The 288,358-nt window shown below is 39.5% G+C and overlaps 1 protein-coding gene across 3 annotated transcripts; it reads left to right on the forward strand.

The window, feature by feature from the left end:
* The first annotated feature begins 93,565 nt into the window (after positions 1-93,565).
* Positions 93,566-228,030, forward strand: Cdh11 (cadherin 11). 3 transcript variants are annotated; one of them, XM_048355434.1, is made up of 14 exons: positions 93,566-93,755; positions 152,294-152,408; positions 154,960-155,190; positions 186,951-187,352; positions 191,806-192,100; positions 195,222-195,341; positions 197,507-197,674; positions 199,499-199,686; positions 205,595-205,848; positions 211,197-211,333; positions 212,581-212,714; positions 212,965-213,082; positions 224,460-224,711; positions 226,700-228,030. In XM_048355434.1, exons 4-14 carry the CDS (start codon positions 187,125-187,127, stop codon positions 227,194-227,196), a joined length of 2,391 nt encoding a protein of 796 aa, XP_048211391.1. In that variant the 5' UTR covers positions 93,566-93,755; positions 152,294-152,408; positions 154,960-155,190; positions 186,951-187,124; the 3' UTR covers positions 227,197-228,030. The 3 variants fall into 3 exon arrangements, with proteins under 3 accessions (XP_048211391.1, XP_048211390.1, XP_048211392.1); XM_048355433.1 differs by lacking the exon at positions 154,960-155,190; XM_048355435.1 differs by lacking the exons at positions 93,566-93,755; positions 152,294-152,408; positions 154,960-155,190 and adding an exon at positions 169,058-170,134.
* Positions 228,031-288,358: the final 60,328 nt, after the last annotated feature.

The raw sequence follows: 288,358 nt of genomic DNA on the forward strand, positions 1-288,358 counted from the left end.
TGGATTTGTGACCTTGACTTGACCTTTTAGTATCTTAATTAGAATTTACAATAAGTGTTCTTTGGGGATCACCATGCTGAGACAGAATTCGGCCCAGTTTGATAAAGTGCAGGGCATGCAGGGAGGTATGTTGACTTGGGTTCCAAGAGAAGCAGCATGGGCTTCAGTCACCTGGGCTGTGAGCACCTGTCCTGTTCAACAATGAGGCTGAGATATTTAGGTTCTGAGCAGTCCCTTTCCCCACCTACCTAGCTCCAGCCTGGGCATAGATCAAAGCTGCCGCTCATGAAGCATTCCAGAAGCCTTGATTCTCTGGTATGTATGAGAAACCAATGAGCCTTCCAGGAGTGTTTTTCTAGCAGATTTCTAGCCTGGCTATTGGCTTTCTGTCACTTCTTTCAGGCCTGATTAACACTGTATAAAATTGAGGGGTTTTCAGCTGCTCTTCAAAGAGGTGGAGTCAGTTTTCCTCACTCTTGTTTTGAAATAAGCAATTGCATTACCTCTGTGTGAATGGAGGTTGGGGATACAAGGAGAGAAATCAATAAGTAGTTAGAAGGGAGGCAGGACACAAAGTAGCAATGGGTGTAGCATACCACATCCTAGAATCATGGGGAGATCAGAGAGGTAATATTTTGTTTCTGCACCTGCTAGCATACTATGGAGTCTGGCTGTAGAGGTTGTAACAATGGCAATCGGTAACACTGGGCATTTACCATGTGCTGTGTTATGTGTTATGGACGGAATTACTCTTTAAATCTTTATGCAAAACCCTTATCAGTAGGTACAATCACTATCCCCTTTTATGGATGAGAGAAACTAAGGCACAGAGAGGTTACTGAGCTCCTTGCAGTAGTGCAGTGATGGAACCGTGTTCAGTCTCAGAGAAAGCCAAAGTTTCTCCCCTAATCATCACACTCTAATGCATCCAGAGTCAGAGCCAGAAGAGCTTCCTAATTGGGCCTATTAGCCCAGCCTATCTTTCTGGGAGATAGATGGAGGAACTCTCTGAGACTCAATATAAGTAGCTTCCTTTGGGGCCACGAAGTAGTCTCTCTCACTGATGAAAGTCTAAATTCAGAAGTTCCCTCAGGGGTTCACATGGAGTATCAGAAACAGCCTAGGAAGATGGAGAACCCAATTTGAATCCCAACTCCATTTGCTGCCTTGGGACTATGAGCCGATCACTTGATCTCTCAGAGCCCAAATTTCCTGACCTACGAAATAAGGAAGGTGATATCTATCATTTAGCAAAGTGCCTACCCCATTATTGGTGATTAATATCTGTTGGCTCTCTTCTTTCTTGCTGGGGGCTAAGGTCCCCCTGGGACTTTGAATAGCTTCAGGCGTCTAACCTCTACTTTGCGCTTTTGGTAAAGCTTGTTGTAAGTCATACACCCATGCAAATACCACTGGGGCACACATTCGAACTTGAGGTTCTTTGCTTTGGGTTAGAATGATATTAGTGGTTTTACCCCAGTGCAAAGGAGTCTTCACTTAACAGATGGAAAGGCTTATGATTTTAATATTTTTGTTGCACAATGAACTCACACTGGGAGAAGAGTTTTCCAGTGTCAGTGGTACAGGGCACATGGTCGAGAAAAAAATCTTTACAGAGAAAATATTTGTGAAGTATTGTGGTAGTGATTTTCTAACCTTCTAAACAATATTCATCATCAAGCAATAAATACACTCTGGTCTCTCAGTGTGTTTCTGGACTCCATCTTCCCCACTTTGAGCCCAGGTGAGACACTGACTAGCCATATTACTTCCTTTTGTAAATGTTTAGTTGGCAAATGGACCAATTTATCTAAAATAATCAAAATGGTGGCATGAGACCACAATAAACAATATTTCTCTATTGGTTGGCTGAGGCATCTTTTGTAAATACTGATAAGGCAGGGATGTCATTCAGACCTTACATAATTGACCTGCACCCCATACCCAACCTGCTCATCACCTATTAAAATGATACCCACACAGGGTGTTCTGGGCCCTGGGAGAACATTAAGATTACATGAGTAGCTTTGAAAAGTCCCAATCTTTTCCCCAAATCTACGAATTAAACAAACTATAATTATGCCTTGAGCATCCATTTATTACTATTTTTTAACTCTCTAGGTGACAGCAAGTACAACCAAGATTGAGAAATTCCTTTTTATGCAGAAGGAACTAGAATAATTCCCGATGGCTCTACAATGAAATCCCATGCCAACACCAGATTCTCCTGAGTAGATGATGGAATTTTCAGGTCATTTCCTCACTGATGTCCTGGGCATTTCAAGCAGTAAACTGACTATCCAATGAGGGGCATGATTTCTGACAACTCAACAGCTTCTCAAGGCATGTTTGTTCTCAAAAAAAAAAAAAAAGAAAGAAAGAAAAGAAAAAAGCTGAAAGATAAAGCCTTCACATTAAACTAAAGGGTCTTGCTCTCTCTTCTCCAACCTCCCTAGGCTGATAAATAATGGATAATGAAGAGCGGTGCTATTACATGCATAAAGCACTTGGCATCCATCTCCAAGACAGTACTTTCCATCTAATCTAAGGTTCAGTTCAGGAGAAAATCTGTTTGGTGGTCAAGCCAAGTCCTTTTGGAGGGCTCACGCATGCTGCCAAGTTATTCAATGGAAAAAAAAAAAAGAAGAAAAGAAAGAAAGAATTCAACTCTAGAATCAATCCCAGTGTTTGTTTCTCAAAAGCCAAAGGGCTGGGTTAGCATGGATGGAATTTATCTTCTTTTGCAGGATAACACCTCTACATCTAAGTATCTGTAACCAGCAGAGGAATGGAGCTCCTCAGAGAGCACCATCTAAAGAAGGACTCTGTACAAATTTCCTCTTATGTTTTATCTCTTTGTATTTATCAGAGGCATTGAAGGCTATTTTGTATTTATTTCACATATTTAATTTTTCCTTTGTCCCTTCTTTTAGAGTTTAAATAGCACCCAGGAGCATGTCTGTTTGGCAGCCCTTGTGACTCACAAAGCAGCTGGTGTCTGGCAGGCATCCAATAAATATTGTTTGAGGGTACAACTTGCATCCCATGCTTTACCCAGAGTTTCAGGGGTTGCACTGACTTTATTACACACATAGTCTTCATAGGGAGGAGTGGGAAATCTGGTCCTGGTCAAACTCTAAATGTGACCTGGTGGTGGTAGGAAGGCTCGCGTGTGGTTCTGAAGACAGGGAGATGTTTTACCTTCAACTTAAGCCATGTCCCTGGCCTTATTTTGCCTTAGTTTCTTTTCAGACAGGAGCTCACCTTTTCTACCCCAAGGCCATCTCAAATGGTGACCCCCCCTCTACCTGCAGTCATCTGTATTGTATCAGAGGTAGTATATACTACCATGCATGTTTTATTGGTTATTACATGTCTTGATTTCTGCCCAAGCTAGTCATGAACTATGATCTTCCTAATCTTTGCCTCTCGAGTACCTGAGGTTACAGGCCAGAACCTCTAGGCCTGACCTGACCGGTGTTTGAACTCAGGGATTTGTTCTTTTTGTTGTTGATGTTGCCAGTCTGGGGGCTTGAACTCAGGGCCTGGGCACTGTCGCTGAGCTACTTTTGTTCAAGGCTAGCAAGCCACAGCACCATTTCTGGCCTTTTCTGTTTATGTGGTACTGAGGAATCAAACCCAAGGCTTCGTGCATGCTCAGCAAGCACTCTACCACTAAGCCACATTCCCAGGCCAGAGCTTTGTTTTTAATAGGTAGACACTGTACCACTTAGCCATGCTTTCAGTCTATAAAGTTTTGCTTATTGGTAAAGTCAAAATTCAACAACAAGCATACACTGAGACATTTATTACAACAAAAACACACTGGACCATGCATTACAACAGAATAATCATATGTCTGTGTTCTTATGAAACTTGCATGTTGCAGATAGCACAATCCATACACACATAATCTCACATGTTGCAAAATAAATAAAGCAATACATAGTATGCAGAATGATAATAAGTACTCTGAAGAATACAATGAGGAAATGAGTCAAGAAGATGGAAGCAAAGGAAAGAAGATGTTGCTTTCTCATCATTTTTATGGAATCCTAGGGAATGCTCTTATTGGCCTGTTAATTCATATCCTGAGTTGTTGGATTGATTGCCATTGATGAAATTGCATGGACTTTGTGACTGGCCAGGCTTAGGCATGTGCTTTCTCTTGGGACCAGAGGACAAGATTGACTTTCAGAAGAAGACAAATATATGGAACAAAAACAAAAACAAAAAAACACCTCAATTTCTACCATTAGGCACTAACTGCCCAGGTAAATAGATGACTCTGAGAAATCCAACAGTGCATGACTTTCCCTAATATTTCCACAATTCTATTTGATCTTATATTTTTGTATTTTTTTTGGGGGGGTTGATACTTTTTTGTCAGTTGTGGGGCTTGAACTCAGGGACTGGATGCTGTCCCTGAGTTTGTTGTTTCAGGCTTTACCACTTTAAGCCACTGTGCCACTTCTGGTTTTCTGGTGGTTAATCAGAGATAAGCGTCTCCTAGACTTTCCTGCATGGGCTGATCTCAAACCTTGATGATCAGATCTGTCTCCTGAGTAGCTAGGATTACAGGCATGAGCCATTGGCACCTGACTTGGGGCTATCTTTTTAACACTGAACACATCACTTTGATAAACCCCTTGCTAGGCACTCATGTAATTTTGTCAGTACGCCACCTATAAATTAGGTAGCCACTAATCTGGAGTTTGAGATATTTCTTCAAAAATTACATTCCTAGATTTAAGGAAATTAATCATTTTCTCCTCCTCCCTCCCAAAGAAAACTGCATTTGTACAAGTAAATACATTTTCTCTAGTGGTCCAAGAGATGAACATATGAACTATCCAAGCCAAACAAAGCTTTCTCTGAGATTCTAGGAAAGGTTGAAAAGAATCAGCTGCCAAAGAGGGGGTTTTGGGCGTTCACAAAGGATCTGCAGAGGATAAATGCGTGAATCAGAAGAAGCTGGAGGACTGGTTGCCGTGTAAGATGCTTCCTTCCCAGACCCAGTTGTCCCAATAAAATTAGTCCATTCTAATGAGAAGCTTTCCGGATGTTTTAGAGAAATGTTTTCAAAACCATAACCCTGTAAAATGCCATGTCATATTCTTGTGACTTTGGAAAATGTCATGAAATAAGCTATACCAGTAGGGATCTTACTGCTCCCAATAAAAGTCTCTCATGGAGAGGAAAGCAGATATTTACAATTGCTGCAGAACTGCAGGTCACAAAACATAAAACAGCTGGCTGACCAACAGAAGCAGAAGATCCCAAACCACCCCAGCAGCTGTGTGTGCTCATGGGCAGAGTCCAGAACTGATCTCATGCCTAAGGTCAGTGACTTGGACAAGTAAAGGACTCCAGACTATTCTATGTCTTCAGACTAAATTTGTTTCTAGAGGATCCAGTTTTCACTGCTCTCAAAATTGAAGGCATATCCATTTTAAGAATGTTTAAAAATCCTGAAGAGAAATAATTTTCCTTATCTTCCTGTTTGGAAATCACCAGTATTAAAATTTTTTGGTGACGTGTTTTCATTGATGTGATTCTTTTTTATTATTCTGTTTATATAAATATGCAAATAAGTACACATGGTGTATTGCATGTGAGCAAATACATAGTTCTGTAAAGTGATTTATATTATCATTATGCTGCAAACATTTCTCCATAGCACCAGAAAGTCTTCATATTTCAATTTTAATGACTACCTAATATTCTATCTATTAAATACATCATAATTTATTAGTCATTCGACAGTATTTGGAGATATATATTTTGCCTCTATTCCCAGGCACTATAAATAAAACTAGTGAAAAATCTGGACCTAGTGTCTTGAAACAGATAATTGGTAGCATTCACCCATCAATGATCTCAGAGATCCTCAAATAACAGATAATAATCTAACAAAAGAGGAAGTGAGTCATTAATCTCAACACAATGACTTTCTTCACATTTTTCAATTAAAGCAATTGTTTAGAATACATACTGAATAATAGTGGAAATTTTGTTACACATCAGAACATAGTTATTTCTATGTCAGAGTGTGTGTGCACACCCATATTCACTTCTAAGTCTATTTCTCTTCAGTAGACTTCTAATCAGACTTTAGTAAATATAGTACTACTATTCCTTTACCACATTATAAATTGGGTGAGCTAATGACACGTGCTTGTTTCCAAGACCAAACCAAGTAAGCATTTCTAAAAGAGTGCACCTACACTGGGGAGATGTTCTGGGGGGCGGGAGGGGCGGGAAGGTCTGACAAGTTATCAAGCTGGTTTTAAGCAGATAAAGCTTGTTCAAGTAGCTACCTGTTTCTCTAGAATGTCCTATTCTCACCACAGAATCAATTATCTTCTCAATCTCTGCATTTTTTTCCCACCAACACTGGACACAGCACCTTAGGTTACTTGGCATAACTCATCTGGCATTTTCAAAGACGGTCACGGTGGAAAATGTGGCTCAGAACCTAGACAAACCTTCAGAATCACTCACCCACCGTCCAGTTACTAGTGTAAACCAGAGCAGAATCAGTTCATCATCATTGTGGAACAATTCCCAGAATTTTCTATTTGCCTCAAGGTTTTCTCCTGTTCATTTTGACAGGTTCCTGAACGAACCAGTATGCACTAAGATCTAATTTTATTCCTTGCTGTGGTGGGGTAAGGTAAACTCCATTTCCCTGGAGTCAGGATGGAAGGCGTCAGAGTGGCTAGTTGGCCAGTTTCTCATTGATCCCATCCTTTTCTCTGGGACCGAATAGGGCGAGCAGATTGACCTAGGGAAACCTCTGGCTCAGTGCCCTCAAAAGTCAGGGTGTCAATTTTCAGACTCTGCCAGACACCACCGCCAAGGCCAAGGGTGCTCCGTCAAATCTATCCATTTCAATTAAAGGCTAGAGAGTTTGGAAGTAAAATAATCAATTTTGCAGGCTAAACTCAATCATCCTGTCGGCACTTTATCTTTGCTCCGGATATACTGGTGCAGGATATGTGTAATGCGACTCATGGCATTATTCACGGGTGACACCTCCAGCTTCAGAGGGATCAAAGCTTCTTTTTAAAAAGTTATCCAGCCAAAGAGAGTGGCAAAAGTTTTATATGTATGTGTGTGTGAGAGAGAAGTATATATACATACATATATTCTATAAGTACATATGTATGCTGTTTAATATGTTTGTGGTGCTCAAAAATTCTTAGGCTAAAACATTCTATGTCATTTAATGATCCCCATAATAAAAGGTCAATCTCTATTGATAAGCATCCTAATTACTTATTCCTAATGTATATCTAATTATGAGTTATATCTGTTCATCATCATCCTTCCCAAGTAACTTGCTTTTCATTACAACAAAGTGATTTTTTTTTTTTTTACTACAGCAATGCTCTAACCATCTCCCACACCTCAATGTAGTCTGTTGGTCATTTATTGAGAACTTATAGTGTGCCCGGTGCTATAGATACACTGATTTTATCCTCTCTGTCTTGTCTGTCCCTGTCTCATCTGTCTCAGTCCCTCTCTGTATGTCTCTGTCTCTCTGTGTCTCTGTCTCTCTTTCTCTGTACTTGGGATCAAACTCAGGGTCTTGTATATACTAGGCAGCCTTGTCACCATTAAGCTATATCACAGACTTGTTATGATTCCTAATTGCTTGAAGTAAATGCAATAATTTTGCTCAACATACCATCCATGATTATCTATCTGTTGGCATTATTTTCTGAGAGGTGATAGATTCAGTGATGATGCTGACTGAGACTCCATCACTAATTCCCTTTGGAGCATCTAGGAGTGTGTGTGTATGGGGGTCTGTGTCTGTGCCATCATTCAATATTAGCCAATCATTCAATTGGCATACATGATACTACTGATTTTTTTATTATTCCTCATGGGAATCACCTGAAATTTCATGAGTTTAAATAATTAGACCAAATTTGTAAGGATTAGGGCTGACATTTGAGTATCATTTTGTCTCAGTTCAATTCTTCTGCTTAATTAAGCTCATCCCTGACTAATATCCATGTGTGGTTTACCACACACATGATCTGTGATAAGTTTGAAGTGTTTCCTGCCCCTTGAAATGCATGGTCTAACCAGATACCATAAAAATATTACAAGAAGAGGTAGGAGAAACAGGAGGGCTCCTAGGCACAGGTGAAAACTTTCGAAGTAAAGATTTAGAATCACAACAAATTAAAGAAAGACTGGATAAATGGAATTGCATCAAACTGAAGAGTTTCTGCATGACAAAGGACCACCTAGCAAGTTAAATGGAAAGCCCACAGAATGGTAGAAGATTTTTACCAGTTATGCATCAGACAAGGACCTCATATCTAAAATATACTTAGAGCTCAAAAAAATTAAACTCCCTAAAATATGCCTTCAGGAAAACAACAACTCAATTAATAAATGGGATAAAGACTTACAGAGAGACTTCTCAGAAGAAGTAAGAATGGCAAATAGAAATGTTTAACATCTCTGACCATAAAAGAAATGCAAATCAAAACAACGTTGAGATTTCACCTCACCCCAGTTAGAATGGCCATTATCAAGAAAACTAATAATGATAGGTGCTGGCAGGGATGTGGTCAAAGGGAATGCTGCTACACTGTTGATAGAAATGTAAATGTTGGACCCCTCTGGAAAGCAATGTGGAAGTTTCTCAAAAGACTAAACCTAGAGCTCCTCTGTGACCTAGAAATATGACTCCTGGTCATTTATCCAGTTGACCACAAATCAGGCCTCTGTAAAGCCACCAGGGCAACCATGCTCATTGCAGCGTTGTTTACCATAGCCAAGATATGAAACCAACTCAAATGCTACCTCTCAGCAGATGAATGGATCAAGAAAATGTGGTATATATACAATGGCTTTTATGCTTCCATCAAAAAGAATGGTAAAGAAATGGAAAGACCTGGAAAAGTTATTATTATAATAAGCCAAGTAATCCAGACCCAAAGAAACATAGGTTTGCATGGTTTCCCTTGTTTGCTGTAACTAGAATGTACCAATAAATCTGCAAGTAAACACAACAGATGGTAAAAGACAAAAAAATACTCTTGGACATAATAAATTATACAAGTATCTAGGAATTTACATAGTGGGACAAAGGAGGATATTCTTAGGAGTGGATCACAAAGGCTCAATAACTAATGTGCATATGATCATAAAATAGAAGCAAGGTTTTTTTTTTTCCTTTCTTTTCTATTCTGTCACTGTTTTTGTTTTCTGTACTTTTGTCTTGTACGTAAGTTTATCTATTTGGGGGAGGGTAAGGGGGAACACAGAAATGGTGATATAACAGTGATACTCACCAGACATTATGCTAGAAATAAACTATACAACTTGTGGGGGTTAGGAAGGGAAAAGGTGGGAGAAAACGAGGGAAGAGGTCACACTGTTCAAAAAGAAATGTACTCATTACCTGACATGAAACTGTAACCCTTTTGTACATCACCCCTCTACAATAACAATAATAAAAAGAAAGAAATGTATATTTTAAGAAGGAATTCTCTCCAAAGTCCTTCAAGGGAAGAAAAATGGAAATAGAAGAATGTTGACTGTGAAGATAGCCGATGGTGCCTGCTACCAAAAATGAGAAGTAAAATTATTTATAGGAGCTGTAGAGTAAAGGGTATATATAGTTCAGTAGCCTGACCTTGCATTCATACTAACAATCATGAAACTTCAAGTCTAATCAAATCTACTCTCCTTGTTTCTCCATTCCTGACTATTCTCACCCTATCTTGTCTAGGAAATTTTCAGAACCTTCATTCTCTGTTTTCTATCTCTAGTTATCCCATATCAAGATAGTCTTCACTACATATGCCACTATTACATTTCTGTTAGTTGTCAGTCTGTTCAAAACTCCAAGTATCAGAACCATCCCGTATAAAGGGCCTTTTATCTGTTTCCTGTACAACAATTTAGAATTACCACCTCAAGTCCTTCTAGTCTTTCAATTTAGTGGTAAGAACTCCTCAACTATACAAGTTTTAGTAACACACCTCTGGTGACTTGTGCTTCCAATTCGTCTTTTGCAATTAAACAACAAGAGAGAACATATGAAACAATAGACTTCAGACACTAGCTAGATGTCAGCTCAGGGGACAGATACGTAAGAAAAAGTGAGAGAAGTCCTACAATTACCTGGATCTTACTGCTTGAAGGCTTCAAGGGCATGGGAAGAGCATGGCTGTCAATCAAAGCTACACATAGCTTTCAAACAGGAAGGCGAAGTCATGACATTTTAGACAGACAAATCTGAAACAACCAACCAACAAATATGCATCATATACCCTGTTGAAGGCATCCTTTCAAACAGAGACAGGGTGAGTTCAGAAAGTGGACCCTTAATTGTTGAAGCAAAAATGGGAAATCATTATATTAATTATAAAATTAGAATTAAATAGTAATATTTTAATGATATTAAAATAGCCCTAAGTCTGGAGAGGAACTATAGAAGAGTATTTTAGAAATGTAAATGATAACCAAACACAAAGGCAACCACTAAAAACAAGGTAAAATATTATTTCTGATAAGCAAACAAAAGAGATCACTTGCAGCTTAAAAATGTAAAAGTGCTCATTCCAGTGATGCACTGTATTAGCCTTGTTTTCTTTTCTTTTTCTTTCTCTGTGCCTATTAATATAGATGGTCCCAGGTTATTCTGCTTTAAAATGTCTGGGAAACTCCTACTCATTTTTCAAAGATGAGCTCAACTAATGCCTTCTCCAGGGAGCCTACTGTGATAATCACTGCCATATATACTTGTAGAAAAATAATTATTCTCTGATCTTGTTATTGTTTGTTTCTATGAATGAATCTGCTAGACTTTAAGAACAAAAGTGATGAATGGTCACCTCTGTATCTTCAACAAATAGTATAATCCTGCCCATATTGGGCCCCTTAGTAAATATTTATTTGATGAAAGTAAAGTCCAGATCCAATGCTTTTAATTAACTATAATTTACCTTCAGATTTTGTCATCCTAAGTATATTTACTTTATTAGCACTTGGTGACCTCCTTGATTCTCAAATAATCTGTTGGGAGTCTAGAAACTCAGGTTAAATACTACTTAGCATTGTACTCCTGAGATCATGCAGTACAAATATTTCAATAGTAAAATGGTAAGTAAAATAATACCACTAGTTCCACTGAGAGCTAGTGGTATTATCTTGTTTCAAGAAAAGAAATCCGGGATATCTTTGAGAATCTTTACTGTTAGTATGATCTATGAGACATTTCCCTGTCAAAATTCTGCAAATTTCTACCTATATTTTCTTTTTCATAAAGTTGCTTCACTCTTTCTGAGTAGAAGTCATCTTTTACCACTTTTGAACTCCCCCTGGTTTTTGGCATATACATTTAGTATGGTAATTTTGGATATAAACAATTGTTTTGTGCAATTTAGACTATAAAATGCTTTAATTTCACACATCTGTTCATTTTCTCTGGGACCTACTGTCAAATTTAGCAAAAGTCCAATTACTGTCTTACAGAAATGAAGAAAGAATTCAAAACACACTACACTACACATAGAGTTTGTTACAACTACTGAGTTATTGAAATAAGATTTACAACGAGAGAAATGGATGTTTGCACAGGTAATAGCAGTACAATATATTGGCAAAAGTATTTGATAGTAAAATATATGTATATTTAAAATCCTATATCTTTATTATGAAATTGTAAAGGATTGCTTTACTTCATATTTTTGAAAGGATGTCAAAGTTTTTATTTTATTATTTGTTTCATTTTATCTTTCTAGCATATTTTAATCTTCCTATTAGAAACCCATTAACTTGTGCAATCCATAGTCACTTAGTCACTCATTCATTCTTCCAATATGTCTGCATTTTAGACTACTCATGTGCAAGGTATGGTGCAATAGAGGGATGGAGATATCACAATTCCAAAAGAAGACATGGCCACAGTAGAGGTGCCCATCAAACAGAGCATACAGTATATGACAGATAAAGTACAATAATCAAACATCAAGATAGCTACCTATAAAGGCAAGAAAAGAACAAATAATGGAAAGTGTTCATAGTAACCTACTCAACTTCATCATGAAGATGGCTGTGTTAATGTGAGTCATCTTTCTTACACTATAATGAATATCTGAGAGGAATCATCTTATAAATGCAGAAGTTTTGTTTTGGCTCATAATTTCAAGGATTTCAATCCATGACTCGTTTCCATTGCTTTGAGTCTAAGGCAAAGCAGCACATCATGGCAGGGAGATCTAGGTAAAGCCTAGCTGCTCATCTTGTTTGGTGAGGATGACAGAGAGAGACAGAGACAGAGACAGACAGAAAGAGGCAGAGACAGAGAGACAGAAAGACAGAGACATGGGGGCTGGGGATATGGCCTAGTGGCAAGAGTGCTTGCCCCGTATACATGAGGCCCTGGGTTCGATTCCCCAGCACCACATATATAGAAAATGGCCAGAAGTGGCGCTGTGACTCAAGTGGCAGAGTGCTAGCCTTGAGCAAAAAGAAGCCAGGGACAGTGCTCAGGCCCTGAGTCCAAGTCCCAGGACTGGCCAAAAAAAAAAGAAGTATTGGAAAAAATGTGGAGCATCTGTTATGATGATTAGAGTATAAAATGATACAACTCTAGTTGTATCGTTAAAAAAAAAAAAAGAAAGAAAGACAGAGACATGGAAAAGAAAGGACTACCCACGACCCCCTTGAAGATCATGTCCACTCCCAATTAAATTTCTTCCCACTAAGCCCTACCTCTTAAAGATTCTAGAACCCTGTTTTGCAGAACAGTCCTTTAATTTATTGGTCACCCGAAGATGCTTACCAAAATCATGATAGTAGGAGAGAATCATTGAAATGTGCTAAGTGAATAAAGGATGCATTTGCACTGAAGATAATTAACAAGTTAGATGGAGAATGCCCTAGAGACAGCAAGAACCCACTGAGAAAGCCAATCAGCTTGTATGGGATCATTGCCCTTGTCTAGAGAATGCAATCAAAGGAATCAGTGATTCCCAATGCTAATCGCCCATGATTTTCTAACCATAATGTCCCCACTTTCATACAGGCTGAGAGCTCTCAGGTATGGCATTCTTCTCACACTAAATTTCATCATCTCTAAAATGAGGAATTTGGGCAAGGCAATCTCTGAGGTGCCCTTTACATGAACTATCCATGGTCCTAACACCATTTTATTTCTCCCAGGTAATAACGAAGGTGTTAGACTGTGTAAAATGATGTTCAATAATTTTACAATTAAAAAAAATACAGGAATATTGCACTCAGATGTCTACTCCTTTCTACTAATTAGAAAGTAATTATTCTGCACAATTTTTTTAAATCTTTCCAAACTTGATAGTTCAGCAAAAATTGTTAATTGAAACTAAAAATAAACATGTAACCTTCTATGCACTCCCTTTCCCTTTTACCCTGGTATGAGAGCCCCAGAGAGCCCCTGCCCATTTCAGCAGGAGGGAAAATATACAATAGCCCCTCCATTATTAATTCTTTATTAGAATCATGAGTCTTTTGTGAACAGCAGGCTCCGTGTGTGATTTAGGGCTCTCATTGCCCACTGGGTAATTAAGCTTGGGATTATGGAAGTTGGAATTGCTTACTCCCACCCTGGAACTCCTGGGGGACCACCACAGCTGACCCAGTGCTATGGTTACTATAGTTTCTTAAATGTAAATGGCACCTACATCAGCTGCCAATAGGATAGAATGTGTAAATAGGAATTTGGGGAAGTAGGAGACTCTGAAATAATTTAGATTGCCTGGGTTTGCTAGTGGTAGGATGTTGGTATAACTTGAAAACCTGTCCATCATTCTGAAAGATAGGTAATAATGGTCGTATGAACAGGAAATACGATACTTTCTTATTTAATTTTTATAGCCCATCCAGTTTCCAAATCTGTTCGCTTTCATCCTGTTCAACCTTTCCATTTTACTCTGGCACTCATTACCTTCTTACATACATATGGCATGCACTTAAGAGTTATAATATTTATGCTTTGTTTCCACTCCACCAGGATGATGAGACCTATAAAGAAATAGTATCTTTGTCTAACTATTTTTTCTAAGTGCCCAGAAACCTTTGTGATACATATTATTGAATCAACAAATGAATAGTCGATTTGAAATTCATTATTAGCAACCACTGAACATTATCATTCACTGACAACAGCACCATCATTGTAAAATTCCACATCATTCCTATTTTTTAGTTATCCATAGTTGCTCTATTGGCTTACTTTTTCCACAGCACAATGCTACCCACCACATGCACAGATAGGTTATATTTGTAAGAGAGGACAAAGCCAGACATTGGTTTGTATCTACTAGACACAGCCTGTGGTGGCAGCCATACTGCCACACACTGGGGGAACAAAGAAAAGGAAATCTAAGTCCCAGCCTTGGAAGCTCACACACATTGTAGTGATTATTATCTTCTAATTAATGAACTGGATCTGAAGCCTCTAATGAATTTATTCCTTATCTAATTGTATCACCTGTGACCCTCACTAATAACAGAGAAATGGCCATTTCTACTCTTTTGTCCCCCTACCTCTGACTCTCAAGAACTTGAAGAAGGCTTTGAACAATGCCTGTAATCTAGTCTGTACTTGGATAAGCATACACATACACAAAAGCCCTGAGGGAATTTCACCTAGGGGAACCTCTTAAATAGAGAAGTGGCTTAGCTGGGAATGTGGCTTAGTGATAGAGTGCTTGCCTACCATGCATGAAGCCCTGGGTTCACTTCCTCAGCACCACATAAACAGAAAAAGCTGAAAGTGGCGCTGTGGCTTAAGTGGTAGAGTGCTAGCCTTGAGCAAAAGAAGCTCAGGGACAGTGCCCAGGCCCTGAGTTTGAGCCCTCAAAATCCATTTGTTAAGGGGTGATCCCCCAGAGTAGCACTCTGGGAGCAGTGGAAAGAAAGCAGAAGTTCTTTGATGGGAGGCATGCCTTTGAAGGTGTGCCTTAGTTATTTTTACCACTACCAGCCATGAGGTGGGTGACTTTGTTCCACCACATACCTCCTGCCATGATGTGCTGCTCTACACCAGGTCTCAAAGCAGTGGGTTGAATCAAGTGTGGACTGGAACCTACTCAATCATGGATCAGACTAAATCTTTACCTTTTAAATTTTAGGGATTTTTTTTAAGAGAGATAGGCCTCTGGGGCTTAAACTGAGCACTTGCTCATTGTTCCTTAGGCTTTGTGTTCAGGGAAGGCACACTACCACCTGAGCCACAGCTCCACTGCCAGCTTTTTGGTGGTTACTTGGAAATAAGAGTCTTAAGGATTTTCCTACCCTGGCTGGCTCCAAACCAGATTCTTCAGCTTTCAGTCTCCTTCTGGCTTAGGGTGACAGGTGTGAGCCACAAGCACCCTGCAGAAATCTTCACCTTTAGAAAGTTGATTATGTCAAGTTATTGCTAAAATGATGATTAACACAGGTGGGTCTGAAATGGAGCCCAGAGATCTGCCTCTTGGAAAATGTCTGCAGTTACACTGTCCCTTGTTGATGCTCTTAATGACTCCCAGCCCTCTGTGTAGGATTCCTGATACAAAGTCAGCACGTGCTTTAAAACTTGGCTTAAAGACGAACTCATGCTGCTAAACCAGTGATTTTCTATGTGATGCCTATAACCTATACAAGATGCTCTATCTTAGGCAAGCTAGCAAATTATCATTAAAATATTTTTTAAATTCCAGTTTTAACGTGAATTTGCAATTTCTGCAAAATAAGGAACTTAAAGTCAATCTACCAGAGTTTAGCCAATATTTAAACAGAAAAGATTTATTTCATCCCAACTAGAAAAGGGTAACTGTTTCCATATTTATTCTTTTTTAAAGTTATTATCTTAAAATAATTGTACAACAGAATTGCCATTCGACAAAGCAGTTTAGAAATATGACACATTTGATCAAAGCCACTCTTCTCATTATTCTTAATTAAAAGGAATAATATCATTTTGCTAATGCACATACTTAAGCACCAACTGTGTCATAAAAACATGTAGGAATGATGTCAAAATATTTAACTGATCAATAAGATCATCAGGGAAATGCATTCATATCTATCAATTCATTTACTAACTATTTACTGAGTCTCCTAAGTCAAAAGAATAGTGCCAGAGGAATTTCAATAATAAACTTCCAATTGCATTACAAAGCTATAGTAATAAAAACAGCCTGGTATTGGCACAAGAACAGGCCTGAAGACCAATGAAATAGAACTGAAGACCCAGAAATGAACCTGCAGACCTATGGCTCCTTAATCTTTGATAAAGAAGCTAAAAGAATAGGATGGAAGAAAGACAGCCTCTTCTACAAATGGTGCTGGCAAAACTGGTTCAACACCTGCAACAAACTAAAACTAGATCCTTATATATCACCCTGCACCAAAATCAATCCTAAATGGGTTAAAGACCTTGAGGTAAAATCTGATACCTTGAAAACATTACAAGAAGCCATAGGAGAAGCACTTGGGCTCCTTGGCACAGGATGAAACTTTCTTAATAAAGGTCCAGAAACACAACAAATAAAAAAAAAGGTTGGAAAAATGGGATTGCATCAAAATACAGAGCTTCTGCATGGCAAAGGACATAGCCTGCAATATTAATAGAAGGCCCAGAGACTGGGAGAAGATCTTTACTGGCTATACAACAGATAAAGGCCTCATATCCAAAATATATGTACAATTCAAAAAATTAAATTCCTCCAAAACAAATCCTTAAAGAACCAATGGCCCCCTCAACAAATGGGCTAAAACCCTAAAAAGAGACTTCTTTGAAGAGGAAATGAGAATTGCCAAGAGACACATGAAAAAGTGCTCTATTTCACTGGCCAAAAGAGAAATGGAAATCAAAACTACACGGATTCCACATCACCCCAGTAAGCATGTCCATTATCAGGAAAACTAATAACTACAAATGCTGGAGGGGATGTGTCCCAAAGGGAATCTTACTACATTGTTGGTGGGAGTGTAAACTTGTTCAAGCACTATGGAAAGCAGTATGGTGGTTCCTCAGAAGGTTAAACATAGAGCTCACTTATGACCCAGCTGCTCAACTTTTGGGAATCTACCAAAAAGAGTACAAGCTAGACCACACTAAAGCCACTTGCACAACCATGTTTATTGCAGAACACTTTGTCCCTGCTAAAATATGGAACCAACCCAGATGCCCCTAAGTAGATGAGTGGATCAAGAAAACATAGTACATATACACAATGGAATTCTATGCCTCTATCAGAAAGAATGATACCACCCCATTTATAAGGAAATGGAAGGACTTGGAAAAAATCATACTAAGTAAAGTAAACCAGACCCAAAGAAACATGGACTGTATGGTTCCCCTCATAGGGAATAACTAGTACATGTCTAGGATAGTCCTAGCAGAAGATAACAATAGCTCAAGAGCTATGCCCGTATGAACATATAAGATGATCTTAAGTGAAATGAACTTCAAGTTATAAAAACAAGTGGTATATCACTGCTGTAGTTACTTTCAACATTCCATGTGAAACCGTGCCCTTTTTTTTGTTGTTGTTATTCTTCTTTTTCTGTATTCCCTTTATGTAGTTTTATCCCTGATAGCACTGTAACTGATTTTAATACCCTGGATATTGTATTATGTGTACTGGAATTAGGAAAGGGAAAGGGAATACCAAAATTGAGAAACAAAGGATAAAAAGACAAAACAATGCAACAGCAATACTTACAAAACTTTATGTAAACCATCTGTACAACTCATGGGGTGGGGGAGAGGGAAATAGGGAGGGGGAGGGGGGAAAATGAGGGAGGAGGTAAGAAGTTGGATAAGAAATGTACTCACTTTATTATAGATGAAACTGTAAACCCTCTGTACTTCACTTTGACAATAAAATAAAAAATTATATATATACATATATATATATATATATATATATATATTGAGTCTCACTGTATGCCGGCACCATGACATACACTAGGGACAGACTCTTGACCAAGATAGATGTACATGCAGTAGGTGGAAGATAGAGACATGTGCAAGTGGATAGCAAATGGCCAGGTAATAATGAGGGCTTGGAGGTGACGTGAACATGACACTCACGTAGGGTAGAAGGAACGAAGGCCAATTGGAGAACACTGGTGGCAGTCTTGAGAAGACTGCAGGGAAGTAAAAGTGTACCAGAGAGGATTGCAACAATAGATGATGCATGGTATTACATGCATCTTGTCAGGTAGTGGCAGCTTGGAATAAAGTGGCTGAAGGCCTAAACAAAAATTGAATACATTTAGGGAGGCAGAGCTCACAGAGGATGGCTGATAGCTGGAATGAGAGGATTCAAAAATGCCTACATTGTGAAATGTGTAAATAAACGTAATTAACATATCCATCAGTTCCCATACTTACCATGTGTGTGAGGAGGACTTTTTGGAAGGCAATTTGTAAGTATATCATATATTATATTAATTATGTGATTATGTTTTACAGTAAGTCTCAAGAATTTATTGTTTTGGCCAATTAAAGCTTTAGGCCTTTAACCAAATCTCCCTTTCCCCACTAGTAACTATCATTTTATTCTCTGTTCCTGTGTATTTTAATTCCACATAGACATAAGATCACGTAGAACTGGGATTTAGGAATTCCATTTTTGCTATAATAGCATGGATGTTTATACCCTGACAACTCTGATCAGACAAAATTACACATATATGCACACACAGAGAGAATTTCTACATGGGAAGTACGTACACAATTCCCCTCTGGTCTAATTACTGTGTGCACATTTGCCGTTGTGTGAGTCTGTATGCTCTTAACTACACATTGGATTCTAAAGAGCTTAGGGACTCTCAAATCCCCATATTCCTGTCTAACATTTTTAAAAGCAAAAGGCAGTGAGAAAATGTTTTGGGGATCTTTGAATGGGATAAGCATAGCATCTAATGGAAACAGTATCAACCTAATAGAGAAAGTAGCCAAGCTCACGGAGAAGGACAATGGCCCATCTGTAGGAAGAACCAAGTAGAAACCTGGACCACAAGCACTGGACTTGAAGTTTCAACTTCTTCTCTCCAAAACCAATTATGCTCTTAGCATGCTGTATGGATGTGGAGACAGCTAGCCATAATCCTTACAGAGTCACGAACTTCCCATGGTCACCAGGGGTGTCCTGGTATGGACTACAGAGTTGTATGAAGCATTTTGCACCAATAGCATTTAGCTAACTTACCGAGGAGACATTGTCTGAGATTTCTCCCTTGGGATACATCCAACAGAGACAATTCCAGGTGTTCACATAAAGTTTAAACATGCTGTTTCTGTAAAGCTCTGTTAATGTCCCCACAGTCTGTTCAAAGTAGAACTGGCTTCTAATTGCTGATAGACTCATTTTACTGTCTCTCACTTTCTGTCCCTTTACCACTCCCGGACTTCATCAAATATATTTTTTTTTTTACCACCACTTGTGTTATTTCCTACTTTAAAAGCTAGTTGGACTCCGTTGGATGATGTTGCTTTCCTTTAAGAGAAAAAGAGAAAGGAGTGGTGTTTCCCTTTGAGTCCTTACTGTCTTCACCTGGCTGCAAATGTGGGCATCATTCTGTGGCATATTCCTGGGAACTTCTTATTTATCCCTCACAATGACTCTGTGATTCTGTTATTTTTGTGGAGACAGCTTGTCAATGAGGACACTTGGTGAAATTAGCACCAATTACACAAGGCTGTCATGATTTTTTAAAAAGTGTGTTACTATGTAGCCCTCGAACTTGGGATTATCCTTTCTCAGCCTCCTGAGTGCTAGGACTACAGAATTCCTGTGTCCCTGGAATAGGCTCTTGCCTCTGAGAGACAATGTCATAGGCAAACTTATTCAGAGAAGCATTTCATCTCCTGTTGATACTCAGGTTGAGATATGGTTTAAGTGCACCATTTTTCTGTCCCTTTCCCTAGTTTGATGTGTAGAAATGATGCAAATGAAATTGGTGCTCATTCATGTGGGCTGGGGGGAAGACCCAGTGCAACAAAGATTGAAGCATTGCTCTTGGGGAAATCAGAAATGCTTATATCCATGTGAAAAGTTCCTCCGTGATCACAGGTCAGTGCTTGCAATATGTGTCACAGGACATTTAAAACTGATTACGCCACCAGAAGGAGATGCCATCACAATGGAGTAAGGACTCTAAATAATGAATCAAGTCTGAGTTGTTAACTCTCTTAGGAATGGCCCAATGACATCGCTGCTAGATGATGGAAGAGAGTGCAAATCAGAGAAATGCTATGCAGATGTGGCAGAAGATTTTGGACTTCAGAAAAGTTCATTCCTCTGAGCCAGAGTGACAGTGCTATATGCACTTCTATTTTTATAATCAGTGAGAATTTGTCTGAGATTCTATTAATCCAATGGAGTCTCATTCCAAGGTGTGCATATATATGTATATACATATACATATATGTATATACATATATATGTTTTGTTATTTTTCTTGAGGACTTAAAATCATTTGTACAGATACCATGAGTGAAATTAATTGTAATATATATATATATATATATATATGTCATACAGTATTCTTTTACTTAAAAGCAATCTAAATCTTAACATAAATGAGGGTCATGTTATCACCTACTGACATAAGAGCTTAGGCTACTATGAAGAAACAGAACTACCCTGAAACAGGTTGCTAGACTTGCCATCTGTTTCTGATCATCATTTCCAGAGTAGAACACTTGAATTTGATAATGCTATAATAAATGCTGAAAATAATATGATAGTTTGTTGGAGTAGGAATAGCCAAGAATTCTGGGTCACTTCTTTCACTGTTGGGCACAGGGAAATCCAACAGGATCCAATTAACTTAATTTTTAATCAAGATTAGAAAAACTCTAGGAAGGTAGGGCTTGAGTCCATTAAAAACCAAGTTTCTGTGGTAGTGGCTGGTTGAGGACTATAGGGAGGTTGCTGATAAGAAAATGCAGGGCTTTCATCTGTGAAAAATCTCCCCTCCTCCCTCAGGACTCATGCTGCATCTGATTTGCACTTTTAAGCCAAAAGAGAGATAGGAACTTCTTTGTAAAAGAGAGCTCTGTGCATATATGAGGCAACTCTGATGTGTTTATAGTGGTAGAAGTCATAGTAACAACAACGCATGCAGTATCAATAGCATGAACAATAGTAACAGCAATACCAGTAAGGGCAACAAAGGAGTAATAATAGTAACTAACAATAACCATGATCATAAGTGGTGGACCGTAGATAGAAAGGTGGTGAAGGCCTATCTATTAGTGATCTCTTTCTGCCTCTCAACTATGACAAGGAGACTAAGGTAAAGAGAGGAGGAAATGGTCCTATGATTGTAAACAGGGCTCCCAGAAACAGTAATTCTCTGTCTGATAAGATAGGATATCAAGGGATTGGCAGTTGGTAGAGCACTAGTCAATGAGAGAAAGCATCAGGTACCAAGTTTGAATCCTGGTCTTGGACCTAAAAAAGAAAGAAAGAAAAGAAATAGGACATCAGTCTATAAATCTCTGATTACTCAACTTGTTCAGTTCTGCAGTTGTCCAGCATTGGAATGTATTATTATAGCTATATTCTCATGTAAACTAAAAATAGTCCCAGAAGAAAACATAACGTTTTTGCCTGAAATGTGTCTTTAATATAAACACATATGCTTATTAAAAGAAAACAGGAGTTGTTCAAGAAAGCCTAGTCAACAGTTTCTGAATATGTGCATTAGTATTTGTTTCTTTAAATGTTCATTTTTGGGTTTTGTTTTTAGAACAAAATTGAAAGAATATCTTGAGAGAAAGAGGGTTATTTTATTGTCTAAGAAATGCCCATTCATGTGTGCAATGGGAGATTCCTTTTTCCAAACCACAGTTTTTACTCTGATACTGGGAAGGTTTAGAGGCCAGAGACTCTGGAGTTTTCACATTAAAAAAAAACAGATTCTTGCTGGGTATTGGTGGCTCACACCTGTAATCCTAGATACTCAGGAAGCTGAGTTCTGAAGATAGCAGTTCAAAGCCAGCCCAGGAAGAAAAGTCCATGAACAAATAAACTACTCAGGAAAGGCTGGAAATAGATCTGTGGCTTAAGTGGTAAAACACAAACCTGAGCAGAAACAGCTCAGGGATAGCATTCAGGCCATGAATGCAAGCCCGAGGACTGATAATCAAAAATAAAAAAAAAATAGAAAAGAAAGAAATTCCCAAGATTCAAAGAAAGGAGGCCAAATTTTTCCTATATTATTGAAGGGTGGCCATTATTTTGGATGGTGGCAAGATTCAGTGTTATTAAGAGGGATTGTGTAGATGGATGGATAGGTAGAAGATCATAATCATGTAGATGATGATGATAGACAGATAGATAGATAGTAGATAGATAGATAGCTAACAGATAGAGAGATAAAGATAGAGAAATAGAATTTTACTATGTAGGCTAGTGTGGCCTTACTCCCTGTGTAGCCCAGAGTGGCTTCTAACTCTAAGGAGTACTGGATTATAAGCAAAAAGAGATATTTTAAATGAGTCCCACAACAATGAAAGAAACCAAGATTACTTGAAGAAGTCAGCCATGACAGCAGCACCTAACATGGGGCTGGATTTACCTGGAATATATAGAAGAGAATCCTCAGAAGACAAACATTCTAAGAGACCAATCATCAGATTTCTGTTTTAATCAGTTCTGCAGTGAAGAAGGGCTCATGATTTGTATGAGAAACTCTCAACACATTATCTGTTGTGTTGTTATGTAACTACACTTCCATTTAGTGTATGAAATCATGCTGGGTGCTGCCATTCTCCAACAAGCCTCATGGATTCCTTCAGTGATCATGGTAGGCAAGGTGTTAGGAAAAATAGAGTTGATTGTCCCTGCATATCAAGGTTTCTTTGTACAGACTGCTTAGCCCACCACTAGCAGCACGCTCCATGGCTTCCTTTTCTGTGAGTAACATCATAGCCCAGTAGTTACCCCTACACAAACAACATAACTTATAAGTACTGAAAGGGGAAATGATCCATTATTTCTTCCTCTCACTTTTTCTAGGAAAAGAAAGTTACTACTACTCCATAATGGATCTCAGGTGACCTGAAATTAAATGACAAGGCCATTGAAAGATAATCTTCTACAGTATTAAAGTATCTTTCCCCTCCCCTTTGTTATTCAGCTACCTGCTTTCCCTTTGCATGTCTTCTCCACACATTCGGTACTCTTCTTGCTTTCAGTGTGGTTCGAACACCTAACCAATGAGCTTTCTTAAGGAACAAAATTGCACCTGGACTTAAGTGCCCTGATGTTTTTTAGAAAATAACCAAGGCATCTACTGCCTCGAAAGCTAAGTCCCATACTCAGACATTTGGGTGAAGTCATCCTTAGCAGCCATAGCAAGTGAGCAGAGTCCCTTTGCTCCTTGTTCTGACGAATAAACTGAACTGAGAAAGCAAAAAGGCTCTGCTATGGTAAGGTGTGCTAGGGTTAACTACAATAATTCCACTGGTGACCTTTCAGAGCTGACAAACATTGATGTCTAGAGCCAATCCTGGCCCTGTAATCTTGCCCCAGGCTCTGCAGGAGGCTGCAGTAGAAGCTTTTGCACTTAACGCCACTATTTGGCCTCAAGAAAAGTTTCCTTGGCCAAGTTTAAACCCCTAGAGACTAAGGGTGTATAATTTAAGCACTAATATAAGCTAAGAGGGAAAGCAACAATACTAGTGCTCCCATAATGGAAAGATCATTATTTTTAGTTTGTATAGAAAGCAGAGCTGGCAGCTGCGAGGGAAAATGTACCGTTTGAAAAGAACCTACCATTGTTATATGTAAGCAGTCAGGATACAGCCTTTGACTCCCAGGCAATTGTCATATGCTCAGAATTACCCCCATGAACAGTCACAGACTTAATGATTTTGAAAGTAGCAATATACAAACAAAGAATGGTGAAGAGCCAGGGCTGAGAAGTGTTTCATGACCTATTATTTCTTTTGCCTGCTAAAGAATTTGTTACCATATTCAGAGCTAATGGAAGAGTGAGAATGCCACTGTTTTTTAAAACTCTATTTTACCTTTATCTCTGCCTCCTTCCCTTTCTCTTTCCCTTCTTCCCTCCCTTCTTTCCTTCTTTTTTTCCTTCTCCCTCCTTCTCCTTCTCCCTCTCTCCCTTCTTTCTTCTTCATAAATATGTACCCACTTTTTCTTAAGCAGGCTAACAGAGAGGTTAAGTACTTGATCAAATAGACTTCATTTGAATTTTCAGTCTCCTACTTATGGTGACTGTGTAAGTGACTAACATCTCTCCATTTCCAGTGCTGTATTTAATAGATGTAAAATGGGGATAACTGCAACTTTTGCCTCTGGAGGAGGATGCTCAATCTTTCATTAATTCCATACCTATTTCTTTTCTTCTATTTATTGGCAGCTGCGCTGTGTCCTGAAGTGTCTTGAATGCTGGCATCCTGGAGCTACAACAAAGAATGGGACACACAAAACCACTGTCTTGTCAACATATCACATGAGATAATGCATGCGTGCCCCTGAGAACAGTGCCAGGCAAAAGGTAGGCCCTAAGTAAACACCAGGCTTTATTTCATAGCAGCAACTCACTAGACACACGATTGGGCTGGGCTTAAAAAGCCAACTGACCAGACTCCATTCTCTTTCCACCACTTAAGAATAACATGGCTGGGGTAAGCTTTGAATTTGTTTTCTTTCTAATAACTGCATGTCTTGATAACATCTATATTCTAGTGTTATAATAGGCTGAAATAAAATCAGGCCTAGGTATGGTATTCAGGAGACATTTGTGAATCAGAAACTCCCCAAATTGAACCACTGACAAATAGGTAATGAGAGGTAAGGACTAAAAAGAGGATAGTCTGAAAGCCAAGGAAAACAGCTTTTCATTCTGGCCTTGCTCCTATTCCATTACCTTTTTCCATATCTGGTATATACCAGGTGTCAGGCTGGGAGCTGGAGAGGAGGCAGAACTGGGAGGCACCATTCTGTAGTCTTAGCGGCACACAGTGCTGTGAGGAAGACACAGAGCAGCCAACTCTAAGGGTAACTTTGGGACAGATACCATGCAAAAATACAAAATTCACTAAGGTCCAGGCACTGGGCATGGTGTTTAAAGCAATATATATAAAATAATATAATGATATATAAATATGTATATCATCTCATCCTTATGATAACTCTCTGTTTTTAAGATGAGAAAACTAAGATGTAGAGGGTGTAATTCACTTGAGTATGGTTATGCAATCAGTAGAAGATAATGTAATCTTTGTATCCCTTGTCTTAAAGGGGCCAATGATACACCCTCAATATACCATAATATTTCTCACTGATCACATACAGACTTCAGTTTTCCTTAAAAGAAAATGAGTAAGCCAAAAGAAGTGTGAACAATTCAATACATTGACTCAAAGCGCCATCCAGGTGCAATGCACTATTATTGTCAAAGATCTAAAAGAAATACTGGATTTATCCAGATAGAGGAACTCATCAAGGAAAGTGAAGTCTCTTTCAGATCTAGTGGTCAGTTTACCTGTTGATAGTTGCCTGATCTCCTTAAGTACACAACCTATTGCTATCATATATAGTAGATTTCTAAAGATGTGCATACTTACCTTGACTTTGACTAGGTTCTCTGGACATGACCTTGAAACCACTTTGGTTAATGGGCACAAATAAAATGGTCATCCAAAGCTACCTATGAACTGTAACACAATTGAGTTAGTAGGTAGATATTTAAGGAAACACAGATTATTCCAATTCAAACTCAAGAATAGATATGCATAGTTATTCAGTCAAAGCTTGCCAGTAAAGAAAATTCTGCAGCATGACCAATAGTACTATTGTGGCTGATTGAAAAAAACAATATGTTCAAGAGAGAAATGGCATAGGACAGGTGATTCCACATGTAAGAAGAATAGGGGGAGAACAACATCTTGTTGGTGTTGATTTGGTGTTACAGAGTGTTACTAAGTATAAACAAAATGTATACCCATATTCTGGACATTGAGAAGAGTTCAAGAGGTGTCTCCACTCTCTAGGGAATATCATTCTCCTTTTTTTGTTTGTTTGTTTTGCCAGTCCTCGGGCTTGAACTCAGGGCCTGAGCACTGTTCCTGAGCTTCTTTGCTCAGAGCTAGCACTCTACCACTTGAGCCACAGCATCACTTCTGGCCTTTTCTGTTTATGTTGGTACAGAGGAATGGAACCCAAGGCTCCATGCATGCTAGACAGCACTCTATCATTAAGCCACAGGAATATCATTCTCAGTACTGTTTGTTGCTCTTGCCTCCAACTGATGTCCACAGTAGAATGGTTCTAAGTTTTGAAGTAAATAACTTGGAATTACAGGTGTACACACGCAGACACAAGACCATACACACACACACACACACACACACACACACACACACACCACACCCCCTAATTACTTTTTAAAACAAATATCAAATTGTAAATTGGTATATTGATCCCTGAATTATATTTGTAGCTTTTGTGATGGTGGCCATTATGCTAACCTTTGAGAGCTTCCGTGGTATCTAAATCTTTGAAGCTGAGATAGTCTCTAGGATGAAGATATAACTAAGATAATAGCACAGAGATAGCCTCTCTGGACATTTGGCCAGCATCTTTGCTCTTGATACTCTAGTTTCAACATATTATGCACATTGTAACAACCCTCTTTATATATGTGTGTTTATATATATATATGATTACATATGAATTATATGATATATATGATTGTGATTATAAATATATTATATATTCATATACATATATATATGAACTTTCTTTGTACTTTATTCCATAATCTTCCCAGAGTTTATTTGATCATTCTAACTCTGGCTACAGTGAAATCGATGTGCAAAAAAGTCTGTTTTCATCAATGTGACACGTGGTCACTCCTGCTGAGTTGGAAGATGGTGAAAGGTAATTGGGATCATGAATAGCTCTGTTGCAGACATAATTGTGGCCTCAGAGAAGACGCAGTGGCATCGGCGTGCACTGGAATGCAAACAGGTACAGGTGAGAATGAAAGACTTTTGTAGCCTACAATAGGTTAAGTGTGAAAAGCTTGGGAGGCTTAGAAAAAGCTCTGTAGGAGGACAGGGCTTTTGCAAACCTCCCTCATTATCAGGCAATTTTGAACAAGTCCAGGAAGGATAGTGGCATGCTGAGAGAGATACCTCAAGAATATCTTAAACTTTTGCTTCTAGCTCACCTTGAGCATCGTAACCAGAAAGACCTGAAGATGGAGAAAGAGTTGTAGACAGAAGCAGAGCCATGGCACAGAGACAATCTACAAAGACTAAAAATGTGTTTTTGCTTCCTTTCTCTCTAAATGTTTAAGGAAAGTCCACCAAAACACTAGCTGACCATCAGGCAAAGTAACACAGGCTGTCACAAGTACTGTAGACTTTACCAAAAAAAAAAAAAGTAAACAAAATTAGCAAGTATAAACAAGCAGCAACCCTCAACAAGTAGTGATGACAAACAATGGAGATAGAGAGTATCTAATTTTTAGAGTTGGGGTGTTATAGTATTCAAAATGTCCACATTCAACAAAAACTATAAAATATGAGATGGAATGTGAAACTCTGGATCATGAAATAACAATTCTGCCTACAAAGCTCAGGCATTGCTCTTAGTAAATGGAGACTTTATTTTGTGACGCTGGGATGGCACCCCACATATCCTAGGTAAGCACTCTGTGCCTGCACCCAGTGATAAACTTTTAACCCAACTATCTCAAAGATACTCAAAGCGCTATAGCGAGCCTTAGGCACAGGCCTAAAAGAAATAAGTAGAAAAATGTCTTCCTCAATAGAGAATATCAGCAAAAAGACGCAAACTATCCAAACGGAAGTAAAGGTAAAGTCTGCAGTTAAAAATAACTGAAATGAAGAAAAAAAAACACCCAAATAGCTAGAGAAGGTAAACACCAATTTTAAGCAGGAATGAGAAAGTTTTAGCATGCTAAATTGAGTATAGGTAAATTAAGATGAAGTAGTCGGAAGGAGTCAGAAGGCTTATGCATATAATCCTTGCTACTTGGGAAACTGAGATTTGTGGATTATGGTTCAAAGCCAGTCCTGACAAGAAAGTCTGTGAGACTCTTATCTCCAATTAACCAGCAAAAAAGTTGTAAGTGGAGTTGTGGCTCCAGTGGTAGAGCACAAGCCTTGAGCCAAATGCTCAGGGACATCACCCAGGTCCTTAATTCAAGCCCCAGGATTGACACACACAAAAATAAATAAAAGGAGACAAAAAAACCAAACATTAACAGTTAAGAAACCTGTTGGACACTCTCAAAAATGTATTGTATGCATAATTACTGTCCTACAGGGAAAGAGAAATAAAAAATATTTAAAGAAATTAATGGCCAAAATTTGTTGAGCCTGCATATCTAAGTGGCTCAATAAATCTCAACAAGGAAGAAAGAAAGGAAGAAATAAAAAGAGAGAGAAAGATGGAGAAAAAGGAAGAGAAAGAAAAAAAAGAAGGGAAAAATATGAGAAAACGAAAGAAGGCACAAATGATATATCTTATAATATAATTGCTTTACCCAAAACAAAAGCAAACAGAGCTTCTTGGAAGGAACAAGCTAGAAGTGACTATCATCTATCAGTGCACAATAGAGGATTATGAGCTAATTTCTCATCAGAATCTATGGAGACCAGAGGGATGAAATGACATTTTAAAATTAGTAAATGAAAAATTCTACCAACCAAAGAACTTCACATTCGGCAAAAACACCCTTCTGAAATGAAGGGGCAATTAAGATCTCCTAGATTAATTTTTTTTAATTTAAAAAAATTAACAACATCCTGCATGTGTATTAGGGGTTGTCATTCATAGATGTGCCTTACAACAAATGCTAAAGGGACGCATTCACTCAGGAAAGGACATAGGCAGTAAATAATGCCGTATGAAAAATTAGGGGAAAAGTGGCAGAGGTAGTCTACTAAATAAAAATCACACCCAGTATTATAGTGTTAGTTTATGTGTACTCTCATTTTCCAAATATAATTTAAAAGCTAAAGGCATGAAATAATCATTGTAAATCTACGTTGATAGTCCATGGAGCTGTAAAGCATCAGAGTTGTGTATACTATGGAAACAATTTGCCATTAATTCAAAGTTGATTGTTGGAAGTAAAAATGTCAGTTGTAATCTCCAGGGTAACTATTGAGAGAGATAGTAAAACATATACACATAGAAAAAGAAATGAAAAAAATCAAAATGTACCATTAGAAAAATCAATTATGTAAATGAAGGCAAAATTGGAGACACTGAGGAGTAAACATACAAAGTACATAAAGAAAATGAATGGCATAAACAGGCATACTTGATCAAAAATTACTTAAAATATGAGTGAATGGACCTCTCAAATTAAAAGGAAGAGATTAGCAGATTGGACAGCACCACAAAAATGGAAGAACAGAAAAAGAAAAGCATGATCCAACTGTATTTTTTCTACAAGACACAGTTTAGATTCAAAACCACAAATACCATAGATTAAAAATAAAATGATGGGGGCTGAGGATATGGCCTAGTGGCCAGAGTGCTTGCCTCATATACATGAGGCCCTGGGTTCAATTCCCCAGCACCACATATACAGAAAATGGCCAGAAGTGGCGCTGTGGCTCAAGTGGCAGAGTGCTAGCCTTGAGCAAAAAGAAGCCAGGGACAGTGCTCAGGCCCTGAAACCAAGCCCCAGGACTGGCCAAAAAATAAATAAATAAATAAAATTTAAAAAATGATGGAAATGATAGTCTTACAAAATAGTAACTGACATAGAAATGCAGTAGCAATATTAATATTAAGCAAAATAGACATTAAGTAAAAAATTCTTACAAAAGCAAATAGGAAATTATATACTGATAAAAAGTCAATCTATCAAAAGCTATAACTATTATACACTTACACACTTCAAAGAACAGGGTCTCTGAATTATGAAGGAAACCCTGACTGTATTGATAGCTATACAGAAATGGTTGGGATGCCAGTTCCTTATCTTCAGTAATATATAGACAATGGGTAGGCAAATAAGAAAGCAGTAGGCTCAACTTCATTGTCGATGTGAGATGTTTGTCTCAAGTGTGCATAAAATTTTCTCCACAATCCACTATATGTTATATTTCTTTTTCCCTTTATCATTGCTTTTGGTTTCTGTACTTTTTGTCTTAGATGTCAGTTTATCTGTTTGCGGGAGAGCCAGGGGGAGCATAGAAATGATAGGACAAATGATGAACAAATGCAACAGTGGTATTCACTAGACACTACGTTGAAAACAAACTATATCATTTGTGGAGGAGCAGTTGAGAGGGAAAACACTTGAAAATGACGGAAGAGGTGATACTTTTCAAAAAAGAAATGTACTCATTACTTGAATTATGTAACTGCAATCTATTGCACATCACCTTTACAATAAAAAGAATATATATATATAATTTTGCATGACCTCCATATAAGCATATATATGGAGGTCATGCAAAATTATCTTCTTTGACTAGAATGGAATGAAACTAGAAATCAATAACAAAAAGAAAAAAATGGAAATTAACAGACAGGTGGACAGTAATGTGCACATTCTGAAATAGGCAATGATTGAGTAGACATTACAAATACAACTAAAAACACTTATGTGATGGTGAAAACCAAATACCCCATGCCAAAGTTTATGGGGTAGAGTGACATCAGTATGTAGTGGAGTGAGTAATTGTAAACACCTACATTGAGAAAGAACAATAATCTCTAGTCGATAGCTTAACTTCATCATCAAAGCAAAGGTTAAAAGAAGAGAAAATTTTATTTATGCTAGAAAAGGCATGGAATATAGAGGATTTTACCAAGAGCTAATAAAATAGGTAATTCAAAAAATAGAGCAAATCAATGAAACTATAATTTGGGGAAAAATTGAAAATGTGAACTGGCCTATAAAAATCTCTCTATAAAAATGTAATTTATTCAGAAACCTTACACCTTTCACAAAATTAACTTAAAAAAAAAGATCATAGACCTAAGTGATAGAACAAAAACTATAAAACCTATAGAAGAAAATATAGGAGAGAAATTTAGGTAACCCTTTCATTTTACTATGAGTTATGAACCGATATAAAAAGCACAATCCAAGAAAAAATATATAAGTTGCTCTTCATTAAAATTATAACCTTTTCTTCAGTGAAATACATTGTTGAAGTCATTAAACAGCTGGCCACACACTGAGAGGAAAATTTGCTACAACATAAATACCGGATAAAAGTCTTGTAACCACATATATATGAAAATAAATCCTAAAGTATTACCCAATAAGAATTAACTCAAGTTATTTTACTTTTCCTATTTCAATTGCACAGATCTATAGGGTACCTTGCAATAAACTGATACACATACACAATGTGCAGTACTCAAATCAGGACAGTTAATGCCTTAGTTCAGATCTACTATGCCACCCTTCCCCCCAAAGTACATATATTAAAAGCTAAACAAAGTGATACTTCAGTACAAATTATTGTCAAGATTAATCCTAATTCATAATAATAAACACTGGATGCTAAGGTAGATTGGGAAAAGGGAAGAGGATATTAGCTGATTAAATAACAAGTAGAGCAACATAGTCTCAGTGGGAATGACTACACATAATTTACTGAGGGAAGAAGAGAGGAGCTAACAGCCTGAAACACAATGTAATATCAAGGAGATGGAAACATTGATTAATTACATTGATAGGATGAACACATATTGTGGACATGGCCTGAAATGTACATCTCACCAAAGATAAGCATAAGGTAAATAAGCATATACAAAGATGTCTCACATTCTTGGTCCCTAAGGCACTGCAAATCAAGGAATGCATGTCACTGGACATTTACTGAAAATGGCTAAAATTTTCAAAATTCTTCTGAGAATTCAGAGCCACAAGAATTTCGTTTCTAGTGAGATACACATGGTAGCCTGGTACCTGGTTAGGCAGGTTGGATACTGCTGAGCCTTGCCCTTGGTTTTGCTGGTTATTTTTGAGAAATGGTTTTGCTTCCTAACCAGGTACATATCTAACTTGCAATCCATCTACTGTAGGCATACCATAGTTTCCGGCATCACAGGCATCCTCTACCATGTCTGGCTTCCTTCTTTGAAGATGGATTTTCAAGAACATTTCTTCCTGGGCTGGCCTAGAGTGGAAGTCTTACAAAGCTCAGATATCCACAGAGTGTGAGGTGACCACTACACATGGCTGTGCATTGAGAGGGGGTCTCCATAACTTTTCTGCATTTGCTGGCCTTGTGTTATGATTCTCTCAGCCTCCTAAGTAGCTAGGGTAGCAGGCACATGCTGCTGGCACCAGGCTTTGGCAATTGTTCTTTTTTTATATTCAGCTACATTCATTTTTACCACACTGATTTGATGGCAGAAGCCATGTAAAAACCTGAGTATGATTGCAGAATTTTTAGTCATACTTTCCCAAACCTGGAAGCAACCAATTTGACCTTCAATAGATGAATACATGAATAAACTGTACTGCATGCACATAATGTTATTTTCCACATTAAAAGAAAATGTGCTTTCCAATCACAGTACACATACACACACACATGAACATGCACATGCATGCCCACGCACATACACACTATAAATGAATCTTCAAGATATATTAAGTAAAATAATCTAGTCTGAAAAGGCTAAATACTCTATGAATCCAATTAGGTAACATTCTGTACAGAGCAAAACTACCAAGCACCAAAAATATTGGTGATTTCCAAAGGAGAAGAGAATAAGGAATAGAATAAGGTTGAGCAAGCAAGGACAGGTGATTTTGTATAGTTTGACACTCCTGTGTACAATATTATAAAGATGAATATGTGGCAGTGTACATCAGAGCATACAACCATTTTACAAATAGCTGAAACTACCCTCACTAAGGCATAGAGAGGAAGGATGGGAACATATGTCATTTTGGAAATAGCAATGTTTGTGAATATCTAAGTTTAAAAAGAGCTATACCTAAGTACTGCTCCCCAAGTCAATAAAGTCAATAAAAGTTGCTTTCCAAAGGGGACAAATTAATCATTCTGGTGACAATCTTCTGAGGAACTGTACAGTGAAGTCAATGGTTGTATATATGGTGGCATAGCAGAGCACAGACAATGATCCATGTAATTGGGTTCTCATAAAAATGCATGAAGCATCTGTAGAAGTTAATGTATTTATATATACACATAAAGATGAATATATGACATATGTGTATTAATATACATACAAATAGATATATGAATAATATGTATACATACACATAAGTATCTGTGTAGACACACATCACATATGTACACAGGTTTGGTAGATACAAATCTATTTCCTTGCTCTGTCAGCAAAGAAGGCTTTCAAATAATAAATTCCCAATAGTGAGTACATTTAGTATCTAGAACTTGGTTTCTACTACCAAGGAAAGTGGATTCTAGAGGTATGACAGAAAATATGCAAGATGGGCATGGTACATTGTTGAGGGCAGAAAGTAAGCCATCAAATTAACAAGAGGAGCAAGGAGAGAAAGTCAGAGGGACACAGGAGCCAAATGAAAGGCACCCTCAGAGCAGAAGCAAAGCCAGACAATTTGAGCCACAAAATAAAGCATTTCTGTTTTAGTTTCTTTTAACTTTCTATGTCTTTTCTTTTTTATTTTTTTTTTCTTTTGTCAGTTGTAGGGCTTGAACTCTGGGCCTGGGCTCTGTTCCTGAGCTCGTCAACTCAAGGCTAGCGCTCTACCACTTGAGCCAGTGCCACTTCTGGTTTTCTGGTGGTTAATTAGAGATAATAGTCTCATAGACATTCCTGCCCCAGGCTGGCTTTGAACTGAGATCCTCTGATCTCAGACTCCTGAGTAGCTGGGATTAAAGATGTGAGCCACTAGTGCCCAACTTTCTGTGTCTTTTTTATTCTTTCTTAAATTGCATTTTTATAATCTTTGAGAGCCTGTATAATGTAGTTACCTGCCTTTCAACAAATCAGTTTATAAGTACAATGCATCTTGATCAGTGTCATCCTTTTTATCATTCTTCCTGCTCTCCAGCCCAACCCCTTCCCTTAATCTTCCTAGTTTCATTGGATATGCATTGAATATTACAGCTGCATTCTTCCCCGCCTTTCTATTGGATTCAAACTCTGAGTGTAAACATTTATGCATATTACTGACACAAAGCAGCCATTGAACAAATAAATCACTATGAGAGGACAAACAGGTCTGTATCGCAGAGGAATTTCAAGTAATTTGTACAGTGAGGCTCACCTAGAGTCCTTAGAGCCAGGCTTCCTGGTCCTCCAGCCTGGGCTATTCAAGGATTGCAGTGTGACAAAGAGTGAAGGATAACATTGCTGTGGGGAGAACTGGCATATACAACTTCAGCAAGGTGAGCAAAGTAAACACCATTAGAGAAGAATCAATGAGGTATATTGTGTTGGTAATAGGAGCTAATCAGGAGGCAGATATGGGGAGGGCCAAAGCTCAAGGCCAGACGATCTAAAGGTTAGTAAGACGCAGTCTCAATCAATAAGCTGAATATGGTGGCACATTTCTGTTATCTGGACTATGCAGGAAGCCAAGGCAGGAAGATTGAGATCTGAGGCTGACCCTGGACAAAACTGAGAAACTCTTTGAACAACTAAAGCAAACCATGGGCTTGGAAGTGTCGCTCAAGTAGTAGAGGACCTACCTACAAAGGATAATAAAATGTACAAAACTCCCAGTTCTAACCTGTGTGCCACAAAGAGAGCAAGAGCTAGAGGAACATGAAGAGGAACACTGAGAAGGAAAGAAGGAAGGAAGGAAGGAAGGAAGGAAGGAAGGAAGGAAGGAAGGAAGGAAGGAAGGAAGGAAGGAAGGAAGGAAAGAAAGAAGCAAGGAAGGAAGGAAGGAAGGAAGGAAGGAAGGAAGGAAGGAAGGAAGGAAGGAAGGGAAGGAAGGGTTGAGGAAGGGAAGGAGAGAGGGAGGCAGGGAGGGAGGGAGGAAAGGAAGAAAGAAGGAAGGAAAGAGGAAGAATAGGAGGAAGGAAGGAAGGTGGGAGGGAAAGAGGGAGGGAAGGAGGGAAGAAGGGAGAAAAGGAATTTTATTTAATTACAAGAAAACCACTGACCATACTCACTTGTTATGACATTTGAGAAAACACACACAACATTTCTTCTAAAAATGACTAACCTCGGGGCTGGGAATATGGCTTAGCAGTAGAGTGCTTGCCTTGTATGCACGAAGCCCAGGGTTCCATTCCTCAGCACCACATAAACAGAAAAGCGCTGAGGCTCAAGTGGTAGAGTGCTAGCCTTGAGCAAAAGGAAGCCAGGGACAGTGCTCAGGCCCTGAGTTCAAATCCCAGGACTGGCAAAAAAAAAAAGACTGAGTTCATCAAACACAAGGAAAGTGTGTGTGTCCTAGCCAAGAAGACCGATGACAAGATTTAATAGGATATATCCTATTATCCTATATATCCTATTAATAGGATATATCCTCCCAGGATGACATCCTGGGAGGCATGAAAGATTAGGCAAAAACTGGGGAAATATTTAGAATGAATGAATTTTAGTCAAAAATAATCTATCAATATTGCTTCATTAAGTGGAACAAATACATCATGCTAACATAGCATAATATGTTAGTAGGAGTGGCTATACAGTGGAGTCTGCAGACACATTTCATTTTCTTTACACAGGATGGGTGAGGTTAAAACTTGTCCAAATGGGGGCTGGGGATATAGCCTAGTGGCAAGAGTGCCTGCCTCGGATACACGAGGCCCTAGGTTCGATTCCCCAGCACCACATATACAGAAAACGGCCAGAAGCGGCGCTGTGGCTCAAGTGGCAGAGTGCTAGCCTTGAGCGGGAAGAAGCCAGGGACAGTGCTCAGGCCCTGAGTCCAAGGCCCAGGACTGGCCAAAAAAAAAAAAACCCAAAAAAACTTGTCCAAATGGAAACACTTAGTATATATTTTTTTAAAAAAGAGCAATGGCTAAAACAATTTCAGATTTCCTCCAGTGTGCTTTTATGTTTATTTTATATATATGTAAATTTCCTATTTTTGTATGCTTTTCAATTCTTTCCATATGAAGTTTTATTAATAAAGATGTCTCATTAAATCGTTGCAGTAGTAGTAAATATTCTCTTTCCTCCATCTTGCATTTAATGTATTTGAAAAAGCTTCCAGCTTTCTTGTAGCAGAGTATTTCTCATTTGCTTAAAAGGAAGAGAAAGGACAGGAAAAAAAGTAGGAAATAAGAACAGAAGCTAAATGTGATGCTTTTCACATTTTCACATCCCTAAAACTGGACTACAGTTCATGTTAAGGTGTACATTCTGGCTGAGTGGATCAAAGATGGAACTTGAGATCCTGCATTCCCAGCAAGTTCCTAGTTGCTGTACCGCTGCTTCTGGGTCAAGAACAATGTTTTGAATGCCTAGGGTGTTGAAACCTCTGGGACTGCATTGAGGTGAGCTGGATAAACTGTTTTGCCATTTCTGTCTCTCGTGTGCCCATCGATAATCATATGGTAGCTGAGTATGGTGGTGCATGCTTATAATCTCAGCCACATGCAAAGTATAGACTGCCACAGCCCAGGCTGATCCTGGACAAAGTGTAAGAAATGATCCAAAAAAGTATGCAAGTTAAAAATAGAGCTGGACACATGGCTCCAATGGTAGAGCATTATCTGAAAAACATAAAGCCGGGAATTCAAACTCCAGTATCACAGAGAACAGAAACAACAACAAAGATGGCACTAAAAAGCACATGGCTCATCTTTTTCTCTTATCTTTTGCTTATTACTAATTAAACCACGAATGCAAATGTTCTCTGTGAGCTATAGACAGCCTGAGAGCATCTGTGCCTCTCTCTCTCTCTCTCTCTCTCTCTCTCTCTCTCTCTCTCTCTCTCTCTCCCTCATTGGACAATTCAGGCAGAGTAAGTCCCTCACACTACACATTGCATCTTTTGCAAATGTCTCCAACACACACACACACACACACACACACACACACACACACACACACACGAGCAACATTAACCATGGAGACATGCGTGAAATGGCTCCAGGACCTTTCTGGTTCTTACAGTCCTCATTGCCAGGAGGTAGACTGTTTAATCCTCATTAGGGCTGATATCATTAACAGAAGGAGGTAGGAGACAGAAGTAGCCATAAAACCTGAGCCTTGTTTTCAAGGAAATTGACATTCTTAGCAGAGCTGGGCAGGGTATGGGTCATTAGGAATGGTAGAATCATCATTAAGCGAGAGAAAGTCAATCACAGTGACGAGGGTGTTGGGCAAACCTTGTTTTCTTAGAAAGCGATGGTCTCAGCAGCATGCTCCCATCGGGAGCCCGCAACAATATTCTTCCAAAATAAACTGGCATATTGGGGTTTACATTTCTGTCCCTCAAGTGCGACATGAGATCAAAATCACCGACAGCAAACAGACCCATCAAAGCTTGCTGCAAAGAAATAACTTTTATTTAGTCTACTTAATTGATTTGAACTTAAATAATCACATTATTATGAAGTTTTGGCTGGCAGTAACAAATAAATGGCTGGCTGGATGTATGGATGGATGGATAAGTTGATAACTGAATGAATTAAGGTGTGATTGAATAAAGATTTGATAAACCCAATCACTGGGGATTGGATGAATAATGTGAATACATTTTTCATCACCAGAAAATCCATTAAACCTGAGCTTCTAACTAGTATGTGAAGAATGTTAAAGCTAAACAAATCAAGCAGATCAAATTTGTCTATATGCAAATTTTGAAATAAGGGGAAAGAGGGAGAAAATTAGCAAAAGACTTGCTGGAAAATCTGAGGGCAGAAATCATGTCAACCTTACCTATGACTGTTGATATATATATATATATATATATATATATATATATATACACACACACACACATACAGTCTTCCTGGCATTTGATGGAAATATATATTGATGAGCGAATGAATGAGCATGTGATTGTCACAGTGATGCCAAGAGTTTAAAAATATTTGAGAAGCATTTATGGAGTACATTTGCAAAAATTCAGATCCTATGTAAGATATTGATTTCTTCAAGAGATAATTCTAGGTGATTTGGATACAGGTAAACCTTTCTGAGAAACCTCAGCTAACTTTACAACTTGGGGGGGGGGGGTAGGGTGGGAGAAATTGGAGAAAATGAAGAAGGGGGTAACACTGTTGAAAAAAGAAATGTACTCATTACCTTACTACTCTAACCCCTCTGTATATCACCTTTACAATAAAATTTTTAAAAGAAAACAATAAAGACAGAAAAAAAACACAGAAAAAGAAAAGAGTTACTTCCAGACAATCCCAAAAAAGTCATTTTTGAGACTTTCTGATGTGGCCAGCCTTAAAGCTCAATAGTGAAATCTGATTTTTTTTTCTTTTTTCCTTTTGGTATTTTTATTATCTCTACATAGTTGTATTAAAGCGCTGCCATCCAATAAAGCAGATTATAAATACAGTGAACCTTGATCAATGTCACCCCTTTCAACATTCTCACCCACCCCTCCCAATCCACCCCTTTGCTCGCTTTCTTAATTTTTAGGTTATGTATTGATTTTTTTGTCATTTGATAAAAGAGCTTGTGTTTACAATGCATCTTGATCTCTATTATCACTTCAACATCTTCATCCCCCCCCCTTGGGCCCACCCCTTCCCTTATATTTCTCATTTCCGTGGTATATATAATGAATTCTTGCTTGTGTTTTCCTATCTCCCCCCTTTTTTCTACCCTTTTCCCTTTGCCCCCACTCCCTGTCCCCACCATCCCTTCTTGCAAGTACCCATTTCCAGGTACTTATATTGTTGGGCTTTGACTTAGCCTTTTTCTTTCCTTTTTTTTTTTGTCAGTCATCGGGCTTGATTTCTGCCTGGGCACTGTCTCTGAGCTCTTCATCTCAAGGCTATCACTCTACCATTTGAGCCACAGCTCCACTTCCGCTTTTCTAGTAGTTAATTGGAGATAAGAATCTCATGGACTTTCCTGCCCCGGTTGACTTTGAACCAGCACCTGGTGTGACTTAACCTTTATAAAGAATCATACTAGTTGAGCTCTCCATAGAATCTATCATACTTCTGTTAATTCATTTGTAACCACTTGCTTAAAACCCAGTGTGTAAGAAATATAGGTGTCAGGGGTTCCCTCATTTATGGTAGCTGAGTGTGCCTATAAATCTGTAAGATCGTTGCTTTTGAGTTGAGAATTATATCTCAAGAATGCTGAATTTAACAGGCTACTGCTTCTACTGACAAGGAACAGTGATTAGAGATCCACAGTACACTCATATCCATATCGCTTCTGATATATCAGTTCAACATTGATGAAGAGGTTAAAAAGGAATATTGCCCGAGGCAGAAGAGAGCTAAGTTACAGATCAGGAATTAGAACTGGGTTATGAGTAGACAAAACAGATGTCATGAAGACCCTGCCTCTCCACACCTGTGCCGATTGCAATTTCATTGCACACATCTACTCTTATCTGCTTTCCAATCTCTGGTTGGTTTCTTGGCTAAGATTTGCTGGATTCAAAACAATTTATATCATGAATTCTGGTTGACACACAAAAAAATTCCCCTCCATTAAAATGAACTATAGCAGAAATTAACTAGGAAAGTATCCATTTTTGAAATTGTAGTTTCCCGGTATTTTATTTAGCAATTTAGTTTGGCTAGGCTGTGGTACATTCCATTGTCGAGCAGCTGGGATTTGGGAGGAGGGGGAACTGGTTTTACAAATCTTTTTTTTCTTTTTCTTTTCTGTCCAAACAATTACTTGTTTACTAAGTTGGCCTTGGTTGGGGCACTATGGCCTGAGGTAATGTTCTCAGATCAGACAGGATCCCAAACAAATGCCTTAGTGCTATATCAAGAATTAAAAATATGTGTATGCTTTTTATATCGCCTACCTTCTTCCAAAACAGATTTGAGGAATATTTAAATGTAACTCAAGATATAAAGCCAGCACACATTGGAAGTAGATGAAGAATTAAATAAGGCAAAGGGAAAGCAAGGACACAACCATACAATGAAGCTACACAGGAGTCCAAGTTGCTATAGTCTCTCCCTTAAACAGGATTCCCATAACTCCCAGTACCCCTTCCTTCCTGCTGTTTCTGTCAGCCTCCATGGCCTTGTGCTGATGTCTGTTAGATCACATGGACTTGAGCCATGTGATGAAATCAATACGCTGCACCCAGGGCTCTGCTTCCTGTCTGCCTCTGCTGTGTTCTCTCCATCTCAGAGTGCCCCAGCATGACCACACACGTGTGTTCTGCTTTCTATCAGCTGCTTTAGGTTTCTTTGGTAGTGCTCACTCTTTAGTCTCTGAGTTCCTAATATTGGGGCCTCCTTCTAGTTTCTCAAGTGAGCAATTTCTCTTTTCCATAAAACCCTTTGCAATATGTAGTCTCCTAACACCATCAAACTTATCACACAGAATCCTTAACCCACCACTATGTCCAACACTCTGTTCAGGTCATTTAACCAGTGTCATTTCCTCCAGGAGAGCTCTTAGTTTGAGTCAGTATTCTTTGTCTCATACCCTCACAGAGCCATGCTCCTTTCCTTCATCACACACAGCTCAGTTGGTAATGGGACACAGTTCGTGAATGTGACACGTGGGTTAATGCCTTCTCCTCTTCTAAACTCCATACGCCATTAGAAATAAGCCGAGCTTGCTTTTGTGTATTGATTTCCCTAGTCTATGCCCATTACTTGAGAAAGGGGATAGCCTTTTACTTTTAATGATATAAGGTTTATATTTGTTAGGGTTGGATTTCACATTTAAGTTTCCAACCACAACTCAGGTAGAGAGAGAAGAGAGAGAGAGAGAGAGAGAGAGAGAGAGAGAGAGAGAGAGAGAAGAGAGGGAGAGGAGAGAAAAGGAAGAGGTAGAAAGAAGAGAAGGGAGGAGAGGAGAAAAGTAGTGGAAGGAAGGAAGGAAAGAAAGAAGGAAGAAAGGAAGGAAGGGAAGAAGGGAAGGAGGGAGGGAGGAAGAGAGGAAGGGAAAGAAGAAAAGAAGGAAGAAAGGAATGGAGGAAGGAAATAAATGAATTGCAGAACTCATAGTATTTATGTAACCCTCAAGTTGAAAGGAAATGAATATTCATAATTTTTCCTCTTCTTTTCCCCTTTGTCTTTGCTTTTTGAGACAGGGTCTTATTACGTAGCCCATACCGGCTTGGAAATTGTAGTCCTCTACGTCTACCAACCAACTCTAAGGTTACAGGCATGCACCATCACACTTGGCCCCAATTGCTCAGAGTTATTACAATCTTACATTCTGCAGCAGGGATGAGAATGACATGCCACTCAAATGCCTCACCAGACATGCACCTGTGTCATCTGAACTTCACCCCTAGGAACCAGACTCTTGGTTTAGCTCCTTTGCTTCATTCACCTAGTTCCCAGTGTTGATGATGAGAAGTCTTCCAGAACACAGCATGATGGTGATAAGTGGTCAAAATGTGGAACTCTGGAAATGTAGCCTGGAGGGCTGAATGGTGATCTTGCTTAATCCAGAGTTGATTTAGAGTCCTCAGAGGAATGGAAAGATTCAATAGATTTCCAAGCCATATTCTATGAACTGTGTCTCTAATGACTAAACCTATGAAAGATATGGGACATTACCCCTAGGTTTAAGATTTTACTCCCTGAAACTATAGGGCAGTTTAAGTGAATTACATTGAAGAATGAAAAGAAATGCTTTCCAAGCCAGCTGAGTGTAAAAACCAAAGCTGAACAAGCTGCCATAGGTTAGCCAGAGTTTATTACATCTCTGATTATTTTTATTTACTTATTCTATTGGGGTGCTCTGGATTGAACACAAGACATTTTGCATATTGGGCAAGTACTGTACCCCTGACTTGTATCCCAGCCCTAGGTTTTTGTTTTTTGCCAGTCCTAGGGCTTGAACTCGGGGCCTGAGCACTGTCCCTGGCTTCATTCTGCTCAAGGCTAACACTCTACCACTTGAGGCACAGTGCCACTTCTAGCTTTTTCTATATATGTGGTGCTGAGAAATCGAACTCAGGGCTTCATGTATGTGTAGCAAGCACTCTACCACTAGGCCATATTCCCAGCCTCCCTAGGTTCTTTTTTAAATGCTCATTTACTGACCTCATTGATCTTTGGGCTCCAAATTTTTGAGAGAGAACGAGATGAACACAGTGGGAAGAATGTTCACTGGGCATAGAACACAGTAATTGGGGTTCACTTTCTCCCTCTTTATAATCTTGAGTAATTACATGATCCATCTAGCTGTATATCTTTCAATAACTGTGGAAATCCCTCAAATCATCCATTCTCTCAACTAGAAATGTTTCAGTTGAGAGAAAATGTAAAGCATGCAAAACATGTGTTAGAAATTGGACATCAAAAGGTAGCACATGTAAAGTGCTTGGCTTATGGAACATAAATACTATTTGTGTTGTCATTTATCCCACATTATTTTCATGACCTATTATTTAAAAAAAAAATCAAAAGAAAAATGTCGACATTCTACCGTGCATTGATGTCACAGGACTTTTCATTTGTGAAGCAAAGCAGATCTAAGGCCAGTCTAAGCCCAGCTACTTGGCTTTTGTTCCCGTTCTCTTATAGGCCTTGGGAAAGACCCAGTAGATGCTTTCATAAAAACTAAAATAGGAAAAAGAAAGCCATTCCCCAGGGTCTGGTGGATGATAGGCCTTATAGAATCAGGCTGCCTATTGCTAGAAGTGGCAGGGCAGGCACCTGGGGCCCACCTCAGAGGCTTTTGTTCATTGCTGAGTTCTGCAACTAAGGGTGCCCTGGAATGCTTTGTAATTCAGGTATTAACCTGGCATGCTGAGCTGCCAGAGTCTCTCCCCAGTGGTTTCTACAGAGAGTTTTAAGTTTGTCAGCTCATTTTTCACTTGCGGCATCCAACTCTGGAGATGGCAAATGGTCCTGGGATGCCCCCAACGCTGATGAGCACACTGAGTATTTCTTAACAGAATCTTCCCTTTCTAATCTTGCTTGGAGCACCCTAGTCAAAGAGCAGTTACTGAGCATCTAGGCCTAAGGTTGGACCTGCCTCTGCCTCTGAAAGACATTCAAGGACAGAGAATGGTATGTGCAGAGGAGTCTTAACTCACAGAACTGGGGAATATAGAAAACATTCAGAAATTCCTTGTAGCTGGGACCTTTGGGCTGTCAAAAATAAAGAGGCTGGAAATGATATTGACAGACTCTTGTTCTTCCAGGGTTCTTCGGATTCTTGTAAGGTATGATAAATCTGTACACGAAGCACAATCAGACTATGTTCATGAAGTGTCACACTCGCTCTGGAGGACTTTCTAATGGATGGAGAGAAGAGTATATGGAGAGAAAAACACCAAGTAGGAAGGTGACAACCCAGATTTTATCACCATGTATATTTAAAATTGTGCCACATCCTCACCTGTGTGTGTGTGTGTATGCATGCACATGTGCACGTGTAAACACATATGCAGAGCAGAGAGAGTGAGAGAAGCAAGAGACAGAGAAGGGGGAAGGAGTGAGGGAGAGGGAAAGGGTGTAAGTTGAGAAATTGGAGTGAAGAGGGGAAATTATCATTGAATTTGGTAATCAGTCCAATGGAAAAAATAAATGGGATCTCCTATCAGAAACAGAAGTTTAACAAACCTTGAGTTTGTTAATGCCCAAGTCCATGAGTCTTTCTCTCCATGGTCTTGTATTCATCATTTGTACAATTAGGAGACTGGAAGACAGAACTCTTTTGTGGGTTTGCTGCTGAGACCACAGTCTTGCTTATGACCTCTCTATTCATCTAGAAGCAACTGGATATTCGGGGAAGAAAGTGACTTGAATCTTCAGCATGAAGGGCTGCACACAGCGTTTGAAAGCCAGGGTTCATGCTTCACACCACATGAAGATGAGGCTTAGAGATTATGCCTGATGAAATACTTCTATGGCCTGTGCTAGGCAGATTTGCTTCTTCCATGTGCTTGGGCATTTAAATTTTAAAAAATTAGTCCAAAGATGCTGCTTTCCAGAATGTTAAGCTCTCTCTGGTAAGGAAGCATTCATCCATGAGCTACTCTGAGGTTTTTAGGCAATTTACCTAAGCTGTCTAGCCTTCATTTCTAATATCTATAAAGAGGTTATAAATTCAGATCTCTGAATGGGAAGGAGGGAGTTAAAATGATAGCCATAGAATTGGACATGGTGAAGTTTTCCATTGAAAATACTCCTTCAATTCCTCTCAGAGGTTACAGTCCCATCCAGTGCAACCCCTGAGGATTGGGGGTTTGTGAGGCCCAGGGACAGGGAGACTGTGGTGAGAACCTGTGGTCTTTGGGCTTCCATTTTCTCATCTGCACAATGGAAGGGAGAGAAACTACATGCTTGATGAACAATAGGTAATAATCTATTTTCATTTGTCCTTGTTCAACATGTGGCCACAATAAATTATGCCAGTTGGTACAGAGCAAGTTTCAGTGCAAAACAGGTCCTGATGAGAAAGGTTTACCTAGGTAAAAGAAAGAAAGAACCAAAAAAGAGTCACTTTTCTACTAAGCCAACTGAAAATGAACACAAAGAAAACCGGTCTCCTAAATTCTAAAGAATCAGGGAACGAGTCAAACCTACATATTTTCTTTTGTATGGATTATTATGTAAAGAAAGATTGTATATTATAAAGAAGTTATAAAGAGATTGCACCAATTAAACTGACAGGAAATATAGGAGAAGATTAAGTATTTTTTTACATATACAGTAGCGGGTAGCTTTTCACAGAAATAAAAGAAAGAAGAAAATATTTCTCCCCTAGTGTTTTTTTAAAGTAACAAACTCAAAATACAAATAACAGTAAGGAGTTGAGTTGGTCATTTGGGTAATGGTAAATATATAGGATGTCAATACATTGCAATTTATTTCATAGCTTGCTTGCTTTCCCCTGGGTAGCTTGTTCCCGCCTTTGCAAGGAGTTAATTCCATAGTTAGGAATGTGCCCAACAATTTGATTACTTAAACAACTACATGGTATTGTTTGAGAACATCTCAGAGACAGACACTAAAAAGTCCTTGAACATACATAAAACATGTGCCCCATTAAGAGTGACAGAAAGCATGTACTATTTCTAAGCACACTCTTAATATTTTTCATCTGGAGTTATTTCTATATTGTCAGCAGGAAAAATAATCTTTGCATGTGGTTGTGTATTTATGAGTGAGTTTTATCTTTAAACAGATTTGTAACTAAAAACAGAAATATCTTTTTATGGGAGACAGCTGGTTGGGAGATTAAAGATACACATGGAGAAAGGGGGACTCAAATTAACAAACATTCCTAGACATAGAATGTCTGTGAATATTAGGAATCTTTTAACTTGTGACCTAAAAACATGAAATGCTTACCAGTTTCTCAGCATAGATTTCAGCCTAGTGGGCATTAAGAAAAAAAAAAAAGAAAAAAATCCTGGAAATCCTAGTACAAAGAAATAAGTCTTCAATATCTCAAGGAATCATAGCTAGCTATAAATACCATGTGAACAAAAAACTCGAACTACTATGTATTTCCACTTAGGAATTATGGAAAGAAAAGATTAACCAGTTAAATCAGGCCAGTTCTGGTGTCACTTTCTGTCTGTCTGTGTGTTTGTCTGATGTATGCCTGATATTTGGGGGTTAATCTCTAAATTTCAGGCATCTGCCACATGTTTTGCTAAGACTGTGTTGTAGTTACAATCAAACTAATGTTGGGCTTGTTTTCAAAGGGATCAGTAAATATAAATTTGCAAACTTTTCATTAAGAATGAGTTGTTACTCTTTTGATTCTGGTAAACCAATCTCCAAGTTGCATTGAGAATATCAATGATCAAAACGTTTTTAGATAAAGCTAGGCAACAATGATTCATGCCTATAATTCTAAACGCAGGAAGCTGAGATCTGAGGATTAAAAACCAGCCTGGCAGAGCAGGAAAGTCCATGAAACTCTCATCTCCAATTAACCAGCAAAAAGCTGGAAGTGGAGCTGTGGTTCAAGTGGAAAAGTGCTAGACCTAAGTACAAAATGCTCAGGGACAGTGCCTATGTCTCAAGTTCAAGCTCCAGGACTGGCGTGTGCATGCATGTGCGTGCACACACATACCCCCACACACCACTTTTTGCTGTCTCCTTCTTAATCCAAGAATAACATATTTTAAATAAATGGTCTGATCTCAGGCTGGCTTCAACTATGGTTACAGTCACAGTCATGGGCCACACTGCTATATGGTGAACTCATTCCCCAAGTTAATTCAAGCTGAGTTAATTTCTGGAATCTTCTGACAAAGACCAAAGAATAAAGTTAGCTATAGTCAATGTTTTGGTTTTTTTTTGCAAAACAAAAGTTACAATCATTAAGGTTTGCCCAGTCCTAGCTTGTCATTTCTCAAAACTCTAGTGTTAAAGCACATTTTAAAATGTGCTTGTAAAGGAAATTTATGTCTATTTTGTAAATGGATAACTCTGTTGATTGCTACAAGTAGAAAACTGTGTAAACCTAAGTATAATTTTTTAAAATGCAAGAAATCATTGCTTCCTGGAGCTTCTCAGCCAAGCTCTACTCCTTGGGCAGAAATTGTTGTTAGAAAGTGGTTAGAAAGTTGTACATCGCTGGTAAAGATAAATTACCAATAAATTCATCATTTGTACTAATTATTGAAGATCTATTTTTTCTTTCTTTGTGTGTCAGTCCTGGGACTTGAACTCGGTGCCTGGGTGCTGTCCCTGAACTTCTGTGCTCTAGGCTAATATTCTACCATTAGCCACAGCTCTATTTTTAGCTTTTAGGTGGTTAATTGGAGATAAGAGTCTGATGGATTTTCTTGCCCTGGCTGGCTTTAAATGGTGATCCCCAGATCTCAACTTCTTGAGTAACTAGAATCACAGGCTCCAGCTACCAAAACCTGAGTCAATAATTTCTAATTTATACCAAGTAATCTTTCATGACATTTGCTCATATAATCATAATCATTCATGATTACATGATGAATAATGCCAGGGTCTGTATTCTACAAACCAAGCACATCTTTAGTAAATTGTTGCTATTACTGAAGTGAACCATTTCATTGGCTAAAGTTCAAACCTTGGAGACTTTATCAACCATTGAAAATGGATGTTTAGCTTCTTTCTTCTTGCCTCTTTCTTATCAGTTAGCCCTGCCTTTCTTTCTTTTTTTTTTCCTTTTCATTCTAGAGCTCAGATAGCAAGGTGAGACCTACATGCCTTTCTATTACCACACCTTTTCCTGCATTGCTTCTATCATCTAGAAAATTCTGTTCTTCAAGTTAGTTGTTCTTCCTACAAGAATGTCTTGGCACACTTACCAAATTATCCCAGGACATTCAATGTGGTGGGAGACATGAAATCTGCTATGCTTTAAAGAATTTAATCATAGAGTATATTTTCTCCAAGTATGGAGGTGAGTACACACTTGGTAATCTTAGCATTGCTAATAGAGAAAGTGCAAGTGGTCATTGTATGGGCAAATAGATTGTTACTAAATAATGGTGTTTCATTTATAAAATATGATATTGCCATCAAGGCATCTTCTGAGCTCCCATGAGAAAAACATCCCTGTTGTTTATATAATCAATTGAGTGATTTCTTTTCTTTTTTTCCTTTTTTTGCTGAATGATTTCTTGTTCTTTCCTTGGATTGATTAATCCACTCATTGACTCTCCTTGGGTCACAGAAGGGCAGCGGTTTTACCCCAGATGGCAGTTGCATTAACATGTAGCTGGTGGGGGTTATTTGACCAAAGTTAATATAGAATCAATACTTAACCTAGGCATTTGGATTCTTTAGGTAGTTTTTTCTTCGTTTTTACAGTGAATTGTAGACCTTGTAGGCCTGGTATTTTTAACCTCATTGATCTTGAAAGTAAATAGCAAGTTCGAGAAGGCTTAGCTCTGAATCCTTAACAGGTCATATGATGTTTGGGTCTCTGATAACTTATCCTCCGCCCGCCTGACCCTAGTAAACCACACACAAGGGAGACCCTGAAGGAGACCTGATGATGCTCTGTGAGGCCCGATGTCTGGGTGTGAAGACTTTTCTAGAGCACTCACCTGCACAGGATTGAATGTTGACAGCCACATTCCTACTGATATCATTTTGAGTCACTAGGTCCATTGTGACTCCTCTGTAATTCCAACTTTCTTGACCTTGTGTGTCTTGACAGTTCTTAGACTTAACTCCCTTCAAGTCCTGTGATTTTTTACCTGCTCTAGAATTTATGATTCCTGGATATCAGATCTTAGGTTATCTTTCACTTTGAGATAGGGAGATTGGGGTTTTTTGTTGTTGTTTGTTTTGTTTTTGTTTTTTAATTTCTAGAATAATGTTGCATTTGTGCTTTTGTCCCCCAGAGAAGATGAGTAGGACCAAAGATGATTTTATCTGTGGCTTTACTCTGGATCTAGTGCAAATTCAGAACTAGACAGTGAAGACCTGTCGTTGAAATCACGGAGGCTGGGGCTGCTTTCTTCCTAAATACATTATGATAATGATTGAAAATCTACCTCTATAATCTCTGAAAATTAAACCTTTGGTGGCATGACAAGTATCTTGAAGTACTGCCTTCTCACAGGCAACAACCAATGTGATGACTAGTATCATTGTTATTATTCTACTGAGGTTTATTTGCAAACTGGAAATGGGAAGTATTTTTAATCTGGTTTGCTGCCAGACACCAGGTGTCCCTCCCTCTGTCTCTGTTAACAATGCCTATAAACATCAGCTGGAAATATGTACGCCTGGCTGTGACCGTTTCTGTGATACAGAGTGGCAAAAGATGACTGAACAGCTGGGGACTGAACTATGTAAACATGACTGGCATCGCTGCCGGCTGCCGCGGCTGCGGCGGCTGCTTCTGCTCACGCGAATGGAGGAAGATCTGCTGGGGGTCAGACAATAGCAGACTCTTCACATTCAGAATCTGTCATCATCTCAAGATAATATCCAGGTAAACACTGGGACTCCATTTCAGAGAGTCGGATATTGAGAACCTACCAGTGGACCAAAAGGAGTAGAAAGTGAACAAACCATTTTCTAGACAGTCAGGCTTCCATAAATTAACCACAGACTCAGTTTGGGATGGCCTCTGACTCTTGAAAAGGAAGTTAGGGAGACTGAGTCTCTGCTTCCCCTAGATAATTGGGCCTTGATCTCCCCTGATTGTTACCCTAGATGGTTTGCTTTGCTTGTGTATAGCACTTTTTTTGCAAGTCCTGGGGCTTAAAGGCAGGACCTGAGCACTGTCCCTGAGCGAGCTGCTTTTGCTCAAGACTAGCCCTCTACCACTTGAGCCACAGCACCACTTCTGGCTTTTCTTGTTTATGTGGTACTGAGGAATCGAACCCAAGGCTTCATGCATGCTAGGCAAGCATTCTACCACTAAGCCACATTCCCAGTCCCATGTATAACACTTTTGCTGAGCTTAATTCCACACACCTTATGTGGTCTTGGCTTATATAAGCTTTGTGCTAGCTCCATTTGGGGCTGCTGGTCTTTGAGACATGAGTCCACCAGCTTTCTGCCTGCTCTCCAATAAAGACTCATAGTGAGTCTTTTACGTGGAGTTTTCTTCTGTTTCGTGTGACAAAATTTGCATACAACAAAAGGAGTTCTTTCTAATTTGAAATTGTGAAGGAAAGGCTTTTTTTTTCCCTAAAACTTATTTTTTTGCAACATCTGAATTGGGGTCATCATGGAAATGGGGGACATACCTATTGGATTTTCTTTTCTTGCTGCTAACTATGGCCATGCATGTTGGCAACTCCCAAATTTCCCCACTGGGCTGTATCAGCCTGCAGCTGTGGAGTGTCTTCCAGAGATGTTTATTTTCACTGACCCTTTCCCTCCCATGCTTTAGCCTTATTATTGTTATTTTTTTCTTTATGGGTCCAAGTGTGAACAGTCATCAACTATGTGAAATCTTCCAGCTGCTTCTGAAACTCTTCTGAGACCATGGTCTGAAAGCCATCAAGCTCCCTGCCCTACTGAAGGAAGAGATCCTGGAGACGGAAACGAGAATGGGTGGGTGGGTTGGAGGGGAGACAAAGGGTAGGGAAAACCCAAGCCAAAGAACTGGCTGAGGGTAGACACTCAGTAAGGAGGTCAAGCAAGCATAGAACTTTCTTCAAGTCCTATCTCTGTTTATTTGCCAGCCAGTCTTCTTTGTGGATTTTAGGACTTGCATCCAAGTGGTTTTTACTTGGTCCAGGCTTTCTGGCGAGAACTACAATCCCTCACCTGATGAGGAGGGAAGGAGATCTACTGAATGAATTCCAGATGTGTCATGCTTTGTTCAACACCTTTTGAGAACCTTCGCACAATGTGGAATTTGATCACTTAAAAAGATAATTCAAGTCTGGCACCAGTTGTTCATGCCTGTAATACAAGCTACTCGGAAGGCTGAGATCTGAGAATAGCAATTCAATGCCAGGCAGGGCAGGAGAGTCAGTAAGACTTTTACCTCTAATAAACTACTCAGCAAAAGCCAAAATGGTGCTGTGGTTCAAAGTGGTAGAGTACTAGCCGTGAGTACAAAGAGGCTCATGCACTCTGCCCAGGCCTTGAGTTTAAGTCTCAAAACTGGCAAAAAAAAATAATAATAATAAAGTAATAAAAAATAATACACACTTAGTATCATCCTGAAGATATTTATTCCCTATTTCTATGTATTTCATAGCAGTATAATACATTAACCATTACCACCAAAGGTAGGCTGTGTAGTGAAAGAATAAGGAATATAATAAATATTTAGTACTTTTTTTTTATGAAACGAGTCAAATGTGAGCTATGTAGGATGGATGGACCAAGTGAGAATGAGGGAGAACTAATGGAGGTTAGTGTGGCCTGAAATCAGATCCAGAAGCAAGAGTAGTGGTTGGGAACCCAGAGCCAGCTGCAGTCAGGAGAGCAGCATCTACTTAGGGACATAGACGCTGAGCCTTTTCAGGATCCACCAGGCAAACATGCTGGGTCACTGGACGAATGACCACAAAGGTGGCATCATGTCACATCCACAGCAATAAATCTCAAAATTTAAACAGAATTCCTTTTCTTGTTCTATTTTAAGGCTTTATCTTTATTCTTGACATTTCTCCATTTTCTCCAGTTTGTAGCAAATGCACTTATAGTTTGATTTAAATAATGAGGCATTTTGCATAGTGATCTTTTCACATTTTTGAATAATCACTCAGTTGTTTTCCCCAAACATATTTATATTAAGACGTTTAGGAGCAAATTTGATGTCAGTTTTCAAACATTTCGAAGAATCAGAAAGCAAACACATATTAAAGCTGAATTTTAGCATTTTATCATGAAATAAAGCAGGCTGAAGTCTGAGTTGTCAGTTTGTCATTTTTCGGTTCAAGAATGAAAAGCAGAGGGAGTACAGCTTTTCCTAAGCTCATGAGTAGCATATTAAACAGTTTACTTATTGCCAGTTCATTTAATATATGTGGTTGTGAATATTTAATTTAAAGTTATAATTCTTACCCACCTCTGGCTGTACACTTACTCTCAAGAGGCTTAAACCCTAAAAGGCAGTCAGTTGTATCCAAAACACAATACACACATCTTTTCTTCTTTTTTTTCTTTTGGCCAGTCCTGGGCCTTGGACTCAGGGTCTGAGCACTGTCCCTGGCTTCCTTTTGCTCAAGGCTAGCACTCTGCCACTTGAGCCACAGCGCCACTTCTGGCCGTTTTCTGTATATGTGGTGCTGGAGAATCAAACCCAGGGCCTCATGTATACGAGGCAAGCTCTCTTGCCACTAGGCCATATCCCCAGCCCAACATCTTTTCTTCTTTCTCCTTTGGTTCATGTGTTCTGATGGAGGTAAATGCTTTCTGTAACATGGTTTCACTGCCCATTGCTTCATTCCCAGAATTCTACCATGATAGTTAGCTCTTATCATCTCAGGCTAGCATACATCATATTAATATGTGTCATTAATGTTTGGCATAAAGGATATGCCTGATAAACATCAACTAAGTTTAAACAAATGCACAGATTATGAGAGAAAGTAAAAGACAATGAAAATAAATGCTTCTGTAAAAAAAATAAAACCTCAATGGATATATACATTGGATTTTTGCATTCCACTGTATCTAAGTTTTGATTGCAAAGAAAATACTATATAAATATGGATGGATGGGTAAATAGGTGGATAAATAAGTGGTTTCCAAAATGTGTATAGTAAAATAATATTACCAGTAGTAAGTAGATGGGAGGTGCAATGCTTATTGTACAATGCTTTCAATTTGGAAATATATTTAAGAAGTTATGTAGTGATATGGTAGGGAGACAAATTGAGGTAAAAAAAGTAGCCTTTCCTGATTTGGCTATTGGATAGTAACCCAATTATTTTCACCCAGTTGCTTTCACACATCCACTCTGGTTGAAATAACAACGTTGTCAACTGAAGTTTTTGAGTCCATTTTCATATAGGGAAAAACACTATTCAATCCCAATAATAAATCAAGCAAAGAGGTAGTAGAGCCTTCATATGAATCTAATTCTGTCTGATTCTGAGCTTTAGAGGCTTTGAACTGAGAAGAAAACTCTTTCTGGGATGGAAAGACAGAAGAGAAGAAGAAAGAATCTTTGAAGAGTATTTCCAGTGGCAAGAAAACCACTAAAGGTTCCTCACTAAGTTGATCTCTCTTTGTAGCCTTGCCCAAATATATACACATATATCTGAGATGATAACCCAGCTCCTCAGGTAGGTGATTAATGAAGACTGATGTAGACTTTTGAGTATAGGAAGGGCCATCATGTGGAGACAGCAACCTAGATTTGTATCATCATCATAAGAAGTTCTGGCCTGAAGCCACTGCATCATTCACATACAGTATTTTATTTAGTTAGATTTCCAAGAAATAAATGAAAGTATACATTGGAGAAGATGAGCATGAAGTTTTAGAAATCACATATATCCTCCTTCAAATATTAGAGTTTGTAGAAGACTCATAAATGCCCGCTGCAGCTGAGTTGTTTAGATCCAAAGGGGGTTGGTAAACACAATTCAGGGAAGGGGACCCAGGTTCAAAACCAGGAGGGAGGGCTGGGAATATGGCCTAGTGGCAAGAGTGCTTGCCTCCTACACATGAAGCTCTCTGTTTGATTCCCCAGCACCACATATATGGAAAACGGCCAGAAGTGGCGCTGTGGCTCAGGTGGCAGAGTGCTAGCCTTGAGTGGGAAGAAGCCAGGGATGGTGCTCAGGCCCTGAGTCCAAGGCCCAGGACTGGCAAAAAAACAAAACAAAACAAAAAAACAAAAAACAGGAGGGAGCAACTGGTCCCTTGGGTAAAGCACCTAGCCGTGGAGCTCATTTGCTTTATGTAATAAACATGCTTCCCATGCTTAATGTTTCTGCTGTGAAATGGGGCGGTAATCTTTGCAACCTGGAATTGCTGCTCTTCACAGGCAGGTAAGAATGGATCACTAAACACATGTTTGTCTCTGATCCTTGATCCATACATCAAGGAAGGACAAGAGCAAAGCAGGAAAGCAAGGGAAACATGGACCGGAATTATAGAAAGCAGATGTAGGGCTGGGATAAGGCCTAGTGGCAAGAGTGCTCACTTCGTATACATGAAGCCCTGGGTTTGATTCCTCAGCACCACATATGTAGAAAACAGCCAGAAGTGGCGCTGTGGCTCAAGTGGCAGAGTGCTAGCCTTGAGCAAAAAGAAGCCAGGGACAGTGCTCAGGCCCTGAGTTTAAGGCCCAGGAGTGGCAAAAAATGGAAGGAAGGAAGGAAGGAATGAAGGAAGGAAGGAAGGAAGGAAGGAAGGAAGGAAGGAAGGAAGGAAGGAAGGAAGGAAGGAAGGAAGGAGAGAGAAAAAGAAAGCAGATGTACCTTTGAAAAATCGATAATAGGAGAGAGACAGACAGACAGATAAACACAGAGAGGGGGGAGGGGGTGGGTAGAGAGAGAAAGAGAGGGAGAGAGAGCATTCACTGAGGGAACTGGGAAAGGAAGATAGTTTGTTCTGAGAACTTGAGAAGATTCAGACATGGAGCAAGCATTCAGGATGGAACTAAAGAAGGCTTCTCAAATGACTTTGAAAGCTGCTCATCTCCACAGCTCCTCAATTCTACTTCTGAGACTGGGAACCCACCACTCACTTGGTCAGTAGAAGATTGTATGTTTTATAGTTAGAGAAGAAAAAGAAATTCCAGCTTATATCCATGAGGTAAAGAGGAGGATAAAAATGAAGTACAACAGCAAAAGCAAATAAAGAAATTAAGTGAACATGTTCGTGCTGAAAGGTGACTTCTTACCTGAAATTTCATGTAGTTGTTTGGGCGCTGTCATTCTGATGAGTGGATGGGCCGGGGGGAGGGGGTAATCTTAAAATCCCAGGGATTATGAGGGACTTTTACTAGGAAAACTGATTAACTGAAGAGAAAGAAGGAAAACAATCAGGTGTGGTGGTACCTTCTTGCAATCTCAGCACTGGAGAGGGTAAATCAGGAGGATCATAGGTGCAAAGGCCAGCATGAACTGCATCCTTTTATCAAAAAGTGTGTGTGTGTGTGTGTGTGAGAGAGAGAGAGAGAGAGAGAGAGAGAGAGAGAAGAAGAAGAAGAAGAAGAAGAAGAAGAAGAAGAAGAAGAAGAAGAAGAAGAAAGAGAAGGAGGAGGAAGCAAACAGAAGAAGAGATGGAGAAAAAGAAAAAGGAGGAACAAAAAGGTAAATAACTGCATAAACATTTAGATGGATTTTCAGAATAGAATAGAACCATTTATTACTCCCTCAGCAAGACACCTGCATTCCTTCTTTACTGTCCTTATATTGAATCTCATACACTAAACTCTACCCTTAGTCTTAGACTGGAACTTTTAATCAGTCTTTTGGGTCTTATTTGTAAACAATAACAGTCAATGATAATGAGAATTTAGGAACCTCACTGGCTGGAATGATAGAGAGCAGATGGATAAACCTGGAGAGAAAGGTCCACACGTAGGAAAAAAGTAGTGAGTGAAGAATGGCTTTTGAGTTAAGTACTTAGGAGATTAGAGGAATAAGAACTAGAAGCTACTAAGAAGACTATCCAGAGATGAGAAAATTAGCTTGTATTTTTAAATGACCTTATCCATAGTAATATGAGAGTTACAGGAAGAGTTGAAATCTCAGCAAAAAAGGAAAGGAAAGATACAATTAGAGGATCTCATCTAATATTGTTTCATAGATGTTTCAAGAAAAAATGATGAAATAAAATGAAGTGTAAAATTATTAAGGAAATGGTTAAGAAAATGTCCCATTACTTTTTTGAGTGGTCAAATTCAGTGCCTGGCATAGTTAACGAAAAGAAAAATGCAAGAAATATTATCATGCCATGTCAGAAGTTAAAGATAAAGAAACAAACCTAAAACCTTGAAGAGTGGGGAATGTCTCACATATGGAATTTATAATAACTCAGCCCCAGTCACAGTCTGAGGACAAGGAGAAATACTTTCAACATTATAAGGTAAAATTATTTTTAACCTAATGTTCTACATCTTAGACAAATAGAAGCCAAGCATGACAGGGTTGGAAGAAAATGATCTCAGACATCTAATCTTAAAATATCCTCTGCTAGGCACTCTGTCTGAGAAAGTTTCTGGAAGATATATACCACCACTACCACAATAGAGTAAATTATGGAATAAGAGTCAAGGAACTCAGTCTCAGTTTCTTGTAGGGAATCAGCAGGTGTAATCTAAAAAAAAAAGAATTAAATAGATTGTAATCATAAACATACTATTTAGATATGAGAAGATAATACTTTAAGGACAAAGTGGGGTTAATCAAGGGATTTGAAAGAAGTTTTTTTTTTTTCACCAAAAAACACCCAGGATATGGTGGATTTTTAATCACTTTTCTTTAAAATTCATATTAAAAATCATGTGATGGGGGAAGGGCAGTAGCAGGTTTTGAACTCAGGGCCTCATACTTGTTCAGCTTGCCTATTGAACTTGCTCCACTTGAGCCATGGCTCCAGTCTGATATTTTGTTGGTTAACTAGAGGCTTTTCTGTTCCTGGCTTACTATGAACCATGATTCTGCAGATCTCAGTCTCCTAAGTAGCTAGGATGACAGGTATAAAGCAATAGAATTGGGCCAAAATTGGTTCTGTTTTTTTAAAAAAATATATTTATTTATCGTCAGTGATGTACAGAGGGGTTACAGTTTCATACGTAAGGCAGTGGGTACATTTCTTGTATAACTTATTACCTCCTCCCTCATTTCTTGAGAAGGATAGATATTTTACTTTGACAGAAAAAAATATTAGAATTTGTCAGTAACACAGGCTCCAGAGACATTAATTCCTTGTAGTTAAGATACAAGCTCTATGTGGAGTTGTCTGGATTTGCAGTCTTTCTCTTGTAAGCCATGAGACAGTGGGAAGTTATTTGCCTCTTTTGACTTAGTTTTTCTCATCTGTATGATGCAGGCAATGTCATTGTCTTGTTTTAAACACTAAAATATTAACAAGTCTCATTCTATAGAATAGTTTGCAGCAAATAAGTACTAAATGTGTATAGTATCATATAGTATATAGTATAGTATATAGTATATAGAGCCAATTAAAAGTGCATATGCATTAAAAGGTTTATTGAATTCATTCCATTTGGTTACATTTTATTATTCTATGATAACTATATATTTTAAAACAATAAATTATGCGTAGGGAAGGCATATTAATTTTCAATTCAAGTAAAAACAAATAAAGGAAGTTATTACCAAAACAAGCACTTAAAAACCAAGTGAAAGATGAGTGAAACAATGCTAAATTCTATATGAAAGAGCCTATTATATTATTAAAACTGATCAGGAAATGCTTGGACCTATAGTAACATCTATATAATGGTTTTCTTTTATTTGTGATGCTTTCTATCACTTTCAAATTGTTTCCACAGTGACTATAGTTTACTTTCATAATTGGGAATAAAACTTTGATTTTTAAAATGCAAATGAGCTTTGGAAGATAAATCTGGCTGTCATGGGGAGAAATGATGTGAAGATTAAATGAGAAATAGCAACATCTGGCATTCCCAGACAACATACTAAAACTTTGTCCAAAGGTAGCTTTTGAAAGCAAGGTGACTCAAATAGTTTTGTCCAGCCTGGGGTCCTGTTGTCATCTAGGGTCCTGATTACACATTTGTCCATCAACAATATTATCTGAAGAGATCGCTTTCTTCAAGTTTATGGGACAACATGTACTCAAAAAATAAACATAAGCCATTAGTCTTGAGGGCTGCTGTGTATGACTGTTGAACAGGTAATAAACACTTTAAAAATATTTGGCAATAGAATAGGCTAAGCCTATGGGGGGAAAAAGAAGTACCTACACCTTCCTGTATGAGCATCTCCCCAGCTTCCCTCAACAGCCACCTCCATGGGCCAAAGGGACCCAAGGAAATTCCCCCTGGATTGACCTGGTACTTTGTGACTCAGTTTGGCTAATTTGCATCTCTTCATTTCCATGTTGATCTGATTTCAGCTGGCCACTCTCTTGCCTGGAGCATTATTACCCTGTGCTGAAAAGCCCTCCTTTTTGCTGAATGTCTCATTACTATTACTTCACATAATTAATACTGCAATGGAAAAACCCTTCCAAAAAAAGACAGCAGATATTTTCATCCATTCATTTTGTCAATGAGTCCTGAACACATTCTGAGTTTCAGATGTTTCTTGAAGATGAAGACATATTTTCTGACCTCAAAAATCTTCCAGTCTAGAAAAGGCAACAAACATTTCACCTTCCAATTGAAAATGAGTTGATAGCTGCCCAGCAGACATAAATGCAAGGTGCAGATTTGGGACATGAACAGAAAAGTACCTTACCAAGACAGAATAGGTCTGTTGAGTATCTGCCCCATTTCAGCACGCATGCTCTTCATTGTACATTGTGTCTTGCTGTTCTTTCTGAGTGAGGCATTGTTTCCTGCTGAGAATCTGAGTTATAAAGAAATCTCACAGTGATGTGGCATGGCCACCATAGCACATTAGTATGACTTTATTGAATAAGTCTTACACTTAACAATAGCCCAAAGGGAAAGGGGAGGGGCGGTTCTGCTTCTTTTTTTTTTTTTCTCATCCAATTACTTAGAGCAACATTTTGAGCTCCTTAAAAACTGTCTTGTTTAATGACAGACTTTCCGACTCAAGTATTTAGCAGTATATCTCCCATAGTAGGTGTTCTGTTGAATGACTAAGTATAATAATTAGCTGTAGAGGTCTCCATGAATGTTCATTCATTATTCAAAAGAAAGGGTTGGAATGTGATGGCCACTAAGTCCTGCTTCAACTCAGGAATGCTTCAGATACATGTTTAAAATGATCAGTTAATCAGAAGGGTTAGCTTCTTTGGATTTTCTGTTAAGCAGTCTTCAACAGCAATTATGTCAAGTAAGGACCTTAAGTTCATGGGCATATTGAACAAAATATCACAGAATAGGCATCAGTTCTAGGTTTAAGCAGACCTGAATTCTACAATCCATTGCTGCCAGCTGCTAATTGGGAAGCCCAGGAATGAATCAGTAATTCTCTCAGTCTCAGGTTCTGTCATCTTCGAGAGAGCAATAGAAATGTGTGTTGAGACATATCGAAGATATTCAGTACATAGCTTTCCCATGAGTGAGCTCAACAAAAGACTAAATGGAATAAGTCATCTATTTCACCTGACACGAGGGTCCCGGTGTTCACTTCCTATCACCACACATTTTACCACTCAATACAGGGAACGATTCCTCTGACTTTTGCAAGAAACTATGCCACTTGTCAAATTTTTACAGGGATAAAACTGCCTGCCTTATTCTCCTTTTGCACAGAATTCAAATAGAAAAGAACAACTGAAATGAGACAAGCAATTCATTAATCCATTTCACAATGGGGCCCTATTACATTATCTTTAAGGTCCCTTAACAAACAAAAATTAATTTCTAAACCCACAAGTTGTTGGCACATTGATAGACTCCTTAATTACAGGGTCTTTGGCTTAGAAAATAATGATTGATTCTTTTAGGCTGCATTCCACTTAGTTATGGATGAGACCTGGAATAATTGCACAGAGAAATTGTTTCAACGTTATTATGATTAATAAGGGTTATAGACAAGATGTCTGAGTTATGGTAAAGAAAAAGACAATAAAAATAATGTTTTGGAGGATCTGAAAGGGTTCTTTTTTTTAAAGGTAGGCCACAGGAAATTGGGAAAGTAAGTTGTCCTTTCTTTCTTTATTCCACAAATATTTACATTTGATACTTTGTCAACACCAGATCTAGTGTTGGGCACTGGAAATACAAAGCTAAATGGGACATGATTCCAAGATGACTATATAAGGGAGGAAAGGAAATCTTATACAAATAAATTCAGTGTAGTGACGAAGTAGGCTTTGAAGGGTTCAGGGAAGGGTTATGAGATTGCAACGCTTCAGAAGTGACTTGGAAAATGATAGGTTAGTAATTGATCACCCCTCCATTTTGTTGTAGACTGTTCAACAATGACCTAAGAGAGTCAAACTAGGAACTTCTCTTACCAAGGGGGCCCATCATTCATTCAACCCATCCTTCTCGCCTGCAGAAAAGAGCAGAGATGTCTTGCTATCATTTAAGGAAGAGTAAACATATAAATACAGCCATTCAAGATGCATGCCTTAAACACACACACACACACACACACACACACACACACAAGAAATTATTTTATAATAAAGAGAAGTGAAATGATTATCAGGGCAAGAACCATGAAATAGCAGATTGCAAATAAAATATGCTTTCATTAAATTTCCATTTCTATGTGGCAGAAAGGGAAATAAATGATAATATGCTGAGCCAGGGACTGCAAAAATATTGTCAAGGGTGGAGTCTAATGACTTGACTATGAAACAGAAAGACCAAGTTTTAGAGAGTTAAATTTATTGGGGAAATCGAAATAAATTTTCATGTTCTCCACTGACCTGACATGAAATACTTCTTTATTTCTTGACTTTTAAGCTCAAGATGGCCCCTTTATATTTTGTCTTTTGTCCTAATCTCTCTTTATTTCATTTTAAGAACTACTTAGCCATTGTTAGGCTTAAATAAATCCTCTGATTCATTAGGATTCATTGAGATTCTATAATATGGTATTTAAAATAATACCACAATTAATATTCTTTGTGCTCTGTGTTTTTATACTCTGCTAATCTCTCTTTTGTCTTCCTTCCATGTGCTGCTTTGAAGCCACTTGAGTCAATTTCATAATACACACACACATATGTACACACACACACACACCTGGTAGGTCCTCTAGGTTCCATTCTGACTGCTTTTATTTTGAAGGTCACTGCAATGTCATATTCCTAGGGAAGCCTTTAGTAAATTCTGCTTTGTGCTAGAAAAGCAGAAACATGTTAATTTTCCTGCTCTCCTATCTTTATAAAAAAATTCATTTCTAGCATCTTGATGAATGTATAAATCAGGCTTTAAGGTTTTATTAAGTCTCAGGTAATAGCAAATTAAAATCTCATTCACAGATGCTCCATTAATTTCATTTGTTATCAATAAAGGCTGCTACACTTCTTGATACATTTGAATGTGTCCTATAAATACACATTAATAATGGATTCTCAGCAAGGAATGTAACACATTGTTGTGTAAAGCATGTTATAATGATGAGTATTTTTAAAGCATGTGTTTAATACATAATTCAAATTATCAAAATGTGGGTGTATAAATCATAGCATAGTTTAGAAATGAACTTTTTAAATGTGTGTATGCAAATTCCTCCCAAGAATCTATTTTTTTGTGAATGTGTGGGTTTGCATAATTACTTGATAAGCAGCCACATGTATTAAAGGTTTCTAAGCATGTCATAATTAATCTGTCCTCCTAAATGTAGTGCAAAGGTGTTGTGTTTTCCCCCCTTTAGATCTCTGTAACTACTGTGGTTAAAATTGTCACAGCTTATGTTTATCTGCTAGAATTTCTTAATTCAAAGAGTTTTTCTTTTTGTGGGCCATAGGGCTGGGCACTGTCCCTGAGCTTTATCTGCTCAAGGCTAGCACTCTACCTCTTTAAGCCACAGCCCCACTTCTGGTTTTCTGGTGGTCAAATGGAGATAAGCGTTTCATGGACTTTCCTGCCCAGGTTGGCTTGGAATTGCGATCCTCAGATCTCAGTCTCCTGATTAGCTAGGATTACAGGTGTGGGCCACCAGCGTCCAACTCAAAGCATACTTCTAACACTGGCTGGGGAGGGCTACTGATTTTGCTTTTGTATGATTCTAACTCAGGAGTAGAGAACCTGAAATTTCCATTGAAGAATTAAAAGAAGCAGAAATGCATAAACAGGCTTCAAATAGTTCACCCAAAGGATAGGGGAAGGGGATTGGCATGGGCTCTATGAAGATAATACTAGCTTAGCCTCCTCACTGAAAGTTAAATTCAAACGTGTGAGTGAGAACTTTTGTACCAACTTCAGATTATCTGACTATCCCAAGGATCCTCATAGGAAAAAGCTTTGGTGGGAATGAGCTCCTGCACACTAGCAGCATTTGTGAAAAAGCAAAGAAATTACTTGGAAGGAACAGCTGTTTGCTGAGTGTGACTGTCCCTTTTCAGTCTAGTCTTCCCCTATGATCCCAAGGGCACATGGTCCCTCTGACAGACGAAGGACAATGTTCCCAATAGAAAACCCCTCTATCTACTTCTGGTTCTAGCATGAAAGAACAAATGGGAAGGAAGGAAGGAAGGAAGGAAGGAAGGAAGGAAGGAAGGAAGGAAGGAAGGAAGGAAGGAAGGAAGGAAGGAAGGAAGGAAGGGGAAGAAAGGAAGAAAGACATGTGATGGTGGTTCACTCCTATAATGCCAGCTACTCAGGCGGATAAAATCTAAGGATCACGGTTCAAAGCCAGCCTGGTCGGGAAAGTCCCTGTGAGACTCTTATCTCCAATTAACCATCAAAAAACTGGAAGTGTAGCTGTGGTTCAAGGCACTAGATGCTAATCTTGAGCAGAAGAGCTCAGGGACAGTGCCTAGGCCCTGAGTTCAAGCCCCATGACCAACCCAAAATAGCAGAATCCTGATGACATCACACAGGTGATAGTCATGTAGATGAATCTTTGGCTGTCATAAACCATGGAGGTTTGATGACACTTTCGTAATATAATTTAACCTATCCTATGCTGACTGAAAGAGGCTGATCTCTCCATTTGGCCTGTAGAGAAGAAAAAAAAGTTTACTACTATTTAAAAATCAGTATGACCAGGTTCCATTGGCTCACACCTATAATTCTACCTTCTCACGAGGCTGAGATCGGAGGATCTAGGTTGCAAACCAGACCAGGAAGGGAAGTTTGTGAGACTTATCTCCAATGAATCACCAAAAAGCTGTCAGTGGATCTGTGGCTCAAGTGATATAGCATACACTTTGAGTGAAAATGCTAGAGGAGAGTGCCCTGACTCTGATGAGTTCAAGTCCCAGTACAGGCAAGCGTGCACACACGCACACAAATGCATACAATATATGTTCTAACATTAATACAAATAGAGTTCGTTCCCGTGTGTGTGTGACAAGAACAGAAATCTACTGAAGATCTATTACGTTTTTAAGCATATTATTCCTCATTATCTCTAGCTCATACATCAACCTCAAGATGTGATGTGTTGAATTACAAGAGCTATGAAAAATGTCTTCCTCATCTTGTATCATATCTTTGAAATACAATAAAAGAGTTGGGACACTTTTGTAATGCATCCTTCTTCCAGAATAAAAAAAAAATATTACACCTCAATGAATGGAAGACACTTACAAGTACTTACATTTGAGGAGAAAGCAGTAAGAGGCCCCACATTTTCTCTGCTTGTTAGCATAATTGACAATGTCCAAAGAAAAGGTTTTTGAAAGAAGTTTGAGGGCATTCTGTTATTTCACACTCATCTACAACAACATTTACCTGAGATTTCTACGACAATATTTACCTGAGGTTTCTGAGTTACACTGTAGGCATGCTCCCATTTTTTACACAAGTTTGTTAATTTCAAACCATTTTCATGATTGGTGTCATCAGGACTAAATTACAGACTCAAGTGGGCACAGCATCTTAAGGAGACCGTGGAATAGAAAGGTTAGGCAGGTTATGCAAGGTGAATTCTCTGCCGGAAATATTTTTGTCAGGCTTTTAAAAAAGCCTGTGTTGTTTTTTTTTAAGTTGATGTGTGTGCTATCAGAAACTGAAAAGCAAAAGAAGAAAGGAACCACAAGATGAATGTCTACCACTTTAGATATGTGGATAAATAATAGATTGGTGGAGCTTTAGGAATCAAAGTATACAAGATTAGAGAAGCAAAGTGAAAAGTAACATAAAGTGTAATCTGATAAGCAAGAAGTCCAGCAGAGTATATTTTTGTCTATGACTGTATGTATGGGGCTGTTACAAGTACTGACCTACTGTGCCATTGCAAGATGGAAGTTGTACCTTCTTCAGAGATGAAGAAATTGTTGTAGTCTGTGAATTTGTGATGCAGCAATTGTAAGGTTACAAGACAAACAGCCCCATGCCATGGAAATTCCTCACATGAAGCTTTAGAATTAACCTAGAAGTAAATGTAAGACATATCAATGGTCATCATCATGAATGTGTAAGCAAAGACAAGACAGGGAAAGAATAAATGGTATCTGTCTCCATGTCTCCCACAGGGAAACAATGATTATGAACAACACCAGGGAATTACACAGAGAATGCCTGAAAGTCATTCCCTGAACTGTACCACAGAAATCACTCTCAAGTTGTGGGGTTGGGGTTTTTTGTTGTTGTTTTGTTTCCTTTTTGCTCAATAAAAAACCATACAATATCTCAACAAGAATAAAAAGGAAACAGCAAAAATACTCTAATGGACAGGACAAAGGTAGGAGTTAGGAAAGCAAGATAAACATGTAGGCTTAGGAACAACATAGAGGGGTCTATGTGGGGGTGGGGGAAGAAAGAGAAAAAGAGAGACAGAAAGAGACAGGGAGAGAGACATGCTGTCATACAGTTGAATGAGAATGCTTGTCAAGGTGATTTTGCCAGATAAATACCCATATAGGTGCTTCCTTAATTATAACCATTTGTCTTTGCATCCCTTCTTGTTAAAATCACAGTTCTTTCTAGATGAGCCACTGGGGAAGATCGGTATGATATGATACATTGAAGAAAGAGGAAATTGCCCAAGAATTCTTTTTTGCCCCCTGTGGCTCTCCATTCTAATGAAGCTCACCCGCATTCCCTAAGTGGAGTCCTGAAACTGAGGGCTTTTGACTTTTCTCTTTGAACATTTTAAAGCTTTACTGAAGTGTTTGAAAATTCATTATACTTTATTTGACTTCCTTTTTTTTTTTCATTGTACAGAAATAAGGAGTCCTGATGGAATACTGGAAGCAATGTGTTTCAGGAATTGTACCCAGAAAAATGGATTTAAACAACAAGACAAAACATGATACTCCCTAAGAGGCAGTTAAGTCCTTACACAAACATGCATGTACAAGTGCATGTATCCACACAACATCATATGTATCATTTATGACATGCTTATTTACTGGCAGTTGAGTCGGTTCCGTAAAATAGGCTCTCCCTATTTTGAAAATAAAGTGTGCAGGTGGAAAACTACATGAGGAAAAGGAAATAAACCAAAATGTTATTTTAAAAAAACCCTCAAAAAAAGCAATTCAGAAGGGCAACAGGACAGAAAGTTGTAGCTAATTATGATTTATAAACTTATTAACTTGCCAAGCATTGTAACGAACTAAAGAACAAATTTAATTTTAAATAACATTAAAGTAGCAAAGTTTTGCCAAGACAAAAACATGAGCCAGGGAAATATCTTTAAAGACTGAGAAGTCACTTTTTTTTTTTGAAATAGACTAAATGTCACTTTTTAATTCAGCTTTCATTCATTTAACATGAATGCAGTAGAACTCACACAAAATAATAGTGATTCAACATTGACTAGGCAGTAGTTATGAAGTTAAACATTTGTGGGTATGTTTTTCTTTTTGACATATTTAGTGCAGTAGTTTCAAAAATATTGTGGCAGGATTTTTCCCCCAACCTCTAATGTCCTTTTTCTATATAGTCTGGGAAAATTTTTATCTATTGGACTATCACTATATTATATATTTACAACCCCACAAAAGAAAGCATTGCATTTTCCACTTTGAAATAAAGTTATGTAGAAATTTTGATGGTTTAGAAGTCACCCGCATAGTAGATGATAGCAAGGCTACGTTCTTTATATTGGATTATGTAATATATTTAAGTTAAATTACATCTCTGAACTTCCCTGGCTTTGTTCAGTAGCATGTGACACAAGAGAGAAATTATAGTAGGATATAAATCAAAATGTACTTTCTCAGCCACATCCGGTACTTCTTAGCATCGAGACATAGCTCTGCCTCTGTACCAGTCACTCCACTCTTATAATGGATCGAGGATCAGAGGCAATGAGAACAATGGTGTGTCATTCTACACATAAAAGTTTTAAGGCACTAAAAGTTTGCTTACCCTCCACTCTTTTTGTGCCGTGATGAGCCAAGTTCTTTAGAGTACCTAAGTTTTGGGTTAATTTCGTCTTTGCTTTTCTGTGTTTCATAGGCAAAACTCTTCTCTGCCCTCATTGCATCTTATACAAACACATACTCTCTTTCTCTCTCTCTCTCACACACACACATACACATTTACAGGTATAATAAAATTACACATATATGGAGAGCTATGAATACCTCACAGAGAAAAAGCCTCCAGGAAGGGGCCAGGAAAGTTACAAGCACTGAGGACTTGCTACCTACTTTCTCCACTTAGGCCTCACTTCTACCCACTCACCACCTCTCAATAAGACTGTCTTTTCATAAACCCATCCAGGAATTGATCCATGGATGAGATCAGAGCCCTTATGATGCTATTTTGTCTAGAAACACCCTCACGGACATACCCAGAGCTTTTAAAATAGTCATAGGTATTTTTTCATTTGTCAGCTCCACACTCACACTTCTTACACCATAACTATGCACCTCTGGCCTCCCAAAAGCCTCATGGCTAGCTCACAGGGCAAAATGCCTTCAGTAAGGGTCCAGAAGTTACAATAGTCTTAATAGTTCCTTTATTGTCCCAATGTACAAATTCAGGGCTGGAGATATAAATCAAGCACAAGTAATAGAACACATGCCTGACATGAATTCAATCCCCAATTCCTGAAAATAATAATTTTTGAAAAACATCCCAAATACAAAATCTCCTCTGACTCAAAGCATCCTCTTAGATGGAAGCCCCTGTGAAAATAAAAAAGGAAATTACATACTTCCAATATACAGTGGCCCAGTAAACATTGCAGTTGCAAAAGGAAGTGATGGGAAAATAGCAAGAAAAAAAGAAATGGACCGAAACCACCCAAACCCAACCAACATAAAACCATATTGCTCCACGTCCAGTTTCCAGAGCTATGTGTTGTGATGTAAGCTTGAATGGGCTTGGGCAGTCCTGCACAAATGGCCTTGCCATTTGCAGACAATCTGGTCTTTCTCTTGGATTGGCTTTGCTCAACACTGTGGGAGTTCCACTGATACATACTGTCCCCTTGGGGGCTCCTTTCAGGGAATGTGACCCTGCTGTATACATTGCCCTGCCTCCAAGGCCTTCCTTTGAAATCTTGGTGGTAGCCTCCATCATTCTGTAACTTCCACTGGGCATGACTAGGAAACTCATCATGTGGATGGTGGCAAAGCCTACTGCCAGCTCCAGCAGCAGCCAAGTCACCCAGTGTCACAGGTGCTAGAGCCTCAGACTGCCTGAATGGCTGGACTCAGAGAAATACCTCCCAGTCAACCCTGTATGAACACGTCATCCCTAGGATTCTCTCTCTCTCTCTCTCTCTCTCTCTCTCTCTCTCTCTTTACTTACATTTGTAAATTCATATCACACTTCAAAGCAACATTATAAATGTGAAACACTGCCTTCATAGAGATGGCAGAAAGTCATAGTGTCTGGGTGGAGATCAGGTCTGTCTGATCCTAATATCTGTGCAGCATTTACTTTACCTCACCTTTGCTTTTCTAGAAAACACCCAAATCCTAGAGAATAGGATCCTTTGTACTAAGGATAGATGCTCCGGTATGTGTCTTTGTGCTTAGGTAGGACTTGATACAGCAACTCCCACCCCCTTAACATTGTGTTTTGGGTGACTTTTACCTACAGGGACTTGATTAAATATGAGCATCAAACAGTTATACATCTCAGTGTTCAATTTTGGGATTATAAGAGGGAGAAAATCTCTCTCTCTCTCTCTCTCTCTCTCTCTCTCTCTCATTTCCTCATCTGCACCTCTTGTATTTGAGACCTTCATTTAGAATACAAGCAGAAATGCCACATTTACAGAGAATACCAGAATTCTAGAGGCAAGGAAATATGAAGCTTTTTATCATCTCCATGGCATATCTCTGCTGCTTTCCTTATAAAAGTCATTAGAGTGTTATTATGGCACATAATATTAAACTAAAAGTGGGATATTCCAGTAGATGCCCATTTTTGTCATTTTCTTTAAATTTAATTTTACTGTCAAGGTGATGTACAGAGGGCTTACAGTTATATACATAAGGTAGTGAGTACATTACTTATTGAACATTGTTACTCCCTCCCTCTTTGTCCCCTTTTTATCAGTGCACCTTACAAGTGAACTTACAAGGTTCCATCCCCCCACCAAAAGCTGGTGAGGAGTGTGATGTTAGCTAATTCCTGAACTATCCCCAGCATCTTTCCTATCACCCCAGGGCAAAGGGCTTGGCTTCTTTTTAGTGCATTAATCTCTTTTAACAACCACCCCTTCTTTGTTCATAACTTTCAACTGGTTTCTTTTCTGGCCAGACAGACATTTTTCAGTTCATTTTTTTTTTCTCTTTTGGATCCTGCTCTTCACTGTAAATCTGGCTTAAAAGCAACCAGCAATAATCAGGCGACAGCATGAATGCTATGCTGTTTTGAAATTTGCTCCTTTATCTCAATTAGTTCACATTACCTTTAAATTCAGCCTCCCACAAAATGTAGACAAATTCTTTGTCAGAATGACCATGAATGACCTTTAGTCCAATTCCTGGTGGAGTTCTTGGTTCCTCTGAAAATCTTATGAGCATAAACTTTACTGATAGTATTCTGGTCTTCTGAGCACCTACCAGAATGCTCTATTAAGCTCTGCTGATCTCATTAGGGATAACCTAGTCAACTTCTCCAAACTCTTTCCCATATCTCCATCAATCAGTTTTATAGGCATGAGAACCAGTCATAGCAATGACCTCACTTTCGGGTGCCAATTTTCTGTACTAATGTTACTTTCCATTGCTGTCATTAAGCCCTGAGAAGATCCATGTAAAGTAGGATTTACTCTTTTTTTTTTAAACTCATGGTTTTAGAAGTTCAGTCTTTCATCAGTTGATGGGGCATAAGGGGTCAGAACAGTTTGAATCATGTGGCAAGAAGCATAGAGAGGGTTGGTGTTTTGTTTAGTGTTGTTTTATGTGCTAGTCCTAGGGCTGGAACTCTGGGTCTGAGCTTTGTCCCTAAGCTTTTTGCTAAAGGTTCTACCACTTGAGTCATCGCTCCATTTCCAGCTTTTTGTGGTTAATTGGTGATAAGAGTCTTACAGACTTTTCAGCCTGGGCTGGCTTTGAATCATGATCCTCAAATCTCAGCCTTCTGAATAGCTAGGATTATAACTAAGCCACCAGTGCTGAGCTTCCTTTTGTCTTGCTGCACTTGATTTTGTCTTCATTAGCCTCTAATGATTATATCCCCAGGGAGATGACACCCACCTCTGCTTCACAATCTGAATCTCTCTCAGTTTAAATGCAAGTCTGATTTGTCTTGCCCATTGAATAGCTCAAGAGTATGTCTAAGCTGAGTCTGTAGTTAGATGCTTGGGGGGGGGGGGGAGGAGCCAGGAATTCTGCCAAGATTTCCCTTGATCTTAAAGAGACACAGCCCAGAAAGTTCCCTTGGTTCAGCCACTGGAGAGAGCTGTTGGAATGTGCCAGGCTGTCAAACAAGGATAGTAAGCTATACGTTAAAGGTGGCAAAAGATGAAGCTGATGAAATGTAGCACACTAACTATGGAAGTGAAATACAAGTCTTACAGTTTAAAGCACTGGGCTCAAGTTTCTATTAGTGGTAACTTAAAGCAAACTAGGAAGTTCAAGTTATAAACTAAGAGATCACATCTCACCCAACAGCCATGTAAACAGTGCTAGGAGTGGGATGTACAGTTGTAATCAAGTTTCTTAATCCAGTTGAGTTTGAATTAACTTCTTTGCCAAGTGGCCCTGCTAACTCTGATCTCATAATCTCGTTATTGAGAGATTAAATTGTTATTTGTGTTTTGGGAACTTTGGGAAACTGGCTAAATGATTACCATTATCTATGTAATTGGGTGAGTTGAATGGATGCCTTTGCCCCATCAAACTGATTACAATATGAGCTAAAATGTAGATGTGTTTTGTTTATTTTTCTTTTCTTTTTTTTTTTTTTTTTTGGCCAGTCCTGGGCCTTGGACTCAGGGCCTGAGCACTGTCCCTGGCTTCTTTTTGCTCAAGGGTAGCACTCTGCCACTTGAGCCACAGAGCCACTTCTGGCCGTTTTCTGTATATGTGGTGCTGGAGAATCAAACCCAGGGCTTCATATATAGAAGGCAAGCACTTTAGCCACTAGGCCATATCCCCAGCCCTTGTTTATTTTTCTTTTGGGGCAAGAATATTGTGGAACCAAAGAACAAGCACACTTTTCATTCAGAATCCTGAAGGCTCTATAATATATTCTTGCACAACTCAGGAAGGGAACATTTCTCTTAATTCACTGAGAAAATAGAATCTATATCAGAAGAGAAGTCCCACCTGCGTCCAACACCAAATATAGCAAAGCCCCTACATCTATACCCACCTGCTGTGTCTTCCCTCCTGTTCTGATGAATGAACTCACTTTGCTTCAAAGGACAACTTTTCTATGGTCACCTCTACCCTCTCTCTCCAGACCAAAGGCATTTCTGCATTTCTTCTGCTGTTTTCTCTCTCTCTCTCTCTCTCTCTCTCTCTCTCTCTCTCTCTCTCTGTGTATCTCTATCTCTCTCTCCCAGAAAATTTTCCCTATGTACTGTATCATTCTTATTATCATACAAAAACATTGTAGCATTTTTCTGTCTTAACTTTCTTTTTTTTTCATGCCTACCAGGGTCTCTGTTTCCCTTGAAAGTAATGCTTCCTAAATGTTCCTTTGCCACCCCGACTTTCTTCCTGTTTCTTCCTTGTACCAGTTCCAATTAGGCTTTCAAAAATCACTTCTTCACTGAAGCTACTCTGTCAATTACCACTGTCCCCAAAGACAGTAGTCATTTATTATCACACACTGCATCCGACATAACTGACATAAACTCCTTTCATCTTTAAATACTGAACTTGGCCTTGAGTAGAACATTCACTATTTTTCTTCCTCACTTATTGGCCATCCCTTTTCACTTTCCTTTCTGAGATTCCCGATGTGCTCAGAGAGGACACTTGAACTTCTTTATTACTTTTTGAATCTGGTTAGACTCAATGCATACATAATCTCATTCTTCTTTCTAGGTGGTAATTTTCATGTTTCTCTGCTTATTTGGCTAAACAGTTCAAAATGAATACATCCCAAACAAATTCTTGACATTTTCCCCCTTTCTGCCACCAAATCCGCTGCTTGTATAGACTGTCATCTCTCAATGAATGACAATGTATCTAGTTTCTCAGTGTCCAGATCTAAGAATTGACATAGTATCTGCTATGATTCTCAGAGGCCATTTCCAATTCATGAACAAACCCTGACAGAGCCATCTCTGAAATAAAGTCCAAACATGCCTCCTCACTTCCCTGCCCCCATCTCTTAGTCCTAGTTAATGGTAGGTCTCTGTTTCTGCTTTTGCTTATTCTGTTCCCACATGTCTTCTTCCCCTTCTGGCTCAAAACAGACCTTTGCAGATAGACTATCCAGCCTAAAGCTCACAATCCTCCCACAGCTTTCTATCTCTTCAGCAAAACAGCCCAATATCTAGAAGTTTGCCTATGAGCCTCCAAGACTTCTCCCCGGCCACCATCTTTTCTCTAGTCACTTTTGTGACCCCCCCCACACCCCCACTTCTTTTTTCTTTCAAGATTGGTTTGCTTTCTTTGTTCTTTAAAACTTTTAGGCATCCAGTAGCTTCTGTGTCTGGCATTCTCTGCTGGAAAGACTGGCCTCACTTACCCTCCTCAACAGTTCTATACCTCCTACTAGCCTTACATATCATCTTTTTAGATAGCCAGGCCTTCCTTGGCTAGCCTATACAAGATAACTCCTTCTCAATAGTATTTGTGTATCCTATTTAGTTTTCTCCAAAAGAGTTTTAACCACTGGATGTGCGTTTATTTGCTTTTCATGTGCCCTTCCTCTGTGAAAAATGAGCAATAGTTTTATGAATAGTGGTTCAGACAGTTTTATTCATTGCTGTAACCCAAAGCAGTGCTCATAATGTTGTGACCTCTTCATAAATTTCTCCTGGATTAAAAAAAAATCACAAAGAAAATGAAGCCAAATGCCAGTGGCTCATGTCTATATTCCTAGTTACTCAAGAGGCTGAGATCTGAGGATCCCAGTTCAAAGCCATACATAGTGTCTTGAGTATTGCTGTTGCAATGGTTCACCCTTTGTCCTTTCTCTCATCATTTTGTTATTCCTAAGACTCGAATCTCTACTCAATCACCAAAAAAAACAGAAGTGGAGCTGTAGCTCAAATGCTCAAACACCAGCCTTGAACACAAAAGATCAGGGACAGTATCCAGGGCCTGAGTTCAAGCCCCAGGATTAGGACAAAAAAAAATGAATTTCATATTCACCTATGGTCTTACAGATTCTGTACACAAACATGATCATCATATATGAGGGTACTTAGAATTTGTACATTTTTTCCTTTTCTTCTTCTACATGTATATTGCCTTCATTTGTTTATTGGTTCACTTTTCTTACAGATACTCATTTCAGTAAACATGAAAGTAAGACAACCTTTACAAATTAGTTTGAACTTTTCGCATGTCTTTTCGTAGTGGAGGGAAAGGGCTAGGGATGTTGGTTTAGAGGTAGAATGCTTGAGTAGCATGCATGAAGCCCTAGGTTCGGTCTCCAGTATTAAAAACAATGACAAAAAAAGCAATGGGGCTAGACTTTATTTTTAACCCATGATCCAGCCTTAACCTATGCCAATAGCTAGACATTTATATTTGTCTCACTTTTTCTTTTGATTCACTTATTCTCATGAATAGCGTGCTTGTGTACAGTATGATATATACTTATTTTTTCATCTTCTTAAACTGTTTCTAATCGTATCCTTAGCATAGGGTAAAACCTGAGTAGTGAGGCATGTGAGATGGCTGAGATTTTGAAGAAGTGTTTATGTAGCCATCCAGAAGGGTGGGTTTCCACATGAACACACTGCCTCGGTAAGTTTCTTCTTGTATTATTAATGACTTTACTCTGATCAATTCTACAACTCCACATATTTAGTGCTATATTTTTCTGGATCGCCCATATCTTGATATTCAGGAAGGCTCTTGGGCCCTTTCATGTGGAAAATGTGCTGTGGAGGAGAGTCATCTTGCTTTGCCTACCCATCCACATCTATCCATCTTCCCCTGCTATGCTGTGTATCTGCCTAATCAGTTTACATGGCTGTCCAGATTGGGCTGCATCATTTAAAGAGGATTTGCACCATAGGCATTCTAGGCCTCATTGTATGCATCTATAAGTGTAAAAGTCAGTATGTTGTCCTGGGAAAAACATGAACTTGGGTTAGGAGAATGTGGATGCAAAAACCAGAGCTCCTGACACATACAGACTCTGTGATCTCAAGCAAAGAGTCAGCCTACATTGATGGAGTTTCTTCATGTATAAGAAAAATAGGAATAACAACATGTGTGCCTCTTTGGCTTAGGGTCCAATCCAAATGACAAATGAATGGGAACGGTATAGCAGGTACTTAGAAAATGACAGTGTTTGTAGTTCTCCTTCACTTTCTTTGCCCATCTGCAGATGATTATACTCCAGGCTAATCATTTCAGCATGTTGTCATAACTAATGGAGAGATTGTCTTTGAAGAGCAATCATACAAACCTTCCTTGCTACCTTCGAGGGAGTCAGGTAGATGGCTTTGGCTTAGGAATGCTGAAAAAAGTAAAGATGAAGCTTGCTTCAGCATACTTTTCCATCCTTGTTTTGACTTGACAACAACAGACAGGCTGCTACACTAGCATGGGTCCAAAACTGAAGATGACAGATAGCCAAGATATACCTCACATGCAATGAACATGTAGCCTTAGAGACATGCCCCTCCATTTCTTAAGTCACTCAGTTTGGGGGGTAATGTTCATTTTTACTGCTTAACCTTGCCTTCTCTAACCCATATTCAGCCTTCACCTTTATCCCCTTACCAATAACACCACGTATGATATGGTGAAATAAAACATTAAAGATATGCTTACCTGATGAACTCCAAGATATGGAAACAAGGAGATTTTTAGGGGATTTTTTTCTGTTATTTAATGTACTGGGTGAAGTTTTGGGTTTTTTTTTTCCTTCTTGTTTCCCCTTTGGTTTATTCCCTGTTGTCACTGTTTATTTTATTTTGGTTCCCTGTGTCTTGTATAGATGTTTATCTGATTTGGGAAAGGGAAAGTGAATAACAAAATGGTGAGACAAAGGACAAAGAGTGAACCAATGCAACAGTGATACAAGGAACTATGTTGGAAATGAACATTACAACTTGGAGGGGGTGGAGGGAAAGTGGGAGAAAATGAAGGAGGGGGTAATACTATTTGACAAGAAATGTACTCATTAGCTTACCTTCATAACTATAACCCCTCTGTACATCACTCTTACAATGAAACAAAATTTAAAAGAAATGTGCTCACCTGGCATGGTATTGCATGCCTGAAGCCCCAGCTTTTGAAAGGTTGAGGCAGGAGAATGGCAAGGTCAAGGTCAGCATGAACTATATAGTGGGAATATATATATGTGTGTACACACACACACACACACACACACACACACACACACACAACTGTGCTTACTTAGAATCCTATTATTGCCAAGGCTCTTTATGAGTTATTAAAATTATTTATAGATGCTATCTGCCCTCAAAGATATCATAGTCCATTATCCCAGCATATGTTGTTATAAATTATCTCTGTCCCCAGCACACAAGGGAAGATGTTCTGTGACCTGAAACAGGAAGGAGATGTCACAAAATGTCCTTCTGCCAAAAAGGAAGATGTGGAGTAAAGGGAGAATTTTCTCATTGTATCACTATAATATTCTACATACATCCCAGAGTGACTAGCTCACAGCGGTGTCTGTTATTGTGGAAAGGAAAAAAAAAAAAAAGCAATTCCGCAAGCTATTTTAGTTTTCCTAATGGAAAAACTAGATGTGCAGATGAAAGAGTTATTAGAAAAATAAGTCTTAGTTTTTCTATAAAAGCATCCAAAATGTGCTACACGTCTTGGCCTGTCCATCAGCACTAGGAAGGTACGCATTAAAGGGCTCCATCTCTAATCGAAATCTATCTCATATTCAAAGACATTTTTCCTAGAAAGCAGTCAGAGAAGGAGAGCCAGAAAAGAGTCTTGAAGTTGAACGGATTTGCTCAGCCCTGTTTTCAGTGCAGTCTGTTCCAGTAGCAGGCAGAAGTCAGAAGGCTGGAATTCAGCCAGGAGACTTGCCCAATTTTTGTTTTCTTTCCTTCCTTTCTTTCCTGGCATTCTGGTTCTGTTCCATCTTCAGGTTCTAGTTTTATTTAGTTTTTTTTTTAATGTGTGTCCAAATTACTTGCTTTTTTATTTATTAATTTATTTATTTGCTGGTCCTGGGGCTTGAATGTAGGGTGTGAATTCTTCTGAATTCATTCCCTAAGCATTTTGTTGTTGTTGTTGTTTTCTTCCTAAGCATAGTACTCTACTACTTAAGCTACGTCTCCTCTCCCAGCTTTTTGTAGTTAACTGGAGATAGAGTTTCATGAACTTTCCTGCCTGTGCTGGCTTCTGGTCCTCAGATCTCTGCCTCCTGTGTAATTAGGATTACAAGTATGAGCCACAGGTGCCCTGCATATATTATTTTTTTAAATTTAATTTTATTGTCAAGGTGAAGTTCAGAGGGTACATACATAAGGTAGTGAGTACATTTGTCAAACGTGTTACCCCCATCTTCCAATTGTGTTATATGTGATATGTATATATGTATATATACATATAAATACACACATGCATATATGTACGTATAAATCATGGAGATGATCATCTTCACCAATCTATAGTGGTAAGTTTAATTATACTATGAAGAAAAAAAATCTGCTGAAATGTTTTCATCTTGCAAAAAGCAACCACTATGCCCTTTAAACAGTTAGTTCTCCATTTCTTTCCTACCAGTTCTGGAAAGAATGTTCTTATTGTTATGGCTTCCATGACTTCATCCATGTGTGACAGCTTAGAAGTGGAATAACTGCACACTGATCCTCCTGTGACTGGCTTATGTAATGTCCTCAAGGCTGAGGCTTGATGGAGTATGTTAGGGTTTTCCATTGGATGCATGTACCACACTTTGTGTTATCACGAAGGGTTGTCCGGGTTGCTTCTACCTTCTAGCTCTTTTGTGTAGAGTTGCTATGAACATGGGTATGCCATTTCATCTTCATCTTGACTTTTGCCAGAATCTCAGCCCAAGATAAAATAGACTTCCTGTTCCTCCCTGCTTGCCTGTGGGCAGGGATTCATAACCGGAGCCAGGGCTGGAGTGATGACGTACTTGCTCACTAATAAAATGTAAAGGGCTCTCCCCTCCAAACCCCTAAATCAAGACAAGTGCTTTTTTCATGCATTGTTTCCAAATATTATAAAACAATGCTAAACATGTCTGTTGAGCAAATTACTAAGATTTGAAATCAAGGAACAGACTTTACAAACTTATCATGGAGATGGACACACAAAATGAGCAAAGTTAATAATGCTGATCCTGCTTTTGTTTAAAAATTTACCATCTTCATCATGCAGTTTTATACTTCACTATATTTTTAAGTTAGGGCATGAAAATATTGTTTGTCTTGATTACTGACCATTTTGTAACCTCCTTAAATGACTAGCCTTTCTCCTCCTCCCTAGCACCACTGCTGTCAAAAAAATTCATGTTTTGTGCTCATGGTCTTCCCTGGTTTGATACAGTCAGAGCAGATCCAACAGGGGTTCCTTTTATTATCTTCCCTAGATTTACCTAGAAGGCAGGCAACCTTCATGGCTCAAGTTCTCATCTGTCTAGCCCATGATTCAGCCAAATATATCATCTTTTGCAATAATGGCCCCCTCACACACACTTTGTGAAAATAAATTCTTAGGGTCAAATTTGTTTTGCAAATGATCAACAGAACAGACCTAAAAACAGAGCATTTGGGAATACCTGAGAAAATCAGCTCCTAGGCTGGTGCATATCATGAATGTCTGAGGTAAGGTACAGGCTGCAGTACCTTGCTATTTAAATAAGAAGGCAGTAAGTATGCCAGCCTAGCATTTCACTACGCCATTCAGGGAAATGTCGTGAGACAGTGTTGGAGACAAGGACCTCAATACAGGCTCTTAGAGAAGCTGCACACACCTTGCACAGAGGTAAATTGATAATAGGCATGCTGACACAACCTAAAAAAATGGTGTCACAACAGACATTTGAAAATAGCTCACTTGCCATTCTGGGGGAAGAAAGTTTACTTTGCATGATTTCAGATCCTCATGTTGTTAGATAATACATGGCTTCATGTAGAAACGAGTAAAAGGGAGGCGAGTTATTGTTCACTATCTTATTATAGCTGCTTGACTTTTATTGATGGAAAAAAATACCATTTTGCTAATTTCGTGTTAACTTTCATGAAACCATCCTTTAGGGTCAAAGCTGGCTTAACAAGAAGGTGGAGAAATGAATTGAAATTGATTAAGTTGAAGGCATAGAAAAAAGGCTTCTCTCTTAGCATATAATGGCCAAATCTATTTCTCTGGAAGAGGCAATGCAGAGGAATTTCTTTTTATTAGATATTGGCAGATCAGCAGTCTTTAAGACATCCCATTATAAAAAAGTAGACAAAGTTTATTGGTTGTTCTCTGTATGCCAGACCCTGTGCTAAGCATTTATGTGGATTATCATTTTTAATACTTATGACAGGGCCAGCCATGAGATAGAAACGATAATTCCTCCACCCTCTCACCTCCCATTTTACACAAGAGAAAATTAGGTTCAGGGAGAGGAAGTTGAATTATCAAACGCACACCTAGTAAATGACGGAGTTTGGCTCTGAAGCCAGGCGATCTGACACCAGAGTCAGCTTATAACTACCGGAGGCCAGGACCTAACAATCTTTGCTTTCTAATCTCCCCGGCAGGCATTAATTTGGCATTGTGCTGGCAGCAAGGTCAGGTGGAAAGGCAAAGCCACCTGACAAGGATCAGCTTACAAGTCCACAGGTGTATCAACTTTCTACAAAGAGAGGACATTAAATCTATCTGTACCTCAGCAGATCCAAAAACACCAGAGAAGGAAAGAAATGTAAAGGTATATGATTTGCCAAACACCCATGATTCCTTTCTCAGGTCCTTCTAAGAGGTAGGGCTTTGTGGTGGGTTCTGACCAAACTATTTTGTAAAGACTAAAAGACGAGTGCACAATCCTTCATCTCCTCTCTATACCTGATGGAAGAATATGAATATCTCAGTGTTGAAATCTAAGACAGGACATCTTGGATTGGTATTGCAAAAGGATTACCTCTTGGGTTGGTACTGCAAAGGGATTAGCTCTTGAGGGTCACCCAAACAGGAGATTTTCGAGTAAGAGTTAATTTGGTTGTATCTAGTCTCTGATAGTTCATGGTTAGTTTGAGACCATGTATTCATTGGATAACCCAACCTGACCAATACAAGATCACTAGGGTGAGTACAAAAGTACTCAGATTACAGGACTACATTCTAGTTTGTAAACTTAAATTTCCAACTGGGGTGACCTTTGTACATTTGTACAATTTGACCTTTGTACATTTACAGAGCAAGGATTTTCTAATGTAAGTTGTTTTGAAAATTACTGTTAGGTATCAGCTATTTTTTTACCCAGTATTCCAATCTGCTTGATTTCAAATTCTATCATATATATTATAATATTATATATAATATACATGTACATGTACATATGTACACATATATCAATAAATATGAGACACACTCATAAATGATGGAGGTCCACAAGTGATAAGCCTAAGCCTTACGCATCCCAGCAGTTTGATAAAGAACATAGATTTGACTATTTATTATTTGTATGCCTTCTGGCAAAATATTTAGCTCTTCTAAGATCATTTATATGAGACCGGAAATTAGTGCTGGAAATAATATCTATTTCTGAGTGATGGAGATAGTTTTTTTGTTTTGTTGGTGCTATCAGATACAGAAATGTTTGCATTCACCAAAACGTATAAAATGAGACATCTAAGATACATATGTATATATGTATATATATGTATGTCTATCTCCTTGAATTTTTTTTTTGCAAGTGCTGTACCACTTAGCCACATACCTAGCACTTTTGTTTGCACATTTTGTTCATGAGATAAGGCCTAACTTAGCTAGGGCTGGTCTCAAACTTGGAAACTTTCTGCTTCTGCCTCCTGAGTTGCTGGGAATAAAGGAATGCAGCATTGTGGCCAGCTTGACTATTTTACCTTAACAATGATAATAATTAAACAAACTAATAAGTCATAGTAATGAAACAGGACCTACCTTACAAAAGTGTTGTAAGCATACACTCAGATAACCACAGAGAATATGTAGCATGATGTTGAACCAAATATAAATTTCTGAGAAAACAGTAACATAATCATATTGCATGCTGTTTGACTTATTATGCAAATTATCAGAATATCTACCAAGATTATAGACACATAAATTCACAGCTGATTGGGGAAGGTATAAGGCAGAGTCAAACTGTTTTAGAATGTAAGCTCCATTTTCAAAGTGTATTTCTTAAGTGAATAAATTCTCTTTTAACAAAAGTATTTTAACAAACAAATTTCATACTTACTCTAGGAGATTTGTACAGAATATTGTGCATTCAAACTTGAGCTTATCCATGACACATAATTTTATAAATAGTGCATGCTCTAACACACAATATATATTTTGTTATGCCTTTGCTGTAATTAATCAAGCAAAAAATGAGTATTATATTTCCTAATGATGACTTTGTGCCTGCAAAGAAAATTCTCGACAAAATGTGAACATAACTATATAGTTTCCTGCATTAAATTGTACAATCCTCAACTCTAATTTCAAGCTTTAATTGCTATACACCATAACAACCCAAATTAGTTTTTAAAAATATACACTTTCAGTAGGCTTTCTCTTCAAGAAATGCAGCCAAGAAAAATGATATATGACTCAGGGAACAACAAGATAAAAAATACTAAGAATTACAGATGTGTTAGGAGAAAGATAGATTAGATTGTTACAAATTTTAATTTACCATAACCTGAGAATATATGCATAGAACAACAACAGACTTTAAAAATCAGGCAACATCTTTTATTGTAAGAAATATGTGAAATTTAAGAGCTTATTGTGGTGTTGCATGCCTGTAATGCCAGCTACACAGGAGAAAGAGTCCAAAGGGTCCTGAGTTCAAGGCCAGCCCAGGACAGTGTAATAAAAAAAAGACCCCATCTAAAATTAAGACTTGAAACACTAAATGGCTGAAATTTAGCTTATGTGGTAGAGTGCTTGCTTTGCATGCTCAGGTCTTGTGTTCAATCCTTTCATAAAAAAAGACATATATTAAATATAGTATGGACTCTTCCACCCAAAGTTCCACAGAAAATGTGGTTTTATTGTGCCTCTATTTTATACTAGAATTTTTGTTTTGTTTTGTTTTAGAGAAGAAGACATTGAGCAAAGTGAGTCTTCTTTCAGAGGATACTTATATTTTCTGTTGGTTATACTGTATGTAGTTGGAGTTTTCACACATTTCTATTGTCTCCTGACCTCAAAGCTACAATAACAAGAAGCTCTGAGATTAAAATGCGTAAAACATGTAAGTGATAAATACAAAAAAGACATAGGACTCTTGGCAATAGAAAGATTGGACTACATCAAAATTGCTTGTTTTATGTTTTGTTTTGTTTTTAATATCAGTGTGCCTATCAAATCAGACGGCTAGAAATGAGAGACCTAGATTCCCAATATACCCTGTGTGGTCCTCTCTCCCCTTTGACAGGGCAAGTCTCATTGTAGGAATGCTACACACATAACCCAAGTATCTCCTCTTCCTTTAGTTTGTGATCTGCAGGGCTGGGATATTGTTTTGCCAATGAAGACTCAGATTCATAACTCACCTATTTTAAGTAGCTTGCCCCTATAGACTATCCAACACAATACAACTTTGCTAAGGTGGGTCACAGAAAAGCACAGAAGGAGTCTTCTATTGTAATTTTATGGAAACCCATCTGCATTAGATATTTCCTCTTCTAGTCAATTTCTGGATATTACCTTAGTCTTTCTCCACTGAGAAAAGCAATGGAACATTACAACCCTAACAAGTTAGGTCTACCTTGGCTCTGACTCCCAATTGTTTCTATCCTTCACTGATCAAGGTACTCGGACCCAGCAAGGGACCCAGATGGGTTTTTAATGTCACTATCTGGCAAAGCAGGAAGAGCAGGCCTGAGTTCCACAAAACTGCAAAATGAGATTGATAATATTAACCATGCAGGGTGGCTGTGCTGGTTAAACAACATGGTAGATACAGAATGTATAGCATGTACCTAGACACAGTAGCTACTCTGCAAATATTGCCTATTATGTGACTATTAATCACAACTATAGTCATAGCAATAGTGATAGGCATAGTAATTTTAACATTAGTAGGAAAAGAAAAAAAAACTTCAAGTCCTTGATACTCTCACTAGATTTGTTAGAGTGCTTACCTAGCATGCATGAACTCCTGGGTTCAAGTCCTCAGTACTACATAAACAGAAAAAAGCTAGAAGTGGTGGCTCAAGTGGTAAAGTGCTAGCCTTGAGCAAAAGAAGTTCAGGGACAGTGCCCAGGCACTGAGTTCAAGCCCCAGGACTGGGGGGAAAATGTATATACCTTTATAAGACCATGGTGGTCCTGTAATGTCATCTCTTACACAGAGCAGATATCGCTTGTGAAATAGGACAGTATCAATTCAATGGACATGAAGTCTGAGTTTGCGTATTCTCAGGAGCACAGAACTTAGCAGTGGGGACTTTTCTTACCAGACTTCCTCCCTTAGCCTGAGAGCTCTCTCGCAGAGCCTCCATCTATTAGTCCCAGTTTGGTACACCCCGCCCCCCAGGCCAAGCAAAATGAATCTAATCACTCTTCTCCATGACAGCTGGTTAGATATTTGAACATAGTGATCATATACCCCCACAGCATCTTGGCTCTCCAAATGGTACATCGCCACATGGCTTCTCAATGTGACCCACATTCTGGAATCTTCCAGATCTTGAACGTCAATATAATCCCAGGACTGAAAATTCGTCACAGAACATGGCAGAGCATAGAGGGCATAAAATCACCTTGAATGGACATTGTGTATTTATCAGCGTATCAGGCTAAGTGGGAAACTTATTAATTGTCGACTTCTATAAAATATCCAGAACTGTGTTATATGTATGTATGTATGCATGTATGTATTTGGACACATAACTTAGATATGCATATTTATTTCTCTGTCTCTGTCTCTGTCTCTGTCTCAGTCTCTGTCTCCCAGAAACACAAGATCTTGTCAGTAGTTCACCTTCCTGTGGAGGCTATGAAAATTGAGTGAATTTATATGCAAACTGCTTAGCATTATACCTGGCCACTATAAACACTAAATAAATACAATCATTGGATGCTCAGAAACACAGATACAGTCCATTTTCCTGATGCTCAGATAGGTTATGGGGATAGCAATATATAAAATTGAGGCCTCTTATCCTTAAAATATGACAACCTTAGGACAGGAAAAAATAAGGAAAAGAACAGGTCAAGTACAGGGTACACAAAACATAAAGGAAGGATTCTAAGTCCTCACTAGTGGAAAGGGAGGAAAAGGCAAGGAATAGCAGGAAAATAGTTATGGAGGATACAACACATGAGGATGGAGTCTTTGAAGAACAGTTTGGAACTGGCCAGAGGACAAGGAGGAAGGTAGCTTTCAGCAGGATGGGGGGCGGGGTCACAGTGTGTACAGGCCCAGGACAGGCAGGGTTTAATGAACTTCTGTGCATTTGGCTTCAGGAAAGAGATAATGTGAACTCTATTTTTTCAGGAAAGTTACCTCACTCGACTTACACACTTCTCAGTTTACATTTGAGACATATAAGGGAATAGTAGAATAAGAGAGGTATGGATCGATATGCGGGCTCTGCAAGGTGTGTGCTTGAACTTGCAGCTTTGCAGTTCGCACTCACTGCTTTTATGAGCATTGGGGGGGTGTGATGAAGCCCAGCACAGATGTGAGGGAAGGCTACCTCTATTATCAGAGAGCACTACTTCTTGGCTACTACGACTATTTATGGCATGATACTGAAGAGAGACATTGACCAAATAGAACCAAAGTGTTCTAGAATTCACGTTGTTAACCAAGGGGAAAGTCAAAGATGTCATGAAAAGGCAGTGACCGGCTGTTTGGCATGAGGGCTTGGGACCAGGATAAGCAGAAGATTGACTGCTGTTTCTGGCAATCTTCTACATCCTACTTCCTTTGAAGCAAGGATCTGGCTAATTGTTTTTCTATCAGAATCTATTGCAGATATGCAAACTTTGAGTGAGTTAAAAGTAGTCTTACTTCATTATCTACATCTGCTGCATCCCAAACAGTTTTATCTGATGATTGATTATTTTGTAGCACATCTTCCAATGTTTGCTTCTGTGATTCATCTGATTTGAAGAAATCAGCCTGGATGCAGTCCCCTCTTTCGTGGGTTGATATAAGCAAAGCTAAAGGAGCAGAGCAGTTCAGACTGTAAATACACATGGCAAACTTTGCTTCTCTTGGTAAACATTTTGTAGTCAATCAAGGATTGCTTGTTCTAAAGACTAAATGATGACGATGGCACATAGTGGAGTGGGAGTAATCCAATTTGGGTCAGTTAATGCATTCTTCTTTTATTCTACGTTCCCTTTCTATGCTATACCAGAATCCTTCTTGAGGAAGCTAGCATGACATATGTGATTTTCATCCTTCTTTATTCCTCTTCCAGGATTCCTTCTTCCAATATATTTTTGACAGTAAAGGTTACCAAACAATTATTGAATATCTACCATACGCCTGTGCATTTGAAATACAGCAGTAAAAAAGCAATAATTATTGGCCTCTAGACATCTTTCGCAGAGAGATGGATCCAAACCTATGCCGTAGGGAACAGTACTCTGTAGAAAGATCAAATTATAAACAAGACTCTCTTAGGCAAGGAAAAAGATCGTGTGTGTGTGTGTGTGTGTGTGTGTGTGTGTATGTGTGTGTGTGTGTGTGTGGTCCCTGAGCTCAATTCAGCAAGAAGGAAGCATAATAACGGGCTCAAACTTGGGCAGCTCTATTTGCAAGCGCTTGCCCTTTGACCTGGAATTTTGATACTTCTGCTGAGAAGAACACAGGAAGAAGCAAGCCATCAGTGATGGCGTAGAGATTTTAGGTAAGAAAGAGAGCAGATGGTCATCTTTGAGTGTTGTGAAAAGCAACAAGTCAGTGACAAATGGCCTGTATAGCCATTTTAAGAACTTCTGCTGACCTCCTCACTGAGCTCTGGGGTGAACTGAATACCTATGCGTGTTCTGCTCATTATTCCTGTTCCTCATTCTCCTTTAGCTGTGTGGGGATGAGGTCCCAGTGAACATATAATCAATAGAAGCCTATCCTTCAGTTATAGTTCTAAAACAAATCATCCCTGAGATACTTGCAATCAGTAATCACAGACTTTTAGAGGAAAACTGGTATATGCCAAGCCTTTTGGGTGAACTTCCTCATTATAGATGAGAAGGAATACTCTAAAAAAGAGAAATAGAAAGTCCCAACTCCAGAACCGCTATCTTTTGCATCAGACATGAGCTTTGTATGTTTAACTTATGAAATACCAGGAAACTGCCTTCTTGACACACAAGGAGAGGAGAGCATCTGAGTGCCCCCAAAGGTCATAATGCAGCAGGTCTGGGAACCATTCCCCCAAATGCACATCCCTGGCTATGCTCCAGACTTGATGATACATAGCCATATCTAACAATTGCTTGAATATGTCACCGTGGAAATAATCCTTGACACCCTTCTCTCCTTCCTGCTGCAACCAGTCCGAATTCCATTTCCAAAAGGCACTCAGGACTTGTTCTCCATTGTCATTGCTCTTTAGCCTAAGCAGAGGCCCTTTCTTAGTTAAGTGAACCAGCCTTCCTGCATCCATTCCAGCTCTCATCCACCCTTACCCTAGAGTCCTCTATCAACACATGCAACCGGATCATACCTGCTTTAAACACCAGATCAATTATCTCTGTAAGAAGTTCTTTTTTGGCTGGGAATATGGCCTGGAGGTAGAGTGCTTGCCTTGTATACATAAAGCAATAGGTTCTATTCCTCAGCACCACATACATAGAACAAGCCGGAAATGTTGCTGTAGCTCAAGTGGTAGAGTGCTAGCCTTGAGCAAAAAGAAACTCAGGGACAGTGCTGGGCCCTGACTTCAAGCCCCAGGACTGGCAAAACAAAAACAAAAACACCAGCAGCAACTAAAGAATGACAGCAAATCATTCAATAACTGCTCATCCCATTGGCTAACCCCTTGTGATTCTTTTCTTATCTTATAAGGCTCCCAATTGTCTGTCTCTGTAGATACACACATACATATACATAAACATACACATACACACACATATCCTCTCAGTCTATTAAGGATAGAATCTGTAGATTCTCAAAGTTGAAGTTAAAGGAGGCCTACAAACAACTCCCACTGTAAGACCTGTTTGTTTGTGTGACTTTAGGGAGTATGTTTAATTTTCTACGCTTTTCCATTCTCACTATTAAAATGGACTTGTTGTAGTAAAGAATGTACTGAGGTATTCATTGAAGCACTATTAAAAGTGTTACTCATGGTTTAGGGGATAGCTAGCTCAATGGAACAGTGCTTGCCTAGCTTTGCTGAGGCCCTGGATTCAATTCCCAGCACACACACACACACACACACACACACACACACACACACACTATAAAAATTGTTATTCTTCTTTTTTTTTAAAGTTTTTATTATAAAACTGATGTACAGAGAGGTTACAGTTTCATACGTTAGGCATTGGATACATTTCTTGTACTGTTTGTTACCTTGTCCCTCATAATGTTACTCATAGCTCAGAAATTTTCACCATATAGACAGTATCAGAACTAATATGCCCACCAAGCAGAGAAAAAGACTTATCTGAAATATTGTTTCCTAGGTGAGAGTTCTTGAGCCACCACATACATACAAACATTCACTGGATTTGACCCACTTTGTGTAATAAAGAGACTCCATTTTAGCCCTTAAACCACCAGAGAGACAGGAAAGTAAGGACAAATACATGCAACTAGATAAAGCATGGAAATGCAGCCTATCCTAAACAAGTTCAACTCTTAAGCTGGATGCTTAAGAGATGGACAATTTCTTAAAAAAGCTTTTTTTTTTTTTGCATTGGATAAAGATGATTTCTGCTTTCGCCTTGCCAGTAGTGACTGTTAAAGGTCACAGAAATTGGAACACGCAGCTCTCTGAAATCCTGTTGTCTAAACTGCGGATGATTTGCAAAGCAAGCGGCTCCCAATCTTGAATACATTTCGAATGGGTCTCCTGGAGAGCAAACACATTTAAATGCTTCTTCTATTCACTTTTTAAAAAGGATGTAAATGTATGCACATAGGAACATTGAAATAGCCTTCTGTGAGGTATTTCAATAAGCCAATCTCTCAGTCCATACAGCAAACAAACGGAAATCAAAAAGCAGCAGCAGAATTGTTATTATGCATACCTGTATACTTCATTTTAGGAAATTCATATGCTCTAGGAAAGTTGTCTGTATACCATCATTTTGTAAATTGGATTATATTTTTAAAAGCATGAAAGGAGGTAGCTATTTTAACCAGCTTCCTAAGGAAACCTTTGGTGAATCGAAGAATCATTTCTGTAATGTGAATAATTGGCATCATTAATTTCACTTTGTAAACAAGGGACACTCGCAGCACGTTTAGATTCAAGCAGATGATCCATCTGCTTTTAGATTTGGGGACCCATTCATTCAACTAGCATTATTCATGTATTTACTATTCATGTATTCACTCTACAAATATTTACTGAATGCCTACCATATGCCTAGCACTGTTAGATGGGCAAGTTACAGAAGTGAACAAGAGAGAATGTATTTTGCCCTTCTGAAGCTTGTAAGATGACCAATAAGTAAGTATGAAAATATGAAATACAATTTTCCAGATACAAAGTAATCTGAAGAAGAATGAATGTCCCTAATTAGAGGGACAGAAAATGATGGTCAAAGGGGGATTGGAGTGTTGACTGGTTGCTTCTGCTGCTGAGAAATCCAGGGAAATTCTCATTCCATACGTGAAGTGAAGCCCTGAGAAGAATTTAGAGAGTGTTTTAGACAGAGGGAACAGTTAATGCGAGGGTCTTGAATGTGGAGTGAATTTGTGTTTGTACAATAGCAAATAGTAAATGGGTCTTAAAAGATCAAGAAGACAGAGAAGGAGGCAAGGACGAGCTCACGTTGCACTCTCTGGACTCTTTAAAGAGGTGAATGTGAAGTTGTTCTGGGTACCTCTAAGGTCAAGGAGTCCATGAGTCTGGAAATAGATGGATTTCTGTCAACATGCCTGTGTCTTCTTCCTTATCTCCTCTGTCTCCCTCTCTTACCCTCTTTCATCTTCTGCCCTTTCTTCCTTCTCTTCCTCCCTTCTTGACATCCTTTGCTCTTCTACTCAATGAAATTTATCACGAACCTACTATGCACTCAGGCATTGGGTCTAAGGATCTGGTAGATGCTTTGTGCCTGGGGTGTATAAGAAAGAAGGATCTTTTTGCTTTCCTCTCTCCACACAACCAGAATCAATTGCATGAACCTCTTCCCTACAAGGCAGGATAGGGCAACACCTTAGGAATGGAAAGATGCTGAGGTTAGAATCCCAGATCTGTGGCTTCCCAAATGTATTAAAATGAGCCAAGCCTGTAGTTTTCCTCTATTCAATTCTCTTGTTGTTGGTAAAATAAGAAGAACGGTGCATACTTTGAAGGAATGCTTTGAGGATTGTCAGTTTTATATATAAATGCCTCTGGAATATGAAACAGGCTGAATAAAAGCTACTGGAGATTATTACCACGTTATTATTTCTGTTTTCCTTCTCTCTTTCCATTCTGAACTTCAATGAAAAGGAAGAACAGAGTTACAGTGATGAGGTAGGAGATTGAATTGTCTTCTGCAACACCCCCCCCTCCACCCCACCTCTTATGTTCTAGAGAACTGTATTCATGATTATGGGATGTGAAAGCCCAGGGGGATGAAGAATGGAGGGATGATGAGAATTTCTTTTTGTGAAATGATACAATTTTTATTTTTGTAAACTTTGTTCTACTAAGCACTGGCAACCTTTTCTATTCAACTCTGAAGCTTCTCCCCTCCCCTATACTCTGAAATTAGATTGCAATGTCCCATCTTTAACTTTCCATCATGGTTTTGTGACATGCTTTGGACAAAAGAATAAGTCAAAAGACTGTGTTTGCAGTTCTGTGCCTCAGGATTCAAGGGACTGTGTCTGTTTCTGCCTGATTTCTTGGGCAGTCTTTATAACTGTGATCTTATGCCCATGGGTCGTTCCAGAAGAAAGCTGAGAAATAAAGGAAGACAATTTGAGTTGCCACGTAACCCCAATCAATTCACAGATATAGCAGACTAAATACAGGTTGTTTGCGGTGACTGGGGGCTGAAATCATTCAAAACATGACATGAGTGTGGTGGTATTTGACCAAACTACTGGTTTGGTTGACTCAAAAATATGTATTTGTTCATATAAAAAAACCCCTCCAAATTTCTTTGTTTGATGCCTCAAACACTGAGTTAGATGCTGGGGATGCAGACATCATAAAGGTAGCAGCCTTGACCTTGGTTGAGCTTACAGAATGGGTGAGGGAAAAGAAGAAATTAGTCCTGATCGATTTGGAAAGGGTCTAATCTCAAAGATGAGCTGCCTGGGGTCAGGGTTGAGTCTGATATGATTGGCTGATTGCTTCTAAGTGGAGGAAAAGGCTAATCACATCACAGAGGTGCTCTTTTAATAAAACATTATTTCTTAGCATTCATTAGTAGGAAAGAAAGGGAGTACAGCTTTTCATGCCCACATATGCATACAGTATATTTTGATAAGATTGAACCCTTCATCTCTCCATATCACCCACTTGCCCAGAACAAGCTCAGCAAGCTTCTATGTTGTTTTTTTTTTTTATACCCAAGTACATAAGGGATTTTGACCACATTCACCCTCCGTCACCCTCTACTTTGATTTAAAAAAGAGTAAGATTGCATTCCAAAGTTTCATTTCTAGAAGTATCTTCCTCAGAGCTCATCTTGAATAAGCTCTCATTGAAAGTAGCAGAAGCTGAGGCTTGGAGAAAATGAATGATTTACTCAATGCCATTGGATGAGTTTACATTTCACAGAGGCCATGATCCCAATCTCAGGTGGGCACATCTAATTCTAATATGACTTCAAATGAGCCTTAGAGTATGGCAATATTTTGAGTGGTCATAAATTTTTTGCCCAAAAGCTTTATTATTAACCACATGGAAGATAAGATCAATCTTATAATAATTCTTAAATTATAATATTACTATTACTTTTCACAAGTAGAACACAACTCCTCTTTTGCTTAAACAATTTAAGGTGTGATAATCATCAGATCTCATTCTTAATACATAGTAATAAATAGCTTGCATTTATTGAGCAATAAATTCAGGCATGTGAATATACGGAATTATTGTAACAATCTCAACTCAAGATTGGAAATTGCACATGGAGAAAAGGTATTGCCTAATTCCTGCAGCCAGTCAGTAGCCCAGCAGGGAATCAGACAAAGATCAAAGGCTTTGTGGTCTTCTCCTTGCCTTCTGTGGAAGTCGCCTCCAGAGTGTGGTTCAGGGCCTCAAGTCCCCTCTTGATTGATTCACACTGCTGCTCCTGTGCTTTGAGAACAGAAGGCTGGAGTCTGTTGCCACTGGAGAAAACGCATTCCCTGCTTGGATGTTGCCTTACTTTCTACACTATTTACCAAAAGAATCCCCCCTCCCCTCCTTCCCTCGCCTGAACAGGAAGTTTGGAGAAGGCCTGGGAGCCTGCAGCTTCTAAGTGAGGACCAGAAACCACCTCAGCAGGGCCTGGCTGTCTTCAGAGTCTGAGGCAAGATGCATCAAAGAGACAAGAGCCTGATGCCTTTGATGAGGGAACAGACAGACAGGAAATTATCAGGCTCGCGTGTGCCTGTGGACAGACAGGACAAAGACAAGAAAAAGGCTCACTTGGGTCTCATATCTGTCTGGATTAGAACTGGCAGGAAGTAGAGGGGGCTGTTTCATCCTGGCTGAGGAATAGCCATGAACCCTGGCTTTTCCCCTTGAAGAACAAGGCAAAGGAAAGATCAGGGGATCTATGATAAACACCTAAACTTCCAGCTGCCTGGCTGAACTGAATCTTTTCCTTTTAAGCTGTCAGTGGGTGCTCACCCTCCCTCTTTCCCTCCCTCTTTCCCTCCCTCCTACCCTTCCTCTCCTCTCTCCTCTCTTTGTCTCTCTCTCCTCTTCTTTCTGGTCTCTTTTCTCTTTTAAATCTAAACTGTAATCATACAATACTCCAACTAAGAGCTCGATATGGATTTCTAAGACAGATCCTAACATAGTCATAAAAAAAATCTCCTCTGAAATGTGCACTTTGTACTGTCTCTATGTGTAGGTGTGTTTAAAATGTCACGAACTGGAATGCCTAACTCTAGTTCCCAGGAATTAATCACTTAGAAGAGTGAAAGGGGGAAATTAACTTGCTTTAACACTTATAAAACTCTCCAATACAGTTGCCAAAATAGGACTTGCTGAATAGAAAAATGGTTATCTCTTCATAAGAACTACGCTTTTTCTTCCTTATGTATGTATATATGTGTTTACACACATATTTATATGTGTGTGTGTGTGTGTGTGTGTATTCTCTAAAACCACCTTGCACAAAATGGTTTCCCCTTGGGGGCTTAGCTACAGGTCATAGAAATTCTGAGGATAAAGTATAAATCACCCTTTAAAAAATTACAATTCATGGATTTTTAAAGCACATTTTTACACTTGTACACCCATCACTGCTCACCGGTCTTAGAAAATTTGCATTACCCAACAGAAAGTTCCATCTCACCCCATCTGTTAGTCTAATCCTATTTATACCTTGAGACCCAAGCCACCAGTGGTTTGCTTACTGTCTTTGTTTTTGGCTTCTTGTAGATATTTCTTGTTAACAGATTTCCTCAATAGGTAGTTTTGCATCTGGATTTCTGGCTCTGTTTTGTAAGGCCATTCATGGTATAATGGCATCAGTATTGCTTCCTTTTCTATTGCTAAATAATATTCCATCAGCCAACCCACCAACTTCTGTCTATGCAACCATCAATGATGGGTATTTGGATTGCTTTCCATTAGTGACTAAACAGGCTTTTACAAACATTCTCATGTCTGTCTTTGTGTAATACCTATGTTTTCTGTTCTCTTGAGAAGAATTCTAGCCATAGAATTCTAGCCATCACTACGACACAAGTAACTTTGTCTGACAATGCCCCAAGTCCGTTGAAACCTACTAAGCAATCTTGAACTTTCTTTTTAAAACTGGCTGACGCTACCATTCCTGAAATGGATGACCTGCAAAACAACGGTTGCCATTTAATGAATTCTGACCAGAAAGCAGAAGGTTAGTGTCAGATCACATGCCACCAGATGCATCCTTAGGCGGCCTCCACAATGGAGTCAAAGAGACTTTCCCTGTGGGTCAGGAGATTTCTTAGGTATCTCAGCACCTAAGCATCTTGGTAACTTGCGATGAGATTGAGAAGAGCTCCAAATTCCCTTTATGCCCATGTGTCAAGGATGGAATAACCCCAGCAATAATTTGTAGCTAATACAAGAACAAACAGAATTGGCATTATCTCTGGGAGACAGTGAAAATTCCTCTTTCCTCCTGTTAGGGTTGTAACTTCACTGAAGGGGGAACATGGAGACCTGAGCACCGCATTGAATTGCTGTGCTCCGTGGGCGCAGAGACTTTTTGTCGATGACTTTGGAGATCCAAAGTTTTACACTATAGGGTAGGTCTCAGTGACCCTCGAAAAGATAACTGCTAAAAGGACTGGCAGGGGAAAAAGCCATGTCCAGAACCAAAAGAAGCAGATAGAAAAGTGAATGGCAGTATAAACAGTCTCTAGAGAAGCATTCGGCCCCACCGACCGCCCCAACAGAGCCTGCGTCCAGGCGATGAGAGAGGGATTGGCAATATAGAGGCTTAGCAATCTTAGACAACAGTTGGTGTGGAGAGACACGGAGGAATAAAGGAAGTGGATAGCTGGGAACTTAGCGCCCTCCTCTCCCAGAAGAAGGATGGGCAATTTAAAGGCCAAAATCTACAGCCAGCGTGACAGGCGCGTCCATTCAGGGCAAGGCACCCAGGGGAAAAGGGGCTCAGAGACATACCCCCTCTCCCCCAGAGCTACAGGGATCCCGAGGAGCCCCCGGAAAAACACAAGTGAAAGGCAAATACTCTGATAGCCTCACCGGCACCCCTGTTGGTCTCTCTCCTTGATTCCCGAGAAGCTTGGTGCCCTCAGAGACCCCCCAAGGCTGGTGGCCAAGAACTGGAGGGTGGGGTTGGCTCTCCTCTAGGCTCCAGGAACTCGAATCCCTCCTCCAGGCGTGCTTACGCCAGGTTTCCTCTTCCTTTGGGGGCCTCTTTTCCTTGTAACTTTGCATGACCCCCACACCCACTACCCTTTCCCGGAGTGCCTGCACCTGGCTCCCCGCTTTCCCTTCGCTCTTAACCTCCCCTCTCTCCAAGGTCTGCCACCGCTTCTCTTCGGTTCCCTCCCGGTGGTGGCTTGGCACGCTTTACCAGCTAGCGCCTTCACCATCTCTCCACCTCGTCGCCACCCACCCGCCCCACCCTGGAAACTTGTCCCTGCCCGGGGTCTCCACGTGGGCATCGGTGCTCTCGCTCGATCGCACGCACCAGCACCCTACCCAGCCGTTCGTGCGACTCCCAAGAAGCGACCAGCCAGCCCCTTTCTCCCAGACACTTCGCAAGGCCGGGCCAGATCGGGCTCGGGGCTCGGGGCGGGTCCTCCGGGAGTGGGGTACACACGCGGGAGACTCTGTGGAGGTCGCCAGCACTTCACTCCTTAGGCCCTCCCGGGAGAATCGCAGTCTCCGCGGGTCTGGGCAGCTCTGTGGCTAGCGACGAGGGTGGCAACAAGTGACATTTCCCGGGGGAGGGGAGCCCCAGCAGCAGGCTGGAGCTAGAACTCGGGGTCTCCCTTTGGGGAGGGGCCGCCCCGGGCGAGGAGCCCCCAGCGTCTTCTCCGGGGCGTTTGTGTGTTTGGGGCGACGGGAACGCGGGCAGATCTCCCCAAGTCTGAAGCCCCCTTCCCCGCGGCTCCTCCATTAGCGCCGCTAGCGGAGTTGGCAAGGGCTGGGGGTTTGGAGGTGAAGGGAGGGGGCTGGGCCGGCGCCGGAGACGTGGACGGATTTTTCGGTGGGTGGGTAGTAGAGTGGGAAAGAATCAGATGAGCTCCCGAATTCCCGCTTGTCTCCCCCGCTTCAGAGATGCCCTTCTCCAACCCACCATCCAGCCGGCCAGGCGAAGACCCAGCCTGACCAGCTGGAGCGGATAGGGGGGGTGGGGGGGTGGGGAGGAGGAGTTGGGGGGTGGGGTTGGGGGGGGGGTCTGGATCTCCCTCCAGCTTCCCTCCGCGGCCCTCCCTGATTGGCTGTGCGTCCCAGGAGCCCAACTTCAGTCGCTGTAGTGTCAGTCGGAGCCCCTCGGGAGTCGGAGCGCCTGGACCTGGGGCGGGAGGGACGCGCCGCCGACCCAGAGGTTGGCACCGTTGGGACCCCGGAGGGGGCGGGGTGGAGCGCGGACCGGGCCGGCCCCCGCAGTCTCTGCCTGGCCCTGCTCCGGCAGCCTGGGCTCCGCTCCGCTTCCCCGCCCTTTCCTCCCCTCCCAGCGGCGTCCTCCCTCCCCTCCTCCTCCCCATCTTTCTCCTCCTCCTCCCCCCCCCCGCCGCCCTCCCGCCCGCCTGCCACCTCCTCCCCCCCCCCCCCCCCGATTTCTCATTCCTGCCACTAGCGCGCTCGGCGGCTCATTCCGCGGCCGCCGCCAGCCGAAGGGAGCGTCGCCGGCCGGGGAACGGATGCCGCGGGGGCCGCTCGTAGCCGCCGCCGACTTGTGAATGGGACCCGGACTGGGGCCGGGGCTGGCACCGCTGCGCTCGCCCTGCGCCAGGGACCGCGGGCCCGGAGGTCGCGTCCACCCGCAAGGGCCCCAGGTGAGGCGCTCCGCCAGTCCCTTCCTTTCTCTCTTCTTGGAGTGGTAGTGGTGTGTGGGGGGATTTCCTTTGCAAGAGACGGACTTGGGAGGTGGGGGTGGGGGGGTCAGGAATGCAAGCTGGAAAACGGGGTGATGGTAAAAGACTTGTTTGTAAAAAATCAGGAGAGAGAGAGAGAGAGAGAGAGAGAGAGAGAGAGAGAGAGAGAGCCAGCTGTGGGTGTGCGGGCAGCTCAGGGGGCATCGGCGCCAGATGTGCGCTCCTGTACTCTTCCCCACCTCTGGCCTTTTCCTGGGGTGCGCGCGGTGGAGACCCCGGCACCCGGGGAGTTGCACTGGGCTGGAGCAAGAGACTGCAGAGCTGTGCCCGGCTGTCGGGCACGCAGCCGGCTCCCGGTCCTGCCTCTGGGGAAAGTCGCCCCCCGCGCTGCGCCCGCCCGCCCGCCCGCGCTGCGCCTCCTTTTGAATGCCGCGACACTCTCGCTCGCTGCGGGGTTCCTCCCCGGTGCCCGCCACCAGCACTGCAGAATGCTCCCCAGGGGCTCAGTCACCGCGGTGGAGATTGCCCCGGGAAGCCCCGTGAAAAGGAAGGAGCAGGGCCGGGAGCGGCGATTTCCCCCGCACTCTGTCTGCTAAGCGTGGGATTGGGTCCGCTCACTGCGGCTCTTGACGGCTGCGGAGCGCTCCGGCACCCCCAAACCCAAGTCTCCCGGCAGCTCAGCGGGAGATCTGAGAGGTACTCAGACTCAGGGCTTGTCCCTGGCTTGGGGTTTGGTGAAGCCTGCCCAGGATCCACGTTAACTTTGCGAACCAATCCTTTCCCCGAAGCCCGCTGCCTCCTCTCGGAGCGCGCGCCCAGCCGCACCAGCTCCGGGGCCCTTCGTCCCCCGCAAGCGAGCCGCGAGGTAGGAAGAGCTGAGACACCCCGGCATCCTGGGGTCAGCGGGGCGGGGAGCGCCCGATTCCCTCGCGCCCAGCCAGGAGGAGCTTTGCGAGGGGCGGCCTGGCGTTGGGAAGCCTAGAGTCCCTTCAGAAAGTGGGGTCTGGGGGCTCGCGGGGTCCAGCTTTCGAATCTCTTTGCTTGCCAAGGCCCCGATTTCGCCAGGGCTTTGCGCGCCTGTCTCGCGCGGATGAAAGATTTTCTAGATGTTGGTGGAAACCCTGTTGCTTTTGCTCATCATGCCGCAGGAATTTCGCGGGCCATCGTACTGCTACGAAGACACTGCATCTTTTAATTATTTACTAGTGTCGTTTCTTGCACGACGGCGGGTCGTCCCTAAGGGGTAGGGGTGGAGGTGTGGGGGAGAGGGCGGGAGGGCTGTTCCTGAAACCCTGAGCCCGGAGGTCTAGCTTCGCCTAAAGTCATCCCTTCAGTTTTCCTCCTAAAGTGTTCCGATGGCTTACACGCCTTCTCCTGTTTCTTCTGATCTTTGCTATGGGTTCAATATCAGCCAGGGCGTAAGTTTTCGGTTTAATCACAGAGATGCAACGATAATTAATCTGGTGTGAGAGGATGGATCAATTCCTTTACCACTCTGTCTCGCAGCAGGCAGGCATCGATGGTTTTCCGGGAGTGTCTGGGTTTCCCATGTGTGTGTGTGTGTGTGTGTGTGTGTGTGTGTGTGTGTGTGTGTGTGTGTGTGTGTGTGTGTGTGTGTGTGTGTGTGTGTGTGTGTGTGTGCAGATGTATTCTCAGGAGCGAGGATTCTTTAGCTTCACGTCAGCATGTCGGCCAGGCTGGGCCATGAACGCTAGAGCCTTGTAAAAAATGAGAGAGGAAAAGAGAAGGGACTGACCTTCTTTTAATTAATCTTGGAATTATGATTCCTACAAAAACAAAGCCAACCAACCAATCAACCAAAGAACAACAACAAAAGAGGAGGACCAAGGAGGTACAGACAGAGGTACCAGAAAGTAGTTACTGAATCTCAGCTTTAGGGAGCCCGGCAGTGTTCTAGAAGAACAAAGGAATAAAAGTTACAAAGCAAAGGGTCACAGTGATGACTAAAAGCTGGGGACACCGGGGAGCTACAGTCGTGTTAAGTGCCTTAAACTGATGCACTGATTCCCAGTTTTAGACTTGGCCAGTAGGCCCTGGAATTCTATCCTCCTGCAAGACTGAAATCCTGCCTTAGTACAAAGGAATGTGAATAGTTTTCCAGAAGAGCGTGGAAGGCGTCTGGAGGCGAACAAACTTTTGCTTGAGTGAGACTAAAGCTTTACATCTTGCTTTTAGGGGAACCTTGCAAATGAACTCATCAAATACATTTTGCAGTCATCCTTTATTGGGATAGATAATAATTACTGCCATTATCTGAGTTGTTCGTTCCCAGTGTGCACATTTCCAGTTTATTTGGAAATGTTTAGAAAAGAAGAAGAAGAAAACAAGAAATCGCTGGCCCCACCCCTGGGGGAGGGGAGTGGAACAAATGCAGCAGAACAAATGCATTCAGGAATGCAGATTTATTCCAACTGGTTTTATTGCATCTGGGGGGGGGGGATTAGGCTTTTCAAGTAGGTTTAATGGAAGCAGTGGGCCATCTTGATAGCTCTTCAGAACTTTCATTATGCTCAACATTCTTATCAGAACAGTAGACAGTAAAATTGCTAGAAACCTAAATTCTATTTTCAATTAAGATGCAATCTTTTGTTAATTTGACTTTCTCTGCTCAAGTCAAAGCCCTATTCTTTTTCTTTCTCTTTCTGTTATAACCCAGAACTCTTATTTCTCTTCTGCGGTGATGGTTTCGCATGTGTATGTTTGATTGCTTGTTTGTGCTTTGAGGAGATAGGAAGAGTTGGACGGCCATGTCATGATTTGGGGTGGGGGGTGGGGGGGGAGGAGACTACATTTCAATTTCATGCTCTTTTAATGCCCATGTCTTCATAACTCATGGTTTTTCTTTCACTTTGAATAGAATTACATGGCTGCTTTTGTCAGGAGTCTAGTTTGGGGACCTTCATATGGGAAACACCATGACTTTGACCTCATGGCCTGATTTACAATGCCAGCTCTGCTCTCCCAGGAGCTTCATGTGCCTTGGAGCTTTGCCTACGAACACTAGCAGCTTAGGAAACTGGCAGTTCACATAAACTATGATCGGCTATATTCAAACTTACTTTTAAACCAGGACCATTGAAAGCAGACCTGCCACCTCTGATTTTAATTTTCAAATACAGGAAGAAGTTCTTGGAGCATAATAACTTTATGAGTTTATCTTCAATATAGAAAATTTGTCACTTGAATCATTGCCCTAACCGATTATAAAATAATTCTGATTAATACAACACTGTTATATGGAATTGAAAAGTAGGTAGGAATCATTTCTTTGCAACCATCAGATTTGGAGAATGACTACAAATCCCCACATTTTCCCCCTAGAAATTTTGAGCACTGTGTATGATTTAGTCTATAATTTGCAGGATTGAAATATATGTGGGATGAATTTCTCCCTCACAAAATGGGTTCGTTGTTGGAGAAGTGTTAGCCAAACAAGAACTTCCATTCTTTATTTCCAACTCAAAGTAATGCCTCTGGAATGCATAAAGATATTTGGCCTATATAAATTTGTGGTTTAACTCAATGGAGAGGAAAACCCTCAACAGGTTTGTTCAAAGGAAAAATTCAAAATAAAATGGAAATCCAGACAATAAAGCAGGATAAAGGATACATCCTAGTACCCCAGTGGGATATATGAGTTGTTCTGTCTGGAGTGACTGTGATAGTCATCAGTAGACTGCTCTGTGAACAAGAAAGGCCAGCACTTGAGGAGGATAGTTAAACATCGTGCTGCTATCATTTTTACCCTGACATTGAATGCCTTGTGATTCTCTGGAAATGGACTCCTTCTCGGAAGATTGCTCTTGTGGCCACTAGAGGGCAATGATGTCCTTCTCCAACTTTGCATGGGGCCCATCTGCTTTTGAGGGCACCATGAAAAGCCGTTTTGTTACCACCAGCCTAGTCTGGATCTCTGGGGAGGGGAGGGATTCATTCTAGTTGTGGCTCAGGCTCCGGCTCCAGGCTCCAGCAGTTTGTCTGGATTGAGCATCTTTCCAGTGGGTGGATTTTCCTTGACCGCAGCCTTTTCTTCTCCAACTTAGACTTTGCTAGAAAGTTGGGAAATCTTGTAACTTGAGATTGAAGCCAGTGCCATGGGAGGGGCTGGGATGCAGGGTGAATAGGGTTCGTTTGCTCTGAAGCTGTAAACTGGGAGGATTTTATGGATTTTTATTTTCTGTCAGGAAGCGCTTCACTGCTGACTCCAAGGGGGAACCAGGTGAATAAAGAAGTGAATTAATAGACGGCTTTTATGTCTTTGCCTGTTCTTTCGAGAGCATTGGAAGATACCTGCAAGACATTTCTAACTTGGAATTTAAAAAGCGTAGTGGAGGGACCTATATTCACGTCTTGATATAGAATCTCAATGTGTGTTTTATGACTGCCTTTACATCGTTCTTGATATGGTTATCTAAAATCCAACTTCAGTCGAGAGTAAAATTTCATTCGGCATTTGTCCTCATGCATTGGTGTTTAATCATTTGATTTCTCAGTGATATGGAAATTGCAGCTTATGATTAAACTGGGTATTTCAGGCCGCACAGATTTATATTTGTTACTATGTGATAGTGTCATTATGAAAGTCCAAAAGAATGAAAGGGAAAACTAATGCTATATTATAATTAAGAGGAAGCTCTATTAAAATAAGTACTGTCATAAGTGGATACTTTTTTTTTCTTTTAAACGGAGTGCAGTTGCCTCCCTAGTGGTTTAGCAGTGGAGTTCTTTGTAGCTCAGAGCTGTGCTGGAATGCATAGACAGTTGATGTGGAAAGGATCAATGTAAATGGATTATGGGAAGGAGTATTAAGCCACTCAGTGGAAAGTAAGACAAAGTGTTTTGTAAACCAATGCTCACTTACCACAGAGCAGTTTATTTAACTTAAAAAAAAGAAAGCAATTTTAAAATACAAATGCTACAGAAAAATTCACACTGTTGATATTTGCTTTAATCAGACAGCTGACAGTTTTCTGGACTATATCATTGAGATAAAGTATAGCATTCTCATAGTTCATACATAGGTCTAGCCTGTGCTTAAGCACAACATTAAATGAGATAGAGGTGTGACATAGAGGAGAGGGGAAAAGGGGGAAGAAAAGCCAGAGTATGAGAGAAACTTCATGATATTTCTCAAGGTTCACCAATTCCAGGTCTCTGTCTCTTTTTATCTCTGTCTCTCAATATCCTCATGTAGGGGATTTGGAATGCCAAGTCCGGAAAACTGCTACGAACAGCTTTCTCCAAGCATCATCATCCTCTTCCTCCTCCTCCTCATCATTGGGACAGCACAGTTTTATCCAAAAGTGTCCTGATTATTCCAGGCCTTTCTTTGTCTACTAATTTCCAACCTTCCATTTGTCAGAAAGTCTCCTGATGTAGTCCTGTGTGTTCGAATGATTTTCACAAGCTCACTACCAATGCTACCTTCTTTTGAAGAATGAGCTTGAAGCAGGGGTTGGCACAAGGTATCATACTATAGGCTACTCAGTGCCCCTGTAGATAATTGGGAATATTTTATTCATAAATGCATCTTGGAAAATTCAGCCTGGTTTCCATCATCCCCGATGCTTGGGCTATTGTTTAAACATGGTGGCTAACTGCAAAGAAGAGGCCCAGAAATGGGGCCTAGGGATGGAGTCTGCAGAATTATTTTTTTCCCCCCGATCTTGTTAAAAATGTAACATTACCTATTATTTATTTTGAGGACTGAGAGTTCATGCAGCTGTGTGTCCGGCTCTGTCCTGCTGTTCAAGGCTTCTGAATTCCAGCTCCTTTGCTTTCAAACATAGGACACGGCTTCTCAGAGACTCAAGAGACCTCCTCTGTGAAAGTCGACCTCAGAGGATATCTGTGTCCTCTGGTTATTATAAAAGTAAAATAAAAACTGAGTCCAATGATAGCTCATGCTCACAACAAATGCTCTGTCTCTGAACTAAACCTGGGATTCAGTTTCATTCACTAATGGTGGTGATCAGACCCCAAGTCCTACTATGAACATTTCCTTTAATGATGAACCATTCTGGTGCCTGCCTTTTATTTTATTTTATGAATGGTTTGCTGAGTTGAAGTGATGTCTCCGTCCCTCTGCAGTTTCCAGTAGTCAAGGGGTAGTTGGGGTTTTAGATTTTAAGATAATTATTGCTTTTGGAGAGTGTTTCCTTCCTGCTTCTGCATGTTTTCCCTCTGTTCACATCACATATGGGGTACTGTTGGAAGTTACCCTAACGTCATAGCTGACTGGGAAAGCTGGCTACGCATGTGCGTGGAATATCCACTACAGGTGTAAGAGGAGGGAGCCTCATGACGGTTCCAGAGTAACTAGCTTAAAAGATAACTGCCTCTTACTAAACTGTTTCAAATTTTCAAAGACCATTCCTGTTTATTTTTCCAGGTAAAGGTAGTTTGGGATTTCAAGAGGTGTGAGAAGTGGCAATATTAACTGAGGAAGGGACAGCAGTTGGAGATGATGCCTTTGGCTTCTCTCATGGTTCTGTTCTCCACACACCCAGGCAAATGCATTGTGCTCTGGCCTTCTGTTATCAAAACTCACAGGAGCCTCATGCTCTCAACACCCTGAATGGTTTTCTGACTGTTTTCACACCCACTGTCGCAGCCAGGCTGGGCCTTTCCAAGGCCTCCCTGTCTTCCAGGTTGCCCTGCTGCTTCCCATCTGTGGCCTGCTTGTGGTACCTGCTCCTGCCCCAGGCCCCTGTTCCTCCCTGTCTGTGCCCAGAAGTGAACAGGAATATCTGCCTGGGTTTGCTTGGAAAAAGGAGGAGGTCCTACTATGTGTGGGTGTGGTATTCAGGAGCTTATTCCCTCTGTTACAGTGCAAGAATGCAGTACTGTTCTCTCTGTTACAGAGGGGGTAAGTGACTGGCCAGGGATTGAGGATCCTTGTCTAATCCTAGAAGGGTGTGTCCTGAGGCTCAGAAAGTGCCCACCCTGTTGTGGATGGATGGATGTCACCTGCATGGGCCTCCCTAGTTCTTATGGGCGAAATGGCAGGACAGAAGAGCTGACTGCTCCACCCCAAACCCCTTACACCGAGTCTCATAAAAGGGAGCTTCTGAGACCTCTCCATTCCTCTTCTCAGCAAGTTTTCTTTTTGTCAGTAAACTTACAGCATCTTAAAAGCCTCGATGCCTTCCTGCTAGCTACCTCTCAGAGAAACTGGGAAGTGAATGGGTGATTCATTAGCTCTGCTCATCCAAATGTTCCATTGGGGGAAGGAGGAGCTAAAGTTCCCTGAACTGGTGACTTACTTCTGTGGTAACTTAGGGAAAAAATATAACTGAATCACATTTGGTCTCCCAATACCTTTTCTCCACCTCCTGAGTAGCCCTACAGTTATATAGGATGTATTAGTGATTGAAACTAAAGGTTGAACTAGGAAGATTATGATTGGTATCTTTGGTGGTGGTGGTGGGGGTGGTGGTGTGTGTATATCTATTCTTGCACTTTCACTTGGTGTTCTTGCTCGTGGCCAGAGCTCTCCCACAGAGCTTCACCTACATTCCTGACCAGCATCATATACGAGGTAAACATAGACTTTCTCACTTACCTACAGATGGTAACTGAACAAGATAGGATCCAAACCCTAACATCAAATCTTGCATACAGGGTTAGAATACTCCCATCGTTCACTGCTTCAGCCAGCCTGATGAGATACAATGCCCAGGCCTTGGGCTATCCTTGTCTCTCTCATTTGCTTCCACTCTATCCTGTCATTGTTCCCTATAACCAATGACATGTTAAATGAGCTTCCTTCTCATAGTCTATGCCATCCTTATGACTGATTGGACGTGCCACTTCCTGCAATTAGAGCTGAGGACATGGTTTTATCAAGTTGAACTCTCAGGACTCAGGTACATGAAATCATTTCTTGAGTCATCAGCCTTTCCGGTCAACTATCATGAGGAGATAAAGGCTCAGACGTCTGGGGAAGAGCTAGGACTTATCCAAGGCCACATTATCCTCCAGAGATAGATGACACATAAGTGATGCACTTTCTTGGCTTTTAACCCAATCACATTTCACAGTCTCTAAGCAAAAAGTGTATGTCTATGTGTTTGTGTGTGTGTGTGTGTGTGAGAGAGTGCATTTAATATGAAAGCAATTTTAGCATATGTATCCATGATATAATTATTTTAAATTCATTAGATCATGCATATATATGTAGATATATACATATACATGAACGTATGTAAACATGTATATATATAAACATGTACCGATATATCTATATATTATAGATATAGACATATCTGTCATCGTTCTATCTATCCATCTATCTGTCTATCTAGATGTCTAGAATTCCGTCTAGATATACTTATATATATATATTGTACATAACCTTGCTAACAAGTTAAGTTGTGAGATCTCTTTATGAGACCTTTCACAAATACCTTGCTTGGAAGTCCACTGTCAGTGGACTGTTATTTGCTATGCCATTTGATAGCTTGCTGCAAAATGTGCCATTTGATCCTAGAGTTCAGAGCTGACCTACTTTATAGTCATCTTTTCAGCATCTACCTTTCTAAGTTTCTACGCAGGACAGACTGAGAAGATGTGTATGACAGGCAGCTTTCCATAGGGACAAAAAAATACCTGAAATATTGAATTTGTCAAGTATAAAAAATTTCTCTGGGTTCCCAGATGAATGCTTTTAATTTGCTTTGAACCTATGATGAGGTGGCATGTGATGGGGGCAGTGTGTGATAGAGAGGAATTTCTCACTCTATCACCAGGAAGTAGAGAAAGGCAAGAGAAAGAGACCGGAAACCACAATCTCCACCCTTTAACACCCCACTGTAGACCTAGCTTTAGCGGAGATGACACGATCCAGACTATAGCAGTGCCCTTTCCCTGGCCCATTGGATGCCTTCAGAGTCTGCTGGAAGGATTTTGTTTGAAAGTCACCTTGAACCAATCCCCTTGTCCTTTAGGAAATGTCTTGGATGCAGAGAGGAAATGAAGATTCAGGAACTTTTCTTCAGTGAACTGATGACATCAACTGCGCAAATAACCGTAGGTCTTGTTGACAAGACTGGAACTTTGCAGGTTGCACACAGTGATGTTACAAATGAAGTGTAAATCCACTGGGCTACAGGGAAGACAGGCCACATCCAGTTCAGTGATCAAAGATGATCTGGGACAGAAATCATAGAATTCCACTCCTGTATGTTAGACTGAGGCACTATACAGGTGTATACCCCCCCCCCCCAGCACACACATTTCCTCCTGCCTACTTCATAGGAAAGGGCTGAAGACAGAAATCTAGGCTTCTAGCCTCTAGATTATCAACTACCTCCTATACACTTCTTTTATTGCAGCCCGGGGCTACATTACATTAACTTTTATTGCCAGCCACATCACCCAGAGGACTTATGCAGACTTATGCACCACCATTTATTTGTTTATTTGTTTTTCCTTATGTGCTGCTGTTAAGTCACATTCTCTCTCACCTGTCCCCATGCACATAAGACATGATGAGGTACCTTGCTGGTAGCATAGGCTCTCAAGTCAGGCTACCCTGCTGTACACTGTGGCCATAGCACTTACCAGCTGGATGAATCTCTATCTCTTTCTCAGTTGCTATGCTGTACTGGAGATAATATCCATATTTAATTATAGTATAACTGATAGTAAATGATATTAATTATATTAGTATGTAAGGATTCTTGAGATAGAGAATATACTAGAGCTGCTGTCACTGTTTTCTTTTCTGTTATATTCATATTGTTAGGTTCAGTCCACTGATCTGGTACACTACAACATTCTAAATTTTAAATCTTTATTCTGTTATCTAAAATATCTGTTATTCCTTCCAACCTCATTTTTAGCATTGGTTTACTCAGGCTTGGTAAACTCAGGTTTATCCATGCTTGGCAAAAGCATAACAAGGTGGCATCAATAAAATATCCAGGTACAAGTAGAGGCAGTGACTTGTTTCATCATATAGGGCTTTGATTTAGTGATTCAATACCTTGGAAGATACCATTCTGCATGATATCAATTCCACATAGTGCATTCTTTTTATTTTTCATGTATTTGATTGTATGACATGAGAATTACCATACGTGTTTATGAAATAATCCCCTGGAAAGAAAAAAAAAAGTTTTCTTTCTACTCAGAGATTTACAAAAGTAGCCACTCAAGAGATCACTGACAGGAGAATGGAAATCCAAACCTTACACTGGGCAAAAACTTGAGACCCTATCTGAAAAGTAACTAAAGCAAAATGAGCCTAGGGCATGGCTCATGAGTAGAGTACTAACAAACAGAAGGCTTGGAGTTCAACCCTCAGTTGATAAATAGATAGTAAATAAATAGGTAAACTTAAATAGGTAAGTAAACAAATACACTAGCAAACAAATGAAAATAGATGGTTGTTTCATTCATTTCTCTGCAAGACAGGATATCAGGCCCAACTTCTCAGGGTATTAAATTTGTATTCATGCACACACACAGTCATTCACAATTTTTTTCTGGAGAACTCATTCTGGGCATTACGGCAATGATGATAGAAGTCCCCGATTCCCAGGGTCGGCAGGTGTGGTAAGGTAGGCAGTAGTCACGTGTGTTTGGCAGGGACAGCCCTGATGTCATGGTGGGATTTGACCTGTGATTCTCAGGGCTCAGCCTCCTCAGGTTCCTGATGGTTTTCTAAGCCTGCTTCTCCAGGCTTTCTGTAACAATTGTGCTACTCAAGTTCTGCTTCTACTGCTTCACCTAAAGAAGCACAGATCTCCACACACAACTTGTGAGTAAGAATGGGATCCACCACACAGGCCTGAAGTACCTGTCTCTTGAGTCCTCCTCAAAGATGAATAGACGGGTGACCATCTATAGGATGCGAGGGTGAAGCAGGTGTCTTCACTAGATATCAGTCAATTCAGTGTAGCCACAATTGGGCAGGCCCATCAGGACCTGGCTAGAAGCCTCTTGATGTAGCTCAGTGGTCAAGGGGTTACTTTCAGGGCTGGATATAGAAGACAACATTACAGACAGGTAGAAAAATGGTTTCTTAGAAAGAACGGTGGTACCTGTTTGTGGAACCCCTCCATGGAGTCTTATCTAGTGCAAGAAGCATCTAAGATGGAATACACAGACCCTCCAGGCATTGAAATATGCAAGAGGCCTTTTCATAAGAATGGACAAGTGGCCCTAATTCATGGCTCAGCTTCAGTAGCCCTGAGCCATATTCTACTCCCTTAGCAGTGTGGTGGCCTCTATGTTGGTTCAGCATATTGGGCAGGCAGGTGAAAGGTCTCAGTGCATGCAGCTGGATGAGTGTGAGCAGCAGGAATACACAAGTAGAACAAGTTCTTTGGGAGTTAGTTCCACAGTACCCCGGGACACCCGTTTTTGCCCACTTTGGAAAGGAATCATCTCTCCCAGAAGTGTAGGCTAGGCTGCAGAGTAAGATTAGTGTTTCAGAACTCCTGAGTCTTCCTAAACTAATGGGTATGGTAATAGAATAATACGAGGGCTTTGATTGGTGGGATGGTGGTGAGTTCCTGATCTGGTTCCTTGCCCAGAGTTGACCCACTTGTCACTAAACTACACAAGGCCTCGGAGCCATAGATTTCAATACTGTGCATCACTGCATTCTGGTCTCCCTGCACATAAATCCAAGCAACTGCTGAAGTCTGACTCAATGTATCAAGGTCGAGATTGTGGTAAGGTCGCCAAAAGAATACCAGCAGTTAATTTCCCTGGGTACATTTATTACAGCATATATTTAAAGGTGTGAAACATATATTTCATTGACAATAGTAACAGGATTATATTGGAACTCTAAAGCTATGTTAAACACTGAGGTTCTGTAAGTTGAATACTAAGGTTCCGTTTTTACAAACTATTCTCATTCATTAATGCTTGGCTCCCAAAATATCCCAGTAGCAATGAGAGATTCTGTCTTGAGCTGCCTTACTGTATTCTGTTTGGCGTGAGCTCAATTGTGTTAGAAGATACAGTCCTCATTTTCACTATTAGCTTTGGGAGCCTAAAAAGGCACTATATGAATGACTTGTCACTATTATCTCAGAACGAAAAATATTGCGCCATAGCACTTAGAGCTAGACAAGTCATGCACTGGTGATTCTTGTGTTTAGTTCTCTTTGGCTCTTACTGCAAACATGGTAGAGAATCTTCAGCTTCAGCAAAATCTCAGCATTTGGGAGTATAGTAAGAGCCGAATATAGCCTGAGATGCTACTTCTAAGGGGTGAAGGATGGGCCAAATCACAAGGAATCATTTCAGTTTCCCTTTTCTCATCACCCCTACCTTCATTGTGCCCTGTGTCACAAGCCAGAAGGGTAACCGATTTTCACTTCCAGAGAAACATGCCTTTTGTCCCTTTCTTATTGGGTGCAGAGCTTCAAGCCCATTCCTCACGAATGGAGAAAGATCACCTGTCAGCAAGTTTGCAGCCAATTGCTGACAAATTTTCCCTAATAGTCTGCTCTGTGGGTTCCCTCCCTCCTCTGGGCAGACCAGTGGTGCATGGAAGGCTTCGGTGATAAATAGCCCTGTGGCCTTGGGCAAGCCAATTACCCTCAGTTTCCTCATCTGTAAAGTGGCCTTTTGGGTCCTGTCCAGCTCTAAAAGAGTGTGGCTCTCAAGCCTTTGTCTACAAATCACTTGGCAGGGTGCTTGGTGCTTTCTGACCCTTGTGATTCAGCATTGAGGAGAAGGAGTGAGGCGGGGTGCAAACGCACAGATTGTTCTGCCTAAGCAGCACAGATGCACACAGAATGATAGCAGGGTACAATCTTAGAAACCTTTGTGGAGCCATTTCCTTGAATATCCAATTCAGGGGAGCTCCTAGCAAGCCTTTTCGGGGCATGGGACAGGAGAGTTGCTGGACTCAATGTTTAAGTGCATTTTGGCCCAGCACTAAGAGAAACTCATAGAAAGAGGCAAAACAGCTAAGAAGACAAGCTGGGAAAAAGATCATGATAATGATGATAAAGCCAGGCTCAGGCTACTGGCCCTCTGAGATCTGAGGTATCCTGAGCAGACACTCTATGCATATTCTGCACTCAGCACTTTCCATGAATTATCTTAATCCATCTTCCAGGCAAGCTCAGTGAGGTAGAAGTTGAAATAATCTTCATTTATAAAAGGTAGACACCAAGCTTAAGGATAGACAACCTTTCCCAGTGTTAGGCAGTTCATCAGTGGGCAGGCAGAGATCTTGCATTTTTCATGTCTCTGTGTTGGGGAATCAGATTTAAGATACTTGTAGGTGTTCATGAGACTTAGTACATTGCCCCCGCATGCCTGTGAAGTAAGTACCTTACTGAGTACCCAAAATGGAGACTGGGGTTTCTATCGGTTATCTCAGTTCATCTTCTCAATCCCATAAATAAGAACCTGAGATTGCACAGTTGGCAGTGATGAAGGATTTGAATTTCAGGACCCACATTTGAGACCCAGCAAACTTTTCCTAGGACTTGGAAAGTGCTTTGAGATTGATAGATTCTTGGCTCTCTCCTCACTTACCCAGGATGATTTAAAGATGACACAGAGTGTTATGTTTTCTGTGATATATTCATGCAACTTAAATATTGAAGAAGACGTGTTAGGCCAAAAAGAAGTTGTATTTCCAAGAGTCATTTTTTTTTTTTTCCCTCCTCATGAAGTTTTGGCTCCTGGCCAGCCCTGACATAAATGAAGATCAAGAGTGTTGCATGGCAACATGCATCCTTCACCCAGGGTTTACAGCGTGCTTATACAAGTGGAGAGAAGATCCACGGCTTCAGGTTTTGTGCCTCAATAGGTGCTATCTACTTTTGGGGATGTGACATCTTGCATCTGTTGCTTGAATTGAAAAGGAGCAAGGGTCACATGTCAGGGGTTGTGATGAATAGCTTTAGGGTGTAAGGTTTATGGAATACTACTCTAGTGAAAAACTGTACTGAACCAAACCAAGCAAAACAAGGAGCTAAAAAATTAAAGCTGGATTTTATTTAGGAGAAATTGAAAAGGCATTTCAAGTTAGGACAAATGCAATTGTAAACATTAACAAAGAAATGTCTTTGAAGAGACAAAAGTTAGAAAAATGTCTCTTCTTTGCTTTTCTTTCTTTTTTTTTCCTGTCATAATAGTCTATTCTTGGGGAGCTTTTGTCTGTCTTCTCTTGGTCTCATCCGTTTATAGATCTTCATTTTTAACCATCTCACTGGATGATAAGGAATCCATTTTGTCCATACTTTCCTGTTTGGTAGAATAAAAGGATTAGAAGGTAAAATTGTGTCTGCCGAGGAGTGGGGAAGGAAAAGTCTAAGGAGAAGGCTTATTCAGCCCCTTTGCTCTGTAGACTGCATACATTCTTCTCCTTCTTGGTCAACTCTTGGGGCGATCAAAACCAAATGGGTGATAAGCTCTTAGAAACTCAGAGGTTCTCAGTTCTGGCAAAGAAACCTCCAAAAATTGTTCTGTAACTCACTTATGTGAGTGGTTGTTGAAACAAAGCGAGTAAGAATGTGAACTGATTAAATTCATGGAAATAGCTACACTCTTCAAGAATTGCCTGTCATTGCTTAATGTTGGAAATGTTGATAGTATCTCCAGTATTGTTTTCCCGCTTTTACATTTTTACATTTGCATTGGAAATGATTTGATTAACATGTTGGTTTTGGTTTTTGTTTTTCCTTTTTGCTGAGGATGATGTTCCTTCTGGGTAAATGACATTGATTATATCCCGTGGCACTGTTGAGCATGCTTTTTTTTTTTTTTGGCCAGTCCTGGGGCTTGGACTCAGGGCCTGAGCACTGTCCCTGGCTTCCTTTTGCTCAAGGCTAGCACTCTGCCACTTGAGCCACAGCGCCACTTCTGGCCATTTTCTGTATATGTGATGCTGGGGAATCAAACCCAGGGCCTCATGTATATGAGGCAGGCACTCTTGCCACTAGGCCATATCCCCAGCCTTGAGCATGCTTTTTTATGCAGGGCAGACTTGGGTGCCATGCTGAGCAATTTCTGGTACCCATGACTTCACCTGCATTATTACACCTCCTTTCAAGGACTACAAAGGTGCATTTGTGGATGCCATCCCCATGCTCTCGCCTGCGAGAAATTGTGTTAATTCAACTTTAATTTTCCTGTCAAATCGAACAAGAAATGAGTTTGTTGGTGGACATTATCATGTCTACTGAAGAGGTGGCCAGGTTGGGGGCTTAGGGAGTGGTGACTGTTGCCCTGTGGGGCATTTTTGTGTTGTTTGGTGTATACATGGATGTCTGCCAGGATGTGGGACCCCACTAGACCCCCTGGGAATCTCCTAGGGACCACTGTGGACTGTAGTCTCATCCCAACTGGAATGTCTCTCCCCCCAAATTAGCTTCTTTGCCTCTGCATATTTTCCAGTGCCCTGCTAGCCCGTTCCCCCTCTTCCCCCACCAACCTCTATAACACATTTCAACTTCATGAAATCTGTGCTGGAACCTCAAGGAAGATATGATGAATTGATGCTGCAACTCTCCAGATAGACCTAGAAATTCAAAATATTTTTTTTTTGGGGGGGCAATAAAAGAAGGGGCCTCTCAGACACACTTCTCAAGGAATGCCTTTCAAGCTATTAGTTATCTCTGGTGCCAGAATTCTCCAGGTTGCACATTTCTGTGAGTTCATTTTTTATTGTATTTCCACCAGAAACTTATTCATAAACCTTACAAGACCTAGAGCACTTCCTAATACATTGTTGTTTACAAAGTATGTATTACTTAATAGCTCGGTGAGTCTTTTTTTTTTTTTTTTCATTCTTTTGAACTAATGGGATCCAAAGTGTAAAACCTGTTTCCTATCAGTACAGCAGCAATAATAAAAGCAACAACAGCAACAAAAACACCCTGAATGGACAATCCTGACTTTAAGTTTATGGCTTCTCCACGCATAGTGTGGTCCCGATTTGAGGAGAGAGCAAAGGGATGGGTTTCTTTTGGCTCATAGTTTCAGAACTTTCTGTCCAATGGTCCCTTTGGCTCCATGGTTTCTGGGCTATTAGGTTGCAGCAGAAAATCATGACAAGGGAGCAGAATTGGTCACTTGTGGCCACCGGGAAGCACACAGCGAGTGAGAATGAGAGGGCTGTGGACCAGATAAGAACCTCCAAGGAATCACTCCTTCCAACTCACTCACATTTCTTAAATAATCATCACTTTCCAGGATCACTGGCCTTGGGAAGGTCCACCCATTCCCTCCCCAAGCCTCACCACTGAACATTGCTCTATTAGATATCAAGCTATCAACACATCAACTTTTGGGGCCATTTCAGATTCAAATCATGATAACAGTATTTAATTATTGGTAAGCAGAAGCTTTTTTAAGAAAGTATTTCTGTTCTGTTGAGAGGAAAGTGAGATATAATTAGTTTATCTCTCTAGGAGTCTCTGTCTCTCTCTGGATAATTAACTACAGGGTGACTCTTTGGGATTTTGCACCCAAGTTCAATGACATCAATATATTTTTTTCTTTCCATGCTATTTTCCAAATTTTGCTGAGAAATTTTATTCTTCTGCACCACACTGTTACCTGGATTTTAGGAGGAGAGATTCTTTTTCCCCCATTGTTTTCAAACATTCTAGTCTTTACTTTAGAATGAAATTGATGTAAATAACGTCTTCTTTCTCAGCATGAATTATGTGTTCATAACTCAGGGTATTAAGAACTCAGTTTGCTTTACCCTATCCTTTGTTCCTGAGCTTTTTATATGTTTCTAATTGGAATTTCAGGATAAATCTGTGAAGTCGGTACTGTCCAGTAGAATTCTGATGTAAAGAATAAATCAAACTCACCTTTGTAATTCTAACTTTCCTGGTAAATGTAAAGTATAAAAAAGTGACATTAATCGTAGTCATATATTTCGTTTAAGCTTGTATATCACATAGATAGCATCATACAATATATTATGATAACAAAAAGTAGGAATTTATGACCTATATAAAATTAACATGATATTGCATGTTTCTTCCATTTTGCATTTTTAAAGTATGGAGTGTGTTTTACCCTTATGTCATTTGGGGTCACATGTATTTTGAGTGTTCAAGAACTATGTGTTGCTGGGCTCTTGATGGCTCACGCTTGTAACCCCAGCTACTTAGGAGGCTGAGATTTGAGGATCAGAGTTTGAGGCTAGCCCATGCAGAAAAGCCTCTGAGACTTTTATCTCTAATTATGCATAAAAAGGCTGACATGGAGCTGTGGCTCAAGTGGTAGAACGCTGCTCTTTATCACAAAACCTTAAGAACAGAGCCCAGGCATGGAGTTCAAATTAAAAAAAAAAAAAACAACTCTATGTAGATTGTGAGTGGACACTGTATAGAGATGATGCTAGGTGGAGCTTTTTAAGGGAAAATTTCTTTTTTGGGGATTTTATTGATTTTTTATTAATTCAATTTTATTGACAAGGTGTTGTGCAAAGGGGGGTACAGTTACATAATAAGGTAGTGAGTATATTTCTTGTGATATCTGTTATACCCTCATTTTTCTTTCCCTTCCCTAGTTCAGGTAAGCATATATACAATATCCAGTGTACCAAAATCATACACAGTAACCACACAGGGTACGCCAAAGGGATTTCACCTAGAACATTAAACGTGATGACAACAATAGAATCCTCCTGTATCCTTCTCTTGGAGTTGTTTTTGCTTATCCTTATCTTATATAATTATGTGTACCTAGCTGTTGAGCTATTGTGATCCACTGATAGGTCTATCCTAGACCTTTTTATGTTTGTTTAGTAGTTGTTTGGTTTTAGATACATAATGTAAAGTGTTGACTTAAGGGAAAATTTCTTAAAAGCTACTATTGGTACAGGATATACTCAGCTCAGAACATTGTCATGATATCTAATCTCATTGTCAGAATGATTTTGTGTTTCCACCCCTGACTTTCACACAAGGAGACATCAAACTCAGAAACCTCTCAGGTGATGTAGCATGCTTAGTGTTGTACAATTTACTAAGATGCAGAACTGGAATTGAGATTTAACGTATTTTATCTTCCTGTTCAGGCATACTTGTAAACTACTGTAATCTCCTAACAGTGGAGAGGATGTTGGTGACAAGGACAATGATAAAACAGCAGTAATAGCATTAGCATAGTGATCCTGTTAACACCTGACATGAATTGGTTTAGGACATTCTCTCCTGTGTTGTTTGATACACTGTTGTTCTGTCACATTTCATAGGAAGTCCTCTGAAATGAGGAAGAGGTAGTAACTCAATCAGGCTATGCTGCTTCTTGTGTCTAGTTCATCCAGGAAATAAGGCCCCTGGGAAGGTCAGAGAGTTCTAATGGGACATATGAATTATAAATACTGAGGAATAATGCAGTGGTGTTTTGGCATGTGAGTAATTACTGTTTGTTTGTTGAGGGTCACACAATGCAGGCACAGTTCAATGGAGATTCCTCACTTCTGCTAAGTGTTGAGCTGACGGCAGGTTAAGTGGGTTGTTCATTGGGTTTGAATGCAGGGTTTGGGTGCTGGCAACTCTACCACTTTGAGCCACAGCTCTTCTTCTAGTTTTCTGGTGGTTAATTGGACGTAAGAGCATCACAGACTTTCCTGTCCTGGCTGGCTTTGAACAGTGATCCTCAGATCTCAGCCTCTTGAGTGGCTAGGATTACAGGTGTGAGCCACCAGTGCCTGGCTTAAAAAGCATATATTTGAAAAGAATAACACTAAATGAGCAAGCACTTTGTTGCATTATGCTTGTCTCTGGGCAAAGTGAGTCATGTGACCAAGACCAGAATCAGTGTGTAAAGATCTCTAGGGCATGATTTATTGGGGATCCTTGTACATAATAAGCTCCTTCATAGCCTTCGTAGGAAGGAGGTACAGGAACAAGTGGGAGAGTGGGAGTGTCAAGAAGTCAAAGAGTTTAAGAGTATAAAGAAGTGCCAGGAAATCTACTCCTATCCCCAATCCTCAGCTGACACTATGGGATGAGTTGAAGATGAGTTTTTTTGAGCAGATATCTGAATGGATTTTCAAGATGGATTAAAAGTTTGATTTTTTTCCCTTTATTGTCAAAGTGAAGTACAGAGGGTTACAGTTTCATATGTAAGGCAGTGAGTACATTTCTTGTTCCACTTGTTACCTCCTCTCTCATTTTTCCCCTGCCCCCCCTCCCCCGTCCCCTCTCTCCCCATGAATTGTACAGTTGGTTTACACCAAATGCTTTTGTTAGTATTGCTTTTGGAATCATTTCTCATTTTATCCTTTGTCTCTCGATTTTGATATTCCCTTTCCCTTCCCTAGTTCTAATACACATATATACAGTATCCAGGGTACTCAGATGAGATACAGTGATAGCAGGGATACAACCACAGGAAGGGAATACGAGAGAACCAAACAAAAAGAAAAGATACGGTTTCACATGGCATGTTGAAAAAGTTAGATTTTTTTAAAGAGTTTCCTTCATGTATGAGGGACAAGGTAACAAACAGTACAAGAAATGTATCCAATGCCTAACGTATGAAACTGTCACCTCTCTGTACATCAGTTTGATAATAAAAATTTGAGAAAAAAAAAGAATTACTGTTCTTAGATTTCAGGATCAGAAGTTTTCCTGTGGGTCATGAAAACTGTAGTATTAATGCATGTTTTGAAAATGACAGCCAGTAATGACTGATTATAACAAAGGGAGGGTCCTCAATTCCAAGTTTATCCTTCAGTCAGAGGATGATTTTGCTGTTAGGAATACGTGACTACATTGCACAGCTGTGAGTAGAATGTGTCCTTGAAAGAGAACAAAGCTATTAAAGTAAAAATGTGTCATCAGTTCATTCCATCCATCCATCCATCCATCCATCCATTCATCTACCCATCCTCCCACTCACTCATTCATCCATCTATCCATCCACCTACCTGCCCATTCACCCATTCAGTCATCCATCCTTTCACTTAACAATGCTCATGAACACTGATAATAATCTAGGCCATGGACGTAAGTAGGAATAATACAGATATATTGCTATTTCCATAGGTCTTTTGTTTAGACAGTACAACTTATGTTTAGTTGCAGATAATACAAAAGCAAAGAAGGGAAGAAGACAATTTTTTGTCAGCGATAAGGATGGCTAGTAAAACAAGACTAAAGATTGTTTCAGGAGATGATCTTGACACTTGAGGGTGATAACTTGTCAGCTCTGTTCAGAAGAACACTACTCATAGCAATGAGGAAGACTGCAGCAATGGCACTAAACCACTATTAATCCTCAACTGCAAAGTGATGAGGGAATGGAGAAGAAAGAAGAAAAAAGGAAGACAATGGAGAAGGATGGGAAAAATAGAGGGAGGGAAGGACAATTAAATGAGTATTGTGGCTAACATTATTTTATGAATGATGATTTTTTTTGGGGGGGGGGAGGTTGTTCCAGAAAGTGTGTTGAGACTTGGGTGAAAACTCCAAAACCCCAGAGGAGAAAAGAAGGCTGACCAATGTCCCAGGCCATGTTAGTGATATGCCTAGATCACTGACCAGTGATCTGGACCTCTTGGACCAGTCACTTGCTTGGGCATGTTTATCTCTTCTAATAGTTACTGGATATCTTTATGTCAGGGAAGGTCCACCTAAGGAATGATAAATTAGAGAACTGCCATATCTTCTGAGGTCCTGAGAGGCCTGTAGATGTGGAAAGCAAGTTTGTGTAAATAAATACTTGGAATGGAAAAAAATTATGTGAACATAGCTCCTCTGAGTAATGAATAACAGCTTTGCCATGATGCCGGGAAGAATATAAGGTTATATTTGAGGGATTGCTTCGAGGAAGAAAGTTATCAGATTTTCACCTCTGACAATATAAAAAAAAAGCAACTAGATGTGAGTCTCAGGATGAGAAATTTAGATTACATCTGAACTGCTCCCTTGATAAGAGGTGTTAGCTATAAGAGGAAGGGATGAAATTGTTTTCTCAGAGGGCATTAAACATAGGAATCATTCATCCATCATGGAGATCACCGATAAATGCTGCTCTGGTGGAAGATGCCCCTTGCTTCCCTTGCACTCCACCTTCCTGACCTTCATCATCTCTTAGTTTTTCTTCTCTCTCTCTCTTTTTTTCAGGAAGAGAAACTTTTTTCACCTTCTAGCTTATCAGTCAGCCTTGCATTACTATAATGAAAGCTACCTATGAATAAAGAGAGGTTGGTTTTGGGTGTTCAAGATCAAGGTGGCCTAGTGCTTTGGGCCTCTGACAAGGAGAGTGCATCATGTTGGGAGCACTATTGTGAGGGCTTCTGTCTGCAATAAGGTAGCAGAGGGAGGGGGCTTGGCCCCAGGCCTCACAATCCACCGTGAAGACATGCCCCCAATACCTATGGACCTCCCACCAGGTCTAAGTTTTCAAGTATGTATCACCTTCCAATACTGCTACTCTGGGTAGGAATGGAGCTTTTTCACAAAATGGATGTTTGGGCAACAGACATCCAAACCAGAGCATTTATGTTTTCCTCATCTGTACCTGTCCTTGTAATTACTGGTGATTCTTAGCACTTTCATCCTTAGTATTTTCCTCCATATTACCTATGTTGCCGGGGGTGGGGTGTGATTCATAAAATTCATGGCATCATAAGCCATGAAAATAGGATCATTTACTGCAATCTGTATTTCAGTGATAATAATATCATATCCCCAGGTATTCACACAGAGGCAAATGAACACGGAGACCCCTCTTTCAGAACTCAATTTCTGTTCATGATCAGTTACCTTTATCTCTGGCATTTTCTTCACAGGACCTTTATAATCCTAGTTATTTTTGTCCAAGTCCCATGTGTTTCATTTCATAGGTTCATCCTTAATCTCTTAACTCCTCTCCTTGCCTATGACCTTCAGCCGTGACATTTACAGTCTTGCACTTGAGTGGTTAAGGACTTGGTGGGGCGAATCATTCCTGTTACTTCCATGTTTGGGTTGTACTGGTTACAAGAACATAATTGCAGACAAAGGATTTTAAGGCAAAGAAGAACTTTTTGGCCTTCTATCCAACAGCTCTAAAGTGTTTCAGCTTCTGGAAAGACAATCTATAGGACTGAAACTCAAGAGTGCCTGTGAACTCTGACTTGCTTTGTCTATATCACACACCGATATTTCTACTTCTATTTCTTGTCAAGTGTTACTGCTGAAAGATCTCTTCCACTTCCCCAATCAATGATGCAATGACCACTGGAAGTTTCTGAACCTATCTTTTGTGCTTTAAAATTACCAAAGCAAGACAAGCCTCTTTCTGCTATTTTTGTTCTTCCTTTCCTTTTTTTTTTTGTTAGCAGAAAAAGAATCCCTTTGCGTAAAGTATTTACTATGTCCTATGATTTACTCTGTGAAGTCTCAATTTTAGCCATGTGTTTTATCCTCATGGTTGATTCTAGAGTTAGGATAAAACAAATAAAATTTAGCACATTAATCCTCAGATGCTTTGGGTAGGTGGCAAACTGGACAACTTAATTAACATTCTACTTCCCTAGGTTTCTCCTGTCTTAGAGTCTATCCTCATTTCTAATTGCTTACTCTTCATGACAAAAGTAATTTGGCATCTTACAACATAGAATTTATCTGCATGGTGTTCTCCAGAGCCTGAGGGTTCATGACACCTTAAGTGGCATTCTAGGTGACAGTTCATGGAGCCTCCTTGTAAGAGATGGATGAAGGTATGAATCAGCGAGTGCATGGATAAATGAATGGAGTGAATGAGAAGACTTATTCTTCTTTTGTCTGTCATGGAGCTTGAACTCTGGGCCTGGGCACTCCCCTTGAGCTCTTCAAGGCTAATGTTCTACCACTTGAGCCATAGTGCTGCTTCTGGTTTTCTGGTGATTAATTGGAGATAAGAGTTTCATAGACTTTACTGCCTGGGCTGACTCTGAACCATGATCCTCAGATCTCAGGATCCTGAGTTTTAGTTAGTATTACAGACATGAGCAACTGGCACCTGGCTGAGAAGACATTTTTGTATTTTACGTTCTCTGGAACATGAATATCTACCTCCACCCAGCTCATGAATTGGAGAATATTAGAGGTTTTTTTTTTTTCCATAAGGGGGCATTTTTCTGTGAGATTTATAAACATGTGTGTTTTCACAACTAGGGAGGGAAGGCTACTGGCATCTGATGGATGGAGACCAGGGATGCAGGTAAATATAGAATACATCTGAGCTGATGTCAGGGATACTGATCTTGATAGGCCTTGCCCCAAGGGAGGACAATCTGTCAGAAAAAGTCATTGTTGGCTGGAGGAGGTGGGGGAGGGCAGAGGGGCCATGGCAAATATTATCCAGACATTTTCACTGTAAACCCTATCATGACTATATGTTTGAGGAAACTGGGATTAAGATATTCCACCTTGGCCAACATCACATAGGTAAAAGCATTGGTTTCAGAAAGCCCAAACTCTGACTCTTTACAATAAATCTATTATCATGCCTCTCCTCATTCCTTCAGCATAAAATAACATTTTGCACGTGTACACATGCATTTTTCTAATAGCTGAAAGTTCTTTGTGTGTATGTGTGTGTGTGTCTGTGTGTGCACATGTAACAACCAGATAAACAGAAGGCTTTACAAAGTTATCATCCACCTGATCTTCTGCAATAATGCCTTTATTGAAACATAATAATAGTCCATTGTGAATTACATTTGCCAAGAACTTGTCAAAAAATTGCAATGTGGAAGCATGGCATTCTAGTTATTGAGCCAGTTGAAACTTGACCTTTGGATACAGGTAAGGAAACAGCTGTCATTCATTGGAGTTAAAATGTTTTCCTGGCTTTTCTCGGGAGAAATGGAGAGGCTCTTCTATTTTCTCCAGTCAGAAATTTTCTCAAACTTGCATTTACAAATACGAATATCCAACTACCATGCCAGTCAGAGTTCTACCTGGGAAATGAGTACCTACCATTAGACTATTTGCATATTAAAAAACTCATTTCAAAAAATTAGCTTAAGCAATTACGTATGCCTTAGTACATTTGGGCTGCTATTACAAAATACCTTAGGCTGGATAGTTTATGAATAAGAGAAAAGTAGTGCTCACAGTTTTTTTGTTGTTGTTGGTGGTGTTCATGAGGCTTGCATTAGGAGCCTGGGTGCTGTCCTTGAGTACTTTTGCCCTAGGCTAGCGCTCTACCACTTTGAGCCACACCACCACTTCTAGTTTTCTGGTGGTCAATTGAAGATAAGAGTCTCATAGACTTTCCTGTCTAGGCTGGCTTTGAACCATGATCCTCAGATCTCATCCTCCAGAGTAGCTAGGAGTATAGGTGTGAGCCACCAGCATGCTCACATTGGAAAGTCAAAGGTTTAAAGTGCCATATGACTTGGTGTTCAGTGAGAGGCTATTCTTCCAAGACTGTGTCTTCTCCTTATATCTGTATGTGGTGGAAGGGGAGAACAAGTTTCCTCAGGTCTCTTTATGAGGGCACTAAATTCGTTCCGGAGATCAGAGCTCCTATAACTTCTCCACAGTCCACATCCAGAATACATGTCTATACTTAAATTAGAGATGTCTAATGTCCATGTGGCCTGGTAGGCAGGAAAGGCAGAGGAGACTTCAGAGGTGTGAGCTGAAGACACATTCCACAGGTGGGATTTCATCAGACCTCCCCAGAATACCTGGAATAGTTTCCCTTATTTAGACTGATGGTAGATGTTACTTCATTTACAAAAATATCTGGATTCATGCTTTTTTGTGTGTCTCTATATCTATCTGGGGATGGTCATATACAAAGTTATCACATGAAACTGGCCATCCCACTCTTTAGATGCTTTCAATTCTCCAGAAGTTGTTAGAGATGTTGGAGGAGCTTAGCAACCCCAGAGAGTATCAAGTCATAGAAAGCATGCTGTTTCTCTCCAACTGTGGGAATCTAGCCAGCCATCCTCAGCTATGGCATTCTGACTATTGGAGGATATCTTTGTTATTTATGAATCTGCCTGCAAGCATGTTGTAATGCCAACATGGCCAGCCATGTGGCAAATGAACAAGCACTAGGTCAAGCTGTGACTCTGCTTCGCGCAATCCATCTGAGGATACTGAGCACTTCCTTGAGCTAGGGATTTTAGCACCCTGCTTCTTGATTTCCAATAAGGCTTTCCTGAGATGCTAGGGCAATACAGCACTACTGATACATATGTGTTGAATACGTGTATAGGGTGTGAAAACACATACACATACGGCAATTACTAGCATGAGTCTGTTCATGCAACCTATCTATGGTGTGTAACCACCATGCTGAGTACAAAGAAGGCAGAAAGAAAATGATCATATTTCTGCCTTCCAAGTGGTGGTAGTCTGAAAGATGGAGCAGTTCTAGTGGTGATTGCAGTATGATCTGATGGGAGCTGTAATGCCCAATTTGGAATCATTAAAAGGCCTTGTTGAATAGCTGAAAGCACAACTGATTGGCTCAAAGTCTACCTTTATTTTAAATGTATATTCCTTGGATGGGCGTTAGGTCCAGTCTGTCTTAATAGAGTTGCTGTTTGTTAGGGTTTAACTCAATCTCTGCAGGCCTCCTGGAGAAAGGTTATTGGATTCCCAGCGGTTGGGCTGGGTGAAGAGCTCAAGCATCAAAGTCTACGTTCTTGTCTATTTATGGCCTCTCCTGCTCTTAAGAGAGTTGAAGCAGCTTTTATAAATACCAGCAATGATTATTTGAGAGCTCAACAAATGGAAGTTTCAAAGAAGTTAGGATGAGGGCAAAGAAGGTAAAAAGTGAGGTTGATAAGCTGGAATAAAAGAAGCACTAGAAACAATGTTTGTGGCAAAGAGCTTTCTTTCCTAGTAACCAATGTGATGGTAGAAATGCAAGTAGGTGTGAAATGACCACAAAACAAAAGTATATTTGTATCCCAGTGGATACTGAATTTCTTTGCATTTGTGTATCATTTCTCTGAGTGAGCCCCACGAAGAGGTGACTCCTTTCATGGTAACACAGGAATCGATGAAAATTATAACAACCACACAACAACATGCATTCATAGTTAGATATAAAACACAGCTGTATAGACAAATGCGTCTCGAAGGTAGATTAATTTATATGGAAGTCTCAACATAGCAACTCCAAATCGCTAATCATAGTCTTTTTTTTTATTTTCTCACAGTCTTAAGGAGTCTTTCTTGAGATTTAAGGGATCTTTTGCTGTTCCAGCTCCTTCCATCTTTCCTTCCATGTTCCCATGGCCTCCTCCCAGGAGACAAGAGAATGTTAAATACAGCAGCAGAGGAATACAAGATTGGGAAGATCATGAGCTGAGGCTAGCCTGACCAGAAATGCTCATAGTGCCCCTTCTCAACTGAAAGTTGGGTGTAGTGATGGATATCTGTTATCCCAGCCATGGCGGGAAGCCTAAAAGAACTGGGTCACTACACAGGTACTTGCACCTGCAGGAAACAAACCCTGTTCTCAAATAACCACTGTATAAAGGATTGGAGATACAGCTCAGTGGTAGAGCACCTGCCTAAAAAGCACAAGGTTCTGAGTTCAAACTCCAGCACTGCCATATAAAAGAAAAACTGATATATTCTTATGATGGACAGCAATCTAGTTATTATAATAAGAGACACAGAGGGACAGATTCTTAGAATAAGACTATAAGAGGTACAAACTGAATTATTTAATTGGATTTCAACGTTCCACATTTTGATACATGCAACAGAGAATAGCAAAAAAAAAAAAAAAAAAATCATGGCAGAATACCAAAACCCACTGGATAAAGAGGATAGGATTAATTTTTACATTTAGTTATAAAACTTTATTTTTTAAATTAAGTTATTCATTACTGCACACTAGTACTGTAGTAGAAAACTTACTTAAAATGACTCCAAATGTGTAGCATTTGGAATAGAATGGAAAAAATGAATCCTTGTAGTTTCCTGTATATTTCTGATGAATTAGTCATCAGACCAGTAGAATAGAAGCTGAACCCTGGATTAATAAAACACAAAAAAACTTTACATTTTGTTTTTAATAGAAAAAGGCATTCTGGAAGCTTTTGCTAGTCATTTTTACTATCCACATTCTTTACTCCAAATTTAAAAATAAAGCCAGATTAGAAAGCATATGCAAATTAAAAACAAACAAACTGCTTTTATTGTGTGAGTCTACTGGTACCCAGAAATGACTGGGGAAAAAATGGTGATCTAATAGCAACGAAAAACACCTGAACTTAGCTGAGGCTTACAGGTGAGAAGTGATTGGCCGGTGTTCACCTGGCTAACTTCAGGGGGTGCTAGGCATTATAAAGACACACCTGGAAAATAAGGCTTAAAAAATGTTGGTCTAAGAGTTACTGTTTTGTGGTTTGTGGGTGGTGATGGTCATATTGGTAATGGCCATTCAAGATAGGATAAGAACTCTGATTCATTCTCAGCTGGAAGCTACAGTATGGTCATTGTAGAGGTGTAATGCTTTCGGGATACATTCTTTCAAAAGCTCAAACATGTGCTTGTCATAAAGGGAGTTAGAAACCCAATATCTATCAGGTAGAACTTAAGTTTTTCAGTTTTGCTATTCAGTGAGAACTTAAAACATGTCAGTTTTTCAGAATAGCCATGTTTATCTCCATATCTGAATTTTAACATTCATTGTGCATATGTTCTGTGATTTAAAAGTAACAGTCTTTCCCATTTTTTCTCATTCTGTTGCAAATTGCAATCGCACCATGTCATCAAAAAGTTATTTAGTGACAACTTATAGACAGCCAAAAAGTTTCTTGTAATTTGCATATATTTTCCACATCTCGAATGTTAGTGATTAAGAGGATTTTTTTTGTATGTTCCATTTAAAATAATATATTATTATTGAAAATAAATATAATAATAAATGCAAAACGTTGGCTGTAACAGCATATGCTAAACATTTTCACAGTGAGCCACAGCATATGCTTAGCTCTTCATTAAGAGATTTTAAAATAACTCGTATTTAGCAAGAATACATAATCTTTTATTCAGAATTAATTATATGCTGTTTTGTGTACCATAATTTAAAGTGCTACCCACTTCTAATATGCGATACCCAGAAGAAACTATGGTTACAATTCATTAGAATTGGCTTCTTTCCTTTGCAATTTAGCAGCATAATGAACACATAGAGCTGAAATGCTATTTGTTACTTGAATCAAAAGTTACATGAAGTGCAGATAACTAACAGTTACAAAGCCTTTATTATTTTTTTAAGCACAGCATGTTTTAGGAGAATAGGGTAAGTCATGAGAGTAATTCCTGCATAATTAGTTACTTTACCATTCTTTGATGGTTTTGTTTATTTTCTTTTCTGTTTTTTTTTTTTTTTGAGAACAACGTTTTACAAGGGCTACTGGAATCAGAGGGAGCAGAATACTAAAAACTCATTTTGTATTATTCAGACACAGGATGGTAGGTAATGATAGGCTGAGACATACTTTTGGGAAAGCAAATTATGATTTTTATAAGACTTTGAATCTAGGTGTTTATTAAATAAACCTTCTTTGACGTGGAACCACCTGTCTAAATAAAGTCCTAGAGATAATTTATATGTCAGGTAAAGGGCCTAGATTTTTCGTGTTCCTCCTGATTTGGAATATTATTTTTTAACCACTAGTCAAGCAATAGCTAGAGAACATATGGGCTTGCCTTGAGAAATGCATGTCATGAGTAAGAACCTAAAGTTGGATTCTAGCTTTGGGGGGTGAGGAAGACCATTTTATTACTTCTCAATTTTAATTATTATTAGCTGTTTCAATAAGGGCAGTCAAAAGTGAAAATGAAATTTCTCAGTGCAGTTTCCATGTTTTGAACTACATGTTGACAAAAAAGTAACAGGATTAATCATTGTACTCATTCAGCCTGGCTTTTCTAGAAGTGAGAAAACTCATTTCTAGTTCCCTGATGACAAGAGTACAAATCTATACCAATGGAAAAGTTTGTCTTGAAATCTAAATATAGGTAAACCATTTATCTTATTTAGTTTATTTCTTGTATCTGGCTTTAGGAAATAATATGGAGCACGCAGCATTGGAGACTCATAAATGATGTCCATCCAAACTCATGAATGACATTTCTGTTTTATAAATTGTACTTCAATAAAGCTAGTAAAATTGCTCATCACCTTTTTATTTACTGAAAGTCAAAGGAAAAACATGTTAGGTGGCTCTCTCATAGAGGAAATCTTTAAATAGTAACAGTTCATTCTTACGGGCTCAGTTTTAGAAGCTCTGGGTTATGTTTGTGAAGCTATTTGTGAAGGTTTGTAGTATTGTATTTATCACAAAGTACACAATACAACTTGACTGTCACCTACCATCTTGATAAAAAGAAAAAACATGCTTGCTTACAATGATTGGAAGGATTGAGTGTGGTGATACATACCTATAGTCCCAGCAACTGAGAGGTTGAGGCAGGGCAATTGACAGTTTAAGAGTAGCCTAGATTACAATGGGAGACCTTATCTTCCAAAGCAAATAAACAACAAAAGTGGTTAGATGCAAAAAACAAACAACAGCAGCAACAACAAACAGCTCCTTTCATGTATCCAATTGTGTGCTTCTTTCAAGACTTCCACTCAAACAATTCTCAGACTGGGTAATTTATAAAATATAAAAACTTGGTTCCTCTCTCTGTAATTCAATTTGATAATGAAAAATATATGTAAAAAAAGAAAAACTTGGTTCCTGTGGCTTATGTGGTAGGCTAGGGAGCCCAAGGTCAAAGAACTCCTTGCACAGCACACATCAATTCCCAGAGTTCTTACCTCTTCATACTGTTATATTGGGAGTTAGATTCTAAAATATGACTTTTGAGGTGGCACTCATATTCCAAACATATACCCAGTCTTTGTCTATTCAGTCAATATTATTCCATTCATTTAAAATATTTGATGATGATGGAAGATTATTAAAAGATAAGGAGCAAAGACAAATAAGAAAAGGTCAAAGTAAGGTGTTTTCATACACAGGCATATCGTTTCTGTTTCAAATGACTGTACATAGTCCTCAGGTTTTAGCAGACTCAACAACAGTTGATGGATAAGCCTTTTTCTGTTGGGGAAGATCCAAATATCCACAAAATGTATGGACTTTTCACTGTCCCAATGTAACTGCAAATCAGCCCTGATAATGCAATGCAGACAGAGTTGCATTACAAATGATTCACCTACCACAACTCACTTATTTACATACATTTCCCTCTTTACATTTAGCCAACAGTCACATTTAGCCCTTACTGCTTCTAACTTTCTCCTGGGTACCACCTGGGTTCTAGTAGAGAGGGTGAATAAGGATATTTCTTAAAACTTGAGAACCCAATTTCATGTTCCTCTGAATAACTTCCTTCTGTCCTTCCTTCCTTCCTTCCTTCCTTCCTTCCTTCCTTCCTTCCTTCCTTCCTTCCTTCCTTCCTTCCTTCCTTCCTTCCTTCCTTTCCTTTCCTTTCCTTTCCTTTTCTTTTCTTTTTCTTTTTTCTTTTTGGTCAGTTGTAGGGCTCAAACTCAGGGCCTGAGTGCTGTCCCTGAGTTCTTTTTGCTCAAGGCTAGTGCTCTACTACTTTGAGCCATAGCTCCACTTCTGGTTTTCTAGTGGTTAATTGGAGATAAGAGTCTCATGGACTTTCATGCCCTAGCTGGCTTTGAATCATGATCTTCAGATTTTAACCTTCTGAGCAGCTAGGATTACAGGCATGAGCCACCTGCTCCTGGCTTCAGCAAACATTACTTACACAAAGCTGCTTGTATATCCTCTCTGGTAGCTTCCATAATTCCTCAGGGAAGGCACGAAGAATTAGACTAAATTTCTTGCACTTGGAAAGAAAAGGAAAATGATGAAGATGTTGAAATTACACAGGTTCTGTGGCTGTTTTTTGCTGTAGGAAGAAAATCTTCTGTCAGAAGCAAAATGTAATAACTCCGATGACTCTGTACCTACCTACTGGGACATTTCTCATTCACACCTAACTATAAATTGAAAGATTCCAGGGTGTGCTGGTTTAAGTGCTCTTTCATGTCAAATGTTAGCATTTTTTTCTCATTTACGATTCACTCCAAAGTTCAACAGTTGACTTAGATATTTTCATGAAAAGAAATTAATGCATTTTGGCTCCCTTATTCTTTGTGTGAAATATCTAACCTATTTGATAGATTCCCACTTCTAGACCAGACTGTATCCTGCCAAGAAAAGGAAGTGGGAACAATTGTCTTGTGTGTTCTGGGAAATGGTTTTATAAGTGACATTGGTCCGTGGATTATAAGCGTCAGCATTGCTTGGTGATCTAGTTTTAAGAGAAGCTCCTGGAGCCCTAGCCTAGGCCTTCTGTATTGGGGAAGAGAATCAGCACTGGAACAAGTGCTGATCGGGGAGGAGGTGCAGTCAAAAGAACAAGGGGCATGCAAATGGAGAGAGGGAAAGGTGGGTGGATGCACTTAGAGTATTCACTGTACCTAGGTGAAAATAGAACCAGGTAAATTGAGAGGATGGGACAGGTTGGGAGAGATGGAGAAGAATGATGAAGGGGATGATGTTGATTAAGATGCATTGTCCTTAAAGACTGACAGATTGAATTGAGACCCCTTGTACAATCTACTTAAAGACAATAACATAATTAAATGATAAGTAAATAAATAAGTACAAACCCAAACCAAAATTATTTCTGGGTAATCAGTATCCATACCAACTAGGGATAGATCAACAGTGTATTCCCTGTGTTCCTTTTTTCAGCCTTTCTGAATGAGGAACACTTAGAGTGGTTTGAAAAGCCATCCAAGGGGTTGTGGGTATAGCTCAGTAGGAGAGCACTTGTCTAGACTATATAAGGCCCTGGGTTCAGTCTCCAGCATCACAGGAAACATATCCATGGAGCTGTGTGGTTATTTATCATGTTCAAGAACCAGGGTCTAATCTAAAGTATGCTTTTACAGCCCTGCTGCTAGCTGCATTCCTCTCTATATTTAAGTTGTCCACCTTACCAGTTTCTCCAAAGGATAAAACAGGTCTTTCCTTTAGACTATACTTCCTGCTAAAAATTCTCTCCAACCTAACAGCTCTAGAGGAGATTTTAGAATCAATGTCACAAGCAAATACTGCCTTTAAAACAAGTAATGGTCTTAGTAGGAAGGTAATGGTTTGGTCCCTTAAAAGCAGCATCAAAATAGCATGACAAGACCCACAGTGTTTTAAATTAGATGACAGGTTTCTAAGTTAAAGCTAATTGAGTTGAATCTCGATTTTGACATTTCTCAGTTGTATAGCTTTTAGGGAAGTTAAAAGAATATCCAGGAGCCTTCCTTTTTTTATATATACCTGGAAAAAGTATAATGATTGCCTTCCTTTCCTATGGTGATTTTGAACATTCAGTGAGACAATGAATGAAGTATGTTTTTCTGAGAACCTGGTAATCAGCAAATGCTTAAAGACTGTTATAAGACATGTAATCAAGGACGTGCATTGCAGTTTTCTCTGACCCTTACTTCATTTTAAACTAGAAGTAATTGTAATATCTAAAAGTGGTTTCTGTAGCAACACAGAACTGAGTTAATCTGAGTAATGTAGAAATCTGTGGGTTTCCATGAAACACAAAAGGATGGAGACTAGCTCTCTCATGTATCCCAGGCTTAGTTTGGTGCAGGTTTCCTGCTTGATAAATAAACATGTGAGCAATTAATCAATAGTTTTCTTCTACTGACAATGATTTTCTGAGACCACTTATCTGATTTTGCTGTCTCACTTCCCATGCTGGATATCAACATGTACCTGTATCTTTCTGTGCTGCTAGGTAATCAGTGAGTAAGTAAGGCTTTCCTCCCCCCCCACCCCACCCCCTCTTTCTTCTTCATATCCTCACTGCTTAAATTAGATCCAGGAAGGCTGGTAGCTTGGAAAGAGCACACAGGCTTGACAGTGAGACAAACCTTCTCTCACCCTTCGGATCCGAAGCGTAGTTGCCGAGTAATTCCTTTGAGATGTTCCAACTTGTGTGTCTTCCTTAAGGTTCAAGACAGTTGAAAATGTTGTTGATGGTGTATATTCTACATGTGTTCTCTCTTTGAATAAAAGAATACAGGACTCAATGAATGGTACTTTCTTATAGCTTTCCACCCAGAGGACCTCTTTTTCCTAGCAGTCAGTTGAATCTGGACTAGCCATTTCATCTTTGGGTTGGGGCAAGTGACAGCCAAACTGTGATTTTAGTGTGGACAGAAGATGATACAAGTCCATTCTGGCTTCTGCAGTTGGCTAGTGGTGATATCCAATCCTATGCCTCACCTGAGCTCATGCAAGGTGCCACACTGTTCCAGCCAGTTGTTTGCCATCTTGTAATGAAAGATTCATCAGGACTATTCAACCTTATAAGCAACATAGCACCCTGGAACATCGTGGATGCCAGCCTCTTTTTTTATACCCAGAAGTTACCAGTTACAGTGTGTGTGGGGGGAAGGAGGACTTTTCTCTTTGTCCTCTGGGAAAGAATAAGTTCAGCTGAGCCCTTAGATGTCAGAGTGACAGTAGGAGGAATTTAATCATTCATACTATGGAACATAAAGACCCTTGAAAAGGATATGAGCCAGCAAGTGGCTCTGGGGTTTATTCTTAGCTTGTGTGTGATATCTCATCATGGCAGAAGGTGAGGAGGGTGCTAGGTAAAGTCTGAACAGAGAGTAGCAGCCCTGGGTAAGTCCTTCAGAGCCCAGCCACAGTCATCTTGGGGCCTTCCTGGGTCCTGTCCCTCTTCTCCCCCCCCCCCACCTTGCCTGTGATATAAACTTTGCATAATATATTCTTGAGTATCTCTATTTTGTGTTCACATCACACATCACACCTGTGTTTACAACACAGACTTTTTTTTTTTTTTCCTGGAAGCATTGGCGTATGGCACTACATGGCTATTTGAAGTAGGTAAGATTTCTTTTTTAAATATGTTCAGAGTGGGTCTATATAAAAACACTCTTTTGGGTGTTGGAGTTTGTGATAAAGCTCATGTTATATTTTAGCAGACTGCCAAAGAATGTCACTCTTTTGGCAGTTTCTGTTGTATAGCTATGTTCTGTACCTCTTCTGTTGTCCTTGCCTTATCACTACACTGAATGGCTATGAACTGCAATGAACTAAATGTTACTACTAATAACTTCTTATATCAGTTCTCACAATGTATGGTTTGATGGAGCAGTTTAAATACTTAATAGAAAGTTTGAAATATCAAGTATATTTCACATACACCTACATACACATGCCCACATGAAGAATTTCTCTGTTACTCATCAAGGAAGACAAATTTGAACAATACATTGTTTTCCTTAAAACACGCATTATTTTTCCTGTGATGAGATAAGGATTATAGCGAGCATTTCATTATAATGCTGGTCGGTATGTAATTAAGACATGATTCCTGGGCAGTCATCTTCTATCTGTACATAGAAGTTTAAAAATCCCAGCTCTTTTGACCCAGCAATTTCACTTCTATGCATGTGTTCCAAAAAAGAAGAAGGAGTGTGGAGATGGAGATTAATGCACAATTAAGTTTGCTGCTTTGTTACTTATAACAGGAAATTTAAAAACTACCCAGGAGCCCAGTAGTAGGGATTTGAATGGTTATATCATTTGTTTTACATTCTGACAGGCAATTATGCAGCCGTTACAAGCAGGGTTCCCATAGACTGCTTAGAATTGGTGCATATATATTTTTTTCAGGTAAAAAAGAAGGGGAAAAAATCCTTCAATTGTGCTTAAAAACAAGAAAAGAAAAGCAGTGGAAGGAAATGCTTGTTTGCTTACTTATACATTTTATTTTTCAATTTTTGATGCTCAGTATGCATTACCAGGTAATTAGAATCTAAGTATGAATAAATAGAAGTAAAAATTTTTGTTGATACTAAAACTCTGGGTGGTGAGAAGTCTACAAAGGAAAGAGCAGTTTCCAAGAGTGCAATCAATTAATTCTACTGGTGAAAAAGGCAGAGGAAACTGGGTTTTAAGGAGAAGCACATACTTTTTCCTAGTGGACATGGAAAGAACATCATTTTTAGATGGTCAAGTGTATGTGCTGTGCAGATGACAGAAGCATAAACAGCCCTAGAATGTGCATGATGAAAGTCATTTTCTGTGTGGGCCATGGGCAGAATGGTCAGATGAATCAAAGAAGGTAGAAAGGCACCAGGCTGTGAAAGATATTTCATTTTCAGGATATGCTTAGGAGTTTAAGCAATAAAGCCTAAGCAAGGACTCAGGGAGACTCCCAGAAGATACACCAGTGTGTCATACATTCCTGTATGACACACAAACATATGTGCACAATAAATCTCACTGCAAGCATTTGAGTAAAAGTGTTCATGCAACTATATGTACAAATACTGTTTCATTCATTTACATTTTTAAATAAAACCCTTGTGAAGTAGCTGAAGATGTCAACAATTCAGAAAAACAAAGAAAAAAAATTTCCTTCCTGGTGAATCTTAAGCAAACCATGGTAGGAAAAATATGTATCTTTAATTGGGTAACTTTCTTCTGTTTTTGAGGTTTTTCTCTCCCAAGTACTTTTACAGGAGAGACTCTTTGTGGCCAATTATATTGTTGAAGGTCTTCTCTCCTATCTTTCACCATTTAGCAATCGCTGGTTGGATTACAAACTTCCTGCAGACAGAGGAATCAACTACATGTACCTGGTCTATAGTATGTGCTCATTAATAGTTTCTTCCCAAATAATTTATTTTATTTTATTATTATTATTTTTTTTTTTTGGCCAGTCCTTGGGCTTGGACTCAGGGCCTGAGCACTGTCCCCGGCTTCTTCTTCTTCTTTTTTTTTTTTTTTGCTCAAGGCTAGCACTCTGCTACTTGAGCCACAGCGCCACTTCTGGCTGTTTTCTGTATACGTGGTGCCGGGGAATTGAACCCAGGGCCTCATGTACACGAGGCAAGCACTCTTGCCACTAGGCCATATCCCCAGCCCTTCCCAAATAATTTCACTGTGTCTCTGTACTTGGAAAGGAACTGTCAAAATTCATGATGTTGACTGCTTTGCTAATTTTCTGTGACTCAGAGCTTGCCTAGTCTAGAGTCAGCACAGCCATGCAATGCTGGGTTAATGTCACTTTGCACATCCAAGTTGAAGTTCATTTTGACACTGTTGTTAAGCTTGGAGACAAAACTAGTTGGATTGTGTGCTACTTATGATCAAGCTGTCATCAATCCTGGGTTCTACAAATGGTATTAGTTAGTCTTCCTTTGTTCCTAAAGTGTTCTCCCCTGTGAGAAAAGATTCTGGCTTAATCTAAGTTGTTATTTCCAGAGCCCATTTTAAGGATTGATCCTGTGTGCTGCCTGTTCATGGAAAGTTCAGTTGCAAGCTTCACCCTGGTCATAGCTGATGATTTATTAATCCAAAGCGCCATTGGATGAGAGCTCTTTGCAGTTTGCGATGGAGCAGATGTCATCTTATAAAGTTTCTGGATAGTCTTCTTTGGTAGGAGTGGAAACTATTTGCTTCTCCCCATGTGGTTAAAAAGGGTTTGTCTATATTTTAATGAAGGAGATGATGGTTAGCTTCAGAATCTCCATATCTCCATTACAGGACTCATGTTTTATCACGTCTTGCTATAACTGATACTGCTCTAGGTGATTTCCTGTCGTTGCTGTTGTGCCAAATATGCCTGATGCCCCTAGACAGAATTGTGTGTCACAACTCAAAGTTTAGAAATATTCATGCACTGGTAGGGAATCTATGAGTTGTTTTTCTGCATATGGAAACAGAATAGCAAGGACAAGACACTGAAGAGTCTGGTGGCCAAACATCCTAGTATAAGGTCTCCCTCTCAGAGTCAGGGAGATGTCTTGCAATGTTCTATACTGTCAGAACAAAAACACACCCATCCCCAGCAGGATGAAGAGAGGATACCATTTTCCCCAGCCAGGCACAGCCGGCCTTAGAAGGTGGAACATGGAGGGTGCTAGAGAAGGTGAAGATTGGCCAAACATTGAAACACCAGCCTACTTGCTCACTTCCTCTTCTTATATCTAAGATATTGGTGTTTCCACATTTGTGTATGAAGTCAGTGTGGGGTCCAGCACACAGAATACAGATAGATGCATTCCTGGGTAACATACATTGAAGGGAAAATATTTGAGACAGGGCTGTTTTACATCTGAGATGAAGATGTAAAGTACCAAATCTTGAGGAGAATAGCAAATCCTAGGATGTTGAATTTGCATTATAGATACCATCAAATATTTGTGGAACTTGATACTGCTGCATTCTGTAGATGTGTAATGACTTAATATTTAATTTAAAAGAATTTTTTCCTCTAGGCATAGTGGGTTGACTATAAAACCCATGCAGTTCCTTTTAAGGTACCTCATAATTCAATTTTTCTTTGTCTCTATTACAAGGAGTATGTGAGACTATTGCGTGGGTGAGATGTAGTGTTTGCTAATTTTATTTTTCCTCTTCCTCATTTGCCATTGTGGTTTTGCATCAGAAGACTGCTTTTTATAATTAGAGTAGGCAATACATTCATTTCCATTGTTTTAGTAATACTCTTTTTATTATGTTTGTTTTTGTTTGTCTGCCACATACACTTTACAATAAAATATGCATGTGCCTTGAAATAAAATATAATTCCTTTCTGGAGCTCATGAAGGAAGGTACCCACACTCTGAGCTTTCATGTTGGGTGATGAATGCTCCTCTCCTCCATGATCTCATTTTATCCATGTGTAATCATCAATAAAGTTGCTTCTTCCAGTTTTTTTCTCAGATAAGAAAACTGACATTTAGAGAGATCAAGTGATTTCAGGTGTTCCTATGTTAGAACAGGAGTGCTAGAAGTTAGACATACCAGTATCTCTACTATTTTCTGACCTTTACAGGAAGCATTTTCTAGGGAATGAAAGCTAACAAGATTTATTTTTCCTCTCTCTTGGAATATCTCGATGCAATGGAATGTGTGTATTGGATGTGTACTCAGGCAAATCGGTTCTATATTTATGTCTGATACTTCCCAGATGACTTTAGGATTTTAGACTCTCTGGAATCTTCATTGTCTCTCAGAAAAAAATGGGGCATAGCGGAGCTCCCTCTTCTAGTGGACTCAGAGTGAGCTGTGTCAGGTACAGGCATTAGCCTTGTCTCTATCTTATTTTCCCAAGATTGGAACCATCCATAATGGTTGCCAATGGCTGCTGCAGGTGGGGGAGCTTCTCAGTGAGTAGGAGAGGGGGAAAAGTTTCTTTCTGATTTTGTCAATGTCGTTATGAAAGAGAAAAGAAAAAGTAAAGACAGCTGGGCTTTTCAAGCCAAGACTCAAGCATTAGAAGAGGGGATTGTTGGAGGCAAATGCAAGTAAACTGTTTACAATCGCCACAAAGCAGATCTTAGGTGAACAAGTGCTGGGATGTTGGGAAAGGCGGGACTTGCCACTCCTTGTGCTAAACTGCAATGGCGGTGCTCCTTGGCAGATGCTCAGAGGCATGGATGCATTCACTCTGTTCTACCTGGGACCAACTTCTTCCAGCTTCTCCTGAAAGCAAAGCACCGGACCATCACTTGATATTGCTTCTTTCTTGTTATACAAGCTTTACGAGAAAGTATATGCCCTGAATCACAACCCATACCCATAAAGCAGATGGAGGTGCAGCTAGTCAGGTACTTGACTCCATTCACCAATTCAACCTTCACAATAACCTCACAAAGAGAACTATTACTTATACCTTATAGATTATAGGGTTTATCCAGAAAGCTTGGTTGACAGCTGTTGGGTGGGGGGGCGGGGCGTGATGGGAAGGAGAGCTGGTGTTGCTCATCTATGAACATCTCTGGCTATGTCTTGGTACCAAGTCCAGGCTAGCAGGATCTCAGAAGTATCACTCGGCGCCAGCATCCTCAGCAGACATGAATCTTTGAGGCTGTACTGCTTGTCAGAGGTGGATTCCCCGGCAATACTCTCTCATCTCTCTTGTGAAAGCGAATGATTCAGAGATCCTTGCCTGGGGCCATTCTAAATCCTGTTCAGACAGTGAAATCCCCAAAGAAAGAAAGAGACTTCGCAGTGGTCCATGGCCCTGAGCCACAGTGTCGAGAAGGAAGAAAACAGTTTGTCAAGGAGACTTGAGTGATAGACCCTGGGCTTCATTACCTGTGCAGGGACCACAGAGGGCTCTCTAAGTGGGATTGGGTAAAGGAAGCCCATTGCCCCCACGGTATTAGGAAAGAGCTGAAGGATAAGAGCATTTGACAAGCCATTGTCACCTGTGGATTATTCTAATCTCTTGAATTTCTGTGTCTCTTTTAGAAATGAGAAGAAGTTATCTGATATTCTGTTTCATATCACAGTGGAAATAAAGGGAATGGCCGGCAGCCATTTCTTCTCATCCTAATTTCTCCCTCACTTTCTTCCTGTCTGGTTAGTCTAGGCTGGCAATGCTTATTCCCAGGTACTGGAGTGGTAGTCAGTATGTTATCAGTCTCAGGGACTTTGCCTTCTGGGAGATCATCTTGTACTTGGTTGCACTATGCTGCATTTGAAATGCATGTATGTAGGGTGGGATAGGGGGAGTTTTTAGTAATGTTTCTTTTTTAAAAGTACTTTTATTATACTTAGTTTACAACAACATTGCCATTTCAACAAAACGGTTGATGAATGTTTGTTCCTAGGTGAAATAACATTCTTAATTACATACATATAATTTACTGATTTATTTAGTTTTGCCATACTGGGAGAGTGAACTCAAGACCTAGCACTTGTTACCCCTTTGAGCCACACCCTCAGCCCTTTGGCTTTAGTTTTCACACAAAGTCTCCAAATTTTTTCCCTAGCTGGACAGGATGATCAGCCCTGTGATTATCCTGCTGCCTCTTTCCTGAAACGCCGAGATGACAGACATATGTCATTATATACAGCACCACGAACATGGTTCTGTACTAAAAGTTCAACTATTTCTTCCACCCATAAGTGGAGAATGATTTAGGACAACTCTGACACTGTTCACATTACTTGGTACTATATTTTGGATTACAGGGAAACATAGTATTTTGAATGAGTGTTACTGTTCAAACCTTTTATTTCCCCAGCAACTTGTTCCCTTCGATGCCTCTATGATTTTACACTGAGATTTACACTTCAGCCCTTCCTCCACGGCAACCCTATTCATGCATCTGCAGGCAGGCAAAAGGATGAGGGAAAACAGAAAGTTAAGGGACAGCACCAGGCATCCATAGGCGTTTGCTTTATTTTTATTTGTTTGATGTAGAGCAAAACAGAACAATAAATGTCCCCCTCCTGTATGTAGGTCTCAGGAATGAGCTACAGATTTATCGTAGGTGGCAGTGTATTTGATAAATAATGAAGGAGTTTTCAACTTGTCTAGACCCAGCCCCACATCAAAACAACCAATCATAATGAAAAGTGAATGGCTCTCTGCCCTCAGTGTTCCAAGCAACAGCTTCTCCGAGGCCTCATTCCTAGAGGCTGACCAGAGCTCAGGGATAGCCTGATCATGGCCTGGCACATCCAGATAGGAGGGAGACTTCAGCTTGCTCCCCTCAGACCTGCTGGAGCACAATTTAATAGGGCTACTTGAATATTAAAGCGGCAGAATCCTCTCTCAGCAAAAAGGAGGACTCACTTCTACCCAGGGCCAGGACTAGCAGGGAAAAAGGAGTGAGTCACTGGCCTGGACACAATAATTTAAGAGGGGCTACAAAGTATAGTCCTCAATAGAAATAAAACATAAGGCTCAATGCTCTTTTTTTCTCCTCCCTCCCTCCTTCTCTCCCTCTCCCTCCCTCTCCTCACTATCTATCTGTCTATCTATCTATCTATCTATCTATCTATCTATCTATCTATCTATCTATCTATCACTATGTACAGTTTGCTGACTTTTGAAGGAAAAGCCAGGAAAGCCAGTAAAAGTTCTGGGAATTGGAAGTTTCCTGTTTTCTCTAAACCTTCTGAATTTTCAGCCAGTGAAATTGCATTGAGTTGTTTCTGTCTTAATCTGTATGCCTATAGATCATTGGATTTTTCAGCAATGGTTCTTGTAAACAAAGAATATAGCATGGTGACCCAATTTAACACTCTGGGGTTGGCCCAGCTGGCTAGCATAGATCCTGCTAAGGATGAGACTGTAATCAGGGCAGGAAAGCTTATGACACCATGTGCTGAGTGTATTATATGGATAATCTCTCTGAATTTCCACAAGAAACCCCATGGAAGAGGTACCATATTAATTTCCATTTTATACATGATAGTAACAACTTGTCTTAGGTTATCTAGCTGGTATTTAGAGGAGGAAGGAAGGATTTAAATAGGAGCAACTTGCCCAGAGACAAGTCCATATTCTTCAGAAACTGTAGTAGAACTACGTATAATGAATTTACCTTAGATTCGAAAACAAATGGATACACCCATTTTGATCTAGTGTTACATTGCTAAATGCCTTTCTGTTCTGAAAATATGTTCTGTGACAGTTTTAAGGTAAACTGTTCCTTAAAACCAAAAGTGAGAGTTGATCAATGATGAGAGTTGCCATTTGAAATTGTGGCCATTCTTCTTTGAATTGAGGCAGGAGGGGAGGAGAGATGTAGTCAGTTGCAGGAACAGACAGTTCTAGGCTCTCACTGTTGAGCTGGGGTGAGGGTGCGGGATGTCAGGTGGACCCTGCCCCTGCATTTGCTTGGACTCTTCCTCTTTGGCAGGGCCAGTGCTCTGGCCTCTGGCTTGTGTCTGTGTGGGACTCATTAGCAGTGGGTGTGTGTCTCGCCACAATGGCTTATTCACTGGGTTGTTAGCAGTGCCAGGGATCCGGCTGCCTCTGGGTCTATCCTGGGATAGCTGCCTCTGCCTGGCTAGAACAAAGCTGGGTAGAGCCCTGTCACTGTCCTTTGGCCCTCTGCATCTGCACATGAGGAGAAGAGATCCCTTGGGGGTGGCATCCTCATCATGGCTGTGTCCTGCCTGGCTAGGAGGTCGCCAAATGCTGCCTGTGACCCTTGCAGCATTGGTGCCACGAGTAGGTGCTAGATTCATCAGGCCTGGCATCTTCCTCTGCCAGCTTGAGAGCAGGTGCCAGTTACGCTGCCCAGGATGGGCAGACAAGGGATGGGACGGGGACAGAATGGTGGCACAGAGATCCTTGGCAGAAGGGACTGGCTTTTGTGGACACAAGCTTTAGGTTGGCAGTGCAGTTTTATTTATGTCCTGCCCGTGCTGTTACAGCTGCTGGCCTGGTCACCCTTCCCTATTTCTGTACTTTCTACTCGGGCGGTGGCCATCGTTTGATTGAGGGTGCATTTTCCATTGCAATCGGGTGGTTACTGCCAGAACCACAGCTCAGATGGTTTGGCCTGGGCTGTGACTCTTCCATCTTAGGAGTTTCTGGAAGTTTGTTCTGATCTTTCTGGGGGAGAAATGTCGTGGATGGAATCCCAGTGCCAGATTGCAAAGGCTGGGGACACGCGCTTAGGGTACTATTTCCATCTTCTCTCTTTGTCTGGTCGCCTACTCATTAAATCTTCCTGGGACTGTGGGTTTGACTACCAAGTGGTGTCTGACCTAGTTTCGGGGAGTCATCATGTGTAACCCCTTGCGTGTCCTCACAGATGAGTCAGAATGGCTTGCTCCTGGTTATTCTAAGTGGATGCCCGTTTGTCTTCCAGTCCCCTCTATCTCTGTGGAGTGACACGTGCACACATGTGTGCTTTTGGCAAACAGCTGCCTACTTATAGCAGATGTTTGCTGTTGCTACATTAGGACTGCTTGGGGCTTTGGATGGAAGGGTTAATCGTCTTGCTGGCTTGCTGTTGTGGCCTCCTTTCATTTTCCGCTGGGAGCACTTTCTCCTGAGCCTGGGTTCTCACATTTTTTTTTCCCCCTGTTCTTAGCATCGGCTCTGTTTGTTTTCTCTCCTGCCAAAGGCACCCGGGAGTTACTCAAAGGGTCTTTTAGATTGTCTGTTTAATGAATGAAGAGTCCATTTGGGACAGTTACAGGGGGCCAACACATGGCTTTGCCTCAGCCCTGGCTGGGCTGTGACTCAAGCATTTGGCTTTGGCCTCTGCTGATCTCACAAGCCACGTGGGAGGTTCGTTTGTTCAGCATATCCCAGCATCTGTGTGTGACCTTTACAGCACTGCTTTACCCAGGCATCTTCAAAACGACTCCCCAAACAGACTGGGTTTCTGAAGCAATAACCAATTCGATTTCACATCTTAAGTTAACCACATGTATTTAATTGCTATCAAAGCTTCTATTCAGTATGAGTTTATCAGAATTGGCAGGTTATTTGTTTACTGCTCAGCAAATATATGCCTGACCTGTGGCAGGTGTTGGCAATAGAAAAGTGAATGATATTCAGGCTTTCTGGTGTCCAATGGGTTTCTCGTTCTCTTGTTTTAATTTGGTATATTGAGCACCTTAAGTGTGTTTCATGGTAAGAACCTGGTGCCTTCTGCATATCACCTCCTTTAACCTTTGGAGCAGCCCTTTGAGGCTGTTAGAGACAACATGTTGCTTTGGTCAAATTGACTTGAGTCACTTAAAATCACACATTTAAGGACAAAATACTTGACTCTAGGACTGGTGGACGCTGAATGTTCCCCTACGGAGATGAGAGTTACTGATTTCATGCCTCTTTTCCTTCTCTTTTCCTGCTGGACAGTTATGGAGTTCTTCAGGTATCCAGTAAGTTCCATATTCTGTTGTTGTTCATGGCTTCTGATTCAGTCTCCAGATCTGGGGTACAGATTAGTGTGTGACCCAAAGAATAACAGAGCATGTAGGTTTCTAAGACATTAAGTATACCCTCCTCTCCTCCTGATTGTTTAGATGGAGAAACTAAGGCAGGTGTGGCAAAAGGGATTAGCTCAAGGTTACATGATGTCATGCCATGGACTTAAACTCAGCCACACTCATCTGGAGGGTGACTCACGCCATACTAAGTGGTTATTAGCTAGTTTATTCTGAGCTTAGTCAAATCTTAAAGGTTTTTCCTGTATAATTCTTTCTGGACTAGAGGGAAGAACAGCTATAATTAGATACAGTGCAAGCTCATTACAGGCAAGGGTCTAACTTGTTCCTTGGTGTCCCTAATCTTTAGCACAGTCATACCTGCCACAGACTGGATTTAGAGCCACATGTTAGATCAATGATCTGAATGAAATGAGGTGGGCATCAACAATAATACCTCTTGCCTGATCCTGCTTCAGACCCCTAGTTGCTGGCCTTCCTTCCTGGATTCTCCCAACACAAGAGAGTATTTTAGACACACATCGATGGTATCAATATTTAATTTGACACTTGGATGATTTAATCATTTAGCATTGCAAACTATTTTCTTGTTTCTGTTTTGGAATAAATTGCCTTGTTCTTTTGGCAGCTCTAGGTGGAGTTAGTTCTTCTAGAAGTTCTTCAAGAAGGCTGTGTGGGGCACTCAGTCATGAAAATCCTGGTTCTCTGTGGGTGTGGCCAGCTCAGGAATCCATGCTGAAAAAGAAATACTCTCTATTATATTCTGAGATCTTTTAATATTGCACACAGAGTTCTCAGGCAGATAATACTCCAAACATCAAAAGAAAGGAAGAAAAGAAAGAACTGGGTGCCAGTGGCTAGCTACTCAGGAGGCTGAGATCTGAGGATCATGGTTTGAAACCAGCCTGACAGGAAACTCTGTGAGACTCTTACTTCCTATTAATCACAGAAAAAGCCAGAAGTGATGCTGTGCCTCAAGTGGTAGAGTGCTAGCCTTGAGCAAAAGGAGCTCAGGGACAGTAACCAAACCCAGGGTTGAAGTCCCAGGACCAACAAAATTTAAAAAAAAAAAAAAGAAAGAAAGATTTCTACCTTGGGTTTATTCACTTTCACTCTTAAGGCATCTATCTTTCTTTTATCTTTTCTTCTGATATACAATTTAGGGATACTTTTACTTCAGTGTCATTGGAATGGAGAGTTTTCTCATAATAAGCCATGACTATCAATTGCATTCCAGTTCACAGAACTGTAGCCTTGGAGGAAGTTGCTATTCTGCATAGGTGATATTCTGTGCTGTACTTAAATGTTGTGCTATTACAGCAAGACATTTCTGATTTTATGATGACATAAGGTTATAATTCTTGAATCAGCCCAAGAATTATATGAGAGAAATAGAATGGGATTATTAAATGAATCTCAAAGCCCACAAGGCCCTTGACATCACTTACTTCATCCTGAGTCAGACTGTCAAAACGTTAATCATCTTATTTCTCTAATGACAAGAGTCCTTGAAATATACATAGGAAAAAACTCAGAATTAGTCAATAGCAGAATCCCTTTTTGCTCTTTTTTGATTTTTAAAAAGAATAATTTAAATAATTAAGATAACTTTGAATATGAATATCATTTCTAATTGCTAAGAACATCAAATTTTTTTTCCTATTTCTGATAATTGGTAGCATTTTAACTGGAAGGCCAAACAACACAAGTAATAAAAAATTAAAACTAACTGCTTCAAATTGCTAACCTAGTCTTTAAGGTTTCTTGTAATAAAAACAAGTAGAAAGGCAAAAAAAAATTCTGTTCATATAAATCTCTGTGTTCCCTCTGAGGTCAAACCTGTTAGGATTCCTCCTTTAATGAGGTTACATGGTTTTAGGCGATGAGTCCTCTGCAAAGATCTTGTAATGAGCTGACTTCCTGGAGAAGGCTGAGTTTCATTAACTCCGCTTGCATCATAATTTGGCAAGGTCATTTTAGAGAGCCATCTTACGCCACTAAAAATAGACAGCCTCCTAGATCCAATAATACTCTTATCTCACCTTTCTTTTTCTTTGAGTATGTCTTATTTTGGGACCTTTCTTTATTCCCTTTCTCCACCTACTTCCTTTGTGTTTCACACTTGCTTTGGATTAAACCCTACCCCCTGGTACGTGGGGAAAGAGAGGGAAGGCAGAAACCCAACTAAGTTTCTTCCTTCTATGCATTTTTTCCCTCCCACCCGTTTCCCCTCTGACTTGCTTTCCCTTTCTTATTTTCTGTCCTCCTCCTCTCCCCCTCGCTATTCTTTCCTCCCTTACTCTTTCTCACCTTAACTTGGCCGTTGCTTTCTTTGTGCTTATCTTGGCACAGTGACTGACGTAGGAATGCTCTATCTGGAATGCTTAGGAAGATGGAGGGATGAGCAAATGGCTGCGGGAGAGGTCAGAGTAGAGAAGGCAATGCCCAGTGAGTGAAGAGTGAAACAAGAAGAGTTGTCTTCCCCTTTTGCCTCCCCATGTACCCTAGTGCCTTCCCCTTCCATTGCCCTTGTCCTCACACTTAGATCTATGTAAAGCCTTATTGCACCCATGTGTCTGTCAATGCCCAGTCATCTGTCTTTTAAATTATTCTGCCCATTCTTAACATTTTGCTGTTGATTCCATGACATTCATTTATTTATTTATTTTTAATTGCTGGAGATTGAGCCAAGGCTTTACCATACTAGGCAAATGCTATACTTCTTGGGTGATGCCCTCCATCTTGTTGTTTTTATTTGTTTATTTATTTATTTATTCTTCTGGTCCTGAGGTTTGAACTCAAGCCTGGACTTTGTCCCTGAGATTCTTTTGCCCAAGGCTAGCATTCTACTACTTGAGCCACAGCTCCATTTCTGTCTTACTTTTTGGTAACATATTGGAGGTAAAAGCGACAGACTTTCCTGTCTGGGCTCACTTCAAGCCATGATCCTCAGATCTCAGCCTCCTGAATATCTAGGATTACAGGCATGAGCCACTGGGGCCCGGCTTTATTTTGTATTCGAGGTAGAATCTCACCATCTTTTGCTTGGGCTGGCTTCAAACTTGCAATCCTGTTTCTGTCTCTTCCAAGTGGCTGGGATTACAGGCCTTCAGCACCATGGCTGGAGGCATGCACATTTTTGTACAAAACATCTTACTTGAAAAGCTAACATCTTGAAACTAGATAAAGTTGGCCTGTGAATTTAGTAGAAGAACACAAATAGAGGAGAAACTCCAGAATCCCCCTCCCCCACAACCAAGTCTCCTTAGTCTACCTTTCTACCTTCTGACAACCTCTAGGGTACCCCAGGAATACCCAGGCTCTGCCATGTACAGTGAAGGAAATCACCCAATTAGATCATCATGGAATTACCTTTAGGCTTTTACATCCTGTGATTTGTGAATTTCTGTGTTTGTTCTGTAGCATTGTTTTATAGGAGCCCTAAACTGGGCACAGAACAAATGGTTGGGAACACAAACCCTCATCAGGACATGTTCAAGGACCAAAGGTCCAAGTGGTTGAGAAAGATTGTGCAGGTGATGGGCATGGCCTCTTCTTCATTACAAAGGCACTGGACATCAGCTGTGTGCAGGACATATCTGTGTTGGCATTAAATGTCCTCTACCTTCTGCCTTAGGAGCCTTTTAAAAATAGTCTATATGTCAGTCGCTGCTGTCTCATTCTTCACTGTGCACTTGTTGAAGGACAGCTCTGTTGGGAAGAATAGCCTTATCTGTTTCCCTAGTGACCTGGTCACTGTTGGGCACAGTAGGTGCTCAGGAAACATTTGCTAATGGGATGAGTGACTGACAAAAATGGTTCCTCCTGTGTGTGCAAGTGTGTAAGAAAGGTTGGCAAGCTAGATTATCAGGAGGTAATACTGGATGAAGGCTCTTAGAGGACAAGGATTTTTTATAAGGAAGAGAATCAGAAAGTGTCTTCTGTCCAGCAGTAGAAGTAGATTATAAAGGAAGTAGAATGAAACAGCAAAGTAAACTGAGGAAAAACAGTGAATTCCTGGAATCATCCACTCCAAGTCAGCTGGTTATCTTACAGAGGCCCTTCCTTGGCAGCAGGGGGAGGGGGTGGGGAGTGGAGGGGATGGGGGTTAGCAGGGGCTGGGGAAGGGGGCTCAATGGATAGAAACTGGAGCTCTGGAGTAGCTTTGTAGGAATCTCTACAAGTTGAATGAGGGGGCTGAGCTGTTTGCCTTTTTTGTCTTAGATCCATCGAAGACAGATTGCCCCAATAGGGGCCATCGTTGTGACACGATGTTTAAGCGCAGCATTGGAACAGCAGAGGGCTGAGGTAGTATTAAAGAAGAAAAATGCTGACCCAATTGATTGTGGCAGATGAGCTTTTTGTGCCTCTGAGGCTGGAATTGGGGGTAGGAGGATGGGAATCAGTAGCCAGCTCAGCTCAGCTCATTCAAAATGGTGAGACTTTATCCAGAAAGCAAATGATGATGATGATGATGATGATGATGATGATGATGATTTTAATAAGATGGCTGGAGTAGTAAAAAGGGCTCCAGTGGTAAAGCATCTTGCCTAGCAAGCTCTAGGTTCAAAGCCAACTTCAGACCCAGAACTGAAACCAGGAGTGGCGTGAGCAGGCCTGTGGTTTAAAGTGAGCATGTAGTAGCTATGTGGGAATGAGCCTGGCTTTCATGGCCCCTTGTCAGAAGGAAGCCTCTTCTTACCTGGGGGAGATGCTGAGCTCTCATGTGGGAGTACTGGTGTTCCATGATGCTCAGTAGTTCTATTTCCATTACAGATACTCTAAGAATATTACTCAGTACCTGACCCGCAGCTGTCTCTGTGAGAAGCGATTGGATCCTGGGCTAAGCTTTAGTGTCTAGGAAGGCTGTGATCCAACTGGGAGCCAGTTTTAATATCGTGAGCTCTGTGGTCCTGAGCCTGACTGTGTGTCCCCATCTTGTTGTACTGTGCAGTCCTTGGGCCTATGGCATCTAAGGCCACACATTGCAGAAGAGCCTTGTTTCAAATTATTTCATATTGCAATTTCTCCTTTTTACTTTCTTATCACACAAAACAGCACCATATTTTTTGTACTGTATGCATCCTTTTAAGTAGGCTTAAGTTTCAGAATTCCAAATTTCATTTGAAATACAATATTATGTCATCTATCTATCTATCTATCTATCTATCTATCTATCTTCTAGCTGGCATGAATTTTAGGAAACGTCTGAGGTAGATTTTGGGCCCGTAGAGTTTTCAACCTAGTTTCTTCTTCAGAAAGACCTAGTTCCCTGAAACTACTAGGCTCTGCTTTCTCTTCTGTAGCCAGGTCACAATGGGTGTTTGTGTCTGTCTGCAAATCTTTCCCTATCTTTGGGAGAGAATGACCATCACTCTTTGTGGTTCTTTTCCATACCTGGCCCAATGCATGATATTAATGAGGCAATGGCTCAGAGATGCTGAGGTGTGAGAGGTAGGGGCTATCGTTGCTGATTCTGCTGCAGGCTTTCCTATTGGCTCATATCCCACTCAGGGCCTCAGTTTCCCCTTCCTGGAGAAAAGTGAAAATGGGTTGGTTTTCTTCTGTTCCCCAAGCTTCCATTTATTGAAATTTGCCTTCATAGTATCTGGGTATAACCAACATAGTTAAGTTCTTAGTATTTTCTTTGATTTTTTTGTACATTCCTTAAATATTTTTGGATTAAGTTATCTTGCTATTATTGAGGGGAAATCAGTATCTCTTGTTATAAATATGTTAGCATGAAAATTGATATCATTAAAGAGAAACAGTGTATTGGATGCTATTATGAGCTGAGACTGCTTTCTATCTTTACTAAAGGAAATTTTGCAAAGCAATAGAAGCTTTCTTCTTACTGAGATGGCAGTGGAAAGTATTGCAGAGTCACCTTCCTATTACCTGATTCATTGCTATTTAATACCAAATAATAACCAGCCTGATTTGGGGCCACCCATATTGTCTCAGATGTCACACTAAATTTTATTTTTACTGTCATTGTAAGAGAACAATAATTTTTGGTGATGATGCCAATTAGTATTGAGTGAACAGCCACTCTGTGCCAGCTCTGTGAGGTGCTTATAATCCTAGCTACTTGGGAGACTGAGATATGATGATCTCAGTTCAAAGCTAGCCTGGACAAGAAAGGTCATGAGACTCTTATCTCCAATGATGCATCATAAAAAGCCATAAAATATCAGGTAGATTACCTAAAAAGCAAGCATATTATTACTTTAATTTTCTTTTAAAATCAAATCAAATCAAGTAAGATTTGAATCAGGACAATGAGTCAGTGGGGAGAATGAATGAGTTCTGATTCAAAGAACTTATGGGTCAAAATGTAGTATATACACAGTGGAATTCTATGCTTCCATCGGAAAGAATGACATTGCCCCATTTGTAAGGAAATAGAAAGACTTGGAAAAAATCATATTAACTGAAGTAAGTCAGACCCAAAGAAACAGAAGATCCATGGTTTTCCTCATTTGTAATAATTAGTATATGTCTAGGATAGTCCTAGCAGAAGGTCACAACAGCTCAATAGCTATGTACATATGACCATATAAAATGATGCTAATTGAAATGAAGTCCAAGATATGGAAACAAGAGGTTTTTTAATTTTTTTTAATGTACGGTGTAAAGTTATTTCTTTTTTCTTTCACTTTTCCCCCTCTTGTAATTGTTTTTGATTTTGGTGCCCTGTGTCTTGTATATACAATGATCTGATTTGGGGAAGGAAAAGGGAATAACAAAATGGTGAGACAAAGGCCAAAGGGTGAGCCAATGCAACAATGATACTCACAAGACACTGTGTTGGAAATGAACTTCAGAACTTGAGGGGAGGGAAGTCAGGGGGGAGGGAAAGTAGAAAACAAGAGAGGGGGTAACTGTTCAACAAGAAATGTACTCATTACCTTACTTATGAAACTGTAACCCCTCTGATATTACCCTTACAATGAAATAAAGTTAAAAAAAAAAAACAACTCATGGGTCATAGAACCCCAAATGGGAATCCATATGTTAGAGTCAGAGTTCCTCATCCTGGGAGGGGCTAAGTCTCCCAAGGTTGGCCCACCTCACAGCTTGGCCCCTCCACTTTCTTTCTGTTTGCTGGGTGACTGGGCTATTTGGTACGGCTGGAGCATGTCTGGTATGATTTCTCTGGAGGCTTCCGTGTTCTTGGGGATGCTAGACTTCAGCTATACCTACACATCACCAAAAGCTAAAGCATCACTGAGTCCAGGTCTCCCTCACCTGTAATGGCCCTTGAGAGACACCCTTTGCCATAACAGTGAGTTGGTGCAGGAAGTCCCCAATTTATGTTGAATAGAAGAGAGGTAAAAACTCTTAGCTCAGAGCTTCTCGAACTCCGATTGGAACACAGTGCTTGTAAAAGTTGTTTTTTTTTTTTGTTTTGTTTTTTTAACCAAGGTAACTGTTCATCATGATTATAAATATGGGTAGAGTAGAAAAGAACTTTATTTGTCCATCAAATCTACTAGTGGGTACCCAGTGTCAAATCAGTTTTGTAACTTACATATAAAGAATGTAGCTTAACTATTTCCTGAGGTGAACAACCAACTCATGAATAACATTTGTATGCATGTGTATAGATAAAAATATACATATTGATATCTTACGAAGCCATCTACGTATCTTACATATATCATGTAGTTGCAAGTATCTAAATTAAGGAAGCAGAAGAAAAACCTTGTTCAAAATGCAGCCTGATTTTCTTGACAGAATTTTATAATAAAATGTGCATAATTGATCTGGGTAATGGTGGTTCATGCTTCTAATTCTGCCTACTCAGGAGATTGAGATCAGAGGATCTTAGTTCAAAGCTAGCATGGGCAAGGAAGATCATGAGACTCTTATCTTCAATTAAGTACCAAAAGAAGTCAGAAACTGTGGCTCAAGTGGTAGAATGCTAGTCTTGATCACAAAAGCTCCAGGACAAAACCCCAGTCCCCAAGTTCAAGTTCCAGGACCAACATACACACACACTCTCACACACACACACACTCTCACACACACATACACACACACATTAATAAGCAAATATGGTATCAAATTCACTCCATCCCCAAGTCTCTCACAGGACTGCTTCTCAGTCACTCCCAAAAGATTGTCCCAACTCAGTGTGAAAAGATGATACAGCTCTACACAATTTCTGCTCATGATTTTTCCCCTCCTCAATCTTTATTCTTCACAGTGAATTTGTTAAAAGTAGGCATCACTTTCAACCATTCAAGAGATTTATTTTTATTTTTATTTTATTTATTTTTTTTTTTGGCCAGTCCTGGGCCTTGGACTCAGGGCCTGAGCACTGTCCCTGGCTTCTTCCCGCTCAAGGCTAGCACTCTGCCACTTGAGCCACAGCGCCACTTCTGGCCGTTTTTCTGTATATGTGGTGCTGGGGAATCGAACCTAGGGCCTCGTGTATCCGAAGCAGGCACTCTTGCCACTAGGCTATCTCCCCAGCCCCAAGAGATTTTTTTTTTAAAGGACAGAAAGCAAGAACAGCACATGGACCTTTGAGATGCCTGTCTTCCTTTGAGAAAATTAGATTCTTGCTATTGGCAAAGTGACTTTTCCCAGCAACTTCAAGAACCAAGTTTGTGCAAACCAGTGAAGAATGCAATCCCACCAGCAAAGGAAACTGCCCTTATTCTCCCTTGAACCCTGAATGAATGCACTGTACTTAATGAGGTATGATGAGGGAGGAGAGAAGCCTCTTGCCTCTTCCTAACCCACGGCAGCCCCTCTGTGGTCAAACTTGTATTTGTTCTTAGAGAAAATTACATCTCCACTAACCACAGCCATTCAGAAGTATGTGTGCCTGGGTGAGATTATAATGCTGAGGACCCATTTCTTTCAAGCAATTCTGGAGCAGGTAGTTCGTATCTTTCTTTGTCAACTGAATCACCAGTGAGCAAGGAAGCATGCAAACATTTTGCCTTTTCTGTTGATCACAGGCAGTTTAAGACTTCCCAGTGTGTATCATCAGAATGTCTCAGATGAGGTAAATAACAACATTTTTTTTTCCTCTTAATTTGATCACTTAAAAGGGCAACCCTACTTGATTTTTGAGAAACCGTGTGTTCTTTCTTTCTGAGAGTTAATGACCCCATAGGGAATCCTTTCCTATTACAGTGTATCATAAATCAATCACATTGCTATGCACAGGCCAGTCTTTTTTATTGGTGTGTATTAAGTTGTACCTAGTAAAGAGTTTTATCATGACAGTTTATTTTTCTTTATGTTAAGAGGACAGCAAACTAAGACTGTTTGAACACACAACGAATACTCTTCAGTGAGAGTACTTATGTGGTTGTGATGCTTCTCTGACTTTGGGGTCATGGAGATATTTATTCCCCTAAATTTGCCAATAATATGATTTTTTGGTTGTATAGAAGTTGCCCAGATTTGATTAAAGGCTAAAAATATTGACTAAGATTTCTGATGTGGGAAAAAACCTTATGCTCTTCATTCCACTGGAAGTTCTCTTGTTGGAGGCTTGCTTCTCTGGGAAGTTCAGCAGTTTAACAAAGTGCTAGAGTTTTAGTTTCCTGTGTTTTTTATTTTATTTTAAATCACTGGACTAATTCTCTAAACTGATGTGCTCATTTACATTTGAAGGATGCAATTGAATACAGTAGTTGAGTGAGCTGCTATAGGATCAAATGGCTCACCTCTGAATCCTGTCTTTAGTGGTAATTGGGTTTGTGTTTGGAGACAACTTTATTCATCCTTTTTGTACTTCAATTTCCACTTATAAAATAAAATTTAAAAAAACATAGTGTGCAACTCTCATCATTGATGGTGACAAGATGAAACTAAAATAGGAAAGATTACATTAATACAGGAAAATACTTAGCCAAACACTCAGGATATCAAAAACTCTCAATATATTTTAGCCAACATCTCTACCTATTTAGATGAAGTGGTGTCTATGAAATGCCCAACTCCTCAAAGACACAGAATTGCTGAGAGAATTTACATCAAATGTACATGACTGGGATCACGCCATAAGTCCCCAAAGATGACTTAATGTCTCACTTGTAATATGAACTATTTGGGAAATAATCATTATGATCTCTCTAACTCAATAAGAATACATGCATGTTAATGCTCGTCAGAAAATACCTGTTGTTTTTCCTGTCTTTTCTAATTGCTTCTGTGTCCTTGAAAGCAAATGACAAATTGCACTTGTCATTTGACATCACATGAATTGAAAGGGCAAAGGTTATTTTCAGACTTTAAGAAAAATTTAAAAGCAATATCACTTTGTGATTGCTCTCTGGTTAACTACTATTCACTGTCCAGTGTGACACTCTGAATCCTGTTGAGGGTTATCAGCATACTGACCCAGGCTAATAAGAATGAGAATAAGATGTGAATTCAGTCCTTGGATGCCAAATTGGAAGGAGCAAATAGCCATGTGTGCCAGGAGCTCTGACTATATATAGCAGAGAGAAAGTGCAATAAGGTTCTGTAAAGGAATTCCATTTGGTGCTCTCAGGGACTCCTGAACCCTTCTGAGTTCAAACCCTAAAAAGAAGTACTAGTGGAAGGGTTTACTTATCAGATGGACAAATAGCAGAGCATATTGGTGAGCATTTGAGGCCTGAGAAAAGATCTGTGTGGATGAATATGGATGTCTCCTGACCTAATATAAAACTACAGAGTTTAAAATGGGAAGATTCTTTATGTTTTTTTTAAATATATAAATTGCCATGTAAATGATGACTTCTATTTTTCCATGTGCCTTATATCTTATCATGAGAAAGAGGCTAGTAAGTAAATTAAACTGAACTAAAATAAAAGACATAATTGTTACATAAATGGAGCACATATAATTGATCAAATGGGTGTGGATTGCTTTGAGTCCCAGTAATTCTAATACCTTACTCAACTGTCTGGATATTTTAAAAACTGTCTTAAAGCATGATTATTTTTGTTTGCTTATCACCTCCACAAAATAGCTCAAAAGTGAAATGGCTAACATATTAGAGCAAACTTACAAGATAGTCCTTGAGTGAAGCTTTGGGTTTTCATTCTGTCCTGAGTATTCCTAGGTTGTGTCTCAGTACACAGAAGTAGATGAAAAGATACAACTTTTATAATGGGTATGCTTAGACTTTCCTCATTATGCCCACCTTGTCTTCCTTGTTTTTCTTTCAGTATTGCAATTGCCATGGGGTTGGGAGCAGAAGGCCAGGACCTTTGGGTACAAGGATAAAATCTATATTGGAATTCCCATTGTGTCAACTAGCTTGGTTATCTTGGATAAGTTGTTTAACTTCTCCAAAGTTCACTTTCATCCTATTTGGGAATAGTATAAATAGGATAGAAGAAACCAACCCTGTTCTAGTGATTTTGGCAACATGAACTGAAAATTGCACTTGGAAACACCAAAGCCAAAATATCAGGGGTGTACAGCTGATAGCAATAAAACTGGAGCTTTTCAGTATTGCAATTGTTAATATGCTAAAGAAAAAGTGAAACTTGTATCATTTGGGCAAGAATGGGAGTTGGTACGTAGAGGAGCCGGAGGTGTGCTCATATGCTAGATGACTGTTTGTTTATTCATTTCCCAAAGATATTACAAAGGCTGTGAATATTTATTTAGTTCTGCTCCCAATAGCCCTTTTAACAGGGAATTATTTGGGTACAACGAAAGACATTTGTAAATGCGGCTGATAAGACTGGCACTGGACAAGGAGCGTTTTGTTGGACACAAGAATTCTATTATCCCGGGCTTCAGTTGTCAAGTGCCCAGAGAACCCAGAATTTATGGTGGTAGCACAATGGCCCTTTCAGGGCCTAGCGAAAGAGCTGTGAGATCCTGTTCCCCGGCTTTTCAGGGCTTCTAATCTTTTTATCGGGTCAGGACAATGCCGGATTCAGCTGCTGCCTGGGCCTCCTGACTGTCCATTGGCCATCAGGTATTGTGCAGTAATTACCATGGTGACAATGGCCTCTCTCTACGCCCGTCCATCGTTCCTTTGGAAAATGGAGAAGGTTGTCACTTTGTATTAGGTGCCACTAAAGGCACGGCTTACTTAGGGAAACTACTAAAGAGAAATAAAGATCGTCGTGTTAAGAGTTTCATTTAAAGGACTGCTGTGTCGAATCCACTTGGAGCCCAGGAACTCTTCATGGATGTTTTCTCGTAATTACAATTCGGCATTGGGCACCATCTCTGATACACAGGCACCAAGTAAGCAGTCTAGGAGATTTTTTTCTTTTTTTCAGGAGGACATAAGGTACTGGCCACCAGCTTCCCTTAACCACACAGTTGAGGGCAGAAGTCTATGGTCTTAACTTCTCTAACTACATAACTTCTTCAAATGAAAAAAAAAAAAAAAGAATGGTATAGAGAACATTCATAGATGAATATTAATTCGGAGTTCACATGTACAAATTACAAATATACTAATATCAGTTCTATGTAAATATTTGTACATGTACTCTAGATAGGATTTGATGAGCAGTAGACATACAGTGCAATATAAGACTTAAAATCAAAGCTAGGAGCTGATGGCTCATGCAGGTAATCCTAGCTAATTGGGAGGCAGAAATGAGGAGGATTGCTGTTCTAGGCTAGCCCTGGCAAAAATGTTCACAAGACCCCACTGAATAGAAAATGCTGGAAGTGATAGCACACATTTGTCACACACCAGCCACAACAGGAAGTGTAAATAGGATTGAGGTTTAGGCTGGGCCAGGCAAAAAGATGTGACCCTATCTCAACAATAACCATAGCAAAGAGGGCTGGAGGTATGGCTTAAACAGGAGAGCTTATTTCATTCCAGAAACTTCCAGAATCTTGTTTTTAACATCAACTTTAAGATATAAAGACTCACCAATTATCTGTGGAAATGAGAGTCAAAGTGCGGTTCATCCTGAAACAAGTTATTTCATCTCTAGCTATGAACTGTTTAAATTACATGCATATATAATATCATGATAGACAAGCAGGGATAGGCATTCCTGTTCCATAAGGGAGAAATTGGAAGGAAGGATGCAAGGAGTGATAGATCCCAAGCAAGTCTCAATCTAGCAAGGCCAATTCCTTTAGATCTTCAGGCTTATGACTAATTTTCTTTAGTTCGAAGTTTTGCTCTTTGGATATCCTGCAACAAACACCTTTCCCTCAAGGCTCATATAATGTCTCTTGTGCTGTATTTCATTGAGTACCTATGGCCAGTGCATATTCACACGGAAAAGGTGTACATTAGGGATGTGACATCTAAGTAGGTGATTTTTTGGTTGGGCCATTTTTGCTGACCAGCCGCAACATGGAAGGTAGTTGCAAAGTAGGATCTTTCTTCCTAAGCTATGTATTGTGTGGGCTGCTCCATTGGACTTCATTCATGGCTCCCTGTGCATCTGAAAAAAAAAATACCACAATGCTACACTGTTTTTGATATCCTGGTACCACCACAAGAGAAGACCATGCTATTGTTCTAATTGCAGCAGTGTTACCATGTGCTACATACAAGCATGCATTATAAAAGATTGACCATTTAGATGTCCTTACAATAAGGAGTTGTTTGTGGTCAGTGGTGTTGAGGTGTTATGTTGAGGAACTATGAGATGGATGCAAGATAAGGCACAGAAAGGATTGAAGTCTCAAAAATATGATAGAATGCCTCAACCAGGCCGAGCTGGTTCTGGAAGGTGGAGGCTCTTGGGATGAAGGACAGTCAAGAACTCTTTTGTACTGGTTGCCAGCTAGCACATTCCCTGGTTCACTGCCTTAGTTTTTAAAGATGACAGCTGTTTAGACACTCCATGTTCTTCTCTTCATCCACTCAACGAATACAAAAACAGCTGTTCTGGGCTAGAGAATGTGTTAGACACTTCATTAGATGTGACGATGAATCAGATCAGAACACAGGCAGAACACAGCCCCCACACAGAAAACTGAGAGTGTGGTATAGGGAGAGGGAGAATGCTAGAGAAAGCCTGAGGAAGAGGGGCAGTTCTCAGCTTGGTGCTCTGGCCTTTTGGAATGGGGAGAACATTTTCCTATCACCATCATCACGCTTCCTGTTTATCTAGCCTTGGTACATTGGTCCACAGAGCACTGGTAGTCATTCTGGTAGGAATGACTTTGGATTCAGAGTATACATTTTACAGAAACTGTCTCCAAGAGTTCATATCTTCCCCCACATGTTTATTGTGATGCTAGTCCTTGAGCAAATGGATGTGAAGTTGCATGTCATGTTACAAGTAGTTGAATGTCATTAGAGTACCAAGTGCAGACACACTGGTACGTCTCACTATTCTAGTGCCTCTAGAGTCCATGGTGATTTTTTTTTCTATTTTGCATAGTTGTAATAATTTTTTTTTTTTGGTGTGTGTGTGTGTGTGTGTGTGTGTGTGTGTGTGTGTATTATGCCTATGTAGACTGATACTTCTTTTTCTATGTTTTGTTGTTGGTGATACTGGGGATTGAACTCAGTGCCTCGTTGATTGGACTAAGGGCACTCTACCCCTTGAGCCATACCTCTAATCCTTTTACTTTCATTTTGGATTTTGCATAAGGGTCCCACACTTTTGCCAGGTTAGCTTCAGAGAGCAGTCATCCTATCCCAGCCTCCTGAGTAGCTGTGGTTATGGCCATACCTGGATTAGACTGATAATTTTCTAAGCGTCTTATATAAATGTTTATCCTCGTTGCAAAGTGGTGGGTAACTGTGTTGCTTCATATCACCTCTGAGATACTCACGGTGCTTTAATTCTTTACTTTTTTTTACAGAAGTCACTGTACACATTTGGCTTGGTGGCTCTGTGTTCGTCACTAGTTGAGTGACCAATCAGATGGGGGAAGTGTGTTACAGAAACTGGCAACAAGTGTCCAATGGGTGAATAAGGTAAGCCGGACCAACATTGCTGAGTGAGTCACATGTTAATAGAGATATATGGAGATGGCACTCCTACTTTCCATGTCCACTCCTGGAACCTGTCTTCATTTTAGACCTTCAACAAATCCAAAATAGAATCTATGCAAGGGAAAGGCAGATCTTGGGTTTTGGATTATTCAGTGTTGTTATTGGACTCTTAATTGTCCAGCTATGATGTGCCCATGCAGCGATGATCATCTTTCTGAATATAACAGATGTAACAGAGAGAGAACAAACTAAAGAAGATTATAATTCTTTAGTAAGGGCTTGACAGAGCTGCCAAGATGACTCTCATGTTGCCTTTTATTCTCCTTCCTTTCTCTTAAAAAGTCTTCTTAAAATAGGAACAAGGTGACTTACATCCCGCAAGGAAAAAAAAATTTCTAGAAGGCTGAACCTTTAAGACCCCAAAAGACAGAAGACTTGCTCATAAGCCAGGAGGCTTGATGTCTGTTCTCAGGCTAAGCTCTGACATTCTCTAACTGTGTGCCTGTAGGTTAATGAGCTCTTTTCTGGGACACAAAGGTGGTTGGTCCCAGGCTTTCTAACAGTTCTTAAGTTTTAGAATGCCACAAATCCATTTAGCTTCATTCCTTCTGTCCAATGACATCTCTAACTATTTTCATAAGCAATCCAGGTGTCCAGCTAGGTATCGTAGTATCAGTTCTAATTGCAGAATAACTATACTGTGCCCAAAGGTTTCTAAGCTAGGCCCAACAGCTGTCTTAAGTACACAAGTCCAATGAAATTGATGATTTTCTCTTCTAGACTTGCTTGGTTTAGTGTTTCTGTGTCTCACATTCCAGTGGTTTATATCATAGTTCACCCAGACGAAAATATGAGATAAATTCTTCATATCTCTCAGTTTAATCACCTCCCATAACAATTGATTTCAATATACTCCTATTGATTCGGCTTTCATTTGCCTCTGGAATGACTTTGATAGCTCTATTCCTATGACCGCCATCCAGATGCAAGCCAAATCTTTCTCCAGTATGACTAAAATTGCCACATAACAGGTCTTTTGGCTTCCAGGAATATTTTATCCTCCACAGCTCCAACATGTTCCATCTTCCACACACATTCCCAACCATGTCCCTATATTAAGTCTATCAGTTTATCCTTTAGAATGATAGAGACAGGAATTCCTTATCAAGCTTCCAGAACCGTTTCAATAAAAGAGCCACTGTTTTGCTGACCAGACTTGTCTCTTAGCTACTCCCTGTCCACACTCAGACCTCATGGTATATAGCCCCAGTAGGAACACTTCATTCGTCCAAACCACACATTCTGCCTTTACAATACTTGTACTCATTTTGTATTTTAGCTTGGGTTTCTGTATCTCTCAAATGTTCTTTCCGATCCTCTATGCTTAAGCTACAGTTTTCTTCCAGACAATACTTTAGCAGTCAGGGATTATGCCATTTACTCTAATTTCCACACCAGGGCTTTAATACTAAGGCCTTCAAGTTTCTTGAGGGTAGGGTTTATTTGGAGACTCTCATGTTCCCACGATTGCACATTGTTTTGGGCAGTAAGTATTTATTAGATAAGTGAACAGAGACTTTTAGGATATTTTGAATAGTAGATGAGAAGGGAAGATAACGTGAGCATAGAGAGAAAAGCCACAATAATATCAAATAACAGGCATGACGCACTTGCCATGTTAGGCAAGTTTTGGTTAGTTTTGGTTTTGTCAGTACTGGAGATTATACATAATGCTTTCCTCTTTCTAGGCAAGCACTCTGCAACTTGAGTCATGCCCAAGTCCTTCAGCTTTTTTAAAATTTATTTTTATTTTCCCAAGAAAAAGTCTCACAATTTTGCTCAGGCTGGCCTAAGACTATGATCCTTGTACTTCTGTCTCTCAAGTGGCTGGAACCACGAATGTGTACCACCATATTTGGCTTGTCTTTTGAGATAGAGTCTTGCTAACTTATTGCCTAGCTTGGCCTGAAACCACAATCCTTCTGCCCCTGTTTCCTGTATCTATGTACTAATGCACATCTATCTCATTCTGACTTAAATTTATCACTTTTCTTAATCCTTGCCAAAGCCTTTTGTGGTAGGTACTTGTAATATCCCAAATTACACAAATTATAAAACTTAATACTAGAGAAAATAAGAAACTTGCCTGTGGAAATATACTATAACTTTTACCCTGGGAGTTGTATTGATGGAAAGCCTGAATTAACTTAGAACGTGTGTCTTTTACCAATCTCCTCTCCTATGTTTCCCTTGAATGATTGTGCGAATTTATGAACAGAATAATTTCTTCCACATAAGTCTTCCCCTGTAGTTCACTGAAGCTATCATTAAATAGAAAGCCAACCCTTTTGCCTGAGTCTTACAATAATCTTCCAGTGTCTGGAGATTTCTCCGCTATTAGATTCTCGTGTATGTTTGGGAGAAAAAAAATTCCATTTAGGGAGTCCACAACTTTTTCTTTCATGTTCTCTGGTCAATATTTGTTTGCAAAAAAAAAACCCACAAAATCAATGGATGAAAATATTTTTCACAGAAGCAGCACTATATCTCCCTGACTGTGTACCAACTTGATTTGGAAATTGTCTGACTGGGACCAGCTCCTGTTATGTGCTCATATTTGGCCCTCATTTGCCCTGAAGCCAGGAGCAAGCAGACAAAGCTCATCTCTTTTGTGGATGTGTCTGTGAATAATGATTATCTCATTTCTGCCACGCCAAATGGGCCTCTTCATTTCAGCTGCTCATTGAATTCCGCAATAGGATATGTGAGTGACATTTTCTATTTTTCTAGATAATAAGGACAATTAGAATGAGGTAGCAATGAAACTGAGTTAAAAGTTAAATAGAAAGTACTTGAATTTAATTTCACTTCTAGGAAATCTGTTGGATTTTTCTATTTCACTTATAAATGAAGAACATCCTATGTTGAGGAGCTCTGCATACTTTCTAATTCATGGAGAGGAAGGAAACTATTTCAATGCCTGTGGAATAAGCATTGGAATTAGTGGCTGCTGCTCCTAAGTGCCCTACAAAATAAAAAAGCAGCTGGGCGCCAGTGGCTCATGCCTCTCATCTTAGCTACTCCCAAGGCTGAGATCTAAGGATCACAGTTCAAAGCCATCCCTGGCAGAAAAGTCAGTGAGACACTAATCTCCAACTGAGCACCAGAAAACTGGAAGTAGTGCTCTGGCTCAAAGTAACAGAGTACTAGCCTGGAGCACAAACGTTGAGGGACAGAGCCTAAGCCCTGAGTTCAAGCCCCAAGACTCAGACACACAGACATGCACACACACACACACACACACACACACACACACACACACACACCCCTTCTCCTCCCCCCACCCCACATGGCAGAGCTGGATAGGCACCAGGCAGCTCATGCCTGTAATAATAGCTACTTTGGTGGCTGAAAACAGGAAGATTGCAATTCAGGACAAGCCTAGGCCATTAGCTGGACTTACTAGTACACATCTATCATTCTAAGGAACATCAAGGTGCATGGGAGGCAGAGATGGGAAGGATCACAGACCCAGGCCAACCAGGGTAGAAAGGTTCACAAGGATCCATCTCCATGGAAGAAGCTGGGTGTAATGGCCCCCAACTCTCATCTCAGCAAGGACAAGAGGTCTAAAGTATACAGATCCTGTCCCAGGAGCTTGACTGGGCAAGAAGCCAGATGGGATTTTGAAGATAACCACTAAAACTGGGGCTAGAAATATGACACAAGGAGAGGTATGAACACTTGGAAAAACCCTTTGGGCTTTTAGCATAGGATTTTTTAAATGTATATGTAAATTGCCATCATAAAGGTGATGTATAGAGGGGTTCCTGTGACATGGGTCAGATGATGAGTACATTTCTTTTTGGACAGTGTCACCCTTTCTCTTGTGCTCTCTTTAGGATTCTTGTTTTAAGAAGAGCATTTAGGGAAGGAAATTATGTTGTAGGCCCCTGGTAAAGCAAAAGAAACCTACCCACTGTATCCCTAGACTCAGATTTTTGTTACCCAGTCAGTGCAGGATGTCATTAATTCTTGATCAGAAACACATGACATGTCACACATGCAAGTGCAGATGACACTTTCCTTGTCTTCAAGAGTTAACTGTCAAACTGTTGTTTATAGAAGTAAAAAAAAAAAAATCTAAGTTGGAAAGAAAGAGGATACAGGGACTTCAAACAAATGCTGTGGAGGACTTTCCATTCCCAGGTTTACCTCCTGATGACTTCTAGGAAACTGCACTTGAACTTGAGCTTTCTATCTTGGCATGCCTGACTAACTCAGGTACTTACCCATGGTGAGGGGGCGGAGGGGCGCAGAATTAGCTTAGTAGCTCCAGGACTGAAAGATCTCAGTCATCCCTGTGGCCTTGCTGGGTTTCTGTAACACACTGGAACCCAGGAATAGATGTCTTAGGGAAGTGGGAGGGGTGGGCCCTTTGCAAAAGCAGAATTCACTTGTACTGCCTCCCTGCTGAGCAGCAATCAGCGGGGGCTGCTGGTCACAGGTCAGCCAATTATCTCTCATTTGCATAGAAGTCAATCCCAGAAAGCGGCATGGGGGGGCCACTCACCTGTTTTGGCAAATTCACCATGCTCTTTATTGTCTCTGACAGCTTGAAAGGTTGGCAGTAGGCCGCCTACCCCTCTGTGCCTGCTGGGATTGTCTGTGAATGTACATTTCCTATTTTGGGATGTAGGCCACCTGCAGAAGGAGGCCAAGTGTCTGCGTCTGTAGCTGATGTCACCAGAATCAGAAACCGCCACTCAGCTCACTTGTTGACTATCTGCTGCAGCTCTTCCATGACTCTCACCCAGGCATGCAATCAGCAATTCTGTGAGGTTCTTAGGTGGGAGGCTAAGTGAACATCCCTCCTCTTCACAAGAGCAACGCTAAAGGTGTGGTCCTTTCATCTTGTTTTATTTAACTAGTAATGGGAAAAGAACACCAGTTGCTCTCAACAATAACAATGAGAGCTGCTGTTTGCTGAGCATGATCATATACCAGACACTATGCTACACACTGTACAGTTATTATTGTGTTTGATATTTGATATTACTAAAACTTTGGTTGACATTGGCACTCTACTACTTGAGACACTGTTCCACTTCAAGCTTTCCCCCTCCTCTCCTCCACCCCCCCAGTCCTGGGGTTTGAACTCTAGGATTGGGCACTGTCCCTGAGCTTCTTTTGCTTGAGGTGATTGTTCTACCACTTGAACCACAGCACCATTTCTAGCTTTGAGTAGTTTATTAGAGATGAGTCTCATGGATTTTCCTGCCCAGGCTGGCTTTGACCTGCGATGCTGAGATCTCAGCTCCTGAGTAGCTAGGATTACAGGCATGAGCCACTGGTGCCCAGCTCACTTCAAGCATTTCTGCTAATTAGAAACAAGAGTGGACTTTCCAAAATAAAAGAGTGGACTTTCCTGCCCTGATTGCCTTCAAACCACAATCGTCAGATGCCAGCATCTTGAGTGGCTAGGATTACAGGCATGAACCACCAGCACTGGGCTACGTGATTCTTTTAAAGATGAGAATATTGAGGCTCGGAAAGGTTGTGAACTTGGTGAGAACCTAAGTGCAGTGCCTCCTACTGGCCAAATTTTGTTCTAATTCTTTTGGTATTTAACATTTAGTGTCAACAAAGTTGGGGAAGAGGAAAGTGGGAGACACTTATACTATAGTTTTTTCCCCTCCAGAATTCTTTTATTTATTTATAATTATTTTTATTATCTTTAGTGGTACAAAAGGTTTTTTAACATATCGGTTCATGAGTACAAGGTATCTTGATCAGTGCCACCATTTCCCACATTCTTTCCATCTCCCTCCAACTTCTCCCATCTTCATAAGCTTCATGATTCTATTTTTGCATATGTACATTGAGTATTATGATTGTCTATTGAAGTTTTTTTCTTTTTGGTATATCTGTGTCCAAATCTCCATTTGGGTTTGGAAGATTGCTAGTTAGTTTGAGCTAGAACAACAGTGCTCAGCTGCGTCCACTGTGCCAGAGTCTTAATAATGGACAAAGGAAAGGAGAGCACACGTTTTGTCATCAACCATCTCTTTCTACCATTTCTGTTTGGGGTCTTGAATTGGATCCTAGGATATAGTAACCAAATGCACATGTTTCAATGAGACAATAAAACTAAACTTGTTCCTTTAAAGAACCCCCTTTTGGTGAGGGAGCCAGGCTAGAAAGGCTTAACTAAAGAAGTAACATATGGGTTTAAACTCAGACATGGGTAAGGGTTTACAAGGAAGAGGAGATCAGGAAAGGTTGGTCAGTTAAAAGGACCAAGACAGAGGTTGTTCAGTTCTTATTTCTCATGACTTGATGGAGCATTCCATAAGACATTTGTATATCTTTAAATAGATAGGATGCTTATATAGATGGTGATAATTTAGAAATACAAATGTGAAAAAAAGAGTCATGTAGAGAAGTCTCTATTTCTTGTCTTTCAGTGTTCTGGAGTCACGCACGATTTATTTATTTATTTATATTTTGGTGATCTAGCAGGTTTCCAGACATTTAGAAATCTACACACCTGACTCAATCAATACTTTCTCATTTTCCTAAAGGCACACAGATGGCTCACAGTTTTGGGCACCATCTTGCTGGTCCACACACTGACTGCAAGAGACAGGGAAGAATTAAGGTTTTCCCCTACCCATGGCACAGTGTGGATGTTAGTTATACGAAGACTGAGCAAGTTCCCTCTCTTTTCCCCTTGTTGAGGAGACCATCCAGGTGTGTTTGCAATCAGGAGCAGTTCCCTCCCAGTCTCCCTTTCCCTTAGATCCTCCCAGAAACATCAGCTCTACCCTGAGGATAAAGATGGAAAAGGGAGCCCTTGTTTGGGGCCATTTGATATTTAGGAAAGGTTTTGACCCCGTCTGCTCAGTTATTTAGCCACAGCAAGTGTTGCAGGTAGGAGAGCTTTCTGATTACACTTGTCTGGTGGGCCCAGTGGTCCAGGGAAGTGACTGACAGTCCAGTTGAAATCTAATCACTTCATTTCCGACAAGCAGCCATTTAGACAGCATTATCTCTTCTGTTCTGCTTGTCAGAGTCAACAAGGCATCTCAAAGGCTGGTGTAGGTTTTCCTGCTTTTGAAGATCAAAGCATCTGAGTCTTGCTCAAATGAGCTGTACATTTCCTCCCTTTCCTACATAGCAAGGGATAGTTTGTAGTCAGAGTGAGAGGGCCTTTGAATACTGCCACAGGCAGGAAGTAACTTAGTAAGACCATGTGACAGGATTAGCAGCCATGTGTATTGGGCCTAAGAGGATTGTTTTCAAGTACTTATTCATTCATTCTCTCAGGAAACAATTCCTGAAAGCTTGCACAGCATTCTTTCATGTTCCTTGCCAAGGGATATATATGTATGCTCTGTGTATGCTGAGTCCTTAGGATATGAGACATGACAGACAAATGGGACCAGCTCCTTTGACGGAAACAATGGAAACAAAGGATGTGATGGAATTTCTAAGGCACGCCATTCCTTCCTTCCTTCCTGCATGCATGCATTTGCAAATACACATGTATTGGCTACTTTCTGTTGTACCGAATCTGTAAGATCATTGCCCTCCCTAGTCTTATGAAACTCACAAGTTGATAGGAATATTCTCTGGTCCCTTCTAATTCTAGCTATTTCCTTTAGTTAGAGCTCATCTATCCTCAGAGTGTTTTAGGAAGTATTTAGGCCATTTCTCCATTGCACTTCCTGGCTCTTCTAAGCTACAGAATCACCATTTCTTCTGAATGCTACGAACCCATTTTTACCTACAGCCTTCAGGGAGCCCAAAGCTTGAAGCAATGTGAGATGAGAGAGCAGAGAAGGAAAGGTAACAAACCATACTAAAATCTGCCACCAATTTAGTGGGCCGACCAAGGATCTAGAAGGTTACAAGCAGACACCTGGCAGATTCTTCCATTTAGAACCTGTGGAGAAATTGTAGAGAGGCCAGCAAGTTCAGCTTTTTGAGAGGCTTTGAAATTTAGTATCTGAGCACCATTCCAAATGCTGCTAGGTTGCCTTAGCAACAGTTCTTAAACTTTTTATTTAAAATAAAAATGTGTTTTTGAAAAAAAAATACTGTGGTCACATAACTTACAAGTGTTAGTGGGTAGGTATCTCTCTAAATAAATGTACACAAGGTTTCTTGAAGCAGGGGGATTCTGTTTATTACACAGACTATATCTATATTATTTCAGACTTCTTGATAGCCCAAACCTTGTTTCAGAATTTGCACTTAAATAATGAACCAAAGGCTACTTAGTAGGGAATGATGGGGCAAAGATTTAATTCAAGACCAGCCAGGACCAAAAGTTAGAGAGACTCAGTCTCAATCAACAAACCCTTGACGGTGCTCACTTCTGAAAGGCTAGAAAGTTCACAACCCAAAGCAAACCCCAGGCAAAAGTAAAACACTACATGAACTATAAACCTAGAAACAAAATGTTCTGGAGGCATCGTTCTAGGGGTAGAGTTGCCTCTCTAACACGTACAAAGCCCTTAGTTCAAATCCCAGTACCATCAACTAACCAATCATAAAAGTACACAGAAAGAAACTAGAACGTTTGTTATGCCTTGCACCCCCCCAATTGTGTACCTCATTATGATGCCGTGGAAGAGAAAAAGCCTTGTGATTTCTGTCATTTTGCTTTAATCAGGGCTGTGAGCAAGAGCACATATACCATCTGTACAAACTCTCACACAGTGGCTAGAAGAAGCCTGCATTCTTCCATGGCCTGGCTGGCTGGCTGGAGCACGCCATCACATGGGAGTGCATGCAAGTCCCTGTTCTCTCCAACACTTCTTCCCTGACCCATAGAACGACTATACAAATCAAGATTGCTTTAGGGTTACCAGGAGCAATGGTGGCATACACCTGTAATCCTAGCTACTCAGGAGGCTGAGATCTAAGGATCACTCTTTGAAGGCAGCCCAGGCAAGAAAGTCCATGAGACTCTTATCTCCAATTAACAGCCACAAAGCCAGAAATGGAGCTGTGGTTCAAATGATGGAGCAGTAGCCTTGAGCAAAATAGTTCAGGCACAGCACCCAGACCCTGTATTCAAGCCCAAGACTGGTACGTACACACATATACACATACACACACACACACACACACACACACTCACACAATTGCACCAGGTTGCTTTTGTATATATAACCCAAGCTTTAGAAGGTCCACTTTCCACCTACCTAAAGTCGGTCTACTTCTTCTCCTTGTGCCTAGTCATTCATAGTACGCACAACAACGTGTGAGTGTTATGTATGTTTTATATCTTGTTTGACTTTTGCAGGATCCATTTCTCCCATGAGAGTGGGTCCCATGAGATTCAAGGGCCATGGACTTCCCTGAGTCCCGCTGGGTCCTGAGAATCTATGTCATTCATGCTGGTAGGAGCTCTGTGAATACTTTGTGACCAAATAAAAAAGCAAAAGCATAGTTACTCAATGTTTTCTTTCTGAATCCATAGGAATAGAATGGTTGAGGTAGCAGCCTTAGAAACAACTGCAAGTAGAGGAATGGAGTCTAAGCCTCTCCAAATCTTGGGTTAAATCATTAGCTCTGTTGGTCTGTCTGTCTCTGAGTGTCTCCTGGGCCATCACTCAGAGTTTAGTGGCAACAGTTCTGGGAACTTCCTACTCTCTGGAAACCAACAGTTCCATAATGGTTTTCCTGTGTGGGTATCTGCACATTAACACGGCCTTTTGGGCCTGCTTCGACTTGCCTGACCCATCTCCCAGCAGGAAAGACTGTGCATCTGTAATACTCTGGAAAATTAGGGCTGACATGTAGCTTGGTCCTCAAAGTATTTTCACTCAAGCAAACACAGAGAATAATAGCCATGCACTTAGATGCTTGAGTAGGTACCAAGCAGATGAATGTTCCTATAAGCCTTGTTTATAAAGCCTGTTAGTATGAATTTTTGAGATAGCACTTATTCCACTTTATTCTTGACAAATGGTGTTTGTAGCCATTGAGATGTTTTATTTCAATTATGTGCTGGCATCGTAAGGAGAAGCTTTCTGACAATGGTGAGGCACAAGCCATTTCTATTGTGTTTCTATCACCATTCCCCCTGCTAAACTCAACTGGACAGTTCATTAAAATGAAAAATTAACAGCACATGCTTTGGGGAGAATGATGATGGAACATGACAGCTTGTGCAGGCCTTTGCATTCAGAGAAGCAGACAGATGACAAACATATTGGTTTTCAGAAGAAATGGCACTGGGCCATCCGCTCTGTACTGGTGGTACATGTGTTCATCAACTTGTGTGTTCATCCCTGGGCTGAGGTGCTGGGGTAGGGTGCGGGGAAAATATGGGAAAATGTGACTGCTACCCTCTGAGAACATACCATCTATCTATTTGAGGAGGCTGAAGAGAATTCAGTTGTCAATTGAGAGTAGCTGAGTGATTATACAAATGCCTTATGTTCCTGGCTGTATGTTTAGCAGTCATTCAGTGAGGAAATTAAAAGAATATTTCTCAGACCTTGAAAAACAGCAAGATGTTGATTAGTAAGATATGTTCTAAAAATAACAACTGCTAACTGGCGTCTGATACTGTTTGGGGAGATAATAATGAAAATATTGGAGAATTAGTGATGATTCATTTGTATTCCAAGTTGTTTTTAATTATCACATATTAAGTGTTTTATATGTAAACGAGGTGAAGTTTTATTGTGATATTCCTGCCAGTAACTATAATGTACTCTGATCCAATTCACAACTTGTTACTTTTGCTTATTCTTTTTATTTTTCTTGCCAGTCCTAGGGCTTGAGCACTGTCTCTGGCTTCTTTTTGCTCAAGGCTAGCACTCTGCCACTTGAGCCACAGTGCCACTTCTAGCCACTTTCTATACATGTGGTGCTGGGGAATTGAACCCAGGGCTTCATGTATACGAGGCAAGCAATCTTGCCACTAGGTCATAGTCCCAGCCCTACTTTTGCTTATTCTACTCTCATCCCAATAGACTCTTTTCCAGCCCTAAATTGGTTTCATTGTATCTCTTTCACATGGTATGCACTGATGTTTTTTAAACACCATACTTTTTAAAGGCATGGCCTTTTGATATGTGAGTTGTATCTTAATTAAACTGCAGTCATATTAAAGTACACTCTAAATTGTCCACAGTGAAATGATAAGTGCATTTTATGATATATTCAGAGAATCAGGCTTAGTTGAAACAGAGAGAACGGACCAAGCAAGACTAAGTTTATCCAAGGACTTCTCCTGCTGCAATAAAGGCGGGAGTGATTATCTGTTCTACAGATGATGGAAATGAGCAAACTGATCAGTTTGTGCCTTGTCTAAGAAGCCACAGATGAGGTAAATATTGGATTTGGGCCCTATCCCTTCCATTTGCTGTCCCAGTACTTCCCACTCCATCAAACTGGGTTCCAGAAAAGATAAAGACTGAGTGGCAAACAGCAGTTACAGAGTGTTTCCAAGTTTTCTATCTGCCCTTACCTGTGCTTGCTCATCTCTGTGAGGTAGATGTATGGCCACCTGCCCAGGTACAGTGTATCTCAGGAGACACAGGGATGGAGAGAAAGGAGACCCTATATCCTTTCCCAATCTGCATAAAGAAAACTGCATTTTCATTTCCAGGCATTGAGAGTTTCCTGTGTGCCACCTCCCTCCATTTATTTAAACTTTTCCATGCATCTTATTTCTCCAATGCCAGAGGAATGTTTAAGTGAAATCCTAGAGATGTGGGACCCACCGATATTTAGAGAAAAGGCTTAGAAGTGGACACCTCATCTGTTAACAACTAGGGAAACATTTTTTGTTTTCTCCTTTGCAGGGGAAACTACTCATTTCTATTATAAAGCCTATGTCTAGATTAAAGCCATTTAAAATCCTTATCTCCCCTGAGATTTGTGAGAAGGCTTTTGATGTCATTCTCAGCTTACCAGTGTAAATCATGGTTTACCTTCTCATCCTGCTGGACAGGATGGGAATCTGACTCAGGATTTGTAAATACTGCTGTATTTCATTTACTTTCACGGGGACATTTTTTCCCCCCCAGCAGACAGTGGAATAGAGGAGTCTCTGGAAACAGCACAGGAGTCAGGATGCATTAACCTAAGCAGTGAGATCCAAACAAAAGCTCTGTTTGCAATCCCACCAGAGCCCAGGCGCACCACAGGCTCCGCTGTCAGGCTATATTCAGTAAGCACAAATAAAATTAGATCTTCTGGAGTGAAAAGGAATTGGGATTCAGCAAATGAAAGTCTCGAGGAAAGGGATTCCTTTTTCTCCATTTGTTCGCAGGTTTGTTAGCTTAAAGGAAATGAATGTCAATTACAAGTGATTATTGTTATTATTATGAGACAATCAATGCTTCCTGAAATATATCCTGATGATGATGTAGGACCTTTTGTTTTCTTTCTTCAGGAAAGGTGTTGGCAATGCAGCCTGACTCAGGACCGGCCATGCATGGGTTCTAGACTTTATATATGTCACTCACCAAGCAAATGACTGATGTGTGTGTGTGTGTGTGTGTGTGTGTGTGTGTGTGTGTGTGTGTTCTGTTCATTGGTCCAATGTGATTCACATGGGGGAGTGATTTTCGTAATTATCCAGTAATCAATGCTTATTCCAAAAGAAGCTTCACTTCTGAGGTACCCAGACCAATGTCAGTCACATGGAAAAGATCCAGGAGCAGGAGCCAGGATCATGGCAATCTATGATTTCCTGTACCTGGGTGTATCTGAGTTTCAGCCTATGTAGCAAGGAGTCACGTTGAATGAGGAGATGCAGATCACAGCTGAGATTCTGCAGCATCCGAGTGGAGCTATCTTAACTCTGGAAGGTGAAAAAGTGCCAGCCCATGCACAGAAATCTGCTCGCCCATGCAGTGGTCACCATGTAGTTGTACGCTCCTCTTTGTAGAAGGATCATAGAGATGAATTGTCCTAGAGAAAGCAGAAACAGTGCCGCACGGCAGGGGGAGGCAGCAGTGGGTTGTAGAAAGAGTGAGGAGTTGACTCGCATTGGAATTCCACATCGGCTTCTGACTGTGTGACTTTGAACAGAATGCGTGCGCTCTGGGGCACCCACATTTCCCTCTTGTGTAAAAAGCAAGAGCAACATAAAATCAGCCTTCTCTACTTGCAGGGCTGACAAAGGACTTGCATTATTTTACATGGAAACATTGGATTTATCTTCCTCCTTCCCCAAAGCAATATAGCACAGATACACCAGGGCCCACAGCAGTGTCTCCACTCTGTTCATCGTGTTAGATTCTTGGTAAGCTAGCTTCATGACTTCAGCAATGAGAGTTCACTCCATAGAGCTTCAGCGTTCTCATCTTTCAACTGGATATATTGGTTCTGAATCAGAGCTATCACAAACTACCACAGGCATAGTTCTTCGTGCACACTAAGAACGTTATTATCTTAGGAGTTGGACATTAGAAGTTCACAGTGGGTCCTCAGGAAGAAAGTAAAGTTGCTGAGAAGGTGGTGACCTTCTACAGAGACTAGGAGAGAATTCATTTTCTCGCTTTTTTTCCCCCCTCATGGCCTCTTCTGTCATCATCCCAATCTCCTCGCTTTTCTCTTCTAAGGACACGGGATCAGGTGACGTTATCCAGGATTATCTCTATTTCTCGACTCTTTTTTGAACTCTATGGGCAAATTTCTTTTTGCCGTTATAAGGTAATATACTCAGAGATTCTGAGACCCCATTTGTAGACAACTTTTGAGGAGTTATTATTTCCACAGTGAGAAGACAAATTGTACCACTTCCTGGGACTGTTACAGAAATCAAATGAGTTTACTGCACGTAAAGCAGCTAGGGGAGTTGGCTAGCACATACTAATAACTTGATAAATGTTCATTGTCACCTTGAGGAGAGAGTCGGATGACTAGAACTGTGAACTGTGGCAGGATGGTATCTCTGTTCTACAGGGCCTGGAGGCTTCCACTCACTTTGATTCTTGAAGGAAGCTGGTTCACAGAGAACAGATTTGTCTGAATAAAGTATCCCTAGCAGGGTTGGCTTAGCAAGAGTCACGGCTTTTATTGAACCTAAGATTGCTTATGTGTAACTGGAGGAATTGTGTGGGGGTGCTCACCTCTGGGAATTTTACTTCTATTAAGAAAATATCTAAAAAAAAAAAGAAAATATCTATGAGCTCTGATAATTCTGATCTAATAATAACTGATAGTAATAATCTCAGAAGGCTCCTATTTGAAGTCAGTCTGTTCACAGATCAAGATATGAATAAGAAAATATGGGAAGTGGAATGAGTTTAGTCATGTGTCAAAACCTCATAGGATACCTTCTGCATATTATTTATTTCCCTTACTTTGCGAGGGGAGGATGTAAAGGAAGGTTGGATAATGTGCCTGTGGGCAATTAACACAGTGGTAAGTAACCCTAGCAGGAGGAAATTGAATGCAAACTTCAACTCCAAAATGCATCTTCTTGTATTTCATGGTGGGACCTGCTTTGGTTCAAGCTCTCAGGCTTTCTCTGTCATGTGACTTTAAGGTATAGTAGATTGTCATCATGGGCTTCAGGCAGCTCCCTTGAAGGCCTTCCTTTCTCTCTCTCTCTAGTAGATCACAAGGTCATAGTGAGTTTTATGATGGTGCTTTCTTTTCCATCCAAAGATTTTCCATAAGTATCTTCATCTGTTTTGCCATCTTCTTTCCACTCTTTGTTTTCCTATCTCAGTTTTCTTAGTTTCCTAGATGTTCCAGGCAGAGTCAGGTAATGGATGGTACAAAACCAATTGAGACTTAAGCAAATGAGATTAAACTTATTAAACTCAAAGTTAATAATTTTCCATTGAGAGTAGACACCAAGGACCTGGGATACCCCCTCAGTTACCATACCTCTGGAGCACCTCTGGAGTGGTAATGGTGGTGTCTGTGTTTTGAATTATAGAAGAAGTGGCATGAGGTCTCTGTGGGGAGAATATATCAAGTTCCTGGAATTATCAGGAGGCACAAGAGATGCAGAATGAGAGGAAGTACTATGTTGAGCAGTGATTTATGGCCCTAATGAGGTGGTCTGCATTTCTATTGGGACTCAGAAGTTGCCTCCATCAGAACATTGGAATGCATGAGTTCTGGTGTTTGCACACAATCAATCTCTCTCATTGAGAATTGCAATCCTCAAGGATTGTATATGGCAAGTGCCATATCAGATGCAATGTCTACAGGATCCCGAACATTTCTAAAGTCATGCCTTTGAATAAAGTTAGTTGTCATTTTTTCTGATGATCACAATGAAAGAAGCTATGGGGAAAGTCAAGTGATTCTGGGAGCAGCGGAAAAATGACAAAATGGTTATTAAAGAGATTGCATGAAGCCAGGTGCTGGTGTCTCATGCCTGTAATCCTAGCTATTTAGCAGGCTGAGAAGATATGAGGATTATGGTTCAAAGCCAGCACAGGCAGAAAAGCCCTGTGAGACTTTTATCTCTAATTAACCATTCAAAAACTGGAAGTGGCACTGTGGCTCAAGTGGTAGAGCTCTAGCCTTGAGCACAAAGAGGCTCAGAAACAGTACCCCAGGCCCTGAGTTCAAGCACTGCAACTGACCAAAAGCAAAGCAAACAAACAAAAAGAGGTCACATGAGTCTAAGTTGTTAAAAATGAAACTTCTAAGTGAGATTGGAGTGTCAGAGTTGTAGTGATTATTTGATCTTGACTGAATTCTTTCACCTTTTAGAACTTGTAGTTTCTTCACTTATGAAAATAACATCTGTCAACCCAACAGGCTTTGTGCACATGAATGAAAGTAGCATATTGAGTGCTTAGCATAATATTAGGCATGGACAAGTACCTGGTAATTGTAAACATCCACCATTCACTGTCTCCTCCTGGACAAGAAGTGTGGAGCAAATAGAGAAGTGGAACTGGAACTGATTTGAGAGCCATTGACTTCATTGTAGAAATTGTCTTTTCCGGGGAAGTGTTTTCATCTCTGGGGACAGGAATTCTGGCTGCAGCTGGACTTCCATGTTATGGCCTTCCCTTTCACTAGACTCTCTGAAAACTAAACAAAATGTCAGACTGCCCTCAGCACAATCAGGGTAATGCTCATTCTTGTTGGCTGACTGCTTTGTAAAAACTAGCCACTGTGCATGAAAGCCCTTTCTAAATTGTGAAGTACTACATATGGCAAATTATTATTTCAATTGTTCCACTGTAGGCATTCCATAAACAATGTGGAGAATTAAGAACAGATACTGTGGATATTCCAGAAGCATTGCAGCATTCTAGGTGTGTAGCTTTAGAATACCCATGGGCAAAGTGGGTCACACTGTCCTCTGATGTGAATCAAGTAGCTGCCATGAAAAGCTTGTTTCTAGCAAGGGAGGGGCTGTGAGTGACGTGTTTCATCATGGTTAATTACAGCATTTGGGTACCAGCTACTCAAGTTTCAAAAGGGCCAAATGTCTGCTGAATCTCACCTCCCTCATTTGTAACATAAAGGCAATGATGCCTCTCCTTACTAAGAGGTTCTAGAGAATGGAGAAGATGATGATCACAAAATCCAGGGTGTGTGGCATAGGATAGAGGACAAGGAAGAGTCTGAATTCAGATGCGTAGCTGCTCTGATGGACCAGATTTCTCTCTTTCCCCTTAAGCCTCTCAGAGAAACATTAACGAGGCTTAGATCCTTCCATATCAGATGGGTTTCCTGGAGACCTAAAGGATGCTGTCCCCCAAATTCTGCAGCTTCACACACATCACCTCACTGACTCTGCTGGCCTTCACAATTCCAGGGTCCTTTCCCACTGATTCTAGTGCTACCTCCTGATGAAATCAGGAGATATGCGGGAGAGGATATGTGGAACAGGATGCTACCTATCAAAGCTATTATGATTCGCCTGAACTTATGGGCATGTCTTTCATGTGAGGACGGGCATACCCAAACTCTGAAGACCCTCCATGAACATCCAGCTTTGTCTGGTCAGTTCAGAAATGGCCATATCCATGATGCTTGAATGCAACCTTGACTCCACTGTCATGAAATTTTAAGGGCCAAGACTTGAGTACATGTGATAATAACAGGTAGTATTTATTTAGCATTTACTATATGGTACACTCAGTGTTTACTGTGTTGCAAGAATTAGCTCCTTCCATCCTCACATCAACCATAAGAGAAACTTTCTAATCCTATTACTCACATTTTTTGATTGAGGCTGTGTGATGAAGAAGAGCAGAGGGAGGCTATGAGCCCAGGTGTCTTGGCTGAAGAAGTTGCTGTGGGCTGGTAGGGAGCCAATGCCCAGAGGAATAAATGACAGAGAGGAACCCAGCACCGGGGCAATGGGTTACTCTCTCCAGAGTAACTCAGTCTGCAGTGTTCCCTCTTTCCTATCTATATTCATGTCCTAGGGTTGCCATAGTAACGTAGTACCACACACAGTTATGACTTACATGTCAGAAATTTGTTGTCTCACAATCTGGAGATTCAAAAATTCCAAATCAAGGTGTTGTGCAGAGTCAGTTTCTTTATATTCCAGTGAAGAAAGATATGTTTTGTGCCTTTCTCCTTCCTTCTATCATCCTGGCACTTTTCCTTGAGTTTGTAACTGATCTTCACTTGTGTCCACATTTGTATTTTTCTAAGGACATTGGTCATATGACCTTAAAGCCTATTGGAATGACTTGGTCTTGGCTATTTGCAAAGGCCCTACATTCAATAAGGAAACAGTGAGTCGAACCTCTACATCTTAGGGGAAGTACGATTCATCTGTAGTGCCATCCATGTTCATTTATTGGGTCATCCCTCTGGGTCTGAATGTATACACATGTGTATATATATATATACACACACATATGTGTATATAAGTATATATATATGTATATATATATGTATATACACACTTCAACAGCTATTCATTGAATGATTTAAATGATCTGTACTCAACTACCCACTGGAGACCAAACGTCTCTCATTCCCATCTTCATGGAGCTGAGGATGCACTCAGAGAGAATTTCTGATTGTGAGCTAGCCTTTCATGGGTCATTCCGGATGGACGTCAAGAGGTGAATAGCACCTCATTGTTCTGAGTACATCTAAAGAGAGACTAGCCAAAAGACAAATATCAATATTTGATTGACTTTATTTGCATGCTCAGAGTTGCGACTCATCTAGAGCTTGGCAGAGTGGTTTGATGTCTCAACATCTGTATGTATTTTGTTTTGCGCTCTCTCTCTCTCTCTCTGGATTACGGGTTGGGTTGTATCACAGACCTCTCAGACCAGGCCCTATAAGTAGGGTGTTTTTAACTAGGGGCTAACACTTATTAGATGGAAGAGCGATTAGCTCTTGCTCTGCTTAATTAAGCTTTACTTAATGGGCAAACGTTTCCTTTAGCAGCCTTTCTGTCACTTCATCAGTTATTTAAGGCAGTTCATTTCACAGCAGGGGCAAAAAGGGAGAGAAAAGGAAAGAAAAAAAAAACCCCGACTCCTCATTTGCTCAAACTCAATTGGTCTGAGGGAAAGCGTGGCTGTCTAGAAGTTGCCTAATTGCTGCCACGATCCTGAGCGTAGTCTCTATTTAGTCCCAACCTTCTTATTGAAACGCTAATCAGGCTTAGGTCTCACCTCTTGATGAATGATTTTGTAAAATCTTGATATTCCTCATTTTAGCTAGGAATGCCTGCGTGCAAGTATAATGTCGCCAAGACTGAATGGGAAGATAACTAATGCCCTTAATTTTGTAAAGAGGTCTGTGATTTGGCGCATACAGTACAGATCAGGGGGAAATCAGAAAGAAATTAATTTCCTCCTTTGCATAAGTACTACCTCTGTCATATCATAAACCACTTTTCTTTCTTTGGCTGTTTTTGCTGGAGCTTTTGAGAGCACTTGGCATGTAGATGTGGGTTTATTTCCTGTACTCAGGGTCAAATTTAGGTGATGCCATTTTATCTAATGTCAGAACTTTGGGGAACTTAAAGTTCTCTGACTCTTGGCTTCACTTGTCAAGTTATGAATAATTTTCCCTACCTCACAAGATGACAAGGATTAAATGTCATCCATGCTTCTTGCTCAAGGACTAACATTGTTGGTGTACTATGCAATGCTATTTCTTTTCCCCTCTGCTTCCTGTGACCACTTCCATCAACTGTTGGAGGGGGGACCTAGGTGTCTGATTGTCCCCAAAGCAGTCATCAAGCAATCCTAAATCTGAGCCAACTGCACTTTGATCCTTCTAAGGGTGTAGCACATTTCAGTGGAATCTGGCTAACCTAAACCGACATCTATTTAGACTATATAGTACCAAAATGAAGGACATTTGCCTTTTTTTTTTTTTCAAGGTTACCTGCCTTGCTTCTGGCTTTTCATCATTGCAGGTCACTACATAGGTATGAAGCTAAGCATTTTCTTTACTTATATGTTGGCCAAAAAATAAAAGTTTATCATTGTTATGATTTTTGAACACTTTGTTATTTGCACATGTGTGTATTTTGCCAATGCTGTACATTCTCTTCCTTATCCCTTCCTTTTTCCTTGAGTAGTCAACCCCTGTGTTTTTAGAGCCCTGGATTCCTAAGTCTGCTTATTCCTGGGTGTTTGATTATTTTGTCCATCTGTATGGGTTGCTGGCTTGTACCTTGGACATCTGGTTCATTTGTATAATTGAGGATTTATTTAGATTTCCTTATGATTTTGTTTCTTTAAGTAATTGTACAAAAAGGAGTTACAATTGAACATGTCAGATTATGAGTACAATGCATCTTGATCAACCAACCCCAGTTCAATTTTCACACATTATATATACATTGATTTTTATGATTGTACCCTCTTGCCTTTCTTCTCTTCATTTGTCCTTCATTTGTCCATCCCCTCTTAGTATACCTAGTTTGGTTGAATTTCTTCAGAGACTGCCCTCTAAGTGCCATCAGTGTATCTTCTCCATTGTGTTTAGACTTACCTATTGCTTCGGGATGCCTCTTGGGCCCCAAAGCTTCTCATGCCATAATGGCATTGTCTTGTGACATTGTCCTGCTGTTGCTTCTGTTTAACACAAAACCAGAAATCCAGTCTAAACTTTTGTCATGTTTGGCAGAACGCATTTCTCTTACTTTTTGGTATGTGTGAGCAAACATCTAAGGAAAGATCTTGAAGGTGCCCATTAATCCTGCATTGTACATGCTTCTCATATCAATGACTCTGACTCTGGGATTTGAGTAGTAATTATTTTCTGAAAACCGGTGCCAACTCAGAGGATGAAAGACAACATTAGCTATAATTCCGCAATCAATTAGCACTATAGGTAATCCTTTCATCCTTAGGCCTTTTACATTGTAGGTCACCTGTCAATGTGGAAGGGCCTGTTCTGTTTTCTCTAGGGAAAGATGAGATTTTATCCTGGATTTCTCTGACCTCTGTTACATGATGTGAAAAGTTCCTAAACTGTCAACATTTCTTTGAATGTGATCTCCTCTGCTCAGTCTAGCTACTTCTACTACAAAGAATATTCACAGTTCACAGAAATTAGAGCTGGAAAGAAAGTGATTCTGAAATTTACAATAAGAGCAACTTAAAGCTTGGAATTTGACTTACCTTAGCTAGATGTGTTGAAATATTTGATAATCCCATCATTGAGAAGTCTGGAGAATTATCATGAGTTCAAAGCCAGCTTGGGTTACATTTACTTAGGTAACTTTATTATTTTGACAAACTGGCCTGCAGAGAGAATATAGAACTCCAGTTCAGTTTGCATTTCTTATAGACAACAAATAATTATTTGCATGTAAATTATCAAAATTGTATGGGACATACTTGAAAAAAAGACAACAAATAACTGTATCTACTTATGTGAAATTCAAATGAAATCAGAGATCAGAGTTCTGTATAAATATGTGTTAGTAGCTCACCCATCATTAGAGTTAAACCTATCATTATGCCATAGGTATGCCAGAGTTTGAGCCATTCTCCAGGATTTTCAATTCCCCAACCACTATTTTTTTTTGCTAAATACTTGTAATTAAGGAGTTTTTCTATCTCAACAGAACATATTTTTGCAAACGTATAATTATTGCTAGAAATCTCATTCATCCTAGCAGAGCAAAAGTTGACTAAATATGAGCTTCAACACCAGAGAAATTAGACATGTGAAGACAGCTATAACAAGAGGATGTGACATAGCGTTTTTTGAAGTAGAGACACCGTAGACCTGTCTGGAGAAATGAGTATCCTAATGATGCCAGATCTCTAAAAGTACTGCAGGGTTTTGTTTGTGTAGGACACTGGAAAAGTAACAAGTGGAAATGAAGGGAAGATAACAAAATCTATGTGAAGGATAAGGAAAAGCTATTGACTCTGAGGTTATCTGTCTAATTAGTATAACAATATCCAAGTTGTCTCTATATCAGCTTTCCATTCTCCATGCTTACAAAGGAGCTGATTCAAAAATTATTAAGCCAGTTACAAATGATCCTGATCTATCATCTGTCCTGTAATCTGAATTTCTCCTCATCATGCTTTCCTTGTTTCTTCTGTGCCTCACTGGAGAAAAACAATTCATATCTTTTTTTCTATCAACATGATTATTATTCTTCACAGGAAAAATAAAAGAATCCCATCTTTCTTCATCTGTCTACTCAGAGTTCAATGTTAGTGCCAAGTTTTTGATTTGCAATTATTTGAAGGAGCTGCCACTTATGTTCCACAAAATGTCTATGACTATTTTTTCTGTCTCCAGGAGCACTTCCTCTGGCTTTGGGTTTAAAACATTGTCAGGGTTTTCTGTTGAATTTTCTCAAAGTGACATCTTCCATCCTTCTTCGTGTCAAGAAGCCAATACTCTATTCCTTTTATGGTAATTTTCCAATTAGGATCTTGTGTACCACTTAAACATTTCTTTTTTCTGCAGCAGGAACATTTTATTTCAATATTTTTCCATCAACATCATTTTATCGTCTCACTCAACATGATGTCTACCTTACTGCCTTGTTATATGTATCTACTGTTTGCTATAGGTAACAGGTTCCACAGCTGATCTTTACAACATATTTAGTCTTTGAAAAACTTAAACTTATTCATACATTAATGAGTCCCTATTCTACCTCCAACCAGGCTTTCTGGTTGACTTTGGAGATTTGAGATACCTTCTCTAAGTGGAATCATGTACTATTTGTCTTTATCTGACTGGCTTATTTTACTCTCCATCTTATTCTTCACATGTGTCACAGTGGTTGAATATTCTCCAGGAAGATTTTCACGGATACCTGAGTACTAAGGGCCAGGCATGTGGTGAAGGTTGTTATGTGAGCTGAGGAAATACTGACCTAAAGAAAGGACTTTTAATTATATACCAATAGAGGACTCAGTTTATGTTGTGAAGCATAAAATGGGATCAAGCCACATTCAGGCACAGAGACTCCTGCAAAGTAGGGTAAGGGAAAGTGGGTAATTCCTCTGTGTGTGTGTGTGTGTGTGTGTGTGTGTGTGTGTGTGTCTGTGTGTGTGTGTGTGTGTGTAGTGGTAACATCTGTAAAGCTTACAGACACTTAAGATCCTAGAGTACTTGTTCTGGGTCATTCCAAAGAATGTTTATTTTGAGCCATGCACAGTCCCAACAGTTTCAGGTAGGAAGCAGCATCATTTTCTGTGTCTCTCCTATGTCCACGTAGAAGTAGATCCCTTAGCAGAAGGTAAAAACGCAAGAGTCCAACTTAAGGAAGAATAAAACTGGTATGCCTTGAATACAGTCTCAGAGCTCTTAGTACTCAAACTGAGCTTCTCAGCAGAGTGGCAGTCACAATGAGGGCCCTGCAGTGGGTTTCCAAGGAAACAAGGCGTGAACTTGTGATATGGAAAACAGGGACGTATGGGAGGGGCGGGGGGGGGCGGTCTTCCACTTCTACCTTACAACATTGCCTCTATATTCTTGCAGATTTATTTCCGGCTTCCTTTCTTTGTGACATGGCCATGCCACTTTGAAGATTACTTGACCTCTCTGAATGTTTACATGAGTTCCTCATTTTCTGTCTGTCTTTCTTTTATTTCTTTTTCCTTTCTTCCTTCCCTCCCTCCCTCCCTCTCTCCCTCCCTCCCTCCCTCTCTCTCTCTCTCCCTTCCTTTCTTTCCTCCTTTCTTTCTTCCTTTCTTTCTTTCTTTCTTTTTTTTGCCAGTCCTAGGGCTTGGACTCAGGGCCTGAGCACTGTCCCTGGCTTCTTTTTGCTCAAGGCTAGCACTCTGCCACTTGAGCCACAGCGCCACTTCTGGCCACTTTCTGTATAAGTGGTGCTGGGGAATCGAACCCTGGGCCTCATATATATGAGGCAGGCACTCTTGCCACTAGGCCATATTCCCAGCCCTCTTTCTTTCTTTCTTTCTTCTTTCTTTCTTTCTTTCTTTCTTCTTTCTTTCTTTCTTTCTTTCTTTCTTTTCTTCTCTTTTCTTTTCTTTCCTGCTGCTCCTGGGGCAGCAGGAACTGGGCACTGTCCCTGAGCCTCTTAACTCAAGGCTAGCACTCTGCACTTGAGCCACAGCACCCACTTCCATCTTATTGGTGAGAAGAGTCTCAGGCACTTTCCCACCCAGGCTGGCTTCACACCATGATCCTTGGAGCAGCACAGCTTCCTGAGTAGGATTACAGGCATGAGTCACTGGCACCCAGCTGGGTTCCTCATTGTAATCAATTGACTTGCTCTGGAGCAGTTATTTTTCTCTCTGTGAAAGTATATTTGTTTAAAACAACTCTCTTATAAGAACCCAGTCCCTCTTTCCTTTACTAATGCTATGTGAGTTAGATTAGGATGGTGAGAGCTAAATCCTTGACACATCTTAAAGTCTACAGAAATGGAAGAGATGGAAGATGCCAGCTCTCTTCTGGGCTGGGAATGTTAGCTCAGTGGTAGGATGTGGAGTTTGCAGAAAACCCGAGCCTGGGATTCAGAAGCAGGTATAGTCGGAATCAGACCAAGTCATGTATCTGTGGTTTCCTGGGCGGCCATCCTAGAGATCCAAGCATACACATTTCTATCATGGACACCTTGCCAGGAAGACAGCAAGTCCTTGTTGGCTGGTAGTAACTTTGTTTTATTGATTAAAAAAAATCAAACCTTACTCCTAGTTGATTGGGGGGGCAGCTCTGATTCAAAGGGGCTTTCTCTTAGAGAAGAATGCCAAAGAGCATTTTCTACTCAAGCAGTGGTGCATGGAAGGTGAATTTAGCCTTCTAGCAAATCTCTTAAGAAAAAAATGCAATTGTTCTATATAAGTTGCACAATTTTTTGAGAGTATTGGCAAAACACATTCCTGTCTTTTCCATAGATTTGCCTAGAGAGACGTGATGCTTCTTAACACTGTGTAACTCTCCTTCATGAGTAACGTACCCGATCTCTTTGACAATGCTTATTAGCTCATGACATCTCCCAGAGCTGTCTCTCCTGTTGGACTGGTTCCATTTGTTAGAAGACATTTATCAATTGGCTGCCTTCCTACAGTTCTTTGCACTGCTTGCATTTTATTACTTATTAGCACCTTCCTTAGACATGGAGGGATGAAGAGTAAAATTTTGTTTTAATGTAAAAAATGTGTTGGGAGAATAGTTTGAAAATCTTGATTCATTTATTCAGGGGCTTTTCAGAAAAGTTGAGGATCCTGTAAGGTTCTTGAGTATGAGGAATTCTTAGCTCTTAACTATTTCAGGAATCCAAGCCTCCACAAATATTTCTTAAGTGATTGCTATAAAGGTAGAGGGCTGCTGAGTTCTCATTATCTCTAGAGAGCAAAATTTTAGAGAATTACAGAGAAGTTGACTGTGGCACTATGTGAATGAGTAGAAGACTAGAAGCTTCCATGTATTCCATATAGAGTTTCAAATCACACTTTAGGCACTAGCCAATTGTATGAACTGAGCTGAGCACATATTAACTCATTAGCGTATTACACAATCACATCCTTATTTCCTTAATGGGACAGTAGAGACAATACTATAACATTGATAGCATTGGAGCATCTGTGATTCAATGAAGCATTCGCTTAAGGACTAAAGATGCTTTACGGTAACACTGGAGAGAAATAAATTGTCTAGAGTGTGTCCTACCATATTTGTTACATGGTAGATACTCAGTAAGAACCTGATTGGTAGACAAGAGCTCACTGACAGGTATGCCCACCAATGGCTGGGGCTGTTTTGAGTGAAGATTGAATGGGTCAAGAGTGATTTGCCAAGGTGACCTCCTGAAACTCATCTGGACAGAAGAGGTCACACTTCCCACTCAGCAGAGTTGTCCACACAATTGTTTTGTTCTCATCCTATAGCATGGATAACTGAATGGCCCAGAAGGACTTCTGATCCGCATTTCTACTGAGTCTGGGGCTCATGAATACCAGATTTTCTTGCAGCAATCAGACATCCACCTGCTCCAGGAGCTGAGGTCGGCATTCCCACTGGCCAGCACTAAAAAAACCCTTTGGTTTGGAGTAAACAAAAAGGCTGCCCATGGACACAAAAGAAAGCCACTTACAATGCCTGGCAGATTTTAGATCCCTGTGAGACCAAAGGAAAGAATCACATCATTTCTGTAATAATAAAAGATGATTTACATTTACCTACAGTCCCCAATACTAAAGGGCCAAAAGTCAAAGCTTTTAAAATTAGCTAAAGAAATCTTAAGTTGTAACTGCTGTCAGTATTTTATCATCTTTATAAAGAGTTTCCCAGTCCATTATCTCATTCGACCCTCCAATTAATGTGAGAATGAGGAAGGTCAGGCATTTGCCATCCTTTTCTTCCTAGGAGAAAACAGATTCAAGCAAGGTAAAGTGAGTTGTCAGCTGTCGGTTTTGCTACAGTCTCCTGAGCTAAGGTCTCCTCCGTGTGCTAGGAGATTGAGGGGCACTGGAGCAGGAATTTCTGAGCCTGCTGCTGGTTTGAGACAGGGCATCTGTTAGGTATCAAGATGTGACAAGCCATTTTCTTTGTCTTTTCTTTTTCTTTTTTCCATTTTTCTCTTTGGTTAATACAGCAGAGTTGCTTTTCAGAGTAACTGCACTGGATCTAGCTTTCCATACTGTTCCCTGTGTAAAGCTAGGCCAGTGGGCTCACACATCTCTCTCCTCATTTTAACTCTTCATCCCTTGATATTTTTTTCAGGGTTTTCTGCTGATCATCTAAAATGAAGAAAATGCTGAGGTCTTTGAACATTACACAGGAGTTAAGGGAAGGCCTCTGAATGCTAGCTCCGATGTTCTTTGGGCATTTTACTTTTGGAGCAGATGTTTTATCATTCAGATGATGGTTTTGAGTTCCTGAGATCACCAGAGTAATGGAATTTTTGACCACAATTAAAATATCCACTTGAAATGGATGAATACATTGAATCCTTAAATAGCATTAGTACATGGAGACATTTTGTACTAGGATTTAAGTTAAAAGCCACAAGTATCTAGTTACTGTCCAAAAGAGCAGTATTAACTCTGGATAAACGCAGCTCAACTTTGAATGTATATTAGAAGAATCACCTGAGAACTTTAAAAATATCATGTCCTGTGTTTCATTGGTTTTATTTCTTTTAGGGCAAGGACAATGGGGGCTTTAAGGCTCTCATGCCCATTCAAGGTTGAGGACACGAGTGTGCATACTGAGTTCCACGAGGCAAGGATAATGTTAATTTTATGTTCCAGTGTATCAGGGTCAAGGAATTCAATAAGGAATTAACCATCATCTAGAATCTTAGAAAATGTAATGTATCTGAGCAAGAGGAAAATGCATTCAGGGGCAAATTATTGTTGAAACTGCCCTTACAAAGTTTTATAAAAAAAAGGCAATGATCCAAAGAAAGGAAATGGAGGTGGGGAGAATGAGAGAAAGAGAGACAAAGAGAGCAAAAGAGATAGAGAGACAGAGCAAGAGAGAGGATATCTTGGCAGCAGTAGTTCTGGTAATGGATTAGAAATGTCTTCTTTTTCTTCTCAGAAATGCATTTGGAACAATAGGTGTTTCTGCCAGACATGTCAAAATTCACATCTGTAATTCTCAATAGGATTAACCTGGGATTATGGAAAATCTAATTAAGTGAACCATATCATCTGAGAGCCACAAAAGACACTTGACATTGCCTATGAAAGTCCTGCCTGTCTGAAAGTGCTCAGCATATTTCTGCAAATAGGCTCCATGCACGTGCCAGGCATTTGACTAATTTGTATCTCATTACTTTTGTTCCATCCTTTATTTTAAAAAAAAATCCCACCCCTTCTGATAAATGACATTAATACACTGAAGAGAACATTTGGGCTTCACAGGTTTGATTCTTTAAAGCAACAATGAGATAATTTATGAAGCTTCCTAAAAGTAAATTGGGAAGAAGGGGGTACTACATTCTCTGTACATAAGCAGATATACATAAATCCATTTAAAAAGATGGTCGTGGTTGGTCTGTGTTTAATGGAATGGAGTGGTCCAGGGAGTCACATTTGGAAAGATAACTCTATAATATCTCCCCTCTCCCATACACTCTGTTGAAAATCTAGCTTTCTGGAATTGTAAGCAGCTTGACTCTATTTCCAACTTCCATGACATCCACACACTGCAATTAAGCTATGTGGTTGTGTGTTGATCTCAGTAGGTGGGAGTTAACAAGATGGACTCCTCAGAATCTCTCACGCCTTTTCAAGCTCTCTTTCCCCTGATTTACTCTTAGAGAGTAGTACTTTGACCTTTTGTCCAGTCCCTTCTGATTCCTGAGCCCACACCCCCAATTGATCTCTACACTTCCAATGCCTCATCTCCATTCTCTGGCATATCCATAAGCCTTCAGACCCACTCCCTCACCCGACCTAAAAACCTTCATAGTTTCCCATTCACAAATTTGGATTCTTCAGGCTGGGACTCATGATTAACCATGTTAGCAGTGTTTTTGCTTTGCCCAATCCTAGAGGATGCTGGGATTATATTCTGTGTTAGTGAGGAGTTGGCAGGGAGCTGACCCTACCAGATGGACCTTAGGTCATCACAAAATGCTGGAAACCTCCATACTGGGACGTTTGCTGTGTCTTAGCACAGCACAACCAACATAGACTTCTGCAGCCATGGAAGACCCTTCTACCTCCATCTTCCTGTTTTACAGAAGGAGAAACTTAGTCCCCAAGAAGAAGTGCTTTAGTTCAGGTTTCACAAGCTGTTCACCTGCCATACCTATGCTGGAGTACATCTATCTTCCTTCTGGTCTAAAGAATTTTCTATGGTCCAACTATCCTTGGAAATCACAAAAGGAGACATTTTGTAGCAATGAACAAATAGTCTATAGAAGCACACTCTTTTTGCCTTGACCAGAAGAACTTCCCCTAACTTCTTCTTCTTGATTATTGCAGTTTACTCCATTGGCTCATTGGATGGTGAAGCCCTCAAATTAGGTGGTATGCTGTTGTGCAGTGGAAATGGTGCAGTTTGACTTTTTAGAACTTAAAAAACAGAAGATCAATATGTCTGGATTCCAGAGAAATGGCAGCTGGCAAGCAGTCCCTGAGTGCCAAAGTCTTCAGAGAACAGGGCCACGTTGTCTGCCATTTGCAGGACTCAAGGATGGAGGCCATATTTGTTTCCTTTAGCTTTTGAGTAACTTGTTCATTGCCTGGATTTTACTAAAACCTAGGTTATATTGGTTGACACTTGGTAGCATCTCTTCTTGCTGACTGTAAAGCATTCTGCTTTCTTCTCATTCAAGTTTCCTAGAGAATCTTATTCTTCCATCTTATCATTTGGGCCCAAGTCAATGGGCACAAGCTGAAAAAGTTAATGATGGGGCTGGCTGTCCCTCCAGTGGGAGTGGTTCAGCCAGCTCTGGCTACAGTAGGAGTGGAAGAAGCTACAGGTATTGGATATTGGAGGCTAGATATAGGTGTTTGTATGTAAAAGATTGGCATATCAGAAGAAAGGACTGTTACAAATTCACCTGCAGAGATATGGCCACTGATTCCTTTATCCTGTTTGTGCCCATCACACCATGCCACTATTCATCTGCTCAGAACAAGGTCTCTTCATTGTCTGAGTACAATGCAGATCACAGGTACATTGGTACCTACGTACATAGAGTTGGCCCCAGCCTGTCATTGTGCTAAATTATTACTGAACAAAGGAATGATCAGATCAGGAAAGCTTTACTATTACATCGTCACTACTCATAGATGAAGGAAACTTTACATATAAGGCCTTTCATATAAAGAATGGTGTTACATTAGGTTAAATGTCTCTTTGTCATGGCCATATTGCCCTAATCTTCCCTCAGGTAGTTTTGACTCAGGCAATAGAAAAATTGCAAGTGAAATCTAGCTCTTGTTCACATTTAGAGAAAGCATTTTTCATAGCGTGGAATGACACTGCTGACAGTGTTATTTCCTGTATGTGTTGATGTATTTTATTCATCTTAATGATATGCATTTAAAAATATTACAGTGAGTAAAAGATGCTCTTAGGAATTGAATAATAAATTCTTCATTGCACATAGAAGACACGGTTGTCGTTTAAAGAAGATTTAATCACCGAAGAGCTAAATAATCACTGAATGGATGTGCTAGTATTGGGGTCTGAGGCCTCAAGTTGGATTTCTATACTGCCTTGCTGCCATAAGGCCCTAAGAATAGAAGAGCAAATTGCATAGTCAGTGAACAAACAAAATTCAGAGTCACATAAAATTCTGGGGTTCAAATAATTTGGGGGGATGTATCATAAATCTTCCTTTATTGAAGATTAAGGGTATGGACTTCCAGGAGTTTCTGTACATAGCAAAATAGCCCATAGTTATATGTATGTTTTGCATTGATCTACATGTGAATTTGAATTGCACCACTACCTCTAATATAGGGTGGACTTGGGGTAGGTTACTTTCCAACTCTGAACCTTGGTTTTCTTATATTTAGAATCTGAGAATTGCGTGCATACACTCATGGTGAAAATGGAATGAAATTGTTGTACTAAAAGCCCTGAGCATGCTGACCAGTATAGCACTACTGTTATTACTTAGTTCTATGTAACTCAGAGTGACACAGCTCCAAGTTTCACCAAGGTTTTCATGACATTTTTATTATTAAAGCTCAACTCCTATGATTCAGTTTCTCCACAAGCAAAGAATCATTCGATTTACCTTGGAGAAAAAGTACTGTCAGTTTTAGCCACATAACATTTGAACTTGGTATTTGAGAGTGAAGCAATGTATATCATAGCCCCTTTTATAGTCTTCATGATGTATTTTATACCTGAGAGGAAGTAATTACCTCAAGATTATGCCTTGCTCCAAATATAGAAATCAGGGGAGAAAAATTTTGATTCAATAATTCTTGTAATACGTGCTGTCCCCTTTCTCTATGATTTTCACAGACAAGGCATAATTCCTGTGATTTGATTTGAAAGGAGAGGCCAGCTCAGTGCTGAGTGATGAGATCTGAACGGCGAATAAAATATGCTTGAATTAATTTGCATAATAGAATCCAATTGGTTACAAAGCTCTGTTTGTTGAAAGGGAGGCTAAAGCCCCTTTACTCACCAACAAGGGGATATTGCAGATACAGAAATGGGATTTTGAGTTTTGGTACAGACCTTGGTCATATTCTTAATGTAATAATAACCTCTCTTTAGCTGTAAATTAGTTACCTGGAAATAAAAACTAAAATGGGTCAGTCGATCTAATCCTTCTGGCTCTGTGGGGAGGAAAAAGCTGAAAACCCAAATCCGCTTGCTTTCTGCTAAGCGTTTTTGTCTTACTCTCTCTACCCAATAACAATTTCCAGCAGGAGTCCAAATAGACTTAAACACCCTTATATGTCATTTTCTTTTACAGAGACAAAAGCAGGCCCAGCAAGAGAAAGTTATGCTCAAGGCATAGTAGTTTATGGTGGGCTCTCTGCTCTGAAGATAGAGGATTGAACCTTCTATTTTGAGCTGGTGATTTTTGCAAATCCATTTTCCTGTCATGTTATTACCCTCGTGACTTTCACCAGTGTTTACTTTGGCTCCGAGCAATGTGTTCCCATCATATAAAATAAAGTCCCCCTATATGTGTTAGTGGAACCCCAATGCTTGGGCTTCTTGGCATGCCATAGCTGGAGTGTGCTTAATGGAAAGATTGCTCAAGGTCTGCCTGGGGGGTCTTTATTAAAACTAATTAGAACGTTGATATATTTCCCTAATTATTACCAATGTCAAGGTCTCCTTAGGAGGGAAGTCTCCTATTAATTTTCTCGTGAGATTCTTGCAAAGTCTCTGCCACTAAACATATCCATCAGTTTTCTCTTGTAGAAACAGTTCTTTTTTAGAAACAAAACTAAACATAGAAGAGATCTTTGAATATATCAATTAATCTACACACTAAAACAATCTAAAATAGGGATTTAAAAATAAAAATGAAAGGCTAACATTCATGAAATATACAGAGATAAGGTTATGACCGTGAGTGGTGTAATTGTGTTTTGTTCACTTTCTATTTAACCATTGCTGTGAGATGTTTTCTCTTTCTCATCTGGTTAGTGGTTTTTGGGCATAATCTAGTGACTACTCATGCACCAAAATTTATCATGATAAAGCTATTGCATAGATATTGGAATGCTTTGCTAAATTAGATCTTGAGCCTTCCCTTCTAGAGTCAGGATCAGGTAGAATGTTAGTGGACAGGTCCTGAATCCAAATATTCTCAGTTTCTCCACTGTCTGGTTTTCTAATCTTGGACAAGTTCTTTGATTGTGGCATACATCAGAGTTATTTACCTATAAAATGGAAATAATACTAATACTTTGTAGGGGTAGTGTGATGATTTCATTAATTAATTCATGGAAAATCCTAACAACAATATCTGGTTTAGCAGCTCAAGCCTGTAATCCTGTTTACTCAAGAGGCTGAGATTAAGCAGATTGCAGTTTGAAGCCAGCCTGGCAAAAAGTTTATAAGACCCTCTCCACCATCTCAACAGATAAGGCTTGTCCTCTCAACTATGCTGGAAGCAAGAACTGGAAGTTGGCTATACAAGCTGCCTGAGCAAAAATCAAGTCCCTGCTTGAGAAAAAAATGAGAGCATAAAGCGGTGGCTCATGTAGTTGAATACCTACCTAGCAGGCACAAAGCCCTAGTACTATCAAAATGTTAGGTACTTAATACCTAATAAGCTATTACCAATATTTGCATAATAGTCATATTATAGATACACATGGAATTCTCATTTTGGCTCTTATCACATTCAGATGCTTCTGATCACAGTAGATACACAGTTTCCACATGCACTTTGAAAACAAATAACCTGAGAGTATTAGTCAGTGTTTAAGAGTAGACATGGAAGCCGGGGTTCAAATCCCATTTCTGCTATCTGAAGTCCACCTTAGAACAAATTAGTTTACCTGGACCCCCATTTTCTTGTCCTTATAAAAAGATAAAGGACAGTACCTACTCAGGAACTTGTTACAGAGAGATCATAGTTGTAAAAATTTCAGAACGATAGCTTAAAAGAATTCACTGCACAAAATTTTATTCCGGAAGTGAATAAGTAAAACGTCTTCAAATTCATCTTACACAAATTTAAGATAGTCACTGAAATAACTGTTGCAGATCATAAGCATAAACCGATGAGTTAGATTCTTTCCAACAGCAGGTAGCATAATCTTTTTGGCAAAGAGTGAAGTTCATTGTTTATTGGCCACGTGGACATGCAAACTCCTCAGTATTAAGTTAGATTTCTTTTATTATTTTGGTAAGGGGGAAAAAAGTTGTCATCTAGCTGCAACACTTTAGTGTCAGAAATAATCATGCTTTGCAGCAAAATGGCAGCCAGAAGAAAGAGGTGCAGAAACATCGACTTTAATTAAACTCTTTCTTTTAAATACACTTCACAGTTTATATGCCGGAATAATTTATCACCATGTGAGTGAACACTTAATACTTGGCATAGTACAAAATGGGCAGGGATTTTGTTATTCCATATGTTCTTTGCTCTCTCTTGCTTGTTGAATTTCTGTAGAGGCAATATTAAATTTGACTTGAGCTGTGTGGCTTAAATCATATATTTTGTGGCTGGCCTAGTTAAGAGCAGGTCTTAGCTATCTCTACATAGATACCTATATATAGACAGACTTATCTATACAACTATCTGTCTGCCTATCCATTGTTTATCTATCTGTCTATCTACCTCTCTTTCTCTCTCTATGTGTCTGTTTGTCTCTTTATCTTTCTGTCTGTTTGTCTATCTAAGCTATCTATTTCATCCACATATCTATTTATCATCTATCTATCCATTATCTATCTCTGGTTAACTATTAAGAGCCTTTTAGTCTGTTAAGAACACAGTATTTGAACCAGATGCCTCCACTGCCTATCATCATCGATCTTCCCATCTATCAGGGGGAAGATGATAGTAGAAAATTTCACTCAATGGTTTCTTCTTACAGAGAAAGAGGAAGAGCCTGACAGGGAGGAATGGACAAGGTTCTAAGACAAATTACTGGCACATGTTGGACCAAATCTCAAGCTCCCTCAATGAATCCCAGAGCTTTTCCTGTCACTGCCAATGGCCTTATTTTAGGATTTCTCCTCCCCTACCAGCTGTCTCTCTGCTCTTTTACATAGCCTGTTTTGCTTACTGAAAGCATCATTTGATATATTACTTAAATGCTGCATCTAAAGATGAAACTATTAAATAATTACACTTCTCCTCCTTTATGATTTGTTTTGAGACAATATCTCACTCTTTAGCCTGGGTGATCCTTCACCTCACAATGTAACCAAGGCTAGCCTCAAACTCACAATTCTCCTATCTCACCCTCCCTGGGATCACAGAAGTACCCAATCATGCTAATTGATACAGCCTCTTCAAACTTGTCTTTCTCCTGCACAGGCTTTCAGTAACCCCCAATGTTTTATATATAACAATTGTTGAAGGTTTCAATTCCCTATTTTTTGGAAAGGCTCTGATAATTCTACCACAGAGTGTGATTGAAATTAGATACCTCATATTTAGCTGTATATCTTCAGCCTCTCAAATACAGGTTGCCAAATTCCAAAAGAAATGGAAAGGTTTGGATTGGTATTCAAAGAACCTCAGAGGGGAAGGCGTGTGCACCACTGAGTTAGACTTCTGGTAATTTTTCTCAGTCCTGGACTACCAAAGCTTGATGACTGTGATGTCCTGAATAAACCTCTTGTTCTTCAATTCATCCCCGAGAGAAAGCAATTTATTGCCAAGTAATAAAGCCCCCATGTTTTTCCAGTTTAAGAACTTATAGTAATGATCAATTAGAATAACATAACAATGTAGTGTTCACCATATATATATCAACCATTCTGCTACTAGACATACTTCCATTGTTCATTTAATCTCCGTGACAAGCCAACAATGAATACCAAGAGTTCCCCTTTCCAGATACAAGCAAGCTGAGCTTAGAGAAGTCAGTTAGCTTTCCCAAAGCTGGCAAGTGGTAAAACTGACTCTCAAAGCTCCTCATTTGCTAAGTGGAAAGGAAAGCTTGCGAAGGAGGAAAACGGAAACTAATCCATTTTCTCTTTTCTCCTCTCCCCCCACCTTTGCAGAAGCTGAGTGGGGAAGTGGGCAGCCCTGACGTGATGTGCTCCACGGGCAAAGACATTCCATTCCCGGAGAGTTCTGTTTGACGGATTAGGGAAGCCATCATCGGGGAAGACTGCTAATTCGGTTGGCTGAAGGGGTGACAGCTGTGTTCTCCTGTGCCTACCACACAACCAAAAATGAAGGAGAACTACTGTTTACAAGCAGCTCTGGTGTGCCTGAGCATGCTGTGCCACAGCCAGGCATTTGCTCTGGAGCGACGAAGCCACCTGAGGCCCTCATTCCATGGACACCATGAAAAGGGGAAGGAAGGGCAGGTGCTACAGCGCTCCAAGAGAGGATGGGTGTGGAACCAGTTCTTTGTGATAGAAGAGTACACTGGGCCTGACCCTGTGCTCGTGGGCAGGGTAAGGCTCCTTATATTTAACATCCACCCGTCACCATCTATACTGGTGTATAATAATAGTATATTGAGAAATAGGAAAATGGAAATGACACTAAGATGGAAAAGGGTAATGCCCTGGCATCAGTGAAACTTGAGTCTTATTGTATATAAACCTCTCCAATCTTCTTCCCCCTGCCATCCCCACCTCACTCAACCCATGGGCTTATCCATGTCGAAGTTGCTTTAGTTTTGCACTTCTTATACCATTAAAACACTATTTGTAAGGGTTGTCCGATAGTCTCCTGAAAGGGGAAAGTGTTTAATTTATTTAACCATGAAGAATAACTTCTCTGATTACCTCCTAATCCTAACTTGGAGATCCTTCATTTGTTTTCTCATGAGACTGTTTGTTTATTTATTTATTTATTATTAGTGGTAGTAGTAGTAGTTAGTGGTATGTCTTGAACTGAGCTTTGTCGGTCAAGACTAGCACTCTGCCACTTGAGCCCACATCTCCACCGCTAGTTTTCTGGTGATTAATTGGAGATAAGTATCTTAGGAACTTTTCTGCCCAGGCTGGCTTCAAATCATGATCCTCAGAGCTCAACCTCTTGAGTTGCTAAGATTATAGGTAGGAGTCACCATGTCCCAGCTATTATTATTTCTTTAAATCATGGCATTCTTTCTTGTACATATTTATGTCTCTCTCACCTGACTCAAAGTTATTATGCATCACATCAATATCATCCTGCCTCCCCAGATGAACTGAATATACACTATAAGGATGGGTGTGATTTTTATCTTTGTGATGGTAGAGGTGGCGAAACCCAAAAGAGATGGCTCCAGAGCCCTGGCACTACGAACGTTCTGTCTTCTATGTGTTGTCCCATCAAAAAATATGTAGAGAATCCAAAACATATTTGGAAGACTTGACTGGCCACTATACTTTGTGATAAAGCATGAAATATCTTTCAGATGATAACAGCATTTACAACCAAGAGATACATAGTTAGATACATAGGCAATAAAATGCTACTATGTGCAAAGTGAGTGGTAGGCAGATAGTAAACCAGATTTTAAAATAATCCCTGAATGGAGAAAGTTCATAGTTTTGGCAAAAGAGACAATTACACATGCATTTAAAAATGAAAAATACAAGGATGACAAGAGAGATAATGAAATTCAACATAAGTGCTACACATTTACATAGTGACACATAGAAGGAATGAAGGCAGAATTCACAAAGAGTGTGAACTGCAATCTTAAAGAGAAGTAGGGGCTAGTCAATGAATGGGAAGAGAGGCAAGCGTAGATGAAAATGTTTATCATTGTTCCATGGATTCCAACAAAGTTATCTTATTCCTCAACGTGAGAGCTTAACATCAAGTTTATATACTGGAAAAGATTCATGATAGTCCCAATAAGAGTTCTTAGGTCTGGGAGTATGTTTCTCTACAGATCAACCAAAAAAAGTTTCATTTACTTATACCCTAAATGGGAAGCTATGGAAAGAGTCTTAGGAAATAGAAACACAGGGTAGAAATTTGCCATACAGAATTATCTAAGTAGAAGAGCTGGGCTATATGCCTAGACAGCAGGAAAAGATTTCCGCTCAGGCAGGGACTGTGAAGTCTGAGGCATACGGAGAGCTGTATATGAGTCACTCTGAGAAGGGGAACACAGGAATGGAAGGAATCAAAGGGGAGAACATGCATCATTCCAACTGTGTGGTCTTGAAAAGTGAGTCAGTGAGTCAACCTTCGGTCGGGTTGGATGGGAGAAAAGAAAAAGTGTTTGCCTCCCCTCGCTCTTCCTTTAGAAATACTGCTGAGATATTTCCTTACAAGTAGCAGGAATAGTTGGCTTTTTCTCTGACAGCTTTAGATTTGGTGACATACAAGGTTGAGATATTCACATTTCTTATAGGAAAACAGCTGGTGTTATACTAGGCCAGGCAGAGGAAGGGGCTGTCAGTGTTCGGTGTTAGGAATAGGGTGTTTGTGCTGCAGCAGCTGAATCTCTTTTCAGCATTGAGAAGGTTTCCCCCAACCCCCAAACTGCTTTCAGTATGGAATCCAATACGTATCATTGTCAGTAACATATTTCTTGTATCATCATTCACAGTAATGAATGCCTAAGTTTCCACAGATCAGAAGTAGGGAAATACTGTATGGACAAACAATACAGCAATCTTGAGGAGGGTTTCCGTAGGGGCAGGGACCAGGCCTCTATTGAGGAAGTTTGTATGGAAATTGGGGTGGTTCTAGTTGTCCATTGAAGGCCATGGAATAACTTCATATTTGAAACACAATGAACTTTAGTCTTAAGAAATATGTCAGCCATAGTTTCACATAGACACATGGCTTGGCATGAATTAATTCTGGAGGAAAATATACTCCCTCCTCAAGAAACCATGTGATATAAAAACAAAACAGCCTTTGTAATCAGTCTGTGTTTCCCTCTGAGCTCAAATAGTTGCTATTTTACTGAAACACTGCAAACCAAGTAGATATCTTTGGAGGACTTGAAAAAATACCAAGAGTGTATAGGGCTGTGTGTTCGATCTCACTTTATAACTCTGGGAAAGTTCTTTAGGACTTGATTTCCTAATAATAATTAAAATTCTGATAACAAATAACACTTGTAAAAATGTTACTATTACTAACATTAAGTGGAAATTAGCAATGCTAATTATTGTTATTACCTTAATGCTATTTGAATATAAATCATTTACTGTACAATGGTTTTTCTAATGTAGCAGAATCAATGAGCATCTATCTATCTATCTATCTATCTATCTATCTATTTCACTTGGTTATGTTTGAAGCCAATGAAAGTATGAACATAACCTTTACCAGTCCTCACAAAGCAAATAATGGGCACTGAGGAACTCAGATTAAGTTGATAGCTGCAGAAATCAAGACTTGACAAGGGAGATGGAGGAGGCCACTGATGCAGGAAAGTCAGGGGGGAGTCTCTGTGTTAGTTCCATTTCTGAAACATTTGGGAGAGAAACACAAAAATGTTAGTTAAGAGGTATGAAGTGGTTTTGGGGATAGAACTCAGAGGGAGATCATTTGTCTAGCAAGTGCAAGGTTCTGAGTTCAGCCCCTTCAATATTGAGAGACAGAGACAGAGACAACAGAAGCAGAGAGACTGAGTCTGAGACCAAGACCGAGACCGAGCTAGAGAGAGCTGCATGATTTCATAGACCTGGCAAATGTGGACTAAGTCAAGCACCACTGTGTGTCTAAGCTTTCTTGACAATGGAAGAAATTCAAGAATATTTATGGTTCTTACAAGGGTCTGATAAACTGTATGCCTTTCTTCCCATCCCACTCACCCATCATTTATTGCAGGAATGAGTTGCTTCCAAGAAGAGCACATCCCCATATCCTAGACCTTGGGTTCCATACAACAGGGTTTTTGGCAAAGTCTGATCAATTGCATTGCTTGTGGCAATAAAGCCTGAAAATAAGCTGAGTCATTTGAAGAAGATGGGTAGCTGCAACGACAATAGTATTCAGAGTGGACAACGGAGATGTGTGTGTGTGTGTGTGTGTGTGTGTGTGTGTGTGTGTGTAAGGGACATTTGAATTAGAGTTAGAGGGAAATGATGAGGGGAAAACTGAAGTTTACTTCTGGAACTGTAGTATTAACACTAAGTGAGGGCCCCTATAACTGTAGAAATAGATTATTGTGTGCTTATAATAGAACATCTCTTAGGGGAGTCACCAGAAACTGATAACCACGGTTGATTTTGGAGCAGAGAAAATGGGAGTGAGCATAAATGTAAATTTTAGCTTTTTAAAAACATATGTATTCAATTCACTCATAGAGGCATAGGATCCATCCTTGGATATGCCTAAATCCTAGCTACTCAGGAAATTTACATCTGGAGGAACAGAGTTCAAAGTCAGGCCAGGTAGAAAAGTCCAAGAAATTGTATCTACAATTAACCAGCAAAAAAGCAGGGCTAGAGGCATGGCTTAAGTGGTAGAGCTCCAGCTGAGCAAGCAAGCAGAGCAAATCCTAGGCTGAGATGAAAGCCCAACTCTCAGCAACAAGATACATGTATAAGTGTATATGTTTTCTATGTGCTCATGCACATGGGAGGACAGAGAGAGAGAGAGAGAGAGAGAGAGAGAGAGAGAGAGAGAGAGAGAGAGAGAGAGAGAGAGAGAGAGAGAGCAAAAATCTTAGAATTAAAAAAGTAAATTTCTGAATCCTGGTCTTATTACTCCTTAGCTGTTTAGCCTGGGCCAAGGTGATGAATTTTCTCTATGATTCCATTCCTTAATTTGGAAAGTAAGGGTGAAAGTATCTTTTTCATGATGTGTGTGTATGTGTGTGTGTGTGTGTGTGTTGGTGTGTGTGCTTCTGTGTATGCATTTATAGCTGCCAGCTTTTAAGTGACCCCATATGTCCTCCCTCGTGAACTTATAAATCTTGATCCCCCCCCTTTTTTTTTTTAGCTTCACTCTGATATTGACTCTGGTGATGGGAACATTAAATACATTCTCTCAGGGGAAGGAGCTGGAACCATTTTTGTGATTGATGACAAATCAGGGAATATTCATGCTACGAAGACATTGGACCGTGAGGAGAGGGCCCAGTACACGCTGATGGCTCAGGCGGTGGACAGGGACACCAACCGGCCATTGGAGCCCCCATCAGAATTCATCGTCAAAGTCCAGGACATCAATGACAACCCTCCGGAGTTTCTGCACGAGACCTACCACGCCAACGTGCCGGAGAGGTCCAATGTGGGTGCGTAAGTGGGGAAGACCGGCTCCACTTCCTGCCTGGCCTTTCTGTAGGTGGTCAGGTCGGTGCCTGGCCTCCTAACTCGGGAAGCAGATCTTATGCTCCATTTTGGGGTGGCAAAATCACCCCCCCACACACACACACCGTTTCTTTTGTTTATTTGGATTATCTGAACATTTAAAATGAGCTTGAGGTTTTGTAGGCAAAATTCATTAAACATGAGGAGGAATGGTTTTTATAATCAAAGGTCAGTATATATGAGGAAGGATGGGGGAGGGGAAAGACTGATAGAATTGGGGTGAACCTGAACTTGGTGTTATTTGCAAAGGTGTCTTGGAGCCAGTTGCATTGACTTCCAAGAATTACATTCTCTTGGCCTCACTGTTATTCCTCTGCAAAATACGAATAGAAATAAAATATATCTAGTCATTAGATGTTCAATAAGTAGTAGGAAATGATATTATTTGCACGCAAGCATTATGCTTACTGAGAATTGGCACATATTATTTTACTTTTTTTGCTACAGTTAATCCTTTGTAGTGCTGTAGGTAGGCTGTATTACAGGTGAGAACTCAAGCTAGAAGCCTATTAACTCATTATCTAGAACCATCTGTACTATTAAGTGAATCTGGACTATACATGACCACAGCATTATGTCATCATATATTGATTTAGGTATGTCTTTACAATATACTTGAAGGTATATTGCATTGCTAAAAGAAAGGTTTTCTGAAGGATATTTGATCAAATAGCCACTTTCCCTTGGCAATCACTTTCATTTGACTTTCTAGATTGTCCACAATTATAGCATTTTGAAAGAAATGCCTTTCATTTTAAAATGTTTGTGTTTCACACGGTGAACAGGACTTATCTGATCAAGTAGTGTGTCTGATCAGATGAGCACACATGGCTTTTGGGGTTATTAACTACAAACAGCCTAGGCTAGGCTCTAGTACCTCACACCTGTAATCCTAGGTACTTGGGAGGCTGAGATCTGAGGACTGGGCAGGAAAGGCAAATGAGGCTTCTCACTGCCACCAAAAGACAAACTGACAGGTATAGAGCAAAGTTCAGGGAGAGTGTCCAGGCCCTGAATTCAAGCCCCAGTCCTGGCACAAAACAAACCAAATAAGAAACAGCTGATTTCATAGATGAGGAAACTAAGCATCTTACTTAAGAAAGTTAACTGGGGTTTTAGAATCTAAAATCCTTCTACTCTGAAGCCTCTTAGAGGGAAAATGGTGTCTTCCTCTTGAAAGTAGTAGTGTCATCCTTTTGCAAGTAAAGTCATAATCTTATGCATTGTGAAAGCCAGGCTGAGCCATTTTCTTCTTCTCTGCCCCTTTCTCTGTCTAGATCTTTGCCTTCTTCATATTCACCCATGGGTTCTCATAAGAAATAGCAGACATCATACTAATATGGATATCACTATTGATTAGAGATAGATAGATAGATAGATAGATAGATAGATAGATAATCCAGAAGAATTTTTTTACATTTCTCATTTTGGGGGCTTTTGGATGCTAGATTTCCTGTTAGAGATTATGAAAGTATAGTCTTTGTTCCTAGACAGCAGTGGGACTAAATCATTGTTGTACATCTGACCAGCCATGTGTACCCAGTCTGTCCTTCTACCTTCGCAAGATGTCACATTGTCATTTATAAAACTAGGATCATGGACTTTGGTGAAGGTTAAACAAAACAGACATAGAAGCAAGGAGTGGTAAAGCATTTGGCAGAGTTCTTGATGTAAATTAAACATAAAAATACTAACAATTTCCACAGTTATGTCACAATTTTTTTTTACTTTATGTACATCTCTATCCCCTATCATAAAGGATTGTTTATATGAGACACTGAATTACAGAGGGATAGTTAGAGAAGAGATTAGCTTGTGTTTCAAATAACTCCCCCCCCCCCCCCACCGCTGACTAATGTGGAAAGTTAGGGCTAGTTTGAAAACTTGCTTCTGTGCTGCAAATGTCACAGAAGGAATTTTGGTTTTCATCATTCCCCTGAATCAGGATTAGATTCCTGACCTTGGTAATAAACAACTTTTGAACATAATTGCAAAATGCCATATATCGCTCACATTAAGTTTCCCACAAGTAAAATAGCTATAAAAAATGCCCAGTAGACAAATCTTGGCATATACATAGAATGGGACCCAAAACAATGCCTGGCATAGAGAAAGCTAGATAATTGCCCATTTTCTTCCCAGTTCCTTTCTCCTCACAGTGAAGCCCTCGATTCTTGTTACTTGTGACCAGTAGGGAACAAAAGTGTCTCATTTTTGTTGTTTTCTTTTTTTTCTGAATAAATGGAATCCCATTCTCCCTCAGTTCCCTGATGTTCCTTCCTTCTGACCCACAATTGCTAGTTTTAGCTCTCACTGGTTGTTTGCTGGTGGTTCCTGCTGCGTGTCTTCCATACCCATTAGAGGTGGGAAGAGGCAATTGTTTTGCCAGTGGGGAACAACATTCTGCGCAATATTTATAACCATAAATTAATTAAAATATACTATTATCAGCAATTTTATTGCATGCAAGGCAACAATAAAAGGATATATTTATTGCTTTGCTGCAGATGGAAGATTGCACTCTGTCCTTTTCATGAAAACCAATTCATCATTAATTATCATTTATTGTACTGTCTGGGAAGATTTTATTTAATTATTTGATGTACTGAACATTTCCATTGCATAGGTCTTGGGATATTTTGGCAATGAGGTTCTTCTTATTATTAAAACTACCAAGCGTAGCAGAATGTGTAAAGAATACAGAAAGCTTAGTTTTAAACTGCACGAATTAATCAGAAAGAGAGGAAAATAAGGGAAGAAAGAAAAGTTGGAAGGGTGTTTTGTACCTCAAGTATAAAAAAATGGGAGTGGGGCTGGGAGTGATGGAAGAGGATGAAGAAGGGACCTGATCAACATGCAGAACACTCATAAGCTGACATATTGAGTTGGAATCCTTTGCACAGCTATATAAAGATGATTAAAACATTAATGTTAAAAGAAAAACAAGGACAACAGTGAATAACTGAGATGCTGTCTGGATTTTTTTTAAAACAAGACCTTGAAAAGCTGACAGAGTGTCACTCGTGAATCTATTCTCCTTTTCAGGAACGTCTGTAATCCAGGTGACAGCTTCCGACGCGGATGACCCCACCTATGGAAACAGTGCAAAGCTAGTGTACAGCATCCTGGAAGGTCAACCCTACTTCTCTGTGGAGGCGCAGACAGGTACTGGAGAATGTCATCTTCATGCTGATTTGTGAATAAGCCATCTCTGCCTACTCAGTCAACCTATTGACCCCCAGTTTCCTCAAATAGGAAAAGGCTATAAAGAGGGTGGCTTTAGAGTGTCAGGGTAAAGATGAGACAATTAGTGTCTCTGTTGGGCACAGAGTTGAAGCCATGTGAAGATTGTTTGTTAGCACTTCTTTCCGCAATTCACAATGTCATAAGGACACATAATTTTTAAAATGCAGAAAAGTCTTGAACTGTGGCTCTCCCAAATGAACAGAATTAGAGCTCGCCGCCTGAGATAAGCACTGTTAGCTTTCAAATCATGCTCAGGAAGCCACTTGGCAGGGTGTAAAAGGGAGATGTTAATATTTAAGTGGCTTTGAGAAACATCCCATTCGTAATCTGTCCTGCTGAGCTAGTAGATTCTCAGTGGGCATTGGCATCCAAAAGAAGTTTAGAAAATGAAGGGCGATGCCCAGCTCCCGCCTCCCCCCACCCCAAAGTGAGTAAAACAACAACCAAAGCCAAAATATTTCACTTCATTTTAAGCCAAATTTGATTCTGGATTGGAATAAACACTAACATTCTATGAATCTGCTCATTTAAATTATGTCAGGGACTTTGTCTTTTCTGGCAATAAATGATATCTTTTCAGAAAAGATGATTGCAAGGAATCTATACTTTGGTTATCATTAAAATCAGTATATTTGTGTGTATACATGCATATATATACATATACATACAAATGGATGGATGTGTACACACTGTCTAACAATGAGATATTTTGTTCATTTACTTTATACATTTTCCATGTAGGAATACATTTGATTGTAGCCACCTAGCTCTTGACCACAATTCGTGGAGTTACTCAGAGTTATTTACTCTGCTTTCATCAAAAACAATGATAAATATATGCAAAGGTCATCTAGGTTCTTGAGATGCTAACTGTTGGATTATTATTATGATTATTTTGTCTCAGAGATTCATGGCTAATCACTATTAATTTGAACCTACCAAATTATTTAACAGATTAAACAAAATTAAGTCCAGTGAGTTTCAGTATCTTATTCAAAATCAACACTGGGAGGAAAACAATAAGGACAAACCAGTACAAATTCTATCCTATCTATACAGAAGTGGGGTGGGGGGGAGGGATACAGAGAGACAGTCAGGAAATGCTTCCATATATACCCCCAGAGACTTGAATGAGCAGTTTTCATGAATCATATTCCAGGATCAAGATGCATTGTATTCATAAACTGCTATGTTATATGATGACTGCTTTGTACAATTACTTAAAGATAATAATAAAAATAAAATTAGAAAGTCAATCATGAATTTATGATTGTCATTAATATTAAGTGATAGTACTTATATAAGCATTGTATATATTTGTAACCATTTTTGGTTCACTTTCTCAAATATTAATAGTAGCATTTTAACTTACTGTCTGGAATCTCTCTCTCTCACTTATAATTCATATGAACTATAGATATATTTCCAATAATTGTACATAGGAATAGATTTCTAAAAGAAATCATTAGTATAGTAAATAATATCTATTCATACAATGGACACTCAAATATTTCAGTCTCCAGGATTTTTATGTTACATCTGAGAAGAATGAGATTTTCACTTGACTATTCAGAGAAACAAAATAAATTAATGTTGCCTGTGAAACTTGTATGACTTTCTTGAAAATACAGTGGTTATTCAAGAATAATTGTATTGGGTTGTAATTTTCTTGTTGAAATGATTTTTTGTTCAGTTCAAAGGCCTTATAATTTATTCTAATTCTCCATCTTCCTTATGATAGTGTGCTCTGTGTGTGTGTGTGTGTGTGTGTGTGTGTGTTTGTGTGTTTGTGTGTGTATGATTTATTCCAGAACTGGAGCTTGAACTCAGGACCTGGGTGCTGTCCCTGAGCTTTGTTGCTTAAGGCTAGTGCTCTGTCACTTGAACCACAGCTCCAGTTCTGGCTTTTTGCTAGTTATTTGGAGATAAGAGTATCCAAGACTTTCCTGCTTGGGCTGACTTCTAACTGTGATCTCAGATCTCACCCTCCTGAGTTGCTAGGATTATGTTTGAGCTACCGGCACCCAACATTGTACTGTTCTTGCAAGTGAATATCTGTGATTTTTTTCTGCTCTCCTGCGCAGGTATCATCAGAACAGCCCTTCCCAATATGGACAGGGAAGCCAAGGAAGAGTACCACGTGGTGATTCAGGCCAAGGACATGGGCGGGCACATGGGAGGACTCTCAGGGACAACCAAAGTGACGATCACACTCACTGATGTCAATGACAATCCACCAAAGTTTCCACAGAGTAAGTAGGTGGGCTTGGCTTTCAGTATTCAACCCTGCCACATCTAGTGACTCATCTTCTCTCATCCCATGCCAATTTCATTCAGCCTTCAAGCAAAACAGTTTAGAACCCCAAGAGCTCTTTATATCATCATTGCAAAGGACAAAATCAAGAAACAAATAATAGCTACCACAAATGTAATCTTTCTATATGTTGGTGATTGTTTACAGAGAAATTATCCTGCTATGCCTTCCATCTGAAATGCCTCTGAGATGACCTCAAATTCAAATCTAAAGAGGAAATACCCAAAGCTAAATAATGTTAACACAGAGGGGTGCTGTAACTGGCAAAATTCAAATAAGCGAAACTATGGCCAGTGTCATGTAGCCAAGTGGAAGAGGCAAGGTTTCCAGCTGCTGCTTCTGTGTGGTGTGTCTTACCATCAGATCATAATAGGGAAAATGTCAAATTTCAGCTTGCACTCCCAGACCCACTTCAGGGGCCTTCCCAAGTTCAAGCAAAGCCCAAAGTCTTTTCCTTCTGCCACAAAGCCCTAGCTCTCTACCTCCTCCTCTCTGTCACCAGAGAGCACACTTGCCACAGTTTTGTTCTTGCCACTCTGTCTATAATCACAATGCCATGCCTCAGCAATCTTTACATTTGTGGTTTCCAGGCCTGTAATATGCTATTCCCTAGAAATCCACACTTGACCCAGTCTTTCTCTCCCTCTGGTAGAATTTGATGTCTTCTCTCATCAAGCTCTACAAAATGAATCTTACTCCCTTTTTTCTCCATCTCTGTATATTTAGCAGAAGATATGTTTACACTCACATTCATCCACATACACAAACATACACTCTTATACATTTTATTCATACACACAGTCACAGACATACACACATACCACACAACTTAGAAACCTAGTTGAACAGCTACCAGCATAACCACACAACCATATATTTACACCTAACAATTACATACTCGCTTATTATCTTATGTTTCTCACTGAAAAAAAAATGGTTTCCTAGTAATGCTATTGGAGTGAGCATCTATTTATTTGTGTTTGCTTTCCCCCCCCTTCTTCTGTGCCTCTTTAAAAAAGAAATCTTGACTGTTTTGCCTACTCTAAGGTCTCTTGGGGGTTAGGACAGTGCCTGACACACATAAATTCCTAAGAAATATTAAGCAAATGGAAATGTGGGGAGATCACCATAGGACACCATAGGACAGCATCCAGAGAATGTGGTACTTGAGCTGGTGGCAAAGAGAGCTAAGAGGAGAGCCAAACAGAGAGCTGGGAAGAGATGACCTTGAAAGATAAAATATAACATTTGATTTTAAAATAAGTACGGAGTGCTCAATGATTTGTAAAAAGAGCAGAGTGCCCATGTTTGGGTTTTTCCCTTGGCCTTCACAATACCATCACTGTATCTTGAAATTAACTTATCATTGACCATCCTTAAAACATGGTAACTCAGCTCTTTGCTGAGTTATGTTTAAGTGGTGCTGGTTCTCCATCATTGTCTAGGTTGAGGACTATAACAAGCATGGTTCCTCCTCTGTGACAGAGGAGCAATATTTGCATTGCACCAATATTGTTTTATCATCCTTTACAGGACATAATTGCTTGGTAAGAGGTGACCTGGAATCTACTTATCTATCTTCTACTTGACTTTCCTGTTTTTAATCAGTAGAAAGATCTACTTCAAGCCCTTAGAGAACTTAACTGGGATTCAGTGAAAAACAAAAGAAACTTGGAAGTTTACAGCTGCCAAATTAAAAAAAGAAAAAGGATATCTGCTTTCTTCAGAGATCTCCTTCCTCTAATACTTCCTCTTTCTCCAGGTGTGTACCAGATGTCTGTGTCAGAGGCAGCTGTCCCCGGAGAGGAAGTAGGAAGAGTAAAAGCTAAAGACCCAGACATTGGAGAAAATGGTTTAGTCACTTACAATATTGTGGATGGAGATGGCATGGAGTTGTTTGAAATCACGACGGACTACGAGACACAGGAGGGAGTGGTGAAGCTCAAAAAGGTGAGTCTGGATGAGGAAATGAACATGCCTCTTCCACATTCTGTGACTAGCTTTGCCAGGACAACTCTGCAGGGGACAGGGTGAAGAAAGTTAAGAAAAGAGAATGGGGCAGTTGGCACTGGCTTCATTTTGCAGAGAAGTTCTGAGCACTTGGAGGTAACAGAAGAGTATTTTCTTTCTTTTTCTGCTGGTTAAAGTAGTGGTGATGCCTCTCTGAGACTGTTGGCTGGTTCTATGTTTGGACACAGTGCTCTGGTAGAAGGAGAGACAATTAGGTTTTCCTAGACTTAGGAACAGTGTTCCTGAGCTCCTTTAGTTCTGCCAAATGGAATCTGTGAATACAGGCTGTTCAGAACTTCTCTTATTTCAAATGGTAGACCCCTGATGAAATTTGAAATCTTCTTGTTTTTTCTTTCAAAATTGAACCTAGGGTAAAATAACATATGACCATCTCCAGAGGTCAGCTGTCATTAGAAACATTTTATTGTGTTTTTCTTTTTTGGGTTTGTAAATCTGTTACTCAACACAGTTTAGCAGTTTAGCCTGAACCTCTTACAGACATCTCATTTATCTTTAATATGAAAAACAATCATAGAAGTGCATAGAATTGTCACAAGGAACAAACAATTGTATCTCAACTTAGTTTGGGGATGGGAGCTATACACAGCTTCAATAGTTTAACCTGTTCAGAGCCACAGATAGATGTGAAATTCAAAACTACTGAATTTTGGAACAAATTCCTTCTTAAGATACTTCAGCCAGAAAAGGCTCATAAAAGAAAGTCAGATAAGATTCTCATTCAAGCGAAGAAACAGTTATAGGAGATTCTAAAATGGTTTCCCCCACTCAAGAAATCAACACCTTCCATGTTCACAGTGAATGGAGTGTTAAATGTGAATTGGATGATGGGATTACCTTGGTTTTAATCAAGCCTTCATTTTCTACTTGGATTTATCGCATGAATATTAAGCTTCTTGGTGTGATGGGAAGATTGGACTCTAACACTGATAAAAATTTAATTTACAGAATCAATAAAGAGGCCAGAAGCAGGAGAGGAGTTGAGGATGGGGTGGGAGAAGGCAGAGCCTAGAAGGAAACATTCTGTCAAGAAAGCAGATGGTAATGGACCTCAGGATGCTGAATTCTTCTAACATTAGAAATTACGTTGGATTGGTGGAAAATATTTGGGGGAACACAGACAGCAAAGAGAAAGTAAGAGGTGACTGTCATAAGCAAGGCAAGGAAAGAGAGGGTAAGAAGATTGCAGACAACCTTTTAGCTCTTTGGAAAAGTCTCCGTGAGTGACTGTGAATGGTATAAATAAGGAAGCTCAATTATAAGCCTTCACAAGGGGATAAAGTATTTATTCCTTCTGACTTCTTTTCTGAAAAGAACTGCATGAACTGCGTGTAGCCTCGAGTTGTCAACTTACTTTGTTAATTAATATTACTCTCCCTCCTGCTTGACACTGACACATGAACATTGACATCAGCATTTCCTGCCTCCCTTTTAGCTGCTCCAGTAATTGGATAGTTGGTGATGTTAAGGTTTCCACCTATTTTCAGTATATTCAGGGCATAAACATGTACCATGTCTCTAAACCCTTGAAAGGCCTAAATCACGGCCCCCCCCGCCCCCGGAACTCGCACATGGCAAATGAGCTCTCTGCATATGATTATTTTTGCATTTTTTTCTCCAGCTCACCATTTATTATAAGCAATGGATGAATCATCTACAAAGCTCTGACATGCAGGTTTAAAACAAAGTGGGGGGGGGGATACTTCATTTGCAAGTGAATATTTGCTTTAATTTGTAGCATAAGGTTCCCAAAGTCCACCAAGAAAAAGAAAACAAATAGAGGTAAATTTAGCAGAGTAAAAATATGAGTTTTTGTGGAAATCATTACATATGATTTAATAATTTAACACAGAATGGGCAAATCATGGAAATATTTTTGTATTTTAAATGTTTAATTGTTGCATGGAGGGATTACGTAGAGTGTCAGTCTCTAACTCAAACCAACCTCGAACTCACTTTATATAGCCCAGGCTTGAATTCATAATCCTCTTACCTAAGTTTCCCAAATGCTTGAATTACAGGCATGTACTCCCATTCTCAACGAGATATTCTTTTTTAAAAAGGTATTCTGTTTAATGTAATGTTTTCTTTTATTTCTTACTGTGTTCGACTACAAAGAATTATAGTAGTCTAGTTTTTTATATTTTTGTCAGACAAGATGTTGGTCAAAGCTGTAAAGCTCAAGTGTATATGAGGGAGTGCAGGCTATAGGAAGATCAAAGTTTAACAGGACATGACGGTGTAAAGACAATTGAAACCCAGGGACTTTTCTTAGCTTTGTCAGTGTTGAAGTTTCAGGCCGGATCCTTCTTTGCTGTAATGTTTGTTCTGGACGGCATTTGGGTTTTTCTCACTAGTGGTCATTAAGCACAGGTGCCCTCCTACCCCAATAGGTATTTTAATAAAAAATTAGCTTTAGTCATTTGTGAGTCTTCTTTGGGTTGGTTAGAGGTAAACATCACTCCCCAGTTGAAATCCAATGGTCATAGAATATATTAAGGCCTATAAGTATGGCTATGAATGACTGCAGATCTTGAATTGAATCTTGATCATTCAGTTGGACTTAACAAGATAGGGGGGAAGAGAAAAGGTAGAAAAGTGAACTTGGGAAGGACCGGTATCAATGCCAACAAGCTACACCTGTGAGATTGCTTCTCATCTTTAGAATCTTGAGATAGTTATACTGCAACTGTGGTTGCAATGCAAGGGAGACTTTTCAAAGAGCTGGACAAGGCCAGAAGAGGTAGTACAATAGTAGTGAAGGAGAAAGAGTCAAAAATAATTAGAAGACAGGTTCCTTCTTCAAATAATTTGAAAACTAATTTACTGAGTTCTGACTTGGGCCGGGGAACAAGAGGAAAGAAAACCTGCCCCAGAGTATTTAACAATCTCTACTGGTTAGGTGAAGAATAATGTAAGCTAGAGACAAACATTTTAAGTAGAATGCTAGCTGTGGCATGAAAGTGTGATCTGTCTGCTGCAATACCCTTAACCAACTGGGAATCGTATCTATTGCAGAGAAAGCCCAGCACAGTGTCTAAGCTGTTTATTTTCAGCCAAATAAACTTGTGAAGCAGCATGAAACAAGCATTATAAGACATTTTAAGTACTTCTTATTTTAATACAACCATTTTTATATCTGATGTTTCTTTCTATTCTGCCTCTACATGCATAGGGATGTGGGTGCTTAATATTTGGAATGCTTGCAATCATAGGGTGATCGGATTTGTTCACTTAATGTCACATCGTAAACATTTTACATGCTGTTATATAATATACATAATCATTTTTAATGACTACATAACATTTCAAACTATTGATGGACCATTATTTCCTTAATAAAATCTCACAGTTGGACTTGGTGTTTTGTGTATACATTTCCCCATATTAGATATAACCCCCTATTACAACTAACAAATATTGTACAATTTTTGAATATTGTTTGTTTGGGTTTTCTGTTGAAGTAATCCCTCAGGGGAAATTTTCAGAGGTGGGGATTAGTTAACTGGGGGGTATTAAGATTTTTATGGCTTATTCAGTGTGTTGCCTCATTTAGCTTTATTTCAACTACTCATAACATGGATATAAATGTTCACATGGGGAACCGCCTCAAATAATTTTTGGAAAGAGGAAAGCGAGTAAATGGTAAAGCACTTTCATAAATGTTATCTAGCCATCCATCAGACTCGTTCCTCATTCAGTGAAAATGATTGATGTAGAAGATCACTTAGGAGAGTTGTTTGCAACCATTAGGAGAGATGAAGGCCAACAAAGGTAGGCAACAATCAGGTGATTCCTCTCTGATGTTCCCTGCCTAGCAAAAGGAAGGGAATGGAGGGGTTGAGGAAGGTAGGTAAAAGTTACACACAGATCTACTTTGGGGGTGTTGAGGAGTCTTCATAAATTAGTGAGGCAGGAGCTAACTCCAAAAATACTGAATCTCACCCAAATGGGAAAAGATACTCTAGGAAGACCTTTGTGAAGTCCTGGGGAATTCTAGATTCAAGTCTCTCAGTGAGAATGCACTGTGATGGACTACTCTAAACATCCGCAGAGAATTCTAGTGGGAAAGAGATTCTGGTCCTACACCAGGCTCCAACAATTCTGTGTTAGGAATACCATTGGAAAATTTGAGAAAATTGTCCCCTTTTTCTGATTACAGATGCTCTGTTCTCAGAATGATCATATCTCATGTCTTGATTCTGTCTAGTAATTACAGATTTGGAGAAATTAAGGTTCAGAGCTCTATAAATATCATTCCATTCCACTGGTGATGAACACACATAGCTGTTAGGTCCCATTCAGGATGATAGAGAGGCAGAGAGAAGGCTTAACTTTAGGAAAAGGTTGTGTTGCCTGATTTCAGAGTCAGAGATGGGAAGATATAAAGGCTCAAGGATGCTGAATGTTTCACCTTTCTGAAAGTGACAATCCCTGGTTTGGAACCATGCAGATTTAGGTTAGAACTTAAGCCTCACCATTGGATACACATTCAAAACATTAGTGTTTGCTCTGCAAGTGGTAACTATGGGGCAGACAGATGCTTGCCTTAAAGTTCCAAGCTTTCTCCAAACACTTGGTAGTTCAGCATCATCTTGAATGTTAGAAAGTTTCCTAGATAGACATTGGGGTGTGCCTTTTTGCTGTGACTTTACTTTTCACCCTTTCCAGACTCTCAGCATTTCTTCTCATTGAGAAAGAAGACTTTCTTACAATCAGCTTTCCTGTAGCAGCAGCCATTCAAATGAGATTTCCCAGTGTTTCTTTCATAGCTAGGTAGAATATGTATTGCATATACTTTTTTTTAAAGCCCATTTTTTGTCCTATCTATCCATTCTTCCCCAAAGGAAGAATTAGCTTTACTGACATCACTTACCACTAATAGAAGGTAACTTAAAAAATAAAATGCAAGCCAACAAAAACATGCCCTTACATTTTAGCTAGAGAGCAGTATCATATTGGGAAGTAAAACAGATACATTTAAACATCACTATTCTCAGATGTTCAGGAAAGGAATAATGTTAATATTTAATGGCTCCATTTTCACAAAGGACCCATAAGCCCCTTTGAGTAATTGTTTTTCCAGTTCTGAGGCTTGAACTGTCCCTGAGCTTCTTTTTGCTCAAGGCTAGCACTCTACCACTTGAGCCACAGCACCACTTCTGTCTGGCCTTTTCTGTTTATGTGGTACTGAGGAATCAAACCCAGGGCTTCATGCATGCTAGGCAAGCACTCTACCACTAAGCCACATTCCCTGCCCCTCTCTCCCCCCCAACCTTGAGTAACCTTGAGTAATCTTAAGCATACTTCTGGTAAGACTCAGAAAGCTACAAAAAAGTTGAAGTTGCAAATGTAATTAAAATACATGAGTTCTCTGCATGTGTGATGGGAGATAAGAGAGCAGTTATCAAATGAGACAGCCCTTGGTTCTGGGAGTGACATTTGTGTATATGTTATCAGAGTTCTTAATTTTCTACACAATGGGCTATAAAATTTTTGTAGTGTTAATCCATTTTGTTAGATGGCTTGAAGTAGTGACTGAATGGAGCCACCTGGGGATTACTGAATAACATGAAATTTATTTTAGGTGAATGTGGTCGTTCTGTGTTGGGTTCCTAAAAATGACCCCTTAAGTACATTCTATGTTTCAGCAATTGAATTGACTGAATTCTTTTTCCTGACCAAATGGCTCAGGTAATAGGATGTTGAATTGACACTGCTTTTTCTTTCTTTGCGCAACTATTTACTTGGCCTTGTAAAACAATCAAGTCTCTCTCTTTCATTGTCTTCTGGAGGCATAGCCTGTCAATCTTCTCTTCCTTCTTGCCAGCCTGTAGATTTTGAAACCAAAAGAGCATATAGCTTGAAGGTAGAGGCAGCCAACGTGCACATCGACCCGAAGTTCATCAGCAACGGGCCTTTCAAAGACACTGTGACTGTCAAGATTGCAGTAGAAGATGCTGACGAGCCCCCCATGTTCTTGGCTCCGAGTTACATCCACGAAGTCCAAGAAAATGCAGCCGCTGGCACTGTGGTTGGGAGAGTTCATGCCAAAGATGCGGATGCTGCCAACAGCCCAATAAGGTACACACAGATTTATTATAAAAACTTGGATGAATGAGTTTGGAGGCAAAGCCATGTAGGAAACACATTTGCCTCACATCAAAATCATTGGACCTGATAAAACGAGGTTCAATGAAATAGAATCTGGATTGAGATTTAGAATATAGGAGCTGCACTTCTTTTTGGTTAGGCTTGTTCAAGGCACACAGTTTCTTTATGGAGGAGTTTTCCCAATTTATATTGGAGGATAGCTATTAGCTGACCTAGGAACCAGTATAAAGCATAAATAATGAAAATGGTCTTTGATGCATTAAACAATGATTTTTATATGTAGTGAAAGAGGTTCTTTTTGTGTATGCAGATATCCAACCATCTCAATACTGCTTATTGGAAATTTGTTCTTCCTCATCTGAATAGCCTTGAATATTGACTACTGCTGTGTGGATTCATTTTGGACTCTCACGATTCTACCTGCCTGTCCATATTAAACTAACACATAGTTTTGATTACTATAGGTTTGTATTAAATTGGAAGTCAGGAACTGTGACTCCTCCAACTTTGTCCTCAACACTTATTTTTATTTTATTTTTTATTTTTTATTTTTATTTATTTATTTATTTTTGTCCAGTCCTGGGGCTTGGACTCATGGCCTGAGCACTGTCCCTGGCTTCTTTTTGCTCAAGGCTAGCACTCTGCCACTTGAGCCACAGCGCCACTTCTGGCCATTTTCTGTATATGTGGTGCTGGGGAATCGAACCCAGGGCCTCATGTATATGAGGCAGGCACTAGGCCATATCCCCAGCCCAACACTTATTTTTAAAATAAAGTTTTATAGAAAGAAACCAGGTGCTGGTGGCTCATGACTATAATCCTAACTATGCAGGAGACTGAGATCTGAAGATTGTGGTTTTTTTTTTTAATTTTTTAAATTTTCTTAATTAAATTTTTTTTGGGGGGGGCAGTCCTGGGCCTTGGACTCAGGGCCTGAGCACTGTCCCTGGCTTCTTTTTGCTCAAGGCTAGCACTCTGCCACTTGAGCCACAGCACCACTTCTGGACATTTTCTGTATATGTAGTGCTGGGGAATTGAACCGAGGGCTTCATGTATATGAGTTGAGCACTCTTGCCACTAGGCCGTATCCCCAGCCCCTGAGGATTGTGGTTTGAAGCCAGCCCAGGCAGGAAAGTTTGTGAGACTCTAATCACTATTAAACTACCAAAAGAGCCAGAAATGGAACTGTGGCTCAAGTGGTAGAGCACTAGCCTTGAGCACAGGAGCTCAAGGAAGGAAACACTGGGGCCCTGAGTTCAAGGCCCAGGACTGGCACTAAGAAAAAGAAATGAAAGAAGAAAGAAAGGAAGGAAAGAAGGAAGGATGGAAGGAAGGAAGGAAGGAAGGAAGGAAGGAAGGAAGGAAGGAAGGAAGTCATTCATATGATTCATTTACCTATAGTCTATGTCAGATTTAATGCCACCAGGGTAGAGCTGGGTAGTTTAGGCAGAGGCTCTATGTACTGCACACCCTCCAATATTTACCAGGTAGCCCTTAATAGAAAAGATGTGCTAACATCTGTTCTAGTTCATCACTGCATATTTACACTGAACATAATTCATACCAGAGAATTTCTAATGCTCATTTATCCAAACACTTGTCTTAGAAAATCAAGCTCACAAATCTGAGTGTATAGTGGAAGAAAGTGATGACATCTTATTCAGATATTTATTCAGCAAACCTCCATTGATCATATACTAGTGGGTTTCCAATGTATTTGGGGAAGTAAATACCTATTAAATTCCAAAACAAACATTTTCTCAGAGATATAAATAGGACCAGTAGCAATGAGGAAAATATGACTGATATCAATCAATAAGGTATTTTATATTCCAGATGGCTCTAATGGTGAGGGTTGAATGTTTCTGCCACAAAGAAATGGTTACTGTTTAAGATGGTAGATATGCTGATAGCCTGGATTTGATCATTATACAAAGTAACATTTATGGAACCCTTACAATGGATTGGTAAGAATAAATACGTTTAAAATACACTACAGAGCTACTATGATCAGAAAAACATGAGAAGCAAAGTTGAATATGAAAGAAAATGCTACAAACAACTGATTTTGCCCATGTATATTAAAGGAAATGGTGATAAAACAGAAGGAATCTCTGTTAGATTTTTGAACAATATTTTTTTCTGGAGGGAGATAATTACTATAAGTACCTTTGACATATCCAGATTACAGTTGAGTGTAGTTATTTAAGTTATTCATGTTAGATGGTCTTTGAAGCTGTGATTGATTTAGGAAGGAGTCGAGGATAGGCTGAGTTCAAATGGATGAAGTTACTTCCACCAAGTCACATGACTAGTTTGGAACCTGGGTTTTAGCCCAGATATACTTTAGATCTAATCTGCTCTTTTAATTCTTTAACTCATTGGCAACTAATAGAAATACATCTCCAGAAAGATTGGACTGTTAGATTATTTTCATGTAGGAAGAAACCTTACATAATAACTGGTGTCCTTTGTTGCACCTTTGAAATAGGCACAAATGTTTCTGGTATGAGTTTTAAATGAATTATCTGTGATTTAGAGAGCTGATGTGCATTAGGACCTTTATAGAAGGATAATGACGTAAAAACCCATGGAAAAGCTACTCATTTCCTCTGCACATCATTATCTCCTAGGATCCACCACTGCAATTGGTTATTTGGGTCATGTTTTCAGAGGTAGCTGTTCTGTGCCTGTAGGCGACTGACAATTCTATAATTATCTACCGAAGCTCAGTATTGAACTGGAACCAACTACCCACCCCACCCACTTTGGTTCATGTTCTTAAAATTGCCAGATCAATTATGAAAGGGCATTTGAGTTTTTCATTCACAGACCTCTTGTTCTCAGCCTCTAAATTTCCTTATGGCTGCACTGCGTCTTGAAGGTATTTGGTAAAATTGGACACTATCGCTCAAACTCTTAGCTGCTTGGATATGTGGCATGTAGCCTGGACTCTATAGCACCTGATACATTTTTTTTTTAGCATTTTACTTCCTTCCTGAAACAATTCTTTTTGCTTCTTTGACCCTCAATTGTTTGTGCCTGAGAGAACCCCATTTCTGGTGCTTCCTTTAGTCTTTGATCATGGTTCAGGTGCTGGGGCTTCCATGAGACTCAGCTTTCTGGCTTTGATCTCTCTTTGTGTGTCTGCTGTGTTGTAGGAGTGTTCCTTGGGTACTGAGGGAATTGAGATGAATACCATACTCTCTGCTTCTAAGCTGATCTTTCCTTTCTGGTTCTAGTTTTGTGTTTCTAATGTTATGTGTCGGGCATTTTTCATCCAGTTGCTTCTCTCTTCACTTGCTCATTGATTCATTCCAAAACAGCTCATTGCACTTCTGCCTACCATGGAGTCAAGTCTTTACTGTCTTGAGCATTGCAGCATGCCCCTCTCCTCTCTGCTAAATTAACTTTCTTTTCATGTCATCAACCCAGACAGACACTCAAGCTAGACTATGTCTAGGACTCTCCTAACCTTCCATAGGTATCTGAATATCTGCTGAGTCCTACTGACACTTAAAAAAACAAAAAAAACCAACAAACTCATGGCTTTCCAGTCCTCTTATCCCCCTGGTATCATACTATCCTATGGTCCTTATGCTTTAAGGGTCATATAAATCCTTAAATTTTCTCTGGTCTTTCCTCCAAGTTTACTTGCTCAGAGTATCTTGCTTATTCTACCTTATTAATGACTCAGATACTGAATTATTTCTCTGCTTGACAGCCTTCCATGTCTACTTCTCATTGGCTATAGGATGGAGGATACTCTCCAAATCTGAGAGCTTCCAGCACACACACACACACACACACACACACACACACACACACACACTCACTCATTAGCAGATAGTATTGGTTGGGTCCCTTTATGTGTGTGAGGCATGAAGGTATATCTTAAACATCATTGTTTTATTTTTTCTCACAAATAATGCAAAAGTTAAGAATCATTACCATTCTAGTTTGTAAACTAAGCATGATGATGTTCAAAGACCTTAAATAGCCTTAATAATAATAATAATAATAATAATAATAATAATAATAATGCAGATAGTAGAGCTTAAAGTTGTACCTAGCACTTTCCAAATTTGAAAGCCATTCCCTTAGCTTATAAAACAATTTCTTGACTTACTAGCTCTTTTGGTTCATATTATTGCCATGTCAACTAAGTACTACACTCCCTCCTGGTAGGTAACAAGTCCACTCAGCTACCAAGCCCCTTCTGATGCCACTGTATGTGACCATTTCCAGGTTCAATAGTACGGAAAAGGTTCCACCATTTGATTCTCACAGGCAACATCATAGACACCCTTGTGGTTTGTGTACTGTGAAGTATTGCTCACTGGGCCATTGGGATGTCTTTCTTGGCTTCAATATTGGCATCTACACAAACTAGACATAGACTGTTAGTAAATTCCAGCATTTGTAAATCTGAGAGAACAGACCCCTTGATATCTATGGTCTTTGATATGTCTAATATTCTTTGATTTCTGATGATCCATGGACACTTTCAAATATACACATTTTGAAAAATTTAAGGAAATACAGCCAAGACTTCTAAGAATTTGGAAACTGCCCTGTTAAGAAACAAAGCAGGCTGTCTGAATGGATGATCTACCTTTGCTTTTTTCCTCTTTGAAGTTGGCATACTTGAGTGTTTTAACCCATTTAATTGGCTTCAATAAGTCTATTAAAGCCTTTTATTGGTGAAAAAAATAAAAAAGGAAGGGAATGCTGCAAAAGTTACTGGCCAACACAGCTTGGAATACTGCACTACAGGATTCAGAACCAAACAACCTAAGAATATCTATGACTAAAGAAACTGAAGCAAGTCATCTAAAATATAGTTAACATGTTTTAATTAAATAAGGAGAAAACGGATTTTTAAAGAGTTATAAATAATCTTTGAAAGTGTTTAATGTTTAATGTGCCAAAAATCAGTGAAGGTTTTATGCATTTGTGACTTTCTGAGTAGTTTAGTAGCAAGGCGAACTTACTTCCCAAATACAATTTCATAAATATTCAGATGGTGGGTGATTGTAGTAAATATGGAGAAATATGCAACATGTGATTATGCTTCTCAATCAAATATGCTAAAGAGTTACTTCATTCATTGTACTGAATAAAGAATTCCAATGTGGCAATCTGATTTCTATAAAAGATTCATGTTCAAAGTTCAAGAAGTAAATTTGATTAAAAAAGAAGGCCTAACTCAAGCAATTCTTGGGAAAAGTTGCTTTAAATATTACATGGAGAAAATATTCAGATATTAAGCTGCTCTGAATATCTTGGTCTAATTGCCTCATTTGCATTCTGCTTAGGTATTCAATTGATCGTCATACTGACCTCGACAGGTTTTTCACTATTAATCCAGAGGATGGTTTTATTAAAACTACAAAGCCTCTAGATAGAGAAGAAACACCCTGGCTAAACATCTCAGTCTTTGCAGCAGAAATCCGTAAGTATTCTCCTAAGGATTTTGGCTTCTATTTTACTGGATAGTAATCCCTTTAGACTCTCTTTATAGTCTAGCAAATGAAAGAGCTGAGATAGACATTTTTGTCTTATTGATACTTTTCATTCTTTGAAATTTATATTCAAGTACCTGTCTAGGAAGAAAAAGAGGCACATGCAAATGTTTGTGTTTTCTTTCAGAGAATGAAGTGCAAACTTGGCAAGATAGCTGTTAGTTTTCAGCAGTTTTAAACTCATGATCTCCAGGTGATACTCCAAACAGCATTCTTAGAACCAAGACTTATAGGCCTTTTTATCCATACACTAATAGTTCTTGAACTCGTCCTTGACTCCTGAACTCCAAGTGTCTCATGGTTGGCTTAATAGGAAAAACATCTAGGTCCCATTTCCAGGGCCTCTCTCCTTGAGAAGATTTGGAATGGGGCCCAAGAATTCCTCAGATAGTTTTGATGCTGATCTTGAGGGACCCCACTTTGAGAACCACTGTGGTAGATTCTCTCTGAGGGCCAGGCTCTGTCTGAACTCTTTAGAATTAAAACCATACATCCAAGTCAGAAAACTGGACAATGTGGTTTAGTACTTTCTGGTCTAATACTGACATTTATTCTTGAAATCCTCCTTCTTCCAGATTTATTACTCCAGATCCTTGATGGGTTTTAATGCCAATAGTGCTTGTATCCATCACTTTTTTTTCATTACTGTAATAAGTATTTGAAAGAATAACTTATTGGGAGGAAAGCCTTACTTTTGCCTCAAGTTTCAGGTGTATCAGCCCATGGTGGCTTGCATCATTTCTACGTGCCTGTCATATGGCAGAACATCCTGGGGACAAAAGCATGCAATAAAAACAAAGCTGCACACTTCCTAGGAGACAGCAAGCAAAAAGAGAGGGTGGAGCAAAGGACAAAATGTATCTCTCTAGAATCTGCTCCTGATGGCCTCCTTCCTTCAAAGACACCCCACCTTTTCGAGACCCCCACCTCTTAGTTTTCACACTTCCCAAGAAGGCTATCTTATTATAAGTCTTTCAACAAAATGGTCAATTGATTAAGGCAGAATCCTCAAGATACAGTGGATCCCCAAAGCACACCAACTATCCATCAACTATATGAGCATAGTGCCTTACCAGTTGAGTGACTGAAATATTTCCTTTCCTAAGAGCAAGCTTAGGTCCGTGTGTGTGCTCCTACAAGGAGTCATGCGAGCATTGTCTGCATTTTCTCCTTCCAGACAACAGACACCAGGAAGCCAAAGTTCCAGTGGCCATCCGGGTCCTGGATGTCAATGATAATGCTCCCAAGTTTGCTGCCCCGTATGAAGGCTTCATCTGTGAGAGTGACCAAACCAAGCCACTTTCCAACCAGGTACCGCTGCGTTCTCCTTCCATGGTTCCGCAAGTAGTCCATTTAGAAATGGAGTTTGTTTTGGAAAGCATCTCTTGGAGATATTTCCCACTGTGCAAGGAGGACCCCTGACTTTGTTTTCTTTGGAAGCTGTGCTCCCTAATTAAAACAAAGCTTTTTAAAATTTTTGTAGCCAGCTAGGAATTTTTGAATAAATGATAATGCCAGTGATCTCACTGTGATTTATTTACGGGCCACCTTTCTCTTTCAGCCAATTGTTATAATTAGTGCCGATGACAAGGATGACACAGCCAATGGACCAAGATTTATCTTCAGTCTACCCCCTGAAATCATTCACAATCCAAATTTCACAGTCAGAGACAACCGAGGTACGTATTAAGGTTCCTGTGCATTCATAGCAGTAGAAATGGAAAACAAATGGCTTGCATATTGCACAGAACAAATATTTTCACTAATCTTCATAATGCCTTCCCATTGAAGAATAAACAAGGAATAATAATGCCACCTCTATTTTGACACATAAGCTCATTTGATACATAGGAATAAGTGAGTCTAATTTTATTTCACTCTAATTTATTTATTTATTTTTCTGTTGGCTTTGATATTCATGAAGCAATGGAAAATCAAGTGGAACAGCTTATAGGGTCAATATGCAAAAACTCCATTTATCTCTCTCCTTTTTAAAAGAGGTTGATAAACCCTTGAGGGGAAAGCATGACTTTATGAATATTGATATCAAGAAAAGCAGTAAGAGAGATTAGCCAAACTTTGTAAGGGAATATAATCTTTTGAGCACAGGCCTTTCTTTCCCAGCATAGTTGTAATTCAGTGTGATTAGATGCAGAGATTTGACCTAAAGGTGGTTGCAGAATTAATGCCTGAAGGACATGAAAAGACTCACTCTATGGCCATTGTAAATATGGCAAAATTTAATGTGATTTTCACTTCTTACTTTATTATTAAGGAGGCTCTAGACTTGCAGATTATTTGAAGCACAGTGTGTGTGTGTGTGTGTGTGTGTGTGTGTGTGTGTGTGTCTGTGTGTGTAAGCACTTTTCCTTTGGGAAAATTGGCCGTATAAACTAGTGATGATAGACCAATGAAAGTATTGAGCATGAGAACCAAAGGTGGATGTTCAGAGTACAGGTGTTCTCATTAGTCCCACGCTAGCCATGTCCAGGGTTGTAGGTTTATTATCTTTCCAATGACTAAGAATAGGATCATAGGTTTGAAAGAAATATACATAAAACTACTTTTCCATCCTAGTGAGGCCTCTCATCAATACCATATCACCAGTAGCTATGTTCCAAGCACCCAAACCATCATTCTTCCCCTATTGTGTTCATTTAATTTCCTTAATACCATAGATAGGTATTATTATTATTGTCATTCCCATTTTATGGAGGAGGAAAATGAGGCACAGAACCATTAATTAATCTGCTCCAAATCAGTCACCCAAAAGGAAAGCAGAGCTGGGGATTAAAGCCAGACACTGAGAGGTTCAGTGTTACAGCCTTAACTGCACTGTGCTGCCCATGAAATCAGAGCAGGGCTCCCTATGACACTTGCATTTTATGAGAATGTGTTCTTGATACACTTCATTATTTCTTGAACTGACTACAACATGTAACCATTGTCTTATAAATGAAGTACCCATCCAATGAGATTTCCAGCTAAAATGTCTTAGGTGTTTGATAGAGATTTTGGTCTCCCAGTACCTTGCTTTCTCCAATGAACTTTTTCATGAGAGCCATGATATGAAAGAAGTTATGTGTGGAAATATGCATTTTAAAGGAACTCTATACAGCACTTTGTAAAGGATCCCCATCCTTTAAAATAGAAACATTACTTGATGTTCTTAAATTTTGTATTTAAACTAGGATTTTTCTTCTACCCTTGGCGTGGGTTAATATGAAGTGGTCAGCCTCTTCAAGGAGCAACTCTGTAAATGACGATGGTGAATAGGTAGTTATCATCCAACAGTATACATACTTCTGGTGGCACACATACGTAATGCAAGAATTTCTTGTGATCATAAGGTTCCCCAAACTCTGGCATGTGGGTGTGCATTTGAGGACTTTACCATGCTGAATTGAACAAGGCAGTATACACAGAGATCTCACAGGGCTTTCTAAGATTACGATCACGTCTGTATTACTATTCATGGGGGTCCCTGCCTCCACTCTCAGAATTTTTCATCTTCTCATCTTAATTTCTGTTCCATACTGTGTTGACGAACTGCCAAATTGCTTCAGCCTAGGCTCATATCTGTTTTCTGACAGAGAACTCTCCAGAAAACTGTATGTCACCATATGCCTGGCCTTTTCAGTAACCAGAGGATTTGTTCTGTTATCTGAAATTTCTGAGCATCTCAAATGCTTGTTCTGCCACTACCTCCTTTCTCAAATATTTGTGCTCAAATTTTTGTGTCTCTTCATATAATTTCCGAATTACATTTGAAGTTTCTTTTTGTCTTTGTTCCCAGCAAGACTGCTGTTTATCCTGAGCTAACCTCTTGCACAAGACACCTACGCCTTTACTAACTGAGCTACCCTCCTTTCTGTGAGCAGTCATTCTTAGTCACCGTTAACCTTTTAGAAACATTATTCTGTGGCAAGTAATTCTGTATGGGGTTATAAGTATTTTGCCTTGTCACAATATTTTCTGGATGCTATCTCTGTTTTCAAGATTTCACTTCCACAGATCAACCGATCTACCACATAATTTATCTCCTCTACCCTCTTCTATAGGAGATGGTGGAACTAAATTTTTTTTCTTTGCAGAGAATTGCTAGTTTTTGACAAGAAATTACTTTACTAACTACAAACAAACAGTTTTTTTTAAAAGAAACCTCCCATATTTACAACTATCACACAGCTTTAAAGCAAATACAGTTCCATAATTATCATTTAATAGAGTTTCTTTCTACTACTAGCTTCTAAAAGTAATTACATACTGAAGTAATCCAAAAGGAATAATCACATTCTACATCCTATTAATAGCCTACTGGGTTACCAAATTTCTCGGCTGAGACTGTTTTCCATAGAAAACATGAGTTAATGGTTTCTATCATGCTGAGTAAAAGCATCAAGTGACTTTCTCCATGAGTGTTTACTTCCATTATTCCATGTAAATAATCACTATTGTGTTTGCCTAGACTCAGCCTAAGCATTTGGCATCTTTAGAAATATAAGAGGGATAGCCATCTTCATACACATTAGCCTTTTATTTTATTTTATCTTATTCCATTCTATAGCTGGAACTTCAAAGGCGACTCAGCAGGCAGTAAAAGAGTAGGACAGTGGAAAGCTCTTCAACACTGAAGCCCATCTTGGGCTATTTGTTAATACCAAGAATGGTGCTTTGTGGTCCACCCAGGTTTTGAGATGCATTTGCTTTGAAATATTAGAATGTGACATATCTGCAGATACAAGAAATATATAAAGGATGCACAAAGTACATGGGAAAAAAACCTAGAGTAATCTCTCTCATCTATTCAGCTGCTCATTGAATTATAAAATCTTTTCAGAGCTCTTGTTTTACCTGGTTCTTTCAACAGATCTTAGGGTAGGCCTGCTTTATATTTTTATTCCAATTTCAAATGAGGCAGGAATGTGAGACATTAGAGAAGAAGCAGTGACCTTTCCAAAGTCACATTTCCAATAGGTGTTTGGAGGGTCTTGTTTATAACATGTTATAAACCAAACACAAATTACATGTTCTTCCCAATGAAGACTTGTCTGTCATTATTGATAGGAAAATTCTGCAATCCAACTCATCAATCTTGGTATTCCTGGGAAAAGTTTTGTCTTTCAGAACAGAATAGGATAAATGACTTCAATTTCCAGCTTAATCACAGCCATAATAATCACAGTAAAATATATTTGCAAATAACCTTATAATTTTCTTCTTTTGCATTATTAATATAGATCCTCAGCAGGAAAATTATAAAACACAAATAAGCAGAAATAAGATTTTAAATGATTAAAATAACAGTAATGTATTACCAACAAGTAATCACTGTTATTTGTATACTGTTCTAGATACTTTCTTTCCATCCAATATCTTTCAAGAGATGTACTTGTAAAACGCATACCCTTTTGTTCTTACTTAATATATGAGATACTTTTTTCCTGTACTCATTTATTGGTATTAGTGCTTTCTAACTTACACTCTATGCCATTGGCTGACGTTTTCTGAAGTGCATTGGTTTCATTTCATCTACTTTTGCCAGATACCCAATTAGTCCTTTAGAACAGATTTCTAGAGTGGAACCATTAGATAAAAAGCCTATGATACATAATGGACAAACTGCCCATAGGAAATCTTTTACCAATTTATAATACCATTATCAAAGTAGGTTGCCTTTTTGGTTTCTAATATACAAGCCACAGTCAATTGGTATCAGATAAGTGTGAAATGTAGTCGCATATTAGAAATCTAGTTTGTTTTGTCAGTAGTAAAACTAATTGTCAGTGAGTGTTGCTCATTTCTAGTTTTACTTTTATGAAATGGCTCTTTGTATTATTTATTTGTTTTGTGGATGATGGGGCTTGAACTCAGGGAATTGGCAATCTTCCTGAACTTTTTCACTGGTGCTCTACCACTTTGAGCCACAGCTCTACTTCCAGTTTGCTGATGGCTAATTGGAGCTGAGTCTCATGAATGTTTTCCTACTCAGCCTGCCTTTGAATTGAGAAGCTAGGATTACAGACACAAACCACTGGCACCCAGTTACAATTTGTAATTTTGTGCCTTTCTTAAACGATATGCTTATCAGCTAAGAATTGATTTTTTTTATAAATTTCTTTATGTGTTAATATCTATCATACCATATTTGTTGCACACCTTTACCCAATGCTTCAGAGATTGTTCAATCCAGACTCTGTTGCATTCTTAAGTAAACTTGGTGCACTTTTCATGTCAGTTTTTCTCTGATTTCATGCTGTATAGTACTACACCAAGCCAGGTTGCCTCACCCAACTTGCTCTCAGAATTCACTAATCTTTCTTCTTTAAATATTTTTATTCCATTACCAATTTGGTTTCTTTGTAAATCATACAGTCTCCCATTTGTCAGCCATTTCCTAAATATTACTTATGAAATATTCATAGAACACCATATTTATTGTCTTTTTACATTATGCATGATTAGCATTTTCCTAGGCTTTCTTGTCTTTCCATTCTTCTTATTTACTCTATTGCTACTACTGCATTTTTCCTTAATGGTAGAAAGCATATTTAGGATGAAGTTTGCTAGGTACTTGCTCTATGTTTTTTGTTTGTTTGTTTGTTTTTCCTTGTAAAAGCATTTTATTGTCTTTAAGTAGTTATACACAGTAGTTACCATTCAATAAAGCATTTTATAAACTTAGGTACTTGCTCTATGTTATTTTTATATTCTTACTGCCTTATCAATTTGGCTTCTCTATATCTTCATGGTATTTAGAACTTTTTTCCAAGTTGCATTCACCCTAAATTGGTAGACCAACATAAGAACTAAAACACTGAAAATATTATTTCTATGCAGAATCTTGGTCCTAATTGTTGTTGAATTGATTTTTCTTTTAGACATTTTTAGTTATTGAATTTCTGTGGGGGGTGAAAGTATTAGGACTTGAACTCAGGCCCTGGGCACTGTCTCGTCACTTTCAGATGCAAGGCTTGCATTCAAGTCACTCAAGCCATTTCTCAATTTTCACCTTTTTGGTGGTTACTTGGATATAAGAGTCTCAAGGACTTTCCTGGCTTGGCTGGCTTCAAGCTTCAATCCTCTCTTGTTAAACTAAGATCACGTGATAAAATCTTAAAAGAACAAGACTTAGTGATTAACTGCTTGGCCTTTATCTCCCTCCCTAAAACAGAAACAGTTTTCATAGCAATAGCTAAATATGTCACACATAATTAATCCTAATACACTTGTATTGAAAACTATCAGAGGTTACCCTACAACTAGTCCTTGACTTGAACTGCTCCATTGAGACACAGAGGCACTGAAATACCATAAGTTGAGGGTACAACTGGAATAAAATCTCAGGAAACTATACCATCAGGGCTACAGGTTTGCAGTGAGACAACACAACTGACATTGGAGGCTTATGAGAACAGAGGGATTCTACTTTGATCTAGCCACAGTGGTGCACATCTGGAATCTCAACATGAGCATCTGAGGCAAGAGAATGGCTTGAACCCAGTGGTTGATCCGCAGTCTGAATAACACCAAGGGACTATGTCTTAAAATGATGACGGAAGACAGGTAACAGTGGCTTATGCCTGTAATCCTAGCCACTCAAGAGTTGATATCTGAAGGATCAGATGAGCCCCACAGAAAGAATGGCTATATTTCATCTCCAAAAACACAATCAAAAAGTAGGACTGGAGGTATAGCTCAGGTGATAGAGTTCCAACCTACCCCACGCAAGTCCTCAGTTCAAATTCCAATACTGAAAAAAGAACGAAGGCAATGAACATTATTGTTTAGTCATTTGGACAGTGAAGAGAAATTGTAGGATCTTTTCATGAATTCCTGTTATGATAATTTTTAAAAAAGCACTCAGGTTTTCATGAGTATTGCAAATGAGAAGCTCTATAAAGCCCCATGGATCATCTTGCCTATTTTCTTTGACTTCAATTATTGATGGTTCTTACACATTTAGAGCCAGGGTTATCAGAAACTAGGCATTCTTTATTTTCCCTAACCATTTTTCTGGAAAATATCTGAAGAGTGAGGCTTTAGCACAGAATCAAAGGCACAGAGTGTGGTCTCAGGGAGTTCCAGAAAATACATCCAACAAAATTATACATGGTAGGAAAGCACAGGTAATTCTGGCAATGTTCTGTCAGTTGTTTTTCGGTGAGTCTAATAAAACACCTGAGATAATCAGTTTTGTATAAAAGAAAAAAGTTTGGCAGTTTGAACGCATGGTTGGTTGACTTGTTTCTTTGGAGTCTGTGATGATAGTGCATCATTGCAGATAGTACATAATAGAGCATGCTCACAGCACGGGAGGGAGGCCAAACCTCTATCCAGATATCAAGGTGCAGCAGCATATCCTAGTTGCTTGCTTCCATGCTTCCTTTTATCCCCTATTTGAACATGCAGGAGCTATGATTATGAATTGCTCGTTTTTCTCTGTAACAGTTTTTCTTTTTTAGGCTAACATTATGTTGGTACTAATTGTAGGGTTCCTATTAGCCAATCAGGGGCTATTTCTCTTCCACAATTTTCTATTTTAGTGCCCAATTTTATGCATCCCTTCATTATTCCCCATCACCACCATCACCCTTATATTTGCAGTCCCAAACTGATGCCCTGGAGATCATTGTTGTTAAGAACCTTTGCGTTTTATCAGTGTAATGACATGGTGTACAGATAAAAACAGCAGGTGATTTGGAGTGCAGGTTATAGACAAAATATTTGAAACTTGAATTTACTTTTCCCTTCATAGAAGCACCATGGTTTCTCCATGACATCCACCAGTCATTAATGGCATCATTTGTCAGTTTTTGCCTAATAGGGGGAAAATGGAAATGGTGATAGGTCTGTGTTCAAGAATGAAAAAAATTAGGAATCAAGATTAAAGCAAGAAATAACGAAGGAGCTTGGAAACATTTTCTGATCGTGAGAAGTATGTTGCCTGGGAGTGAAGGGTGTGAAGAACTTTCTTACCTTGGATGCTGAGAACTTCTGGGAGGCAGGCAGTCACATTCAAAACTGGGATGACATTTCCAAGAATTTGCTTTTGTTTCCTTGCCAATAACTTTCTCTTCCTCATTAGTCTCTTGCTCAAAGAGGAGGGCTTCCAGCAAAGAATACGTGCTGAACATTAACAACTGGCTGGCTAGCAGTGTCTTGAGTACTTTTTTGAACAGAAATATATTTAAGACTATATATACACATGTGTATGTGTGTATGCATGTATATATGTATATGTGTATATGTATGTATATGTATATAAGTATATTATGCTGCATAGGTGAGAATGTGGAAAGTCAAGTTACTGACTTCATATGTCGGAAATCAGGCAATTCTCAGGTTAGGAGATCCACATTACTTAACTCCTTTATTTGACTCTCTAGACTCAGTGTCTTGTTTCTCACAAGCTTTGTATAGGGGAATAATCTCAGAAATCTTATAATGGAAATACTTGTTGATTTAATATTTATCTTTCTCTGATTGTCTTATAAACTATGGAGCTTATCTAACATAGAGCTCAATCTCACATTTTTTTTTGTCAACAAAATGTGTTTTCAATAAGCTTTCCTTTTGGTAGTCATGTGCTTGAATTCTGGGCCTGGGCACTGTGCCTCAGCTATTTTGCTCAAGGCTAGTGCTCTACCACTTCGAGCCCCAGCTCCACTTCCAGTTTCTGATGGTTAATTGGAGTTATGAGTCTCACAGAGGGCTGGGAATATGGCCTAGTGGCAAGAGAGCTTGCTTCGTATACATGAAGCCCTGGGTTCGATTCCCCAGCACCACATATATAGAAAACAGCCAGAAGTGGCGCTGTGGCTCAAGTTGGCAGAGTGCTAGCCTTTAGCCAAAAGGAAGCCAGGGACAGTGCTCAGGCCCTGAGTTCAAGGCCCAGGACTGGCAAGGAAAAAAAAAAAGTCTCACAGACTTTCTTGATCAGGCTGGTTTCAAATCATGATCCTCAGATCTCATTCTCCCCAGTAGTTAGGATTATAGATATGACTTACCAGTGCCCAGTGCCTCTTTGATTCTTTTGCTCACAAAATTTCCATCATGCAAACTTCCAGAGTAAAAAGACTCTTTCAAAGACAGGCAGGGGGTCGCCAACTAATAAGCATCTAATGATTTATATGAATGAGAACTCATGGTCAGATTTTAGGTACAAACTAGTTCCAAGGAAACAGCTTTGTTATTGTAGTTAGTCTGTTGTATATGCGTGTTTGGATTTTATTTTCACTAGCTTCTGATCATATGAGCTGGTTTTTATTTGGGCTTGGGGTTATTTGGGCTCGGGGTGAATCACAGGAGAGACCTTTGATGATGATGCATAGAAATGCTCCTCGTGGCCAAAGCTCAATGGTACAGGGAAAGCTTGGGTTTAAAGGAAAAATATATTTTATTGAGGCAAACAAAGTCAACCACCCAAGTGTCAGTTTCAATTGATAGAGAAAGCTTCTAGCTACCATATTTTTCTTTCACACATTTTCAATACTAGATGCTAAGTTTTCTGGTTAAAGGATTTTCCCCCAGCCCTTGGGAAGCAGAGCTTGGGGGACAATTACTGCCTCATGCCATATTAGTCCCAGGGATAACTCTGTAAGGTATGCTGCATATAAAGAGGGCTCCTGGTTTCAACCATAAGTCAGCTAGACTCTAAATGGGGAGGAAAGGGCTCATTCTAAAGTATACAATTGTTATCTCTGGAAGAGACTCAATCTATTTCTTCCCCACCTCTCAATCGATCTTCAAATTTGTATGCAAAGCCTGTTGTATTTGAAGAGATCTTTAAAGATGTTTTTTGAGAGTCTACTGACATGTCATTCCGAGACTGTAAATGATTCAGTCAGCTGAGTACTTTGATGAGCGTTTGTTAAGTGTTTCAGTGTGTCTTAGAAGACTCGACTGTCGAGAAGATGAAACATCTTCAGTTAAAATGCTGGTGTGCTCAGATCCAAGTTTGCCTTGTCTTGGAGATTCAGTTACCTCCATGTGTGTATCTGCCTGCGGTGGTTGGGAAGTACAATCTTACTTGTATGGCTCATTGAGAATTGATTTTAATTTATGGTATCTACAAGTTAAAAGAAACAAAAGTACTCTGTTCATACTTCTCAACCATGGCGAGATCCATGACATAGCTGAATGAATGATCTTGTGCAATTATTGTCTCTATCAGAGCTATATTTGGCCAAGCAATTTAATTAATTTGCTTATCTTCTTAAATTTTTAATATTCATTTTTATTCATGATGGCATTAATGACATTTCAAGTAATTAAAATGGGATAAATATTGTAACATTTGATTTATGGAAGTTATCTTTGAATATCAAAATATGGAAAAGAAGATGAATAGCTCTGAATAATTTATTATATGCCTATAAATGTAATTGTTTAGTGTTGGGACAGTAGAATCACCTAAAAGAGAAAAGAACAGTAAGGTGACTAAAATTTTTTTTTTTTTTTTTTTTGGCCAGTCCTGGGCCTTGGACTCAGGGCCTGAGCACTGTCCCTGGCTTCTTCCCGCTCAAGGCTAGCACTCTGCCACTTGAGCCACAGCGCCGCTTCTGGCCGTTTTCTGTATATGTGGTGCTGGGGAATCGAACCCAGGGCCTCGTGAATCCGAGGCAGGCACTCTTGCCACTAGGCCATATCCCCAGCCCCTAAAATTTTAATTGACTAGTTTGCTCCTTCTCACTGTTTTTCTTAGTATATGTAATTTTCTCTCATGATAAAAGCAAAATATGCCAATCATGCAAAATGGAGAAAATGGAGAGGGGAGAGCTGTTCTGCCTTGTTTTGATAGAGCTGTTGGCAGGGAAAAACTAAGAATCTGTCATTATAAGTACCCACGAAAGCCAGTGAATGCATACTTCTTACTTTCTGCATCTGCTTATCCCTAGATGAAAATGAATGTCATAGAAGGACTTCACAGAGAATAAAAACACATCTACTTTAACGTAAATAAAAGAAATTATTTTAATGGGGCAAAATATATTTTCCCTATTATAGAACAAATAAATGGTATTATCAACCTAGTTAAAACTTACCAACTACTGGGCTTTTTTTTTTATATAGATTGCCACAATCATTCTGTTATAAATTAACATTTTTCGCCCACAAAAATGCAAACCATACTAGAGGTTCTGTGTGGGTGTGTGAATGTGTGTGTATGTGTATGAACATAATGAGACTGAGACATATTTTAATTTTCTTCTGTCTTATACTACCAATGGTCTTCCTCCAGAAAAATGAATACTGGAAAAATGTTTGTCTAGTAGAGAAAATATAGTGAAGAAACATTTTGAAGGTATAGCTTACAAATGATTGAGAACTACAGGAAGGCCAACGTCTGGAATTTGGGTTACACTTTTCCCAGAAAACTGTTACAGTCATGTGTTCAACAAATATTTATTAAATGTCTGCTGTGTAGCTAGCATTGGACAGCCTGAGATGAATCAGATAAAATTCCCACTTCTCCAGAAGTTCACAGTCTTATTGAGGTCAAAGTGGTTATGTCAACAAATCATGACAGACTAGTGGGACAATTCTTTCTGCAGGAGTCATAGAGGAGATGAATGATGGAGGGGGCTAGGGAGGCCATCCTGAAGACATGTCTTCAGAATTCAATTTTGAGCCTTCAGAAGTTCAGCCGTCATGATAGAAGGAATGGCTTTGGGGGATAAGAGAGTTGTAGACGGGAGAATGGAGTCAAGGGTGGAAAAGCGTTGTGCGCTTGGGGAACAGAAGTGCATTTTCTGTATCAGGCTGAACCAAGTCAGGTAAGTTACAGACATCAAAAACAGTGACAAAAAGGGAAAAACTGGGTTGGGGTGGGAAGAAAGAAAAAAAACACTGCACAAAATAAAATTAAAAAAAAACCTCTCATTTTCATTTTCCTGGAGTTCATTTCCATAAGCATTATTTTATAGGGCCATATGCACAAAGCTACTGAGCCCTCGTGAGGAGACACATGACCTCAGACCTCACTAGCTGGAAGCAACTGTGATTCAGAGGCTCTTGATTGATGCACTGACACCGTTTATCCTGTTCTAACAGATAACACGGCAGGGGTGTACGCCCGGCGGGGAGGGTTCAGCCGGCAGAAGCAGGATCTGTACCTCCTGCCCATCGTGATCAGCGATGGTGGCATTCCCCCCATGAGCAGCACCAACACCCTCACCATCAAAGTCTGCGGGTGCGATGTGAACGGGGCTCTGCTCTCCTGTAACGCCGAGGCCTACATTCTGAACGCTGGCCTGAGCACAGGGGCGCTCATCGCCATCCTCGCCTGCATTGTCATTCTCCTGGGTAAGGAGTGCACCCACAGGCTGCTTCTCAGGACCCCGTGGTGCATTGTACACTTGGGCTTACTAGAACTACAGGGCCTGCTTGAGTCCCATGAGTTTTACGGTGTAATTTCACAAGCAAAGCTGGCATTCACAATTGCCAGACAACATGGATCTATAGAGCAGAAGCTATCAGGGACATCAGAGAAGGTTGAGCAGGTGAAGGAATATTGGAGGCTGAGAACTGGTTTGTGTGCAAGGGTTTCCCTCACAAGAGGAAGGAGCAGAGAAAGGGATCCTGACTCCTAAGGAAAAGGGAAAAGTATCAACTGAATCAGTCTGGACGTTGGCCTTTTCTCCAATAATCATATGCAATATGTGGGTGCATGCCTGGGCCCGGGGTATCCTTGTGAATCCGTTTTGCACTTGCCAGCTGAGGTAGGAGCCCCTCTTCTGCACTTCCGTCTCATGGTGGTGGGGCACTTTGCACTAATAATGTTGTGTGGATGCTACTCGCCTCTGCCATTATTGAACCTCAAAACTCACAACTAGATGTGAGACTTTTCCCAACTATTTGCTCTTTATTGAATGCATTAGTAGGGGCAACTCTACAGGCAAGCAGCAGTGAGTTCAGTTAACAAAATAATTGTTATTGAGTGTTACCAGAGGATCAAGTCCTACCCCATGTTTGTAGTTGACGGATGAGGAAAACTAAGCAAGATTACCACAGGGCATGACTCCAGAGCCTAAAGAACGAATGTAACAGAGACACATGTGGGATGCTGCCATAGGAAAATAAAGGACAGTGGAGATACTGAGTAAAAGTCTGACACTTACTGAAGGGAAAATACATCTGGGCAATCACATACATATTGGATTTGAGAACAGCTTTCCAGCTGGTAAAAGTAGCTGGGCTGGATGGACATTGAAGAGAGTGGGAACAAAATATGAATAATGGAAGGCAGATAGGCACACACACACATATCCGTTATGGTAAAGACAAGGCAAGATAGGTGGGTACATGAGACAGAGGCCAACAGTCTGGTTGCAGGTCTGGAAGGAATCCCAGGAAACATTTCCATCATGCAATACTGAAAATAGAAAGAATCATCTAAGCAAAGAATGTCAAAAGGTCCGAGTGGTGACGTTATGAGCGAGGCTTCCAGCTCTAGGAACCACATGAAGACTGTGGCAAGTGTGCTATGGTTTGCATGCTTCTCAGAGTGATGGGGCCTAGAGAGGTGCTTAGTGTATTTGCCAAATTCTTCCACAAACCTTTTTTCAGTCTTGATGTGTGGGAGAGTCTGCTAATAAAACATTGTAGAAACTTCCTAGTGGGGTTAAGTGAGGGCCACTGGGATCAATAAAGAATTAAGTTGTGTCTGAGCTTTCCTTTGAGTGCTGAAATTTAATGCATTATTTCTCAATGCCTCCTCTGTATAACTTTATTTCTTCAGATTTAAAAATAGACAGGAGAATTTTTTCTCTCCTGTAGGTCTTCTCCAGTCACTTTTTTGTTTTATAGTAGAGTCAGTGGTATTTTCAAGGTCTCTGAGACACAAGCTAGATATTACCTCCTATGGGATAAAGAGGTCTTACATTCATTGAATGTCCTCATTCTTAAATTTTCATAGGGGTTTGCAAATGGAAGATATCTGAGAATAGTTTTCTTTTAAGAAACCTTGGAATCTTAATTCAAATTCTTAGGAAGATGACCCCCAAATAGCATTGAGATTCATTTGCAAAGGTTTTCTAAGCAGTATTCCATCAACTTCCCAAGTCATTGGCAGATTTCTTAGAGTTACAGAGAGTGACCAGCCTTATGTGTCTTTGGCGACTTCTAGACAAAGTCTTATTTCTTAAATCACTCCCAATTCTTAAGCATTTACACACTATCATTTCTGTCAAAGAAGAATTTCTTTGGGAAGTGGCTGTCCCTTGGGACACTGTGGGGAAAGGATGAGGGGGGGGTTCTCAACCAGAACTTAATTTCTTTTTCTTTCCTTGTAGTCATTGTCGTATTGTTTGTGACCTTGAGGAGACAGAAGAAAGAGCCACTCATTGTTTTTGAGGAGGAGGATGTCCGAGAGAATATCATCACCTATGATGATGAAGGGGGCGGGGAGGAAGACACTGAGGCCTTTGATATCGCCACCCTCCAGAATCCAGATGGGATCAATGGATTTATCCCTCGAAAAGACATCAAGCCTGAGTATCAGTACATGCCTAGACCTGGGCTGCGGCCAGCGCCAAACAGTGTAGATGTGGATGATTTCATCAACACAAGGATACAGGAGGCTGATAATGACCCCACGGCTCCTCCTTACGACTCCATCCAAATCTATGGCTACGAGGGCCGGGGATCGGTGGCTGGGTCCCTCAGCTCCTTAGAGTCTGCCACAACAGACTCAGACTTGGATTATGACTATCTACAGAACTGGGGACCTCGTTTTAAGAAACTAGCAGACTTGTACGGCTCCAAAGACACTTTTGATGATGATTCTTAACAATAACGATACAAATTTGGCCTTAAGAACTGTGTCTGGCATTCTCAAGAATCTAGAAGATGTGTAAACAGGTATTTTTTTAAATCAAGGAAAGGCTCATTTAAAACAAGCGAAGTTTTACAGAGAGGATAGCGTTTAATAAAACTGCAAAGGACATCAAAGTGGTAAATACTGTGAAATACTTTTTCCCACAACAAAAAGAAAAAGGCAAATATTGAAGTTGTTTATCAACTTCCCTAGAGAAAAACCACTTGGCATACAAAATATTTAAGTGAAGAAGTCTAACAGTGAACTTACAAGGAAGGGAAATTGTTTATGTGTTCTGAGCATCTAAGTCTTTCTTCTTTTATTTTTTAATTTGTCAAAGAAGCTTCCACAAAATTAGAAAGGACAACAGTTCTGAGCTGTAATTTCGCCTTAAACTATGGACACTCTTTATGTAGTGCATTTTTAAACTTGAAATATATAATATTCAGCCAGCTTAAACCCATACAATGTATGTACAAAACAATGTACAATTATGTCTCTTGAGCATCAAACTTGTTACTGCTGATTCTTGTAAATCTTTTTGCTTCTCCTTTCATTTTAAACTAATACGTGCCAGATATAACTGTCTTGTTTCCGTGAGGAGCGCCCTATTTCTATGTCATTTTTAATGTATCTATTTGTACAATTTTAAAGTTCTTATTTTAGTATACATACAAATATCAGTATTCTGACATGTAAGAAAAATGTTACAGCATCACACTTATATTTTATGAACATTGTACTGTTGCTTTAATATGAGCTTCAATATAAGAAGCAACCTTTGAAATAAAAAATGATTCTTTTTTAGTTCTGGGTTTGATTCTTAACATGGAAAAATTTGGATGGATTTCTAATGATCCATTTCTATTTCTGATTGTGATCTTTTAATAACCCTATTTATGACCATGTAGTCTGCTGATTTTATTGTTTATTTAAAGTCATATATGTTTTCAACTGTTTTTCTTTTCAAATTTTTACAAAGAAGATTATGTAACATCATGTGAAGCATTTCTGTGTATATTTTTTAATGTTAGCCTCTTGGCTTTCTCTTCACGTACATCCTCTAAAGAATGATGCTTAGAGGTGTCTAGATTAATCCTATTTTGCAATATATGATATAATATGCATTTTTTACCTTGTATATCAGCTATGTCATGAGTGGGAGAGTCCAATTTGTGAGGGAATGAAAGTTAGCAGCTTTCTGAAGGTGTAGATCCCTTAAATAGATGACTACCTGATGTATATTTTATGCTCTACTCTAGCACTTGAGAGCTGGAGGAGTCTAGACTTCAATGTTGGACCATTTTTCTTTATGCTAATGGTCTGACTTTTGACTGAACTTGATCATGTTTTCCTCCAGTGATTTTAAGACTTATCTTGAAACAATGTGACTATCTTAGTTTTGCTAAGAGAAACGTCAGTTAACTTCAACATATTTTGTTTGTAGAAAACACTTTGGGCCATAAGCTCAAAATGAGATCAGGCAACCATGTTGGGATCTGAGCATGAATACCATTTGATCCATTATATGCCCACCATCATTGATCCTCCCATCTAGTTTCCTGGGGAATGGGACTTCCATGAAGGGTATTTCAGGTGTACAGTTGGGCCAAAGGTCAAAATGTTGCAATACTTGGGGAAAGACCATACAAAATTATGCTGCAAGCACTTTCCCTCCCCCCCTAAAGTCAAGCCACATGATATTTTGGGGGGTTGCAGACAATTTTTAGACTATCCTTTTCTTTCTTACTTCATTGTGAAAGTTTGTTTCAAGCATTTTTTGATATCCTATTCTATACTACTTTTATGACTTTGTCAAAATGCAGACAAAGAGAAATGTGTTTAGGAAGTGCTCACTCCCATTTTCCTTTGCGTTTCAATCAAATTGCTGAACACTTCAACAGAATAAAGTCTGTGGACAATACCACTTCAAAGTCGTTCACACCAGTGAAGGATTACATGTTCTCAATACTTCCATAATTGCAGGTTGTGTTCATTTTTTATATAGTTTTTGTAATCCAAAGAATATTTTGCTAGATTTGCACAGATCTCCAATTGAATTTGAAATGAAAAAATAACTCAAAAGGAATAGGAATAGCACTTAAACAAGTATACATTTGTAAGTAACCATGTCACTACAAATTATCCTTTTTTCCCCCTTAGGAATGTATTTGGAACAGAATTGACAACTACATTTTCAATTTTTATGTCAAAGATTTTTTTTAAGGCTGTCTACTTTTCAATAGTGAAAAATACTTGTTTTTCCTTTTATCTTTTCTTTTTTTAATTTATTTTTTACTTTAAAGCTCTGTTGTTTGTAGAACCCTCTTAGAATCTGGAAAAATAAAATATCTTTTCCGACTAGTGGAGTCTTTTTTCCTTTGGATCTTATTGCCTAAAAAGCAATCTTAGTTTAAGTGATCTTTCCTTATTTTGATATAAAGCAATCATTGCTTTATGATATCAATGCATGCAAAAAGAACATTTCTCTGTTCTTCTTGACTTTGAATCATGGTTAGAGTCTGTATTCATCCTTCACTCTCCCATTTATTGATGCATTCATTTGTCAACATCTTATTCTGCAGGCCTTTTTGCTGCCTGTTTGAAGATGCCAATGATCTTGGAATTGTTCCATTTTCCGAACATTTTACCATAATTTCTTGTGGTCCTGCATTCACCTATTTACCTTTGTGCTCACCTACCTCTAGGGAGGTTGAGGGAATTAAGAAGGCACTTAAAGAGCATGCAAAAAATCCTCACTTCTCCTGGTGCTATGCCTATCCCATGGAACTTGATCAGGACCACGTGAAATTACACCTGTGTGATTTTGCTCCATCTTTCACCCTATTATTTGTGAGATCACAGGATTGTGGGCATATGGGGAATTAGGGTCTGAGCAGAAGAGTAGCAAAATCCAGGATGGGTACATATCCACATGTTTGTCCCTGAGATAATCTGGGTTTGTCTCTGGGTTTAGATTTATTTTTTAATTTTTTTTAAATTTATTTTATTGTCAAAGTGAAGTACAGAGGGGTTTCAGTTTCATCCATAATACAGTGAGTATATTTCTTATCCAACTTGTTACCCTCTCCCTATTTTCAAATTTTACTAGTGACACTCTCATTATCAGTGTGACCTATTAGAGATATCAACTCATATACTCATTCTACCAAGACTTTTGCACCTCTGGTTTGACATGGTGCTAAGTTGTCAGTGTGGAAGGCAGGTTAAAAGCATATAAGCCCCAGGAAGATTTTTTATGTAAGACACAATGAGATACAATGAGAGGCTAAAATGATTCAGTAGGTAAGAGATGGGGGAGAAGAAAGGCTTGGGAGGTGTCGGTGTGGCAGCCTGGTAGCTGACAAGAAAGGGAACATGTGTACAGACTAGCTTCCAGCTTACTGGAGAAACAGATCATGCATGGAGAACAGGAGTCACAAATTCATGTGGAAATGGATAGTATATAAGTCACATTCTACTTAGGTTTATTGTCACTGATTACAGACATTACAGAAATAACTTACGGGAGGGAAGATTTCTTTCCAGCTTTAGGGGTTTCAGTCTACAATGGAAAGGGGGTTTTAGTGGATCTGTTTCATATCATAATAGAGAAGAAATCTAGAAAGAGGAATAAAGAAGAGTCCAGGGCAAGATATAACCCCTAAGGACATACGCAACCCATGGACCTCCAGCTGGACTCCCAAATCTATCACTTTTGAATAGTCTATCAAAATTTTCATCCATCAATGGATTGAACTATCCATTTGGTTATTATCCTCATTATCTAATTGTCTCTGGAAATGCCTTAACAAACAAACTTAAAGATTAATTAATCTCCTTGGTCTTTCTCAATACAATCCAGTTGACAATATTCATCATCACAATTGGACACAAGCTACTTAACAAACATCATTTAAAATTTGGATGAGCTTGTCAAGAACTGCACTGACTTTGAAGTTGATATAAGAATTTATGTAATTGAAATGATCTTGTTCATTTGTTCAAACAAAAGCACTTCTTTTTTAAAACAACTTGAAATCGTCTATGAAAACATTTATATTTGAAGATATGCAATTAGAATACATTTTTATAGCAGCCAAAGGAGTTTATACTTTTCACACCATTTAGGACCAAGAAGAGGGGAAATTATTTTATGTTGTTTTAATATTGTCCCCTTTTCCCTAGCCCACAGACACTATCCTGCATGAGAAAGAAATAGTTGTGTCAGAAACAATAATTGACAAATTTCTTTCTCCATTGAGTTTGGAAAACACTAGCTAGTATAACAATGAAAACTAACAAAATAATGGAAGTCTCAAGAATTACCAATGGACTTCTCTGGAGGACCCATCTCCTCTTTTTTTTTAAGTTTAGATTATTGGCATAGATACCAACGCTCTGATTATAAATAGTATGAACATTAGGGATGGATGGATCAATAGAAGTGGGAAATAAAATTCCTCTAGGTATCATATTCCAGGAATCATAGTATCGTAAGCCACTGTAAATGTACAACTGGTCATTTGTCTGCTGATTTCAACCCTTTCACTCCCTCATATCTTAATATTACCATTGAGATGCTTTGGACTTAGACTGATGCAATTAGTCATTACGCTTGGAAGTTCATTCACCATGTACTCAGAGGGAACTGGGCCCCAAAGTGGTATCAGATTGTCTTTCTACCTTTCTGTTCTGAGAATCTCTTTCTATGTATACACTAGGGAGAGACACTAGGGGTGTGTGTGTGTGTGTGTGTGTGTGTGTGTGTGTGTGTGTATGTGTGTATCTGTGTGTATACATATATATACATATATATGCAAACAATGCACTTTATACCTAGTATACATATACGTATTATACATGCCTATTTAATATATGTAAGTAGTGTATATGTACAACATATGTATGTATGCATATATAAATATATGTATGTGTGTATATCTGTATATGTTTATAAAATTTCCATCTGACATGTCTTTAAGAGTTTCAGAAAGATGCACCTAGAATAAGAAAATAAATATACACATATAACATATTGCATTATTTTCAGGGCCCCAATATTTCACTAAAGTATAGTTTCCAATTCCCATTCTGTTGTTCCAGAGAGCTATAATGAACCATTATAATTAACCATTCAGCTATAATTAACCATTCAATGACTTTGTTGGTCATGAGATTTATCTGTGATAGATTATCAACCCTAGAGTTGGTGGAAAGGAAAATTTTGCTAGGTTTTCTGCTGCATATTAAACACCTACTGTTACCAATAATGGTTGGCAATATGTACATTTTTCTCATCCTTAAAGATCAAGGGTATAATCTACTCATAACATACTCTGTTTCAGAAATTAGACAAATTTAACATTCATTGAAAATTTCCTTTAAATTGTTCTGGAGTAATACTATAGATATCACCACCACCCCCCCCCCAGGTATATCTTATGCCATGAAGTATACAGCTGTGATTTTCTTTTGTGATTTTTTTTTTCTCAGCAGGATGATTGAAATCCTGTAGATTCAAATATCCCGTTAGAATATCTTTATGTTTTTGTTTATTTGTTTACTAGAAACAAATAAGAGCAGGGAACTTTCAATGGGTCTTGTTACTATCCAGGATGATTGCATGTTCTTATGTTTGCCTCTGAGATAATCTGGATTTTTCTTTGGATTTAGATGAATTTTTTGTTTTCAAATTTTAGTAGTGATACGTCCATTATCAGTGTGACCTGTTAGGGATATCAAGTCACATGGTCATTCTACCAAGACCTTTGACAGGGCGCTAGGTTGTCAGTAGCTCATAGAGATTTTCACCATGAGTTTAGAAAGGTGATTCACCTGTGCTAGGAAGGAAGGAAAATAAACAGAAACCTTAATCACATTAATCTTGAAGAAATATTTCAGCATACCAATCTTGTCCTCTCTTTCTTTGCTGCTTTAAATGTTTATATTGATGTAAGGCTAATAAACTTAAGTTGCTTCTGTAGCATATTTAAACATTAAAAAAAGAAATGAAGGCTGGATTTACTTTGTCTATTTAGTTTTGTGTTGTATGCATTATACTCAACACAAGAGTATGTTAAAAATATGAAAATCAGAGTGAGTCGTGTATTTCTGACCAATATTGTTTTGGGTGAAAGAATGAACTATTTTTCTAGATACTTGTGAAAATCATTTTTCTTTTTTTTGTTTTCAATACTTTACATACTTGTAAGATTATAGGGGTACAAGGCATAGAAGCTCAATGGACCATGCCCCTGCTTAAAGTGAACTGAAGTTCTAGTAGGGAAGTCAAAAATGGAAAATCAAGCCCAGACATGGGTATCAAACTAAACGTGTAATTACAAATGACACAAAAACAAGCAGTAATGATTACACATTGTATTTACGGAATGCTAAATTAATGAAACTCTTTAGAAAGATGCATATGGGGCTCATTGTTTTCTCTGGATGAATTACAAAAAAGTGAGATTCTTTGATAAGAATTGGGATTCAAAACATATGAACACCATTTTATTCTTTGGAGTTGAAGCACATATTTTTAATTTATTTCTAGAAAAAAATTTCTCACTCATATTTTCTCCAGCATTGAGTTTTATTATATATGTCAAGATACAGTGATATTTTTGGTGTTTCAATTTTTTAAAGTATCACACTTTTCATTTATTGAATTTCTAGTGAATCTTAGTATTTCTAATGTTTATTAGCATTCTACATTTGACTTCTGTGAAGTATTACTTATGTTGTAATGTTCTCTGATCTTTCTGAGATATGCTATGATATTTTTATTTTAGCTTAATGATAGTCCTTCATTGTTAATATTATAAACATGACATTTAATATTTGATGAGAACATTATCTATGAAAAGTAGTGAAATTATTTGAGATTAAATCCGTGTGTTTTCAATAACACTGTACTAAAAAAGGATTATGCCATTGAATCACTTGTGATACTTTTCTTTGCTTTTTTATCCCCATTGATTTCACAGTAAAGGTTTTAAAATGAACTTTTGTGTGTAGTGTAACACAAATGTCAGAATCATTTCATACAAAAGCACAACTGATGCGGCTCTATCTACAGATAATACTCCCTTAGTATTTATCCTTGCTTTTCTCCAGAGATTACCACAGCAAATTTGCCAAGCATGAATCACCCACGTAAATTTATGTCTATTTGTGAATTCCCTATTCTGTGCTGTTGATGTTAAACACTGCCTTGATTTCTGTAGTCCAGCAGACAATTTTGGATCTGTGGGCAGTATTTCTTTGCTTGATTTTACAGTTTCAACCAAACACGTTTCCTGAGATAAACCTGCATAAAAGGGCTCAAACATATAAGAGCCTTTTTAATGCATTGATATAATCTAGAAACTAAATTTTCACTGATGATTTCTGGATTAATATTAAAGAAGTGTGTTGTGTTTTACTCCCCACCCCCACCCCCCGCATGCTTTGCTTCTTTTCTAGTAATGTCTATTATGATTGTGGTAATTTAAAATTGGTCTTAACATTGCTTGAGTTCTTCTGCTTTCTGAGCAATCTCATGTAGAATTTGTAACATATCCATTTTAATAGTCTGTTAGTATTCACCAATGAAACACTCTTGGTTTACAGTTTCCTTTGTAAGAAGGCTTTTACTACAAATTCCACTTATGTTGTAGCTACAGAGGTGTTCAGGTTACTTATTTCTTTTTACAAGAGTTTGATCATGTATGTTTTCTAAGGAATTAATGTATTTCAACTACTTTTGTTTTTTTTAAATTTTTGATTGATCCTAGAGCTTGAACACTGGGCCTGGGCTCTTCAGCTCAAAACTGGCACTCTACCACGTGAGCTCTGGTTTTGTGGTGAATAACTGGAGATGAGAGTCTCACAGACTTTCCTGCCCAGGCTGGCTTTGAACAGCGATCTTCATATCTCAGCCTCCTGAGTAGCTAGGATTTGAGGCACGAGTCAGTGGTAGCGGGCTCAAATACATTCTTACACTAATGGCCTGAATCTGTTCAAAGTTTTTATTTTTAGACCATTTACTATCTACATGGCAATGACTTACAATTATTATAACTTTTAATAATTGGTATTTTATAGCGTTCATGTTTTTTTAAACAGGCTATTAAGAGCTTTGTCTTTTTTCATTATAAACATATGATTTCATTGACTTTGTTCTTTTTCTTTTTTTTCAAACTTGGGATTTGAGCCCTTGGCTTTATTCATGCTAGACAAGCCCTCTTATTACTTGAGTTAGATCTTGAACAGATATATTCTTATTTCCTTACTATCTTTTTTTCATTTTTAATCTTTCCAGTTAGAATACATTGGATTTGTTATTTCTTTTCTGTTTGGGTAAAGCAGAAGATTAGGTTATTCGTTTGAGACCTTTCCTTTATCCTAAGAGAAACATGTAATACTCAAAATTTCTTTCCAAGGTTTGCTTACCTCTCTGCATAATGTTACTGTAATACTTTGCCATTTCTATTCAGCTCAAGGTGTTTTATTCTTATGCGATTTCTTCTTTGATCCATGGCACTTATTAAAGATTTTTCATCTTTCTTTTTCTTTCTTTTGTTCCTTATAGTATTGATGATCAAAACCAGGGTCTTGTGAATGATAGTCAAGAATCTTGCCAATGAACTACTCCTTTGTGGGTTTGAGTTTTAAATTTAATTTAATTATGATCACAGAGAAATATTTCTGGGCTTTCATTTCAGGTAAGATTTTTTTTTTTTTTTTTTTTTTTTTGGCCAGTCCTGGGGCTTGGACTCAGGGCCTGAGCACTGTCCCTGGCTTCTTTTTGCTCAAGGCTAGCACTCTGCCACTTGAGCCACAGCGCCACTTCTGGCCATTTTCTGTATATGTGGTGCTGGGGAATCGAACCCAGAGCCTCATGTATATGAGGCAGGCACTCTTGCCACTAGGCCATATTCCCAGCCCCCCAGGTAAGATTTTTTAATGCTTTTCTTTTTTTTTTTTTTTTTTTTGGTAATTTTGTATATATTCCATGAGTGATTGGAATTATGTTCACTCTGCTGTTGTTGGTTGATGTACTACCAGTATCCATTAACTCCAATTGGTAGGTTAGGCTCAAGTATTCTCTGTCTATAGCAATATGTTTTATTTAATGGTTATTTTCACTTACTGAGAAAAACTGCGGGGGAATTTCTAATTACAACTCTGGATTGCTCTCATTTCCTCTTTCAGTTGTATTCAATTTTTCCTTCATGGGTTTTGAAATTCTGTTAATGGGTGTATGGATGTGGGCCGGTCCCCAGCCAAGCCTGTCACATTTGGATGAATAAGTGCTTCTTATAGTCAGCTGTCAGTAGACAGCACCCTACTGTGAGCTCAAAGCAACTTACCCCTTCTTCTAGGATTTAGGCCCCATTCCTTCAGGTGCTGCTGAAGAGTAATCTGTAGACATCACATCTCTTTGTTTCAGCAAGGAGTGCAAATGGCTCATTAAATGTCTTCCTACTCCTGGGTTCAGTCTTTTCATTGAATTTCATCTTTCATTGAAACAAAGTCTTTGAAAAGCTGTTTGACTCCAGGCAATGTCTACTTTCTGCAGGACAAATATCCTTGAGGCTAAAAACCAGAAACAACTTTGCAACTTAGTCAACATAGAAAAGAGTAAGGCAGAAAATATAGACATATGCTCCACTAGTATATAACAATATTAATCTACTGTGTCACCTACTGAGGGAAAGACAATCAATCTTTGTGTTACTATATGACATATCATTGAGGTATCTATGCACATATTTATGCATGCACACGTAGTTGTCGGTATAGTTACAATGACACACACACGTATCTATGAGTAGTAAGGTGGAAATAATCAAAGCAAGGCAAATGAATGCGAAGAGACTGTCAGATTGGGAGACAGTAGTCATATTTTATATATAATTTGTGCAAGGAAAGTCTTGGAGAGAAGAAAATGTTTCAACCAGGCACTGGAGGACAAATGAATAAACCTGAGAACCAGATCATTTGAAGCATTCATGCAACTAGGTAGCAATAAGCAAGGGAATTCACATATCTATTCTCACCAAATATTAATGAAAAATATACACTCAGCTAAGGTAGCATTTAAAGTGATGTGTTTCAATGACACCAAGATAAAAATAAACAACAGCAGTGAAAATTATGATACTCCTTCTGGCAAGAATTCAGAGCACATTGTGATGTTTTGATGGCAGAAGTGTAAATTGGGTTATCTGTTGGGGAAATCAAGTTGATAATATGTATGGAGTGCCAAATGGTTACAAGCAGAGTCATTCCACCTCTGAGACTATCTCTGCCTATAGAGATAATCCTCATTTGGGGAAATATCTGAATGAGTGGATTCACAAAAGTGGATAATAATGTGGGAAGGGAAAGTAGGGCCTAGTGATGTAGCACAAAGCTAAGTCATCATGACACTTTCTCACCATGGATTAATATGTAGTTACTAAAAGTGATAACTCAAAATTCTTCTGTAATATGGTGACAGAGAAACTGCTTCTGACATGTTGTTAAGTGATACAAGGTTAAATCAGAACAGAGTACTACTGCATAGATAAGAATCTGGATTACAAGCTAAATTGATAAATGGATCTCACATGTACACAGAGTGTTTGGATTTATTTCTCTTGTATGTGGAAGAAAAGATGACTACTGCATCCGTAATATATTTGTAATATGTGCATATGTTTCTGTTCATTTATTTTCTGTCTGTCTGTCTGTCTATCTATCTATCTATCTATCTATCTATCTATCTATCTATCTATCTCTACCTAACTATAATAAAAATTGAGTAGCACCATTAGATTGTGGCATCTGGGCAAGTCGAAAATCTGCCAGGTAGTCTAGCAGGCTGGAGACAAGATCAGAATTGTACTTAAATTACCAAAGGCTGACTACAGGCAGAATGGCCTTTTCTTCCAGCGAGGTTGGTAGTATTTTTCTACTAAAGTCTTTCATTGTTTATATGGTGTGCATATGTGTGTATCTGTATTATGTGTGTGTGTGTGTGTGTGTGTGTATATGTGCTACTAGCACCTAAAACATACTCTCTTCACAAATTTTCACTTTACCATACAATCTTGTAATGGGTTATTCTATCTTATGCCTTATGATATTAGAAATAGAATTTGTTTCCTTGAATGTTTTCAGACAGATTTCTACTGGTGTAAAGAATTGATGCTGCTGCTGATGGTGGTGGCAGCAGCGGTGATTTTAATAGAGCATTGGACTCAGTGCTTCATGCTTACCAGGCAAATGCTAAGTTGCTATCTCCTGGCCTTTGTTTCCTAAATAGCTGGAAGCACAGGTTTGCCCTACCACTCGGGTTGTTTTTGAGACAGAATGTCTCATGAACCTTTCCCTGGTCTGGCCTGGAGCTCAGGGAGATCTTACCAACTCTTCCCTGTCAACCAGCTGGAATTTTAGGCATGTGCTCTCATAATCTGAAAGAAAAGAAATATTTATTACATCTAAAAGTACTATTATGAAAACATCTAGAATAATTTCTGACCATATAGATGGATACCTAACCAATCACACAACCTCCACTAGCTCCAGACTTACATAATTTCTCAACTCGAAAATGCCAGAGAACAGCAAGAATACCTCTTTCCTGATGCTTCTAGAAAGACTCAGGAGAAGATTGGGCTGGCACGGAACCCAGGGCCAACCCTGAGTTAATTCCTGTGAGTATGGACCAGCCCGAATTACACAAAGGATGGGGGGAGTGAACTAGTCCTAGTTGCACCAGGTAGACTAGATGTACCAAGGGAACATATAAGCGGCATGTTGCATAGCTGACAATTCTACCTTCATTTTGCAACAGACATTTTCCTACCTAAACGTCTCTGAGCTTTCGGGATACCATCAAAATCTTCTCTTTATAATTTATTTCTCAGCACAATCTTTTATTTATAGAAGAATAAATCGAAAGATAAAAGGTGGTTGTCATCCTTTAATTTTAGCAGTGTTCTAGATGTGAACACACACACACACACACACACACACACAGAGGCACTGAATAATTGATTTCTATTTGCACTGTTAGGGTATCAACTCTGGGTTGTGTACTTGCTTGGCTTTCTTGCTAGGCTGACCCTCACACAAACCATGCTTCCAGCCCTACATTTTCAGTGGTCATTTTGGAGATGGAATTTGGACAACTTTCCTACCTATGTTGACTTCAAAACCATGATCATTTTGATCTCAGTCTCCAGAGAAGCCAGGATTACGGATTTGAGCCATCTGTTCCTGGTTAAATAATAAAAACTTAAAAAAATACCATTTCACAAGGTTAAGAACCAAAGGTCAAAGTCTTGTTAGGTTGGAAAATAGAGCCATCAGGATACACTGAGGACAATACTAATAAACATTCCTTAGCCCCAGATACATAAGTAATCCTAGCTACTCAGAAGACTGAGATCTGAGGATTAGGGTTTGAGCCCAGTCCAGGGAATGAAAATTTATGAGACTATCTCTCTCTCTCTCTCTCTCTCTCTCTCTCTCTCTCTCTCTCTCTCTCTCTCCCTCTTCCTCTTTCTCTGTGTATGTATGGATGTATATATATATATACATATATACATATATATACACATATATACACACATATATATACACATGCACGCATACATACATACATACATATTATTGTAAAGATGATGAACAGAGGGGTTGCAGTTACATAAGTAATGTAATGAGTATGTTTCTTTTTTTTTCTCAAATTTTTATTATCAAACTGACGTACAGAGAGGTTACAGTATCATACGTTGGGCATTGGATACATTTCTTGTACTGTTTGTTGCCTTGTCCCTCATGCCCCCCTCCCTCCCCCCCTTTCCCTCCTCCCCCCTGGTGTTCAGTTCACTTACACCAAACAGTTTTGCAAGTATTGCTTTTGTAGTTATTTCTCTTTTTTTTACCCTGTGTCTCTCGAATTTGGTATTCCCTTTGAATTTCCTACTTCCAATACCAGTAAACACGGTTTCCAATATACTCAGATAAGATTACAGAGAGAGTGTAGGTACAAACATAGGAAGGTGATACAAAACATTATCTATAATAGAAACTACACATACACATAGGACGTTGAAAGTGGTTACAACTGTGATATATCACTTGTTTCCATAACATGGAGTTCATTTCAATTAGCATCATCTTATGTGTTTCTAAGGGTATAGCTATTGGGCCTTGTGATGCTCTGCTATGGTTTGCCTAAACCTGTACTAATTATTCCCAATAAGGGAGGCCATAGAGTCTATGTTTCTTTGGGTCTGGCTCACTTCACTTAGTATAACTTTTTCCAAGTCCTTCCATTTCCTTACAAATGGAACAATGTCATTCTTTCTGATAGAGGCATAAAATTCCATTGTGTAAATGTACCACATTTTCCTGATCCATTCATCTATGGAGGGGCATCTGGGTTGGTTCCAGCTTCTCGCTATGACAAATTGTGCTGCGATGAACATTGTTGTGCTGGTGGCATTACTGTGATTTTGTTTGTGGGCTTTTGGATAGATACCCAACAGAGGGGCTCCTGGGTCATAGGGGAGTTCTATATTGAGCCTTCTGAGGAATCTCCATACTGCTTGCCAGAGTGGCTGAACCAGTTTACATTCCCACCAACAATGAAGTAGGGTTCCCTTTTGGCCACATCCCCTCCAGCAATTGTTATTATTAGTTTTCTTGATATATGACATTCTTGCTGGGGTGAGATGGAATCTCAATGTTGTTTTGATTTGCATTTCCTTTATGGCCAGTGATGTAGAGCATTTTTTCATATGTCTATTGGCCATTCTCATTTCCTCATCAGAGAAGTTTCTTTGCAAGTCTTTAGCCCACTTGATGAGGGGGCTATTGGTTCTTTGCAGTTTTGTTTTGGAAGAAGGTAATTTTTTTAGTTCTGCATATATTTTAGAGATGAGGCCTTTGTCTGTTGAATGTCCGGTAAAGATCTTCTCCCAGTCTGTGGGCTTTCTGTTTATCTTGCGAGCTATGTCCTTTGCCGTGCAGAAGCTCTGGAGTTTGATGCAGTCCCATTTGTCCAACCTTTCTTTGATTTGTAGCCTTTCAGGGTCTTTGTTAAGGAAGTTCTGTCCTGTGCCAAGGAGCCCAAGTGTTTCTCCTACTCCTTCCTTTAGTGTCTTCAGGGTGCCTGTTTTGATTTCAAGGTCTTTAATCCATTTGGAATTGATTTTGGTGCAGGGTGATATATAAGGATCTAGTTTTAGTTTGTTGCATGTGTTGAGCCAGTTTTGCCAGCACCACTTGTTAAAGAGGCTATCTTTCTTCCATACTATTGTTTTAGCTCCTTTATCAAAGATTAAGTAGGCATAGTTCTGTGGGTTTAATTCTGGGTCTTCAATTCTGTTCCATTGGTCTTCAGGCCTGTTCCGGTGCCAATACCAAGCTGATTTTATTACTATAGCTTTATAATACAGCTTGAAGTTGGGTATTGTAATTCCTCCAGCACTGTTCTTTCTGCTTAGGAGTGTTTTTGCTATTCTAGGTCTTTTATTGTTCCATATGAATTTCTGGATTGCTTCCTCTATTTCATTAAAGAATGGTGTTGGGATATTAATGGGTATTGCATTGAATTTGTAGATAGCCTTTGGCAATATTGCCATTTTGATTACATTAATCCTCCCAATCCAGGAGCATGGGAGGTTTTTCCATTTTCTTAGTTCTGACTTAATTTCATTTTTCAAGCTTTTAAAGTTCTCTTCAAAGAGGTCTTTCACTTCTTTGGTTAAGGTTATTCCTAGGTATTTTATGTTTTGGGGGGCTATTGCAAAAGGAGTTGCTTTCCTGATTTCAGCCTCGGTCTTCGGGTTGTTAGCATAGAGAAAGGCCGTTGATTTTTGAAGGTTTATTTTATATCCTGCAACTTTGCCAAAGTTTTGTATCAGCTCTAGTAGCTTGGGGGTAGAGTCTATGGGATTCTTTAGGTATAGGATCATGTCATCTGCGAAGAGAGAAAGTTTAACTTCATCTTTTCCTATTTGGATCCCCTTTATATTCTCTTCTTGCCTAATTGCTCTGGCTAGGAATTCTAGTACTATGTTGAAGAGCAGGGGAGAGAGTGGACATCCCTGCCTTGTTCCTGATTTTAAAGGGAATGGCTTTAGTTTTTCACCATTTAGAGTTATGCTTGCTGTTGGTTTGTCATAAACTGCCTTGATTATATTCAGGAATGTTCCCTGGAATCCCAGTTTTTCCAGGACTTTTAGCATAAATGGGTGCTGGATTTTATCGAACGCTTTTTCCGCATCCAGCGATAAAACCATGTGGTTCTTTACCTTGCTCCGGTTGATGTGGTGGATTACATTAATTGACTTGCGTATATTAAACCAGCTTTGCATCCCTGGGATGAATCCAGTTTGATCGTGGTGTATGATTTTTTTGATGACCTGTTGAAGTCGATTGGCCAGAATTTTGTTGAGAATTTTTGCATCTATGTTCATCAGGGAGATTGGTCTGTAGTCCTCTTTCCATGATGAGTCTCTGCCTGGTTTTGGGATGAGGGTTATACTGGCTTCATAAAATGAGTCTGGCAGTGAACGTTCTCTTTCAATTTCATTGAAGAGTTTGAGAAATATTGGAGTGAGTTCTGTTTTGAAGGCCTTGTAGAATTCTGCGGTGAATCCATCTGGACCTGGGCTTTTATTGGATGGGAGATCATTTATTGCTGTTTCTATTTCAATACTGGATATGGGTCTGTTTAGAAGGTTTAAGTCTTCATAGTTGAGTTTGGGGGTATCAATTTTTTCTAGGAAATCATCCATTTCTTCCAAGTTCTCGATTTTGTTGGCATAAAGGTTTGCATAATAGTCCCTTATTATTTTCTGAATTTCGGTTATTTCTGTGGTGATGCTACCTGTTTCATCTCTTATCTTGTTTATTTGAGTGTGCTGCCTTCGTTCTTTGGTCAGGTTTGCCAGTGGTCTGTCTATCTTGTTGATTTTTTCAAAGAACCAACTCTTTGTTTTGTTGATTCTTTCGATGGTTTTTTTCGTCTCTAATTGATTTAATTCTGATTTGATTTTAATTATTTGCTTCCGTCTATTGACTTGGGGTTTGGCTTGCTGTTCTCTCTCCAGAAAATTAAGGTGCTTCCTTAAATTACTGAGTTGCTGTTTCTCCAGTTTGTTGATGTATGTACTCGGAGATATAAATTTTCCTCTGAGTACTGCCTTTGCTGTGTCCCAAAGGAGCTGGTACTTTGTGCCCTCAACTTGGTTGAAGTCCATAAACATTTGAATTTCTGTTTTAGTTTCTTCAATGATCCACTGATGGTTCAGCAGTGTGTTCTTTAGTCTCCATGAATTGTGGGATTTTCTGTGGTGGCTGAATGAGTTGAGCTCTAATTTTATTCCATTGTGGTCTGAAAGAATGCAGGGAATGATTTTGATACTTCTGAATTTGTACAGATTTTCTTTGTGCCCTAAGATGTGATCTATTTTGGAGAATGTTCCGTGTGCTGCCGAAAAGAATGTGTATTCTGTCCTTGCTGGGTGGAATATTCTGTAGATGTCGATTAAGTCTAGTTGGTCTATGCAATTGTTTAGTTCTGTGGTTTCTTTGTTCAGTTTTTGGCGTGTTGATCTGTCCAGAGGTGATAGTGGAGTGTTAAAGTCCCCCACTATCATTGTGTTTGGGTCTATGAATGTTTTTAGAGCCAGTAGTGTTTGTTTGATGAAGTTGGGTGCTCCTGCATTTGGCGTGTAGATATTTAGGATGGTTATTTCTTCCTGTTGGAGAGATCCTTTTACTAGTATGTAGTAACCTTCTTTGTCTCTTCTTACCTTTTTTAATTTGAAGTCAATTTTGTCTGATACTAGGATTGCAACTCCAGCCTGCTTATGGGGGCTATTTGCTTGATAGATTTGTTTCCAGCCTTTCACTTTTAGAAGATGTTTACTTTTGCTGGATAGATGTGTCTCTTGGAGGCAGCAGAAAGATGGATCTTGATTTTTCATCCAAGTTATGAGCCTATGTCGTTTGATTGGAGAATTAAGTCCATTAATGTTGACAGTTAGGATTGAGAGGTGATCGTTTCATTATCACTGTCTTGTTTAAAGCTGTGTCTTCCCATTTCTTGATCTAGTGTTTACTAATTAGGGTTCATTTCTCTGTCTGTGTTGGGATCTTGATTATTTTCCCTGTATAGTACATCTTTAAGGATTTTGTGTAAAGCTGGTTTGGTGGAGAAATATTGTTTCAGTTTTTCCTTATTGTGGAAGACTTTTATTTGACCTTCGGCTATGAAGGAGAGTTTGGCGGGGTACAGAATTCTTGGTTGGTAGTTGTTTTTATTTAGAGTTTGGTATACTTCATTCCAGGCTCTCCTTGCTTTCATGGTCTCTGCTGAGAAGTCTGGGGTAATTCTGATTGCTTTTCCTTTATATGTGATTGTTTTCTTTGCCCTAACAGCTTTGAGTATTTTTTCCTTGCACTCTGCTGAAGCTGTTTTGATCACAATGTGTCGGTGGGAAGTCCTATTCTGGTCTGGTCGATTTGGGGTTCTAAATGCTTCTTGTATCTGTATAGGCCTTTCCTTCTGGATGTTTGGGAAGTTCTCAGCTAATATTCTGTTAAATAGGTTGCCTATCCCATTAACCTCTTTCTCCAAGTTTTCCTCAATACCTATTATCCTTAAATTGGGCTTCCTGATTGTGTCTTGAATCTCCTGTAGCGATCTGTTTTGTTGCTTGGACTGGATTTGTATTGATTTTTGATCTTTCTCCATAGAATCTAAGGAATCTTCAGCTCCTGAGATTCGATCCTCTGCTTCAGTTAGTCGGGACTGTAGGCTAGCTACTTGATTTCGAATCTCTTTTCCTTCTGACTGGTCTTTCCTGATGATTTCCATGTCATTTCTTAGGTCCTGTATGGACTTCTTTACTTCATTAACTTCATTACTTTGGTTTTGAGTGTTGTCTCTCAAATCTTTAAGTTGGGTAGCTATCTTTTCATTTGACTCTTGAAGCTCACTTATCTTTCTATTTGTGGATGCCATGAAATTCTCCATTAATTTTTGCTTTGCCTCCTCACGCTCTAACATAATTGACTGAAGAGATTCAAACTTTTCATTTATCATGTTTATCAGTAAACTTTGTAGAGCATTTTGGGGGTTTTCTTCTATGTTTTTGATTGACTGCTCTGCTTCCTGCTTGTTTTGGGTGGGGGATAAGACTTCATTATTTGCCATCTTTCTTGTGTTTCTTCTGCCCATTTGGATTGGGAATGCCAGTCTACCAGCACCTGTGAGCACTGTTTAAGACCCAAAGCAGCCCTTACCAAGCACTGTTGTGTAAATCTTACAATTTCACAATTATATACAGATAACTTGTATACCTGTCTATAAAGTTAGATTTGGTGTTCCTAAAGAATACAATTTCAATATAACATCTGATCCTGGGCCCTGTATTCAGTAGTTACTTATTTACTGTTACAACCTTATGCACAATTCTTGTTTTTATATTAAGTTCTTTTAGGACTGGCTTTCTCTATGAACCCCTTTGATTCACTCGTATTAAGCTGGGATATCCTCTATCCAATAACCAGGAGTCAATGGAGCCTGGAGGTGCAGGCAGTAAGTCAGGAGGGTAAATTGGAGGTAGTAAAGAGAATAGAGTAAAGTGTATTGGGGGGGTGGTGGTGATTTTGGTTTAGTTTCAGTGACGTGGAAATGTGGAGAAGAGTAGAATCAGTAGAAAGCACATTGATAAAATGACAGACACTGGAGAGTTAGCAGAAAAGGGTGTAGGTGTTATTTATAGGAAAGTAATTTTTAAAGGAAGAGGACGCAATGAGAGAAATGAAGTAAAAATACTGGAAGACAGATACACAAAACAGAAAAATTATTTCAAGGAAGCATAAGTAAATAAAAAGGAAAATAACAGAAAAGGGACACCCAAGCAAATAAACAAACACAAAAAAAAACTTGATAAAACAAACCAGTAGGGCTGGGGATATAGCCTAGTGGCAAGAGTGCCTGCCTCGGATACACGAGGCCCTAGGTTCGATTCCCCAGCACCACATATACCGAAAAACGGCCAGAAGCGGCGCTGTGGCTCAAGTGGCAGAGTGCTAGCCTTGAGCGGGAAGAAGCCAGGGACAGTGCTCAGGCCCTGAGTCCAAGGTCCAGGACTGGCCAAAAAAAAAAAAAAAAAAAAAACCAGTAAAAATGGAAAACAAACAAACAAACAAACAAACAAAAAAACAGCCAATGATGTTTCAGGTGTGAAAAAATTAAAAAGAAAATTTAAAAGAAAAGTTTAAAAAAAATGTTTGAAAAGAAAAAGAAACCAGTCTCAGGTTTCCCTGCAGTGGACTGCAGTCTATTTTCCTGATTGGCTGGTTTGACTTGATTTCAGTTGGCAAGGGGTGGATCTGTTCTGACCTTCTCCCCTGTTGGTGCAATCGTGGGTCTCTGAGGTTCGCACAGCTTGCAGGCAGGCCTTGGGCGTCCTCTGTCGATGGGGACGTAGGCAGTCACAGGAACTGTGGCTCCTCTGTCTGCTGTGGGGCCGCTGCCATTGATGCCTGGACTTGACTAGACTGTGAACTCAGCAGAGCGTGGTGCCTTTGGCCTGTGTTGCTCCACTAAGAGTTGCTTGCCTGAGGGAGGCGGCCTCTGTGGTATAGGTAGCTATGGAATGCAGCTCCGTTTTGGGCTGGGAATTAGTTTCCTCTGTGACAGGACCATTTAGCTGTCCCCGGAACTGTTTGTTCCTCCTTCTGTTGTTTCCGTGCCCCTGGTAGCTGCTCGCAGCTTTTGCTTAAGTTTAGAAGTTCCGCTGGGCAGGGCGGGGCATCTCTGGATAATCCCCGGACTCGCCTTCCGCCAGGGCCGGGGGCGTTCTTCTGGGCGGAGCTGGTTCTCACTGATTCCGCCCCTCCTGCCCTTTTCAAAGATGGCTTTTTTGACCTCGCTTTCCCCAGGCCCGCTTCAGTTCCAGTCTGGTCTGACCCTATGCCAGTGGCAAAGATGGCGCTTTGCTCTGGCGGTGGGGACAGGGATGCCTTCCAGAAGCTGGACTGTGGGCACAAGCGAGAATAATTTTTTTTTTTTTTTTGTGGGGTACTCACGCTGTCTCTGCGATGTCAGGTCCTCCGTGCTCGGCTGCCGTCTGGAGTATTTCTCGCTTTAGCTGCGCGGAGTGCGGGGGGCTGTGCCCGGCACTGTGCCGGAGCTGGCGCTGGCGCTGCGGAGGGACGCCGCCCGGAGCTCAAAACTGTGTTTTCAGACCAGCAAAGTCGATTTTTCCTTCCTGTTCAGAATCCCTGTACTGTTAGAACTTACTTTGGCTGTCTTTCTCGGAGAAACAGTTTCTATGAGGTGAGAAAACTACGATATCGGAGGGAGCTCTGCAGGGCTCAGCCGCTCCTCCGCCGTCTTCCGCCGAAAAACATGAGTATGTTTCTTTAGAACAATGTTACCCCTTCCCTGGTTTTCTACCACTTTCCTCCCCTCGGCTCCCCTCCCCCTCAAGGTGTAGAGTTCATTTCCAACATAGTGCCTTGTGAGTATTGCTGTTGCATTGGTTCACCCTTTGTCCTTTGTTTCACCATTTTGTTATTCCCCTTGCCATTCCCAATTCAGATAAACTTATATTTAAGACACAGGGCACCAAAGTCAAAAACAAGGGATAAACCAGAGGGGGAAAAAAGAAATAACTTCATGCGGTACATTAAAAAATTAATAATAACAAAAAATCCCCCCCCAAACCCTCTTGTTTTTATATCTTGTAGTTCATTTCTATTAGCATCATTTTACATGGTCACATATACATAGCTATTGAGCTATAGTATTGTGTGAGACTTTTATCTCCAGTTAATCACCAGGAAATGCGGATGTGGAACTGTGGCTTAAGTGATAGAGCATTAGCCAGGAGCGTAAAAGCTCAGGGAAAGTTCCCAGGCCCTTGAGGTTCAAACCTCAAGACCTGAAAAAATGTAAATAAAATCCCATCGATCAACTTGTGAGGTATGATTGGATCACCTCCAAGTATGCCTAAAAGTCTTGTGTAAAGGAGTAATAAAAAAAAAAGTATTCTCAGTGCAAACAATAATGATGGAATTTAGGGTTTTAAAAGGTAACAAACTTTCCCATACCTTGTGACATTTGAGCATATGTGGGTATCACTTACATTAGTGTGTGCTTTTAGACTAGAATCCATTTTATAATTTTAATTTTATAATTTTATTTAATATATTTTATAATAATTATATATATTATTAATTTATATATAATATATTGTATATTTATATACATTTTATTAATTTATATACATTATAATCATTTTATAATTTTAATTTTATAAATTTAATCCATTTTATCATTTTTAGTCTTAAATATTCTTGCTAAATCCAGGACTTGGTAGTGTTGTATAAGTATTGACATGGTATTTTTTTTCTCCTAATAACAGTGTCTGTACTGGTGTAGACCAATTTTTATTTCCTGGTAAAAGTACTTGTGAGTCATCTCAAAATACTCCATACTTGGAATATTTCTTTTCTTGTAGAACAGCACATGTGGTTATGTACTCTTTCATTCTTTTTTCAGGAGATGTTTTTAATTTTTACAAGTTTTTCTTTAAGAAGAGATATTTGAAAGCTAATTTCAAATTGTTTTTGCCTGTAAGGTCTAGAGCTGTAGTGGCTTAATAATTTCATCTTCTAATGATTTTGGAGCAGAAGTGGCACAGTTACGTTGTTGACCTAAATCTCAAAGATTTAATTCTCATATATTATTTCAAAATGTATGCCTTCAAGTCTTCACATGAAAGTATTAAAATCATATTTGTGTTTTAAAATGAGAACTCTGAGGCAAACAAGTAATTGAAGTTTAAAGGAAAGAAAAAACAATTTATATCATCAACAAAGAATTGTTAAAGATCAATTTGGTAAGAAGGACTCTCACAGCTTAAAAAATTCTACTTTTGTAGGTCAAGATGGGGAAGGCTTAATGATATTAATATAATATTTAATAATAATACTGTTACTAAGGAAGAGGAAGTGATAAAATAATTACATTACATATTATATACTTTCATTCGAGTAAATAAGAACATGAAAAACAACTTCAAAACATGACTAAAATAAAAAAGAACCTTTGACACAAAGCCAGGTGCTCGTGGCTCATGTCTATAATCCTAGATAGTCACTAAGCTGAGATCTCAGAATCATAGTTCAAAACCAGCTCATGCAGGAGAAGTTCCTGAAACCCTTATCTCCAATTAATCACTCAAAAGCGAGACATAGAGCTGTTGCTCAAGTGGTCGAGCTGCTAACCTTGAGTACAAAAGCTCAGGGACAACACCCAGTCTCTGAGTTCAAGCCCAGGATCAGCACTAAGGAAACAAAAACAAACAAACAAAAAAACCCATGACAGAACTCAATGGTAAAGCACAATTTGATTTGCAGTGTAAAGAAGAATAACAGTCAACAAAACAGAAAGAAAAGAGCTAAAAAGGCAACTTCAATTCCATTGAAAAAATATGTATGCAAAAAAATCTATGCTTTGTCATATTAACTTAACTTACAATTGATAATAGACTGAACTATAAGATGTAAAATTACAAAATATCAAGAAGCAAAGTAAAAACTATCTGTCATCTTGAGGTAGACAAAGGTTTATTTGCATACCCCATAAAGCAAACATCGGATCAATTATACTCCAGAAGACCAATAATTTGTCTTCAATGGAAGTGATTCAGCCAAGGAGGGGGCAAAAAATACCCAGGTCTTATATTTGATAGATGATTTGTATCCAGAAGATGAATTTATATCCAGAAAACTAAATTTGTGGCTGAGACATATTCTCAGGACTAGAGTATTAGCTTACCATGAAAGAAGCACCTCAAAGAACACCAAAACAAGTAACAGCAGCAAAATAAAACTCCTTGTTACAATATGAAAAGAATATTGGCAGAGCTATGCCATTAAACATATATAGATAAGCAGCATATGGGTGGAATAGATAGATTCTCAACACTGTTAGTTATCTGGGAAATGAAAATGATCACCACAAGAAAACCTACTACAATCCTCTTTCTTTATACCTTGAAAAGTAAAACTTGTTTTACTGAGCAACCCATATGATACCTTCATTAATATTTAAACGTACATTCATACAAAATAAATTACACAGAGTTCATTTGGGTGACATTGTTTAACCAAGAATTTCTTAGATAAAAAATTGAAAACATGAAGTATTGATAAGAACACAAGACTGTCAGAATTCTCATACAGTGTTGATCCATATGCAAAGTATCAAAACAAATTTGTAAAACCTTTAGGCTCTGTTTCACAAAGTTATGCATATCGACTCTGAGGAATTTAGCTAAGTAAAATAAAAACCAATGTTCACAAAATTTATGCATACAAATATTTATTGTGACTTTATTCATAATTGTGAAAAAATAGTATCCATGAACAGATTATGGTACATCCAAAAAAAAGAAAAAAAAGAAGAGCATTGATATTCTTAACTAAGTAGGTGAATTTCAAATTTGTTCATGTTTAATGAAAGATGCTAGCTGCAACCTGCATGCTTGTTGTTGGGGTTTCCCTCACTAAAGCAAACACCTGTAGTACATCTCTTGCCACTCGGCCATATTCCCAGCCCCTGTAGTACATCTCTTTCTGAAAAAGAAAACATTTATCTTTAATCAATTTTGGATTCTCCATTCTCCATTGGCCCTGAAGTGATGTAACACATTGGAGTAAAAGCATTTGACAGAGTGAAATCTAATACCTTAAACGTAGTAAATGAAACAAAGAAAAGATCAGGGTCCCACTTTCTCCTTGAAGGACACACTCCACACATCTGAAGTTGATCTCCCATGAGTTCTCATCCCTTCAATGTTTCACCTCCCAGTAATGCATCAACTGTTTAACAAATGGAGCTTTGGACGCAATTGCAGATACAAACTAGAGCAGATACAAACTAGAGCAATCTCACTCCCTGCCCCCCCATCTCTGTGTGTGTGTGTGTGTGTGTGTGTGTGTGTGTGTGTGTGTGTGTGTGTGCATGCTGGTTTTTTGTTTTTGTTTTTGTTTTTGCCTGTCCTGCGGCTTGAACTCAGGGCCTGGGCACTGTCCTTGGCTTCTTTTTGCTCAAGACTAGCACTCTGCCAACTTGAGCCACAGCACCACCTCTGGCCTTTTCTATATATGTGGTGTCGAGGAATTGAACTCAGGGCTTCATGTATACAAGGCAAGCACTCTTGCCATTAGGCTGTATTCCCAGCCCCTGCATGCTGGATTTCAAGTGTGAATTCAGGTCGTGGGTACTGTCCCTGAGCTTTTTTGCTCAAGGCTAGCACTCTATCACTTTTGCCACAGCTCCACTTTGGGCTTTTTGTTAGTTAATTGGAGAGAGGAGTTTCATAGACTTTCCTGGGCCTGCTGGCTTTAAACAGTGAATCCCACACCCCAGCCTCCTGAAAAATGAGGATTACAGGAATAAACCACTGGTAATTGGCTAGCATGCTTCTGTTTATATCACATTTTGCAAAGAAAATTACTAAAGAAACAAAAACAGACTTGTGTTCACCTGTTGTTGAAGGTGAAGAAAGTAACTGCATAAGAGTATAGGGAAGTTCTCTCTTTTTATCCATTCACTATAGTGGCTAATGTGATTATTTGTATATGTGAAACAGTAGAACTATACAATTAAAATGCAAATATTATTATAACCAGTTTATATCTTCACAAAATAATGGAATAAGATTGTAAGGGGAGACAGTGTGAAGGAGTAGATGAATGAAAATGGGGACAGCGGACATATACAATAAGAATACTCAATGCATGTGTGATAAAGAAGTAGGAAATATGAAATGAGTCTAAGGAAGGGAACAGATGGGATGGAGGAGAATAATGGAATGGGTGTCCCTGATCAAGAAGAGCTGGTCATTTATATGTGTTACATTATAACCCCCTTGTACAGTTTATTGAAATACAGAAGCAAAAAAAACATGGAAAAATATCGAGTCACAAATCTTGAGGCATTACTAATAAACCACCCTGAGCCATCTTCCCAGTGGGCTTCCTTGTGTAGATAGAAAATTCCAGAAGGTGTGGACATAGACACTTAACATTCTTATGTGTACATATCATAGGGTAGGCCCTTGGCCAACACCAGGCTGCTTCTCAAGCTGCCATTAATCCCATTAAGAACCAGCCAATGACTTTCATTGGGATTCCTGATTGAACTGTAAACTGAACTCCATCTGCTTAATTGCCTAAGCAACAGATAGGTTGATGTTTCCCAGAGAAGAATTTGTTTAAAGGTTCAAAAGGAAGAAATGAGTGGTTGAAACTGTCTGTGCTAAATCCTTAGTGGCTTGGGAGGTCACCTTCAGGTCAAGTGTAAGTGGGAGGATTTTCTGAATAAATCTGCTTCTTCCTCCTTGGTCCATGGGGTCTTTGTTGAGGGCTGAGGGCATAGTGAAGTGTGCTAATATGGTGGGTGAGAAGGATACAGAATGCTTTAGCCAGGTACAGTACATTTTTTTTTTTACTGTAATCCCAGTTAGTCAGGAGGCAGAGTTTAGGAAGATAATAATTTGAGGCAAGCCTAGGAAAAATAAATTTTGCAAGTCCTTCCATTTTAGCCAATACAAAGCTGGGCAGGGTGGCCATCTTAGCCATGCAGGAAGTGTGAAGGGGTAGACTGCATCCAGGATATTCCAGGCGAAAATGTAGGACTGTAGATTAAAAGAAAAAACTGAGCAGGAGCCATGGCTCAAATGGCAGGTGCCTTCATGGCAAACATGAATAAGGCTCTGAGCCCAAACTTTAGTATAACCAAGAAACAAAATCAAAACCTCCAGACTGATGTTCGGGATAACCTCCTATCAATATAGTGCTTTGGGTTTTTTTTGCATGCCTTATAATGTTTTAGTTGGGAATAATGTATATATACTATATATTATACTATTATATATAATATATACTATATAATATATACCATGATGTAAACTTGGGAACTTCAGAGAACGTATTGTTGTAAGTTTAGATAATGATTTCTCCCAGGAGGTGATTTGTAGTGGCTTTGCCACTTATTTGTTCTATGAATGAACTCTGAGAGTCTACTACATCCCTGACGGTGTGCGACCACTAATGTCCAGCCTCGACATTCCTCTGTGATGTCCGGCTTCAGTCTGGAATAAGTCACATATTAACACGAGGTTGTGCTGAAGGTTTGGAGGGGGCAGATCTATTTTATCTTCATCATGGAAGAGCTTATGGCTTGGTGGATGCTGTTACGAGATCTAAATACTGTGCCCTACATTTGGATGATGATGATGATGATGATGATGATGATGATGATGATAATGATTTTCAGAGATTATTATGTGAGAGACTCTCGCTCTCGGTAGAGTCTTGGAGAAGGCACTGAGTTGTACAGACAAGCTTGGCTGACTGTTTCTAAGCTTCCACTCTTTTAGAATAGTTGGTATCTGGTGGTCAGAGATTGTGTCGGCGCCTCAACGAGCAGTCTCAAAATTGATAGGTCTGCGTGTCTCTTGGGAAAATGTTTGTGCTTATGTTCTCTTATGCCTGCTCCTCATTTGCCTTTTATAGCTTTCGGTAAAAATAAAGATATCGGAGCTCATTTGTCAAGGTCTTTTGATTTTCCTTATGACCAACATTTTTTTGTTGGTTAGCATAAAGTTAAAGCTTAATAAATTTTCATTCTCTTCCCCTCTTCCCTCCCTCCCTCCCTCTCTCCCTCCCTCCCTCCCCCCTCCCTCCCTTCCCCTTCCCTCCCTTTTGTCCTCTTCTATGTCTTTGGTTTATATGGCCACGAACCTATCTCCCTTGATACATTTCTAAGTCTCTGAAGGAAGGGACAACACCCTGTCTTTCACCTGAACTCCACATGGAATTAGCACTGGACTTTTTGTTATGTAGCAGATGCTCAATACATGTTTGGAAAATTAACTCATTTTAAAAAATGAACTTGCCCATGCTGGCATTCTTCCAGAGGGAGGTAGAAAAAAAAGGGCAAGAAAGCCAAATCTGAACAGGTTTGTTTCCAGCAGCTTGAAATATGCAGGGAATTTCTGTCAAGGGTCTGAGAATTTCCTGCAGTCAATCTCATGCAGGATGTTCAAGGTTGCATGGGATACGTGGACATTGGCAGCCTTGAGGTATCAGTCATCACCATCAAACACAAGAAAGAGTCCATCTGACCTTGGGAAAAGACAAGGGTCCTTGTGCAGCAATGCTTCACTTGGAAAGAAAAAAAAAGTTTTCATAGCTGAGAGACCTCCCCAAAGAGTTCATAGAGACTTGGGAGCCACCAAGTCATGGCCATGCCTCAAAAGAGATGCAGGTATGGTAAAGGAATAGCTGGAATAAGAACAAAGTTTTTATTCAACAAAGGATCTCTTTACAGTGCAACACAGGCCACAAGCACCAGACAGGTTGCAGAATTATGGGAGTTTATTGCGCGTTAATGTAGACAATGCTCTATGCTCTGTGGGTGGGCTGGGAGGAAAAGGCCCTGAGGAAGGGAGGAAGGAGTCCACCTCCATATCTGATGAGGCATGTGTGGGCTGGAAAGCTTCAGACAAGAGGAATTTATGAGGATTCAAGTCTGATAATAAAGGACAGTATAAGGAGATGTCTGAGCTGCAAGGGCCTGAGCAAAACATCAGCTGTGAGGGAAGAGAAACTTCTTGGCATTGTAGCACATGGGGAAATATATACTTTGCACTTCCAATATTAGCTTATGAAATGGACAACAATCAAAAGCACCTTTCTATTTTCTATTGTAAACATTACACATTAACAAAGACATTCACAGTCAAGAGCACCTAAAACACAGTGTAAAGCTGAAATGAAGAATGAAACAGCCCATACAACCTTGCCTTCTGCTTCCCTCTTCCTCCCAGTCTACTCCCCTCCCCGCAGAGCCTATTTTATATGCAACCTCTCCACAGCCACAATAATGTTCCCTGTACAATTCTGTACTTTGCATCTTTCTCCCAAAAATATCTATCATTTGGACTTTTTATGTTACCAATTTTGCATAAGCACCATTTTAATGGCTGCCTAACACTTTATCATAAGAATATTATCATTTAATAATTTCCTTTATTATCCATCTATGCTTTTTTTAATCCTATCAACAAAATGGAAAACGATGGCATGATAAACATATTTCTGCAAATATTTATACATATTTATTTTTCCCTATGTCTTAGGTTATTTCATTTGGATAGATTTCTGGAAGTGGAATGGCTGAGCCATAATAACCCTGTATGAACATTTTTAAGACTCTTGATCCATTAATGCTAAATTGCTTTGCAAGAATTTTGCATCAATTTATATTCCCGTGAAGCATATGCAAGTCCTTAAAAAGATGAATCCAATGACACAGAGAGGGAGAGGATGACAAAGATTCTAGGTGAGAAGTAATGAAATGCACTGCACAGTATCACCCATAGAATCTTATCAGTGATATACAATTAGAGTTTATAGACACCTGAATAGGAAGTGTTTGCTTGTTCTCAAGTTAGCACTTGCACTTGTATTCAAGATCCACTTTTGTGACACCATTACAACAATGCTTTCTCCAAGTCCTTGTAGTTGAAATGGAGAATCGGGAGAAATCCCTCATAGATAGTCCTCTAGTATCCTCCTCATGACCCCTCTTGCTCATGTTGCTTCTACCCAGGAGAATTTCTTGTATAACAAGTGCTCAGACAAGTACTTATTAGTAGGATGTGCTTGTGAAAAGGCCATCAATATTTGAAAAGGAAGATTGCTGAAGGACAGATAGGCTCAGTGATATTATTGAACTAGGAGCTCAGGAGCTAGGACTTGAGTTTAACTGTGCAAGATTTGCTTTCTCATAGTTTGAAGAAAGCAGTTGTTCTGAAAGTGTTCTGAAGCCATTCACCCGGAGAGAGTCAAGGACCTAGCATAAACTGATGTGGATGAGACATAGCTCCTCTATTTTTTTTTTCAAATTTTTATTATCAAACTGATGTACAGAGAGGTTACAGATTCATACGTTAGGCATTGGATACATTTCTTGTACTGTTTGTTACCTTGTCCCTCATACCCCCCTCCCCCCTCCCCCTTACCCTTTCCCCCCCTGAGGTGTTCAGTTCACTTACACCAAACAGTTTTGCAAGTATTGCTTTTGTAGTTGTTTGTCTTTTTTTACCCTGTGTCTCTCAATTTTGGTATTCCCTTTCAATTTCCTAGATCCAATACCAGTATACACGGTTTCCAATATACTCAGATAAGATTACAGAGATAGTGTAGGTACAACCACAGGAAGGTGATACAAGAACATCATCAATAATAGAAGCTACAGATACACATGGGATGTTGAAAGTAGTTACAACTGTGATATAACAATTGTCTCCATAACATGGAGTTCATTTCACTTAGCATCATCTTAGGTGTTCATAAGGGTATAGCTATTGGGCCTTGTGATGCTTTTCTATGACTTGCCTAAACCTGTACTAATTATTCCCAATAAGGGAGACCATAGAGTCCATGTTTCTTTGGGTCTGGCTCACTTCACTTAGTATAATTTTTTCCAAGTCCTTCAATTTCCTTACAAATGGGACAATGTCATTCTTTCTGATAGAGGCATAAAATTCCATTGTGTATATGTACCACATTTTCCTGATCCATTAGTCTACTGAGGGGCATCTGGGTTGGTTCCAGATTCTCGCTATATAGCTCCTCTATTTGACATGAGGAAATATGCAATTGAGTCACTAATTTGATCAATGAGCTGTTGTGTGTATTTTGTAATAGGGCTGGGGAAAGGTTGTGTTAGGATACCATTCAGCTCACACCTGCAGATGGTGATGGGAATGCAAGGAGAGTATTCTTTAAAGGAAGTAGCTGTTCTAGTGGTCAATCATCTTGAGAAGTCATACTGGGTAGGAAAGAATCAGGTTAAGGAACTTGGCTCATTTCTATTACAGTCAAGACACTATGGCCCAAGTCCCAAGCAGGTTGTATTGCCTTCTGTCCCCATGGGATCTTCAGAAAAATTGACACAAGCATCTTGGAGCATGCCTTTTTGGCCCTCTTTAGATCTCACAGAGAAAGCCCTGTCTCAGGACTGGATAAAATAACCAGGTATCATCATTTTATCAGACACAAGTTTGGCCAGGAAAATGGGGATTTCTTTGTGGCCATTGACTATCAAAGAATGGACAGAGCTCAACCAAAGGTGGAGGTGCAAATGTAGCTATGAATCTACTCCTGAAACAGCACTGTGATGGGTACCTAGCAGGAGTCATTCCTAATGACAGAGCATGAAAGAAGCTAATGTTACAGTGACTCTGGTCACATGGCCCTATGGCAGGTATTCTTCTCAGCTTTATTTTCTTTCCTTGCTACCAGACTTCCATATATGCAGACTTAGCAATTTTCTTACAATGATCTTAGGGATTTACTACATATTCCTATATATATATATATCATATATATATCATGTGAAAATATGATTTGTATATGATTTAGATGAACATAAAGGTAGTAGATCTTGGCTCAGAAAAGGTATTATCTGATCATCCATAAGGAACAGCTCAATGGAGCATCAGTGGTTTACACCTGTAATCTTAGCTATTAAGGAGGCTGAGATCTGAGACTCTGAGTTCAAAATGAGTCCTACCAGAAATTTATTTATGTGAGACTTTTATCTCCAGCTAACTACCAAAAAGCCAATAGTGGAACTGTAGCTCAAGGAGTAGAAAATCAACTTCAGTGAAAAAATGAAAGGGCTGTTCCTGTGCCTTGAGTTTAAGCTCTAATTCTCTTTCTCACTCACACATGCACACACACACACACACACACACACACACACACAGAATTACCTTGGAGGCTGAGAGCTTGACCTCTCGTTTCCTGTAAAAAAGAAATAAAGGAAAAACATAAAACCCAGGAAATAAATGACTCCAGGTGTTGGAGATTAAAATATGTAAGATCTGAGCACTTTGACAAAAAAAGGGAAAATTATGTTGTTAAAGGTTTTTTTAAAGAAAGTCTTTAGTTGTAGAGGACATGACTGTGATTAAATTATTTTATTTAATTTTGATGTGATATACTCACTACTAATTTAATATGTTTCAAATTAAATCCAATTATCTTGGAATGGAAACTCAAAGGCAAACTTTGAGAACAAAGACTTTTTAAAACCTCAGAAAGACCAAAATCTTTTCATCATGTGTGCAAGGAAATAGTGTGATTCATGTAGGGGGTAAAAATGCATGTTGTAGAGATGAGAGGGAGAAAACAAAACAACCCCCCCACCCAAAAAAGCCCCAAGGTGCAATAATTCAGGGTTAATTAAAAAAAATAAGAAAACAATAGTACACTATAGCTTATGCTGTTAAGTTTAAATGTACAAAAGTAGATTTCTTAAATAAAACTAAAACTACACCAAAGTCTAATATTTGTTTGTGAAATTGCTGTCGTTTTAAATGTAATTAGGGCAAGCTATATAGAGATGAACTTTCACTACTACAAGGACAATATTCTCCATCTCGCCATGTGTCAAAACCACCAGTCTCTTGTTCAAGAGAGCTTTGCATTTCTATGTCATTTGGCACTTAATTACAATAGATTCTTTTGGACAGAATCCTTGTCTCCTCTAGAGGCCCCTACTTAAGTGGTTTTATGTACAGCAAGTGTTTAGTAAACACAGACCAAATGGAGACAGGGAGGTTTGTTGTTGTTTTTTTTTTGTCATTTCAGAGTATTTGTCATAAATTTCACCTTCAATAATGTATCAGCTATGCATGCTTCGTTTTCAGATTTATACTAAGATAGAATTACCTTTGTCCCCTTCAACTTCAATATTTGATAGCCCTGTGTGTGGATCAAACAGAAAATAAATAGCCCCACTGGTGAGCCTTGATTGACACAACCCATCTATTCTGGGCAAAGTTCTGTGCTCAGCATGGGGATGGCTGAATCAATAGAACACTAAAGCCTCAAACCCATCTTGGAGATGTTTGAATGCCCAAATGGAAATGTTGACCTTTTCTTGTTGGAAACTCAGTCCTCCATTTAATGAAGTTGCAGCTGCAAAGAAAAGTGCTTGATCAGCTGGAGTCAGAAAGTAATTTCCTACTTATTAGATGTTGATAGTTCTTGACACCAAATCCCTACTCTGATCCTGATACTCTAAGTACTCATTAGAGGGCAGAACTATCAATGTCCTGGTCTCTTCTGTCAGTACAACCAAGAGAAATGAGATTTGAGGAAGATCTGCAAAAGGACAAGTCTCCCATTGCAGGCTCCAGTGGGCTCAAAATAGGATCAAACAAGACATTGAATAGATACACCCTTGAAAGGTAGAAGAGAAGATAAAAGAACAATGATTTAAAAATCCTGACTTGTTACCATTTTCTAGGAAACAGAAAGGTGATGTGTTAAAACTTTAAGGTCACAACTTCTTGTGGGTTGAGGATCCCAGAATTTTCGTTGAAAGCCCTTAATTCTCCCAATTGGGGAGAATGCATTCCTTTGAAAAAGCCTCACCTTCATTTCTTTCTTAATGTCACTTGGTACTCTGTGGACCTGGTAGATATGAGCAGAATGGTAAGATCTTTTCACTTTGATTTTTGGAGGACTCAAGTAGGAGCCAAAAATCATAAATGTTAAGGTAACTGGATCTAGTATGATCTAAAATGTTCTACTTCATTTGTCACTGGGCATATCAGAGACATTTGGAAACTGACCAAAATCATCTATGAAGGGACAAACCTGAGCTCTTCATGTTTAGAGGGTTCCAAACATTATCAAGATGCTAAAGATGTCATTGGGCACATAAGTAACTTGAGGGTTTGATAAAGCCCATGTCCACCTCTGAATTTTAATAATCCCATCATCAGTAAAATGGGGAGACAGAAGTATTTCTTCTTCACAGAGTATGCATGGGATTCAATTGTGGTACCCCAACATTCAGTGCTTGGCATGACACTTCACTGGTAGTAGCGCAGTTAAAATTAATTCTTCTCTCATCAACAGTTCATCTCTAACAGAAACATTGCTGCACCTAGAGTTCTGATTAAAAGTTAAATTTATATCACACTCTCTGGTGTCCACTTGAAATGTCTCAGGAAAGAATAGTTTTAATAAGGATGTGAATTTACAGCAGTAATAGACTGATATTTCTAAGTAATAATATTTGAACTGAGCATGAAGAGAGGTTGGCACCCCAATGTGACTTATCACTTGCGCTCTTTTCTTGTTTCCAAGGCAAGATCATGCAGTCCATGATTGCTTTGTTTTCAGGTGATAAAGCAAACCCACTGCCAGTTATTGATTTTCCATTGCTCCATTTGCTTAATGTTGCTGTCAGAAAGAGGAAATAAAAACTCTTGGAATTTCTACCATAATTCACAGACCTCTGATTGTCAAATAACTTGATCTTAAGGAGCGGTTATCATTTACATCCTGAGCAGAAAACAGCAAAATTATTACTTTATCCTTTGATTCTTAAAGGCTAGTTTGGTTAGGAAACTTCAATGTGTTCAGAAAATTAAAAGCCATATATATACTGTATTTCTTGTCCACAAATTAATTTTGACACCATATTTAATCCTAAACAATAAAAATAAATTGTCATAGGTTTTCTAAAATTTTAAAACTATATTGGCACATATAAATGGCAAGTAATAAAGAAGTATGGAATGCTTGCTCTTTTGGTTTTATATAAGAAGATATTATATAGCAGCAGCAATTAACACAGCACAGTACTTATGCAAAATTAGACAGGTGGATCAATGAGACAGAAGGGAAAACATCTCCATATACATACCCACATGACTTCCAACTATTGTCTATAATTGGAAAGGAGGGGCCATTTCATAGATGGTGTTTGTAAAATTAGCTAATTTTAGAGGGAATTAAAATGAAAATATATTAGCACACACATATGATACAAATCCCTGATGGGCAAAGAGCTTGTATGTAATCACTGAAGCATAGAAAATTAAAATAGAACTGACACTTCAGATTTTTGAAGAAGCAAATATTTGCAAGTTTTGAAGCAATGTTTTTCTTCTTAAAACATCCATCCATTTTGTCTCCCTCGACCAGAAAAAAAGTCCTCTCTATAGTAAAACAACCTACAGACAATAAGAAAAACAGAAAAGAAATAAAATGGTTGAATATAATCATGAAGGTGATCATACCTAAAATGCATGTATCATGTATATGTATTTATAATAAAAATGTATCCTGAATTATAGTAGAAAAGGATTGTAATAATAAAGAATTGTTTAAAAAAATCAATTAAGGAAAAGTAAGTAGCAATGGGAAAGGAGGAAATAGATTATGTTTTTCATGTGCTTTAATAACCAAAATCAGAAAAGTTAGATGAGTGGAATTTGTAATGTTCTGATAAATTGTTAGATACTGGGAGCAAGGAGAAGCACTTGGAGATTTTGGAAAGTAATACACACTAAACATCAAGACTCATAAAAAAAAAAGTCAGGTCCTTGAAGTACTCACCAAAACCTTACCATCAGGAGAGATAGTCCATGAATTAGAATTATAAGAACTCCAATTGTTCTAGGAGAAAGGATCAGCAGTGGGAAAAAGAAACAAAGGAGGAAATGGAAGTTAAAGCGAACACCCATTGTACAGATTAGAAGTGAATCCCGCTCAGACTTCCTGGGAGTTAGGTAGGGCTTCCAGTGCAAAACTTTTACTAGCCTGCCCTGGGATGCTTGTTGTGGGTTTTGGAAGTTGCCTTGTATTTTGAATGTCAGAACTTAAGGATGTCATTCCTGGCCACATAGCCATACCATCAAGGAAGGTTTAAGAAAATACCAGTGCCTGCACTGAGGCACACCTCAATAAGATAAATCAGAATCCCTTGAGGTTTGGGCAAATTTTAAAAGTCGCCCCCCACCCCAAGAGATTGGAATGTGCACCCATGATTGGAATCAGAAAAAGAATACTCATCCATCAATAGGTTTCTTTCTAAAGTCCCTGAAATGCAAAATCTTCCCTTTCCTTGTTTTCTTCTCCCTCCTCCTCTCCCCTTTCAGTTTTTCTCTCTCTTTATCCTAAATAGTAGAAGCAAAACCAGACTAGTTTAGGCTTCAGTAATATTGGATAAAGAAAATGTTTGCATTTATCTTTATTCATCTGCATATTGCTGTGTTTATACTGTTAGTATCATACCTGATTAACATTGTATGATAATGAAATTTTCTTCCTACAAAATTAATGCATGCTTGCACTGAAGCTTTAATAGGGCAAGAACATAAAACTCAAAGAAACATCTAAAATGTTGCTGTAGGAGGAGACATATATAAGTATTTAGATTGATTTTGTTTCTCCCATTTTTGAACTTAAACACTCAGCATTTCTTTATGATAAAGCATTCAAAATCCTTTCTCCATTATAAATCCAATTATTTATAATCGTTGTTATCTGAAGTTGCTATATCATCTAGTAGAATACCAAAACTCACAACTATTCAACTTAGTTTGTACCCTTTGACCAACCTTTCTACCCCTTTCTCTCTCTCTAGCCTCTGAAAATCATCATTCTATTCCCAATTTCTGCGAGATCCACTAAGACAATCTGGCCTCTTGCCTGTTTTTAGTCATGCTTTTATTTCTGTTATGTGAATAGCATATATTAGATTTAAATTCTAAGACACTGAAGAGCTTTAAAAATAACCTCTGACTCTACATCATTCAGCATGATGTCTGACAGACATTCTTGCATATGCTTTCAGATTTCCCTATTCTGGGAGACAAATATGTTTATGTAAACGAGATTGATAATACATATCTATAATCTGATTTTCTTCTGAAAAAATATATCAAGATTAAGATAGGTTAATAAATATACAAGGATCTTCATTGGATATTCATTTTATTTAAAGGATATACCATAAAACTATTTTTGGACATTTTTATCATCTGAAAGAATTCTGAGATGATTAAAAAAGCCTATCTTCATATATTTATCCAATGATCTATTTGGCATAAATCCCTAGGGATGATAACAAGTTATACATCTTTAGTTTTTTCATGTTTCAAGAACACCATTCATTGACATAATTTTGGGTGAGAGTCAAGTCACATATTACATTAATGTTCATGCCTTTGATTTTCAGGGAAGCTCAGAATATTGTCATAGGCTTATAGCTACTCATTTTTTCTCTCACATTCAACCTGCCTGTGCTTCTCCCAAGCAGGCTATATTTCTTCTCAAAAGTCTTACTTTCTGACTCCTATCTCCACGTTACTACTAGAATCACAGACTTTGTCTTCATAGTGACAACAGTAACCCAAAGGCTTTCAATTCCACTACAACAAGGGGAGGCAATTGTTTCATACAACACAACAGAGAGACACTTGGAACAGCTGAGTGTGAAATGCAGAGCTCTACGTGAGTCTGTAGGGTGGAGGAGTCCAATTCCCTAGAGAAGAGGAGGATGTTTGACATGCTTCCAGTGCCATAGCATCCTCAGCGCTCTCCCGGGATACAAGCACCTGCTTTCTTAGCTATTTCTATGTCTAGAGGAGAGAAGTTGGCTGGGAACAAAAATCCAAGTTGTTTTCCTGCTTCAGATGAACCAGAAATTATGACCATGAGGCAGGGTCAGTTGGAGACAATGGTAGCAAGACCACTGAAGTGAAATTAAACAAGACATCAGGATAGGGAAGGAAAGCGAAGTTGTTGCTTAAGGAAGGTCTCTGTGGTCTGTAATAAGGGCATTGTATCAGCACATCTCTCCTGTGGAGAGAGAGACTGGCATGTGTGATGAATTACAGCCACTGCTTACTGATCATGAGAAGGAGCCTTGAGTTCAGCTGTTTTTCTGAACAGGATCCTAATTCTTTCTGGATATCGACTGTCCTATCATCCTACATGCCAGCAGATTAGGGACCCCATCTGGGATTGCTGCTGTCTTCCTCTTGGTTGGGAGGGGGCATCTACCTCCACAGGCTTTCACTGCCTGCATCTGGGAACAAAGAATCTTCTCAAACCAGGAGTTGCAAGAACACAGGATAGCTTGTACGTTGCTACCATCTTGTTCTTGAAGCATCTCCAGTAAGTTCCTTTGGAAGTGGGTCTTGACTCTCCAGTCACTGGGGCTTGATGTTTGACTGAAATATTATCATAAACTTGCTTTATTCTAGCTTGTGGTATGTTCTTTAGATATTTTTATACCTGCCCTGCTCCTGTGGCCAGGAACAAAGAACAGCTGACTGAGCAACAATCACTAGTTTGACCAGGTTATATTTTCCTCTCTGTCCTCAGTTACAAAAGAAGTTCAACTGACATGGTGACCACAGAGTCAAAATTTAAAAGAATAATTGTTTCCAAAAGCAGGATCAAGGTACATTTTAAAATTTTCTTTCAGCTATCTGCCACTACAGTTTATTGCCTTCAAAATACCACCTAACAACTGCCCAGATGCTCTATAATAGATGAGTGGATCATATACATGAAATGGAATTTTACCCATCCATTAGAAAGAATAATATTATGCCATTTTCAGGGAAATGGATGGACCTAGAACAAATCGTGTTAAGTGAGGTAAGCCGGTCCAGAGAGACAAAGGCTACGTGTTTTCTCTCATATATGGAAGCTAGATCTAAAATACAACTGGATACAATAACTTATATAGGACCCAAGGCATTCATGCATAAACTATGAAAGTAAAGGAAAATAACTTTTAGGGGAGGAACTCAAAGATGTTTCTCTTCTGAACATTTAAAATATTTTTCTAAATGAATTTCAAGAAATGGAAACATGGGGGGAATTGTTTGTTTTTGCTTTTACTTTTCTTTTTAGGGGAGGCAAAAGGGAGATACAGCAATGGGGAGAGGAAGGGTGAACAAACGTAGTCATGGTATTCAGTGGATACTCTGAAGAAAACGAGCTATGCAACTTGTGGCCAGGGCAGGGAGGGAGAGACTGGAAGAAAGCAAAGGAAGGAGTGACACTGTCCAAAATGAATTGTACTCATTATCTGATTCATGAAATGATAACCCCTCTATCCAACACCTTAATAATAATAATAAAATTATATCCGAAATACTTTCTAAAGCTGCTCACTGGTGGCTCATGCTTGTAATCCTAATTACTCAGAAGGCTGAGATCTAAGGATCACAGTTCATAGCCAGCCTGGGCAGGAAAGTGGCTGAGGATCATCTCTAATTAACCACCAGAAAGCCAGAAGTGGAGCTGTAGATCAATATGGTAGAGTGGTAGCCTTGAGCAGAAGAGCTCAGGGACAGCACCCAGGTCAATTCAAGCCCCATGACTCACAAAAAAAAGAAAGGAAGGAAGAAAGCAAGAAAGGAAGGAAGGAAGGAAGGAAGGAAGGAAGGAAGGAAGGAAGGAAGGAAGAGAAAAAGAAATGCTTCCTAAAATCATTTTTTTTCATATTTCATTTGTATAGGTGAGAATATGTTTTACATTTATTTTGGGGGAGGTGGGCTGATAAAACAAATGCTACCTACATCCATTACATCTAAGTTTGTTCATCTACTGGCCTGCATTTTCCCTTAACCTGAAAACCCCTCAGGTCAGATACTGACTTCTTTTGATTTTTGGAATACCAACCTAACATACAGTGCCTAACCTCTAAATAAGTAATGATTGGACAATGAATAAATGAATGACTGCTCATCATTCCAATCCTCTGACAATGAGGTCAACATTTCCTCCCTTGGATTTTCAAGTAACCTCCAACAGACCAAAGGAAGGTCTGAGGCACTGACACCTAGGAAGGATCTTTACAAAATCCTCTGAGCAGAAATTTTATTTATATAGTTGTCTACAAATGATAGGGAAAAGCACATAGAGTCACACAGTCCCATGGAGCAATAGGATAGACAGCAACAGATAATCAACACACACACACACACACACACACACACAATCATATATTCTAACATAGCACGTGTTTGTGTGTGTGTGTGTGTGTGTGTGTGTGTGTTCAAGTACTGATTCATATAAACAGTCAAGAAAACTCACTAGATACTAATTTTCCTCTTCTTTTTGCCACCTCTTACCATGCACTTTGCGAACCTGATTTGGCAGACTGGCTATGAAGATATTAGGCAGATGTCAAGGAGGCCAATCAGAGCCCTTTCTGATAATTAAAGCTGAAAGTGTTTAAAAAACCACAGGGCACTTCCAGGAGAGATATTCAGGAGATCAAATTCAGGAGAGATTCCTGACCCTTCTCTTCTGGATGTTTCTCCTTGAATTGGTCAGTGATCCCAGGGAAACTTGCTTGAGGTCCTGATATGGGGGTCCTTCCTCACTGATACCACTTCTGAGAATATCGTTTCCAGATACTGAAAGTTTAGGACAGGAACAAATCCAAAAGCTTTGTCATTAAAGTGCTCTGGGTTGAACAGATGATTTCCCCACCCTCACTCAAGTAAATAACCTCAAAGCCTGGTGACATAAAACAGTTAATCCTCTGATAAATAAGGCCGCAATCTTCCAAACAATAGCCCAGGCATGTTCTGCCTGGGTTATCCATGAGTTTGTACTCACACCTAGGTCTCCCCTTTCAAGCAGTCTGTTTTGTCTCTCCTTTGTCTTCCCTTATTCCACAAGGTTCTCTCACTCCCCTCTTGGCCTTTGTAGGCCAACAAATTGTCCCACAGGAGAGTGTGCTTTGCATGCGTCTGGAAGTGTTTCTTGATGTTTCTGACCTTGACCCCATTCCTCTCAAGCAGGGTTTTCTGGCTTCCTTGGCTGAGCCTCTTTTCTCTCCCATCCACACAAGGGTGTCAGAATGTCCTAGGGAGTCATTAATCAAGGGCTCTGTCCTGACATCAGCTCTTTAGAAGCTCTTGGGGTACCTTGAGTGCTTCTGCAGGTCTAGGCAGACCACACTGGGCAGCTTTTATCCACACATCCATCCCACAGCGGACAGCCGATTGATGGCAAAATGGGAAATTAAACATTTATGCGTGGAAGACCAGAAAGACACAGGAAGAAAGGAGTCTTAAGTGCCTGGGCTTGCAGGGGGAACATTATCCTTCATTCCCCACATCTCTATGTACATATAAGGAAAACCACCTCCACGGGCCATCTATCTTGGGGTTGACACATCTTTCTAAGTCATTGACTTCTCCATCCAAACACCCATGAAAGGCATGGGCTCCTTTACGGATAGTCAAAAGGATCACATCCCCAAGGCTGTTGCCAAGAACTTCTCCCACCCTAAATACCAATGATTCTCTTCTCAAGGAAATAGTTAAGAGCTATTAGCCATTAGCAGAGAATATTCTAGAGGGTGAGAGGAAGAGCAGAGGATGCTCATCTCATTTTATTGAATCGGTCCAACCAGAATGACAATGTATTTTTTTATGTCAAAACCTGTGTGTAGTGCTCTGTCTAGTCCAGTAACTGCTGTTCTTAGGTGATTGCTCCACCCACCACCCTCGGTGAGATAAAGTTCTCATGACACCCATACTTGTGTCATGTGTTTAGGAAAAGAATCAAGCTTAATAGCTAGAGAAAGAAAGGAACAGACAGAGGGAATCACAGGTGGAGCAGATGGTCAAAATTTCATGAAGGAGGCCATCCATAATGGAGAGCATCAGCCTTTAAAGCTTGTACTTTTAATACTATCACCCTGGTGATAGCATATTAAAATATGAATTTGGAGGAGGGATATAAACACTTAGACCATGGTATCTCTTCAAAACTATACATGAATCATCCAACTCCATTTTACTCCATCAATCTGATAAAATGGTGACCTTTCTCAGAGGAACTAAAATCATGGTTCTGACATATGTATTCATGAAGAAGTTTCTGCAGCTCAGCAATTCTCAGAGCTGACCATAGGGGGCTGGTGATATAAATATGCTCAGAGTACAGAATAGACAATGATTTCTTTTGAATGAGATTTAACTTTTGTATATCTGGATGCCACAGAGTTCAGATGTTATGACTGACATAATTCCTTTTAGGGAAAGGCTCATCCTTGTGGGCTTAGTTTCCCCACGTGGCCCAGTTCCTTTGATAGTCTCAGGAATCTTCCACAAGTAGGTAAAATAAATGATGTTGGTCATAAAATACACATGAAACAATCTGCTTAGGTCTTACACATGTTTCCCAGAATCTTCACAACTCCAAGAAGTGCATGCTATTTTTATGGATCTTTCTCAACTTTCAGGGAGTATCACCTTTTAGAGCAATGAATGTTCTCAAAATTATCATCTGTTTAGATTGCTTCCTTTTATCTGTCATAAAATACTTCCTTTGAGCACCCTTGTGTTGATGTACTGAAGTTTAGTTTATTCTAACTCAAACCTCAGGGATTATGCAGTCTCTGATCTTATCTTCTTTTATCATTTGCATTATAGGAGAAACTTTATCATTCCCATCACATGTGAGAATGTACAGACATGTACCACACATATACTCACAGACACAAACACACACACAGTATAGCACAAATTATACTGCAACAGATGTATGGGTCTTTCTCCATCAGGCCATAAGAAATGTGTTTATCATCTTTGTATACCAAACACTTCTTTTAGTTGTTCCATATAGGACATATTCAATTGATGTGAAAATGCTTAAATAAATAAGATTACAAATGAATTCTCACCTCTGTCTTCGAGCCCCTCTTAGCAGTCATAATCTTTGATGTCAGGCACAGATGAATACTTGGTAAGGAATATTAGAATGACCTGGTCTGCTATTTTATACTAAAAGAAGATGATATGCTTGACCTTTTTCTAGAAGCTTCCTTTAGAGAAGTAATTCAAGATTAATGGAATGCTTTTCTGCCCGCTTACATCATACAGGAAGCCAGGATGATTTATAAAATTTTTATCCCAGTACTAACCAGGCATCTTAAAATGCAATCAAACATGAAAGCATTTCTTGATGATGATGATGAGCGCAGGTGAAGTAGGAGACCCTGGTTTCTGTAATTCAGCCTCTCCCCAGCATAAAGTGGTCTCACCCTTCTCGGAAACTACCTCCACACTCTCACCAGGGGTTCCCCTGGAGACGCACCCCATACACACACATGCATTATAAAGGGTCTACTCCATTCTGCTGTCAGATTGGTTTGTGGTTAGCTATTTTAGTCTTAGTGGAAGGAAAAAAAAACTATTTTATGTGTGATCTCATACACAAATAGCTACTTATGGCTGCTTCCTCTACCTCAGCTTATAAAACCACACTCCTCAGAGATTTTACTTTGGGTTTTTATTATATTGTCAAAAGCACAAGGAATCACATGGCCAAGAAATTCTCCCTCTGTCATAATATACAGAAATTCTCTTACTACCTATCAAGCTATGCAAGGTAACATGACTAGGTTACATTAACACTTGTCATCTTTGAAGAATTCTGAAATAATGTACATTTTCATGAGTTTCTCTCAGTCTGTGCATTTCTAAGATGGGGCTATAGACAACAGGAATGAGAGAAAGGCTCATTTCTTCTCTTTTTTTTTTACTGGCATTGCCAATCAGTGGGACTCACCATGGACTTCTGTGTTGCAGATCACCAGTGAGGTTCATATAGGAATAATTAAGAAAAGTGGGTGACATCTATAGCTCTCTATAATGCTATTGTTCAACCTCAGCCTTACCTCTAAGTCTAAGATGGTCTAGTATGTGTGCTCAATAAATAATAAGCATTGCTATCACAGTCTCAGCCTCATTTGTACCACTTGATTGCATGCTCATCCTTCTTGTTACTGTTCTCCACCTGGTTTTGTGTGTTCTACTTGAGTGGAGCTCTTTGAATTCACATTTGACATTGCCATGTAAACATGCCTTGTGATATTTTCCCCTTGCTTTTTCACCCCTCCAGACTTAACTATGATTTTCTTCCCTCTCATTTGTGTGCCATCATAAAGAATTATCTTTTGGCAAGATGATACTAGATAATTTGTGTTTAACTTCTCTAGATCTCTTTATCTGTAAGATATTGAGAGTCTTGATAGTTGAACTTAGACATACACATACAAAGTATTAATTAGTACCTTAAAGCTATTGATGATCAAGAGAGATTGGTTGCACTTAGGAGAGTCCTAAGAGGAAGAAACTAGAAAATATGGTATCTTCAATCAAGTAGTAGCAACAGGAAGTATATCTATCATATATATTGGTGTCCACTGCAATTCAGGTATAGGGATGAACTTTTACTTGAATTCATACTTTCAGTCTGTGGAGGAACTTTGAGTTGTAATCAGTCCTCTCTTGATAATGTAGAAACTCTGTTTCACAGAAGAAAAAAATAAAGGAAAAATTCCCTTTGATTGGTAGAGATGGGATTTGGCTTAGGTTTATATGCAGCAAAAGTACCAATATGATTTTGCAACAGAAAAAAAAATCCAGAAAAATAATAACACACCTTGTGTTCATAACTTATAAATGCATTGCCTAGTTTTCTTCCAATTCATACAGCAAAACCTCAAACATAACCACATTTGACCTCTGATATATATGAGAATAGTATGATAGAAAAGCCAGGTAAAATGGCTCATTCACTCACTAAAGTAACACGTAGTTGCTTAAGAATGATGATACAAAGCCTATTTGGACATTGAGAAATGTACTCCTTGTATGGTTGAGATAGGCCAGTTAGAGAACAGTATATGTGGTACAGCCCCATATAACTAAGCATACACTGTTTCTTTAACCAGGACAATGTAGCTATGCTATCTGAATTTTGAAAATCAAAATAAACTCCTTTCCACACATCATCTAAAGAACCAAAGCAAAATATTCTATGATATTACCCATTTAATCACCGTCTCTTCTAGTAACACTCAAACTCTATGAGGCCTTTGATCCTATCTTTCTCTCATGGTTCCTTCAGCACCTAGTGGAATGCATTTACATGAAGAACTGTTTTATTCAATTGCATTAAAACTGAAAGTATGGAGGAGGTAACAAACAGTACAAGAAATGTACCCAAGGCCTAACATGTGAAATTGTAATCTCTCTGTACACCACTTTGACAATAAGTAGAAAAAAAATTCTAAAAAACCCCAAAACCTGAAAGTATGGATGGGTGTATACACAATATAATATACTTTAGAAGTCTCATCATGTAAACCCATGTGCCCTCAAGTTCACTTGCATTCAGTAAGGCTTTGCTCATCTACTGATTATTTCCTTTGTGAAGATGGTTCTTTTTTTTTTTTTTTTTTTGCTGGTCTTGGGGCTTGAACTCAGGGCATGGGCGATATATACTCCTGAGCCTCTTTGTGCTCAAGGCTAGCTAGGGCTCTAACACTTGAGCTACAGCACCACTTCTGGCTCTTTCTGAGTAGTTTATTGGAGATAAGAACCTCACAGACTTTCTGCTTCAAACTGCAATCCTCAGATCTCAGCCTTCTAAGTAGCTAGGATTACAGGTGTGAGCCATGGGCGCCCAGTTAACGGTTCTTTCGGTAAATAAATGACAGAAATTACTTGAAGTCCTGAATTCCCACCTATCACCACTGCAGAGAATAAATCTTTCTGCAAATGCACCAATGTAGATGCCAGATGTAAAAGTTCCATTACCTTGATATTGAAGTGGAGCTATTCTCTCCCTGTGCCTCTGACTTGCGGTGGAAGGGTCCCAGAAGCATACATAGCTCTTTTGCTCCACTGAACTGTGTCCTGCCCTCACTACTTTCCTAGTCCTTCCTCCTTCTGCAGCCACTTTGAGCCATCTTCCCTCCATTTCCGAAGTCCGTGAGGACAAGTTTTGCTTTAGCTGTCCTTGGGCAATTTTACTCTCTGATTAATAAACCAGGAAAAGACCTTTCATGGAGATAAACAAAGAGCAAAACTCTGGCAGGGAATTTTTATCCAGAGCATCTAAAGGCAGTGGTATAAAAGGAGAACAGAAATCTGAGGAAAAATTTAAATAAGAAATCATATTGAGAACACACATACACACACACAGAGAGAGAGAGAGAGAGAGAGAGAGAGAGAGAGAGAGAGAGAGAGAGAATTTATCAACTAATAGGAACAAGAAAAATGTTGGGAAATAGAAGATGGCTTAAGCCAAAAGAAAAAAAGAAATTGAGGTGAGCATTAGAGCCACAGCGTCACTTCCAGTGTTTTGGTCTCTCATGGACTTTCCTGCCCAGGCTGACTTTGAACTGCAATCTTCAGCCTCCTGAGTACCTCAGATTATAGATGTGAACCACCCTCTCCTGGCAAGTCAAAGCTTTTTATTAGCAAATACCTTGTGGCAAATATATACTAATCCCCAAACCTCTTTGAGATATGTTAAATTCCCTAAAGCAGGGGTGTAGATATTGCTCTTTGGCTTTTATATCTTACTACATCCTCCACTGGATCACAGAAAAAGAAATACACACCATGGTACGATTTCTGGCTTAGAAATGTTTCTAAGAAACTTTGTACTCACTTTGATCTTTTCTATTCATCATTTTAATTTTCTAAGGGCTTCGTACATATTGTCTATCTGTCTGTCTGTCTCTAGTTATGCAAAGGGGTTTCAAAGGAACATGTCGGTTTATAATATAATGCATCTTGAACATTAAGCAACGTCACCCTTTCCAACATTTGCCCCCATCTCTCCCAACCCCACCCATCTTCCCAAATTACCCGGTTCCCTTGTCACATATGTACATTGTCTTTGTCTTCTCCTTAAATACCATGTCATTTTTGCTCTGAAGTTGGTTATACCAGAATGGTGCATGTACCAGCATCGAATTCCTTTGTCTTTGACTTTGCTAAGCTTGCAAATACCAGTTTTGGCACATTCAGTAGGAATGCAAACAGACATTAGGATTTTTATTGATCAAAAGGAACATGTTTAAACAATTCTCAATAGATTTGCAAATGAGAGAAGCCCACATTAGCCGTTCATTCCTGGAGCATTTCCTTGTCTTTAATTGCTTCTTGCTCCCTCTGCACACTCCCTTTCTCCTTCAATGTTGTTGCAGCTGTTTTTCCCCTGTGTTTGTTTCTTCCAGAGTAAAGCATTAACTTGGTATTCCCATCTTCTAAAAAAGTGCTTGTGATTGACAAAAACTTATGAAATAGGACCAAATTAGAAGACAATTAGGGGCAAGAATAAGGAATTGCTAAGCAGTATTTGAGAGACAGATTTGTCTTTGTGGGCTAACAGTGTAACTGACTGGTTAACTGTATTATACATGGCTTTGACTTTCTGCCCTGCCCTTCTCTTCTTTTTTGTCTCCCACTTCCTTCTCTTGTTTTGAAATGTTTTCTTTCCATTTTCCTTTACTTAACTCCTGCAAAACTTAAACAGGTACAACTCATGCTGTTGGCTTTGTAAAGCTTTATGCTTGAGACATTTTCTGCTGGTTAATTTTTAAATGGTGTCATGAATATTAAAGGTACTCTGTTATAATGATCTTTTCAAGACAAGATTGCAGAACACCTTTAATTTTTCTATTTCACTGCCAGTGAATTTTTTGGGTCTTCTAATCACTACCCCTTTCTCTTTATCTAGTAAGAAGATATTTCATCAAAATAGCCAAGGAAGAGAGAAGCCTAATAAATTCAACGTTTTGATCTTCCCTTGTAGTAATTATTTTAAATGACCAAAATTTGCACATAATATATGCACATATTTTAATATAAGATTGAATGACTTTATGTACACACTGATTGTAGTCATTGTCTGAATTCAGAGCTCTCAGATTCTTTCATAGTGGATTTTTGACACAGTGATATTCTCCTATAATGTGAGCTTTTCCGGATGTGGAGATAGGAGGATTGTAATTGAGGCCAGGCTATGTCAAAGCCTGAGCTCTTATCTAACAAATAAACTACAATAAAAGGATTTGGGGTGAGGATATAGACTTCAAGTGGTATAGTGAGGGAGGTCCTGAGTTCAACCCTCAGTACTGCAAAAACAAAAATTAATAAAAGTGAACTCTGAAGCATCGCATCTGCAGATTTTTTCAGATTTCACTTCTCCAGAACAATGGTAGAAAAATTTCCCTGTGAAGAAAGTATGCCCCTCCAATTCTTTGTGAAGAATCTAGAATTTTACACTAAAGACAGTCTTGCCAGAGGCCTTAGGTTTTTATTGAACTAGCACCTAGGTAAATGAATGAAAGAGGGATATAATGATTACTCAGACATGTTTTCCTGGAATGAACTTAAGTTACATTAGCAGGGCCTTTTAAAATTTCTTTATGTACTACTGAGTCCCAGTCCAAAAAAGAACTTACCAGTGGACGGAGCCAACGCATCACTTATGGAACTTATCCATTCATGTATTTATTCTCATTGCATGTACAGCAGGTTGGTTGCTATATGCCTGCATAATGGTTAATTAAAATAGCTTTTAGACATTATATTTTTTCAATTAAGATGCAATTCACTAAGCCAATCAATTACAGGTTATTATAAAATTTCAAAGGTGATTTAAAACATGCAATAGCCTGGAATTAAGAAATTGTAATTTGCCTGAAAGGGCCACCTTTACTTGAAAAGGCCAACCAGCAGCAAACTCTATGTGATCTCCAGAAATTGTTTTAACTGTGCTTGTTCCCTCCCTGTGTCTGAGTAATCCATTAAAATGTATTAAGAGAGCAATTTAGAAATATCCTTCTCAAGTTGCCCCCGCACAATTTAATTTAGGGTCAACGAATCATAGTCATGATGACAACTGCTCAGTGATTTATTCTGCCCTGAGATAAACACAGATTGAGAACAGCTACAGCCCCCTTTTAGAACGAATTATGTGTCATTGGGGAGATTTGCCCTTTCTTGGCTCTGCAAATGTACCCCAGATGTGCCCAGATGTGGACCTGGGCTTACTCTTGGACCTTCTTCTCATGAAAAAAGCTCATCATGGACAAACCTTTCATTAAGAACTAGCTTTGGGTGTCATTAAAAAGGAGCAAGATTAGTCCTGACTATGAGGAGACGCAAAGGTCAGCCAGGGGCCTGCCTTTCCCATTACCTCTCCTTTTCCTACAGATCTAATCATTTCACTTCCCACGGAGTCCTTGGTGTGAGGAGATCCTGCTTTAAATGTTGTAATACATCAAGCTAAAGGTTCATCTCAGGAAAGGTGCTTTGAAGGCTGTTCCAATTTGGCTGCTGAAATTTATTATTTAAAGAAAATGCTGGGACATACAATATTTTAGTATCTTAAAAAATTCAGGAGGGCTCACTTAGAGGGCAAAAACTGGGAAAGGAAGACGAACAATCCTCTTCATCAGTTAGTACTGGAGGTGGCCTCACTGGTATAGCTAAAGTGAACGGAAGTACAGAGAAATAACTGCAGAGCAGAGGTGAAGCCGCTTCTTTTCCTGTGTCACCCACCTCCCAGGGGACATCTGCAGCAGAAGCCTGGGTAGCACTGGTGACTTTATGAGCCTTGATAAAGGCATCTGCTCATCTGCTTCCCATATGACTCCATGGCGGCATCTTCCTGCTTAGAGCACTTAGCACAGGCAGTAGGCTACATCTTCTGCGCACTTTCCATCCTATGAATAAACACAGCATGGCCAATTATTACCTCTGTCCTCTCTTCAGAGCCTTTAAGGGATGAAGCAATGAGTTCCCTCAGCTTGCAAGAAGTCTACAGAAGTCATGCCTTAGGATGAAATCTACAGTTCTTTTTTTTTTTTTTTTTTTTTTTTTTTTTTTTTTGGCCCATCCTGGGCCTTGGCCTCAGGGCTTGAGCACTGTCCCTGGCTTCTTTTTGTTCAAGGCTAGCACTCTGCCACTTGAGCCACAGCGCCACTTCTGGCTGTTTTCTATATATGTGGTCCTGGGGAATCAAACCCAGGGCTTCATGTATAGGAGGCAAGCACTCTTGCCACTAGGCCATATTCCCAGCCCGAAATCTACAATTCTAAACAGTGTATTTGGTGATGCCAGGCAGCCTGCATCTCCCTATTCTCCTGGGCATGTGCTCATCTTACCTTGTCTGTGCTTTAGTGACCTGGCTAGTTAAGGACAGAGAGTCTGCCTCGGGAGATTTGGACAAATCAGTGATGCCACGATGTCACCTGCTTGGCAGAGCACTGGCAAGAGCGGAAGCTCAATGTGGGTCAATGTCCCTTTCATTTCCAATGCTTCCCCAGACGTTTCCATCTTCTTCCACCTCCTTTTTCATTCTACAGCCGCTGACAAATGTCTGATGCTTTCAGGAATGTAGTAGTGTGTTTCATTTGGATCCTGATATAGAAAGAAGGCATCCCTATGCCATTTTTGAGGACACCCCCCCCCCAGTCTGATGATGCTAGCTTTCGGCTTGCTTCCCTCTTGTAAAGGGCGATACCTCCCCTTGTTCCCTGAAGCCACCAATAAGTGAACACCTGCCAACAGCACTGTGGCACTCTAAAAGGCATTCTTTAACTGCAACTGTTTCTTTGGCCATTTCTTTAACAAGTGCCCACTGAGGACTCGCTCTACATCTTCAGTGGGGCTCTTTCTCCCTAAATGAACATCACTTTAATCAACCCTTTCTCCAAAGCACAGGTGTTTTCTCCTGTGTCTCCATATTCCTTTTTTTTTTTTTTTAATTCCAGCAACCTTCCTCCTGCCCCAGGCTCAGTTTCTCTTTTAGGCAAAAACATCTTTATGGTTTTGTTGACCCTGATCAACACTAAGTAGAGCAAGGCAGATATTTTCTGAGGATTTAAGTATAGATTATTGTTCTCCTGAGCATAGAGGCAGCATCCAGTGAGCCCCTTCAGCCCTGCCTAGGGCTGTGAATCTTCGCTGAAGCTCCTTAGTCTTTCTGAGCAGTATCTTTCCCCCTTTAAATTGACATCAGAGCCACTGGCATGTCCTCTCCAGGACTCTGTTAAGGAAGGGAAGCATTTTCTATGCATGGATGTTCAGAGTGATAATGTTACTGTTACTAGTGCTTTGTGTTTTAAAAAGTGGTCACCTTTCATTCATAGTCCAGCAGCGTGTTTAACCGCACAGGTAAAAGACACCACTGAATTCGGTCCCAGCTTTGTCACTCACAAGCCAAGTAAACACAAGCAACTCAAGGATCCTTCCTGGAACTCTGTTTTCTTTATTTTCCATAGAGCAGGGTAGAACATAGCCCTTTCTATAGAGTTCAATGCGAGCTACAGGGTCCTAAGCACTGACTTATATGGTCTTCTCATATTGTTATTACTATATCATCAGTTTTATCTCTGATGTTCATATGGGGAGGGGGGAAGAAACAAGTCAACCCATTGCTTGGATTAATGAGAACTAATTGAAGGGTTGAGGTTCCATATTCACCATAGAAAGGAGGGCACATGATTGTCTAGATAAATAAGAACATTCACAAAGGGCTGGAATGGTTGTGTGCACTCTTGCCTCCAGGAACATTTCTGCTCACCTCTTCCTTCTCCTTTCTTTCTTAAAAATCATTTCCCAGTACCCAGAGAACCACTCAGAAGAAAAAATCTCCCTGCTACCAAAGATATATATCAACAACATTTCTTTTTGTCCTGATCTGTTGTGTGGGTAGTGGTTAGTATGGATGGATTCGGTGTTGTTGTGGCACACACACTTGTGAATATCCTGAAGATGTAGCATCAAGGTGTCTTCCCAATGTACCCAGACCTACAGACATCTATAAAGCAATATGAACTATTCAGACCCATGTTACACCTTAGAAAATGTCCCTATCATATATAGAGACTGAATGTTTCACACCTGTGAATTAGTTGGTGATTTCTGTTCATAAGGCTATTACAGTAGGATGTGTTATTTTTTTTAATTGCAGTTTTGAGTCTAATCTTTCCCTACCTTGCTCTTCCAGAAAATATTGGGGAGACACTCTCTGCTGAGTTTTTGTGTGTTCCACAGTGAGGCAAAGGTACGGGACATTTTGTCCATGGGATTTCACTGTTTCCATGAGACGAAGAAAGGGTCCCAGTCCCAGAACTGGTGTTATAGTTAATGGACTGGATCATAAATAAATTTGATAGAATAATAAAATAAAATATAAAAATAGCTCTCTCTACTTTGTCATTTTTTCCTCCACATTGCAGTAAAAATATTCTGATTTAAAGGATTCTGGCATTCAAAAGATTTGATATGCAGAAACTTTAGTAAATGCTTAGCATAGTCCTAACAGATCATCACAATAGCTCAATAGCTATGTACATATGATCATAAGATGATGCTAAGCAAAATGAACTCCCAAGTTATGGAAACAGTTGGGTTATCACTGTTGTTATTTTTCAATATACGATGTGAAATTATGCCTTTTTCTTTTGTTTTCTTCCCTATTGTTTTTATCCCTGTTGTCAATGGATTTGGTTTTGGTACCCTGGGTATTGTATATATGTTTATCTGAATTAGGGAAAGGAAGGGGAACATCAAAATGGCGAGACAAATGGTAAAAGGAACCAATGCAACAGCAATACTTAGAAGACAATAGGTTTTAACCCAACTGTATAACTCAGGGGTTATAACTCAGGTATTGGGGAGGAAGGAAGATGGGACAAAAATGACAGAGGAGGTAACAATTTTGAAAAGAAATGTACTCTATACCTTATGAATGTAAGTATAACCCCTCTATACAGCACCTTGACAATAAAGAACAACTAAAAATAAGGTACTTTTCTGGCTCATTGTTCTCCACCAGTGCTGCCTGCACTTCTTTTCCTTTGGACAATCCTTTTGATAGGTAAAGTAAAACTTTTACCCCCTTTCTCAGACAAGGATGCCCAGACCCAGGCAGCCTGGCAACTTGTATGACTTTGATGTTCGATAAAGTTGCACATAGAAGATTTATCACCCACGTGTGACAAATGAGCCTTCTCCCTTTTCATTAAGCGGTGGCAGGCTATATATTGAAATTACAACTTCTCATTTCTCTTGATGACCTTTGAGCTATCGATCCTTGTAATTTTCTGAGATGAATATTCTAGCTATAGGACATGCACCTGCCAATTCCAGAGATCAATACCATCCTTTCTGGTGGTCATTACAGGAACTTGTTACAGTAGCTCTCAAAGAGATGACCGATTCAGAGGGAAGCAATTCATTCTTCCCAGTACAAACAGATCTCAGCACTTTTGATGAAAAAAATGTGACTGTCTCAGAGAATCACTTTCTCTACTGAGCAGTTCTTATTGGGTACTGAGCAGTTCTTATTGGGAAAGATACAATGTTCCAGCAACAAGTTTTCTTTTCATTTCTCTGTACAATATGCCAACCTCTGTAAGTACTGAAGGAAATAGGTACACAAACTGCATGTGTTATGTACATTATATTCCCACATACCTACATCTATAGGTATCTGCACATGTGTGAATATAGAATGACTAATTGGCAGAGAAAGCATAACACAGAGGACTAGCAAGTGATTAAATGTGATCTATAGCAAAAGATAGTGTTAATATGCTATGGGAATCAGAAAAGAACTGAAGGTGGTGGGGTACACACACTCAGGATGCTGAGACAGAAAGGGCTTCAGTTTGTGACCAGTTTGGGCTATAAATCTCTCTCCTTAAGTGAAAGAGAGACACAGAGACAGATATACCCACAGAGACAGACAAGGAGAAGCAAAGACAGACAAGACACACACACACACACACACACACACACACACACACACAGAGGGAGAGATAGGAAGAGGGAATAGGAAAAAGGGCAATACTCCCTTGTATAATCTGATATAACTTTATAGGGTTCGAGGTTTCTAAAGACCTTTGGAAAAATGCACAGGATGCTGATGAGAGAGGCAGAAAGTATAAGCGAATTGCATATCTGTAAGTAGTGGTCAGGTTTTATATATACATATGTGCACTATAATTTAAAGGTAACGTCTTATATTTTTATCTTCCTGTCACCTGTGTGAATATGTAGAGGTAATGTTTGATAGTTGATCAGATGAAATTGATAGTGGGTAGATTAAATAAGTTATGAGGCTAACAAATTTTCCAAAAATAATCCAATTCCCAGCAAGTTTAGAACAAGTAGTGGGAAAGAATGTATATATGTAGAGATAGATAGATAGATAGATAGATAGATAGATAGATAGATGGATAGATAGATAGATAGATACCATTTCTCCTCTGCTGTTACAATGACTATTAATCAAAGTTCATAAATACTGTGCTAATGATTGACCTTAGATATACAGAATAACAAGTGTACTTAATTCTATTTAAAACACGGCTCAAAATTCATTCTTAGTCTGTGGAGGGGAAGTTTCTGAGGTGGTCTCTCTGCTTCTGGGAGTACAATCTGTTTCTGAGCTGTAAAATCTGATGTGTAGAGCCCACTAATTTAGAAGACCTTCATTTCTTTCTGGTGGTAAGATGTCAATATTTTCTGTGCCTGTTGCCATCAGAACTCGTCAACTAGCACAAGGTAAAGTGCTGAAGCAATATTCTACCAGGAGGAGTAAGGATTCTAGTGGCCTGGAGGAAGGCTGAAGGGCAGCCCATAGGTAGGCATCGACATTACACCAGGGTTCTCACAAAACTGCTTTGCTGGAGGACAGCCCTCAAAGTTGGTCACATAGTTGTTAAAGGCAAAAGTTTGAAAAATTTGAATGATAAAGGAGAGTTGGAAACATAAATGAATTTAGACCAAGACTTTCTATACTAGTACAAGTCTGATTTGTCTAACTTAAGGGAAAAGTATACATCCTCTTTCACATAATAAAAGATTCCAACCAAATGTCTTCTGCAACTTCAACAACACAATTCTCTCTTTTTCCTTCCACTTCATCTTTCCCCTTTCTTTCTCTACCCTCATGTCATAATGTTCATTCTTTCAGTAGATTGTTCTTGGCCTTTCCTTTTATAACAAGGTATCCTCCAGTTAGCTGCATATGAGTGACATGGTGATATTTAGCTACAGGCTTCCATCAGCTTAGTTTTCTGAATCTGAAGGAAATAAAGAGCTTCTATAGTCAATTTACAATGACAGAGGAGGGTATCTGGGCCAAGTTGAGGACAGGCATTTTGTACAGTCACTTGGCTATAGAGGTGGGAGAGATTGAGTGCTCAGACCTGTGGACTCAGTAGGAAAGACAGAGTGGTTGACACCCTGAACAGAGCCCCATTGAACAGAAGGGGTAGGTTCTAAGGGGTATGTCTCAAGTAGAGGAGCCTCATAAAACCTGAGTCCCTAAAGAAACAACCAATTTAAAAGTGAGGGGAAGAGGTATCTCAGCACTGAAGTGAACAACTTCTTCAGAGTCTTCATGCAGTGGGAAGAGGTAGAAGATATAAAGAAATAAGACAAAACAAAACTCTAGGTGTCACCATAATAGTCTAGCATGTAGTAGCATGGTCCAGTGCTATAATTAAGCAAAAATAGGCACTTTCAGAAAGCCATGTGGCCCAAACTTACTGCCAGCTTTTCTTTTTTAAGGCCCAAGTTGACAGAACTCAAAAAAGTGAGTAAGAAAAGGTTTCTGGTCTTGGAGACTCTATAATGTCACCTCAAGTGAGCTGAGGAAATGGAAAGTCATATGTCAAAAATGGCACCCAAAATCCTGGAGATTTTATGAATTGAATGTTGTCAGGAGAAGCACTTGACTCAAAACTCAGTTTTCCGGAAATGCCTATTAAAGGAGTAAATGAATGATAAATGAATCAATGGATGCATATTCATTCATTCAGCACTTTTTACTTATAAACCTTCATTATTAATTCACATGATATATTATGTCTGCTTGAGTCTTTGAGGGATTGTATGAATCAATATGTTCCTCATCTCATTTCTAGAAAGCTTTCCACCAGAATGAATATGAAAGGGGAGTTTTTTCCCTGAGCTCTCTCTACCCATCCCCATCCACAGATATCTCTTCTTAAAGGACTTTCAAATCTCTCCTTTTCTTAACCCCAATTCTATTGCCTGACAAAGAAAAAAACTTTCTGTGAATTATAATACATTTTCTTTTAATGTAAGACAGTAAAAATGAAGCTTTGTGGTGGCCACTTAATATGGAGGGCATTATTTTTAGCCTTGCAAAGGACCAGTAGCAGGAAAACAATTAGGATCTTTTGTCAAGTTAATTAAATTTTACTAAGTGTAGTAATCTCAGTGGGCTTCGTACACCAGAGGTAAAACTAATTAAAACGCAAATTCTTCCTAGTCTAATAAGGAGTTCTAACTTGGGTAGCAGAGGAATGCTGTGCATACTGAGAGATATTCAAAACTAATTTATAACGAGATGAGGGCAAACCCTTAAATGGCTCGGTTCTGCTGAAGGCTCACTTGAGAACACCAATAAGTATGTTAAATTGGAAGCGACCACTTAAGGAAAAGAAAGCAGGCTGGCAAAATTTGCTGGCACAGGAGAAAAATGGACTCGATTTAGATGGTGAGGATGGGGAAGCTGGTGGAAATGAGGTATGTAGTTTTTACCTTAACAAAATAAATGCAATTTTCACCCTAGGTTTTCTCTATTCATTAAATTCTCTAAAAGCAAGTCTGAGCTATAATAGAGATTGCTTCTCCTGTAGTATTCATTTTCTTTAGAATGCTACAGGGTGCAAGAATATTTAGTTCACAAAGATTCAAATTCAAAGTTCATCTACAGCAAGTCTCTGATGACACCAACAGCGCCACTTTTTTTAATGATGAGACCATTGAAAGACTAAACAAAAATTCATTCTATTCTATAGATTCACAGGGTTAAGACAAATCCAGAATGGCGCAGTCTTAATTCTTTCATTGGAACCCATGGGTACTATTTTCTACTTTCTGTCAAATGTGGGTGCATTTCAAATTTGCGGTTGAGAAATTTGAAATGATTGTTGAATCACCATGGGCGGCCTTCATGCAAACTTGCGCACATGTCAATTGACATGCTATTACTCTCCCATTGATTGAAAGTGGCACCTACCTGCTGACACTTCCCTCCTTTCTCTGTCTCATTTTCCAGCCTGTAGGCTGGCTTTGGAATCTGATATCCTACTGATTTGGCATGGGCTGCTCATACCCTTCTAATCATCAAATCAAATGGCTTCTCTTTGTTTTTGCCTGTTTCCATTAGGTTGAATCATTTGTCACATTGACTGCCCATCTCTCCTAAGCCATTCTGCTTCATTTCCTTTTGTGATATTGCTGTGAACGCAGAACCTACTGAAGACAAGCAATGTGAAATCCTTCATGGTGATGCTGCTTTCTTGTCTATTAAAAATAATTAATACACAAAGATGCTTCCTGAAAACCAAAGGTAGATGCCATCTTACTATAACAACACTAAAAGTTTTATATTTTCCTGTAGTATTTCAGTATTAATATCATACAATTAATGCTCACTTTCAAACTTTCAGGGAAAATTACAAAAAGATAAAAGGAAAAGACAAAGCTGAACCTAATTACAATGATTATTTTCTTCTTAATTTCTTTTCTATTTTCCCCTTACAGTCTTGATACATGATAATTTTTGCCATGGAACCCTCCAGCCTGAGCATTTTCTCATGTCACTAAGAGTATTTCTGTCAGCAATTCAATATAGTGGGAAGAACATGGGCCTTTAATTTGGCACCTCAGAGTTTAAGTATAAGTTTTATCTTGCATTGGCTATGTAATGTTAAGTAAGTCTTTACATGTATCTTTTTAGTCTAGGTTCTTTGACTGTAAAATCCTCATTGTAATAGCCTATCATGAACTTGATAGTAGGATGAAACTGGCTAATACTTAAAACTTGCCTAGAGTGGTTTTGGATTTTATATTGAACATTAAATATTGTGTCTGATGGTTATACAATGTTTCATCCTGTAGATATTCTATAAATTGCTTAAATTTATCATTATTATTACACTTTTAGTTTCTTCTTTAGTTTCCTAGTATCAAGAATTCTAAAATACGTATCTCAATATATAAATTTTTTATGGTTATTATAGAGGTGATATACAGAGAGATTATAGTTATGAGTCAGGTAATGAGTACAATACTTTTAGATACATGTCTCTCCTTCCTTCACTCTCTCCTAGTGTTCCCTTCTATCCCCACCCACAAGATGTACAGTTCATTTTCCACATAGTGTGTAGTGTTATATTTGTTCACCCTTTGCTGTATATTTTCTGTTTCCCCACTGTTGTATTTGCTCACCCTTTGCTGTATGTTTTCTGTGTCCCCCTTACCTTCCCAAATACAAATAAACAAGACAAAAGGATAAGAAAACAAAAACTGCAACAATAGCAACTAAAACACTGTCGTGTTTTCTTTTTCTTGGAATTCTTTTCATAAAACATTGTTTTATAAGATCATATGAGGATAGCTATTGAGCCTTTGTTATTCAGTCCTATTCATATCCTCCTACGGTCTTAATGTATGGATGTTCAGACCTATATAACTTATCATGTCCGTGTGTGTGTATAATTTAGTGTGTTTACTTGTATATTTTAGACACACTCTGGCTCCCACAAATGAGGGAAACCATAACCCTATGTTTCTTGCTTAGTTTGCTTAATATAATTTTTTCCAAGTCTTTCCATTATAAACTTTTCTACAGAAAGAATACAAGTCACATTCTAGAAACTATTTACCATGTCCTTCTTTTGCCAGTTTCCCTTTCAGAAGAGATCTAGTGCCACACTTCTGTCTTACACTCAAAGTCCTTTACCTTTTTCATGGTTGACTTTCTTTATTCACTCTAGTGCTAAAGTCATGATGGGGGAGGGGGAGAGGAGAGTGAGACAGAGACAGAGAAATTATGAGAGAGAGAGAGGGAGAGAGAGAGAGAGAGAGAGAAAGACAGAGACAGAGACAGAGACAGAAACAGAGAGACACACAGAGAGATTGGTGGGTATGGAAGGAACCATGTTGAGCATTTCATGCAGTTAGGGAGATTTCAGCTCCTCTGTGGTGTATTTAAGCATCCATTTTCTTGCCTTCAATGGATGAGAAGCTTCAACCTGAAAGGAAGCAACTAAAAATACTTGAGGCATCCCAGAAAATGCAAACCAAAATTTAAATGCTCTGTTTTTTGTACACACCAACTGTCCTGCCAATTCAACATTACTAAGCTACAGAATTCCAAGTGCTACTCACTCTTGGTTTGGGACCTACAAGATGAGTGCTAAAAGTTGGTTTCCTCTAATGGAGCTCACTATCCTATTGGTTGGAGACACACCAGTAACAGAGTTACCAAATTGTACTCTGAAGAGACAAGTGATTTGGTGGGGGAAACAAGGAGATAGATACAAGAGGTGCTAAATATACATTTTTTTTTTACTTTAGTTGTGTCTTTTCTACAAGTTGTGGATGAGCAACCAATAGAATTAGGAGTAGTAGGATGGATGACAGGCCATCTTGGAGAATAGTGAGCCTGTATTTTGTGTGGTTGAAATGGACAAAGTTTGAAGAAAGTAGGATGGGGGATGACAGTAAAGACATGGAGAAATTATGTCATAGAGTACAGCTTAAATATTGTTCCAGAGAATTGGTACTTTATCATCTGTCATTGGAAAATGGTTCAATTAGATTTTGATGGGATTTATTTTGCCATTCAGTGGTCTTAATTTATTGCAACATTTCTTTGAGCCGTAATGGTGGTGGTGAAGCGAATGGATTCAGTTTCTGTACCTGAAACTAAGGGAAAGGTCCTGGTCATCAGCATGGAATCACAGTGCAGAGGGGTTGTCAAGTGACTTGTGATAACGTCCTCTAGAGAAGGCTATGTATGTATAAGGGAACATTTTCTTCCAGGACTGTTTCACAAAGGGGAGAGATTCCTATGGGGCCTGCCATTATAGCTTTTAATAATTGCAGGGCAACAAGCTAATTACCGTGTTTTATCTTCCTTCTTCATAGAGCTCTAAACAGAATGAGTAAGCTTGAAACAGTAATTTAGAGTTGTGAGCAAACAAAACCTCCAGCCTCCAGAGAGAAAACAACAAAAGAGCATAACCAGGGTCCTCATACTCTGCAAGAGACTCTGCTTTTCTTCTTTGCACCCAAAGCTTTTTCTGTTTTTGTTGTTGGTGTTGTTCATGGTTTGGCTTATATTTATTTCAAAGCCTATGAAGGATAGCCCTTCCCAGACCTCAGTTGCTAAGTTTCTTGCACATTGCCACAATGCAGTCTGACAGCACATTTCTGAATCACGACTGGGGCAAGGTTGCATGTACTTTAGAACTCCTGTATTTCTCTGGCTTTGGGTGGTTTATCTCCATTTTCAACCCATTCAACCCATGTCATCTTTCTAATACTTGGGACATGTTGAGTTGTTGCTTTGTACTCATCTGCCATCTTTCTTTACAAATCTTCTTTCCCTCTCTTCTCCTCCTCTTCCCTACCCACCCATCCCCCTCCTTTACTTTCTCTCTTTTTTTAAAATGGTACTGAGGTTTGAACTCAGAACTTGTCACTTGCTACATTAGTGATGTATTGGTTTGAGCCAAAACTCTAGAATTTTTTGATAGTGCCTGTGCTTTTGTTGTTTTTTTTTAGACAGGATCTATGCTTTTACTCAGCTGGATACAGACCATGATCTGTCTACCATAATCTCCTGAGTAAACGGATTCATAGTCATATGCCACTACCCCATCTCCCATCTTATTTTTGAGATAAGGATCCTACTAGTTTTCAGTTGTAATGGCCTTGAACCATATAGTGTCCTATTTCTGCTTCCCAAATTGTTCATTGCTTCTTTTTTTTAAAAAAACATCTTATAAACATTTCTGTTATTACCCTGAAGTGAAATTCATAGATAATATAAATTACTGACATAATATTAAATCATCAATTCAATGTCTTAATTATGATATGATGCAGAAGATATTAAAGTAGATTTTAATAAAATAATAACGATCTCTATTTTAAGAATTCTGACAGGACATCATAAGGACATGCAATGCAGTAGTAATGCATTGCTCTATTCAGTGAATCACCATAAATGAGATGTCTAAAATTGCACACTGGAACAGATGTGCTCTATCAGAAGCAAACATGCCAAAAGGTGTGTTTCTGTAGGTGATATGAGTTTTCCACATGGTAAACACATTTTGGCAAACATTTAAGGTAACCATCTTTCTCAATTACACAGATGTTATATATTCCTGAAGAATTCAGTGAATTCCCAAGCAGTGAGATAAGTTCTACCTGTTCACATATAAAATGAATTTGAATATATATCATCATATATCTAGCATACTTCCCAAAGTCATGTGGAATATATCATATTTTATTGTACAGCATTATTCTTTATTGGCATCCATCAATTAAAATTCGACTATCACTCTATTCCTCCCATCCTTAAAATCCACACATTTTAATGTACAAATTTAAGTTTTCTCTCCCCTCTATCATTACTTATAAGGTAGAATGTCTATAACACTAATCATTCTGGAGAATTCTTCACCTATAAGAAATTTATGTAGAAATCTTCCTATTGTGGGTTGAAGTATAACCTACAACCACCTAAGCTCCTATGCTACAGTTCTAATTGCGGTTTGAAAACAGAGTCCTATGTGATGCAATGAAAGTAAAATGTGGTCATTAGGGTGGTCTTTAACCCAATACAAGGGGTGTCCATACGAAAGGAGATTGGGTGCTGTTGCCTCAATTATTCATTAAAAAGCAGGAAATGGAGCAGTGGCTCAAGTAATAGAGCACTAGACTTGAGCAAACAAAGCTCAAGGATAGCACACAGGCTCCGAGTTCAAGACTCAGGACAAAAAGGAAGGAAGGAAGAGAGGGAGGGAGGGAGAGAGAAAGGGAGGGAGGGAGGGGCGAGGGATACAGAAAGGAAGAAATAAAGAGAAAATAAAGAAATAAAGAGAGAAAAAAGAGAAAGAAATAAATAGAAAAAGAAAACAGGGAGACTAGGATACAAAAAACAATGGGGAAATAGCATGTACCAGAAGCAGAGAGCAGATGACTGTCTCTTTGAACTAAAGGAAGAGGTTTGGGTAGAAATCAACTATACCAACAATTTGATCTCAGATTTCTAGCTCCTAGGATTGTGAGAAAATAAATTCTGTTTTTTAAGTCATTGAATTGGTGGTATTTTAAAGTCACAGCCCTAGTAAACAAACCTATCTACTTTTCTGCTACTACTCAGAATTCTTTCTAACTCTAGCTCTTATTAAGGCTACCATTACTAACACTACTGTGAGTTACCCCCACCACAATTAGTCATAGTTTTGAATGTTAACTGTGCTGTTTTTTGTGGTGCTAATTACTCCCTGTAACAAGCAGAGGATCAATTTATGCCC

Source organism: Perognathus longimembris, chromosome 10, assembly GCF_023159225.1.
Source record: "Perognathus longimembris pacificus isolate PPM17 chromosome 10, ASM2315922v1, whole genome shotgun sequence".
Lineage (NCBI taxonomy): Eukaryota > Metazoa > Chordata > Mammalia > Rodentia > Heteromyidae > Perognathus > Perognathus longimembris.

Excerpts from the sequence above, each read along its gene's own strand:
- Cdh11 (XM_048355434.1), top strand. The coding sequence starts at position 187,125 with ATGAAGGAGAACTACTGTTTACAAGCAGCTCTGGTGTGCCTGAGCATG. Across the intron at positions 205,849-211,196 it reads GCTGCCAACAGCCCAATAAG|GTATTCAATTGATCGTCATA; the intron begins GTACACACAGAT and ends CATTCTGCTTAG. Across the intron at positions 213,083-224,459 it reads CACAGTCAGAGACAACCGAG|ATAACACGGCAGGGGTGTAC; the intron begins GTACGTATTAAG and ends CTGTTCTAACAG.